The sequence below is a fragment of the Amphiprion ocellaris genome, chromosome 14 (assembly GCF_022539595.1).
Source record: "Amphiprion ocellaris isolate individual 3 ecotype Okinawa chromosome 14, ASM2253959v1, whole genome shotgun sequence".
In the NCBI taxonomy this organism is placed as follows: Eukaryota; Metazoa; Chordata; class Actinopteri; family Pomacentridae; genus Amphiprion; species Amphiprion ocellaris.
Genome location: NC_072779.1, coordinates 26081191 through 26369548, shown reverse-complemented (window position 1 = coordinate 26369548; position 288358 = coordinate 26081191). Strand labels below are relative to the sequence as shown.

At 39.8% G+C, this 288358-nt stretch overlaps 13 protein-coding genes, 1 long non-coding RNA gene and 1 other non-coding gene across 21 annotated transcripts; 6 read left to right on the top strand and 9 right to left on the bottom strand.

Moving 5' to 3' along the window:
• Nucleotides 1–9808: 9808 nt before the first annotated feature.
• Nucleotides 9809–13218, bottom strand: LOC129350538 (uncharacterized). Its single transcript, XR_008603972.1, has 2 exons — nucleotides 12251–13218; nucleotides 9809–10199 (listed from the first exon to the last, which is right to left on the bottom strand). It is a non-coding gene; the product is annotated as an uncharacterized LOC129350538 (long non-coding RNA).
• A 2238-nt stretch (nucleotides 13219–15456) lies between these two features.
• Nucleotides 15457–49379, bottom strand: zzef1 (zinc finger, ZZ-type with EF hand domain 1). Its single transcript, XM_023289891.3, has 54 exons — nucleotides 48840–49379; nucleotides 47077–47221; nucleotides 46771–46965; nucleotides 46483–46666; nucleotides 46160–46359; nucleotides 45249–45459; nucleotides 44988–45104; nucleotides 44180–44358; nucleotides 43827–43925; nucleotides 43646–43737; nucleotides 43396–43541; nucleotides 42063–42168; nucleotides 41657–41875; nucleotides 40499–40590; nucleotides 40111–40331; nucleotides 39846–39979; nucleotides 39694–39764; nucleotides 39491–39605; nucleotides 39198–39363; nucleotides 38872–38993; nucleotides 38654–38776; nucleotides 38163–38332; nucleotides 37992–38073; nucleotides 37698–37899; nucleotides 37276–37409; nucleotides 36912–37152; nucleotides 36380–36459; nucleotides 36203–36293; nucleotides 35620–36100; nucleotides 35343–35507; nucleotides 33527–33646; nucleotides 33237–33398; nucleotides 32890–33022; nucleotides 32485–32623; nucleotides 32191–32356; nucleotides 31840–32102; nucleotides 31305–31477; nucleotides 30951–31146; nucleotides 30634–30797; nucleotides 29955–30235; nucleotides 29274–29448; nucleotides 29032–29164; nucleotides 28719–28945; nucleotides 28156–28464; nucleotides 27965–28065; nucleotides 27712–27847; nucleotides 27175–27534; nucleotides 26930–27073; nucleotides 25533–25701; nucleotides 25301–25399; nucleotides 25002–25167; nucleotides 23669–23819; nucleotides 21492–21563; nucleotides 15457–17946 (listed from the first exon to the last, which is right to left on the bottom strand). The coding sequence occupies exons 1-54, from the start codon at nucleotides 49245–49247 to the stop codon at nucleotides 17866–17868; spliced, it is 9111 nt and encodes a 3036-aa protein (XP_023145659.2). The 5' UTR covers nucleotides 49248–49379; the 3' UTR covers nucleotides 15457–17865.
• Nucleotides 36564–36645, top strand: trnas-acu (transfer RNA serine (anticodon ACU)). The gene has a single exon. It is a non-coding gene; the product is annotated as a tRNA-Ser (tRNA).
• Nucleotides 49380–49413: 34 nt separating the features above from the next.
• LOC111581641 (neuferricin) lies at nucleotides 49414–53455 on the top strand. The gene is made up of 4 exons (XM_023289897.3): nucleotides 49414–49785; nucleotides 51286–51426; nucleotides 52087–52273; nucleotides 52428–53455. The coding sequence occupies exons 1-4, from the start codon at nucleotides 49530–49532 to the stop codon at nucleotides 52600–52602; spliced, it is 759 nt and encodes a 252-aa protein (XP_023145665.1). The 5' UTR covers nucleotides 49414–49529; the 3' UTR covers nucleotides 52603–53455.
• A 718-nt stretch (nucleotides 53456–54173) lies between these two features.
• Nucleotides 54174–69753, bottom strand: ankfy1 (ankyrin repeat and FYVE domain containing 1). The gene is made up of 25 exons (XM_023289895.3): nucleotides 68868–69753; nucleotides 66733–66940; nucleotides 66299–66417; nucleotides 65787–65922; nucleotides 65524–65647; nucleotides 64813–64962; nucleotides 64501–64666; nucleotides 64063–64267; nucleotides 63889–63957; nucleotides 63299–63501; nucleotides 63109–63206; nucleotides 62368–62569; nucleotides 62098–62196; nucleotides 61836–61989; nucleotides 59890–60058; nucleotides 59206–59324; nucleotides 58655–58811; nucleotides 58325–58525; nucleotides 58044–58220; nucleotides 57684–57831; nucleotides 57153–57243; nucleotides 56790–56914; nucleotides 56553–56699; nucleotides 56317–56407; nucleotides 54174–54520 (listed from the first exon to the last, which is right to left on the bottom strand). The coding sequence occupies exons 1-25, from the start codon at nucleotides 68875–68877 to the stop codon at nucleotides 54388–54390; spliced, it is 3501 nt and encodes a 1166-aa protein (XP_023145663.1). The 5' UTR covers nucleotides 68878–69753; the 3' UTR covers nucleotides 54174–54387.
• A 5277-nt stretch (nucleotides 69754–75030) lies between these two features.
• Nucleotides 75031–82020, bottom strand: ube2g1a (ubiquitin-conjugating enzyme E2G 1a (UBC7 homolog, yeast)). The gene is made up of 6 exons (XM_023289893.3): nucleotides 81817–82020; nucleotides 79877–79979; nucleotides 79627–79724; nucleotides 78566–78744; nucleotides 78123–78242; nucleotides 75031–76307 (listed from the first exon to the last, which is right to left on the bottom strand). The coding sequence occupies exons 1-5, from the start codon at nucleotides 81860–81862 to the stop codon at nucleotides 78156–78158; spliced, it is 513 nt and encodes a 170-aa protein (XP_023145661.1). The 5' UTR covers nucleotides 81863–82020; the 3' UTR covers nucleotides 75031–76307; nucleotides 78123–78155.
• Nucleotides 82021–85874: 3854 nt separating this feature from the next.
• On the top strand, nucleotides 85875–95360 carry spns3 (SPNS lysolipid transporter 3, sphingosine-1-phosphate (putative)). Its single transcript, XM_023289896.3, has 13 exons — nucleotides 85875–86018; nucleotides 86899–87148; nucleotides 87250–87315; nucleotides 87634–87770; nucleotides 88956–89107; nucleotides 89408–89474; nucleotides 89559–89701; nucleotides 90286–90438; nucleotides 90530–90719; nucleotides 93505–93570; nucleotides 93666–93764; nucleotides 93871–94042; nucleotides 94746–95360. Exons 2-13 carry the CDS (start codon nucleotides 86920–86922, stop codon nucleotides 94814–94816), a joined length of 1545 nt encoding a protein of 514 aa, XP_023145664.1. The 5' UTR covers nucleotides 85875–86018; nucleotides 86899–86919; the 3' UTR covers nucleotides 94817–95360.
• A 15430-nt stretch (nucleotides 95361–110790) lies between these two features.
• On the top strand, nucleotides 110791–182597 carry spns2 (SPNS lysolipid transporter 2, sphingosine-1-phosphate). The gene is made up of 13 exons (XM_055017264.1): nucleotides 110791–111257; nucleotides 131479–131544; nucleotides 149664–149800; nucleotides 155629–155780; nucleotides 159171–159237; nucleotides 161992–162134; nucleotides 163706–163858; nucleotides 164147–164336; nucleotides 166639–166704; nucleotides 167209–167307; nucleotides 170507–170670; nucleotides 174249–174295; nucleotides 179232–182597. Exons 1-12 carry the CDS (start codon nucleotides 111026–111028, stop codon nucleotides 174289–174291), a joined length of 1512 nt encoding a protein of 503 aa, XP_054873239.1. The 5' UTR covers nucleotides 110791–111025; the 3' UTR covers nucleotides 174292–174295; nucleotides 179232–182597.
• A 14222-nt stretch (nucleotides 182598–196819) lies between these two features.
• On the bottom strand, nucleotides 196820–204565 carry ruvbl2 (RuvB-like AAA ATPase 2). Its single transcript, XM_023267438.3, has 14 exons — nucleotides 204480–204565; nucleotides 203233–203287; nucleotides 203030–203085; nucleotides 201639–201780; nucleotides 201335–201464; nucleotides 201183–201249; nucleotides 200831–200937; nucleotides 200623–200716; nucleotides 200123–200341; nucleotides 198556–198674; nucleotides 198151–198270; nucleotides 197930–198059; nucleotides 197662–197776; nucleotides 196820–197185 (listed from the first exon to the last, which is right to left on the bottom strand). The coding sequence occupies exons 2-14, from the start codon at nucleotides 203285–203287 to the stop codon at nucleotides 197160–197162; spliced, it is 1380 nt and encodes a 459-aa protein (XP_023123206.1). The 5' UTR covers nucleotides 204480–204565; the 3' UTR covers nucleotides 196820–197159.
• Nucleotides 204566–207685: 3120 nt separating this feature from the next.
• ftr83 (finTRIM family, member 83) lies at nucleotides 207686–212097 on the bottom strand. 2 transcript variants are annotated; one of them, XM_023267429.3, is made up of 8 exons: nucleotides 211432–212097; nucleotides 210931–211026; nucleotides 210506–210739; nucleotides 210223–210382; nucleotides 210023–210079; nucleotides 209386–209454; nucleotides 208764–208842; nucleotides 208330–208469 (listed from the first exon to the last, which is right to left on the bottom strand). In XM_023267429.3, the coding sequence occupies exons 1-7, from the start codon at nucleotides 212005–212007 to the stop codon at nucleotides 208790–208792; spliced, it is 1245 nt and encodes a 414-aa protein (XP_023123197.1). In that variant the 5' UTR covers nucleotides 212008–212097; the 3' UTR covers nucleotides 208330–208469; nucleotides 208764–208789. The 2 variants fall into 2 exon arrangements, with proteins under 2 accessions (XP_023123196.1, XP_023123197.1); XM_023267428.3 differs by lacking the exon at nucleotides 208764–208842 and having other exon boundaries at nucleotides 207686–208469; nucleotides 211432–212096.
• A 4157-nt stretch (nucleotides 212098–216254) lies between these two features.
• On the top strand, nucleotides 216255–222578 carry ftr82 (finTRIM family, member 82). Its single transcript, XM_023267425.3, has 7 exons — nucleotides 216255–216980; nucleotides 218355–218450; nucleotides 218624–218857; nucleotides 220048–220207; nucleotides 220296–220352; nucleotides 220578–220643; nucleotides 221258–222578. Exons 1-7 carry the CDS (start codon nucleotides 216390–216392, stop codon nucleotides 221776–221778), a joined length of 1725 nt encoding a protein of 574 aa, XP_023123193.1. The 5' UTR covers nucleotides 216255–216389; the 3' UTR covers nucleotides 221779–222578.
• A 1783-nt stretch (nucleotides 222579–224361) lies between these two features.
• On the bottom strand, nucleotides 224362–227359 carry atp5l (ATP synthase, H+ transporting, mitochondrial F0 complex, subunit g). The gene is made up of 3 exons (XM_023267447.3): nucleotides 227198–227359; nucleotides 226612–226772; nucleotides 224362–224564 (listed from the first exon to the last, which is right to left on the bottom strand). Exons 1-3 carry the CDS (start codon nucleotides 227247–227249, stop codon nucleotides 224466–224468), a joined length of 312 nt encoding a protein of 103 aa, XP_023123215.1. The 5' UTR covers nucleotides 227250–227359; the 3' UTR covers nucleotides 224362–224465.
• A 4920-nt stretch (nucleotides 227360–232279) lies between these two features.
• On the bottom strand, nucleotides 232280–239574 carry nherf4b (NHERF family PDZ scaffold protein 4b). 5 transcript variants are annotated; one of them, XM_035946883.2, is made up of 12 exons: nucleotides 237694–237765; nucleotides 237451–237478; nucleotides 236311–236377; nucleotides 235045–235109; nucleotides 234743–234954; nucleotides 234455–234659; nucleotides 234239–234375; nucleotides 233855–234059; nucleotides 233577–233773; nucleotides 233232–233432; nucleotides 232903–233118; nucleotides 232280–232800 (listed from the first exon to the last, which is right to left on the bottom strand). In XM_035946883.2, the coding sequence occupies exons 4-12, from the start codon at nucleotides 235064–235066 to the stop codon at nucleotides 232768–232770; spliced, it is 1428 nt and encodes a 475-aa protein (XP_035802776.1). In that variant the 5' UTR covers nucleotides 235067–235109; nucleotides 236311–236377; nucleotides 237451–237478; nucleotides 237694–237765; the 3' UTR covers nucleotides 232280–232767. The 5 variants fall into 5 exon arrangements, with proteins under 5 accessions (XP_035802776.1, XP_054872900.1, XP_023123204.1 ...); XM_055016925.1 differs by lacking the exons at nucleotides 236311–236377; nucleotides 237694–237765 and adding an exon at nucleotides 239489–239574 and having other exon boundaries at nucleotides 232918–233118; XM_023267436.3 differs by lacking the exons at nucleotides 236311–236377; nucleotides 237694–237765 and adding an exon at nucleotides 239489–239560.
• Nucleotides 239575–244919: 5345 nt separating this feature from the next.
• On the top strand, nucleotides 244920–279062 carry cltca (clathrin, heavy chain a (Hc)). 2 transcript variants are annotated; one of them, XM_055016924.1, is made up of 31 exons: nucleotides 244920–245226; nucleotides 255070–255277; nucleotides 258744–259012; nucleotides 259202–259363; nucleotides 259479–259592; nucleotides 260288–260461; nucleotides 263299–263496; nucleotides 263689–263889; nucleotides 265030–265182; nucleotides 265380–265502; nucleotides 266251–266388; nucleotides 266485–266649; nucleotides 266785–266965; nucleotides 267512–267675; nucleotides 268955–269080; nucleotides 269170–269312; nucleotides 269829–270063; nucleotides 270187–270309; nucleotides 270400–270545; nucleotides 270632–270815; nucleotides 270894–271086; nucleotides 271554–271711; nucleotides 271809–272081; nucleotides 272231–272548; nucleotides 272850–272981; nucleotides 273077–273187; nucleotides 273275–273445; nucleotides 274378–274599; nucleotides 274933–274953; nucleotides 276290–276365; nucleotides 277766–279062. In XM_055016924.1, the coding sequence occupies exons 1-31, from the start codon at nucleotides 245185–245187 to the stop codon at nucleotides 277897–277899; spliced, it is 5058 nt and encodes a 1685-aa protein (XP_054872899.1). In that variant the 5' UTR covers nucleotides 244920–245184; the 3' UTR covers nucleotides 277900–279062. The 2 variants fall into 2 exon arrangements, with proteins under 2 accessions (XP_054872899.1, XP_023123218.1); XM_023267450.3 differs by lacking the exon at nucleotides 274933–274953.
• Nucleotides 279063–280879: 1817 nt separating this feature from the next.
• ptrh2 (peptidyl-tRNA hydrolase 2) lies at nucleotides 280880–283221 on the bottom strand. Its single transcript, XM_023267446.3, has 2 exons — nucleotides 283118–283221; nucleotides 280880–281987 (listed from the first exon to the last, which is right to left on the bottom strand). Exon 2 carries the CDS (start codon nucleotides 281975–281977, stop codon nucleotides 281462–281464), a length of 516 nt encoding a protein of 171 aa, XP_023123214.1. The 5' UTR covers nucleotides 281978–281987; nucleotides 283118–283221; the 3' UTR covers nucleotides 280880–281461.
• Between the last annotated feature and the right edge of the window lie 5137 nt (nucleotides 283222–288358).

Sequence of the window (288358 nt, the reverse complement as noted above, 5' to 3'; positions counted from 1 at the left end):
AATGCAGATAGAAATGAAGCAAACATTTTTGTGGTTAAAGCTAATACTCCACCAAAGAGGCGGAACCTCGGCAGAGTAGTGAGTTAAACCACAAAAATGTCTGTCTTTAATAATTATAAACTTTTAGTTTATGAAAAAACATTTTTGTTTATAAATAAAACTGTATATTCCTTAAAAAAAAGAACCATCAAAATTAGTCCATTTATCAGACCCAGAAATGATGAAAACAGAATGAATCTGTGGATTTTCAACTTTCTGAAGGTCCTTGAACTACTTTTTTTGTTATGTGCCATACAGTGGAAAAAAAACAAACTAAATCCAGGCTTTAAATCATCCAAATCACTTTTTTTCTATATGTCCCATTTTAAAATTGTATTAATTTTATAGATTTTAAATTATACACACGTATATGCCTATTCATTGATTCAACTGTCAACCAAAATGTATTTGAATTGAAAATAATTACTTATTGTGTCAAATATTGCTGTTTGACAAAAATGTTATTAATTGCGATTAATTAATTACAAAGCCTGTAATTAATTAGATTTTTAAAAATTTAATTGCGTCCCACCACTAATTAAAACTAAACTGTGGAGGTGTCAAACGTGCAACCACTGAAGAGAGTTGATGCCAGGCGGACAGAAGACAAAGTGAACACGTGCCTGCTTTTATATCCTGGAAGGTCCAGTTGAGCTGTATTAGCTGACGACCCTCCCATCAGTCAACTCCCCTGTCAAGAGCTCATCTCATTTCCCTGTTTTGTGCCACCTTGTCTGCTCTCTCCTCTGTCCTCTTGTGAGGATGTGCAGTTGTATCCTCGCTGCATTACAGAGCTGTGGCTCAGGTGGTAGAGCAGCTGGTCTACTAATTTAAAGGTTGGCAGTTCAACCTCCACCCCTTCATGTGGTTGGGCAAAACACTGAACCTGATGGCATGCAAAAACCTTGAATAGCAGCCATTATATCGCTATTGCTGTGTGAATGAGAAACACATTGTCAAGTGCTTTGAGTACTACTAAGGTAGAAAAGTGCTATATAAGTACAGAATATTTGCCATCCTTACCATCCTCTGTGGAAGTAGAAGTATTTTCCGCCTTTGTGATGTCTAAAAGGGGCATTGCACAGAGTGGCAATATACAAACCATGCTGGAAGCAGTACTGACAAATGTGTGTATATAATACACATCACCCAATCATAACGTTACTCTTTATTTGTATAATATTCTTTTGTGTGTCTCGCCTCTGTTATATTTTATGGCACCTATGAGTACATGTGTGTAAATTAGAAAAGTAGAAGTGTATGACATCTTTACATTCTTACCACATTCTGTCACATTAAATTATAAGTAAATACATGCATTAAGTTATTATGAACACTGTTGGACTCATTTGACAGAGATAATGAAATACAGCTGAAGGCTATAACAAAACAATGGACAGAAGAAACAGTTGTGGTACAAGTCATATTTAACTGATGCTTTAAAACAACAGATCCAAGACAAAGATGCGTCATTTCGTTAAATGCCTTTTGCCTCGACTCCTCACGTCTCTTTCTCACCTCCTTCGCTCACGTGTCTGCTGGGAGGGACTAAGATGCGAGGAAGAGTTGAAGATGTACAAACTGAGAAAGGAGAACAGTGGGAAGACCACCTTCATGACAACAGGAGGGACGTTACACTGCTGCAATGCAAACTGTGTTCAGAGTAGCATAAAGAAGGGAAGGGAAGGGAAGGGAGGGGAGGGGAGGGGAGGGGAGGGGAGGGGAGGGGAAGGGAAGGGAAGGGAAGGGAAGGGAAGGGAAGGGAAGGGAAGGGAAGGGAAGGGAAGGGAAGGGAAGGGAAGGGAAGGGAAGGGAAGGGAAGGGAAGGGAAGGGAAGGGAAGGGAAGGGACTTTTTGGTGTGACAGCAAGTTGGCATTTTATAATTTCATGCATCCAAAGGATGTAGTTAGCTTTATAGCACTGCAGGGACCCCACCATTACTCTATTCCATCCCAAAACTCAGTTATCTCATTATCCAAGATTGAAGCACTTTAATGTCCATGATTTACTAAAGAGGATTTCAATATCAAAAGTTCAAGCCACTTCCTATAAATGATCATCTAACTGTTATAGATGGTTATGACTGACTTGTGGAAAAGACTGTTTTGATGTTTCAAAACAGCAACATTTTGTTTAACAATACTTCATACGGTGTCAAAGATGGGATTTATTGAGGGAGGCAGTGCTCCAAAATGTCACACTGGCCCTGACCCAGACTCAGTCAGTCTATCATCTAATGTCTTCAAGGTAATTTGGCTGTTAGCGACCAGTTGCTCACCTCGGTTAAGGGATAAACGAACGGCCTTTCATTTGACAAAGGCTCAAGTCGTGACAGGGCAGTCCATCTCCTCTTGTCTCCATCACATTAGAGCCACCCTCTCCTTTTACTCATACACAGCCCTCGTCCTAATGATTCAGATTAGTTAACACGCTCAGCACCGCGGCTGTCATGTTGGAAGCCCCAGCTATCCATTATAGTAGACCTTCTCCTGGTGCCACAGGTGGCTGTTCCAATAACAGCCTGCCTCTAACCCAGATAGGAGAGAGGTGAGAAATGAGATCAAAAACAGCAAGCTCCTCTCTCCCAGTGCAATCAGACAATAGCATGTGCTGAGCAGCTAAATATGGATGCAGGCCTTCAGTTCATTTTATTCTCACTGGGTTCTTTTAACTAACCAATTATCGCTGAGCCTCATGAGAGGTGACCCACACCGGCCTTGTGTCCCAGGAGGGTGAGAGGAAGTAGGTCTCATTATGACAAGGTGAAGGTAGAGTTTCCTCCAATGTGGGAACAGTTTCATCAGCAAGGTTGTAGGTTTGGAAGGGGTCAGAGGTACATGAGAACTCAGTGAAAGGAGGTTAGGAAATGACGAGAGAGAAAGTGTGATTCAACCAGTGAACCCAAACATTGGTGGTTCAGGGGTACTTCACTGTCATTAATAGGAAAACTGTACTTTTTATTATTGTTGATAGTGAGTTACTAGGTATGTGTGTTTTGTTTTTTCAATTTGCTCTCAAAAATGTTCAGAAAGAAAAATATTGAAATATTGACAAACACCTAGCTGAACCTAGCATATGGATAAATGCAATAAAGCACAATATAAACAGACAAATGACCGATGTGACTTTAACGTCCACTGAAGCTTCTGCTCCATTGGAGAGATGAAAATTGTGGCCAAAAACATCTGATATTTGTCATTCCTCTCAGTAATGCATGAAACAAACTGAAACATCCTATTTCCATCATATTTTCGGCATTATTGTGTTCTTGTGTCATCTTGCTGCATACTGTTCTTCTGCACTGGTTTAATGGGACCAACTAGAGAATTAGCTCCAACAGCTGTTTATCTCAACAAAGCAACTACAAATATTTGCATAATGTTAGGTGACAGAAATAGGTATTCATTTAAAATAAAAGGTTTTTTTGCATATTTGATCAAAAAATGTGATACAGAATAAAGCTTTGTTAAATTTCTACAAGTACTGTATTCATAACACGTTTAAAATGCAACATAGCTCCAGCTGAAAATCTCATTATTGCTGACTTCCAGTTGTTTATCTGCTGCTGTGGTGTAAAAGTGGACTTCTACTCCAGGTTGTGTTGGGTGTGTTTACAGGTGCAGCAGAGTCTGACCTGAGCAGCAACCTCTGGCCTGAATCATGAAGCCAGTGCTGAAAGCTGCAGTTCCTCAAATTTCCACTTGAACCTGTCATCAAGAGCAGGTTAATCTCCATAGATACCCATGTTAAAATGTCCAGATGTACAGCAGACATAATCATGTCTACAGCCTGGTGCAAAATACAGTTCTGATCTGTATAGCTAACTTGCTCGTTCATGACAATCGTATGGAGGGTGAATTTTTTTTTGTAAATCACCCTGTTTCGATTGTATTGAAGTTTAAAATTATGCATAGTTAAGTGCATAGCCACTTTGAGTGACAGGTGGTTACAGTCATAAGACAGTCAATGACATTAACAGCAGATTAATTTCGTCCCATGGGCTGTGGAATGGAGTCTCTCTGGATCAGACTTTTTCCAGCACATCCCACAGAAGCTCAGTCAGATTTGGATTTGGGGAGTCTGGAAGCTGGGTCAAAGCTTTGGTCTCTTTGTCATGTTCCTCAAGCTATCTAAGCAGTTTTTGTGATGTGGTGCGGGGCACTGATTAGTGTTTAGGTGGGTGGTACATGTCAAAGCAACATCCACATCATATCAGCACCCAAAGTTTCCCAGGAGAATATTGCATTGTAGCACCATGATCAGTGCTATACATTTCAGTGGACTTTAATCTTGTAGCTGATCCTTGTTGTTTTGTATTTACCTTCTTTAACTATTTTCAGATTTAAATTTTAATTTTAAAAAGTCCATTCTCAGTGCACTGGAAATGTCCATGTTACACGTGTCAGAGTTGCACTTGAGAGCGTAACTAGCTTCTGAGCTAATTCTAATAATAACCCCTGTATATCCATGAGATTTAACATAAACACAGATGAATGTAGAACAGCTTTCTGATGTCAAATCCCACACATACATCAGTTTTCACAGTGATCATTAAACAAAACATTTTGACAATAACAACACACATTTTTGAGCAGAGAACTGACAGCTGCTAAGCCATAAAAAAAATAAAAGTAAAACACAAAAGCTTTTAGGATGAGCTTTGCAGTGGTGGCATCATCATAACAGACTCGATTTGCAATCAAAACAAGAAACCACTCACGAGGCGGCATTTGATTGTGTGCCTCCGAAAATGACGCAAATGACACACTTAGCATATGTGTGGTGACAGCGGAGATCCCTCAGTGGGAGAAGAAAGGAGGATCCACAGCAGGAGAGAAAAAATATGCACATGTTTCAAATGGGCAACTTGTCCCTCAAATGACCTTCATTACAGGAGTCACATTGCAGTTGCCTAATTTATCTGAATGCCATCAAAGGAAAATGATGCAAGACAAATGAGGGTAGGGTATAACTTTAGGGATGCTGGTAGGGGGTGGAGAGTTATGACTAAAGACAAAATTTTGGAAAACATTAACGAACTGATTAATTTGATGGTGGTTTGTGATTCATAAGTTTAAAAATCTGAAGGAGATGATCAAGAAATGCAAAAGCGGTCTGAGGCATAATGTTACTGTCATATTCTGTGCATATGGCCTATATAACCACCCATCCATTCATCCATCCAGTATCTATACACTGTTTAATCCTCATTAGGGTTGCGGGGGGCTGGATTCTATCCCAGCTGACTTGGGGTGAAGGCAGCGGACACTCTGGACAGGTCACCAGTCTATCACAGGGCTTCTTCTTCTTCTTAGGGCTCCTGCGGAGGGCGGGGCATCCCGTCCATGTGCGTCGAGCCGACCAGATGAACCAGTTTCTTCCAATGCTGGCGGTCTTGTGTCAGCAGCTCTGCATCCTCCACAGCAACTCCATGTTGTTTGAGGACGCCCGCAACAACGTCGAGCCATCGGGTGCAGGGCTTGCCTCGTGGTCGTGTCCACCCTGCGGCCTTCTGGTCGAACTGGAGAATGGCTCTCGTCGGATGGTCAGGAGGGAGGCGGAGGACATGGCCGAACCAGCGGGTGCGGCGTTGCGCGGCCAAGCAAGATGCTCTGGGCTGGCAGGTGCGGGCTCTAAGCACTGCATTGGAAACCCGCTGGGGCCACCTGATGTTTTCGATGGCTCTGAGAGCCCTGCTATCAAAGCCATCTATTCTTTTAGCCAGAATTTCATTTAAGGGCCATGTTTCTGAGCCATAAAGCAGGATGGAGAGTACTGCTAAGTTGTAAATACGGAGCTTCGTTTTGCCTGAGATATCACGCAAGAGATATCACAGGGCAGAGCTACATATAGTATAGTAGTAGTATAGTGGTAGTATAGTATGGCAAATTTCCATTTCCACGTCTAACATCATTCTAGTGTTGTCACCTTCCTAAAATAAAGGCCTAAGTCAGTTTTTGACAAAAATTACTTTTTGCCTAAATCATCTCATGACGCTGCCCATCTCTGGTAAAATTGCCTACATCCTCAGTTGAACAGATCATGCGATTCTACCCCTGCAGTATAATGGCCTAGGTCAAGGTTCAGTTTCTTGTGTTTCCTGAAAAACCTGAAAAAATGACTTATAGGCCATTATTTTAGGAAGGTGTCGATATGATTCTCGCATTTCATATTTCCAAATTTGCAGGTAATGCTTTTTTCCTCATTTTTCCATATTCCAAACCCTTAAAAGACAGAGCTGAGTCATATTTGACATTTTTATCTGGGGTAATAAAATGCTGTTTCTGTATTCTCTGAGCATATTCTCTACACATGAATGAAGCAGTTGAATACAAATGCCCTGCCATTGATCAGTGACAGTCAAAGAGTCTCTTCTTTCTTCTTCCAGAGTCTTCCACTATCTCCTGTAAAATGGCAATTTGGCTATCTGTGTTCACCGCATCAGAGCTGTTCTAGATAGTATACCACTTATTGTTGTTTAGGGAGACAATGATGTGAAATATTTTTCAATTAAAATAGAAACTCTCTATGCTGGTAATTATACACTATTGTTCACAAGTTGAGCCTTTCAGAGACCATATCCATGGAATCACAAGTGTTTAATATGACATATACTACCAGTCAAAAGTTTTAGAACACCTTACTTTTTCCATCCAAAGTTGTGTAAATCAATGGTGGTCATTACCATGAGCCACTTCACATGAGTCTCATGCTAATGACCACTATTCGCATACGAGGGCTTGGTGAAACTCGCATTTCAACGACCCCCCATTGTCACTTCCTGGCTCCCAACGACCATCGTTGAGGAGCCGGACGGGTCTTGGCAATGGTCGTCAGATATGAATAGCACTGACCACACCTCACAGAGGTTATAAGCTGAGGCAACATCAACCACCACCAGAACTGAAGAAGCCTCTTGGATGAGAGGTGAAACGTCTTCAAGGAAATTTCTTAAAAGTCCAGTTGGATTGATTTAAACAACTTTGGATAACCATGACCTGGATGAATGAGAACCTACACAGACAACTTAATTTTTCCAGTTTTTTATTGTAAATTATGCATGATAATGTCTCATTGTATTCTGAAATGAAAGCATAGAGCAAACAAACAAATGAAGTTTTAAAAAAATCTATGTAGAAGCCAAAATGCATTCTAAACTTTTGACTCATCAAAGTAGCCGCATTTGGCAGATATAACAAGCGAACACAGTCATGGCATTCTTTCCACAATGGAAATCAAATATTCTTCAGGAAGTTCTATCCAACTCTGTTGCAGAAGTTCCCATGAATGTTTGGCATTTGTAGGTTGCTTTGCTTTGCTTTCACTCTTCTGTCCAGTTCATCCCCAACCAGCTCCATGAGGGTTAAATCTGAAGACTGCTGGCTACTGAATGTTTTCAAGCTTGCCATCTTGTTCTTTTTTCCTAAGGTAGTTCTGGCATAGTTTGGACTTATGTTTTGGGTCATTATCTTGCTGTAGGATGAACCCCTGACCAACTAGGCCAGGATTCAACAACCTCAAACACTCAAAGAGCCATTTGGACCCATTTCCCACAGAAAAGAAAACACCAGGAGCCACAAAACCCCTTTGACATGTAAAATGAAGATAACACTGCATATGTGGTTCTTTTTTTTTTTTTTTTACCTTTCTGCTATGTATAAAAAAATAGTCTGTTGCATTTATGAAATCAATGAACTGCTACAGAGAATATGAAATTACATTAACCCTAACATTATGAATCTATGCTAAATAGGCAATTAAATTATTTATTAGAGGTGGGACTCTAATACATTCATTTTGATTAAAGAAAAAATAAAGCATTTTAAAAAATAACACATTTAATTGCACCTTTCTCAGCTCCCTAATTTTTGTCACACTGGTAACACTTCAACCCAGTAAGTGGCAGTAATGCACCTAAAGTCTGTTTGCCAGCCACAATGAAGATGCAATTTATTTTAATTTAAAAACTTATTGTCAAAATTGCTGTTTGACAAAATGTAATTAATCATGATTAATCACAAAGCTTCTAATTAATTAGATTAATTTCTTTAATTGCATCCCACCACTAATTTTTTATCTTACTTGGCTAATGTGATTTTGCTCCTGAACCTCAACGCATAGCACCTGCACATCAGGGCTGTAAAAGGTCACCATCTTCACACAGGATTGTAAGCTGTTGTCTGTGAGGCACGAGCAATGTTTGGTTCTAATGTAGTTCAGTTGGAGAAGACCTGGTCAAAAACGTAAGTCGATGCGAAGATCGACAGGACTCCACATGCATACTCGGGCACGCACATATTTTGATGGACAAAAAATTAAATACGTTTTATTTTGATGATACAAGATTACCATTATCTTCAAATTTAGAATTACATTTTTAAAACTTACAAACTGAAATAAAATAAATTTGAATCAAATACTTATTTTCCAAAGCCACAGGGAGGGTTAGGAGAGGGATGAAAGAGCCACGGGTTGCCGACCAGCGACTTAAGCGCATACCAGAGGGTACCGCATGGTGCTGCAGAATGCTGTTGTAGCCGTTTTCATTAAGGGTCCCTCCCACTCTGTACAAGTCACCGACCCTGGATCCAGCAAAACAGCCTCAGACCATCACGCTTCCTCCTCCACACACAGATGAGCCATCCTTTCTCCTAACTGACAGCATACAAAAACCCTGCATGATGAACCAAAGATTTCAAATTTTGATTCATCAGTCCGTAGTACTTTCTTCCAGTCTTTGGTAGTCCATTGGCAGTGTTTAATTGCCCAGGCAAGCTGACGTCTTGGCAAGGTCAGTAGAGGCAGACAGGAACGTAGAGAGAAGACCTGCAGCAAAGGGCCGTGAGCTGGAATCAAACCCAGGCCGCTGCATCGGGGATTATAGCCCGTTTATGGGTCACCCGCTCAGCTAGCTGAGCTACCTGGGCTCCCCTGATTGACTTTTGATTGTGAAGAAAAATGGTATTCACCAACACCTTGACTTTCTGTGCAATGACTAGCATTTTTAAGCATTATGGTCCGTCTCTCTTCTATTGTTAATTGCCTTTTCCTCACCATTTTTATAGCAACACTACTTTCTGCAGTACAATACTGTTGAAATAATGCTCTTGAGGGTTTGGTGCCACAGTGTGTTCAAATAGTACTTTTATGCAGGCAGAGGGGGTTGTAAGTAATCTAGAAATGTTGGGACACCTGTAGGAATTGGCAGCACAAACTTTCAAGGCTTCATCAACCTCCACTGCTGCAGAACAGCTTTAAGTTGTTAACTCATTTCTTGTCACCTGAAAAACAGCCTTCGTGTATAACTGTGAAATGTGCATTATTTTTCAGTTTTGGGTTACCTTACCTTTGTACCATTTCAAGCTATTCATTGGACTTGAACTACTTCAATTTAAAAAAAAAAAAAAAAAAAAAAAAAAAAAAAAAACTGGAAAAATTGGGGCTTTCTAAAACCTGTCATCGGTAGTATATATAAAAAGACACGTTATAGTCATATGCACGAACAATATAAAACATATAACTAAAACATTTGCACATTTAATCACATTTTCTTTTCAGAAGTCTTTTTGTTCCATCTTATTATGGCTAAAGACACTTTCCTGCAATTTTCATAATGTTACTTTTCAAAACAGTGGTGTTAGCACTGCTCCACACTAATCATTAAGCTGTAGAGCTCAACCATTGTGGTTAGCTCTTGTTTTAGCCATACAATACACTGTCACGGCACAGGTGAGAACCCAAGGAGAAAGTGCACGGACTAGAGACCAGTCAGGATTCAAGAAGGATTTATTTAACAAATGGACAACAAAACTAGACCAAACTATGATGAGTGGAAAGAGTATCAATTAAGGATTTAACTAAACACTATTAAATAAACAGTAAACCAGAACTAAAGGAAAAACCAAGAAGGGAATTAAACTAAGCTCACTGGTGGGGAAGGGACGGGGGTCTGAAGGTCCAGCAAGTAGCCGGGCAGAACCAAGCAGGCAGGAGGGTCTGAGGGCCCGGCAAGTGGCTGGACAGAACCAAGCATGCAGAACGGTCCGAGGGTCCGGCAAGCAGCCGGGCAGAACCGAGCAGGCAGGAGGGTCCAGAGGTGAGTACAGGAATGCAGATGAGTTACTGAGGTTGCAGGATTGGGGCAGTGCGGTCCACGGAACTGCAAGCACAAAAACACAGGTTAGTGATGAACTAGATACATAGGAGCAAAAGGTGAAATGGACAAGAACTGACAGCATGGAGCTGAAGCTACAATCTGGCAGGGTGTGGAGTGTGGAACTGGCTTTTATTGCTGAGGAGGAGATGTTACAGGTGTGCTGCGCCACAGCTGCCCAGAGTTCTGCTGATGAGCTGAAGATTGATTAGTTGCAGCCGCTGCAGAGAGCGGCACAGCGGAGAGAGAGAGAGAGAGAGACAGAACAGGAGAGCAGAGTGGAGAGAGAGGGAAGAACAGGAAAAGGCAGAAATAAAGAGGGAAAGCAACAAGGGAGGAAGAGAGGAAGGGAAGAGGAGATCACGGGAGGTCAGGTGGGGGCAGATGCAGGTACCAGGAAGGGGGCCGTGACATACATAAGTTATAAATAAAGAATAAAAGTTGTAATTCAGAGTAAAGTTATGAATAAACCATTTATGAAGTGTCGGTGTACATACACAAACTACACAAGCAACCTCTTATCTCCTAAGCCTGCTGAAAGCTGATTAATATCAACTGCTTAGCTAGCTCACTAGCCAGGCCTGAACAGACACATTAGCAGTGTTAGCTACCTCCTATCAGGTTTGGAAACTACAGTGAAAGACTGTCTTTTTTCTCTTCAGAGAGCTAGGTGTCTTTTTCTGAGAACATCTTCTAATCTGAATGAAACTGTGGATATCTAAATCTGGTGTTACAACTCGTCAAAATTCAGCTGCTGATATCTGCAATTCATATACTGTACATGAACAGTAAAAGTGAGGCCATTAGTCCTTTGAAAAATGACAGTGTGATTATTTGAAATGTTCTCTTTGTCCACATAAATTCAAGTTAATCCTAGATCTCTTGACATTGAACATCAAGCTCAAGGACAAATTTTAATGGAAAGACAGACACAATTATTTGATGCATTATGACTAGCTGACAGCAACATCGCTTTACTCTGTATTAACGTAAGGATACATCATCAACTAATGTTAGCAGGTTAAAGTTGTGTAAGCAGTGTTCAGACTAGTAATAATTCTAGTTCAAAATTAATTTAATTTCACTTCAAGATATCTACAGTTTCCTTTTTAGATCTCTTAAATTAAGCGCAATTCTACCAAGTCAAAGTGCAATTACAGATTCCTGAAATAGAGTTTTAATTTAGCGATATGGCACTGCAGGTATATGTAGATATGTCAGACGCTACAATAAGCTGGGGACAGAGGAGGCTTAATTCTTAAACATACCACAGCAATCGTAACCATATAGACTCTAAAAACAGATGTTTAGGCTCAACAAATGAAAAGGACCCAACTGTTTGTGTCAGTCTTTTTCAGATATGACAAATTCTAATGAAATATGTTCAAACAGCAAACTGTATTTAAGGGACCTTGTCTTGTCTCGACAATGGATGGTATTTTAAATAACCAATTACCAAATAACTGGTTGCATAAACACAAGTTTTTATATACTTGAAATCTCGAACTCAAGGTGGAGAAAATTTCAGTTATCAAACAATTGAATTTGTTTACCTCAATTTAGCTTCTCTTTTAAATCAATTAATGCAGAAATTTCAGTTAGAATTACATACAATCTTAAGTCTGTGTAACAACCGACATTGTTATGTCAACACGAACCCTAAAGGCTTATCTGGATCAATAAACTAGGATTGATTTTTTCATTATTAATTTAAAACCATTAACGGGTCCTCTTTAGATTGTATGTCACGCTGTTTTACCTCCATGTCAGAGCATCCTTTCAGTTCATTTTGACCATAAGTCTCTAATGAACGACGCTCTCTTTCTGTGAAAATTCCTTGCTTAGAAATTCTTTCTAATTCATGACTTTTTCCAACAATCTTCTTCACAACAGCATTACTTCATTACGTCAGCCAACAGAACTAGTAATATTGACATTTGAGATACCTGCAACTATTATTTTGACAAGTTCAAACTGAACAACAATCTTTAACACAGGTCACAACGACCTTGTAGATATCTCAAATTAAAATTCTGACTGAGTCACAGCGTAATTACCTCAAATGTTAAAACAGCTTGCTATATGCCATGGATGGGATGGTATGTTCCTATGAATGTTGCTGCTGAAAGGAATTGTGGGAGAGAATTTCCTTTTCTTTTGTGAGGATGGTCCAGTGTATCCTCTGCTAAAGGAGATAAGACACAAAACAGTGAAGCTTTATTCAGCATTCAGAGAATTTGACCAGCTCGTCTGGGCCATTTCACTCAGTGACAACAACAACAACAAAAAAAACAACTTTTAGTTTAGCCCAAGTTCCCAGCTCCTCCTAGTTACTGGCAGCCTTGATGAGCAAGTTACATTAGTTTTGTGTAACTTGAGCACAGGTTTACGTCTGTGCACTGTGTTTATTTAGAGCAGCATGTAGATTTATATTGTCCCCCACCCCCACCTCACTCATATTAATGAAGTTAAATTAGTATTCTTTTAGGTTAAATTCGGCAGCATGCAACTGAGAGAACACGTGCTGCCATGAACAGTAGCATCATGACAGAAAAACTGTGGCAAATCACGATTTTGGTCAGAAAAAAAGGCCAAATGGCAGACACCTTAAAAAAAAAATCTAGTGACTCCTTAAAACACTATTTCCATCATTTAGATCTGAGACTAAAATTATTAAATCATTTTAGAATGAGTAGAGTTTTTAATAATTCCTTAAGTAATTTATTTTAGAAACTTAAACACTACTTATTCATGACTATTTATCTTACTGTACTTAACTGACATTAGTTTAGCTTCATAGCAATTTAACACAAGAAATATGAGAATACACAGTACCAGTCAAAGGTTTGGACACAACTTCTCATTTAATGATTTGTCTTTATTTTCATGACTATTTACATTTCAGATTCTCACTGAAGGCATCAAAACTTTGAATGCGCACAAATGTAATTATGTAGTAAATAAAAAGGTGTAAAATAAGTCAAAACATGTTTTATATTTTAGATTCTTCAAAATAGCCACCCTTTGCTTTGATTACTGCTTTGCACACTTTTGGCACCTGAAATGGTTTTCACTTCACAGGTGTGCCTTGTCAAGGTTAATTTGTAGAATTTCTATCCTTCTTAATTGAGTTGGGACCATCAGTTGTGTTGTGCAGAAGTCACACAGTGGTTAGTACACAGTTGACAGCCCTATTTGACAACTGTTAGAATCCATATTATGGCAAGAACCAATCAGCTAAGTAAAGAGAAATGACAGTCCATCATTACTTTAAGAACTGAAGGTCAGTCAGTCCAGAAAATTGCAAAAAGTTGGAATGTAGCCCCAAGTGCAGTTGCAAAAATCATCGAGTGCTACGACGAAACTGCCACACATGAGGACCTCCCCAGGAAAGAAAGGCCAAAAGTCACCTCTGCTGCTGAGGATAAGTTCATCCGAGTCACCAGCCTCAGAAATGGCAAGTTAACAGCACCTCTGATTAGAGCTCAGATGCCACACAGAGTTCTGGTAGCAGACACATCTCTACATCAACTGTTCAGAGGAGACTGCGCAAATCAGACCTTTATGATCAAACAGCTGCTACGAAACCACTCCTAAGGAAAAGCAAAAAGCAAAGAGATTTGTTTGGGCCAAGAAAGACAAGGAATGGATATTAGACCAGTGGAATCTGTGCTTTGTTCTGATGAGTCCAAATTTGAAATCCTTGGTTCCACCCGCTGTGTCTTTGTGCAACGTAGAAAAGGTGAATGGATAGTTTCTACATGCATGGTTCCCACCATGAAGCATGGAGGAGGAGGTGTGATGACGTGGGAGTACTTTGCTGATGAAGCTGTTAGGGATTTATTTAAAACTGAAGGCACACTGAACCAGCATGGCTACCACAGCATCCTGCAGCGACATGCCATCCCATTCGATTTGCATTTAGTTGGACCATCATTTATTTTTCAAAAGGACAATGACCCCAAACACATTCAGGCTATGTAATGGCTATTTGACCACAAAGGAGAGTGATGGAGTGCTGCTTCAGATGACCTGGCCTCCACAGTCACCTGACCTAAACCCAATCCAGATGGTTTGGGATGAGATGGACTGTAGAGTGAAGGCAAAAGGGCCAAAAAATGCTCATTGAGAGAATGCCAAGAGTGTGCAAAGCTGTAATCAAAGCAAAGGGTGGCTATTTTGAAGAGTCTAAAATATAAAACATGTTTTGACTTATTTCGCACTTTCTGTTAACTACATAATTCCATATGTGTTCATTCATAGTTTTGATGCCTTCAGTGACAATCTGGAATGTAAATAGTCATGAAAATAAAGAAAAAACATTAAATGAGGTGTGTCCAAACTTTTGACTGGTCGTGTACTTATCAAACAAGTGTAGTTCATTGAGTTACCCATCCCCCACTTCTGTTCTGCTACAACAGCCAAATATTGTAGACTATTCTGAACAACAAAAAAAAAAAAGATATTCTTGCTCTTACTCCAACCAAAATCCCACATTTCTTGACGAAGTAATGGGGCATCCCCATGTTATGATGACATTAGTTGCCGTAAGCCTTTTCCTTGGTCTCTACCTTCACAGCTGCTTTCTTTCACATTGGGTAAACGAGAACACCGGGAACTTGCACGAACAATCAGAAAGAGGCAGGAGACGCAGTGAGGGGGGAGGAGGAGGGCAGGCAGGAGAGCTGACTCACTCCAGTGTGGGGGCTTTTGTGGCACAGAGGGGCACTGAATCATCTGGAGCCTTATTGAATATTTCCTCCATTTGATGTCATTATCACCCCAGTGATCATCACTCCCATCATCAGTGCTGTAATCCCAAGACTATAGATTACAGAGAGGAGGAGGAAGGCAGGCAGACCAGGGGCTGAGTGGGCCTTTGAGGTAAAACCAAGAGACTGAAAAAAAAAAAAACAGAAAACATGCCCATGTTCTGCCTGAACAAAGAAAGAGTAAAGAAATAAATCAATTTTAGTTCACAGGAAGGAGCTATTTGGCTGAAATATGGGGATTTCTGCAATAAAGTGCAAGAGATGTATTTGTTTTCTTTGAGGTAAAAGGGCTAGAAGCTGCATGAAAGAGAACTATTGATGGTGTTGGATCACTGGGCAAGCTTGTACATGTTTGTTCTGGATACACTATCTGCTGGGAGTGAGTGTGTGGGTTCTGACCAATGCCGACTGAGTTATCCATTAAATTCATTATTTGCTGCAGCAGAGTAATGGCTGTTGAACCTACACATAAAGAAAGATGACAGCATAAGTCTTATAGAAGTCCTTTCTATTTTTATTAGAAATGGATCACATTTCAACCCAAGCAGTACTTTTGTTTTACCTTCAATGTGCCATGCATACAAAATCTGAATCAAAGTGTCCATCTGTTAGTGCCCAATAAAGTTTATATATGTAAGGGGTTGATATCAAAGTCTTTCTGCTGTGCAATTAATATTCACAGATATGTACATTCAAATTAGTCAGCCTCAAATATTAAGCATCCTTGCGAAAAGAAACCAACATTTAAAGTAAAAAGTTACAAAAAAATTCAAATTAAACAATATATTTCTCTTTTAAAATATAATTAATAACAATCCCACTAACATGAGTTAAATTATGATTGCTTCATTTTTAACCGTAGGCACGTTGTAGATAGGTGAGGCGTCGTAGAAGCCAAAATGGAGGCCATGCATCTGTTCCTCTCTCCTCACTGCAGCTGATGTCTGTGTAAACAAAATCACCGAGCCATCCTGCGGTCCGTGTATGGACCACTTTGAAAACAACAGAAAAATATTTTAAAAAACCTGAACAATGTCTAAAGGTTTCCTCTGCTCCAGCTTCTCACAGGGTAGCTATCTGATATGTGGAAAACACAATGAACTCTACCAGGAGCTCTTTCAGTGATGTTTCATGGCTCACAATGATTGGTTTCTTTGGTATAAAACTACCATGACTTCTTAGAACTAAGAGAATCTCTTCTTTTGAAATTTAAACAGTAATGATTGGAAAACAACCCCCTGATTACTCACTCTGGGTTTCGATTTATCAACATACAAAACTCCTCTCTGAAGTGAAGTTGGATGTGGCTACAGAGGCATATCAGCATTAATAAGTAGTGGGCTAAATGTGATGTGATTGGAAGTCGAATTAAACATTTAAGGAAGCGTCACACCGATTATCTGTGGAATTACAAAAAACGAGGTAATCCTGTATAAAAAAATCCAACTGTCTTTGCTCACCAATGTGTTACCAGTGAATAAGTGGGATTACGTGTCTATTTTACAGGCAGCTTTGTGTTTATCAGCTGATCAACTTCAGTGTGTTAGAGGGAATCAGCAGTGGTTTCTGTGTGTTATACATATTTGTGTTTTTCCACATTCATTACCATACGTGATTTATGGAGACATAAATGTTTTTGATTCATTTCAGCTTTTCTTTCACTGCTGTGAAAATAAATCAGTATCCTCATAAACAGCTGAAACTTAGGGTAAAACACTAAAAGTAAATACGTTAATCTGTGGATAAAACTGAAGGCCTTTAAGAGATTCAGCATTTCTCAATGACATTTTTTGCTGTTATTAATTTCCATGAACATCATTTGACATTATAAGTCTTTCATTCATTAACTAAGAATTGAGTGAAAATACTTCATCTTCTTAGAATAACACGGAGGAATGCATTGCAATAGTATATATCAGTTGTCCCTCAGCTGTAATGTTAATTTTATTTTCATTTCCATCTTATGCAAAGACTATGGCTAATCTGAGCATCACTGTTCAGCTTGAACACACTGTCACCACTTTGCAGTGGATCTTATTTCCCCTTTTTCATAGATCAGATACATGTTTAGGATATCTACGATGATATACTGATCCTACCTTTCAATGAGAGCCCTAAAAATACCATCATCTAGTTCTGTTGTCTGAAAAGTAAAGAGGGAAGCAAGAAGGATAGAAGGTAACTAGAAAGAAGGGAATAAAGAAGGAAGCAAGGAAGGAAGGATAGGAATGAGCTAGTAGGTCATTGCTTTCTCTCTGTGGTGACTAATGAGACTCCAATGTCCTGGACAGTATTTTTAGGATGCTCTACATGTCCACTGAGACATGTAAGTTGCCAAGGTGACCTGTTTTCACCATGATCAACTATATAACCCAGAGTGGCTGCTCTTTAGGAAAGAAAAAGGCAGGAAAAAAGGAATATTTTCCCCTGAAGGTTTAGAATTTGGCACACTTCATGTCCTTTAGCACGGCATCTTCAAGTAAAAACTTTAAAAAAAAAAAAAAAAAAAAAAAAAAAAGAAAGTAATAGACCTGTTCCTGTTTGAGTGAATGCACATGCTGATATACTGGATTCACCTAAGGCAAAAAGGATTGTGAATACACGTGGAAAGTGCTCTTTGAGTCCCCCTCCACAGCTCATGTCCACAGTGCTGCAGAGTTACCGGTGTGTGGAGAGAGAGAGAGAGAGGCAGAGAGAGAAAGAGGCAGAGAGAGAGAGAGAGAGAGAGAGAGAGAGAGAGAGAGAGAGAGAGAGAGAGGCAGAGAGCGGGGGGCTGTTAGAAGAGGAGCGCTGGTTTTGTGAGGGAGGTGCTTCTCCCTCTACTCTGAACACAGAGCAAACCAGCTGAGTCAGGATGTGTCCCCTTCAGGTTGCTCCCCACATCTTCCTCTGTGGACCTCTCAAAGGGACATGTTGAGTAGCTTGGTGGATTTATTGGGGTAATTGATAGCCAGGCTGATGGCAGCAATATTCTTCAGAGCCTGCACAATAAAAAATAACAGTGCATCAGGAAGTGAATGAAATTCAGAAGAATGGGTGCAGTGTGAGAAAACCAAGCAGAGTGAATTTATACAGTGAGACGTGAGAAACCTTGATATTCACCTGCACTGTGCAGAGCATGATGAATAATGATGCTAAACTGGCAAATGGAGGGTGGCTAAACTGATGACATGAGAACGTCTGTGCAGTTTAAGTTGCCTTATTTAACAATCAAATAATTGAATAACCAGATTGTATTACCCTTTGCTTTGTTTTTTCATTTGATCATCTTTAGCAGTGTGTTTTAATGATAAGTCAGCTGATTGTTGTGTTTTTCATATCAGTCTATAAATGTGATTTTAGAACAAATACTGATAACACTGCTATTAAATTTGTTTTCCAGGGGAGGATTTCTTATGGCTGAAAGTCTTGTGCTGTGTAACATCTGACCAGTGCCCCCACCACATTAAAATTTCCTTCTGATCCGATCCTTGATTGAAAATTACAAAACAAATAGCCATAATTTACAGGCTATTTGTTTTCCCAAGTGGCCCAAGTTAGAACTTGTACAACATGAGTATCAAAAGTTCAACATTCAGTCAACCTTCAGTGATGCCAAGTGAATGACCTTTACTTTAGCAACTTTGCACATACAAGCCTCAAGTCTATCTGGTACACAGAAATAAAATGTACACCCTTATGAATTGTGGGCTGAGGGTGTCTCGCCTGGCTCTTAGCTGTAGTTTTATTGACATGGCTACACTACTGTTGCCATGGCCATGGATTAAAGATCCCCTTTGAAGGAAACTCAAGCTTTTTGCTGTTAACATGTCTGTATGTCGTTCCTTTATATGCTAGAAGACAAATCATGAGTGAAATAAGCAGTCAACTCCATGGATGAGTATTTCTATCCGCAGTGTACTGATGCCAGTTTCAAAAACACAGATTCAGACTTGCAGTGCCAAACTTTGTGTGTCATTATTATTCTTCACAATTTGTTTCCAGTTTGACCATGTATGGCTGAATTAGTATAATATTACAACTTGCCATTGTGTTGTGTAGAGTAGTTTTACAGTGTTTGAGAAGAGCTGTGGGTGAGCTGGTGTGCTGAGCCGCAGTGAGTGGGGAGGGGTGGGTGGAGAGAGAGGCAGGGATCTCATAGATTCACACATTCTAGAGTAAGCAATGATGTTGAGTGACATCTAAGCTATTTTAAGAAAAGAAAGGATTATTTTCATGGGGAAAAAAACCTTGTGATATGTAACTCCGATACACAGATATGAGTTTGTAGAAGTTTAATCAACAACCGTTAAGGGACTTTAAATATATATTCTGTGAAAATAAGATATACTGGTTAATCTTTTCAAACTTACAAAATTAACAGGACGAATTTGTCAAGTTGAAACACAGTGTTTAGGTAGCAGGATTTTTTTTCTTGGCAACAAAACCAGCTGTTAACACAACATTGACACATGATCACCTTTTAAAGCAAAGACTTGTCTGTTGAAACATCTAGTATACACAAGACAACATTAACATTCAATTCAGTCATGCTTGTGTCCACCAAATACATCCCAGTACAATTCTAACTTATCTTTTAGCAAGTTGATTAAATTAGCTGAACGTAAATCTGTTTCGTCCTGTTAAAAGGGAGTTTGTTCTTGCCACTGTCGCCTTAGGGCTTGCTCTGGGGGTTCAGACATATGGGTTCTGTAAAGTGTCTTGAGACAATATGAACTGTAATTGGCACTATATAAATAACATTTAATTGAATTGAATTAAACAGGTAGCTGGTTGTTGGCTTGTTGTTAACAGTATTATTTGGAGCAGCCAGGTTGTTTACAGTAGATTTATTACTGAAAACAACTGCCTCCTGTGCTTGGTGAGGAGGTTGACGAGAGCTGAGAGTAACCCCAAACAGCCAAGTTAAGAAGTTTCATTAGCTACAGGCATCTCTATTAACTTTACACCTAGTCATGTGATTCAGTGTTTATATAAAATATTGTCCAATGCAGCTTTAACTTAATGAATTTTGTTAATTCTTTCCTTGAAAAGCCATCCGCTAGACCAAATGTATTTATTTTTCAGGGCCAATGATGAAGCTCCATTTTTGCACTATGATTAGTAAATTTTCTTCAACATTTTGGCCCCATAAAATGAATCCTTCTCCCTGCTTTTTTTCTGTGAGAATTCCAATTCAGCTCAAGGTAACGTCCCGACAAAGAGCAGTACTTGCTGATTTGGCTGTTAACATGGTCCGATGGTTCTGGAGGGTAATATCATTGCAAATGTCACATCAAAAGCAAAGGTATCTTTCACTTTTATCTGTGTTTTAATTAAGCACATAATATCCATCCATCCATCCATTATCTATACACCGCTTAATCCTCATTAGGGTCAAGGGTGGGGCTGGAGCCTATCCCAGCTGACTCGGGCGAAGGCAGGGGATACTCCGGACAGGTCGCCAGTCTGTCACAGGGCTACATATACAGACAAACAAACACACTCGCATTCACACCTACGGGCAATTTAGAATAATCAATTAACCTCAGCATATTTTGGACTGTGGGACGAAGCCGGAGTACCCGGAGAGAACCCACGCATGCACAGGGAGAACATGCAAACTCCATGCAGAAAGATCCCGGGAAAGCCGGGACGTGAGCCAGGGATCGTCTTGCTGCAAGGTGAACGTACCAACCACTACGCCACTGTACAGCCCCAAGCACATAATATGATAAATAAAATCATTTAAAAAAAAAAAAAAAACAAAAAAAACTTAGCACTATCTATGAACATTGCAACTTGCTTTGTGGTCTAATAGATTTATTTAAAAAAAAAAAAAAATAACAGTTAAGAGGGTTTGATGAAAATGTAGCTACAGGAAGTGAAACGGTTTTAGAACATTTTCCCAATCCTGCGAATGTGAACCTCAGCCAATTCGCCTTTAGATTTTGCATCATTGTTACCATAATAGTTCTGACTACTGTGCCAAGTCACCTATGGTTTTGTTTTCAGCCTGACAGGTATTAGGTAACTGCTCAACAGAACCACCCACAATGTTTTTTCACACCCCGCATCCACTGCTCCTCTTAACTGCCTTCAGGCTCCTCTGCTGTATTACATGGCCCTCAGTACAGAGGACGCTGTGGCTCACTCTGCCACAAATGCTAATGGACTGTAATTACCAAATACATTAGTCCCAAGCGCGGCCCACACACATTCAAAACAAGAGGAGGGGGTGCCGCAGGATGCGCTAGGTGTCAACAGCCTGGTGATTCACTTGCAAAAGAGACTCCAGCCGTGAGCTGACTCACAGTGACTGAAGACTGTTCAATCAGCAGGACTGCGTGGTTAAGAAAGAGAGTTATATAACACTTCTCAGTGCATGGTCAACTTCTTTGAGCTACGATCATCCACATCAGGCATCGATTCACAACTAAAAACATCAAAGCTGACCTACGAGAGGCTGGCTGAACAGAAGACTTTCAATTTAGTAAGACTTCAGTGGTTATTTTGCAAAAACAAAAAAAAGGAGTTAAAGTCTTACCATTGCAGTGTGATTGAGGAGCTGCTCATCAGTGGTCATAGCTAGCAAGTACTCCTGGAGGATGCCCTGTGCCTATAAAACACATCAAATGCTGGTATTGAATGTGTCTTCTGCAAAGAAACACAAGTAACCTGATAGATAACTGTCATTACCAGAAGGAACTTCCTCAAGAAATATTACCCTAAGACATTACATAGGAGACAAAGAGTTGTAGATAAGGCCTGGTTCCCTGACCACTCTCCATCTCCATCTCAGCATCAAAATGAACAGTGGAATGTAGGAAAAGTTCTTCAAAATTATAAACAAACTAAAAGAGTGCTTCCACTAAAGCCCTAAGGGAGAGACGTACCTTGGGTTACATAAGCACAAGTATTTGGGCAACACAGATAAGGCTACACAGACGCTAAATGGGGTGAGACTGGCTAAATGGAGCTTTCACAGAAGTGGAGACACAATCCAGAGCACTGGTCCACCATTCATTTCACAGCTCCTCGAGTGTTTATGCTGGAGGAACATCCTAGAACCATTTGTATAGTCAGCAGTGCATGACATGCTGTTGGGATTCCTAAATATAACTTTTACTTCCTGAATCTCAGTGAACCTGGCCATGAACTCCCCATGCATACAAAGAACTAGGACTGATGCTAGTTCAAAAAGCTTTTCGAATAAGCTAGTTGGAGGCTCAAACCTAATAAGGCCACAGAAAACTCCCTGATGTATCTCACAGCATATTAGTTTCCCATGACCATAAAGTAGTGTCTGCATGGAGCTGTTGACCTGAGTTGTCTGTCATCACTGCAGTTAAGGTCATAAGTCATCATGACTTTAGGGCCACCAACCTTAGTAAACACTAATCTTTGCTGTGTGTGTGTGTGTGTGCGTGCGTGCGTGCGTGCGTGCGTGCGTGCGTGCGTGTATACCATTGTGCTTATCCTTGGGCAAAAAAATTTAAAATTCAAAGAAAATCCCATTCAAGCAGCTCTCATAAGGCCTTAATTTCAAACTACCTCAAGTTGTGGACAAGGAGCTGCAACAAAAGCAGCAAACACATTTGTATTGTGTAACTGACAGATCTCTGTGAAGATGCTCTGCTGGATGGAGGTGCGAAAATGTGTCACAAGGCAAACTGCTGAGTACTGCTACTGCCCCCTGGTGTTTGTTGACACATCTGCTCATATGAGCCTCTCACTCTCCGTCACATGCAGCAACATTAAGCGGGTGCAGATAGGAGCACAGAATCTGTCCTGTGTGACAAGTCAACTGATGTAATTGTATTGTCAGATCAGAAGCCTCAGGCCTCGTTGGTCATACCCAAGGGGTATAGGAGTGGTAGTGCTTTTCTGGGACTGTCTGGTTCAATTGCCTCTACAGATGGAAAACTCCTGGCTGAGACTTCTCTAAATTAATAATTCAAGACAACTGAGGGAGAGAGAGAGAGAGAGAGAGAGAGAGAGAGAGAGAGAGAGAGAGAGAGAGAGAGAGAGAGAGAGAGAGAGAGAGAGAGAGAGAGAGAGAGAGAGAGAGAGAGGGAGAGAGAGAGAGAGAGAGAGAGAGAGAGAGAGAGAGAGAGAGAGGGAGAGAGAGGGAGAGAGAGAGAGAGAGAGAGAGAGAGAGAGGGAGAGAGAGAGACCATACACGCATACACATCACAAAATGAATAGCATCTCTTCTTCTCCCAAGCAGCCTGCAGGGAGCCTGTGTGGCACTGTGCTGTCTGGCAGATGGCATGGCCGGGTTTTGGCCCTGAGCCCAGTACAGAACAGGTGGGTTGAGGGAAAAACATGCTCATCTTACAGAGACTGACATAAACAAAGGGAGACAGAGGGTATGTGTGGAAACACAAGACAGTAAAGAGAAAAATGTTAAGTAAAATTCTACTCTCACTATATGTTAGAGTATGTTATCAAACCAAAAAAAGATGGACAGGTCGTTGCCAAGGACTAAAAAGTGGTTTCTACACAGTCAGCTGTGCTGAGGCTTCTCTATATTGAACCTACAGGGTCAATAAAGCTGTCATCACAGCAGAAACAACCAACACAACTAAACAAACAGCTAAAATGTCAACTAGCCACACCTACACCTTTGATAACAATGCCTATATAATACCAGATGTGGTCTGTGTCTTTGAATGTGGTCTGTATATACTTTATATGTGTCTGTATTTATGCATCACTCACGATGGCACGGGCCTCAGCGATGAAGAAGAGTTCGGTGAGGGCTCTGTGAAGAGGCAACAGCACAGTGATACTTGTGGGATCTTGGCTCAGGCTGTTTTCCATTGACGTAAAGAGCTGCCACAGGGGTCGCAACAGTGTCAGTTCACAGGCTCTGGAACGCAAACAGATAGATACGTGGATTAACAAACACATGCATGCAGTTAGAATTTGGGAAAAGCAAAATTGTTGCATGCATGAAAGTGCCAAGACCTGTGACATCCAGCAGTCCCAAACAGTGACTAATGGATAATGCCAGATTTTTAAGTAATACCTTAAATGTATAGTGACTTGACAATCACATATCTTACACACAATAGCAGCGGTCTGCATATTCTCTGTACTCTCCTACTGAAAAATGTGAATTGTTGTGTCTTGGCTCGTCAGATAAAGACCAATTAGAATATGCCTGGATGGTTCCAATGGATAAAATACTCTGCTTATTAATAACTATCATCTGATACAGTTTTTCTACAAAAAAAATAATTACCTTGTCACAATCTCTAAACATTAAAATATTTCTACTCATCCTGCTTTGCTGAAAAAAAGCAACATTTCGAAAGTTTCAATAATAGATGTACAATTGTTTCCCCTTTCAGTAAAAGGTCAGCTCTCTTTGTATACACACCCATGGGTATGCAACACTATTGAACCATAGCTGCTTTCCAAACATCATAAAATCCAGCCCCTACATTGACATCTTACACTTGAATTAAAATATAAGATGTGGACATAAAGAAAAGCTTCTCTGGATGAAAGCGGATAAAGGTTTCTGGTGTCATAGCCATCCAACACAGTGACATGCATAAGTACACACATTTTTGAATGAAGGGGGACTTTAAAGTTTGGGTAAAGTGTGTCAAGAAGTTTGTCTTCTTCAAGATTTCCGTTCTAATGATGCCTTTGCTGCCCGTGTGAGCACAAAATCCTCATAAAATGCTTGTCATCATGACCAGAAGGTTGGTTGTGTCAGCCTGCACATATGCAAATTCTTAAACGCATACTTTACCTCATTTCCGTGGTGATTACCAGAGCATTTATGAAGGCTTCTATGCAAACTCTGTGTGGAAGTGCAATCCTGCACCTCTTGGCAAGACTGTGAGAGCCAGAAATGTGCACTCAGTCTTCTTCCTACACCTCACCTTACATAGGTCCAGGTGAACAGGATGTCAAGGTAAGAAAATGTGTGTGCTGTACTTTGTGTGTCTGTAAGTCAACAGTTTGACGATGACTTCACAGCAAAGGTGAGAGCAGCACAAGAAAGAATGAGAAAAAGTACAAGCAAATGAAGACTTACGTCTGGGACTGACACTGCAGCAGACGGAGCAACAAGTGAACGGCTTTGAGTCGCTGGTTTCCAGTTTGACGACAGGCCACGCCCACCTGCCACTCCCAGATATCAGCCAGTGGCATGTGACAGAGCACTTGCTCATCAGCTAACATTTGCTTCAGTATCTCAAAACCTGATTAGAACAAGAAAAAAAACATGACAACCTGATGATTCAATATGAAATTAATTTGCATATTATTGGGTTACTAATAAAGTAGGTTTGAATCTATTTAAGAGGAGTGTGTATTTGTTCTGATGTAAGGTACCTGTCTGAAAACGTCCCCTGTGGCCTCCTGTGATGGTGAACTTGTAGCCCCACTCTGTGTTGCTCATGTCTGACATAAACCTGTAGTACAGGGTGTCACCTGAGTGAAAACCAAACACAGACATATGTTGATAGGCATTATTTGAACATAAAATAACAATAATCTATGCCAAATACACACACATATGGATATGCCTGGAGCAGAAAAGGAATGAAAATTCAAGTGTCCTCACCAGGGATCTCAAAATCAGACCATTTCTGTGGAGATCCACTGAAGTTGTGGACATCCTGGAGGAAATCACTGCTGCTCGACATGATGAGCTCATCACAACCTTCCTCCGTGTAGCAGCGGGAGTCAAATTTTACTGACAGGTAGATTGCACCTGGGATGTGCACTTTGTCCTGAGTACAAAGAAGATATGGACAAAATAATGTTTTTAAACTGAATCAACACAACATACAGGAGTTAATGTAGAGTTAAAATTTTTAAAACATACTGGCACACATATCCCTGACCTTAAATTTAAAAACCCTGGGGTCCATACTACAAAGCAGAATGCAAGGCTAACGAGGTAATTTCAGGTTTAACCCTGGGATTTCATGGCTTTACTTTCTGTCAGGGTACATCGCCTTGGTAACTTACAATCAACACCTAACCTGCCCTGGCGTAGGTACTGTTCAAGATAATAGATATGTAAAAACACCCCCTACTGACCAAACAGTTCTCTTAGAATATGGCAGCACCATTTATACAAGATCCCATAGATCTTATCAGCAGACAGTGAGGTGATCTCTGAGGAGGACAAGAGTTCTTAGAGACCATCTAAACCATTATCTCTCCCTGAAGAACATAGATATGCATAGATATACAGGGAACCACAGTCTCAATTGCTTTATTTTTTTCCTTGTTGATTACAAGCAATGTCAAAGCAGTTTTTTTTCTATAGCCTGACTGATTAAAGCACTGAAGCTTTGCACTTGCTGACCTTATAAGATTTGCAGTAAGCCTACTTAACAATTTGAAGTATGTTTCAATATTTGGTCTTTACTTGCACCATCAGGGCTGCAACTGAAAGACTAAAGTCAAAATTGTCTTACAAGCATCTAACCAGCACACTGATTTAATGAAATACATAACTGTATATAGTCAGATAAACTCCCTACAGCTGATTAAAGGTTTATTTTTTTGCTCTTCTTGTGATAAATATGTGACTCTGGACCTGTGCCATGTTTAAGTTTGGTCATCTGGTGCCAACACCACCCCTTTTACGTGAACACGCTCATAGGCAGGTTCAGAAACCCCGGGTTGAATTGATGAGTTCATAACCAGCATCATGTAACCGCTTAGCTTGACTGCAGCTGTTTAGTGAAGCCAGGTAACAAAAAAACATCCTGGATATATTGTATTCATTTCTGAATTTGTAGTTCAGGACCTGTACTAATAGCCAGGTGTCCTGTTAAAAATGTTTTTAGCTACACAACATTGACTTTGTGGCTAGTTTGAAAGTTGACACTGGCATAAGAAAGGACCGACTACTAAATTAAAAATGTCATAAACCGTTACAACTACTGCTGATAAAATAAAACAAACAAACAAACAAACATAAAAAAAAAAACACAGTTCACCTACCTCAAAGTTGGTGTTGTTATCATAAGGGTGTTTGGACTCTCTGACTTGTACTGCCATACCTGGCTCCTCCATGAACTGGCATGCAGTGAGAGACAAACTGCACAGCATACTCTGACTGCAGCCCTTCAGCACCCTTTGCAGAATCTGATTATTAAGAGAATATTGTCACATTAATTCAACAAAACTTTAAAGTATTATATGTTCATAGAACATTTTATACTCTTTGCACAGCTCTCGCTTCTCACCATCTCCCAGAGAGGCCTCTCCTCCAGCTGCATGAGCATGTCCAGGATGTAAGCCATGTGTGAAGCTCCATTCAGTTCCAGAGCCTCCTCACTCAGCGCGGTGTCTGCAGGCCAGTCGGCAAGCAGCGAGGCCAGCACGTGGCGAGCGTACAGTGTGGCGATGGCCTGGTTGACCTTCACCAGGTATTGACGAACGGCCCGATTGCTGCGCACATCCAGTTCTTTGTGTAAGAGAGCTGAGCTTTTGGTACGTCTCTGCTTGGCATAACTGAGCTGTAGATCGCTCTCTGAATTGGTAATGAGCTTCTGGGCCACTACGTTGATTTCCTCTGTCGCCTTTTCACAGTGACTGGGTTTAGACTGTGAGAGGAGGGCAATATTGGACATTGATATATAAAACACATCATATCAAGATGTCATAGTGACTAACAGTAATATTGGTAAAGTCCCAAATAGAAGTTGTGTTTTTTGACAAATAAAAAGTCTTTTGTAATAAATAAAAATTGGCTTTGTCAAGGAACATTTCAAACAACTCACCATGCAAGAAACGACAATCATATCAGTGTCCACAGCCTTGGTGTTCCTTTCCTCAGAGCGAGGCCGCCTGGTGGGCTGCCACTTCTGAGCCAAAGTACGGATTGTCTCATCTGTTTTTATCTCTTCTCCATCAAATCTGAAAATGACATCAAGACACAGCATACAAGAGGAGCAACAACAAATTGTAAAATATGACCTTTTCAATGGTGGATCATAAAAAAAAGTAAATTAGGAAATCATTCTTGATGCTAACCTCTTCTGCACTTCCAGGAAGAAAGAGTCCGTCCTCTTCATCTGCAGCTCATACATGGCTCGCAGGATGGGCAGAGGGGCGTTTAAGGCATCGTGGGTGATCTGTGTGGAATTTTAAAAAATATAAAGATTTTAGATTCTTGCATCATACTATTTTTTGTTGCATGTATTCTTAATAGTGTCTCCCATTACCTGGAAGCAAATCTTTGTCTCCTCATCAAGACCCTCTAAGGGGTCGGGCCTGTTGACATCAGTGTCGTCGGCACAGCAGCTGGAGTGGTCTGAGTCGTGCTCCTTGTCCTGCTCCCTTTGGTCTCTCTCGGGGTCCTGGGCCATGGAATGGATCTCCCTCTTGGAGGAGTAGAGCATGATGGACAGAATCTCCAGATCTCGTAGCAACCACAGCTTGCTGAAGCCCGTCCCCTTGCTGCACTTCCTCACCAACAGCTGGGTCAGCCCTGACTGCTGGATGGCCTCCTGTGCTTGCTCTACTCCATGCTTCTATATCAGATATAACATGGAATGATAAAACTATCACTGGACAGGTACACACTCCCCAAAGAAGCAGATGTGAATTTGTGAATATTTGTGCAAAACCTGCACACTTTGGGCATACTGGCAAACAACTGACATTGAGGTGCAGCTAGACTATTATGTACTACAAAATAGGCTGGACAAGTGAGAGTAATACACAGAGTTGATGAGAACAGTATAATACAGCAAACAGTGATTAGGCACTTGTAGATTCTTGGTACCTTGAGTGTGTTGTAGAGGCCTTTAAGGGCCAAGGACAGGACCCAGGAAGCCTCCACAGCATCAGGAGAGCCATTGTCCTGACTTGTCTGCAAGAGGTGGCTGATAATGGAGGTGAAATTGCTCAAGTAGCGACTGAGCAGCGTCTTTGGGCTGCCCTGACCCTCTGACTGTCTTGGGAGACCCGTGGTGGTGGAATCCTGAGACTGTATGAGTTGGTAGTCTTTCACTGTGGAAAAGAGATACACAGAGGATTAATCCCATGTTTATTTCTCAACGCTGGCAGTGCTGTTCAGGTGCCAATACTTCACTAACCTGTTTTCCTCTTGCGTGTCTTAACATCCACCACTGCTGCATGGTTTTTTTCTGTGAAGTGTTTGAGCAAGATCATGTTGTGATGTTCATTGGCGTTGTCAATAAACACTGTCTGGGTGCCCACGCATAGCACCTGTTAGACACAGAGGAGTCACAGCTGGGTTTACAGAGTCAGGAAGCATACCCTGGCATACAGGAGTGTGAGTTTTGTAGTGCAAATGTATAAATGGTAGTCCACCTACTTCAGGGAAGCCCACCAGGACCAGCAAGGTGAAGAGGTTGGTGCGTTTCAAGGTCTGTGGCAGTTGCTGTATGCAGTGGTCAGTAAAGGCAGCGATGACAGTGCTCCACTCAGGGCAAGCATTCAGACTGTGTAAAATGTCTGCAACTGTACAGGCCCAATCCAGACCAATACGACTGCAAAACCCAGCAAAAGAATAAAAGAGTTAATAATATTCAAACAATTGTATACACATCTGAAGAAATAACTTTGAAGCAAACAGCATCTCAAACTTTTGGTTGGTATCAGCTCTGTAATACAGTTTTTAATACTCTGGGGTACATATAAAGTTAACATGCAATGGTAAAACTAAACAAGCAAAGTATTCAAAAAGGAAATGTTAACAACAGTGATGATAATGATGACAATGATAAAACTGAAAAAACTAATATTGGATTCAAACTGCAAATTAAAAACAAGTATAGACATGTATGTACTTTAATAGTTGTGTTTACATTTGTTTTCATTAGGGTAGGAAAATATTTTACAAAGTTGTTCTGAATTGGCTGAACTTCAACAAGAGCTAACAAGAGTATACTTGTCCTTGTAGAATTAATCTGTGTTAAGCTGTGTTATCAATATGGGTCTATAAACTCCAAAAACAAAAAATGTTTGTGGCTTCATGAGGCTTTCTTTTCTTTACCTGTCTAAACAGACAGCCCCAAGGCTGAAAAGCAGCTGGGTGGTCTTCCATCCCTGGGTTTCTGAACAGGTTGCCTCTCCTTGTGTCAGCAACTCATATTTGTCAGCCAGGGCCTCTGTAACAGCAGTGTCAGCCTCCATTGGAGGGATCCGGAGCAGCAGCTGACCCAGGAGTCCCAGCGTGAGGTGGAAGGTCTCGTTGAGAGAGCCAGCATTGGAAATGACTGCCCTGAAAAGCTGGGGCAGGATGGAGCTCAGAGTAGGCAGAGAAAGGGTGCTGCCCTGAGGATACAAGACAGACAATATAAATGATGTCTGCAGATTGAAGAGAAACATGTCAGTACTGAAGCAATGTTATAAAAGCTAACATTTCAGGAATACAAGTGTGTGCTGGGTACAAAATAATTTAATGATTTAACTTGAGTGTGGTGAATTGTTTGATTTATACTGCCAAGAAATAGTACAACACTGAACTCCTATTCGGCCAGCCAATTGAGCGGTTAGAGTCTTTACGCTAAGCTAAGTTAATCAAAATATCTGCTGGCAGCAGCTTCACATTCAATTAAATAGGAGTGAGTAAAATTAGAATCTTCTAATCCAACTCGTTTTGAAACACCAAATCATTTATTCGGTGTTATACAGAATCTTGACACCAAAACTGTTAAGTTATTTTTACATACTGGTTTGGCTGGTGGTAGCATGGCTGCTAGGAGTCCCAGGATTCTTTCTCTGGAGCACTCTGAGAACACATGCTCCTGAAGTGGAACCTGTGGCAACCTCTCACTTGTTTCTTTCACAACATCAGACGCTGGAGAATTGGCAGCTCCTGGTCCAGACTCTGAAGCTAAGAACAGTGGAAAAAGGAAAGAGAAAAACATGCAAAATGTTGATTCAGACAGCTACATGACAGTCACAACCACTAATGAGCAAAATCTGTGCAGTAGTCAGGTCACACTGTAGGTTACATGCAATGGTAACAAAAATCTTAAGCACTTACGTCGAACCACAGGAGAAAGGGGGTCTTCACTGGACACAGAAGGAGTCTGGCTGAGGCTCGGTGAGTCTAAGGTGTCTTGAGTGACTAGCTTCTTTTTCTCTCCTTCTCCAGTGCTTGGGGGGAATGGCACCTCAGGAGGAGCAGGGGGAGGAGAGTTCACCTCTTTTGCCCTTTTCTCCTTACCTGATGGTTTATTCTGGTGGTGAAAGGATAACAACTCTTAAAATGCTAAATATTGTACTCTGATTAACATTGCGTAGACTATATACTTGTTTGGTACTTCCATGTATCTCTGTAAATCAGCTAGATCACTCAATCTTCACAGTATCTTAAAACATGACTTCTGTTCCTCACCTTGTCCCTGGGAGATGATGGAGAGCAGATGGCTGCAGTGCTACCAGGAAGTGAGGAGGTGTCAGTGGCTGTACTAAGCTCCTGTGAGGACTCGGGAGAGACTGGACACAGCTCACTGTCAGAGGCTGATTCATTAGAGGACAGCAGAGTAAGCAAAGCTGAGGAACGGAGACCTAAGTGGAGGATAAATAAAAATAGTTACCGTGTGACACGTTAATAAACAACCAAGCTGCATACTTTATAATTCTGAAAATACTGCATTGTGGTATTGTAATCCAAAAATCGACAGACAGATGAAATGCATCTTTCCCAAATGCAAGTTTCTGTAGCTAAACTAACTGAATATTATGGGAAATATATTTTTGTGTTGTTCTGCTCAATGTGGGATTAAAAAAATCAATATCACTCTGATGTCTATATGCTACATATGAAACTCGAGCTACTTTAGACTAGCCAAAAGACTGATGTCAGGATGCTACGAGCCTGGCTCTGTAAAAAACAGTCAGTTTAAAAATAAATTCTGCTTTGGACAGACCTTTACCAGTCTGCCTCTTTAGTAAGCAGTCAGTGATGAGCTGTGAGCAGCGTGTCTGCAGGATTGAGGCCTGGTTCAAAGTGTTGCTGTCCAAAGACTCTCCCTCCATCTGCTTCTCACTGCTCAGTTCTGAGGTGTAAAGGGCCAAAGCAGCAAACAGCAGCCAGGAGTAGTTGTGGATGTAGGGTTGGATCAGGCGGTGACGGTCGCTGATACGTATGGTCACCATGGGGTACACTGTGATCCGGTGGGTGGGCAGGTGGCTAGAGATGAAATGATAGAAAATAATTTAACGTATAACTGACAATTATCAGTTTGTACAAGGATTAAACAGAACGTAAAATGTTTCACCTGTCAGGATATTTCTTTGCATTGTAACAACCAAAGCACAGGTCGAAGTCTTCACACACGTTGCAGTTGATCCTGCTGCCGACAATGAGCCCCTGGCAGTGGTCACAAGCGTACTCCATGTTCACCATCTCATGATCATCTTCATGGCCTTCGGGCTTGGCACCACCTGGGTGCAATACAATCATACATATTTAGTTTGACTCGTACGATTAGTGGAAATAACCTGTTTCTCTGAACTTTACGCTAACCGGTCCTGTGACTGTTCATGTATCAAAATGTGGTGTTTGAGCTCACTGAGGAAGCAGGTCTTGCAGAGGTCCATATCCATGCACTGTAGACATCGGTAGCGGTGCCAAGGTGCCATCCTCTCACAGCCGTCACAGGAGATCACAACATTGAGCAGGTCACAATAGCGTGCTATGAACATGTGCATCTGCAAGTAAGACAAAATAAATAACATTTTCATAGAATGTACTGTTTTTTATCATCTGATTTTCTTGTCCTGCTTAGTAGACCTTAGCAAAGATCCTAATATTCTCCAATAAACCAAAATTACACAGAAACAAACAGCAACAAATATGATCTGTGACAGTCACGTTAAACTGCGATTGGCATTTGTTTCCCCAGAAAACTCAACCACAAGACAATATCGCCTGTTTGGTAATGGCACTTAAACATCTCTAATGGGCTGTAACGTACTTTTCTTCTGTCCTCCATAGAGTCCTCTTCCTCAATTTTGTCGTACCACTTCTCAAACATCCCGTCCATACACTCATCCATCCACTCCTGGTTCTTCTTGTAATCTGCGATTTCATCCTCCTCTGTCCATTGACTGAAGAGGAATTTAAACCACAGAAATAATCAAGCATCTCATTTTGTGTTTAACAAGTTTAAAAATGGACTTGTGAAGCACAAACCATTTTGACTCTTTAAATTTAGTGAAAACGAAAGCTGTGTTTTTTTTTTTGTTTTTTTTGTATTGTAATTATTACTTGGAAAAACCACATTTTATGTCCACCCTGTCTTGAGATGGGGGCAGATGTTACCTGATGGCAATGTCATGAACACTGATGTTCTCCTGGGACATACTGAGCAGCAGTTCAGGAAGCTTGATGCTCAGGAAGAGAGGAAGGTCATGGACCTCCCAGCTCATGTCTAGAAGGTGCAACAAGCAGGTCTGCACACAAGACAAGGCCGGCAGCAGAGCTCTACAGAGCAGTGTACAGGATCAGGTTACTGAGCACACACTTTTGCAACAATCATTGCTGCACTCGCTTTTTAATTTCAATCTGTTTAGTCATGAGAAAACACAGTAAGATAGAGGACAAATCCTTACTTCTCGTTGAGGCTACTGAAGCCCTGCACAGCCTCCACCAGCATGAGCACCAACCGATGGTAAGAACGTCTAACCTCCTCTCCTAGCTTTTGCCCACTGTCTGACAACTGAGAGAAATAACTGCAAAAGACAAAGAAAGATAATGCCACACTATTGTATAATTGTATGTCTGCATGCAGCTTTTCAATACAAAACTCATTTCTTTTTTTAAATTCGCCCAACATTTACATCCTGAAGTGTTAAGCTGATATTGGTGACTATTCAAAGGAGACATGAAGTTGATACCTCTAATTCTGTCATCAGGAGTAGAGGCCTAACAAACCAAAACATACTGTTTTTCTATAATGTTAAACTCTGAGACAACATTGTTCAAAACTCAGCTTGTGAAATCAGATATATAGAGTTTGTCAGGATTCAGAAAATGACATCAATTTATCTTTCAGGTGTTTATGTGGAAAAAAACTGTTGCACTGCAGTCTGAAGATTCAGTTTGAAGACATATCTGTTTAGCACTCAGGTAAAGTCTAATGAAAGATGGGACTGAGTTGTATTATGGAAATCTAGGCACAAATGCCTTTCTGTTTGACCCATAGTGGCAGCTAAAAGTTGATTTGCATTACCGCGAAATAATTTTTGCGTTTCCTTGCAATTGTTTAATGTTCCATTGCAATACACGTTACATTTCTTCTGATCCATATGAACAGCTAACTGTGTTGGTACAGTCCTGTTATGACGCACTGCAAGTTTAAGGAAACAGTCTGCAGATAAAATAGAAAGGAGAGATGATGTAACAGGGTTGCATTTATTGCTCCTTATTCATTTTAAAAGGTCGATCTCTGACAGTGTCCAGTTGCTGGCTGTGAGCAGCTGCAGCTGCTCTGCCTGGCTGGCTGAGATGGTGAAGCTGTGGCTGATACATGGTTATTGTTCAGACTTCAGCCATATTCATAACAATGACTACAGCCACAACGACACCTGTCATCCTAAAGCTGCAGTCATGCAGTGTGTCTCAGCAGTGGTCAAATAAAGAGATGCTGAACAAGCTCCTTTAGTTGTCCTTGCTAATGTAGCGCTGCAGACTACTGTAGCATCTGAGCAGACACAGCTGACGGTGCACCGAGTGTCTCTATAGTCACAACCAGCAGCAACCTACAGGCAACATGACAATGTATTACAGTAGTCTACAGCTCATAACGTTGTGACAGCTCAGTTGCAGCCATTGTTACAATTAATATTATAATTGTTACATTTGCTTTTAGTAGTTGTAGAGTAACAATAACTACATGCAGTGGCAGTGTGTGTGCAGTGATAGTTTTCACCAGGTGTTCCTGAAATCCTAAATGAACAAACAAATACATCTGTCATAGAGGCACCACAAGTTCAAAAAGTATCAGCTAGACCAAACCACAGCAGTAGTCGAAGTACGAGCAGCAATCAAATCTAGTCACAGATTCACAGCCAGGTAGAGCTGCTGCAGCTGCTCACAGATATTGCCTGATATCGACATTTAACAATGAGTAATAAGTAATAAATGACTCCTACAGTTTGCATTATTTTTTGTTCATCTCTCCACTCTGCAGAGTGTTTACCAAAACTAGCGGTGTATTATAATTGGACTGGACCAACATACTGACTATTCTTATTGTAAGGAAACACAAAAGTAGTCCGTAAAAACTGTTGCTGTGACCTTTATTGGGCCTGTACTGTACATTTGACTATTCTTTGTTTTTTTTCCCCCAAAATTTCTCGACGTTTAAAAAGACACTTTGAGTGAGTGTTGGTACTGTTGAACTGAAAAGAATTCCTACAGATATACCTGGTGAAGTCTTTCTGGCAGGTGAGCAGCTCCTGTAGGAACAGGATGCAGGGAGCTTGGAAGAGGTGTGGCTGTCCCAGGGAATGTAAACACTGCTGAACCATTTCCAGCACCTTGCACACGCTCAGAGCTTGAGCTTTGTTCAGGGACAGGGTCTGTAAAATGCTATAGAAAAGAGAATTGGATGACTTTACCCTGCATTGTATAAATTACACAAATACAAACTGCAAATCACTTTCATTCTGCATTATCCAATAGAAGACTAGATGTCAGTCACCTTGCTGTTGTGAGAGCTTGGTCCTTTATGAAGTTTATGATGTGTTTGAGTATTGGGTAGCGATCCCTGACAGAGGTTGTCATGCGGGGTTCTTCGATGGAGCGGCAGGACAGGAGGCGAAGACGTGTGCGACTGAATGGGGCTTTACGTGGGAAAGCAGAGGGAGAGGCTGGCTCCCCCGGCTGAGATGAGAGACTCTCTGTGGAGCCCCTGTGGCCTCGCTTGCTGTGCCCACAGGTGTTTGGAACTTGAGTAGTGGGTGACTGACTCTGTCCTGCCCTGGCCTCACTGCTCTCCTCAGATCCTCCAGGCTGAGGTGGCAGAGAGGGGCTGGCCTGGAAGTCCCCTTCTGAGATGGAGCTGGAGCGGAGGAGTGGAGCACTGCTGCCCTCTGCTGCTTTGGAAGAGTCATTGAACGGGCAGGGAACTCCACACGGAGCAAACCGGAACAGCAAGAGACTCTTCTCAATGCACATCTCAGCTGGAGTCAGAGAAAATAACAAGTTGAAAATATGATTTATGTGAGATATAATAGGTGAAAGGAAAGGCTGAGGTATGGCATCAAATTAGCTGGAGTCCTCACCTAGTGTGTCCATGGTAACTTCATCATGGCCCGCTTCTTTCTCATCCAGAACATTCATTTTGCCAACAAGATATCGCTGCTTCATCTCCAACTGACATGAAATAAAGTATAAAAGTTCAGTAACATGATCAGGAGCAGAAGACCAACAGAAATCAATATCCTGTCTGTAACACTCACCATCCATGTTCTGATGCTGTCTGCCAGTGAATGCACCTGCACAAACTCCTCACTAAGACAGGACTTGCTGTCATGATTAACTACTCACACAAAGACAAAACAGAAGAGAGAAATCCAGCAAGTTTATCAGTCACACAGAATTACTATTATAAAACACAACAAAGTTTTGCTTTGTAATACAACAGATGAGGTGGCCGAGTGGTTAAGGCGATGGACTACTAATCTGTTGTGTTCTGCATGCATGGGTTCGAATCCCATCTTTGTCAAATTGCAAATTTGGGGGCAGTGGTGGCACAACGGTTAAGTCTCTGGACTACTGATCAGAAGGTCAGAGGTTCAAGCCCCAATGTGGCCACTGTTGGGCCCTTGAGCAAGGCCCTTAACCCTTCCCTGCTCCAGGGGCGCTGTACTGTGGCTGACCCTTCGCTCTGACTCCCCCAATTGGGGGGATATGCGAAAATCAGAATTTCCCCTCGTGAGATTAATAAGGGATAATAAGGGATAATAATCATAGATCATTACAAAGCCTTACCAAAGGTCCTCAAGGCAAGGTTGAGGGCTGGTGTGTGGTATACCATTGCCGCCCAAATGGCATTCACAGCTTGGTCTGTCTTTGACCCAGCAGCAATCTCATTCCTCGTTGGTTGTTTTCTGCACGAGTGCATAATGGTCCTCATCAGCTCTGTTCTGCTATCTGTTGGCTCCTGGGAAGGGTTCCAACGAGCAAAGTCTTCCAGGAAGCTCATTACCTCATCCAGATTCCATGTGTTTGTCTACAGCAGAGAAAATAAAATAATATTACAGCATTTTTACCAGCTATGGTCATTAGGAAATGCAATAATGTAATCCTCAGACTGCTACTAGAACATAAGTGGACAGAGTGGATTTCAGCGTACCTGGTCTGAGGCCATTTTAGTTCGATTTGTCTCCCTTGTTTCACACAACCCGTGCCGTAGGATGGGTTTCCATAGAAGTGAAGACTGTACATGGGACATTTTCCCTGGTGGAAGCTCCTTTACAGTGCGAATCTCTGGAATAGACAGTGCCATGCAGATATCAGTATTTCAATCTATATTTGAGGGTCAAAATAGCATTAACGTGAAATATCATTTTGAAGTGGCATACAACATCTTTCTCTCAAAAACCAAATAAAATACATTGACCAAATTCCTTATTTTGTTATATCTGTTCATCAATGACATTTGTAAATAAATTCAACAATGTAATTTCCAAACATTTCTCTGGTCAAGGCCACACAGAGACACACTTTAGATCACAGGCTTTTGTTTGTAAACAAAAGTCTCTAAACAAGTCTCACCATGAGTGGATTTCAGCGCCAGGGTTCTGGATGCCAGGCGACCCATCAGGCGAGCTACCAGCAGCTGCAAGTCCGACATCCAAGAAATAGTGATATCTGGCAGTCCCAGGGCTGTCACTGTAAACTTGTAACCCCACTCATTATTGCTGCTATCAGAATGGAAGAGGAACTGCAGCTGAGGGCCAGCGTCAAACGTCACCTTCTGGAAAATTAAAGAGACACACAAATGTGTAAAGGAATTAATCAACAACAGTGTTCTATATGAAGACAACTGAGTGGTTTCCCATAGCTTACCTTCGGCCACTTCTCAGTTCCAACCTTCATGTCGTAGCGGACCTTACCACCTCTAGAATCTGTAAATTCTAGGTAGTCATATCTATGAATATCAAGAGCACAGGGGCTGTGTAAGTAAAAATCCTCCTTGTGAATTAAAAACAAAAAAATGGAATATTTTACACTAGTTACCTCTTTTCTGTCTCGCAGCGTTCATCAAATTCCACCTCAAACGAGGTTGCACCGGGGCAGGCAAAGATGCTGGTCTCATGGCGGCTGTTCTCATAGTTGTGAGGAGACTCCATGTTCCAGGTCCTCAGCACCACTGGCTGCTGAGGTTGGTGCCAGCTGTCTTGATCCACCTGACAAGGACATGTTATACAATGAATGACTGAAACAGTCAGTGGTGGAATGTACATTTAATCAATTACTTCAGTACAAAGTCTAGTCACTTTACTTGATTATTTCCATTTAATGATACTTTGTATTTTACTCCCATGCATTTTAGAGAGAAATGTTGTACTTTGTTTTCCTTGTTGTTGTGAGAGCCTGTGTTGGTAACACGTGAGTACTTGGAAAAATGTTCAACATGTTGATTCAAGGTTTCTTTTCAAATTTTGCAAATTAAAATTTTGAAACAAATTCAACCTTCCTTTTATTTTGCATGGTCAAAGTGGTCTGACCTTAGAGAAGATGTCTCCGGTGTCACTTGACAGGCTTTTGAGTAGCTCAACCAGAGAGGAAAAGCTCTTCAGCAGCACACTGTGTGGGATGTCCAAAGAGCACAGCTCCAAGAGGAAAATCATCTGCCAGGACAGAAACAAATATTACATTCATTTAGCAAGGTCATCTCTACTAATGCAAGAAGGCAGAGGAAAATCGTAAAATAAGAATGTATTACCAGCTGTCTGAAGACTGTGGCTAGGATGGAGCTGCCCAATTTGTCAGTAATTTTAGCAGCCGTGTACCTCTCCAGTAGGGAACCAAGGACAATTTTGATACTTCCAAGGAACTGATCCACATCTATTAAAACAAATCATTTAGTCACTCTGCAAGCATATGCAAGATAAATTATACTCCGTATCTGTGCTGAATCATAATACAACTAATTCTGTGATCCCATTGTAATCAGTGCTTAGCTGCAAGCTCTTGCAATCACAGAACCTTGAAAACACTAAGAAAGAAGGCTATTTGTGTCAGCAATGCAACATTGTCAAAATATCTCACATTTAAGCAGGATGTCTCTGGCTAGTTCCATTGCAACAGCTGTGGAAGATCCTCCTTTGAGCTGCAGGTAGCACCAGGAGAGCAGACTTCCCTGCAGAGCCCAGAACAAGGACAGCAACACAGTCCTGCTGGCTCCCCCACTCTCATCCACCATCATAACTTCACACTGTGACAGATGAACAGATGGAAACACCACACAAGTTAAAAGAAACATGTGATTTCACATCCAAACAGAAATTGAGGGACAGTACCATTGACAAATGGTACTTAATAGTATAAAACAGGTGACTCACTTCTCTGGTTGCCACCAGTAGCAACGTCTCCATGACTGACAGTATGGGGCTGATGTCAAAGTCTGAAGGAGCTCCTTTAGGAGGGAGGAGGAGAAGGCCACTTGGATCCTGATCACTGTATAGTGAAAACACTGTTGTTACTGATCTGTTGTGATGACTGAGGTGAATATGATGAAGTGCATGTATATCTACAGTATGCTTACCTGAAGTAATTACAAAGAGACTCAAATGTCACCTTCACTGACTCAGGCTGATCGTCTTCAGTAATATTTTTCTGCAAAAAGGTGCATTCTCATGATAATTATGATTAACACTATGATTATGGTGCTCTTGATGACAATGATGACAATCTTACCATCATGTGAAACAGTTTGTCTCTTCTGACATGTTTATCAGGGAAGAACACAGCTGCTCCATTAAGAATGGCCTTGACTGCTTCCTTATGCAAAGCTTTTTCCACTAATGTCTCACCCTCCGGACCATCTACAACTGAAACACAGAAATCACTGATGTCATTCCTGCATTAACACTCACTAATTCTTAGAAATCGATCCATGTTTCTACTGTCCAAGGAGTGTCTACAGTGAAACGCTGCAATATGAAAGCGGGCAGGTTCTTACTGTGGCACAGGTGAATGTAGAGGTCACACACAGCCCTCATGGAATCATTAAGAGGTTCTCCACTGCTGGATGTGGATGCACAAGCCGCTGCTGTGGAACCTTCGTCTGACCCTCTGCTCTCATCTGGGTTCCGGGGCTCCAGTGGGTTGGGCAGCATGGAGAAACAGTTCTGCATAAGTTGGAGCAGCAGCACTCTGCTCTTCAACACCTCCTCTCCCTCACTGAAACAATCACATGTTCAATTACAGGTGAGCCCTTAATATGGATAGATTTTTCCGGTGTACTTATTACTCATCCCACTGAATAGTAAAAATTGATGTATTATAATTACAATACTTAGTATGTGGTGCACTAACAAAAAAACAGTAGTGACATTAGCACTACTCACATCTCCCTGAGTTTACTGTAGAAGTTCCAGAAGAGGTTCAGGCTGAGACCACTGAAGTCCAGAAGATACTTCTGCTTGAAGTGAGAGGCATCCTGCAGACATGGACAGACAGGACAAGTTTATGTTTGTCTTCTAGAAACAAACTCTCACAGACATAAAGCATCCATTCAACAATTAAACAGTACTATAAAATGAGTTGTTGCAATGTCTCTTCGTGGCCACATGGGGGCAGACTGACTCATCATACTGTCAAAAAGGCTTGATCGGTGGAGTGCTGCACTGATGGTTGTAACTTTAGTAAGCTTCTGTCATCGCCAAAGGATGGCTTTCCTCCATGGTGACCATTGGGTTATTGGATGCCTGTCTAAGACCCTTTGTCTGCGATTAGTAAATATGGCTGGATGGCCAGATCCGCTAGATTGTTGGTGGTTCTAAAGTTATTACATATGAGAATGATGGAGGATGCTGAGCTTTTGAGTACCTTCACTGCTGCAGAAATGTTTGTGTATCCATGTCCAAACAGAAATCATGGTCTAGCATATCCTGTCAACAGTGATGAATATAAACAGTTCTGTGCATTTCCTAATTATGCAAAGTTATTTCCATTAGGCCCGAATAGACTCCATTAAAGTTGAAGAAAAATCTCAAGGACAATTGTTACAAGTAGGACATGCAAGATTGTAGTTAGGGGTGTCATAACAAAAGGTCTAAATACTAATGTAAATGGGATATTTTTTTAAAAAAATTGCAGTATTGTGTGTCAATTAATGAGAAATATCAATTTTAGGATACATCTCATACAACACAATGGCAAAAACTTGAAAGGGTCTGAAAATGTTCTGTATACAGGGTATATATTCTTTTGTTTGTAGTTATTCTCTATCTTACTTGCAGATGTTGTTTAATATGAGAATATTTTAAAGAGCAATAAGAAAATTTATTCAAGACTGATCTTTTCTTCTACCCTTGCGATGTGTATATTCATGAAACAATTGACCAGATTTCCCACACATTTAAGATAGTCATAAATAATATATATTGGAATGTACTGGAATAAAATAAAAGCTTCCAATATTTTGAGCTACAGAATAATACTATTTAGTAGTAATCACACTATTAATATTACTGTGGTATCTTCGTGTAGTGCTAAGTATTTACCATATCAAGAGTAAGCTGCTGTATGAAGAATAGTGTCTTGTTAAGCAAGCAAAGGCCAGTGACAGCATCACGGTCGAAGGTCTCTCCCTCTGAACTGAGGTCATCTAGGTCTCCCAGCTTCTCTGTTCCAGGGCACAAGTAGCCACTAAAGCTGAGGGACTGCACACCGAGACGCTCAGCTGAATCCTGCCTGGTGCAGAGGAACTTCACCATCAGGAACTATGAAGGCGAGCAAACAGAGGAATGAAAAACAGTGGAAAAAAGTCTGACCAATTAAATTTGAGAAACACAACCGTCTTATGGCATAACTCATTGAGAGGAGAAATACAATAAATACAATACATAACAGGTAAATAATATGGTTCAGATGATTAAAGAGAACAGAGTAACTGGATGTAGCGTGTACCTTTGCAACGCGACACTGCTGCAGCTTGATCTCCACGTCATTCCAGTCATCCTCCAGCTCAAACCAGCCAATCGGCTCGTCTTCACACTGTGCTGGAATCTTCACACTGCAGGTCAGGTGACAGCATGGTGTGTCAGCCATTAACTACATACACCACTGAGGCAGACCCCCATACTGTTGAGGGGTATCCACAACACAAACAACACTAACAATACTGTATTAGAAGTATCTTAGTCGACTAGGTGGTTTGTTTTAGTGCTAGATTGTCCTGATTATAACATATTTAGCCACCTGCACTCTTCAAACCCAGTACCCTTATTGTCAATCACAGCTGTCTTTTTTGAGTCTCGTTCAGGAATGGGATACGTTACACTGCTGGGTTAATTTGCCTGTCAAAGTGACAGCTTTCTGTAATTCAGACAGCTTCATTCAGACAGACTCAGGAAAGAGATAGAGAGTGTCATGTTATGTGCACAATACACACGAGATTGGACAGTACATAAAGTGGTGTAAAATGCATTTTAATGCACTAGTTGACAAAAGACAAAATCTAAATGTGCTATGTAACAAATGATTTAACTGCATCTGACAGCTATGTCTCTGTGCGACAGCTCACCTGTCTAATGTGAAGAAAAGTACACAGTATGATTTGCTGTTTGATCCTGATCTATCCTGTCTCCACAGAGGATAATTTATCATTAAAGTAATTCATGAAGTTACTGCTGTTGTTCCGTGTCAGTAAATGTGCATACATTTCTTTCTTTGGAGACACTCATGTTTATCCTGCTGTTGTTTGATGCTGCAGGTATTTAACAAACTTAGCTGGAAAGATTTCTACAAATATCTAGAAGATACAAATTCAACTTCAGCTTCAGTTAACATTTTGTCAAAACCTGGACTACACCTCACAAGTGTTGAGTGCCTGTTAAGAGTTTCTGTCTTGAATTCAGAAAAGTTGTATTTTTATGGACATTTCAGACTGTAATAGTTGTGCTATTGTATGGCAAAGTGAATGAGAAAGTTGTTTTTTTGATTTTGTCAAACAAACTTTTCTATTCTTTTCCTCTCTGTGATGTTTTTGGACTAATATTAGAACTATAATGTGGAAAAAACCTTTCACACAACTCGAGGGATGTCACTTGTGCATGCCAATCCGTTTATGTGCTGCATTGAACATGGTGTTACCAAGTCCACCTCAGTAAGCCTGTTGTCACGACTTTTTTCATTCAGACATTAAGCTGACATGTTCAAATGAAGGGGCTTTATTATTGCTGAAGCATACACATAAAACTAGCATATAAGGAATAGTAAACAGCTATAGAGGAATCCTTACTTGTCTTGTACAAACTCCTTATAGTCCTTGTAGTCCCACGCATCATACTTTTTGAACCTCTTGAAATGTTTCTCTGCATCAAAAGGATCGTCTTCCTTGTAGGCAAATACCAAGCCACATTTTGCTCCGATTGCTCCTTTTCGCACCTAATAACATAAACCAGAGTGCGAGTGTTATGTACAACAAATCTGAATGAATGCCTGTGTTATCCAGTTTGCAACTGTGATGGTGAAATCATAGGGAATCTTACTTTGATCTTCATCTGAGTGACCTGGAAATTGCTCTGGTCTTCTGTTGAGAGGATTACACTGGCTTTCCTCCTGCTGCTTTCTGTGAGAAAACCTGAAAAGAATCATGCATTCAGTTTTACTTGAGAGTCTGTTAACACTGGACTTAAAGTACAGCTGACTTTTTTTTGGTTTCAGTTATACCATCTCCAGTGGAAGACTCTGTCAGCATGTTCTCTGGTCCTGATTTCTCCTCTTTACTCTTTACATCACAGGCCTGTAGGTGCAGCTGTAGAGGCTTCCCTGTAATAAGTCAGTATTTTTAGCAACACCATAGTTAAAAATTCAATCATTTTCCATAGCGGTTGCAAGTCCATTCCTATACTGGGAAGAAATCAACATTACACTGAAGTGCACTATTGTAAAAGAAGCAGCAATTTTCCACTGCATTATCCACTACTGCATCTCCTCCTTAAAGGCTAAGCACTTTCTCTCTGTGGTCCACGGTTTCAAATGTCTTCAAGTGAATATGAGTGAAGGAGGGTTGGTCACATTACCATTGCGATAGAGGAGTCGCAGGCGAACGGAGGCCATAGACACAATGAGGGAGGAGGCCTTGTACTTGGTCTCTAAATGGTCGCAGATGCACGACAGGGCTTGGAGTACTTTTGCCACGCTGCCTCTGGCCAGGGCAAAGGCCAGGAGGGTCAATTCTGCATCAGGACTCACACAGCAGCTGCATAGGAGCAACGAAACAAACACATCTTACCACTGAAATGCTCTTTCGCTTTCATGAATGTACATCACACCTTAAATAATAGGTTTGTTTTTTCAGGTCAGTATTAATCCACTGCTCACTTATCCATGTGTATACTGATAGCATTATTTGGCCCTGCAATTGTTTTTTCTGTTCATACTGACCGCAATTCTTTATTTATATACATTACACTGTTTAAGGCATTTACTAGCTTCAGCTAAACATTGGAATGCATTTTTTCACAGAACAAGAATGGTGTATGTTGTTCCATATATATATTTCATTAAAACCAGTTACAAGAATTGATATGTCTCAGCTACTATGAACAGAAGAAGAATGTTGTACTATATACTATATATTTAACAATTCTAAATGTATGTATTCATGAACTACTGTATTATTTTTGATGGTTAATTAATGATTATTTCAGTCATGTTGCTGCTATTGTTTACAAAAGGATTACATCAAAAGGAACAGAAATAGTGTGTCATTGCTCCACTCAATCAGCACTTGATTTTAGCCTGTTAACACTGTGATCATGTCAGCATCATGAGTTCAGTGTGGCAGCAAGGAGTTAGTTTGCTGATGTAATCTCTTCAGGTCCGTACTCTGCTATCCTGAGGAGGAACCCATCCACTTCCTCCAGGATGTTCAAAGAGAAGAACTTGGGGAACTCTGTGGATGATGGTGTTAGGGACAATGGTGGCATGTGCCGTAAGGCTTTTCTAGGAAGAAAACAACACAAGAAAAACCTTTAGAACTCGAGTACTGGACACATCACTACGGTAGAGTCAAAGGGATAATAACTGGCACATCATAATACTTACAAACTGACTTACAAAACATGCAAAATCAGTACTGCATCTTACTGTGTGCTTTGAAGGACAGTGTGAGCCAGGGCAGGGTTAGTCTCCATGGATGCTGTGACCAAAGAGGTGAGGAGAGACAGGTACCAGATGGCTGAAGCATCCGAAACAGACACCTCTTTACTCTTGGTAATCTGATAGCCCAGCGTCTTCAAGCCATGAATCCGTGTGTCACATCCATCGCTCAGGCACCTTTTAATGTTGATTTGGATGTCTGGGATTTGGTGAAGAGATAATATGGTTAGTTGAGTGATGGAATACATAATACAAAAATGCTATAGTTGGTTGCTGCAACCTCTGAGAGGGACATAAAATACACATTAAAGGAGACACAAATCTACCAATTACCACTGGGTGCTAAATGAATTTAAATGTGATTATTGTAATCTAGAAATTTATTCACAGCCGCAAAGCGCATAATGAATCACAAAACATAGGAATGCAACTGCTTTAGCCTGAAGTTACGTTCAAATTTCACTGCCCATTTTGTCACCATGTGTTCAATATCTGCCAACATTTGACTGGTCTTGCTGAAAGCCGTATGCATCAAGTGACTCTCAAATAATGCTATCCTCATTCAAATATAAAGCTGTAGATAAATCAGACCTTGTGAGTTTTAGCCAAGCTTCTGCATGGCTAGATAATTTCTAAAAAGGTGGGTATGTGGTCTATTGTGTCTAGATAATCCTTTAAGACTTAAGCCAGATGAAAAAACTACACTGGTTTCTGAACTGGTTCTTTTCAATCCAAACTAATGGGAGCTTGCATGTGGGCTCAGAGGTGAGGCACTTACTATCTATGAACTGGGCAAAGCTCTTCTGTAGTGGACATCATGCATTGTCTTCAGCAGAAAAATGAAAAGGACAGTTTTTTTTACAACCATCGGTGACTAAGCAGACAGATGGGTGACTCACAGGGGTGTGTGATGTTGGCATTCTCCAATAGGGCGACGTAGCCTGTGACATTACTTGGGATACGGATGTCTCTGATCTCTTGCAGGGAGCGCCGGTTTTTCCCCACAGCAACTGAGACCAGCTGAGGCATATAGCTGTGGTCATTAGAAGCCACGGCAATAGCCAGACGTCTCAAAACCACATCTGGTTTCATTTTCAGTCTGGAAACAGTTTGTACAAGTTTATACCTTGAAGTTGATAAAACACACATGGACCAAAAAGATTCCACAATTTAAGGCTCCAACATGTGAAAATGAACTACAAAGACTCAAGTCACATTGTACCTTATCCAGTGTGATCGAGCACTGCCATCCGACTGCCAGAATGATGCAGTTTCCCCATTTGTCATCTTGTAAATGTCAGTAACATTGGATGAGGCCTCTATTGTGCTATAGCACTGTGTGACCACCTTGACCTTGTCTACATCTGGATCTCGGTCAAGCTCTGCTCTGTACTGGATATCTAAATCTGAAAGAGACTAACTCAGATTAGGACATGTTTAAACCCTCAAGAAAACACTAGAAACTTACAGTAAAATCCTGTATTTAGCAATAGTCAGCTGTGGTGCTCACCTTTCTCCTTTTGCAAGAGGAACTCCAAGAAGTCCTGGACCACACTAGATCTCATGGTGCAGATGCTGTTATAGCCCTCTAAAATAGGGAAAGGGATGGCACTGCTGGGAATACGATTCCTGTGTAAGAATTTAAGGATCTTAGAGGCATGTGCTCCTAATCGATCTTTGGTCTTGGAGAATATGTCAACAAAACCTGTGGAAGCAATGCAAATGGGACAGGGTTAACTTCTCTGGCACACACAGGTAGGGCTTATCCAAATAAGCTTGACTTTGTTCATTCAGGTAAACAAATCAGGCATCACACCTGGAGTTAGGGAGCATGCCTGTAGCTGTCTTATCACATGACTCAGCTCTCCCTGCAGATTAGCTCCATTGGAGTTCTTCAGAGCAATCAGCATACTCTCTACATCCACCACTCCATCCCCCTCTGCATCGAACTGTCCAAATGCCTGAGATAGGGGACAAATATCGGACATATGGTGAATCTTTATATACTGACTCAGTCAATTCCATACCTGCACACCATCACAAAAAACCTGCAGTAATATTACTACTCTGAAAACACAAATGGGAAAACAATTGGTAATCTTAATTTAAAGCTCACACAATTACCTCTACCTCTATGGTTTATTACTAACTTAATGACTGACTGCTTGATTTTATTTTCATGTCATGTTGCTAAGTCCCAACAGGTTTATGAGACAAGAGTAGAAAAAGAAACCTGAACCAGAGGTGGCAACATAACTTAAAAAATAATTCTAAACAAATAAATTCTATTGACATTTTTTTCATGCTTTAGAGACAAAGGTAGAAAACTTAAAAGTGTTACAAATAAACAGTCATTCCACTCTGTCATAGTCAGTACACCAAAAAATTCTATATTTAGAACTGACATTGTATTTAATACAGATATGCTTAACTGGAAATGTAATTAATAGTCAGCTTCTCCAAATTCACACAGCTTGCTGTCCTCTTGGATGTTTAGAAATGTGCCAACGTCAAGGGTAGGTGAAAAAAGATTATTGCTCTCAACTGTGCATTCAAAGACCTTTGACTCCTTGATAAGTTGTATATGAGGTCCGGGGCCATGACTGTGCTTGATTTGAATGTACATGTTAATATATTTGTTATGGCTTTAAAAGTTTCTTCAAGTCTAGTAAGTATATTTCTTCTATTTGTATTTTCGCTGCATGAGAAATAGTTACTATTCATATATTAGAATTCAGCTTAATCACAACTCTCTATGGGCCACAACAGCATGAGGTTTTATGACCTACAGATAATTGTGTTATCTACTACAAAGACAAATCTTCTTATTGAGCCTGTTTTGTGACATATTCAACAAACAATTGCACAGTGTTATTCTTTCACATTTACGCCTTATTGATTTGGGAATCCAGCCTATATCACCCCAGAAAGTAGGAGCAACTTACAAAGGCCTAAAAAACAGCAAACTGTTCTGGTTTGTATAGAGTCTGCTTTGACTTTCTATATGTCTTTTCAATTTCAGTTATACATGTGTTTATGTCTGTTGAATAAGTCATCTTTTCACATGAAAAAGCCTGATCTACATGGGGATGCTAACCAGAGTTGGATGTTTGTAGGAACTAATGCACCATGCAGTATTTAAAGCACAGAAATTGTATTCCATGTCTACCCACACAAAGCTAAATGCATACTAAAGTGCACATTCATTAGTTAACCCATTCATCTTCAGCCTTTGGCTGAAAAACAAATGTCGGACAACAAAGCAACATGTTTTGTCACAGGAGGCCAGAGCTGACAACCCAGTGACAATAAACCTGCCAAGCATAGGTGACATCCTGGCAGCTCGTTTTTCTGATTCACTGCATATCCCAAGGTTTCTATAGAGATGACATGACAATATTTCTGAGTATCTGAAGAACTCAGTACCATATTTGCTAATTTAGTCAGATTAGTCATAAACGGACGTGACAACAGCTATCAGCGGTTCTAACCTCGTACCTGATAATAAAGCAATCAAAGATATGACATTTCAAATCATCTTCCTGTAAGAGGCACGTTTGCTTCTATCTGGGACTATACCTCTTCACACTCATCCCTCGAAGCGTCTCTGCTCTCCAGCATTTCACAGAATTGCTCTACATTGACGGACTCCTCTCCTCGGTTCAACCGGTCCTCCAGCCACCGCATCAGGACACCCTCATTCCCAGCTAGGACAGACTCGTGGATGGCGACCCCAGAGTCGCTAATACGTGCCGCCGCTTCTCTCAGTTTCACCTGCTCCAAGAGGACCCCCGGGCTAGGTGGTCCGCCGGTGGGTACGGGTAGGTTATTCGATCCCCTTCCGCTTCTCCCGGAGCCTACACCGCCTCCTACACCGCCGCCAGTGGCCGCAGAGGCCGGACTGTCTTCCGCGAAGCCGGGGCTCTCCGTTTCTATGTCTTCCTCGTCACCGCTGCCTCCACCGCAGCCGCCCTCGGCATTCCCCATGTTTCTTTCACCGATCTAAGGCTCCCCCGAAAATCTCTGCGGCCCGCTGGGTGTCAGTTTTGCAACGGCCGTGCCGGTCTGTATACAGACCTCTCCACCGTTCACCTACAGCGGAGCTCCTCTGCTCACTACTACCGCATCGACGTACCGTACGTCAACGTGCCTCCGACGTCGACTGGCGCATGCGCTTTGGCGTCCCTGTTCACGGAAGCATCTGCGTTGTTTTTTCAACTGTGGAGAATGTAAATAGATGACAAGCCAAAAAAATCCCAAGTGAACAGCATGCTCAGCTATGTACTGGTTGCGTTTGTATCTGTGTTACTGGCAGTGCTGTTCATTCCTCGCGAGTGGTCCGTTACATTTGGAAATAAGTCAAGCCAGGGGCCCTCAGCGCGGCTCCTGAGCAAGCGTGAATTATCTCTGTACGACGGGGAGGAAGGCAGCAAGGGCCTTTACCTGGCTATACTGGGGCAGGTGTTTGACGTAAGCAGGGGCCACAAGCACTATGGACCTGGTGGTGCTTATCACGTTATGGCAGGTGATCCCCGCTTCTCTTACACTAACTGAGCGCTCAGTACGAAACCACAGAGCTTTTTAAATGCTTTCATTGTTAATTGGACATTCCTGGATGCATGGGCTTAGATTTACACTGAGGCTTTTCCCCTAAGTAATTTGGAGCGCTAAAATTCCTACATTCTGGGGATTTTTTTTATTCACCAATTTCTTCATTTTCTGCATCAGTGTGCGGTGAAATGACTTTATGTATATGAAGGAAAATACATAAACTAAGGCACCAGGTGACAAAATAGGTTAACTGAGGTAAGATGCCTCTTTCCCAAAATTCCCCTTCACGATGATAGTGGCCATGCTTATGTTTTGAATAGCTTTGAGATCATTTTACTGGTTATATGAAATCAGATTAAGTGATTTTGAGGTGTATTGATGTAACATTTTTGACAGTACAAAATAAGCCTCTGGAAGACATATTCAAGCTGCTTTACTTTTAATTTAAGAGCCATATAGAGAAATAGCCATTGGTTTGAACAGAAAACAACAAAAGACGTTTTTTTCATAATATGTGTAAGTGGAAGAGTAGGATTTTAGATGCACTTCCCCTGATATGGGGTAAGAACCCCCCGTAGATCAGTCACTTCCAATACTCTGGATTTCGGATAAATTGTGGATGCCATCATCTAAGGTAGTAACATAATAGTTAACCTGCTGTAAAAATGTATCATCATCTCGAAAGTATATCCATCAAAAATAATTTCTATGAGTGATATCTGCTGTTTATGTTGCAGATAAAGTCAGAGCAACATCAGCAATTGAAAATAATGTCAATGTTGTATGGATCAAATGGGCTTTTTGCCCAGGTTATGGGAGAAGATGCCACTTTTCAGGATTTTATATTCAGTTTTGTAATGACAGTTGCTGTCTCTTACAGTTTAATTATTCTCTAAATTTATTCACCTAAGCAAATTTCTTTTACCCCAGTCTTACCCCAGTGCACCCTGCTATAATGGAATATACTGTAGTAAGGCTCTCAGGTATTCTGACTTGCTTTCAAATGTTTAAATTCCTGTAGATCAGCTTTTCTCATATAGTATTCTCTGCTGATTCAACGCACACATTTACTCTTTTCTTTCTTTTTTTTGGGGGGGGGTGTACATGTGGCACCTATATTCACATAGATATTATTTTAATTAAATTATAAACTCTTAGGATTCAGTAGATCATATGTTTTTAAGCAAGATTTCTGCTCAACTTCTGAACTTTCTACATATTAAGAACATACCTCACATATCTGTGCTTGACATGCTAAAGAAAAAAAGCCACTTCTGCTGGAGAAACTATCATGTCTTTAAGTATTGAGGAGGGTGTATCCCTTGTGTACCCCATGAAATTCATGTCTATGCCTGGACGCTTCCAAACCTACATCAAAATCACCAACTCCAGACTAATAATAGTACACAGACAGCTTTTAATACATAAGGATCCTATATACTGTGTTATTCTAAATTTGCGTTTGTACTTTTAGGCAAAGATGCCTCACTGGCCTTCATTACCGGAGACTTTACAGAGATGGGCCTGACAGACGATGTGTCCAGTCTGTCCCCACTACAGGTGGTGGCGCTGTATGACTGGGTGGCCTTCTATCAGAGAGACTACCAAACTGTGGGTCTGTGATTCTCTCCCTTAAATTTTTAGGTTCTGGTACAACACATACATTTACTCTAAAACAGGATTACTCAGCAATTTGAGGTATCTTTTAAGATCGGATTAAGGATCTGCATTATTATAAAATGTTTAAATTGCTATTATATTGTGTCCATTTTACCCATACTACAACAACTCAATAGAATTCCTCATCAGATTTATTTTTGATTACACAACAGCCTACATAGGGCTCTGAAGACAACAGCACCCTTTGAAAGTTCCAACACTTAGATATTTCGTGTTTGTCCTGAACTCGAACACGATTTTGAAGAGATGACATGCTTCGGAACATAGGAAGAATGAAATTCTAAACAGAAGTAAGATGTCTAAATGAGACATTCTGAACAGAAAATGACATGGTTAGTTGTTTCTGGATGTTTATTGTAACTTGAATGAAATGGTAATACTGCACATGAGGAACAAACAGGGTGGGACACCTCCAGAGTGTATACATTCTGGAGCTTAAATTTGTGGAACTACAGCCTGTGCAATATATGAAAGTGCAGCAGCCTATGATGGATGCGGTATCTTATTTAATAACTGCTGACATGCACGCTTTACATAATTTCTCTGTAAGTGGATATCCATCATCATCAGTAAAATATCTCGCATTGAATTTCAGGTATGGTAATAGGCCAGTTCTACAGCGACACTGGCCAGCCCACGCAGGCACTGTTGCAAGTGGAGGCATCACTAGCAGAGGGGCAGCGAATCAAGGCCCAGTCTGAGGCTGAGATGGTTCGCTTCCCTGCCTGCAACTCCGAATGGAGTGCTGCCAGGGGAGGAAGAGTCTGGTGTTCCACTAAGAGGTATGGAAATAGTTCTGGCATAATCAAATATTAATAAGCTTACTAGGGAATAGGATTGCAATGTTGTGATGTACTGCATACCTGTGGTAGAGCATTTCCTACATTAGTGGGTGAAATAAATATGTACATCAGGACTGATTACGTTTTTCTGCAGTGGTGGAGTGGTAAGAGACTGGAAAGGTGTCCCACGGAAGCTGTTCTCTCCAGGCTCCAGCAGTGTTCGCTGTGTCTGTGTTGAAGACCAATCTGCAGCAGATGAAGACCCAAATTTGCAGAAATATGACAGGTGCCCTTCACATTCTGACTCATGCTATGTGGGAGAGTACTAATCTGTGGACCAGCCCAGAAAATGGACCTACTCATAGCTGTTTCTTAGCAGCGCAACACTCAGGGAAGCACGGGACTTTTAGCTCATAAAAATCACAGCAGTCAACTTTTCTTTTCTTTTTTTAACAATAAAGAGGCAGAATGAGGAAATCTCAATGCATTCATTTTTGATGACCTTTATGTAAAGTTGTCCTCCCTTTCTCTAAAAGAATACACCAGGAAGAGACAGGCTAGATATCTGAGCATACAGATACAATACAATGTGCATAAAAGATTAAACAATGTGCATAAAAGATTAAGAGGCAAGATTTAGGTTTGTCACAATGACAAGCACAAACTGCATTAAAGTACAAAACAGTTGTAGTGGTCAAAAATATCACACATTTATCTGTACAATTTAACAATACTTAAAGAGGCCCCACTACCTGGCCATCCCTCTGCTGACTCCACATTCTCCCCAGTGATCAGAAATGTCATGTGATCTTGATAAAGTGCACCTGTTAGGCTTAGAAATCATGAAATGTTATATGTGATGGGTCAAGACAAGAACTTGACATGAGGCAACATGGGGGACTATGATCAGAACAACTTACAAGGACCTTATGGCAAGTCAAAAATGGAATCTAATCATTTGGTGACTGATTTTAAAGTCTGATTTATGATTGGAACAATGACATAAAAAGGCTACAAATGAAAATACATGCATAGGCATAATAGGCATTTCTGTAACTGAAGAGGACTGATGACAGAATTTTATTTTGGGGACTACATTTATATTCCTTTCATGATGAAAAAAAAAAGGCTTTCTAAAGTCATATTACTTCAACTTGCCCTATTAAAAACTGAGCATATCCATTCAATTTGGCTGATTCCTACACATGACACATTGTTTACCAATTGGTTGAAAATCCATTTCATCTTTTTCTCGTTGAACCACTTTCCACCTCTCTGATAAAGTTATACAATGACAATGTCATAAATGTGACTCTAACTAAAAGATTCAACCTCATATGGAAATTATACTCATTTAAAAAACAAGTTGAGTTGCTTTCCCTTTAAGTCCTCCTTGTCTGTCCCACTTTATCCAGTTAATATAGAATTGAGCTGATGGAAGAGTAAATGATGAAAGTTTATAGAGAACATATGGATAATTCAGTCCCTGTAGATCGAGTGATCTAGAGGCATTTTCCAGCTTTATTCTGTTCTTGGTTAACAGCAGCCTCAGCTTTTATATGTATGCAAGGATTCATTTTGTAGCATTAAATTTTGGTCTTTGGGCAAGTAAGCAGGAATCCTGCTGATGTTGAACTATCCCAACAGAGAAAAGGAACCCCCCCCGATACCCGATACCCCCCCCCCCCCCCCCGATACCCCCCCGATAACCCCCCCCCCATAGGTGATCATATCATTGGATTGACATATCTGTGTACAACAGCTACCTTTGTGATAATAGGAGCTAATCAGCACAAATGTCACCAAGCTTGAAAAATTAAACTGCGTCCAGCTGTCACCCAGTTGGAGAGCTACTTATATCCACTTTAAGATACTTTGATCGAAACAGAAACAAAAAGACAATGTTTCACTTTCTATTTGAAATGTCCCTCTAGAACATTAATAGTTTTTCATAGACTGGAATAGTATAAAGGTGATGGTCCATAAATGTCTGGGAATCTCCTGTTAGTATGTCCTGCTACTGATGTCCCTTCTTCTGGTATGCCTGAATAACTGTGCCATGTCGGGCCTGGCATGGTCAGAGCCAGAAGGTGGAAGATATCCAGGCCACAGCATTATGACACTCCGCCCAGAGTTAGTACATCAAAGCAGATGTCACACACTCTCACCGGCTTGTTCAAGTCAAACTTGATGATAGGTATCTCCTTTATAGAGCACTTGTGGCACAACAGGCGCCCACAGTGGCGGCTGGAATGACAAGATTAATCATATCGTTAGAAATAAAATGAAAAAACAAGTGAAATTAATAAAACTTACAATTCTGTGTATGTGTGTGTGTATATACAGACCTGATCAAAATCTTAAGACCAGTTGAAAAATAGCTAGAATTTACCTTTTGCACATTTGGATCTTAATGAGGTTCTAAGTAGAGCTACAATATGCAAAAGTAAGAAGGGGGAGTGAGACAAAAAGCACTTTGGAAAAGTAATTTATTGAAAACAACAAGTAAACTGAAATAGGCCGTTTATCAGCTGATCAAAAGTTTAAGACCACAGGCTATAAAAGCCCAAATCTGCTCAAAATTCTCATTTTCTGACAGGCATTCACACGGTCATGCCCTCCTGATGGCTAAAGCTAAGAAGCTTTCTCTTCTTGAACATGGTCGGATCGTAGAGCTGCATAAGCAAGGCCTCTCGCAGCGTGCCGTTGCTGCTGAGGTTGGACGCAGTAAGACAGTCATTCTAAATTTTTTGAAAGATCCTGAGCATTATGGAACAAAAAAGTCAAGTGGTAGACCCAAAAAAATTACACATGCGCTGAGCCGGAGGATCCGATTGGCTGTCCGTCAAGACACAGGGCGGTCCTCAACCCAAATTAAGGCCCTTACTGGTGCCGACTGCAGCGCAATAACCATCAGACGGCATCTGCAGGAAAAGGGTTTCAAAAACAAAAAACAAGTTCAAAGACCTCGTCTCCCACAACGCCACAAAACTGCCCGTTTCGACTTTGCCAGGGAGCATCAAACATGGGACATTGAAAGGTGGAAAAAAGTTTTATTCTCTGATGAGAAAAAATTTCACCTTGACGGTCCAGATGGCTTCCAACATTACTAGCATGACAAGGAGATCCCACCTGAGATGTTTTCTACCCGGCACAGTGGAGGGGGGTCCATCATGATCTGGGTGCTTTTTCATTCAGTGGAACACTGGAGCTTCAGGTGGTGCAGGTCGTCAAACGGCGGCTGGTTACATGCAGATGTTGCAGCGGGCATCCCTCATGACTGAGGGCCCTCGTCTGTGTGGTAACAGCTGGGTTTTTCAACAGGACAGCGCTACAGTTCACAATGCTCGCTTGACGAAGGACTTCTTCAGGGAGAATAACATCACTCTTTTGGACCATCCCGCATGTTCCCCTGATTTAAATCCCATAGAGAACATTTGGGGATGGATGGCAAGGGAAGTTTATAAAAATGGCCATTAGTTCCAGACAGTTGATGCCCTTCGTGAAGCCATCTTCACCACTTGGAGCAATGTTATCACCAGCCTCCTGGAAACACTCGCATCAAGCATGCCCAAACGAATTTTTGAAGTGATTAACAAGAACGGTGGAGCTACTCATTACTGAGTCCTACTTAGAAAATTTTTTGTTCTGGTTTGGAGAGTTTTTTGTAATTTTTTGAGCGATGGTCTTAAACTTTTGATCAGCTGATAAACAGCCTATTTCAGTTTACTTGTTTTCAATAAATTACTTTTTCAAAGTGCTTTTTGTCTCACTCCCCCTTCTTGCTTTTGCATATTGTAGCTCTACTTAAAACCTCATTAAGATCCAAATGTGCAAAAGGTAAATTCTAGCTATTTTTCAACTGGTCTTAAGATTTTGATCAGGTCTGTGTGTGTATATATATATATATATATATATATATATATATATATATATATATATATATATATATATATATATATATATATATATATATATATATATACATACACACATATATATACATATACATACACACACATATATAAAGTCTTACTACTAACCAGTGATGTTTCCGTGTTGTAACACCAAACTTGGCAGCACATTCATAGCAGTTGGATCCATCACACCAAGGGGGCTCTTTGGACAGCATATCTTAAGAAATTAATGATACAACGTCTGTTATTGACCACAGATCACCACAAGGGTCAATACACCGTATCCCAGCACATGACTTCATCTGGGGCTGTCATTTTAATACATGCTGAACACCTGATGGATAACAAGTGTGAAAACTTACCTAGAAGGCGGAAGAGCAACTGTTTGGTTGCAACTTGGTAGTTGAAAATGTTAATGCCCTGATTATTATTGACACCCAGTCGAGCCCCAGCCCTCACAATGGCACGGCACAAGTTTGCGTTTCCTTTCATATAGGCCAGGAGTAGAACTGCAAAAAAAATACAGGTCACAGTCTTACCACAAGTGTACTGTGATGATGCACTGTTAAACACAGAGGTAATTAAGTAAGCTACTGTACCCGTGTTCCCTTCGTTGTCTGGTTTGTCCAGAGGGTATTCAGGCATACACTCAAGGAACAACTCAAAAATGGCAGCAGCATTCTCTTTGCCATAATGGCCTAGTACATGCATTGGTGACTGACCCCTGAACAAACATAAGAAAAAAAGGAATGTTAACCCTAAAGTCCGCAGCAGGTTGTCTGTTACATTCTGTTTAACTGTTGCATCTTTATGAATAAAAATCTTACATGTTACACACTGTTAAAGGTCATATGTCTTGAAAATGTATTTCACTTGTAATTCTGGAGGTGTAAAATAAAAGCCGTGAAAACATGAAGTTGCTTACTACTGCCATTCCTATGTGTGAAAGAAACTGAGTGTACCTGAGATTGAAGGCCTCAGCATCAATGTTGGACTCTGTGAGAAGGGTTCTGACATTGTTAAGGCGGCCCTGCATCACAGCCAGATGCAGAGCTGGGGAGACAACAGGAAGGGCAGAAAACACTGTTATTCACAAGGATTATGATATGTTGCGGTGGTAGAGTTATAATGAATATGATAAGGACACTACAGCGAATCAAATAACTGATTTTTTTTATTTTTTTTTATTCTTTTTAAAAGCTGAACGGAGTAATATCTAGAGACAGCCAAACTGTTGGGGACACATTTTGCACTGCTTTTTTGTCAATACTGAATATTGATATCTGGAAAGAAATCCTCTGTACAATAGTTAAAGACTAAGCTCAAATGTTTTGGTTATCAAAAATGGTCAACTGAGTAATTATCTACTATGATTATTATTTAGACTGGGCATTGTCAGTTTGAGTGCCATTTATTTAAAAGAAGCATCTCACATGAAAAAACAAAACAAAAAACAAAACAACAAAAAACAGAGGCCTCATACTGAAGAGTACCATTATTGCCATTCTCATCCTCAGCAGCAAAATCAACTCCGTTCTCCAGCAGCACAGAACAAATAGTGGCCAGATCCTGCTGGGCAGCCAAATGTAGTGCTGTCTGCCTGTGTTTGGTCAGCTCATTTACTTTGGCTCCGGCAAGCAGCTGGAAGCAGAAACATGCAAAACAAAAACAACATCAACTGCACCACTCTTTCAAAATCCCTTACACTGGCCTGAGACAATACTTTATTTATCATTTATATTTTAATGCTTTGGAAATACAGCAATACACAGTATTTGCCAAAAAAGCCTTTTAAATTGAACTGAACTGAATAAATACCAACGGAGAAGATTAAGAAAATGTTAAGTTTGTACCAGATTGCGGACAATGATCTCTGATCCAGCCTGGACAGCCAGGTGGAGAGGGGTGAGCTTGGCTGCATCTTGAACCCTGGAGTTCACATTAGCTTGGACACTGATGAGAAACAAGACACTTTCGATGTCTGAATTTTGCACAGCCACGTGGAGAAAATTACGCCCTTTGTTGTCCACCTGGACAGAAACAGATATTTTATTTGCGGTCAGGAGAGATTAATATTTTAAGGTTTGTTTATTATTGCTGCAGAGAAAAACTGGTGCGTTCATGGCAGTGTTACCTGTTCAGCAGCACCTGGCTCCCTCTTGAGGATAGCCTCTGCTGCCTTATTGTTCTTGTGCGTCATGGCACAGGCAAAGGGGGTCATTCCTTGACGGTCACGAAGGTTGAGACGAATGTCTGGATGTGAAATGAGAAGCTGTATAATGACGTTGTGCTGGTTGCTAATGGCAGCATGGATGGGAGCTCTGCCCTCTGCATCCTGACAGAAATACACACATACAGCGTTAAAGACAGCATATACTGAAATGCCATATTAAAATGTAGCAGTATGTTTTTTTGATGGGAACAGAGTCGTATTGGCTAAAGTAGACCGACTGATGGAGCTGACCTGTGCATTAACATTCGCTCCAAACTCTAGAAGGCACTGCACCACCTCCTCCAGTCCCCAGCTGCTTGCTAGATGGAGGGGCGTTTGTCCATCTCGGGCTTCTTCATCTCCTTCCCCATTAGGGCCAGGCTGCCTGGGGCTGTTCACATCACATCCACTATACACACACAGGGCAGACAGTAAGCCAAAACAGCTAGCTACATCCATTTTAGCACGTGAAGCTTACAGACTGTTTCAGATTTTGTTTTAGTGTCTGAAACAGCTCTTTGAATACTGTTGCTAATACATGTCTGGAATATAAGTTGGCAGACCAGAGCTTTCAGAAACAGTTCAAAAGTGCAGTATTCTAAGCAATCTATCAGAAAATGAATAATCGAATATTGGACATTTGTTTAGCAACTGCTGTACCACATTTTAACTGTATCATAATATTGAATGGCAAATGGGAAAATTGGATTCACACAACAACTAGCAAATTGGTTTTGCCGATATACAGAGGATTCACAGTTTAAGTTTAAAATATGGAGTGACAGTAAGGTGAATTTGCAGACCTGCGGATGAGGAAGCAGGCAGAAACCTCATTATTCTCATCAACAGCTCGGTGCAGGAGCGTCTGTTGGCAGCCAGAGGGCCCTGTACTCCAACAAGTTGCATCACAGCCATGGCGGACCTGGGTGGAACAAGCAGGACTCAAATTGTCAAAATGCAGGAAAACATTTTCGTTTCCCAGCCATATAAAAATAGAAATATATACACTGCCTGTGACAAGGCTTTAATGCAAATAGTTTCTGGTGTAGTTACCAGTTTTGTGCAGCTCTTTTACAGTAATTTATTCCTTTCCCTTTTTGGAACAAATCCTTGTTCAATTTTGATGTTGTGGATTTAATTAATCATGAATCTGCGCAAGATGCTGGATAATATCAGACATATATACATCACTAATGTTTCAGTCAATAGTAATACAAGGGCAAGTGTATATTTGTTTCCATGTTGGAACCTGGATTCATTACAGTAAAAGTCCATTTTTATTAAAAAATATTTACAACACATGGATAGTTGCACTGAAATAAATAACTAAATGCACACAGAAATGCAGATGATTCCAGGTACATCCAAAGCAAAGAGTCAACCTGACAAAGCATTGTGTGGGTGTAACGCTTAACGACTGGCAGTCCTTCAGTGTGGAGCTTGTAGAGCATCAACATCTCTCAAGTGTTCGCAATGCATTTGCCTACCAGTGTGGATGCAATATCTTCCAGGCCATTCTCAAGAGCCAGCCACAGTGGAGGATCCCCTTTGTCATCCACCACAGACATATCAGCTCCTCTTGTGCAAATGGCATCCACCACCAGTGGCAGCTGGTTACTGATAGCCAACTGCAGTGCTGTTTGTCCCTCTTGGGTCCTGGTAGTGGAGGAAAAAAAAAAAAAAAAAACTTACGGTAGAAAAAATACAGTGGTATGGAAAAGTTTGGGCACCCCTGTTAATTTTCAAGATTTTCCTTTATAAATCACTGGTTGTTCGGATCAGCAATTTCAGTTAAATATATCACATAGCAGACGAACACAGTGATATTTGAGAAGTGAAATGAAATTTATAGGATTTACAGCAAGTGTGCAATAATTATTTAAACAAAAGTAGGCAGGTGCATAAATTTGGGCACCCTTGTTGTTTTATTGATTTGAATACCTTTAGCACTAATTATTGGAACACAAAATTTGTTTGGTAAGCTCATTGACCCTTGACCAACATACACAGGTGAAGCCAATCATGAGAAAGGGTATTTAAGGTGGCCAATTGCAAGTTGTTCTCCTCTTTGCATCTTCTCTGAAGAGTGGCAACATGGGAGCCTCAAAACAACTGTCAAATGACCTGAAAGCAAAGATTGTTCAACATCATGGTTTAGGGGAAGGATACAAAAAGCTAGCTCAGAGATTTCAGCTGTCAGTTTCCACTGTTAGGAAACATAGTGAGGAAATGGAAGACCACAGGCACAGTTCTAGTTAAGGCCCGGAGTGGCAGGCCAAGAAAAATCTCAGATAAGCAGAGGGGAAGGATGGAACAGTCAAACTCAACCCACAGACCAGCTCCAAACACCTACAACATGATCTTGCTGCAGATGGTGTCACTGTGCATCGTTCAACTATTCAGCGCACTTTGCACAAGGGGATGCTGTATGGGAGAGTAATGCGGAAGAAGCCTTTTCTATGCACATGCCACAAACAGTCGCTTGAGGTATGCTAAAGCACATTTGGACAAGCCAGCTTCATTTTGGAATAAGGTGCTGTGGACTAATGAAACTAAAATTGAGTTATTTGGACATAACAAGGGGCGGTATGCATGGCGGATGAAGAACACAGCATTCCAAGACAAACACTTGCTACCCACAGTAAAATTTGGTGGTGGTTCCATCATGCTGTGGGGCTGTGTGGCCAGTGCAGGTACTAGCAATCTTGTTAAAGTTGAAGGTCGCATGGATTCCAGTCAGTATCAGCAGATTCTTGCGAACAATGTTCAAGAATCAGTGACAAAGTTGAAGTTGCGCCGGGGCTGGATACTTCAACAAGACAACGACCCTAAACACTGCTCAAATTCTACTAAGGTATTCATGCAGAGGAACAAGTACAACATTCTGGAATGGCCATCTCAGTCCCCAGACCTGAATATTATTGAAAATCTGTGGTGTTATTTAAAGCGGGCTGTCCATGCTTGGAAAGCATCAAACCTGACTGAACTGGAGATGTTTTGTAAAGAGCAATGGTCAAAAATACCTTCAACCAGAATCCAGACCCTCATTGGAAGCTATAGGAAGCGTTTAGAGGCTGTTATTTCTGCAAAAGGATCTACTAAATATTGATGTAATTTTTCGTTGGGGTGCCCAAATTTATGCACTTGCCTACTTTTGTTTAAATAATTACTGCACACTTTCTGTAAATCCTATAAACTTCATTTCACTTCTCAAATATCACTGTGTTCATCTGCTATATGATATATTTAACTGAAATTGCTGATCCGACCAACTAGTGATTTATAAAGGAAAATCTTGAAAATTATCAAGGGTGCCCAAACTTTTCCATACCACTGTACAGAAGACTACAGAGCAATAACAATTGAAAAACCTTCTCCTCAAAGTTCTGAACTGCTAACATGTTTCACAATTTAAACATATTCACAGCATTACCTAACATTGATGTCTGCCTGATGTTCAAGAAGGAAGAGAGCACTCTTGCTGTCCTGTCGTTGGATGGCCATGTGAAGCAGGGTTTGTCCATTGGACATAGTATCATTGATAGAAGCCCCTGAGCCCAGCAGCTGAGCTGCTATGGTGTGCATACCTGATGGGGACAGATTTAATTTAGCAAACATCACATACACCAAAATCAATTTGATAATGCAGAAACAACTGTGTTACACTTCCCCAGTTTCAGTGTATGGCTACGTACCTGTCCAGAGGGCCAAGCCCAGGACAGTTTGGTCCATTGAGTCTTTGAGACTGAAGTCTGGAATGATCTGGAAGTTGTTGGTGGCATGAAGTGCATTGGCTGCAACAGAACCATCAAGAAAAAAAATAAAGAGGATCAATTTCAGTATGTTTAAAGACATTAGATTATGTGTGGGCATGTTCAACAAATATCACTTAATACTCAGTTGAAACTGTTTCCAGTTTGGTTACAGACATTTACAATTGTACAACTCCCAAAACACATGCTGACCTTTTTGCTCCAGGATGACAGAGACCACATCTGGGTGGTTATGAGCAATGGCCATGTGGAGGGGAGTCTGCATAGCCACACCAGGGGTGTCGTCAGGGAGAGCCTTCTGGGTCTGCAGGTTGGGGTTGGCCCCTTGCTGGAGCAGCTCAGCTGTCAAGCTTGCCAGGCCACAGTGACATGCTGTATGAAGTGGGCTTTCACCCTGACAGACAGCAAAGGTTTTCGGAGAATATAGATTAGTATCAGACCAATTTTATTAACATTTCATGATTACATGGCAGGTTATTTAGTTCTGTTTTTAAGTCTGCATATTTAGAAATTCAGATAGTTTCAGTTTGAGACTTATGATTGCAATCCAAAGCAAGTTATTAATGCACTGGTGCCCAGCTGTGATGTATTTTGAGGAAAGAGAGCTCTATAATAAACAACATTCTCACTGACACAATGACAATATACATTTTCAGTTCTACTTTCTTTTTTTCACCCCTTTGTCATTTTCTCCAGTCATCTGAAAAATTTTTTTTTTTTAAATCTGACTTGACATCTTTGATGCCACTGGCCCAATTTCAATAAAATGCCAAAAGGTTGATGCATTTAGCACCAAGTTCAGACCTTTGAAGAATTTCACTGATTAGCCTGGGAATGCTGTAATAAAGGTCAGAATTCTAACCTCTGCTGTCTGCACAATACAGGTATGAAACTAGATCCTTTTTCATCATATGACCAAATGTTCATACACACCCATTTGTTAACATGGTTGACCTTTGCCCCGTGAGTGGCGAGGAAAAGAGCAGCGGCCTCATTACCTGCCCGAGCTGCTCTCTGCATGAGACAGTTTTCTGCAAGAAAGAAAATAAAGAGAGATGAAGATGAAAATGTGTTAAAAGCACCATTCCATTTAGAAATTTAAAAATAGGTTATGAAACAGCACCTGTGTTAGTGTCAGGTGCATCAGGATTGCTTCCCCTCTGGATAAGCTGGGCTGCAAAGCTATTTTCATCAAACGAGGTGCCATTCACTACTGGTGCATCATCTTCAAATGGGTTTACAGAGGTGTCTGAAGACATGGTAATGTACTGCAGTGCGAGCCACAGAGCTGTGCTACCCTCATGGTCCTTTAGTTCCAGATCAAGTCTGAAAAGATGGACAGATTACCATCTTACCATATTATCAGATTATAATCAGAATTAACTTTAGGGCTAAATGATGACCAGGGTTGCATGACTTTAAAAATGTGTCCCTACAAATGCATTGTGTTATAGAGACATTTAGATATTAACATTTTTGCATTTATATATTAACATCCCTGCAGTAATTTACACTGAATTCTGATGACAGTTCGTTACATTTGTTGTCAAAAAATTTTCAAAAGCAACTAAAAAGAACTTGCATCTACTTTGGTCTGTTAGCAACTTATTGTGATCCCACAAATTCAGTTAAGTAAACATTATCATGCTGTGTGGAACTTTCCATATCAGAAACAAACTTACTAATACCATCTGAAGGCAGAGTAAAACTTACTGTTTGCACTGTAGAAGCTGGTTGAACACTGGCTCATTCCCTGATGCCACAGCTTCATGCATAGGAGTTCTTTAAAATGACAGAAGAGAAAATGAAGCACCACCATATTCTGCACAATAGTTAACAGCTTTTGCAATCCAAAACCATTCCTAAACCCAAATTTATGTGACCTGCCTGCCCTTGCTGTTCTGCATGTTGGGGTTGGCTCCAGTCTTGAGCAGGGCCTCTGCGATTCGTGCCATGCCACTCATCACCTCCACTGAGTGTTTCTTGGGACTGAAAGAACAGACCAAGTGAAGTGGGGTTTCTACCGCCCCCACAGTGGCCGCATTCACTTGAGCTGAGTGACGAATCAGGAAGATGGAGGCAAACTCATCACCTGGTGGAGGAGGAAAAAAGACTAGTAACTCAAAAAAATTATTTATTCTTTCATCTATTAAACTCAAAATCTAGATTTCACAAGATAACAGTCTATACAAGAGAGAGATTTGAAATGATGTTTAGGGATAATTTACATGTTGAGCAAGCAACTCTCATGGTACATATATTTTTAAATGAAGAATATTAACACACATGGATAACAAAAAGCATAGGAACAATAATTTCCCCCACCTCTTTGGATGGCCTTATGTAGGAGGCTCCAGCCACTCTGGTCCACCATGTCCACATCAGCTTTGTTGTTAACCAGAGTAGTGGCGATACTTTCCAATTTGCGGGAGAGTGCCAGGTCCAGTGCCAAGTCACCGTTGTTGTCCAGTTCATTGAGTTTTCCAGGTAACTGAGCAGAAAAGATAACATCAATGAAAAACCTGTTTATAGCATAACGGGATCCCTTTACTGCCCCATGCTGATTGCGCTGGAACAAGCTAAGGAAAAAATACTAGTTGGTGAATAATAAATCAAGGGTGTCTGTGAAGAACTGACCTGCGAGTCCATTTCAATGAGATACAAAAAGACCACATCTTCTCGCTCAACCTTGATGGCTTTGTGGAGAGGATACTCTGTTTTAGATTTGATCATCTTGTACAGAAGTTGGGCACTCATGGTGCTAAAATCTTCTTTCCTTAGATCGTCCTAAAAGAGAAAGTGAGTGAAATGCAACAAGTGTCAGTCTGAAATATCAGAACGGGCCAATGGTGGAGACAGGTGTCACTGATTTTTTTTTCTTGAAACTTCAAAATTCTTTGCTTTTGTGAAAAGGCAGTGGTCAATGTTTGGACCAATAACAGAAAAAGGAAGTGTCAGAAGCTGGTCACAGTCAACAGCAATTTATCACAGCAAATTCATAAAGATAACCTTGAAAACTGGTCTATCTGGTGATAGGTACTGACGTTTTTTTGATGAGGAGATGAGATTTGTGAACTAACATAACACTGATCTGTCAAAAAGGAGTAAACGCAAGGAGATTTTCCCATAACACAAAGTATGGTTATAATCGGTTGGTAGACTTTGAAAAAAATCCTAATCAGATTCCTCAAATCTGATGATGCAAAGTATAGTAGATGATTACAATATCCAGACTGCTAACAGTAGAAACAAACTGCTGCTACTGTTCAATTACGCTACACCCACACAAATAAACACGTCCGAAGGTGCTTAGTTGGACATGCACAAACACTGTCTTAAGGTGCTCACCCAGTGACTGGCTATGATCTCTCCACAGTAGTTCATTAGGGTGGAGGCATTTAGCTCCTCTGCTGTTTGGTAGAAGCGAATGCAGTTTCTGACATTCACTGAGGACATCACGCCTTTTTCACACCTGTCCAAGAGGAGAATCAAAGGTACTTTTGTGTCATTAAAGCAGACATGTTGCACTATAACATGCTATACAACAGTGAGGCTACTTCTATCAACAATTAAAGGCAAATCAAAACTCTGTATGCATTAATTGTGCTGACCTCTCTCTGAGCAGCTGAAGCTGAAAGCGGTTAGCCAGCTTCATTAAGTCGATAAGAAAGGCATCATCCTCACTGAGTTCCAACTCATCTGTGTATGCCCACCGTAACATTGCCATGGCAACCTCAGGTTTGCAATCTGAGAACCAATCAAGTCATATAGTTAGATATTGATCAATTACAAACCTAAAAATATATATTTTTAAATCGATTTCATTTTTATTTTGAAAAACTTTTTTCTTTGTTCTCTACGAAAATGTCTGTTCAGGGGTACTTTCACCCCTCACAATCATGTGCCCACATTTATATAAATAATAGGCTTGGGGGCCAAACCCTCTCCAAAGAGACACTGTGGACAATATTGGACTTTGCCAGTTTGCATAAAACACTCAAAATAAATATTGCGCCATTTTCTACTAATCCATAATCATGTCAACTAACAGAAGGGTGAGTGGGAACCAAATGGACTTTCATTATCACTTAAGCTACACTTTTAGCACACCTGGGTTGCTCACCTGTTAGGTCCAGTTCAGAGGTGGAAGCCAGGTTGGCCAGACTCCAGACATCACTGCGAGCAGCCAGCACAAACTTGTGGGCATTAAGCTGCTCCCCTGCCACTTTCACTTTCAGATCACTGCAAAACCAACACATTCATTCATGAGAAATCAAGCACATATTAAAAATATTCTACCTCTTTAATAGTGCCAAAACTAACACAGAAACATATGCCAAGGAATTGGTGTGTGCAAGTATGAATATTTTGCTTTTAACACTAAACAGCATATTTCTTGATGTTCTGTGAAAAGCTCTTTAACTGCACTAACGTACTAATACAGTGGGATTGTATCATCACAAAAAAGCAAACACAGTACTATAGAATAAAATCAGTGGGGCAGCTGGATTGGAATAACATCAAACAAAATTCAGCCATTCTAACCACAACCCTCACCTGTACTGCTCCTGCTGATAGAGGTCAGCCACGATATCCAACAGACGGCTGATGAAGGTGTCTGCAGCTGCAGGGCTGGAAGAGCCCTGTCCAGAGGCCTGTGCAGCAAGCACGGCACAGCGCCTCTCAGTGTCGGCCAGCTTCTGCTGCATCTTCACATACTCCTGCCTGAGCAGGGCCAGGTGCTTCTGCAGCTTGGCCACCTCCTCTGTCCCACATCAAGGTAAAGAAGACAGACAGAGGACAAAACGAGATGTAGGGATACAGAAAATAGGTTACAAAGACCTATTTCTGAACACGGGTTAGAACTAGACTCTTTGAAGAGCCTTTCATCTAAAAGCAAAGGGGTGATACAAAGTGCAACAGTCCCACAATTCAGTACCCTATAACTTGGACTAAAGTTATAGCAATTTATTTTTCATTATGTGGTTTTACAAGAACATCAGCACTGTGTAAAGAGAATTCATATGGCAGTGACAGTATGACTGTAAAAAACAATGTCATAAAGGCTGCTGGCAGAATTTTCACCTACAGCTTTAAACCTTTGAGAAATGTGACCCGGGCCACCATTACTTTTTACAACCGTGTCTTATTACTTGTTAAAAGCATGTTTCTCTGTGCAGGTTTTCTGCAATCCAAGTACAAGGACCAAATTTGCAGATTTTGACAAGTGACTTTAGTGAAATCTAAAGAGGGGTAGGTAGTTTGGCCACACGTCTCCCTGGTACTATTTGTGAAATACACTTTCTGCAGATCTTAATATTACAACACTAATTCATGTCTCAGCCAAGGGTCCACAGAGTTTCACTGAGGCCCATTTCCTTCCTTTTATAATCGAGTAAAGTTTTAGTGAAGAAGGAATGCTGAGACAGCACGTTACTTTGTCCTCCCTCATAAACCGTTACTGGCACAGCTACTGGTCATGAGGTACAAAAAGGGGGTGTTTCTAAAAACCACCTGATCAGCTCAAGACAGGAAGGGTGGTACGCTGAAGCAGCTAAAGACCAACTGAGAAGGCACTGGTCAAATTTATATAATATACCAAAATCAACTATAAATTTACCAAGTGTAGCAGGAAAGAGTAATGCATCTGGAAAGCATTTACTCATATCAAGCTCTGGAATGCAAATCCAAAGACAAACCCCTTACAACAGTGTGCTCTCAAACAACCTCTCTGTTTTGCCAAGACTTGTGAACATGATTTAGTCTCTTGCAGACACTTCACAGCAAGAAGCAATCACACTAATCGTAAATACAACAAACTACTGTGAACCGCTGGTAACAGGTACACACATTGCAACGGAAAATTTAAAGAAGCATATATGCATGCTTTTTAATACACATAAGGTAATTCAACGGAATGGTCAAACACTCATTTGACATGTCATAAAACATGATTTCTGCTCAGCAGCTCCGTATACACCTCTAACACCGCAGACTGGACTGTTTGTTCTCTGGAATCAAGTTGGTAAGCAGATTTCCCTTAAGAAGGAACACGCACACTAACACACACTCTTATGTCTCGGCCAAAGATAGGTGTTGTCCTTAGACATGGCACTTCAGCCAGGTAGTGCAGATGATAGCTGACAGAATGACACTTAACCTGTCCTGTAAGTCTCCTGTTTTGTTTACCGTCCGTTTAACATAACTGCTGCGAAATTATGTTCACAAAGTCTCCACATGAAGCAATAGCGACGGTTAAAGGATCGTTAACTGTCACTAGATAATGTAACGTTACAGTTTGATGCGATGCATGACGCTGACATTTAGCCACTACACAATACCTACATTACCTGCAAACTCTGTAATTTAACACACGTTTTCTCTACCAGCAGTCTCCTTAAAAACACATTTTATTTCTGGGCAGCCCACCCTTACCAACGTTTTTCTTGGTCGGTTCGGCTAACTCACAGCTATAAAATTCAGCTAGCAACATCACAGAGCTAACGACAGAGCTTGCGCCCTGGTAAGATGAGTGTGACAAGAAGAGTGTCGACGCGGTACGTATTCTTAACCATAGACACTGCACGGTTTAGTTAAGCGCCAAGACATCAGCTAATTCAGTCCATCTGTTAAATAAGCACATTAGGACGAAAGGGAGTGTATCAAATACTCCGAAAAAATCAATCTCATACCTTCCGCCATGTTGCTCAACGTTAGCTCCGTGGCCTGATGGTGTCTATCGCGATATGATGAAGGCGCTCATAGTAAGCAGCGGTGCTGCGTTCAAGTGATTCACAAAAATACGTTAGTTAGTAGATTGTCACATGACTGTTACTATATTTCTTTAGCAAGAAATTATCTGTATAATGTAGGTGCGAGCTGTACAATCGGTTGATATCACACAAATCTGTAGATATACAGGTGCAGAGTACATTTTGTGTAAACAGCTTGACATCTTTCAAGACAACAAGGGAGCAAGTTTATAGTCTGCTGTTTTTCTTTCTTTTTTTTTTAAAAGTTGTACATGTTGAGCCTGAAGTTAATCAAATGATGCATTGGTGAACTAAATTTTACAATAAATATATAGGTATGAAAACTACTGTTTTATAACTACCTCTCAGCTAAAAATAAATAAATAAATAAATAAATAAAATAAAAAAACTTCACTGATCAACTGGTTCCTTTCTGCCAAACCTGTAAAGACACATTTGGTTGATTGGTAGGTGTACATTCAGCTGGTGGGTCCGCTTCAGAGAATTAGGGTTAAACATTTCTCTGTCTGCATTCCGGAGAATTTTTATCCACCAATTTGCACCCTCTCTCAATGCATCTATATTGGTGTATTTATGGGTAATGTTTAAATAGAAGTCTTCTGATATTAGCTTTTACTGGGGAGGGACAAGTCGTGTACTAATTTAACTACTATTGAGGGGGATGTATGCCCGGCCTTCCTCCGAAAAAATACATGCCTTTAGTAGAAATAAATCTACTATTAAGTTTGTTCTGTCTTACTGATCTGTTTTACTTATGTCGTATTAAATTTTAATTAGTTTTATCTTTTAATACTAAATATAATTTACTTGAGCAGACAGTAATTTTTTTTAAAATACTATACAAGAAAATCACATAATTTTGTTTGCGTGACAATTAAAATTGCAAAGGTTTTCTAGATGACAGTGTTCTTAGAAGGAAACAAGACTGGACAAGAGAGACTGTTCACACAGCTAACTAAAACACATTTTGTATACAGTTTACCTGCTTAAGTAGCTCTGATTACTCAAACATTAGGCTGTTTAGGCTGTCATCAACAACAATGACCACCAAAATCCATCATAAACTATTCTCGTAACAAAGTATCATACCAAAACATATGATTTGAAGAGTTGCCTTGCTGACAAAACATGTGACAATAAAGTTCAAACTCGAAATCTTTCTTATTAACGGTCTACATATCTGCAATATGCAGAGGACTTTTGAGTTACTTAAGATACTACAGATATAAACTTAAATAAATACCCTTCGAAAATTAAATGTTGAAACATGGAAAAGCTTTTGAGTTGATAAAAAGCTTCTGTTGTCTCATACGAAAGACAAACCTGAATTAAATACACAAGTAAATATTGAAAAAAAGTCATATTTTAGAAGAACTCACTACAGGTGACAGGTTTCATAACATGAAAAATATACATCAGTATTTTCTCTTTGTACATTAGGCAAAACTGTAATAGTTCAGTGAGCAGAATAATCATGAGATTGTGGATGAGGGGAAAGAGCGATAAAACAAAACGGGAACACATACTGTATACACAAACACTCGAACATTCGCAAACGGAAACCCAAAAACATTCAGCAAAAAAATCAAACCAAAAAAAGTAAGATAAAGCATGCATAACAACTCCTACCGAGGACAACACAGACAAGGAAAGAGGCGCTGCTAAAATAAAAGAATATTGGAGAGTAGGACCTCAAACTGTATCAGGATACCAAAAATTAACATGTGTACACTTCATACTAGCTGAGTTATTGCTACACCAAATTGTTACTAATACCCTACTTAAACAGATTCCCTGTGTGTTGGCTATATAATAAACTTATACTGTATGTGGTTCACAATTTCCCCTTTTTTTTTTAAAAAAAAAACAAACATTTTTAACAATTGTTCAATGCAGGGTGAAGTGGCCAAGCATTTTCTTAGGAGGCACTTTTGAAAAAAAAGATAAACAAAATTTAGCATGCACAAAAATTAAGGGGTATGTTTCTTTCTTCAGTCAACTGAGCAGGATGGTAAGACTTCTGACAACGAAAAACAAAATCATTCAGGTACACATGATGTTCAGTTCTGAGTGTTAAAGAACCCAAGAGAACAGCTGTGTATTCTAATATGGCGGTAATCCTCAGTCACTTCTCACTTGAATCAGCCAAGCTCTTCACAGGTGACATTCCTCCAACAGCACTGTGATTCTCTTCCTATTTAAGACCTCCTGTGAAAACAAGCTAAAGAAAACTAATGCATGCTGGAGCTGAAAGAAGGAAAATGGACGAAAATAAATCTATCCGAACCAGCACTATTCATTTGGTCTAAATGTCTTGATGAATGGAAGGGAGCGTATATATTATCCAGTTTAGTCTGTGCTATATACATGTCTTTACAATATCTTCCTGAATGTTGAAGCAGTTCATAGACTCGAAAAATGTTTAATCATCTTCTGGGCTTTCTTGTTTGTTTTTTGAGTTGGCACTTGCTTGGCGATTTTCTGTCATCCTTGGTAGTCACTGTTATGTTCTATTGCAGCCTACGGTAGCCAGTCTGTTCCTGCCAAAACAAAGGAGGACAAGCCTGGCAAGAAGGTGGAAGAGTGCAGGAAACAGTGCCATATTGATTTTCAATTGGAGACCTGCCGAAAAGCAAAAACCACGTAACAGAAAAAATTGTAAGTGAGCAGCAAGGCCAAGTCAAAACCTCATAAACAGGCACAGATATTATATGATAAAAACATCTGCAGCATGTTACACCTTCTTTAGATTTCTTTTAATACAAACTTTTTTCAACTGAAAATCCCACTATACTGTGATTGAATGCATTTTTAGGCCTAAATCAAGGAAATATCTTGTTACATATCCTAAAGGATAAACAGTAACAAACAAAAATGTTATGCAGTAGAAGAGCCTATATTGATCACTGTTCCCTTTACAGGCACTAAAAAAAAACTGCAGTCCAGTCGATGAACCCTATAACAGCTGTCTTTTACAGTTTTGAACCAATTTCTATAAATGTTTTTTAAACAGTGTCAAAAGAAGCAAAAGAAGCTGTGGATTCAAGTTTAAAGTTCAGATAATAAGTGTTTATGGTGTTTCAAATATGCACACCATTTGGCTAAGAGGATCTGAAGGTGTCAGCCTAACGTCATCAAGAGCACTTTGGTAGCATTTCCATCAAAGTTATGACCATTATCTTTCTAGGTCAGATCTAGTAACATTTATGTCATCAAATAGCGCTGCATGCAGTGTCATGTAAGTGATGTACGTCCAGCTGTTTGTGAGAGTCTTCCCTCTGCGTTTATGTAACGCTTGCAGTATAAAACAACAGTAGGATCAATGTAAGTGTCACCAAAGTGAGAGAGCTGTGCCCTTTGAACAACTTCAGTAACTTTAAGATAGTCCTTTATTTCTCCCCACGCCAGGGGAAATTCACAGTTACAGCAGCTTATGTAGCAATAAGCATAGTAATAAAATAATAATAAAATAGTAGTAATAATATTTACAATATGTACAGGGATGAGAAGTTAATTAATGCTTAGAATAATAAATTATCCATAAAGTGGAGACAGGATCAATCAGGATCTAATGGCAAATCACACTGAACTTTAGTTCACCTCCGACAGGTGAGCGGTCAGATGCAGATTCACAGTTTATAAATCACAGTTAAATTGTTTGTTTTATAGTGGATTTGGATTTAGTGTTGTTTTTATTAGGGCATTATCATGTGACTTGATGCACTGTCCAATCTAACATGTAAGACAAATATTGCATGTGTACTGCGGCTCTCTCCATCAGTAGGAGGTATGGCTGAAAAAGCTGAGGAACGTTCATGTAAAAGTGACCTTTGTCGAAATGAGGGAATCTTGTCACTTCAACAAACTGATGAAGGCAGCGCTGTCACTAATCCTATGTCTGAAAAGCTCTTAAGTTGGAACACTGCACCAATGCTATAACATTCACAGTTATAATGTTTAGTTTTTGTTAAAATTGATTTAGAGAGGTCTTGATTCAGCAGTTTGATTATTGTGAAGGAGATACAGTTTTCACTGCTGTTAAATAAATTACACTGCATTACACAGAGGTACTTCTGTCATTTTGTCCCCTTTGTTTATGTCGGTGAGGGTCGGCTTAACGGCAGAAACACAAACCACACCCTGAACAACACTCATGCAGCTCACCCAATACCTCTCTGAAAGCTTTAAGAAACTGGGCCCTAACATTATCAGCTATATATAAAAAGGAGAACTAATGTGTATGCTGTATTAGAAAACAATTATTTAATTTAGTTTAATTTACCTAGTTAACAGGCAACTCAGTGTAGATTACATTTAAACTGCAGCACATTTTTACTTAAATTTACCTGGTGCAAGAGGCAGCCATTTCTGAACAGTTAAATTTAGTTGGGACTGACGGAGTATAGATTTTTTTTTTAAGGGTCAAAGTCAAAAATACTTACCCTGAAAACATGAAGCTAGTTCCTTGCTAAATATCACTCAAATGCAGTCTCTTGGCTTTTTCGTACACAACGGGCAACTTTCCTTTTGAATGCGCCATGTCTGTCCTCCCTCCACTCCTTCTACAGAGTGGAAAAAATGGAAAGACAATTCAGTTTCCTGATTTTTGACGTGTCTAGTGTATTGTGTATTTCCATTGTTTCATTTCACATAGTTTTTGTTATAATTTTTGTATTTAGCATAACACTAACTGTATATGTAATTATGCATTTCTGTAACACATTTACAGCCATTCACAACGAACTAGCAAAGTCTTGTATTTTACACCAACATGTATTTTTACGGGCTGCACAGTGGCGTAGTGGTTAGCACTTTCGCCTTGCAGCAAGAAGATCCCTGGTTCGCGTCCCGGCTTTCCCGGGATCTTTCTGCATGGAGTTTGCATGTTCTCCCTGTGCATGCGTGGGTTTTCTCCGGGTACTCCGGCTTCCTCCCACAGTCCAAAAATATGCTGAGGTTAATTGATTACTCTAAATTGCCCGTAGGTGTGAATGTGAGAGTGATTGTTTGTCTATATATGTAGCCCTGCGACAGACTGGCGACCTGTCTAGGGTGTCCCCTGCCTTCGCCCGAGTCAGCTGGGATAGGCTCCAGCCCCCCCCGCGACCCTAGTGAGGATTAAGCGGTGTATAGCTAATGGATGGATGGATGGATGTATTTTTAAAGACACATTTGGTTGATTGGTAGGTGTACATTCAGCTGGTGGGTCCGCTTCAGAGAATTAGGGTTAAACATTTCTCTGTCTGCATTCCGGAGAATTTTTATCCACCAATTTGCACCCTCTCTCAATGCATCTATATTGGTGTATTTATGGGTAATGTTTAAATAGAAGTCTTCTGATATTAGCTTTTACTGGGGAGGGACAAGTCGTGTACTAATTTAACTACTATTGAGGGGGATGTATGCCCGGCCTTCCTCCGAAAAAATACATGCCTTTAGTAGAAATAAATCTACTATTAAGTTTGTTCTGTCTTACTGATCTGTTTTACTTATGTCGTATTAAATTTTAATTAGTTTTATCTTTTAATACTAAATATAATTTACTTGAGCAGACAGTAATTTTTTTAAAAATACTATACAAGAAAATCACATAATTTTGTTTGCGTGACAATTAAAATTGCAAAGGTTTTCTAGATGACAGTGTTCTTAGAAGGAAACAAGACTGGACAAGAGAGACTGTTCACACAGCTAACTAAAACACATTTTGTATACAGTTTACCTGCTTAAGTAGCTCTGATTACTCAAACATTAGGCTGTTTAGGCTGTCATCAACAACAATGACCACCAAAATCCATCATAAACTATTCTCGTAACAAAGTATCATACCAAAACATATGATTTGAAGAGTTGCCTTGCTGACAAAACATGTGACAATAAAGTTCAAACTCGAAATCTTTCTTATTAACGGTCTACATATCTGCAATATGCAGAGGACTTTTGAGTTACTTAAGATACTACAGATATAAACTTAAATAAATACCCTTCGAAAATTAAATGTTGAAACATGGAAAAGCTTTTGAGTTGATAAAAAGCTTCTGTTGTCTCATACGAAAGACAAACCTGAATTAAATACACAAGTAAATATTGAAAAAAAGTCATATTTTAGAAGAACTCACTACAGGTGACAGGTTTCATAACATGAAAAATATACATCAGTATTTTCTCTTTGTACATTAGGCAAAACTGTAATAGTTCAGTGAGCAGAATAATCATGAGATTGTGGATGAGGGGAAAGAGCGATAAAACAAAACGGGAACACATACTGTATACACAAACACTCGAACATTCGCAAACGGAAACCCAAAAACATTCAGCAAAAAAATCAAACCAAAAAAAGTAAGATAAAGCATGCATAACAACTCCTACCGAGGACAACACAGACAAGGAAAGAGGCGCTGCTAAAATAAAAGAATATTGGAGAGTAGGACCTCAAACTGTATCAGGATACCAAAAATTAACATGTGTACACTTCATACTAGCTGAGTTATTGCTACACCAAATTGTTACTAATACCCTACTTAAACAGATTCCCTGTGTGTTGGCTATATAATAAACTTATACTGTATGTGGTTCACAATTTCCCCTTTTTTTAAAAAAAAAAAAACAAACATTTTTAACAATTGTTCAATGCAGGGTGAAGTGGCCAAGCATTTTCTTAGGAGGCACTTTTGAAAAAAAAGATAAACAAAATTTAGCATGCACAAAAATTAAGGGGTATGTTTCTTTCTTCAGTCAACTGAGCAGGATGGTAAGACTTCTGACAACGAAAAACAAAATCATTCAGGTACACATGATGTTCAGTTCTGAGTGTTAAAGAACCCAAGAGAACAGCTGTGTATTCTAATATGGCGGTAATCCTCAGTCACTTCTCACTTGAATCAGCCAAGCTCTTCACAGGTGACATTCCTCCAACAGCACTGTGATTCTCTTCCTATTTAAGACCTCCTGTGAAAACAAGCTAAAGAAAACTAATGCATGCTGGAGCTGAAAGAAGGAAAATGGACGAAAATAAATCTATCCGAACCAGCACTATTCATTTGGTCTAAATGTCTTGATGAATGGAAGGGAGCGTATATATTATCCAGTTTAGTCTGTGCTATATACATGTCTTTACAATATCTTCCTGAATGTTGAAGCAGTTCATAGACTCGAAAAATGTTTAATCATCTTCTGGGCTTTCTTGTTTGTTTTTTGAGTTGGCACTTGCTTGGCGATTTTCTGTCATCCTTGGTAGTCACTGTTATGTTCTATTGCAGCCTACGGTAGCCAGTCTGTTCCTGCCAAAACAAAGGAGGACAAGCCTGGCAAGAAGGTGGAAGAGTGCAGGAAACAGTGCCATATTGATTTTCAATTGGAGACCTGCCGAAAAGCAAAAACCACGTAACAGAAAAAATTGTAAGTGAGCAGCAAGGCCAAGTCAAAACCTCATAAACAGGCACAGATATTATATGATAAAAACATCTGCAGCATGTTACACCTTCTTTAGATTTCTTTTAATACAAACTTTTTTCAACTGAAAATCCCACTATACTGTGATTGAATGCATTTTTAGGCCTAAATCAAGGAAATATCTTGTTACATATCCTAAAGGATAAACAGTAACAAACAAAAATGTTATGCAGTAGAAGAGCCTATATTGATCACTGTTCCCTTTACAGGCACTAAAAAAAAACTGCAGTCCAGTCGATGAACCCTATAACAGCTGTCTTTTACAGTTTTGAACCAATTTCTATAAATGTTTTTTAAACAGTGTCAAAAGAAGCAAAAGAAGCTGTGGATTCAAGTTTAAAGTTCAGATAAGTGTTTATGGTGTTTCAAATATGCACACCATTTGGCTAAGAGGATCTGAAGGTGTCAGCCTAACGTCATCAAGAGCACTTTGGTAGCATTTCCATCAAAGTTATGACCATTATCTTTCTAGGTCAGATCTAGTAACATTTATGTCATCAAATAGCGCTGCATGCAGTGTCATGTAAGTGATGTACGTCCAGCTGTTTGTGAGAGTCTTCCCTCTGCGTTTATGTAACGCTTGCAGTATAAAACAACAGTAGGATCAATGTAAGTGTCACCAAAGTGAGAGAGCTGTGCCCTTTGAACAACTTCAGTAACTTTAAGATAGTCCTTTATTTCTCCCCACGCCAGGGGAAATTCACAGTTACAGCAGCTTATGTAGCAATAAGCATAGTAATAAAATAATAATAAAATAGTAGTAATAATATTTACAATATGTACAGGGATGAGAAGTTAATTAATGCTTAGAATAATAAATTATCCATAAAGTGGAGACAGGATCAATCAGGATCTAATGGCAAATCACACTGAACTTTAGTTCACCTCCGACAGGTGAGCGGTCAGATGCAGATTCACAGTTTATAAATCACAGTTAAATTGTTTGTTTTATAGTGGATTTGGATTTAGTGTTGTTTTTATTAGGGCATTATCATGTGACTTGATGCACTGTCCAATCTAACATGTAAGACAAATATTGCATGTGTACTGCGGCTCTCTCCATCAGTAGGAGGTATGGCTGAAAAAGCTGAGGAACGTTCATGTAAAAGTGACCTTTGTCGAAATGAGGGAATCTTGTCACTTCAACAAACTGATGAAGGCAGCGCTGTCACTAATCCTATGTCTGAAAAGCTCTTAAGTTGGAACACTGCACCAATGCTATAACATTCACAGTTATAATGTTTAGTTTTTGTTAAAATTGATTTAGAGAGGTCTTGATTCAGCAGTTTGATTATTGTGAAGGAGATACAGTTTTCACTGCTGTTAAATAAATTACACTGCATTACACAGAGGTACTTCTGTCATTTTGTCCCCTTTGTTTATGTCGGTGAGGGTCGGCTTAACGGCAGAAACACAAACCACACCCTGAACAACACTCATGCAGCTCACCCAATACCTCTCTGAAAGCTTTAAGAAACTGGGCCCTAACATTATCAGCTATATATAAAAAGGAGAACTAATGTGTATGCTGTATTAGAAAACAATTATTTAATTTAGTTTAATTTACCTAGTTAACAGGCAACTCAGTGTAGATTACATTTAAACTGCAGCACATTTTTACTTAAATTTACCTGGTGCAAGAGGCAGCCATTTCTGAACAGTTAAATTTAGTTGGGACTGACGAAGTATAGATTTTTTTTAAGGGTCAAAGTCAAAAATACTTACCCTGAAAACATGAAGCTAGTTCCTTGCTAAATATCACTCAAATGCAGTCTCTTGGCTTTTTCGTACACAACGGGCAACTTTCCTTTTGAATGCGCCATGTCTGTCCTCCCTCCACTCCTTCTACAGAGTGGAAAAAATGGAAAGACAATTCAGTTTCCTGATTTTTGACGTGTCTAGTGTATTGTGTATTTCCATTGTTTCATTTCACATAGTTTTTGTTATAATTTTTGTATTTAGCATAACACTAACTGTATATGTAATTATGCATTTCTGTAACACATTTACAGCCATTCACAACGAACTAGCAAAGTCTTGTATTTTACACCAACATGTATTTTTACTAAAGGACATTTAGGCCTTTGAGTATGACTTTCAGATCGGATTGAATAGAAAAGCAAATTCAAACAGAGTCTCTGTTCAACTTTTTTAACAAGAAAACTTACTGCAGCATCCACATTGGCTGGTGAGTCACCATTTGGGTCTGCCAGCATAGAGATAACACTAATCATAATGGTTTCCACTGTGTGGATAGGTAGCCAGCGTTCTTCTGGTTTCTCATAGCCATACTTGTCCTCCCCAGGCTCGTGCAAAATAGAAATACATACATCTCCGTTCTTGTCAACTGAAAAAATAAATAAAACAAATACATTTAAAAAGCAGATTAAATGATAATGTTTGCTGTTAAAATTTGCGTCCATGACATTTAACCAATGACATATTTTTAGAGTGAATCAATATTTACCAGAGGCACCTTTGGCAGCAGTTACAGACTTGAATTTCAGGATGTGAATAGATCTGTCAGCTTAACACATCTGGACAGTCCAGTTCCAACTACATTTACTGAATTATATCAACTCAAAGAAATCGGATACTTGATTGTATAACAAGAAATAGTACAAATTCAGATAATTCAACAGCATGTACAAATACTTAAAGGGCACACTACTTTTTTTCCCCCCACACGGCTCTGGATAAATAAGTCATTGAGCAAAATTGACAAAATGCACTTTTGCAGACAGTTAATATAATACTATAGAATATGACCTGAAACATATTAGCATGTGTTTTTAAGGATAATGACCAAATTAGAAGTTGGTAAAAACAGTTAGTTTCACCGTTTTATTTAAATATCAACTGCACTTTCTCAACAATACTATGGTTAAAAGTATTAAGTAATTTAGTATGACTGCTCGATGTAGATTTTGTTAGGTACTTACTGACATTTGTCAAAAGTAATCATTTAAATGTCTCTTTAATTTAAAACCCCCCAAAAAGCTGAAGATAAAGTACTAACCGCAGTGAAAGCACATTTAAGTTGAACAGCTGAATTAATTGATTATGTATACATTGTCCTTGGTATTCATATTTTTTTAAAATGTGAATTCCTGAGCATTTCTAGGGTCAAACGCTAAGATATGTTCAAATCTTAGAGAACTATATAAGCTCTATTTCCTCAAAGTTGAACTCATTACAAACAGTGACAAATACCATTCATAGTACATACCATTTGGGTGCCAAATATCTGTGATAAATTTCATTTTAGGTGGCCTGAGAGGGTAGTCTTTGGGAAATGTCAGATGAGCTTTAAACACACCACCTTCACTGTGAACAAAAAAGAAAAATCAGATAATCAATGCAATATCAACGACCACAATTTTTAAAACACGTACATCAAAAGAGGTAATGAGGAGTTGCTCAGGGCACAATATAATAGCACACCTACAATATCCTCTATACCAGACAGTGAGACTTACTACAGTGTGTCCGGAGGCCCAATAATAAGGACTTCCCATCTGTAGAGATCATTATCCTCGATCAGGCCTGCTGAGAATCCCTCCACTGGGTTTTTGTTCAGCTCTAGATATAAAAACAAATACCAAAGTCAAATTGTCATTGCTCGTATCATAGCACCTATGGAATTTAGACTTATGTTGTACTTTTCTCAATGCTGCTAAGGACACAGCATGACCCTGGTCTCAGGAGGCCTTTTATGGGGACTGGGTAAGAAGGGACGTGTTGCTGAAACTACACTATTCTAACTGTAGTTCTTTATGACTTTACAACTCCAACCTTGGCACATAATGTTATTATGCACTATTATATACAGAATAATTACATGATCAAAGAGGTGCTTTGATTTGCCCAATTTAAAATATTGTTAATTTTTCAATTCCATTTTACTGAAAATTTTCAGACATTGTCAATTTTCCACAAGATTCCATTTTTTGGACAATGCAGACATTGTAACCACATGCAAATTACATACACATATCAATGACAATAAATCCTGCAAAATTTGGATGAAAATTTAAACACCCATGACTTAGTGATTAACAGTTTGACTTGGTTTTGGAATACATGTGTATCGTTATCTCTGTCTTTTTTGATGCAGATAAAACTGAGACTGTAAAGCTAACAGCATTCTATTGATTGTTTATTGGTCAGCATGGCAGAGATAGAATAAGTGCTCTACGAGTGCTTATTAGATATGCAACACTCAAATCAATTAAATCAATTACTGAGGATTTAATATATTGTAATGCTAATTTAAAATGATGTGTTTGTAACTCAAGTAGCTGGCATCAGATTTTAACTTTCTGTACATTAAAACACAACCTTGCTACAAAACAGCTGCTCTGTGATAAGTCTTATGCTTGGAGTTATTTACTTGATGGCTTACATGGGTCACTGACATACGTAAAAGCAAAAGGTGCGTTTCAATCGAACACATTTTAGATTACAAATTCTATTGAACAACAAAGAACTTGTATCCAATTAGTCAAAGAAATTACTCTTTTTTTCGTTTAATTTTCTACAACGGATATACATATGTATTTCAAATCTATTAAATACTAAACGTACTTTCAAATTTCTGACAAAATGTTAAATACTTCTAGTAAATCTCACTCGAACATTATTCAATCATCTACCCTTACGGAGAGAATGAGAATATCTGGACAACTACAAAGGAGCACACTGTGTCCCTGACAGTTTGCATGTTATTTTCCATCTTACCCAAAATCTAAAATGTAACACTGATGTTAAAACACTACACTATGTGTACTTTACTCAGCTGTTATTGGAAAGTAGCTAATATTAGGGCAGCTAAATTTAATTCACACCTGATCCACCTAAAATAGCCAGAGATTAACATTAGCTTGTTGAAGCTAACAACAGTGACAGCAGCTAATGCTAGCCTACAGATCAAGCGAGTTGGCTGAATACGTTAACAATTTAGTATGGTTGGCAAAGAAAATGGTTCAATTAGTGAAACGTTATAGTAACTAACATTACGTTAATCATATTACGAGTAAACAACATGTATACAATGCAAAACACCGGTTGTTACGTTGGTTAAAATGTATGTAAACACATCGAGTCGGCTACAGGCTAACGTTCGGTTCAGCGCTAGACTCGTTGGGACTTCTGACAGCGGCTTCCAACTGCAATCAGTCCGCAATACCGAAACACACATAATAACGAGATGGTCTCCCCACACACTGACGACGCTTATTTATCGAGCGAGAAAGGTGTTGTGTCGACTTTCACTGCTATAATCCTACAGTTTGCCATGGGATGTTATTGTGGAAGGGTCAAGAAAAGAGTTTGCGCCAGCACCATCGTTTGAATCACAGCGACGGTAACGTTCCCGCAAGAGCCGTCGTTAGCATCAGTAACACCAAGGTTTTATTACCTGCAAGCTGTCTCCTGAGTAACAACGCTGACTGAGGCTCTGTCATAGTTCAGCAAATGTAATGCAGCTATGTTCAATGGGAATATTTCGAGGTAACGGCGTTAATTTAATATTCACTAAGCAGTACTCAGTCTCTTCTATTTTCCGTTTAGCATTCGCGTCATTATTCTTCTTCGTCTCCGTCTCTTGCTCCTGCTTGCTGCCGTTTCTTCTTCGTTGAAACGTTGCAACTGCCGGCATTCTCATTGAATCGTTACTGCCATCTTCTGGTTAGTCTTTGAATGTCTGTCCTCTTGTTGAAACTATCATGTATAAAATAAATGTTCTACAATGTCGGTAACTTCTATTAAAGAAGTTACCGACATTGTAGAAGATTTATTTTATACATGATATACTGCATTAAGCAGTATATTTTAGTCCATTAATGATTCTTGGCATTGTTATTTTCAGTGTGCTATTGAAACGACCATTTTCTCTTCTAAATCTCACCAATTCTATTTTTTATTTCAATATTTCTTCCCCCACATCTCATATTAATTCTACCACACACACACACACACACACACACACACACACACACACACACACACACACACACACACACACACACACACACACACACACACACACATATATATATACATATACATATACATATACATATACATATATATATATATATATATATATATATATATATATATATATATATATATATATATATATATATATATATATATGACCGAAATTCACATTAAAAGAACACAAACAGCAAGGATGGTTCACTAGTGTGTTGTGACGCTCCTTTCCTCTCTCCTCGCTCTCACTCAACTGCCATAGGCACCCCCCTAATCAGCCCCTCAGGCCTACCAATGTAGGGGTTAAACGAAAATAATCAAACACAGGAATTTCACAAAAATACAATATGTCTTTGATTTCAACTATAATAACAAACATTAAAATTGGATATCCATTTACTAAAAATGACTACCAACATCCTCAACAAGCAATATATTTATCTCATCACCTGAAGAGATTTCTTCTCACCCTCTCCTCACATACACTTGGTTCCTCCCGGAACCTTTAAAAGGATGTTCAAGCCCATGGGGAATCTTTTGGCTGGAACACCTGTGGTGACAAAAGAGAGATGGGACATGTCAAACTTTTCAATTTATACATTCTTAAAACAATGCCCCATACACACTTCAACAAGCATTCAGTTATAAATTAAGTCCAATTACTTAATCATTGTATTTAAACTGTTATTTTCTGTATTGTAGGCCTCACCAGGGTTGTCACCCAATGCGGCGAGGAGAAGCCACCAAACTGCACATGCCAGCTTCAACACCACACTCATTAAACCCATAAGAAACAGTCATTGTCTTGTGTCATATCTTGAATGTGAACTCCATGTAGGTAATGAAGCTGACCTTCATTACATTGGGCTTCAGTTCTTTATCATATTTCAACTCACCCATAATCAGAAACAATTTGATATACTTGTCCAATAAAGAAATAACAGTGCAAAGTTCAAGCTTTTGTCTTTTATAGTGTTGTCCAGACACAGCCTCAAATTTTATTCTGCAAAAAAGATGGAGGCAGGAAGCGGAAGAACGGAAAAGCATTGTCTGGGAGAGGGATGTCTGGAATGACCTGCCTCGTCTGCTGCCTCAACCCCTGATAAGCAAAAGAAAATGGTCAGATGGAAAAAAATGTGGCAAAAGTGGGTCGAACATTCAATATATCTAAAAATGACCTCTGAAAGTATTTCATGTTTGAAATTCACAAATATTCTCACAAATATTCAGATTTTATGGTATTAAAAACTCAATCAAATCAGACATGGTAGAGTAGAAATTATTCTAAACATGTGATCATTTGAGATTATAGATGACTGAAGAAATTTTCCTTCAGATTTCAACTGGAGCAGCATTTTACCTGAAACTTGTGAGAAAGTTTGTCAAATTAGACACTGAAACATGTATACATGTTGGGACACTTTGATGTTCAAGGTGGGGAACGCACAGAAAACTATGAAACTTTCAGAGCTATGAGAGCATTTAGTTTATGTCAGATTTAGAGCACAGAGATTGTAGTTATATTTTCTACACAGACGGAAAATATTTTCTATACATATACTGTATGTATCATCGATAAATTGTAGCTCTGTGATAGACTGATGACCTGTCCAGGGTGTCCCCTGCCTTCACCCTAAGTCAGCTGGGATAGACTCCAGCCCCCAGTGACCCTAATGAAAATAAAGTGGTGTATAGATAATGGATGGATGGATTATCTAAAACTAAAGGTGAAATATGATCTCACACTGTCAAGTTGACAGAATGTTGTCATTTGTGGAAAGGGTGAGGGTGGAAGACGAATCACAAGTTCTTAGCAGTGGTGGTCACACAGGCAGCTATAGTGGTGGGTGATGATCCTGTAGCTGTCTGTCTCTGCTTTTGTACTAAAATATGAGAAGGACAGAACCAAACTGACCGGATTGACCCTGTGGCTACACTGAATGGTCAGAGATCAGTGTATGAAAATGCAGCCCAATTATAAAATCCTTTACAGTCAATATGACTGCACCGGTTAAGTTTAAAAAAAAAAAAAAAAAAAAAAAAAAAAAAAAAAATATATATATATATATATATATATATATATATATATATATATATATATATATATATATATATATATATATATATATATATATATATATATATATATATATATATTTTTTTTTTTTTTTTAAATTTATTTATTTTTATATATATATATATATATATATATATATATATATATATATATATATATATATATATATATTTGTGTGTGTGTGTGTGTGTGTGCATATGTATAGATAGACAGACAGACAGATAGATAGATAGATAGATAGCTGCTAAAATTCATAATTGAAAAACTAAACAAACATGATTTATTTATAGGAGACAGTCCCATTTTTTTACAGTCTCAACATCACTTGACTTTTTAGTGTATTAATACACTGTCTTTTCTTAACATCTGGGAATTTAGCATCAAACTAAAACTTACTTAGTAGAGCATGTCACCAGTTAAACAGTTTGGGACTTTCAGACCACACTAAGCTCCTCTCAGATGATATTACAGTTTAAAAAAAATCACAAATTTAATGCTAAAAATTATATTCAAATGTACTTTTAGGGGCATAAATTTGAGATTTTGAGTACAAACAGCTTAAAAGGACAGCAAGTGCAACTTTTTCATCATCTGTTATCCAATTGAACAAACATTTAGAGTGACATAACGCGTGGTATCTGATGCACATCACTGACTATAGTCATTCAGCTGTAGCTTCGCAGCTGCCTCACATGTGCACTGTCTTAGCTTTTCAGTCCTACTGTTGAGTGTGTACATAAAGCTGCTAAAAGTTAATTAATGAATCATGCATGTAGTGAATAATGTTATCTAATTTTATTGTTCTATTCTGTGCTAATTACAAGAAAAGATGACAACGCAATGAAAATATTCTCAAATGGTTTTATTCTTGTTTTATTGAATGTGTTTTAACATTAGTATCTGCTGATTTGGGTCACTTACCCCCCACCCCCTAAAAAAAATGGTTGGAAAGAATTGTGAAACTTAGTAGAAAGGTTGCAAGGACTGACATGAGAGATCTCTCATCATTTTACAGAGACAGAATCTTAAAAATGGCCCATTCAGTCCTTGCTGACAGAAGTCATCCACTGTGTGGTGAGTTTAAGTTGCTCCCTTCTGGTCACAGATATAGTCTACAGTCAACAGACTTAGAAACTTATTTGTCCCTGCTACCACTGTCCTTTTTTAATTTTTTTTTTTTTATTTTTACATTTTTTCATTTTAATGTCATATGTTTTGTCTATTGGATTGTTTTAGACTGTGGTGTGCTGCTGACTGCAGGCCAAATTTTCCCTTGAGAACCTTGAACCTTAAATGACAAGAGAAAAATGAAACTGGCATTTGGCCTGTCTGCAGGATTGTGTCACAGTGAAACATCTGTGTGAAAACATATGACCAACCCCGAGTGGGCTGGTCCTTTCGCTAACTCAATATATCTTGAGAACTGAGGCCTCTGTTCACTTCTTCAAACTGTAGACATCCTGAGAGAGACGCTGTTCTCTGACAGCTGTTAATCTGCAAATATGGAATGAACTGTGGAAAATAAATTAAACAAGCACCATCAGCAAGTGAGTCTATTTTTAAATTTCCATTTTAGACTATTTTATTGGCTGAAGCCTTTAAAATGTATGACAACATTTAATCAACAGTGACAAAGTGTTTCATAAAAGTTCTTGCACCAGAAACTTTAACAGTACAGCTGTGATGTGCTTTGCTGTTTAGAGAAAAGATTTCAAGCACAGTAGTGACACTGTTGTCGGTGCACAGCCTCCCAATGTGGCCAGGAAGCTCACGGGCTTCTCTGTGAGCACAGTGTATGTAACAGTCAAGTTGCAAAAATGCCAGACACCACCTATGAAATTATCAACTTAAATGCCTTTATTAGCAATATTATGCCTTTTATGTATGGTCTTTTGTATCTACTGCACATCCACTGTTTTCGGTCACTCTGACTTTACAATGTTTTTGTGGTTTGTAAGAACTGTGAAATAGCTGAAAAAATATTTGCTAAACGTCTTCCTTCTCTTTTCTCTGTCATGTTGACATAGTTGCAACGATTTGTTCTTACACAGTTGTGTAATTGCCTTTTGTGTCAAAAGAACTATTTCCAAAGTGTTTCCACAAACTGTGTTAACTGATTTTCCCTGAAACAAGATTACTTGTTGGACTCAGGATTTCAACAGCAGTGCATGAGAAATCAGTCGATAAAAGTATAGTGTGACAGAGACTGTCACTTATTGTTTGACAGTAACAGAGTTACACTTTATTTTAAGCATGAAACAGAAGATTTAATCTTTATCTTCTGGAAAAATGTATCCCCCAGGCTGTATATAACTTGCAATGCATTTCTGTCACTAAGCTTTGTTGAGTTATAAAAAAAGACTTGTTTCTAAATTACTGCACATGTGTTGCACCATCATCAGTAGGTCATACGATGTTCATTTGCAGGTGAAGAAAGAGCCGCTCACCATGGAGCCAAACGGACCAGTGAGTTCACCTCAGGATGGTGTAGCAGGACCTCGATGGAGTGTGGGCTCCGGCTCCGGTCTGCATTATGGCTCCTTTGTAAACAGCCTTTCATCACTCACACCAAACGCAGTGGAGAACCCAGCCATCTCACCCAGACGCGCCCATATAGCTATAGCTGTGCTTTGCTACATCAACTTGCTCAACTACATGGAACGGTACACAATAGCAGGTTGGATGATCTCTTATATACACATGACAACACTGCAAATCAACAGCCACTGTTTACTGCCTCTAGTGTAGTGGTACTTACAATGATGTATTGTTACACAGGAGTCCTTTCCAACATTCAGGCCTTCTTTGATATAAGTGACAGTACAGCTGGACTCCTACAAACAGGTATGAAGATGTATCTCCCTGACAGGCACAATCTGCAAGATGTTTTAAACTATCAAAACCACACACATAGGGTGCAATACTGGAGGTAAAGTTGAGCACCGTTCAGTTTTGCAGGACAAAAATTTTAACTTAGGCACTGACACGCCTAAGTGACACTTTCTGTTTCTAAAGTAGTCAGAGTTTAGAGTTCTGATTTGTCATTCTTGCAGACGAAGTTTTAAAAATGTTTCATGAGTGAGTTTTTTTAGTAATTGTAAATGAATGAGTCAGCTTGGCACTCATACAAAATGAATTCATTTTTCATCAATGCCTTTACAGTTTTCATCTGCAGTTTCTTACTCTTGGCGCCTTTGTTTGGCTATCTCGGGGATCGCTATAACAGGAAATACATCATGATTGGTGGATTGAGTGTGTGGCTTCTAACTTCAGCTGGCAGCTCTTTTGTCTCTTCATCAGTAAGTGAAAAATAAACATGTTACCAAACAGTTTACAAGAAACTAGGAATAAGAAGAAGTCCAAGATGTCACTTCTAGCTGCTGTTAATTAGTTTGCCCTCCTCTGTTATTTAGTCTGATCATGTATTCAATCCTCAGCTCAAAATGCCCCTAAATTTCAGAGTATTAGATGGGAGGTTTGTAGGTCAGGGTACTTTTCCTCATCCATGCAAACATGCAACGCCTTTATAGCTACAGTAGCAAGAACAAGAATGTTAACGCATTCAAGTTGCATTAGGAACGTCACAAAATGTGACTGGATCTTATGTAAGTCACAAATATAGACAAGGGCTTCAGCTAATAACACACAAACAACTAATATTGTTTGTGTCTTTATTGAACTCAGCCATCATGAATTTCCAGAGCTGGTGGGAAAAGGAAGTTTAATAAATCAAGCTGTGTTTTACAGAAATAACCATAAACAAGCATAGCAGTGAAAGACCTCAGTCACACAACTTGCAGGATGTTTGATGTGAACAGGCCTGTTGAGCTGATTCCACTATATCTCTATTCGACTAAATTCTAGGTTCCTAAGATTTCATTTTCCCCTCAATGATGGTGAGCTGTTCAGTGCCACATACAGCAAAGCTTACTCCACTTACCTGGTTTTGCCGCTGTATGTGGTTAAATTTTATATACAGCACAACAGTAAAATCCTACTTTATTCTGCAGGTTCTTGTGGAAATACACTACCGTTCAAAAGTTTGGGGTCACTTAGAAATGTCCTTATTTTGGAAGAAAAGCAATTTTTTTCAGTGAAGAAAACACTATAAATTAATCAGAAATACAATCTATACATTGTTAATGTGGCAAATGACTATTCTAGCTGGAAACGGCTGATTTTAATGGAATATCTACATAGGATTACAGAGGCCCATTTCCAGCAACCATCACTCCTGTGTTCTAATGCTACATTGTGTTAACTAATGATGATGAAAGGCCGATTGATAATTAGAAAATCCTTGTGCAGTTATGTTAGCACATGAAAAAAAGTGTGAGTTTTCATGGAAAACATGACTCCAAACTTTTGGTAGTGCATGTATTGTTTATTGGTAGTAATGTTATTGCCTATAAGAAAAATGTGTTAGACTATCTGATACAGAACAATTCTGACCTACCTCTGTTCCATTGTCTTGATTTATTTAGCAATTCTGGCTTCTTGTTGTGTTGCGAGCACTGGTTGGGATAGGAGAGGCCAGCTACTCCACTGTTGCTCCCACCATCATAGGTGACCTCTTCACTGGGGGGAAACGGAGCATAATGATCTGTATCTTCTACGTCTTTATCCCAGTTGGAAGGTCAGAAAATAACTCTGTCTTTCTTCACAATTTTGTTGGCTTTTTTCTTTTTGCATGTTTCAACACATTATTTCAATCATGTACCACTGCATGGTAATCCAGTTGAAAGCACAGGTTCTTCCAAGAAGGCTTGTAAATGTTGCATTCACTGCTGGTGGGAAACTGTCTATCTTCAGGTGTTAGCTTTACACCCAATGTTCACAATTTTCTGCCTGAAAGCTTCCACTTAATATTGTTAGTTATGAAATGAACTGAAGAATCGCAGACCATGTTTGTGCATTATGATTCGATTTTTTGCAGTGGTCTTGGATACATAGCAGGGGCAGGGAGTGCTGCTCTCACAGGGGACTGGCACTGGGCTCTCAGGGTGAGAACATGTTCATTATCAGTATTGTACAAGCACCGATCAGTGTCGAGTGATTGAAGTATTGTTGTTTTTCTGTGTTATCAGATCACTCCTATCATGGGTGTTGTGGGACTCATCTTGATGATCTTCTTATGCCCTAACCCACCCAGAGGTGCAGCAGAAACCCGTGGAGAGGGAGTTACAGGGCATAGCTCTTACAAGGAGGACGTAAAGTATCTGCTGAAAAAGTAGGATGTTTAAACAATATTGAACTAATATTATGGTCTGGCAGACTTTGGATTTTTGGAGAGTATAAGAAAGCAGATAACATTATTATTTAGACACATAATAAAACAAACATAATTGACAATTGAAATGTGGGTGTTAAAGAGAGGACTGTGCCTTACCAGGATTTTTACAGTTAAAAAAACTTGAACTATCAGTGCTCTCTGGTGGACAAATGATGTAATGGCATCACTGTTTCTGAATAATGCCAAATCTTTTCACATTTGTCTGTATTCAATTTTGTGGACCCCAACTGCAGATAATCAAAGGCCAGGCTGAGAACCATAAAATGGCCTCCAGACCAATCACAGCCCATCTGATTTACTTCAAATTAGTGCTGCTCTTCACATGGTCCCAAGCAGCACAAACGTCAAATTTGAAGAAATTTGATATAATGAAAAAAAGAGTCACACAGAAACAGATAAAAAATATTTCTGCCACAAGTTAACTTCTGAAAGTAGAATTCTTCTCCTAAGTCCCTACAATTTATATCGATATGATTTTTAATCAACATTTTGTAATCTTTTTGTGTGTACTCTGACACTAGTAAGAGTTACGTGTTGTCATCACTGGGAGTGACGGCTCTGGCCTTCCTTACTGGAGCTCTGGCCTTCTGGTTGCCTACTTTCCTGTCCAGAGCTCATGTCACTCAGGGACTACGACCACCGTGCATCCAAGAGCCCTGCGACTCCACAGACAGGTGCTGCCTGACCATTGACCTTTCATTTGCCTCACCCTTTTCAAATTACTGCAGGGTTTTAACACGCTGTCTGCCTCTGTGTCCTGTGCAGTTATATCTTCGGTGCTGTGACGGTGGCAACAGGCATTCTGGGAGGGAGTCTTGGCACTTTTTTGTCCAGACAGTTTAGGGACAAGATGCCAAATGCGGACCCACTCATCTGTGCAGTCGGCATGCTGGGATCGGTCCCCTGCCTTTTTATCACCATCTTTGTGGCATCTGCAAGCATTCCAGCCACTTATGTAAGAGACAACCATCTGTCTTTGCTGGCATCCTTTAGCTGCATTACCGCATTTATTTTTGACTCTACAGATGGTAATGCTAGTTTGTCAGTGAGTCCACCACCTTAGTCCAAAGTGAAATAAACTATCGAGTCAAAAGTTTTAGTATACCCCAGCTTTTAATTGGAAATAATGCACATTAATGTCTCATTGTACTCTCAAATGAAAGCATAGATGAAATTAACAAATTAAGTTTAAAAAAAATCAATGTAGAAACAAAAATATATTCTAAACTTTAGTAGCCACCTTTGGCAGAAATAACAGCTGAACACACTCGTGGCATTCTTTCCACAATGAAAATCAAATATTTTTCCAGCTCTGTTGTAGAAGTTCCCATAAATATGCAGTACTTGTAGATTGCTTTGCTTATCCTCTTCTGTCCAGTTCATCCCATACCAGCTCCATGGGGGTTTAATTCTGGAGACTGTGCTGGCCACTCCATGATTTCAAGCTTACCATCTTGGTCTTTTTTCCTAAGGTAGTTCTAGTGTAGCTTGGACTAGGTTTTGGGTCATTATCTTGCTGTCGGATGAACCCCTGACCAATTAGGAACATACCAGAGGGTACTGCATGGCACTGCAGAATGCTGTGGTAGTCATTTTGGTTCAGGGTACCTCTCATTCTGTACACGTCACTGGATCCAGCAAAACAGCCCCAGACCATCATGCTTCCTCGTCCATGTTTGACAGTTGATGTCACACACTGAGGAACCATCCTTTTCCCTACTCGACGCTGTACAAAAATCCTGTGTGATGAACCAAAGATTTCAAATTTTGATTCATCAGTCTATGGACTGATGAATCCATAGCTTCCTCCAGTCTTCAGTAGTCCATTGGTGGAGTTTCATGGCCCAGGCAAGCCTCTTTTTCTTATTCTGACATCTGAGCAATGGCTTTCTTGCTGCAATTTCTCTGTCGGAAAGACCTACATTTTTAAGTGTTATGATGGTCTGTCTCTCTTCTATTGTTAACTGCCTTTTCCTCGCCATTTTTACAGCAACATACTACTTTATGCAGTACAACAATGTTCAAATAATGCTGTCGAGGGTATGGTGCCACGGTGTGTTCCAACACTACTTTTCTGCAGACAGATTTGGTTGTAAGCAATCAAGAAAAGTTGGGACACCTGTAGGATTTGGTAGCACCAACTTTCAAGGCTTGATCAACCTCCATGGCTGCAGAACAGCTTTAAGTTGCTAACCCATTTTTTCTTCCCTGAAGAAGGCCTTTTTCTATAATTCTGAAATGAACATTATTGTTCAGTTTTGGGTAACCTTACCTTTTTCTCTTTTTTATCTCTGGCAGTTCACCACTTACCTTTGTACCATTTCAACCTATTCATTGGACTTGAACTACTTGATCTTCAATAAAAAACTGGAAAAATTGGGCTATTCTAGAACTTTTGACTGGTAGTGTATATCAGTAACTTTTGGATAAATTCTATTAGTTACATACTGGAATGTGTTTAAAAACGCTGCTTGGTTTGCAATGGAATTAAACACACACAGTCATGTCAGTCTAAAAATAATGAACATCGATGATCCTCTAGTGAGTCATGGAGCACCTTCATTAGATCAAAAAACACTTTTTGAATTTCTGGCCGCCAGGAATTAATGATGTTAACATGAAGCACTTGACCCACACAGCAGCTTTAAATAGAATGTTTTCCTTCTGAGATATTTCTCTTGATTCTACTACTCATTGTTTCAAATTCCAGTCACAATGTCAATGTTTCATGTCCAGATGACCGAGTAAGGATGATAGCAGCATCATCATCATTATTGACCAAGGATAAATATGAGGCAGTTAACACCTGTCAGTGCAAAAGTTTACAGTTTTGTTTAAAAATGTAACATAAAAATAAATGCTTCTTATTTTTTCCAGTGAACATGTACATTTTATAGGAATTGTATTTTACTCCTGCACCTGCCAGTGAGTAATCACAACAATAGATATCATGCCATGTTAATTCCACTTTACTGTTATTTTACAGAATCTTCCTGTATTGTTAAATGTCAAATAATACCTGGTAAAAATCAGAGAAAACAGTATTTATTTACATGTTAACCTTGCAAAACAAGCCCAACCTGTAGATACCATCCATATCAAAAATAAAATAATAAAAAACCACTTAAAAGTAAAATGACACTATTTTTACTATGTTTGAATTGGCAAAATAAATGTTTTTCAGATATTTATTTAACAATTTTAAAATTATGTATATTAAGGATTACAAAATGGTAAATAATTTTTCAAGTGGTATTTTACAGATTTCTGCAGTTATGTCAAATTACAGAAAAATACCTACTATAATCACAGAGAAAAAGTTTTAATTTACATGATGACCATAAAGAAAAAACAACAACAAACAAAGAACCGGCCAAAACTGTACAAAATGTTGACATCAAAGCTCTGTATTTTTATATATTAGAATTCATTAAATCACATAAAATGATTATTTGACAAATATTTGCTGTTTTTTTCACTGGGGAATGCAGTACTTTACCATTAATAATGTATTTTTCTCCATAACCTTTACTGCAAGATTTTCCATTGTTTTTATTTTATTTTTATAATCAGCTCCTATGTCACTTAATATAGACTTTACATTACCATTACATGCTTATCTTTTAGGAGAAATATCTAAACTCAAGTCCATTAAGTGATTAGTGATAATATGTGATTCAGATTTCTTAACTAAATGATCATTAAATTACTTTGTGGGTGTCTTGAATGTGTCATTTCAGGTCTTCATTTTCTTTGGTGAATTACTGCTCTCACTGAACTGGGCTGTCCTCGCTGATATACTACTAGTGAGTCTGAATTGTGCTTTTGGGGGTACAAATATGAAGCTTTTCTGCTGAAACTTGAAGGCAACAGGTTGTTGTGTGTGTACTTTCTACTTCAGTATGTTGTTATACCAACCAGAAGGGCCACAGCCGAGGCTCTGCAGATTTCAGTGGGTCATCTTCTGGGTGATGCTGGAAGTCCTTATCTATTAGGAGTGGTGAGAAACAGTTTTACTTCCCCCCTGTCTTCCTTCCTTTTAGCTGTTTAGCTCTTCTGTGAGTTTGAGGAAGTCTGTTGTTAATGCACCTACACTGTTATTGCAGATCTCTGATGCTATACGTACATCTAAACCCGACACCTACGACTGGAGCTTCCACAGTTTGAAGTACAGCCTCCTGGTGTGTCCATTTGTCGGCATTGTCGGAGGAGTATTTTTCCTCATTACTGCCTTCTACATTACTGAAGACAGGAAAGCAGTGCAGCAGCTCCTCGGAGGTAAAGTTACCACACAAACAGTTTGCAACTAAACAGAACAACTTTCTCCCTGATCCAGTGTTCTGTGACCTTTCGTTATATACTAAAGTTAACATCTTCTGAGAGTGTATAGAACTATTTTTGTGCAAGATTTTTGTGTGAATGACACACTGGTGCTATTAAGTCCTCCCCTTTCTGTCAGTGTCTGTGTCACACACGTGCTGCAGTGTCCAGCCCATTCTGAACAGTAGTCCTCTATTCAACTCATTTACTGCAAGCCAGCTCTCCTCCAGTTAAGAACAAATTCCACTTATCTGCACACATACCCCAATAACACACTGGCAGTCTAGTTTTCTGGCAGCTCAGAGGCCAAGATGTGCCACGGTTGATAAAGACAATATCGTCTTTCTTGTTTGAATCTAACTGACCGCATTCTTTACATTCTGTTGGACTGTTAAATATGCAAGGGGCAGCTGCACCAACAGGACAACTTAACTGGAATCACCTTAGTAAATATACGGTTCTGACCCAACATTCTGACATACTGCACCTCTCTGATTTAGCACTAACTAGTGTGTGTATAAGTGTTCCCTACTTTAAATAAAAATGTTGAAACATGCATTTGTGTGTGTGTGTGTGTGTGTGTGTGTGTGTGTGTGTGTGTGTGTGTGTGTGTGTGTGTGTGTGTGTGTGTGTGTGTGTGTGTGTGTGTGTGTGTTAACAGACAGTCCCCAACCACAGCAAGATCCCGCACCTGAGTCCTCCGTGGAGCTGAGCAACAAGGCAAAAGATTAAAATTCAAAAAAAGCTATGATGTAAATACTGTATATATTCGAAGTTAAGTTAAAAACCACTGGTGTATGAGCCCAATTGAAGAAAATGCTTTTTTTTGTCACTTTACACCCAGACATGGGTTATAGATTCAGAGAAAACTTGTTTATTCACACTTCCGGACCATCAAATACTTTTAAAAAAGTGTCTGTTCATTTGGTCTCTCAGACTTAACTGTATTGTCTGGAGTTGAAGTCAAGTCAGTTTTATTTGTATAACCTAAAAATCACAAATCTGCCTCTCAGGGCTTTACAGTCAGTACTGTACAACATACAAAGCTCATCCTCTTGCACTCATTTACCGTACTTCAAAACAATCTAAGCTTGCGTGTCTTTTCTCTTCATAGCAATACCTCAGTGTAATGTCACAGTGGAAGTGTTAATATTATCACCATGATACCTCCCTTTTCACAGGCACTGTGGGGTATACTTGAAAAATAAATGCCATTACATATTTTCTCACTGTAAGTGTTGTTTCATGTTTTAATAAATATGAGAGCAAAAATGTCTGTCTGTCTAAGCTGCTCTTTAATATATTACATTACTATATTGTTGTCACTTCATGCAGACAGGTGCATAGATCAAGGTTGAAAATGAAAATTTATGAAAACAACATGGCACACTTAGCAAACTGACAAAAATTACAGTCTTTCTCAGTCGCTTTGGTACATTTCTTGAATAATCCTCAACATTTGCAAAACAGTAAGTGCATTTCTCAAAACAATTTGTACAAATAGCAAAACCAAATGGATTAGGCTGCAAAAGCCAGTCTCTTGCTCAGAATTGTTTGTTCATCTCTCAGAAGTAAACAGCTGTCATGTCAATGCCATCAGAATGACAAGTCCTTGTGTCATTGTGTTTGGATAAGACAGTCAAATTGCTTAGTCATGATGTCATAATAACAGTGTACTCTGGAGGGATGTTCTGATGTAAACTATGGCTAAAATTTTGATGACAACTATTGTAAATTGTAAGGTACACCGTAGTGTGGTAGATTGATTGCAAGAGACTGGACAGGATTCACATTTACGCTTTTACTGTTTATACTGTAATTTGTTGACAGACAATGTCACTGTGACACAGAAAGGAAAAGACAGCACTGCATAGCACAAAGAAAAAGCAAAAAAAGCAAAAGTAGAAATGCGAACATAGGACAATCTCCTTGGGGAAAACTGTACATACAGTGCTGTAGGAATTACAGTGCAGCCTTCCTACACCTCCAAACGTTTCTGTCTGTTGGCCCACAAATTCTCATCCACAGCACGACAAATATCTTGTCGCATGCAGCATGGAAAGAATCTTTTAGAGTGTCTTATCCAGCCTCTGCAGGCATCTTGCTGTGATGTCATCACACGCTGATAAAAATTCCTCAGTGGGGTTAAGGAATGGGGAGCAGGGTGAGAGGAAGTCCATCAGCATCCTGTTGTGGGTCGCAAACCATTGCTTGATGATGTTGGAGCGATGGAAACTGACATTGTCCCAAACCATCACATATTTTGGCAAGTCATCTCCAATCTGACCCCTTTCTTGTTCAGGGATGAGATCCCTTTAGAGTGTCTAAAAAGGTGATAAGATGCTCTGTATTGTATGGCTCAATAATGGGAATATGCATTACCACACCATTCTCAGAGATAGCAGCACCCATGGTTATGTTCCCACACCGTTGACCTGGCACATAAACTGTAGCTCTGTGGCCGATGATATTTCAACCATGCCTTCTGTGTTTCGTTTGGTGGAAACCAGCCTCATCAATGTAAATGAAGTTGTGCGGTGGTTCACTTGCTTCCACTTCCATTATATGCTATTATCCAGAAGACACAAAATGAGTTTTATGAATTACATGCATTTTCATTTTGGACAAGATACACTTACATCAAATGTATACAGCACATATTGCATATTCTTTTCTACAGCCATTGCAATGTGTAAAGGTCACATTTACGATACTGTATATCACTATACAATGTTGTAGTGTTTACTGTGAGGTACAGTTACTGCATGCTCATGCATGTTTTACCTGTACATACTGGTGGTGCAGATCCTTCACTCTTTCACCATTTCTTTCAAATGGAAGTGTACAACTGCTTCATACTCATTTGGTGTCTTTTCAGTACTCTGTCAATGGTTGAAATGCTGATTGTTTGGATGTTTTCAAAGATGTTGTTGTCCTCTATAATGGCCCTCTTTATCTCCCTTAGTCTAATGGCATTGTTTTCTGCAACCATGGTGCAGATAGCCTCCTCCTGTTCAGGTGTGAAAAGAGGCCCTCTGCCACCCCTGTGAGGTTGTCTTCCAGTCCTATGTGGAAAAAATATAGTAATGCAAAACACAAAATTGAGGAAGATAAAATGTCACTGTTTAAAGTATACTTACTGTATATTGCAAAATGCAAGTGAAATACTGTAATATTGTATGAAACATTACAGAAAATATACAGCATTACAGTACAGTGCCTATTGTCAGATTACATACCTGTTCTCTTGACGAAAAGTCTGAATGATTGAAGACACAGTTGTTCTCCAACATTTGGCTGCACCCTTCGACCAGCCTCAGCCATTGTAAGCCCATGATTGTGAACGTGGTCTACAAGTGTGGCTCTTATCTCATCAGGAACACACATATATCCTCGGCCTCTTCTGCCTCTTCCTCTATTTGGCCTCCCAACTCCTCCACCATGCAGCCTCACTCCTCTTCCTCTTCTTCTTCTCTCTGGCTCTTGACCCTGTCCAGTTCCTTGTCCTTCCATTGTCAGACATTGTAGCATTGTGTTGTGCTCCAGCTATATATATACTTGCCAGATGATGGTTCATGAGATGCACCTTTGAGCAATTTCAGAAAACCCTATCCCTTTACACATTTCCCATCATTAGAGAAAAGTTTCACCTGGAAGCAATTTACCAACTCAGGACAGATTTTGAAAAAGATGTCTGATGGAAATGTCTAGAATTATCCTTGACATATTATGACAATTTGTTCAACCGTTTTGCATGTAAAGACTTAAGTGATGAACTAATGCCTAAATGTTGTGGGGGCATGAGACTATTCAACAGAGACCCATTATAATACATTTTTATCAACATGACAGAAGCAGTTGATAATGTAGGAAACAGCAGAAAATTGTACAGAATCATTTGCATAGATGTACCAAATCATTTGCAGCTCGTTCAAAGAAATGAAAAACTGCTTTTTGATGTGCACAACTGACGCAATGATGTTACAATTGAGCAAATAGTTTTGAGAATTTCAATTCTCATCTAAGAAATGTACCAAAGCGACTGAGAAAAGCTATAAATACAATATAGTAAGAAATCACTAGACAAGGCATTGGAACATATGTTTACTGAGACTAGCATGTCCACATGACTGACTCAATTTCCCTGACAAAATGTTGTGTTTTTATTCTAATAGCTATTCTGAGAATTATAAGCCTTGCCTTTGACAAATCCCTCTCACATTCTGATAACAAATAAATTAAAAATAATTTTAAAAAAATAAACAAATAAATAAATGAATATTTTTAAAAGGTAACAGCAAACCCAGTCTGAAAACTAACTGAAACAAAAAAGCAAACTAAAACCTAAATAGATATAAGAACTAATAGCAAAATACTTCAGAATAACTCTGGTATTAGCAGCATTTTACCCTTATGGCTGGTCAAGGTTGAGCTACATTACATACATAGTTTTTTTTCCCCAAGTTATTTACAATTTTGATTGTGCCAAACTTAGCAAAATCCATCCATCCATCCATTATCTATACACCGCTTAATCCTCACTAGGGTCGCGGGGGGGGGGCTGGAGCCTATCCCAGCTGACTCGGGCGAAGGCAGGGGACACCCTGGACAGGTCGCCAGTCTGTCGCAGGGCTACATACAAAGACAAACAAGCACTCTCACATTCACACCTACGGGCAATTTAGAATAATCAATCAACCTCAGCATATTTTTGGACTGTGGGAGGAAGCCGGAGTACCCGGAGAGAACCCACGCATGCACAGGGAGAACATGCAAACTCCATGCAGAAAGATCCCGGGAAAGCCGGGACGCGAATCAGGGACCTTCTTGCTGCAAGGCGAAAGTGCTAACCACTACGCCACTGTGCAGCCCCTTAGCAAAATCTAATATCAAAAATAAATAAATAAATGGTGACTGTGTCTTCCAAATACGGTATTAATTTAATCCTGCCTTATCAAAATGAGCATTTCTGATATCCATAATGTTTAGAATACGTTACACCTCATCTTTTTGGATTTCTCGCCATGAAACAGGAAGTGCTGTGTAAGTAGCCTGTACATGGTCCAATCTGCCTGAAACTTTACTCTCTCAGTTGCAGCGTGGATATGCGTGGGCCAGCCGGGCCGCTCGGATGCGAGGACCCGTCCAACGCTGCTTGCAGCTTTAATTTTGGTTGGATTTTATTAAATTTTGTCTGTCACGTGTGGAATACTGAATAATTTTACAACCTACTGTCTCTGAGTTTTCCACTGACTGAGGACAATTGTCATTCGGAGATGGTCAAAAAGTCACAGAAAGTGAAACTCATTAATTTAACATCTTATTGTACCTTTATATATAGTTAAACTGTATATAGTCTCAATATATAAGAGAAATGCTGTGATGACAGCAGAATTTCTGACCAGTCAGGTTCATTTATGTGTAACCATCATTCAGTTGTTTTTATTTTCTGACCAATTCTCCTGAATTTTGCTGAGACCTATCTATGCACATGTGGCCAATTTGGGCTGTAGATTCTCCTTTCCTCACACCAAAACCCCTGTCAGAAAATACTGAATTTGCCCAACTATCCACATTGAGGACCATCACATTAATTCTCCATCTACAACCATCCCAGCCAGAATGCAGCTGCTGCTGCCTAATGAGGACCTGAGGCGCCTCAGGCTGGACCACAACATATGCACATGGTGGACTTAAGGATGGAGGATCTTCATTCTCCAGTCTCTGTATTTATTCTAACAGTCGCTGAAAATCCATCCCATAATTCTGCTTTTGTCTTTTTCTGTGGATCGTGCCTCAAAACAGGATGTTGTCCCCCTTGTTCCAGCCCTAAAGGGAACATAAACATAATGAGATCTTTCTACTTTGGTGGGAACTTTGTCCACTAGATGGCGCAATTGCATTACTGTAAGATATGCTATCATGAGGATCCCAGTTGTCTTCCATTAGTGAGGCACAATGGCTTTCCCAGATGCTCTCAGAGAGCTGCAGCAATACACTGAAAAGTGCTCATGTTTGCATATGCACCGTGTGCACATTCGCTGTAATGACCTGTAGTACTCCTCTGTGTGCAGCAGTGTTATTACATGTAATAATATTATTGTCATGACAATGTATGTAAGTAATTAGCACTACTGTTATAAAAACTAGTCACAAGACAATAGCCAGCCTGGTAAGCAATTATTAGTTTCTTTCTGGCTAATATTCATTGTGTCTTTTATACAACATGCAAAGATCCAAAAGATAACAATTAACATGAATAATTGAAAAATAGATTTATAAATATAAATAGATACACACATAAGAATATATAGATGTATAAATGTGAATATGACAGCACATGATAGCATATCATCTCTTCATTTTTCTTTACATGACCCTTATATCCCTCTCCAGCCATTTCTCCCAGATGTCAGAGGATCTCCTTGTCAATAAAAGCCACACAGATGCCTCCTGCAGTTGTCTTTGTGATGCGTAACCGTGTTAAATCCAACCACAAGACTAGTAATACAGGTTGAGTCCAAACCTGTGACTTTAAGTCTGCTGAGCTCCTGGAACATGATAACATTCATCATCTCAAGCTCGGCTGCTCTTGTCAAAGACTAGCACAGACCAGACAAACAGGCCATATTTACATACCCCAGTGTGACAGCCTGCTGTCAGTCGGTTTCTAAACCGTTCAGACAGCTGCTGCAGAGGTGTCTAATGTCCCCTGGTACATCTTAACAGCTGCATGTCATTGCATGTTGCCATTGTTTTGTACCAGAGTAAAGCGAGGAGGTCAGGGGTCGCTGCCCTTGTCACTTTCATGTACAAGGTCGCGCAGTAATTGGGCTGCATTGTTATCATATTATTAGTTTGTCTCCGTAGCTGCACAGAAGGACAACTTCACTGAGGTGGAGTCTTGCACAAGAATTCTTTTGCTAATTTATGAACGCAAACATTTCCTGTTTGAGTGATAAAACTGTTGACTAAACTTGACTTTTACAAATGGATGTACAATCCAATTCAAGGACGCAAAGCCATTGTTAAAGGTTTCATTGAGTTATCGTGGAATTCACTGGCAGTTCCTTTTGTTTTTTAAACATTTCATCCGTGAGCTTGTAATTTTCCAGAACTTAGGTGATTACTCAGTATGCCAAGGGAACAGATTGGGCAGCATGACATACCTGTGTACGTAGAATAGCAAGCAAGAACACACGCACACTAAAAGTCATGTGGAAAACATTCTAGAGGTAACAGTTCAACATGCAATTAAAACACAATAGGTATTGTGCACTACTTTTCAGAGCACTTTATCTGCATACCTCTCCATTTCCCCTGTCGACCCAGGCTGTACAGGAAACTGTCACAATGGCTAATAAATTGCACAGGCCAATCAATGAGGGAGCCGGGGGGAGAGCGGATACAGAGAGTGTTTACACAGGAATGAGGAGCATGTTAGTCGTGAAAACAGCCATGTTTCAGTACAATATGAGGGTGGTTCTCAATCAGAATGCTGTCATGGTGTCATTAAGAACCAAAAATGAGTCATGTGCATCACACATATTTACTGTAACAGCAGAGGCAGCTTATCTATCCCATGTTTGTGTTCTTCTCACCCTTCAGTGGATCAGCCACAGAACAGTGATAAGGGAAGTCAAACCACATTTGTGGATGTGAAGTTGCAATTTTTCCTTATCGCCAGTGAACTGCTGCAGTGACATGACATCATATGTAGGAAGAGCCCCCTCCACCCTCTTTACTATCACTTATTTGGAACATTACATCATCTGTGCCTCCTGTCTTTAGTAAAGAAAAATATTTGTTTCCTGTTGTATTATAAAGTATAAGTACAAAAGTAGACCAGTGCTGGTTACATAAACTCAAATGAGTATTCCTTATCTGCTGCCACTGGGTTGTTACAGTTATTCTTATACAATGCACAGGTTTGTGTGTATTGTAAGAGTTCTACAGCAACAAAAGAAATGTGTTGATTGGGTTGTTAGGGCGATAATTCACACAGTTGTACATGCATAAATTTGGAAATAGTTGGTGTTAACACAGAGGTTGGGTGATTGTTAATGCAAACAAACCAGACACAGAAGGAAATTCTAGTGGCAGAAAAACAAAAATCTTTAAAGATGTGTTACTTTCAGCTTGATCTGAAAAATCTGTTTGTAGTTTTCAGGTAATATTGTATTTCAGTTACTTGAATAGTTCTTCCTGTTTATGATCAATCTAGTCTTTTCATATTGTCGCGAAATATGACCTATTCTGGTGCCAAGAGTACAAATGGGGACTGTGATGGAAATGCAGCCAAATCTGTGGTTGCCTCTATAATGGCATATGCGCTTTCTGCTCTTATATATTTAGCTTTGCTGTTTCTGAGGTTTACTGGTCACTGAAATGGAGAGAGTCGATTCACAGACACAGTCATGGCAATAGGGTAATTACAATGCAGCCTATAAATATGAGTTGCTGCACAACACTACAAGTTATCCTCAGCTTCATGGCAACTCACTTTCTCCAATTAGGCAGAGCTTGGGTAGGTTTTTTCAGCTGCAAGACAAATGCAGTTGGAGGAAAATTGTTCAAACAAAGGAGATCAACATGATGACATTGAGGCCCACAGTGAAGTCTGGGCTGCATTTACCTCACAGACAGATCAACTGAGACTGATGACCCAGGATCAAGGAGTCCAACTTGGATGGAGCTGTCAAGTAAATTATTAAATGAGCAGATAAAAGACAGTGTCTCTGTCCCTGAATGCTATATTTAGCCCATGTGGTCTCTCTGCCTGCTGCTGCTGCACTGTACAGTATAGCCCCCAGATCAGGCTTCCAAGGAGAGGAGACATCAGTCCAGATCTATTCACATCCTCAGCTGCTCTGCCACTAGACACTGTTGCTTGAGTTTGGGAGTTCATGGCAGCAGAGGGTGGTCACTCCTGCTAACTACAGTCAGCCACAGACAGTCCACAGGTCAGGAGGTTGCAGAGGATGAGAAAAGGTCAGAATGGCAGAGCCCACACCTCAAGACTGACCAAGGCCGAGACGGCACCGGCTCCACAAACAAATGCACACTCCCTTCCAAAAGTATTGGAACAATGAGGCCAATTCCTTTATTTTTGTTGTAGTCAGAAAACATGTGGGTTTGACATCAAACAATGAATATGAGACAAGAGATCAACATTTCAGCCTTTATTTCCAGGCATTTACATCTGGATCTGATATACAACTTAGAAGATAGCACCTTTTGTTTGAACTCACCCATTTTTCATGTGAGCAAAAGTATTGGAACATGTGACTGACAGGTGTGTTTTGTTGCCCTGGTGTCCTATTGCATTGATTATTCAAACAATAAATAGTGCTAAATGCCTGTGTTACGTTTCAGATTTGGGTTTTTGTCTGTGTCGACTGCATCTATAGTTAGAGGTGTAACCAACATGAAAACCAGAGAGCTGTCTATGGGTGAAAAAAAAGCATTTGTGAAGCTTAGAGAAGATGGAAAATCAATCAAACCCATTGCACAAACATTGGCCATAGCCAGTTCAACCATTTGGAATGTCCTGAAGAAGAAAGAAATCACTGGTGTACTAAGTAACAGACGTCCAACTGGTAGACCAAGGAAAACCTCAGCAATTGATGACAGAAACATTGTGAGAGCTGTAAACAAAATCCCTAAAACAACTGTTAGTGAGCAACAGCCTCCAGAGGGCAAGAGTGAAGGTATCACAATCTATTGTTGGCAAACGACTTCATGAACAAAAGTACAGAAGCTACACTAGAAGATGTATACCATTCATTAGCAAGAAGAACAGGAAGGCCAGGCTGCAAAAAGTATAGAGATGAGCCTCAAGAATTCTGGGACAAAGTTTTATGGACTGATGAGACAAAGATGAACCATTATCAAAGTGATGGAAAGGCTAACGTTTGGAGAAATAAAGGATCTGTTCATGTTCCCAAACATTCAAACTCATCTGTGAAACACAGATGAGTTAATGTTATGTCTAGGGCTTGCATGGCTTCTTCTGGGACCTACTCATTAATCTTCATTGATGATGTAACACATGTAACTCCAGCAGCAAAATTGTCTCAGAAGTCTATAGAAACATTTTGTCTGCCAATTTAAAGAAAGATGCAACCAAACTGATTGGGATATCCTTCATGCTGCAGCAAGATAATGTCCCAAAACACACTGCCAGATAAACAAAGGAGTTCATCAGGGGCAAGAAGTGAAAGGTTTTAGACTGGCCAAGTCAATCTCCAGACTTAAACCCTATAGAGCTCTATTTTACCTACTAAAGAGAAGACTGAAGGGAGTAACCCCCCAGAACAAACAACAACTGAAGCAGGCTGCAGTGAAAGAGTGAAAGCCAGGAAAAGCATCACAAAAGAAGAATGTCTAGTTGTATATCAGGTCCAGATGTAAATACCTAGAAATAAAAGCTGAAATGTTGATCTCTTGTCTCATATTCATCATTTGATGTCAAACCCAAATGTTGTCAGTCTACAGCAAAAATAAAGGAACTGGCCTCACTGTTTCAATACTTTTGGAAGGGAGTGTATGTGAGGAGAATGGAAGGGGGTGGTCCAGTGTGACCAGATATTACGTGCTGTCACAGCCAAACGTCACAGCTCCCAACATGTGCTGATGATAACAGCTCAGATGTGCCATCTTGCTGAATGCTGTTGGAGAGAATTGTAAGTTGCTCTATGTTTTTCAAGAGGGCTCATTAGTCCCCATTTGGGAACCTAAAATTATTCAGGATAGCGCGATTGCAGTTCAGCTTCTATTAAATGAACAGAGTGAGTTCTTCCCCAGCACCTTATTGTCACTTTGTGAAATGTGTCTGGTTGGACGCTTCACTGCCTGACCACTGAGCAAACCAATTCTACCAGAACTGAGGACATGGCTCAAATACAAATGGATCAAGCAGAAATATAGAGCAAAGGGATATCATGATAAACTGAAACCTACTCTACAGTGTTTCAGAAAATAAAGACGTGGGTTTTTTGTTTGTTTGTTTTACCATCAGAGTTGTACATTTTCTTTTTTTATCCAATGAAACACCTGAGAAGCTGTGGATATGCTCATTGGGTTTGCTGAATGTTACCAAAGCTGTGGCCGAGAGCCTTTTTTTTAATATATGTTTCATGTTAAAATGTACTCACTAGATTATACTGGTCAGACAACATAAATGTACAACTGGTTGTTTTATTTTCAGCTAAACCAAACACAGTGGGAGGCTGTTCATTCTCTCCTTCCGGATCTTTAATGTACACTATGTGTTCCAAATACTCAGGATGCTGCTCCTCGCTACAGGAAGGAAAATGTGCATATGTAACTGGCCATAAACATGGCAAATTGGGAGAACAATGGCAGCATCACAAACTGATGTGTGATTACTGTGATTGGAAAGTCCAAATTCCCTTTTTTTTTCCGAATCCAGAAAATGATTCAACATAGAGCATGAAATAGATACATGAATTAACCCTCTGCGCCCCAGAATTTGGTTTGAAAGGTATAGTAGCTTTGGAAAGACTGCAAAAATGACACAATTTTTCAGAGATAGAAACTGAATCAATATATGGAATTACTGGATTTCCAAGTTTCCATGAACTACTCATCTGTGTTATGTAATTCTGTTGGAGAATGTGACCAAATCTAAGCTTAAAATTTTGATGCTGTATCAAAATCTCTAAAATTTGCATAAAGTAAGTTTATGTATAGACCCACTCTGTTAAAGAGAAAAAAAATCTGTGTTTCTCAGCACAACCATAAGCCATTAGTGATTCAACTAAAATGACAAAAATTCTTTTTGGCTGAGCAGGGCTGAACTGCAGGCTGTGTTTATCCAAAGCAGATAGGAGACAAGTATGGAAATTGAAAAATAGTAAAACATCTGTAGAGTTTTTCCATTATTAGTAACACTGATGGGCACTTGGAAAAATGTTGGACATATAGATTTTTTTATTGTAAAATAAACAGTCAAAAGAGTTAGGGTTAATGTAAAATTTGATTTGATTTGAACTTTGTTACACTGCGTACAAGACATTTTTGAACTCTTGCTACATCTAACCAATGATTGAGCTGTTTCCATAGAGTTGCAGGTCTTTAGAATTCAATAAAAAATTAGCCCACAGTGTGGAACGATGTGACAGGAGCAAAAAATCCCAGAAACGGCTTGAAGTTAGAATATCAGTCACAATGATATGGAGACATCTTCTTCATCCAGAGAATGGATGGGTTCATTCAGAAACCAGAAACACAGACTGTACCAAATCATCTGCATTAGACAATAAGGAGGCAGCGTAAAACACAACAAGTTTCACATGAATCTAACAGCCTGGACAAATTAAATTAGGAAATTACCACAATATTGAGCTGAAGACTGAATGAAAAATGCTTGAAAAAGATTACTCTGTCTGCTTGATGATTTTTGCTTGAGCACAGCACAAGAAATGGAAAATAACTGGTGATTTCACTGTTAATTTTTGTGAGCTAAAAGAAGTGAAGACGTAGTTACCAGAAAAACAGCTGACAACCACGCAGCTGATAGACACACGTGTCAGTGGGACATTTAAACTTTATTGGCAGCCATATGTTGGAAGGCAGAAAGTGCCAGCCTTATCGCGGTGCAGGCGCTGCGCCTGACGATTAGTAGGTTATCTCCCATCCTGCACTGGAGGCTCGGCCCTGCGCTGAGACAGGAAGGAAGGCTGGGGCAGTGACTCAGTGGCTCCGAGCCACATCGGAGAACAACACGAGAGATAGGTCCAGGCCTTGCGCACCATTCTGCATGATGGAAAAACACACAGGGTCCCACCAACATGACCAGCATATCAAACACATGCCAAAGAAAGAGGGGGAGCTGGGGGCTCCACAGAGGGAGACAGGAACAACTGTTTACTGGGGCTCCCTCAAAGCCCTCCACATGAGGCCTCTGGCTGCTTCGGCCTTCCTCTCTTCTCCTGCATCCTCTCTTCTGTAGGACATCAGTCTGCAGAGATACAGCAGCAGTTCTTGTCAGTATCACTTGATCATTGCTGCTGAGATTGCCAGGCTGCACTGTTTGCATCATACTTTCCAGATTCCAACCCAAGGGATTTTCAGACATCAAAGTTATTGGGAAGTAAGTGGATGATTGCTTTGAAAGTAGTTCTGAAAAACAATGCCATGAGGGGCTTTAGCTTTTACTGGCAGAACGGTCTCAGTTCTGTCTAAATAAAACAATAGAGGTCGACCTCAACTCTGATACCCCCCTTGCAGTGCCAAATGCCTGCAGAGCTCGGGCAGGCAGCCTTCTCCCCAACCGATGCCAGGATCCAGCCTTCATCGTCTTCTACATCCACCTCCCTCCACATTTAGTTTAGTATTTCACTGCACTAAATACTAACAAAAGCCCTGGTTTTATTTTGCTTTAAGCATGTGATGTATATGATAGAAATCAACTTTTCCAGTACGCAGGATGTTCCAGTTCATTAGGAAAACAGCCTACTGACCGATGTCCCCTATTGCTTTCATCAAAATCAAATTTACTGGTCAGGAATATCCCCTCAGAACTCCTACCTTCCCCTCATACACTGAAGCCACGCTAAATCAACAACATCTCAAGTTTTCCTGGCTGGCTTCGCACGTTTCTGTTTCTTCATTCCGCTTTGGCTCTGAATATTAAATACCCCACACACACACTTTTTTGTGACAATTTGGGATTCCTCTCTAGGGTAAATCAAAATAGCTCAGTGCACACAATAGAACAGCGATAACAATTATGTGGAGATGTTTTGGCTCCTTTCTGACGGAACGCAGATGGCAGACACACTCATCTGCATGCAGAATTGGACCTCTCCCAGCCATTCACAAATAGCCTTTTTATTCAATAACTCTGGTGCCACTATCATCACATCTACTTTTAGAGGCTGGTTATGAACAGTCATCCCACTGAAATTCACAGAGGCGTGTAATATTTTACATAATAAGACAATGCAGTGGTCGGGCACTGATTCCTTTGCAGGGAAATTTAAGCCAACATTGCAGTCAGTCCTATACCAAACTGTCCCTGAGCAGCATCAAGAACGAAAGATCTAAATTTTGTATGTGATCTTTCAAGAATGTTCCCTGCAGTCATTTAAGCTACATATTCTCTGCCAGAGAGTGTAATGATACTGATACAGTGGTGACAGTCTGATGAAAACAGAAACTGCTGAAATGGTCACAACTGAGCCAGAAGTGTTGTCTTTGTCTTCTCTTAACCAAACTAGATGAGCTTATTCTGTAACCACTCTAAATACCCCTTCCAAACAACACTAGGATTCATTCAGCTTTGTTGTCAGTTACCTCCATGGTGATGAAAATGTTTTTATTTTTAAGCTGCAAATCATTTTTCAGTGAGAGTAATTGGGGGTAAAACTTAATCAGAACTGCACAGTCACAATGGCAGATGGGTCTGAGTGAAAAATCCATGCATCTTCTGTGTTGGTGAGTGAAAAATCATTTGTGTAAATTTCAGTGCTGCAATCATAATACCCATTTATTTTTCTGTATTATCTGGAGACTCTCTGAACTGCTGCTCTTATCTTTTGTGTAAAAATCTCCCAAATGTGATCCCAGTGAAGGAAACCCAGCAGACCAACAGGACATTGAGATTCTGACAGCTGGTATGACAGCAAATTATTTGTCCTGAGGTGTACTAATGTAGAATTCTCTTGAATAACAGAATTAAAGAGGCTGAAACCCAATCACTTGTGGGGAGAGATTGGCCTTCTAGCTCAGCACATCTCCATGCAGAAGGTCTGTTGTTGTTGTATTTTTCCTCAGTTTTCAACACAAAGAATAAATTGAAAGCACATTTAAATAGGATTCTACCAGCATTTAAGACTCATTCCGATTCTTGTGGTTATGAATGTGGGTTAGACTAATTCTATTCTAACTTTTGAGACAATATGAAGTTCAGTGATCAGTGGAATGCTGGCCCTCCATGAACATTATCATAGTGGTCTAAATACTGCACTAATTTATGCGCATTTTCTTTCAGAAATCGATCAAAGGATTATATTATTGTATCCTGTTATGATGAATGTATTTTGTATTCCAAATTGATTTTGCATTTTTTAAAAATCCTATTATCTTGCTTTTTTGCACATCCTTTTCTTGTAGTCTTATAACACATACAGCACTTTTTCCCCCAACTCTGATGTTTTTGAAACTTGCTATGTGAACAACTTTGATTTGATTTCACTTTGAGTTATCTGCCCCCATATCAGAAGCTCAAAAGGTTTTTCTCCCCTGGAAATCTCATTTCCTCTCCCCACATGGTCAACCAACGGTGCTCTACGTATACTATTGCTAATATAAAGGACAAACAAACTCTGAGTGATGCATTTAGTTTCACCTTCAGTGACATCGGACTTTAACTGCTGAATATCAGTTGCACTTCTGTCAGAGGTCACTGTTGTGGTGGGAAACTCCAGCAACCATGTGGCCTTTGCTGAACTGACGTTTTACATTTGATCTGATTTTTCATTGACCGGAAAAATGCCACTACAGTCCTGACATAAACACCTTCTTGTACTTTACATTGCAAACAAAGCGGTACTGTCCCAGCCTTTGTTCTATAATTAAACCCGTTTTTTATATTCATCCACTAAGAAGGTCAAAAATGAAGGACAAGAGAATAATCCCTAAATCATCAGATAATGAAAAGTTAAAAAGGAAGAACTCAATTTTAGTCTGTCATATTTATTTCTGGTGCAATGTCAGCACACTCAAATCTGTGTATTATGAATATGCTATACATTTTGCAGACTCTGTATGATTTTTCTACATATATAGGAATCTTTACAATATTAGTAATTTTTTGATCTCATCCCATATTCTGAATAACTTGACCAGTGCCTAGATTTTCTACACGTAACAAAATTTATATAATATCAACAGTACAAATGCATATTTCTTATTTATTTTATTGTTTTACTGTTGTCCCCTTATTGTTGGCATTGTTCCCTTTACTGCTATAACAATGCAAATTCCTCTGCTGTGGAAGCAATAAAGAATTATCTTATCTTAACTTAGACACTTGCTAAGGTCTGTCCTCTTTGGGAATACAGCTGTGGTAATATACCTGAATGTATCTGTGCACACAGACATTGCTGACATTGAGTTAAATTATATTCATGTACATTGTGGTTCTTTTTAAGTGACAACGTGTGTGAATTCTATGCTTTAAAAGTCCCTAGAATCTGTCTTTGATCAGAAACTGTAACAAAGACAGTATGACAAACTAAAACTATCACATTTGGTGTATTTAGTGTTCAGTGAAAATAAATGTGCATATAACTTTAAATCTTTACATGATTTATCTATTTCAAAACCTTGACTAAAAATGAGAACACACCAAGTGCGCCTCAGTAGCTCCTTCTGATCTGTGTGCAGTACACCTCAGTGACCTACTTCTATTAGCTCAGTAATTCATCAGTAGTCAGCTGTCTTCGCTCCATTACAAATGTGAATGATGAGTAAATAAATAAATGAATAAAATCACACCCAGCCATTTCCCAGCACTGTGAGCTTCTATGGAAATAAAAGGGATTTTTTTTTTTTTTTTTCTCCAGCCGCAACACAGTCCGTTCAGTCCGCCGGCATCTCTCGGTATCAGGTGCGGCTCCATCATTCGCTGCAGGGTTCAGGGGCGGAGTCTTCCAGGTCACACCCCTACGAGCGCTCGGTCCACCGGAGAGAAAAGAGCTGAAGGAGCGCACAGAGTACCGTCCGTCTCCGCGCACTGCTCCAAAAAATATGAGCCGCTGCTGCGCTTCAGCCAACAGGACAACAAGCTCACTGCGACTAATTCCAGCGGAAACCTCTGACCATCGCTGCCTGTGGTCCTAATTCTACTACTCTCCTCTCCATTTTCTGCCTCTGTCTCTCGTCTCTGCGCTGGATCTTTCGTGCCAGAAAATGTGTGTGGAGAGCGATGGATGTGAGATTGAGGGCTGCAGCAGTTCGGATGAGGTGCGCACACTGTCGGGCAGCATGAGTCCTGGACTGAAATCCAACCCGGACCTTCACCCCTGCAAGCCGGGCCAGAAATTCCGCGCCGCGCTGCTCAGATGCCGCTCACCGGCTGCTGCTGCCGGGATCCTCAGCTTTGGGAACGTCCTCAATTACATGGATAGATACACCGTAGCCGGTAAGAGCTCCTCTCTCTCTCTCTGTTACACAGTATTCTACTTCTGTGGGCAAAGTGGATCAATTTTCTTAATTTGCTCCCCTGATTGTGCACTAATTGCCTCACAGCTCACCTCAGCTGAAGCGGGCGGAACAATGGGTTTGTCCAAGCGCAGTGGACTCTGCGTTAAAGCCACCAGGCTGCTGTAAGATTGTGCGCTCTGGGTGTTGATTAAATCAAACATATAGCCCTCTCTATCACTCAAAGAAAAGCTTGGCCGTAATAATCGCCCCTCGTGGCTGATAGATAATTGCGGATCGATCAATTAAGGCGATCAGCTCTCCATCCGCCGACCCTAGCTGCATGCTTTAGCACCGCGCGTGATGTCGCTGTGGGCTCATCTGTCAAATGTGAAGGAAAGGGAGCTTCTTATCAGTATGGAGAATCAGTTAGTAGTTGTTGGTTGTTTCTGAGATTTAATTCAACATCTCTTACATTGTGCGGCGTCTGTGAGATGATGTGATGCGGCCATGTGCTGTTAATCCTCTGTGTCCGCATGTCCTCACTGTGGTGCTGGAGATCCAGAGCATGTCTCACTAGACATGTTTTATTAAAATCGTATGCAGATGGAAATTAAGCCTCATGATAAATTATTTGATAAATGAACTGGCTGTGGCCATTTAAAGAAAACCTCAAAAATCAAGAGTAAAATAAGATAAATGACAGACTTTGGAAAACAAAATGTTTTATCTGTTAAAACAATTTACTCAAAAGGTAATCAAACCATTAAAACTTCATTTTATTTTTTAGCTAGGTATATTGTACATTCATTGTAAAGCAATAAATGTGTAACCCCTTGCTACAATTAATGAATCTGTGCAATTCAAAATCAAATTAGAGCCTCATTATATCTTTAGTTTAGCTTTTTCAGTATTGAGGTAGCTGTATTTTGTATTTAGTCCTTTTATTAAGGTTTGGGCATTGCATGTTGGCACTGAATGAGTTAAAAATATTGCTGCAGCATGAGAATCGAGGGAAGTGTGTTAGTGGGGGCTCTTCTGTACAAAGAAATGCTTTCCTGGTTAAAGTGCAAGTTTCTATGGCTGCTCCTGCTGACTGAGTCACTTAAAATAGTGACATTAACAGTCTACAAGAAATTATTATTTGTGACACGTGTAATTCTTATTTACTTAGTTATTGTACAACCTTTTTATTTGTTAATCTTAGGAAATTGTTAGAATTTCTCTCTGTAGCTCTTGGCAGAAGTAAGGGGTGGCTGATTCAAGCAGAACAATGTGTACACTTAAGTAACCACATGCCTCCAGCTCATCATCCTGAAGGCTTCAGGTCCAGTCCATCAACTGTGAGCCTTGAAGCCTCGGGCGCCTCAATGACCAGTACAGCAAGATGGCTTGAGCTGCTCAACCTACAGCCAGGCCAGGAATGTGTTGATGTACAGCAGCATATCTAATCTTAGCATCTGCAAGCACCACTCAGTCACAGCAGATAGACTGAGAAACTCCTTATCCACATCCTCAGTCATGCATGAGTCAATCAAGCTCTGTGTTTGTACTCCTGTCTCATCATGCCTTGATCAGAGGAAGCCCCTCATTAAGGGGCTCAGGAGCCACTCTGTTTTTCTCTGGTGTTTCTATCATGATGCTGCCTCTGCTCTTTGCAAACAATCTCATAAACGTGAGGGAGAAAATCCTCTGCAAAGCTGTAAACTTCGGTGAGCGCTGGCTGTGCTATGACTCTAGCGGAGGAGTAACTGAGGAGGGATGCGTGGAAAGTGGAAACAGTGAGGGAAGCGAAGGGGTTGGAGCGGAGGAGGGCGGTGTTGAATGCAGCATCTTAGACTAACCTTTGTGGGGAGAGTCTGTGGTGCAGAGGAGGGGGTCTCTTCTCCATCGCTGCCACCTGAACGTTGCCGGACAGTTGTGCATTATGCATGGGCAGCATGTGCGTCAGACCCTTATACAGGAGGAGGAGCGGCGACCATGTGGATCCAACACAACTAATACACACAGCAAAGGCTTATCTGCCATTTTCCCTCCTCTCCTTATGCCTTTCTCTCCTCTCCTGCAGTGTGAGCAACGTTGCAGTAGTAATTAAGTGGTGGGAGCAGTGCATCTGTACAGAATGGGGAGGGAAGGGAGTTACACAGAGCTGTATGATCTATCAAAATAATAATAATTCTATCCTGTTTAATTGTAAATATAAATGGTTGTGATTGTTGGCCACATTTTTGCCGGTCAGATTAAGTATCAGTTTGTTCACTTTTCTTTTCCAACTCCTTGTTTCTTACGTACCATCAGTTTCTTCTTCTACTTCCCCTGCTCTCTTTTCCTAATTCCCTTCGGAATCAGGTACCCAAAGCGCATCCCAACTCATAGATCTTAATGTCAGTTAAGCAAGCATGAGCGCACACCCACAGAAAGTGCACACACACTTTAGAAAAGAGCATTTTAAGAGGGGCTGAATACGAGAGGAAGGCAGGGGGGCTTTATGGAGGGAGGGGTTGACTGCTGCAGAGGCAGTCAGAGGGAAGCGGACGCAAAATGCAGGCAGCACTGAGCGAGAGTGATGCCTCCCCCCCTCTCCCATCACACACACACACACACACACACACACACACACACACACACACACACACACACACACACACACACACACACACACACACACACACCCACACACACACACATACATACGCACACACCCGACGTCAAAAGGTCTTTGTACCAATAGCCATTACTGTAGTGTGTGTGGATCACTAAAGCATTGTCACAGAGAAACAGGGTGACTATTCTAGACACCGGGGCTATTCTCATCCACAACAATGATGGGAAAATTGCACCCAGCAATGCACAGTAACAGTGTCAAAGACTTGGATCTTTCTGTTAAGCCTTCGTGTCAGAGGTAAAACAACACACACGCACAAAAAACAGCAGCCACAAACTGCTGTTTATGATTCCAACACTTGACTTATCCAAGATGATGGTAAGAACCACAAGAGAAGTCACAATTTTTTTTCATGAGTAGTTGTTTTGTTCTGTATTCAATAGATTTACTGCCAATATGTTTTATACAAGACTTGAACATTTAACTGCACCACTTTAGGAGGAGGGACAGCTTCAAAACAAAATAATTATATGAGAGTATGCAAAAAACGGACTCAGCATTGATTCTATCATTCTGACTCAGATTTCTGTACAGTGACTTGTTTTTCAGTCTAGAAAAGAAACATACTGTGACATAAACATACAATGCAAAAACCTTTGAAAATTTTCATCCATTAAACTGCTCTTTCCACCAACTTTTTAATATCAGTTTCACTGGTGTAATGTGGTGTGCTTAACGAGACATCATCAAAGGGCTACAAGCAGCTCAAATTTCTGCATTTTCCAAATTTCTGTGTTGTGGAATTGGCAATAAAGACAGTGATCTGGTTTTAGTCAGACACACTTATGGGGCAAAATCCAGGTGTGAATAGGCACAGAGGAGGCCGCTATTAGGTTTGAGGGGTGCTGAAGAGAAGGAGTGTGTGAATGAGAGTGTTGAGGCTGTCTTGGACTTTAGGCTCAGCTGTTGAGCTGCAGGTCAGACCTGACCTGGAGTGCTCCCTCACAGGCCTGTGCTTGTTTTTACGACTGTCTGTGATGCAGACAGTGAAGAAACAGGGAGTGTCTTGGACATTTGAGGCTTGATGAAGTCCATCTCTCACTCCTCATAGCATTTCAGAACATCAGTGTGGAAGAAAATGAGTTAAGAGAAAGTGAGAGGATGCAAGATTGGAGTGGAAGCCTGTCGCAGCTGGATAAGTTACGATGCTCTGGCAGGGTCATCTGTGTTTGGCCTCTGGAAGCAGCCACCTACCCTTCAGCCACTTATATTCCATTTGTGTTTTAGAGTGCATAAGAGCTTTGAGATTTACAGGACAACTATGTTTAATTTAATTTGAGGTGGCTTTGAAACCTTAAATCCCGGTGTTGGTCCTTCTGTAGTCCCACAGCAGACAGTCCAAGCTCCTCGACAGCTTATCATAAAGAGGGGATTAAGTGTTTTTTCAGAGAATATGAGGATATGTGAAGCAGACACGCAGCACTTAAAGTTATTTGCTTGGTAAGTAAGTAAGCCCGGATGTGTGTTAACTGCAGCCACCCCCCTGTGTGCAGCCAAAGGGACAACTTGTGGGGTATGGACTGTAGCTTAATCTGTGCTGAACAGAAATGTTGGAGAGCCTCAGATTAACACTTCTGCAGAGCACCTTAAGCTGAATTGTCTCAGTCAAGCTGTCATTTGAGGAATACCTCCAAACTGGGACCCATCCCACTGGACAGTGCAAGACCCTTGCATGTGAACTTTTGGCGTCTTGCATTTAGACATAGATGATCCTTCGGTAATAATCCTCTTAAGTCAAGCTCTTTGTTACCCAGTAAAAAAGAAGATGTAGTGATCTATCCAGTCTGACTGGCCGGGCAGATTAATTCCTGTTAGCTGTGTTTCCTTTGTGACCGCTCATTATCTCTGTCCACATCCGCCCAAGGCTGTCTCTGCATTAGCATTTCCACTTCAAGCAAAGACAGTGCTTGTGTTCTGTCTTCTACATGTTTCCCTGACTGTTGTCACAGTCTGAAGCACTGTTTGTAGGGTGGAAGTGCTCAAAATGCAACAACATGCTCCACTTTCAGTTCCACAGAGACTAGAGAAAAGAAGAGAAGTGAACATAGTGTAGGTGTGTCTGAGAGATTGGTGAATTAATCGATATCTGCATAGTTACAAAGTAGTCACTGTGCAACAATAAATGTAAAGTGTGACTGTGACAGTTTTTAAGGTGCTGGTAGAAACAGAACACAGAAGATCCTCTCAGTAACATGAAGTGTTGCACCCAAATATGTCAGGAGAAGGAAGTGTCTTCTCATTACTGAAGTGTGCGAGAGGTTGTGTGGGCCACGCTTGAGTTGCTTCAGGGTTTAGCTGTTGATTGTTTCATCCTTCACTCTTCTCCCTATTTCACCCTCTCTTGTTTTATGGCATTCACATTAAAGGTCTCCGAACAGCAGAGGCACTAAAAAGATGGAAGGGCCCCTAGTAATTTACTTTATGGGGTTACTGCCTCAATCGTGCTGCGCTTTTTCCATCTGATGTGGAGCTGTTTCAAGTTAGACAAGCTGCTCCGTACAGTATGAATCCACATCTCTTTGAAAGGAGGTTTCATTTCTTCTGCACATTTTTTTTTTTTACCATACTTCGACACCCCTCTGCAAAATCTGGACATCTTTTATTTCACTGCTGACAGCAAAATATCAGTGCTACTCAACAGATGTTAAAACGAACCCTTAACAATTGCATGACTTTCTACCAAGTGAACTTTCCAGACTAGTTTCTCACAGATATCCCACTAATCTCTTTATGTCTGTATCCTAGCGTGCCGTTCCCACTGCTGTGAGAAAACAGTCTGTGTGTTCTTTAGGCTCCAATTTAGCCGACGTCTGTAATAGTAACCGATGGAATTAGACAGAGCTTCTTCCTCTGCCAGTTCAGGTTCTTTCATGTGGCTACTCCAGATTTTACCATCAAGTAGATGCACTCCTATCGCAGCAGCGTTCACCCTGTGACCCCAGCAGCTATGAACGCATTGTTTCATGGCTCTGTTGATGGCCACTTTTCGGTGACTCTTTCACTCTTCCTGTCCGTACAGCTGTTATTTTGGCAGTAGCCCAACCTTGCATCCTCCATCACTCATCACAGCTACGAGGCCATTGCATGTGTTGCGTTCTGGAGAGGATATTTTTACTCAGTGTTGCCTCTGCTTAGGCCAGAATCTGTGAGAAACACTGAGCGAGAAGATGTGAGATACAGATAGGACAGGTGCATACCGGTGTTCTAAAAGCAAATGGAAGTTAGTTATTGTACTGGAAGTGCTCATCAAGACAGTCAGCAGTGTCAGCAGAGGATGTGCTGCATAACCCAAGGAGGCAATTAAGGTGCTCTAAAACCCATAGTGCTTCTTCAGTGCAATTTGCATCTACTATGGTGCTGCTTCTTGGAGTCACAGCTCCCGTACATGATACACATTTTTAAATTCAGTGTGGCTTACAGTGTCTGAGGTTATACATCCACAAATCTGCTTGAAACCACAGAAAAAAGACTCTCTCTCTCTTCATTACAGAACTTGTCTTACAATCAGCATGTTTTTATTCAGTATTTAAGTAATCCAGCCACGGCTGTTTGTATAGTAATGGGTACATTTCAAATAGTTTCCAGCAATCAATGAAGGTCAATAACTGATATTTAGAATTGATGCATTTGTATTAAAAATGAAAGTATGGTGTCATAATCTAGTATAACACAAAATCCAACTAAAACCATCATTGAAATGCCTGTTTTTTAAAATGATTATTTTTTAAAATCATTTTAATTAAAAGAAACTTTTCAACATTCATCCTTTCATCTTGACTGGCTATTACTTGTGTTGTGTAACCAATCAGATCATGCTGTGGGCAGGACGTTGCTCAAGATCACAGAGTTGTGACTACAAACAGAGAGGTGGCTGCATCACATCCAGAGCAGCACCTTTTCATTTCACCAGGAATTTGTTTTTTAAAAAATTACAAAACCAACAATGTTGAGCATCACACCTGGAAGTCAGCCTGGCCGCTAATCAATTGATCCCTACACTGTGCTCCTTTTTAGAGTTAAAGTTCACATACACTACCAGTCAAAAGTTTGGACACATGTTCTCATTCAAATGAATGAGTAGTGTACATGTAACACATTTATAAATTCAGAGTGACTTCAACGTTATAGCATTGTTTATCCATAAATCTGCTTAGAAACACATTCTCTCACTTCAGAAATCATATTTTTTACTGGATACATTACAAACAGACGGCAAATAGCTAATGTGGCATACTTTTACTGCTACCAGTTTGCCACAATGTGACTAAATGCGAGCTTAAATTTTTCCTGTAACCCTGCTGCCATACATCTACTTAGAACTCATGTTTCTTTCAACAAGATACAGGCAGATAAGGCAAGAATTCGAGGGGCTGTTTCAACACACTGGTCATTCTCTAATCATATAAATTCTTAACTAGGCTTATCGTAGTTTAATGAGTCAACTTGTAAAAGCCTGAGTTGCTTGCTCAAGATCCCCATTGATCTGTGTCCTGTGAGGCTGAGTGGTAGCCTGATAATCACTGGCCTCCTCTTTGTCATCATCTCAGGAGTGTGTGTGGACATGAGGATGAGGAGCTGCTGTTTCCTTTGGTGTAAAGAGTTTGTTCTAGGATTACAGCCTCCGAGATAAACACAGAATCATCTCAGTCCGGTGAGGAGATGTTGGAGTGACAGGAAAAACAAGTCATCATGAGCAGGTGGGGGGGATTCTCCAGTCTCCATTCAGCGCTCTCCAAACATTATCCTCAAACTGTAAATTGTGCTCCTCCCTTCCTGCTTCATTATCGAAATAGATTGGAGTGTTTACCTGTAGAAAATGCTGATATTCAGCTTTTCATGCTGATGGAAAGATCGCAGGAAGGAAGGAGGAAAGATTGGACATATGTGGGGCACTTTGCTGTGTTTGACATACTGTCAAAAAGCAGCTCATCCCTGCTGAAAAAATGTGATACGAAAAATATTTGGTTTCCTCACTCCCTGCATTCCATCTTTTATGATTATCACAGCATATTTTAACAGTTAATGACAGTTGAAATAAAAACACATTTAGTATTTAACATTTTATGATGTTTGGCCGTGTCATAAATAACACCAAAACCAGAATAATGGCTTTATTTGCAGAGCAGAAATGTCAATAAACACACAGACCCATTTTTTGTGTGTCAGACGAATGACCTTTTCACTGCTCAGACTCCACTGTCAGCTTCCCTTTCCTCCAGCCACCCAAACACTCTGTGACGCTCACTCCCATTTCAACACACACCAAGAGAGCTAGCAAAAAAAACCAAAGCAACACAAACAAGTGAAATTTCTGTGTTGTGAAGGTCACATTCAGTAGTTCTCCTGAGCCCAGTGCTTTGGCTGAAGCTGCTCATACATGCAGTGAAGAGATGGAAATAGAAGGCAATGCAATCCATTTTGTATCCTCGCAAAATTACACACAGACACTGCATATTGATCAACACAACATTTGCTTGGAATTTGCCACGAGTGATGAAATCGTACTGTCCTGAGACATTTTGAAATTGGATTTTTCTTGGACTCGTTAACAAGTTGTTCTTGAGAGGATTGGAATCTAATATTGACCTGTTTGCACCCAGCCGTTGTGAAATCAGACCTGCAGCTCGCAGTAATATTAGCTCTCAGCTCCTGGAATCTCCCGCAGCTGCTAGAATAATATTTTGTGTATGTACAGCAGCCCCTATATTTGAAAAGCCTCCTTTCTTGAGGAAAAAATTAATCTTTCCCCCAATTTACATGTGATAGAGTAAATACCGGAGCCTGGCGGGATTATTTAATCTTTTATATCCACTAGTCAGACCATGGATGTGTGTGTGTGTGTGTGTGTGTGTGTGTGTGTGTGTGTGTGTGTGTGTGTGTGTGTGTGTGTGTGTGTGTGGCCTACCGTCTCACTGGCTCTTACTTTATCTGATTTGTGGATATCTGTCATGTCGTCAGAGCTGGATGTGATTGCAGCAGGATTTTCATTACTGTGTTTGGTGTATGTGCTGTGATGTTTGTGGGAAGAACTGGGGATAAATATGGGTGCTGACCTCTGTCAGAGTCTTAGATCTTTCTGTTAATGCCCCGGGTCAGAGGTGCACCAACACACACACAAACACACATGCACCAACAGCACTGAGTGTTTTTTCTAACGTTAAAGGTTCCCACTTAGGCTTGAATTCCTCTGAGAATGTGTCATCGGTTTTGTGTTTCAAAGGCATCCCTGCTGTCACAGTAGCAACACACACTGTATATGCATATGCGGATATTAAACTTAATGTTGGGCTACAATCTGGCATCATCACGTCATTTTTCCTAATCAGTCCAGCCTCTAATTTAACTTCTGTCTAATTTTGCTCTGCATAGCTTGATTGCATGTGTGTTTTTCTATCTGCACTGTGAGACAATGACAGGCTGAATTTTGTTATTTGTTTCTGCAGTGCAGTTGTACAGCAGAATGACTGGTCACACCTCACTGACTCGGTCAGATTATTACAGCATTCTTTTGATTCTTTAGCACCATAAATGTTTAGTGGTGCATATTTAGATACGTAGCTCTGCAGGCGGCTTGTTACCACACAAAAATGATGAGGTTTTGTTTGCACATATTAATCACACTGAACCGTATTATATTAAACATGCCAGTTGAATCTCTTTCTCAATTATGGTTTAATGGCATAAAATGCAACGGTGCTTTTTGTTATGACTTATGTTTAGTGATGTTTTAGGAAGACTATGCATGATCCACACTGCAACTCAGGATGTAGATGGAAGTTTCTTCACCACAAAGCTTAATTTGCATGTTTTTTTTATCGTACTGTAATGACTGACTGATACCTGTGTATTCCCTGAGGTGACTGTGCAGCAGGTATGTGTGCTGTTCTTTAATGAAACAGGCCTGGTATGTGGAAGAAGCTTTAGAGGAACAAAAAAAAAATTTCCTTGACGTGTTTTCCCACGCCACCAAGAATTCGTACTCACTTCCCACTCACACCCTGTGCTAAAGTTAAGTTTTGAAAAGAGATGTCACATTGTTAAAAAAAATCTAATTGTGTTTAATAATCATTTCCAATGGAGCACATCAGCAGATCACAAATGGTTTCTGAGGCCATTCTTTATGAGTTTGTTTAAAAAGACATATTTGGGTTTCTCTGGGAGTGTTTGAAATAGCAGGAGGAGATAATGAAATGCATATCTAATTCATGAGACAATGAAAGATGGACCTCAAGTCCCCAGCTAAGCTGTCCTGCCTGTAAGTGGGATGAGACTGAGTTGAAAACTAGTGGTTTGCCATTTGAATGAAGATACGGTGCGAGAGTGGCATCAGTAGGACTGTTTTTGAGTATAGAGCTACAGAGAGGTCACCTTGACAGCATCGGAATGAATGCTTTTATGTGTAGGATTTGTCTACCCTCAGGATGCAGTTAACATGATGGGAATTCAGGAGAAAGATTGGAAAAATATGTTTGACATTCATAGATATAGATATGAACTCCCACAGTAGCATCAGAACTGTACGGGCACATTACACTGAAGTACATTCACTGTCTGATACATTGTCGTGGGGAGGAGTGGCACATACATCTCATTAGTCATGGCCCAACTGGAGTAGTGTTGGCTTCTGTGGAGAATTATGATTGATTTGTGGGAGAAGAAAACAAACTAATTTATAGTTACTGTAATCACTGTGGACATAAAACCTAAATATGGAAGCATTCCTTGTATCAGTCACACTTAGGCCTCTGTCCGATCCAGCTGAGCAACCCTGAAACAATGCTAAATTGCATGGCAGAGATGTGGTGACATCCCAGTGCTGGAATAAAGACAACTGGGGCACCATTACCTCCTAATGGCTGAGTGTTGATGGTAGTTTAATGGTTCAGATCAGTCTTGTTTTAGTCTGTTTGTTTAACTCATTGTCTTTAAAAATTACCTTTTGAAAAAAAAAAGGAAGTAAGATAAAGTATGTATTGTTAACTATTTCTAATTTAAAAAAAAAAAACACAACAAACTTAAAGCTTAAATAGTGCCATAAATATTACATATTTTGAACCAGCTGGTTCTGTTTCCCCATTCATTCCCCATTTTGTGAAGCTCATGCATTGTGATTATCCACAGAAGATAGCCACGCTGTGCATGATTGATGCTAAATAGAGCTAAATTGAGCTGAAAATACAAAATTTAGCCACTTTCTTTCTCTTCTCACTGCTTGGGGTTCACTCTGGACCCACTCTCATTGCACAGAAAAAAACAAGCATTGAGGTCTAGACAGTCAGCGTGACAGCCTGTGGAAAACTTATCATTATGCATTGCAGCTCATGCTGGTTGAATCAAGAGGAAGTCAGGTGAAGAAGATGAGTCAAGCAGCACAGATACATGCTCTCAAGTTAGAAAGGTAAAATTTTGGGTATTTAAATGAATATGTCTGCATCATTTTAGAGCTGTTTTATCTATTGGTAATTAAAAATGCTTTGTCCAAAGGGTTGTCATTAAACAAACATATATAACAAAAGCAAACTGGACATTATGTACAAATTACACTAATTATACAGGATGATATTTGAGTACCATCCATAATGGATTCCCGTCATCCTCATAAAGGACCAGGAGAGCAAGTGAGGAGAGGAGGAATGAAATCTCATTAAAACCCTACATAATAGCTTTAATCCCTCTCACTGTTATGTAAAACAGTGCTGGGAATACTGACAGGATTTTTCAGATACAGATGTGCTGGTGCAGGCTGTGTGTTGGCTTCACACACTGCACACAGACGCACATAGCAATGGAAGGAACTACCTGATACATGTATCGCTTGCTATTTTTAGCAGAGAAACTGGCTGTATGTTCTCATAAGCATACATTTCCATAATTTAAAGGAGCACAGCATTGTGGGTAGAAGGCTGTGTATGTATACATGTATGTTTTTAGCATGTTTTTGCCACACTGGCAGTCTAGCAGTGGCGATGTTTTGTTGGTCCACTGAGCCACTGTTTGTTTCCGCTGACATATTTAAACAGCCATCAGATGGATTGCCATGAAAGTTTGTGCAGATATTCGTGTTCCCCAGGGGATGAATGACAGTAACTTTGGCGATTTGGCGATATGTGCTACAATATGTATGAAAGCATTGAGGACATTTATTTTTTATAGAAATTGTTAATGGTTTCTGACAATCTGTAAGCCCTGGTACATTTTTGTGGGTTTTCTGAATAGGACACCATCCATATCACATCTCAATTAAATAACCGGAAGCTATTCAGGCCTCTTGAATGATTTTCTCCAGTTAAAGTGGCTGCTTTTCAAAATTCCACAGAAATAACACTCCTCCAGGTCCGCATTCAAGGTTGAGTTCAACTGCTGTTCAGTATTCCTGAGAGACACTGGTGTGAATGAGTGCAGCTCATGGAGATCCCCTGGCACTCAGACAGTCTCATCTCAACTCAAATACCTTTGCTTCGCTTCACTGCATGTCTTTCCAGTGCATCTAATGCATTATCTCATACAAACAAGCGGGCTATCCTCTGGATGTATTATTGATGAGCTATATGTTTAGTCTGCTCCCTTGATGCTTCACTGTGCGTCCTCTCTGCTGCCATCAAATATTTAGCACGTACTGGCTGGGACTAATGCACCGCAGCCCTTGAGCTGAATTCAAGCTTTTGATTAGCGAAAGAAAATTAGGTGGAAAAAAAGCCCTATTAATCAGAGTGGTAAGGCTGGCAAACCTACAGAACTTTAATTTGATTTTGCCCCAGTTTGGCTGTCACAAATTTAAAAGATTAGAGTGAAAGCTGTCTCAAATGTCATAGTGGTTATATTGTTGAAATAACAACATATTCATCCTCACACACTGGCAGCAGCTCTGATTTGAATATATTAACTTTAGTATAGAGTAGTGGTGCACTAATAATTAATTATTATATCAACTTGATGTGGTGTCTACTTCAGAATCTTGAGAAATTAATAAAGACGCATTAACTAATACAACTAGTTGAATTTACAGTTTATGCTTGAACCCTTGATGTGTCATCCATACATCAGATTCAGCAAACTTACAAAAGAAACATGAACTAAAGCTTGCAATCTAACTTACTCTTTTTACTTGCATCTATTTGTGTACATAAGTCTATGAATGGCAGCTATTCAGAGGTTCTTCACCTTGGCATGATGGGAAATGACTTGAAACAGGATCTGCATTTGTGTGGATGTGTTGCTGCAGCACAGGTGAGAAGATGAAAAATGATACAGGAAACGATTTGATTAACACATCCATGAGCTGGAAGTTTGTCAGATGGCAAAACACTACACAGTGTTTCATATTATGAAGACACAGTGAAAAGGGATGGCAAAGTTACCTTGGTGATAGTAGTTTTATCATCCTGTTAAACTATCGCAAGCTAAACTGTGGAATTACATTATTCATGTTACAAAGTGATCTAAGGCAAATATGTACATGCAACAGTTGCTGAATTACTTTAACTTACCGTCTAGCATGTAGAAGAACACCATATGCACATAGTAACAAGGTAGCAAACTAGTTTTTCATTGGAAGGGGCTTTATTGGCTTCACACCACTACACAACACTAAAACCCTTTTCAGTTTAGTCTCTGCAATCGTGGTAGTGAAGGGAGATAAATGAAGAATCAATACACTAAAAAACTTCAGATATGGACTATTATCCTGAATTTACCAACCTTTATGTTGCCTGTCCAGGCAACAGGCCATTAAACAGGTTTACAGCTGCAGACACTGTTAATGTAAAAAGCAAAAGAAAGATATTGTGTATATAAATGACGTCAAGCAAATATGTTGGTGTTGTACATTTGTAATGCCATTTTTGATATATATTTTAAATCATTGTTTGCATCAAGTTTTCTTGCTAGCAGTCTTGTGCACTGGGTCTGCTGGTGCGCTGATAGTAATGAGACATGTACCACCAACTGTTCCCTATCAGCAGAACTGAAACCAACAGCAGGTTGTAAATTGCACTGTCAAGACCCTTTGCACACACACAATTATCTGTGTCCTCATTCACATGCATTATACAAAACAAAAACAGGGATCCACTGATAAAAACATTGCTCTATAGCGCTATCAGTGATCACTAGGGTAGCAACTCTCGGGCAGATAATATTGATATATTTCCAACTTATGCAGCCCTGAAGCTTGCTAGTAGTATGGTAACCTCCCATAGCCAGATGTGCAGCCAAAATTCTATATTACAGAATAGTCTGGCTGCACCTTATTACCCTTCTGTTATAGGGGGCTAGTTTGTATTTCTTTAAACCAGTCACTGTTGCTTGGATGGAGCTAAGCCCGGGATGCAGTAATGGTGTATCTGCAAAATAGTGATGGGGGAATTGTTTTAGTTAAACATTTGCAAGTCTGGAATAGTTACCAATAACATGGCAAATTCACTGAAAATAAGTTGCAGAGCTGCCTTACGGAACGATCCAAACTGTCAGCTTGAAAATTTGTAGAGATGGTCATTTTAAAAACACATGGATAGCAGGAGGGGAAGGAGAAAGCCACTAGCAGGCTCATACCTGTAGCCTTCATCTGGTGACTCAGACTAGTAGAAAGACTATCTTAGATCTTCGTATATTTCTAACACGGTGTACAGTCTGAGTGGTTCTGTGTGAATTTGTGTATTCCACTGGCTACCAACAGGGAAGACAAAATCCAACTTTTGCATGCACTCACATGCTCCTTGTGTTTTGCTGATTTTATTGGGGAATCCGCCTCTTGAACACCTCTGAAGCCCTCCCTGCTCCATATGCTGTTTCCCAGACATCTGCAGCACGTTTCCTTTCTGTGTGGCAGGCAAAGGAAGTGGAATGGAAAAACTGCTCCCCCGCCCACTGCGGCCACATGGCAAGGGAGGAGAGCAGTCGGTCAGGAGCCCGCCGGCCACAGTCGGGCATATTTGTGGTTAGCTTTCTCCTCAGCTGCAGTCTGAGGCGCTCTGCAGCTCGGCCTACCTCTCCACTCTGCTGCTTCTCTCTGCACTGTTTCTTCTTCTGTCTGTCACACGCTTCAATCTAAAAACTATTCACAAGAACAACCAGAATGAAAGATGCACTTTCTTCTCACTCATTATGTGCCCCTACTGTCTTCCTTCCCAGACTATTTATACTGGTGGGGGTGACACATGAAAAGGGATCACCCCATTTGCAGGAATGGACGGGAAGGATCTAGCCACATCAGCAGAGCGGTTCACCGCTGCCCGTCACACTCTGGCCAGAATGAATGACTTCCATCCATTGGCTCGCTCACTCTCAGACACACACATTGAAAGCAGGGGAAAGGGGAACACACACACACACACACACCTATACTAAACAATGGAAACATATGCTTCGCAAAACCAGCCCAGCCCTGACCGACCTGATGTAGACACCACCTATTTCTTTCCTCTGCTCTATGTCTGTGTCTCACCATCACTCCGCACAGCTATGCTCTCCTTCCTCTTAGCCTAGTTTCTCTGAGCAGAAATAGAACCAGGGGGGATCCATAGGTCTCCGTTGGGGATTTGATATGAAATCGGTCCTCTGCAAGCTAATGGAGGCCTGCCTGTGTGCATCTGTGTATGGCTGTGTTGGGTGTGGTATGCATGGGTGGATTTTCACCCATGGTGTATTTGTGAGTGTACGATGGTCTCAGAGGAGCAATGCTGATGGTCTGCGTCACAGCGAGAGCTGGCCTTGCAAAAACAACACACTGTATAATCATTTAAACATCTGTGGATCACCGCATCATGTTGCAGCAACAAATACACGTGTGGTCTTTTTGTTTGTTTTGTTTGTCTCTGTTTCCTAAAGTTTCCTTGATCTACACCAATTTAGAAATTCTGGCTTGTACAGTAAAGTCAACAGTCTACTAGTGTCTTTATAATGGAAAAAGCAAAAGCTGTAGAAAAAGCACTGTTCATATCGGAGGATCATCATTCACCATTCATCGCTCTGAATGCAGCATTTGTGGCATGTTAACGTTCACCAATTTGAGTCATTTCTTCTCGTGCTACACTTAAAAAAATAGTCATAAAAGCAGACTTTATGAGCTGGTGGAATAAGCGTCAGCTCCACAGTGCACACGACTGTGTCAACTCTGTGTTGTAACTGCAGTGAGCAACTACAGCCAATACAGTAGTATGTATTAGGGCTGTAGTAAACCAAAGACAGTCTTGGCTGGATGAAGTCATACCTACTCAACAATCGAAGTCTGCATGTTTTCTCTAGATTAAGACCTGAGTTACTCTTTCAGCTTGACTTAGCCCAAATCAATGAATTAGATATACAAAAAGCTACTTTTGCAGCATATTAGATTGTTGTAAAGAGAAATGATAGTCAGAGCAGAGAACTCTGCTTACTGTTTTTAGATGATATGCAATGCCAGTTGTTGAGCTGTGATATGTAAACTGCTGTTTTCAGAGTTTACATTCGACTTTTTGGCCACCCGTTTGAACAAAATGCAGCCACCGTAATGAGTTCTTTGACATGCTGTCAATTAGTTTGGAGCCAACTCTGAGTAACTGTTTAGTAAATGTTAAATAAGTTAGACAGTAGTCTCCAGTAGTTTCAAAGCTGTGAAAACACAAGGTCTTTACAGGTTGTCTGTTCCTCCCTCTGCCAAAAATAATGGATTCATCCTGGCCTATTAAAGCATAATTTTTCTCCTTATGAAAGTAACAGCAGCAATTGTCTGACCTGTGAGCTTTGTGAACAAATCGACCAACTTTTTGACCTGGCATCGTAATAACTTCATGAAGCAAGTCTTGAAGTGTCAAAGGAAACATAAAAGTGGCTCTTGGCCATTACACGTCAGAGATCAGGTCAGCAGTAAAGGATGACTATGCAACAAAATAAAATCAGTCACAACCTACTTCTTCAGTTCTGCTCAATAAGTTTTCTTCTTTCAATTCTTTGAAGCTAAACCACAGGGCGTGTACAGTACATTCAGGAGGGAGTGGCCTGCCAAGTAGCTGTCAGAGTGCATAGTTATGTGAGCGCTATTACCTTAAATGAAGATGGAAGTAGTTGTGGTTATTGTGAGCTGTCAGGAAGATCCACATTCCTGCGTTGTTTCTTGCTTCAGCATCATGCTCAGATGCACACAGACCCCCCTGGAGGCCGAGACTTGAGATACTCATTAATGTTGCTAAAGTAAATGGATCCATGAGGTCCATGTGCTAGGTTGTTACAATGGCAGTAGTGACCTGATATGTAGCTAGGCTATGAACTATCTTCCTTTTCCCAGTTGCTATGGTGCTATACTTAGTATTTCTGGTGTTGTATGTGTAATTTAGGAACACCTTAGTAGGTATGGCAACGTGAGAAATTTGCTGCTGAAATCTTCACATTGAATCAGAATCACTTGACTGAAATTGCAAAGAGGATTTTTTTTTTTATTTAAAAAAAGTGTAGTTTGGATATGTGGAAAGCTGTGTTCCTTTGTGGTCTCTTGACCTTTATCTCTGCAAGCACCCGAACAGCATTGCCATGGCAACTAAACTGGGCGCTGCCAGTCTGGGTGAGTGTTGTAGTAACTCATCATCAGATGCATCCCCGAATGTCTGTGTATCTTCAAGGCCTGGCTGTTACAGTCCACAGTCATGTAAATATGTTTTTATATATCTCAGCTTGAAGTGAAAGAAAGAAATGATTAAGAATCATTGAAAGACTCATTAATCATTACAAAAGACAAATCTAAAGGGCAGAGTGATGAGTATGTAAAGGCCTCAGTGTGATCAGAGATGGTACTTGTGATAGGCTGCTACACAAACACAGAACTGCTGGCTTTCTGTAATCCCCTAAAGATTAGCACAGTCCATTACACAGCTCGTTGCACTTGAAGCTCATATAATACACTGTTGCTTTAATCTGAGTCCCATCTCTTATTTTAATAGAAACGAATTCAGCTGCTTGTGCATCATATCGACGTCTCATACAATATTTTTCCATGTTTTTCATAGCTCTTATCTTGTTTAAGTTGTCAACACGATACTATCAAACAGTGGCTGTAGCTCTAGTTTGTATAACATTTTCTGCTCTGTTTTCTTAGGCTTAAACAGCATTTTGCCAACTCTACCTTTATTAATTGTCTGGTAATTGTGTGGTAAGTGTAGATGGGTGTGGCTCAGACAAATGTAGACTCTGTCCAGGAGGGACGCTCCACCATCTGGTATAAAAATCCCCCTCCCAGCAGGCTGTGTGTATATGTGTGTGTGCACTTCTTCTTCAAGGCTAATTACAGTACAGCTGTACAATGCAGTGTTAAACACTTATGTCACTGTTTCACAGGGTTGACAAGGGGGGAGGCACAGCCAACCTGTCTGCCAAGGGCATGTAGAGATGACAACCTGAGGATCTTTTGCTTTCAGTGTTTGTTTGTGTCTGCGTGGATAACGGGCTCCGAAAACCTCAACCTGCTTAAAGTAGTTTTGTCCTATAGACAGGAGAATTAACTTAACTCCTGAAGTGTATGAAGTTAATGTTCTGATTGCATTCACACACTGTCAAAAAATTGTTCAAAAATAGTTTTTAAATGTAATTTTTTTTTTTACAAAAGTAAATGATCCTTAAAAAACAGGCCAATTCTGGAAACAATGTCTGCAACAAAGTCTGTAATTAGACAAGTGGTTGTCTGTTCTTTTGCAAGCTGACACTAAAAACTAAGCAAAAAATAATCAAACTAAAAACAAACAAAAAAAATTGGACATTATTTGAAAGGAAAATGATGTATAATAAGGATTAGAATGATGGTATATATGGTATATTTTCTGTTATGTTCAATTTTGTGTGATTCACCTTCACTTAGACTGGATCTGGGTAATGTTGTACCTTCTCTGATGCAGTTGCTGCATGATTGCATGATTCTCTGACTGCTGTCAGCACTAACAATGAACGCTGTTATTATGAGGAGTTGAGCTTCTCCTCACTGTTGATAGTGTAGCTTATTGGCTGAACTGTGGGTTTCACTGAAACCGACTGATAACTAGCATGCAAGCACTTTAAAGTCAGGCTATTAGGAAAGAGAAAAAAGACAAATAGTTGTTGGTGTAACGCTTAAACAAGAATGCTGGCTGTAGTGTGAGAATGTGAGCAGGTGGTTTGACTCAGCCGACAGGAATCTGACGAACGTCTCTGCTCCTGTCACAGTCCAACCTGCACCTGCCTGTATGTCGCACCGCCTTAAACCACACTGCATCCTTCTGCTGACAAACAGACAAGCGACACCAATAAAGAGAATAGAAGAAGTATCTGCAGTTCTGAACGCAGTTATTGGCTGTGATCTTTCCTGTCATCATCCATTTTAAAATCCCTGAGACGACGAAACCCCTTTGCGTTTGTGAAAGTTACAGGTGCATTAGTGTAGAGGTCTGGTTATTTATGCCAGGTGATTCTGGTCCTCGGGGCTCACAGAAGGAGAACAGACAGATCAGAGGCAGCCAGCTCCTTAAAATGTTAGTCATGCCTCTGTTCCATTTTCATGAGCTGTGTTGCAATCCCCAGGACCAGGCTGCCAGCTTCACACAGAGACAGCTAGCACCACCAAGCACAACACACTGGACTGCAGCAAGATGTTGTATTCCTTTTCTCTTCTTAGTTAGAAAATACGACTTTGAAGCTGGTGGTCTCCAGAGGAGTACAATTCATTTGATGAAACTTGTTGCTTCTTGTTTATTGATGCTTAAAATTACATAGCAGTCATAAAGGGAATTCTTTAATTTATCACCACTTGATCTTTTTCATCTTGATTCTCTGATGTTTATGGTGTGTTCAAAAGTTTATGAGACTTTGCACACATGCAAGCCACAATGAACTCAGACAAGTCATAGTGTTGTGATGAGCAGATATTCAACTGTTCTCATGCATTAGCTGTTCTACAATTGGCCGAACACCAGGTTCCATTCATTCTATAAAGGCATTAGAGAGCTGCACAGTATGTGAATTTATTTAATTCCAGTACTGCAGCTCTTGAGTTACAGTAACAGGACTGAGACAACTTCAAAGATATTGTGGTCTCTCACAGTGGTGCGATGTTATGGTGCTGCTGTACGTCTGCATGACTGATGTGAGCCACCACATAAACTGACCTCACACAGTCGGCTGCAGTGTCTTCTGGTAAAACCTAAATCAGCTCCAATCGCTGTGCTTCCGCAGAGCGGTTCACACCAGCCAGTGAGAGGTTAACAGCAGAGAAAGCGTGATTTTGGGGAGTGTGTTTAGCAATTTAACACCAGAAATTGCTCTTAAAAAACACCCTGTGGGGAAGTCTTCTTAGCCTTCTACGGAAGTTTTACACTGTAAGGCAGCCAAGAGAGCACTTATCAGGGATATTATGTTGCTTTTCAGGGATGTTAAGTGAATGACAACCTCTGAGTGCTCTCCATCCATCATGTCCAACAGTAATCACAAGCCGCAAAAGACAGTCATAAAGTCAGCATTAATTTATCTGTAAGTCAGATAGACCTCAGTGTTTCAATACCTGCAATTAGGATTGTTTATATGTCTTGACACCACATTTATGTTTTCCCTCTGTTCATGTTTACAGGTGTTCTGCTTGACATCCAGCGGCACTACGAAGTATCTGACAGTGGAATCGGCTTGTTACAAACAGGTAAGTCTCCTTTTATCCTATAAATACATGTATGAAAATAGTTCAACACATAAACACGTTCTCTTCACGACGAGTGTAATTATTGTGTAAGTCAGATCATATTTAAAATTGATGGAATAATGATAGGCAGAGGCTGCATCTCCAGTCAGTCTTCTGATCTCAGGCTCTGTAAAGTCCCAGCTAACAGCTTACATGCCTGCCATGCTTTTGTGTTTTCACACACAAACAGTCACAGAGTTACTGACAGAACAACTTACCAATACCAAGGCTATGTATTATGTAGTTTACTTACATAATCAGCCCACTAATCACTCACTCATATCTTTAAACTTTCTCCTTTATGCATATTAAGGTGCTCTAATCATGCCATTTAAACCAAAATCACTTTAAGATTTCTCAGAGGGAAATGTAAAAAATAGCTCCACTGCCTTTCTACAAGTCTGCAAAAGCAAAACAGGTATAAATTCTTGTAGGTATAACCCTTTTAAAAGACAAACTAAATGACTGCATCCACTTTTTTCAAGAGTTCATTTGCATCTCCATGTAAAATGCTATGCCATTGGATGGTCCACACTGGTAAATGGTTCACACTTATAAAGCACCTTTCAACCTTAAATGTGTTTCTCATTCACACATACATACACACATACACACACACACACACACACACACACACACACACACACACACACACACACACACACACACACACACACACACACACACACACACACACACACACACACACACGCACACACACACACACACACGCACACACACACACCACAGGGGGCTGAGCTGCCATGCAAAGTGCTTGCCTGCCATCAGGAACAACTTGAGGTTCAGTCTCATACAGACACTTTGACACATGGAACAGGAGGGGCTGAACCGCCAACCTTGATAAGTGGACAGCTTTAATTGTACAGCACATTGGTCGAACTGCTGTTGTTTTTTAATGTGCTTTATAAAAAGATTGACTTTTACTTTTGACTTTGACAACCGGTTCTACCACCTGAGCCAGGACTACCATTAGCCATTAGCACTGCGGCACTGATTTGAAGAATATTAGGCCTTGATTACACTCCCTGGAGGATGCAGGCAGGGACAAAGTTGTTGTTATTTATAATACTTTTCTACTTTACAGAAGTCTGCTTGGAGGGTAGTAGGTCATATCTATACATTCTGTGCTTACATACTTACTGTTAAGCATGCACACTATTGCCCTTGTAGCATTTTCTGTGCAGACACAAATTTTGGGTTTCACGCCGATGTCCATGTAGATTTTTGTGGAAGAATGCAAAATTTACAGACCTTCATGGACTGAAACTATAACCCTGGCTTTACAAAGTTGAACTTCCAACAGTTTAGAGGTAATTTGCATGTGCACAGTTTTATAACTCTATAAATATATTGACACTTTCCATATTTTATGTCTGCAAAAATATAGCACACTAGTGTAGATGCTCCCAAGAACATTTAATACATTGGTGGAAGTATATTTCACCCAACACCACCGCATCACAGGGTGACCTAAGTGAGGGAGTTGTGGCAGCAGCAGCCACAGCAGGGCAGGTCAGTAGAAAGGAAAAACAGCTGAGAGTAAGACAGGCTGTTCTCCTGAAAGCTGCATGCACCCAGAGACTTTAAGGAGGTTAGGGCAGGGTTTCCTGCTCCACTCAAGACCCCAATGAATTCACCTTTTAGGGAGACACCTTGCAAAGCCCTCTGAGTGGAGGACAGCCCCCGTCTTGTCTCTGTGTGCCCTCAGACTCATTCAAACACCAACAAACTTGCACACAAAGTGCCATTTAGGACAAGCAGGCAGGTCTGAGTTTCAGGGGGGAAGAATGCAGCCCAGTGTTTTCCTCCACTTCAGTTGATGTTCTTAGACTAACTTTGGGTTGACTGAATGGTGTGTTAAGGACAAAAATATCCAGCAGGAAAAAGAAGTCAGTGTTATAATTTCTGAACAGTGAATTAGCTATTTCATAATTTCCAAATCTCATTTCCACCCAAACTGGCTCAAGTATGGAGATCTATATTTTCTGTCATCCAGTCTTGCTCCTTTACGTATGGTCTCTTTCATGTTCTTATGCATGTTTTCATAGACTTTGTCATTTTTCTGTCAGCGGGAGTCAAGAAATAAAATACATTCTGGCGTTTGAAAGAACTAAAATCTACATGAAGGCCTCTCACACCTCCACAGACTGGTGATTGTCCTGATGTGTGGAATCAAGCACATTTTTAAAAGCTTGGCCCTAGCAAAACATCAGGGTGAGAAAAGGGCATTACTAGTTTTTTTTTTCAATCAGCAGGGTGCCTGCAGTTATGAAAACACACTGACCTTTGCAGGTGATGTCTGCCCTGACCCGCACATTTATAGAAAACTCTTAACAAGAAACAGGAAACTATGAAAGGTGTTAATTCTGTTTGCATTGGCTCATTGAGTTATGTACACAGATACACTGGCACAGACTCACAGAAAAATGTGCATCATGTTAGGTGAGTTGCAGTCACAGCTGAACTGTCTCAGCCCGTCGTGGTTCAGACACCGCTTGGCCCCTGATCCCCTGCCGACCTCTTTCTCACACCGACTTGAGGAATTCTGGGTGTGCGGGAGTTTAGTTGGGTGCAGACAGGGAGCCTAGGTGAGGAGTTTAGGAGGATGACGTAATCTCGATACTGGAAGGGAGAATCTCTGTGTATGTTTGCAGTTTGCACATTTCCCTTCCAGTGTCCCTCACCCCCAATTTCCATTTCTAGAGAGAACAATTCTCACCCCTGTGAACACCTGCAGGCCAGGCTGGTTCTGTCTTCTCTCCTTCCTCACTGTCCTGGCAGCTTTCGTGCACCTGGGAACTTAAACTGCCAACGTAGGTGTTTTACAGGCGGTGGGTGTTGTGTGTGCTGAGGCTTTTCTTTGCTGCCAGGTCACCCTCAAGCTTTGAAAAAACACTGACCACACACTGCCCAATCCAAGCATAAGACTGAATCTGAACCATTTTATGAACTTGAAAAAGGAATAGGTTAGACTCTTTTCTTTGGCTCTTTATCAGAACTACTGGAATGAAAAATTTCCCATATCTAGACGTTCCTGCCAAGTTGTTTGCTTTTAGGTAACACAAGCCTGACTAAGCATTTGAGGAGCCCTTCAGACCTGCTGCAGTGTTTGGATTTTGATTACTGCATTGTAAAAAAAAGTCTGCTTTTGCCTTATTTTTTCCTTCTAATTTATAATTTTCAAGCCACAGAGATCTGTTTCCAACAACAAACATTATTTAGTTTATTATGTTACTTAGAATCATTTTAAGAGAAGAAAAGGTAAAACAATCTCTGCCCATTAGCATTGTCATTAATGTTTTTGTACGTGTGTTGGTATAAATTGGTGTTTACACACTGAAAGGCATCACATGGAAAAATACCCTGCGGTGAGCTCAGCCTTCACAGCACCAGTTATTTTTGTTATTTGGCAACACTGATGCGTTCAAAAGCAGCTCACACGACACTAATTGACATGAGGTATGTGTTCATTTCTATTGTGCGTGTGTGTGTGTGCGTGTGTGTGTGTGTGCACTAGTGTGATTACTGCCCGAGGTGCTGATGTCTCCGCTCTCGGTGTAAGAGGATGAGGTGTTCATAGCTGTCTGTCAGGTTAGTGCAAAGGCATTCAGGTTGAGCCTGGAGCTGTCCAGCTCCGTCCGTCAGCAGGCAGAGATGCTCTCACTTGAACTCAGCAGACCTGTCAGAGCACCAGGACAGCCTTAACTTAGCTCTCCCCCACAAATGACAGGTCTATGTGCTAATGGCCTTCAGGCAGTGACTATCTGAAGTGACTGACACTCACACACAGCTGTGAACAGGACCAGTCCCGAGGGTACGGAGGGCACGGAAGGTTAATGGAAGAGAGGAAGGGGAGAGGGGGTTCACCGGGATGCTGTTACCTTTGGTTAGGGGGGAGTTCTGAGCTCTTTTGTTAACCAGACTGAGAAATCTGAGTGAACGCTATCACCTCCCTCTAACATACTATAGTTATTGTATTTAAGTGCTTTGAGGCAAATCAGAAAAAAAGTCTAAATGGGTTGAATTATCTCTCATAATGGAGGCTGGCACAATAATTATCCTCCACTGGTTGAGCATGGAGGCAGAGTTATTGAGGTCAGTGAGGCTGGATCTACAGTGGGGCGGCAGCTTAATAAGGAGCCGCTGCTCAAAACAGCTCGCAGACTGTCTGCAGCCTGTTCTGTGTGTGGCTGGCCACCTTGTCTGAAACGCGACCCCAGCACATGAACACACACCAACTGACATTGCCCCAGTCTTAACATGGTGTCAGTCTGCTACTCAGCCAGTCTGTGGGGTGTAAGGAATGAGGACACAGGTGGTGTAGGAGATTTAGGCACTCTAAAATATCGTGTTTGGGCCCAACAACAAAAAGAATCATAATATATTTCAATCTCTCTGAGTTATAATCATTGTCTAATGAAATTATTTTTAACCAATAAACCACACTGAGTTAGTGGAATCAGCTTTTTTTAATCACCAGTCTGACTGAAATTATCCTGACATGTTTAAATAGATGAGGGGACTTGAAATCCTAAACTTGAGGTGAAGAAAAATCCAGATATCAAGCTAATTTTATTAAGTTACCTCAACTTGAATTCAGATTTATATAAACTAATGCAGAAATTTGACTTTAAATTACACACAGTGTTGAATGGATAGAAGAACCGATGTTATTATATCAATCCAACCATCAATATACAGTTAATTTAAATCTGTAAACTAAAATTAATTAAAATCCATAATTATCTTTAATCTTGCAACCATGCATTCAGTTAAATGGTGGGAATAGAAACCTTAAATTACTTTTTAGAGTATGGCTTGAGCTCCACTAACACATCAGACTAATACTGCAGCTTTAAACCTAAACCGCAGGAGCTCAGCACTGTGCTGAAGTCACGGTCATGTTTTTTCAGAGTTTCTCTCAAACTGTAGTTGAGGCTGTCTGGAAGTCTTCCTTTACTGCATCTGAAGTGTGGCCGAGTGTCAATCAAATATCTCCAATGTTCAATTGGAGGCCTCTCTGATTTGCTTTTACACAGTGGGAAGTTGAGCTATCAGTGCTTGATCAGCTGTTTTGGCCAGTCACAGCTGCTGCTATTTTGTCTCTTGCCCTCATTGGTATCCCTTGGTACCTTCTCTCTCTCTCTCTCTCTCTCTCTCTCTCTCCCTCTCACTCTCTCTCTCAGCAGTTTGGCAGCTGTTGTTGCCTTGTTGTCGCTCCCACTAGCACCTTATAGACGTCAGAGAAGAGGCAGACATGAAGGGAAATGGAGGGAGAAGAAAGAGCCACCTGTGACTTCCTCCCTCGGGTCATGAATGGTAGCAGGACTTAATCTTCTCCAACACTGATTCCCAAAGTCAAGTAATTGCATCGCGATGGTGTTCAGTGGTCTCTCTCCTGCTGCAACAAGAATAGAGCAGTGACCTGATGATGCATCGGCATCACCGTGTGTGTGTGTGTGTGTGTGTGTGTGTGTGTGTGTGTGTGTGTGTGTGTGTGTGTGTGTGCGCCCCTCCATCTCAGGCTGTTTTTATAGGCCATATCTCAAAGGAGGGCAGCTGTTGGGTGATGATTGGCACCCACTCCTTCGTTTTCACTTCCTGTTGATGAACCAATAGCACTACAGATGCGTGACGGCAAATCCAATCAGGATTTTGAGGGTGGTTAAACAAGCATGCTGTCAAGCCCTTTTCATGTAAATGTCCTATTGGATCTCTAATCAGACCCTATTTTAAGCACTACAGTAACTGCAGAAATAAAAGAGGGGTGGAAGAGTCACACAGATTTAAAAATAGGCATTTTTTTAAAAATAATTTTGATGTTGCTCAAGTACTTATTGTGACAAGACTGTCACAGATTTTTTTGTTTTCCTGCTTCTCTGAAAAGAAATCTGATGGATTGCTTGATGCTGCAGAAGACTGCTCTACTGCTTCAGCTCCCAGCAACATGAACAGATCAGTCAAAAACATGCTTCACATCCCTCCTAGTCAAACACATGAGCACAATTCATGCATATACTCAGAACAATAAAGGTGCGAACTGGAACCAAAAATGGCTCTTCGCAGTGATGCCATAGAAGAACCTGTTTTAGTTCTGCAAAAAAAAGTTTGAGAAAGTGGTACTTTAAAGAACCCCCACAAATGATTATTTTTTTTTGTGAGGCCACTGGATTCTGTTTTGATAATATGACTTGATAACTGCTTGAGTAATTGTTCAAATTTAAATGTAAGAATTTGCAGCATTTCTGGGTCCCTTCCATTATAATACACTTAATTTGAGTTCTGGAATGTTGGTCAGATAGAACAACATATCACAAGATATCAGTTAGAGATTTGGGAAAAAATTTCTGTCTTCTGATGATGAATTGATTAATTGAAAAAATATGCAGATACTGAAAACAGACTGTAGCTGTAGCTCTAATTTTGCGCAATTACCTGCCAGAAAACCAAATGTCCAAAAGTGAAGAACTTCATAAGTATATGGAGGACCATCCTCTAAATATCAAGGATTTTAATTGCTGATGGTGCCTTTTGAGGAACCATTGAAGATCGATTATGTTTCTGAGAGTATGGCAGGCTGCTCCACTCCTCTATCTTCCAGTGACATCAACAGATCGATAAAGACCACACAGCCCTCCTACTCAAACACATGCTCGATTCATGCATACCTCAGCCTCTCAAGGTCAAAGACAGGGCTGCTGCATACTTGTTTCAATCATCGTGAATGGAGTGTGCATGTGTGTGTGTGTGTGTGTGTCACTCATACATGCAGTAATGTGTGCGCCAGCCCCATTTTTCATATTTCATTAGTCCCAGTAATAAGGGTAGCATGCAAGAGCACAAACACAGACAAACACGGACCTCTGTCATTTCAGTCGGAGCTTGTCATTAAGTCGGCAACTCCTGTAGTTACTGCAGGAAATGGGAGGAAAGAAAAACTCAGCGCACTCAAGCGCTCTGCCACTAGATCTGAGCCGGTGCCCAGCCACAGGAAAATATCCCTGGAAAAAAATAACATGTTTTTTTTAATGCTGCAGCTTGAAAAGTAGTCTGCAACTTAACAGAATGTACATCTTGCTACTTTTTTTTGATTTTCAGAGAAAAAATCAAGCACCTTCTTTATACTTACCATATGTGTATAATATGTGCTGGCAATGTGCAAAGAAATGATGCTGCAGTCCACTGTTGTCAATCAGGTTGGTATTTGTAGCAGCGTGTAATTCTCCCCAGCTGCAGCTCTCACTTTGAGCAGGTAGGAGAGAGATTTGCTGCAGCTGCATTGATGAGCTATCAGCTCTGAGAGTAGCTGTAAGACTGAATAAAATGAAAAGGGTTTAAGTTGGCATTACAGTACGTAAGTGCTTGATGGCAGCTTCTGCCGGAATTAGCTGCTGTTTGACAGAAGTAGTGCTGCATGAGTATTTTCCCAGGCTGCATGTGGTATTTATCAAACAGCAGCCAATGCATTGGTAATCTAACACTGGTGAAATGTGAACTGAGGGGTTTTCTTAGAGAATTAGTGGTGAACAGAAATGTGTGGAATGCAGAAATGTTTGTGACTCCACATGAAGGGGAATCCAAGAGGCAGAGACATGATGTATGGGAATGTCTGAGTTTCAGTCAGACACACTGGTCGGCTCTGGTGTCCTACTCAAACCAAAGTTATGTGTCACACCCTTCACAGGCAGCCCCATTAATCACTACAGGAAGAAACAACGCGGTCACTCCCACCGGTACTGCACACCTGACAGAAAACACAACACAGTGAGGCCACAGTGTGCTGGACACTATCGATTAACTGCTGATTGACTGGAAAGAAGATAGTGCTTTTAGTTTACTTATTCCACTACTACAGTGAACTCTTCCAGTGTTTTGAGACTTTTTCATTATGCAGCACTAGATGAAGATAATAAAATCTATGGAACATCTTATCCCAACCTTTGCTGTACTGAATATTGATTTTCTCTCATTCTTCCTTCAACTGACTATCCAAGCAAGCAGCAAAGTAGTATTACTCTGCTCCACATGGAGACAAAGCAGCTTTTTATGAGACCCAGAACTCTGGTACACAGCCTTAGATTTAGTGTTGTGTTAAATATAATACACCAGAGACAGTGCAAACTTCCAGGCTGTGTTCTGTTCAGTAAATACATGCTGGTAAGTGTCAGCAGCCAGTCATAAACTGATCCTGTAGTTTTAATCTTGGTAGTATCGAAATTGCACATCTGAATTTTGCTAGTTAATTCTCAGATTTAACACTGAATAATATACGCTTGCAGAGAGATTCTAACACACATTTGGAATTTTGTGAATTCCGTTACATAGTAATCATTTTCTTTTCAGGGATTTTCTGTCTTTCACTGTCTCTTCATTCTATGGAGTGATGATGGTTCTAGCTCAGTTCATACTCAGAAGTACATGAAGTTGTTTCACATATCCAGAAGCTTTCGGTACTTTTCCGTCCCTGTCTTGTTAAATTGATGTTCCCATACAACTAAACTACTACTACTACTACTTATAGGACCACTTTTTTGCCCAGATTACATTTGTTTGTGACATATCACAGATACTTTTAGAATCAGCATATGTTTATTGTTTATTTTATTGCTTTACTGTTGTTCCTTTTCAGCCAGTGAATCATATTTTAGAGGGAGTAGAACTCTGCTCACCCTGATAACCCATAAGAGGGAGAAGCTTTAAGCTTTAAGTTGTGAAAGGGTTGTATTTTAACCCAAGCAATGATATTTTTAAACCTAGCAATGTAACTTAACCAAACCATGAATTAAAATGGAACTTTAGTTGAAGAAAAATGAACCCCCACAGAAGTTGTCTTAGGCTGTATGGAAAAGATAAGCATAAGCATGGCCTGAAGCGCTAAGACATTAACTTACTGTAGGGTGGGGGGTTCTTTCAAAACTGAAATGAAAATGCAGTTTAGTTTTACAGGAAAGTGATTTGGGTTAGGCAGAATTGGCAGGCTCAAAAAGTTTCTGATACACAATTTGAATTGAAGTGCTTGTATAATCAAAGCTTCACCCTCTTTAAAGAGGCTAAAGCTGAATCTGGTTTTGCCATCGATATAGTGGGAGGTGTTGTCAAATATGTGTCAGCCTTCACCTCGTGCCAAAAACACAATACTGTTGGCAGATTCATTGATTTAGCTTCTCCTGATTGCTTGTACGCAACTTGGTCCATGTATCTTTTTTGCCAGTACCAGAGGCAATCCTTTCTATAGTAGACTGTATGGTACTGTTTGTCATTTCTCAGAAAGGTTACATAGGTTGAAGTGCCTCACATACTTTGTGTTGTATTTGTGATGACATCCGTGGTATGCAGGGTTGGGTTACCTGTTGTATGTCCACAGGACAGCTAGTGCCTTCCACACAGTGTTTGAATGGGTGACCTTACGGGCAGCGTTGTGTGGTTCTCACATTATATTTAAATGACAAAGGGTTTTATCATCAGTGAGGTGAGTCACTGTGACACTATGGTGACACATGGACATGTCACCCAAAATAGCAACAGAAAAATCTCACAGATTATTGGACTGAATTGGTCTTCACACATGTGCACGGAGCCATTTGAAGCATCAATAGTGAGATTAACATTTCAGGCATAATATCAACAGCAGTTCAATCCTACCCAGCACTATAAAACTGAATATTCAATCAGTCTGATAATAGAGATCATATTTTGCAGGATAAAGCATATAGCTAACACCCCTCAAAATAGAGATATTAGCTGATACAAAAGCAACGAGAGTTATGAGCTACTTTTACCAACAGACTGGGTTGGGTCACATTTTTCTGAGATGTAGTCATTTGCTGAATGCAAAATACAATACATTTTTCTAATAACCCTTTTGATTACAAAAAAAATGTAATCTATTCGAAATCCTTTGGGATTACTTCAGAGTCACACAATGAAAATATTGCTCCTTATTATGAAAAATGGATGCAACCACAAAACTGAAAATTCCACAGGTATTCTTTTTATTCTTTAAACATCATAAAAGCTTTTTGCATATATAACATTTAGCATTGGCCGAATCAAATCATCCTTACAAGAACAGTGCTGGCACCAAATATAAATGTAAGACCAATTATCAGCCTGGCTGATTATCATCATGTCCCGTATTCAGCATTTTTTGATTATTGGTATCAATTGATTCTCATTAAAATAAATTAATCAAAAGTGTGCTACGTTAGCTCTGTGATCTGAGATTTGTTACTTGTTAGTCGTAGCAGCCTATCAACACTTTTGGTTAAACTCATGTAAAACATAAATTAAAAAAACACTCCTACATAATGACATTTTGTTTTCTAGCATCGCATTCAAAAAGCTGCAGTGGCAGCGAGTGTTGCAGTGATGGAAAAGGCCGAGGCACAAAGGCTGAGGAGAGTCACCAGAGCCTGAAGAGGGAGGCTGTATTTATGGAAGCTGCATGTTTGAACTGCGTTGAGCGGTGACACCTAGAAACACACCTCGTCCACAGCCAACAGGTCAAAGTGACACTCGGCTGTGCTTTAAACGACATAGCCCAGCCGGCAGACATGCACAGACCTGCAAATACGATGTGCTTCTCCTGTTCCTCTAATTCGGTCTCTGGCAGCTGATGGACACTCAGATTTCTCAAATCAATCTCTTGGTTAGTTGCACTGTCTGTCCTGACTGTCAGGTTTCACAGCTGCAACAATAACACTGACTTCAGCTACTGTGGGAAATAGACACATCACAAACCTACAAAAACAGATGATATTAAAGCAGGAGCTTTCAATTGATGAAATATGTTTTTTCAGGGCTCGTGAGCATAATAATGATGTCATTCATTACATTATTGGTTTACATTTTATCAGTAGCAAGTGCTGTTGGACAGAAATTTTCCCCTGTGCTCAGCTTCTAATTGTAATATATTTTCAATAGCTTTCCTTTAGTTACGTATCCTTCGACTGCTGCAAAAAGAAGCTCCATCCCACTTGATTTCTATTTTAAATAAAAACTGATTTTGTTTCCGAGCAGGAGCACTTCAATCCATGACAAATTGCATCTACTTCAAAAGTGGAATCTCAGAGGAGAGCCTGAAAGCAGCAGAATACATTCTACACACATCTGCATTGGTGGGGGATTAAGCCATACTGTATTTTCGTGCCTCTCAGCACCTTCAGCTTCACTTTTTCAATCAGCGTCAGTTACCCTTGAAAAGAACTGAGATTTATATGCAGCCAGACAAGCACTTCAATGTCTTTTTGTGGAAAAGTAAGGGATCAAATGGGCTGCTGAGCATCTGGTGTCCCGCAGCCGGATGCAGAGCCTCACAGGTGCTCTCTTCAGGGGAATCTAGTGTTTCATAGGGAAATGTATCCGTACAGGCACAGTGAATATCAATAACAAACACACACATACACACACACTCAACATATGTGTGTCTGCATCTCCTCCTGATGCACCATTCACAGTGGCATTGAATCATAGGGGGTGAGTCATCCCAGGAGGTATTGTTCTGCTGGCCAATCAAAGCGACAACTGGATGTCCGGTGTTTCCAGTCTCCCTGTGTGGCATGTAAAGGAGAAAAATGTGTGTGTGTGTGCGCGCGCGCGCGTGTGTGTGTGTGTGTGTATGCAGCTTGCTCAGTTGTTTTCACCAGAATTATATTCAGATAGCGAAAAATGATATTGAATTTCCATCAGCTTTCCCATCCAAATCGTGAAGAAGAGGCATAATTACACAATTTAACCGTAGAATTCTTCAATGATGAAAGACTGGGATACCAATTCACCATGTTAACAGGTTTATAAAGGGGCACCAATGGTGAAAGATAAATGATGATGGGGTTGATGTGATTTATGATACATTTTGTCAGGACTCACTGGCATTTACAGTATCGTTTAGAACTGCAACAGGTGCTATTCTACTTTACAATAAGACAATTAAGTATATAGTGTGTCATTTCATTTTGGTGTACGGTCTATCTATCAGTCCATTAGCTCACTAATCACAGATTTTCTCTGGTTTTGTCTTGTGGCTTCTACACATCAGACATAGAGAACAGTATGATTCACCTGTGTTGAACGTCATTCTGACAATACAGTGACGTTACATACCTGACCTCAGTGTCTGCAGTGTGCTTGTCATTGTGTCTGTCTTTAGACTTCTCACACAACCATTGTCCTCTCACTGGAATGTCCTAAACTATGGTAATTTGTTCTCTCAGACACTGTGAGAAACTTGCACAGCATCTTATTTGGAATTTGAGGAATATCCGAACAGGTTTGACACTCCCACCTGAGGCACATCTGAAGCTTCACTTAATATTCACTGTGGCCTTTGTGGGAAGAAATTGAGTTTATTCACTGGATGGCTGTTATCTATTCTGTCAGAAGTATACAGAGTTCAAGAGACTCTGAGTTTTTTGATTCACATCTTTGCCACAAAGAGAGAATGAAATAGATAAGAAGGTGTAATGATTTATTCATCTGCTGCTCTATAGAGGCTTTAAAATACAAAACCACTACTTCTAGACTGTCCTCAAAGGAATCTCTGCGGTCGGATGCAGTAATAAATGACCTTAATGGTTCAAACAGCTCAGTAAGGTTACAGTGAATCCATATTCACCACACTGCTTTGTGCAGTGTTGTTATGACTATAGTAATAATTTAGCTATGACTGTCCTTGCCAGTAATTAACTGCACAACAGTTTTCTCAACTTAGGTCGCTGGTGTGGAATTTGCAATTACTCAGAGCCTTAGAGAAGGTAAACAAGTGTTTTCAAAGGAAGGAATCTGTGTTTGTTAAGCTAATAGTATAATAGGAATGTGTTACATAAGACTAATGATAAAGGCAGGATGTCAGGCCGAGCTGACACTGTAGGCCTTGTTCACGTTTTTTTCTAGTCTATGGTTGAGTCACTTTCCTTGCAGATACATGGCTGTGTGATGGCGTCATTGCCACTGATCATAGAGAACACTGTCATTATCAGAATTAAATCCTTCAAGAATGTCTCCAGCCTTATAAAAAGGTTTGTTTTATCTCCAGGGTTGAATTTATTACCGTCTGTTCACCATATCTGTAAAGGGAATCTCAATTAATCTGTCAAGGTGTAAATAGACGGGTCAGAACTGAAAGGTAACACTGCTATTGCACACCACTGAAAAAGTAGCTTGTATGAAAGTAGTCAAAGCTGACCATTGTCCTATAAATGAGGTTATGAAAATGTTTCCCCGCTTATGGTCGTCATCTCTTCCTCACATCAGCTCTTCACTGTCTATTTCTTATTAGAAATGCTCTTTATGTATTGAAGATTCCCATTTTGCTGATTTTCCAGGCCTGTCTTTGGTGGCACTGTGCAGATCACACAAACATGTGAACATGTGGTGTTCTACTGCGTGAATACATGAATAAACATAGAGACAATGGTGGATAGCTGCAGAATGTGACTTGTGAAGATGGGCAACATTTCTAATCCAAGAGCTGTTTACTGGATGTCAATCAAATGTTTCCAATTACCTTTTCAACTAGGTCACTGGAGATGTGTCAGACCACAAAATTAGATATAACATTGGCAGAATGAGCTATGAATAATTGAGGTTTTCCTATTAGGAGTTGCTATTCTGTGTCTGCACTGAGAGTTTTGGGTGTGACCTGGCGGGTGTGACTTATTGTCAGTCGTGGTTTGTTTGTCCTCCCTACAAGGTCTCAAAATAGACTGAACACATTTATTTCCTTGTCACTAATGCCTATTCCTGCTAATCAAAGCAAGGACATCTCAAGTTCTGCAGTAAACACACTTCTAAGGATTTAACCCCATAAATAACATGTAATGTAGCATCATGGGCAAAATGTTTTAGCATTATTCTATTTACCGTAAACATATCTGGTCTTTTAAAACTAGTTGTGGTCGGAGGAGGAAATCGTTGTTTCCGAGTGTGACGGATGTCATTATTTACAGTGAGACTGACAGGAGAACAGTGGTATTGGTTCACAGATAGTCTTTGTAATGACAGAACATTTCCGGATAAGGGATGAGTCTCCAGAAAGGTCAGACATCACTTCAGTGTGAATCCAGTCTCAGTGCAAACATGTGCTTTGTATCACGCAGATTACTTTAATGCCATTCTTTACATACACTATAACACTGGATTAAATACAAGAAAATGACACAAGAAAAGATCTTATGAGGATAAAACAACCAAGTGTCTCAGTTGTGAATCTAAATTATGCTGTGCATTGTGTCCTATAATCTTCACTGGAACATGTTTTATTGACATGCTTGCTTTCTCAACAAAACGGGGAATTTGTCTCTTTGTTACTCTGAACAAAGCCACATTTCAAAAACTTGTGTCTACTGTTTAAATGAGGTCACAGAGAACTAGGTAACATCTCTAGATCCGCATGTTGAAAGCACAGCAGGGTCACAATGCCAACTCTGAATGGAAAGAATTTGATGACAGAAAATGCAGCAATATTGAAACTAAGAGATTCTGTGGAACCTGTTTTTGCCCAAAACAAACAACCTGACAACATCCCATTATGCCTCCTGTCAAGTCACAAAAGCATCTCTTTGTAACTCAGGTGTGACTATTATTTATCATCTTATTTTTCTGTGAGAGTTCAAAGCAGGTTCTTGAGAAAATGTTTTTCTGACAATCCCTGCACACCTGCTCTGCATTTCTTCTCTTTAAAACTGAAAATGTGATTCTACATATTTGTTTTGGTGTGTTTTTGCCAAGTCTGGCACCAAGGAGCTGCTCTTATCTCTTTCTCCTTAGTATCATTTTCTTTGCTTACACTGGAGCTCAAAATCGTATGAAAAGCTGTTACACCAGTACAAAGAAAGGCCTCATTTCACCTGCTCAGAAAGCAGAAAGGTTAATAAATTCTATCTCACTGTCAAGACTCCATTCACATGTTCTGATACTGTTAAAAGGTGATAATTAGCCTGATGAAAATGACGGGACTTATCAACAAATCATAAAATTACATGAAATAAGGCATGGTGATGTGTGGCCCTGCTGATTACTTTAAATAGGCCTGTTAATGATGTGAGGATATGTATTTTTGACAACTTGCTAAATAGTGAGAGTAATGATCTGCAGCCCCTGGCTTTTAAAACCCACGTGAACCAGCTGGTGGGTATGATTGTGGACTGACCGCTCCCTTGTCTTATCTCCAGTGTGCACTGCAGAACTCCCCTTCTGTATGTGTGTGTGTGTGTGTGTGTGTGTGTGTGTGTGTGTGTGTGTGTGTGTGTGTGTGTGTGTGTGTGTGTGAGAGCCCCTTAAGAGCTGGACCTGCAGCCATCAGACATTACAAAGCATTACACAATAAACCTTGCAGCACTTATCCACATAAATGCTCATGATGGATGTTAGAGAAAGAGAGAAGGAAGGAAATGCAGGCAACAAGAGGGAGAGAAGTGGGATTGAGAGGGGGAGAGATGTGAGATAAACTCATTATGTGCAATGAACAAAGTAATCCCAGCACCAGTGAAAAGCCAACCTTCATGAATAGTAATGCAAATTGGATTTAAATTAGATTTTAGATTACATTTCACCTTCTGAAATTAGATTTTTCTTCCCTAAAAATGGCACTGTAAGATCATGTTGGATTTTACTTTTTTTTTTTTTTTTTTGTGCTGGTGTAAAAATACTTTGTTTTATTTGTCAGGTCAGCAAACTGCCTAGTGGTGTTGACGGCATGTTTTAGAATTTATTGTAAGACACAATGTGGGAAACATTCGCACCATGGCTGTTCTGTGTTTCCTTAAACGCTGTGTTGTACGGTGCAAAAAAATGGATTTACCATTTAAAAAAAAAAAAAAAAAAACTATTTCACCAATCTATTCTTCATTAAAAAAAAACAAGTATACTCACAGAAAGTACTCCTAATCTGAAAAAAAAAATCATGCTATTTAATGTATCTTTTTTTATCTTCATGGTGCTGCTATTTTTTTTTATAGGTTTTGCTCATTTTTGCTTTTTTGCCCTTTTTAATTATTTCTTCCAGTGAAAGAAGAAATATAGCATCATAGCATTATTCTGTTGTGAGGTACATTATTCAAAATAAAACTACACCTGGGACTATATGTTACCCAGTAAATCAAGCCAAACCTGGACTGTGGTTGTTGATTACAGCTCATTTCATCACTAGAGTTCTTTCATTTAAATACTTGCAACAAAGTTATATAAGATGATTGCTTTCGCATTATATTAAGTAACGCTTCACTCAAAACAGGGTTTCAAAAGGACATCCTCTCTTTTTTCCTTTCATCACACCAAAATATCACAGGTCCAGAACTACAGTTGTGCTCTAATCTGATTACTGTCCCTTATCCAGCAGCTGTGGGACTGTGATGCCTGTATCTTATATAACTCTCCCTCCTCTCCCTCCTCTCCTCATCTGTAATGTTTATGCTGATGATGTGTCAAAACACTCCGGCTCACCTCACTGCTGTCACGGAGCAACATCTCTGCCCTTTCTGCTCTGCAAAGACACAAAACTGACTTTGAGCGCATTAAGGGTTCAGCTCTGTTTTAGGTAGGCCATCTTCATAAATATTGAATAAAAGTCCTGAGAATGAGGCCTAGTTGTCCAGTGAGCAACGGGGCCATTAAGTGAACACATTTTAAAGCACTTGTGTTTCTTTCACGGAGACATAAGTTCACTGGTAGGGAATTAAGTTGCAGGAATTATTTATGGCCACAGAGCCACCAAGGTCCTCTCACTAAGTGGGAAAAAATCAGGGCTGCTGTGTGATGTAGTGTTATTAATTATCTGGCATCTGGTTAGTTCAATAGTACTTCCAGCAGTGATACATTAACCCCCTGAACTCTAAGCAGTTTCTGGGTGTTTCTTGCTCCTGTCATGGTTTTTCCCCACTGTGGCTCATTTGTCACAGTAGTATAAAGTCCTGTGCCTTTGTGGAAACAGCACAACTATGACCAGGAGGAGAGTGAACTCAGAAATGTCTTTTGTGCTATATGACAAAGTTTGGATATTTATTATAAATGGTAAGAAAAAAGGAAAGATGAAAGTTGATTATTAATTATTATTAATTTTACAAAAATAGAAAAAAACTGTAATCAACACCTTTTTACCACATTTTTGTCCACAGTTGTTACCAGTACTGGAGTTAAAAATGGTGGTTGTACATACTATAGATATTTACATTTTTTATGTGTTGTCCATGCATGCCTCCTCTCTGCTCTGTATAAACACTGTTGGTTGGTCACAGCTGAGTCCATCTTAGCTTCACAGTTGTGCTGATGAGATCAGATTTAAATTTGTTATTTATATTTTTTGCAGAATTTGCTTAGAACAACAACTTAATCTCGGTAGTAGAATAAATAAATATTGATGAAATATCACCATTTTAGGCTTCGATTTGGCTACGTGTCCTGATGGAATGGAATGTTGGAGATTAGTTCTTAAACATTTTTTTTTCTTTTTTCTTTTTTTTTTACAGCTTTTTGCTCTAACAAATGGTGTCATTGTGGCCATTTTAAAAAGACAATGTTCCCTTCAAACCCTCTTGCAGGTGAAATCTTGACATGGATTATCCTATCTGCACAATCTCTCTCTCTCCCTCTGACTCTTGTAAGATCACTGTATCGGGCTGTAATTCAAACTTTAGCTTTTAGTGCTTTTGAGTACTGTTACTCCTCCTGTGCCTCTTCACAAATTGAATCTTCTACATCTCTTTTCAATGACATCTACCAGTGCTCTATCAGCTGTATTTAATATTCTTTTGCTGGGTTTCTTGTAGTAAGTGTATAGGTGAGGTATAATGGAATCCTAATTGGTTGGAGTCGAGGCGTCCTCTGGCAGTCCTTCACTGTGTCTGTGGCTGACTTGTATCACACAGTTGATCTGGACAGGTCTTGACTTAATAAGAGAAGCAGGGAGCTGAAATACTTTGTTCAGTTCAGTTATAATTTTAAAGCAAAGCGCAGAAAATCAACACATTTTAGTGTAAATACTAAATGCAGATAAATATATATCAGCAGCAGTATTTTTCTGCCAATGTATCCAAAGTAACACTTTCTCTTTTCTTCCTCCACAGTCTTCATCTGTAGCTTCATGGTGGCAGCTCCCATCTTTGGTTACCTGGGCGACCGCTTCAACAGAAAGGTCATCCTGAGCTGTGGCATTTTCTTTTGGTCCATTGTTACTCTGCTGAGCTCCTTCATCAGTAAAGAGGTACGACGAAGTTCTGTCTCTGATGGAAGCTGTTCAACAACTGCAGCAAGAGAGCTGCAGTGTTTTTCTATTAACCTGCTTTCCATACACTGACGAGTTAATTATTCTGTTATGATACGGATATGCTCGATGTTAAGGCAAGAGAAATGAAATGACACGCTTGTTAAACAGACACCCGCTTTGCCTTTGTAGACATTTTTTATGTCTCTTTTCCTGCCTTCATACTCTCCCTCACTGGCTCTCAGCCAATCAACTAATGAAGGCCCATGCCTAACAGTTGTGTCAATTACAATACTTCAGAAGATAAGACTCTGTTGTTTCCTTGCCACCTGACAAGTGGATTTAGATGTGATATCTCTAAAAGCTTCTGGGTGGTAGGAGGTATTGCATGCATTAAGCAATAGCATTATTCTTGGGGGCGTCAGTGTGGGGGACGGGTATCCCTCTGAGTGTAGACAGCATATTACAGTAAAAGGCTCCACTCGTGGACACGTGCAAGTGTATGTGGGGGTGCGCAGACCTCATTATACAGACTTGATGGACATTTGTAATAAAAAATCTAACAGAATGACAATCTTAGGTCTCGACTGGCATGGATAAGCTATGGATATGTGGCATTAAAAGCTATGTTAGCTAAATTTATGCAGCACATGGCATGTCTGCAGAGCAGCGTTATGGAGTCCTGTAGTGTCGTGTCTCCAGTGAGTAAGCCTGTTCCCTGCCATGGCTCTGAGCCCTGAGCTGTGGAAGGGAGTGACAGCTCAGAAATGTTGATGGTCTCAGGAGGGCGTCCTTTGACTTAAATCCCCTATAGACTCCTCTGCTGGGAGACAAGATTGCAGCCATTTACTTAAGCAGGAAATACATTCAGGCTGTCTATGAATAAGCTGAAATTAATGTCCTCTTCCCCTCTGACAAATGGCTCACAGATCGTTGACTGCTGATGAGGAGCCGGAGATGATCATCAGCACCCGCAGTCCCTTGCCCTCCACTTTACCTCCAGCTTTCAGACATATTTCTGAGTGTGCCAATCAAATGAGACAAGAGTAGATGGTGGTTATGTAACAGCACTACGGCACTGTCGCCATGAGAGATGAAAGACATGACATGTAGTGAAATGTTAATGACCACTTACAACTGAGTCGTATCATTATGCATTTAAGACACTCTGGGGCATTTCAGAAGGATTTGCAGCAGATTCTGAATTCCACCTTATATAACACAAATTCACCAAATGAACCTGCAAACTTTTTTCCTGCATGACCACAGCAAATTATTGTTCTAAAATCATCACTTGAAGGTAGTTTGAAATTTGAAGGGATTTAGTGACTTATTGCTCCTGACTGTAAACAGAAAACCCAAAAATCTCATGACGCAGGAAAGCACACCTCTTTGATTTATTTCACTGTTTTCTTTTATTTCCAAGTTCATCTCTATTTATATCTGTTTCTAATGAAATGCGCGATTCATTTCATTCAGTCTCATAAATATAAAGAGTGTGACACCAGGATAATGAGGCATGGCTGCGTGGATAGATGGCCTGTTATTCTTCATAGGGCATTTTATCATTTTATGGTGATTATTATCTTTATAGCTGGACTGTTTAAAAGCTACCACCAGTGTAAATGTCAAACATTGTCACGCCTCTGAAAATAGCCTTAAATGCATGAGTCAGGAACAGAAAGGTAAAAGTCCACTTGTAGTTTCTTTGAAACAAGCACACTCCTAATGCAGGCAGACAAGAACAATGGGATCAACAAAAATCGAATTTCAGGTGAGCAAGCAGAGGTCAAATCAGGCGAGAACAAACCAGCACTATAGCACAAACATCCACCCTGAGGCCTTATCACTACACCCTCACCAACTTTACTGTCCCATGGTGAAGGACTGAGCGTGAAAGGCTGCACGGGCTTGAAATGGTAAAAATGCGCTCAGGCAACGTGGACTAACAGAAAGTGTGCATAAAGGGCTGAAAATGTCTATAAGACAGTCCTCATGTTCTAAGCAGTTTGACAGTGGGACAGCTATACGCCCATGCAGACATAATGGGAATGGACCCCAGATACGTAATTCTGTAAGTGTGGACACTGAGATGGCACCACTACATAGTTGGGCAGCTCATTAATGGTAGAATGGCGGTGTGCGTACTGAGAGCACTAATGGTTAAAGTAAATGCAGGTGAGCAAAAGGACAGGGAAGATCAGATGATGCAACCGGAGGACAACAGAGACAAGTGTTTGTTCTGAAAAGACAGCAGAGTAAGAAGCGGGAAAACAGACAGAAAACAGAATGAATACTAAGATACTTTCTGACAGAAAATGTCCTCTCAGACTGTCTCTGTCTGCAGTCATCAGGATCACTTTCTCCTCTAAATGCGATGTTTCCTGGAAGCTGGAGCTCATTGTGTGAAATGTTATACTAAATAAAGACAGAAATATCTCTGTATTTCCTTTATCCTAATGAATATGTATTCTTATCTATACAAGATAAGAATGTAAAATAGAGTGTCATACATATTACTGACATGCAGTCAGAGCTTGAACAGGACACCCTTGCAATAATCACAGTTGTTTTCACCCAACTAAATAATACCAGAATCAAAGGATGGTAAATATGTTTTAATGTGAATTGTGCTTAGAATAAATGCTGCAATTTGTATTAAATAAAAGTTCAGATTTTTATTTTAAAGAATATGTAAATTAACTGTAACTTTGCTGAAATCTTAATCATCAGTTTTTTTTTTCAATTTACAATAATTCCATTTCTAATTTAGGTAAGATGAGGGTTAATGTAAGTAGTATAATAATAAAAGCACCTCTTTGTAGGATGCAGTACACTTCAACAGCATCACAGATTACTGTGCATCCTCCAACATGAGTCTAAAGATGAATTAAAATGTGTTAAAAACGTCATCTGAATTTTAGAACGTCATGAAGGCAACTGTTATTGCGGGACTGTTGTACTCAACTGCAGCAAGCTGTCACTTCCACAGAGAATTTTCACCTGTTTCTGTGGGTTCACCATTTTAGTATCTTTTTACTCATTCATGCTAAAAGACTTCATCTCAACCTTCTTCATGGCTGTTGATTCTCCACACTACAATGATTCACATATACAGAAAGAGGCTGAGGCAGCATGTTAATAGTGGCTTGTTAAATTTCATGTCAATCAAAAGAAGCAAAGAAGGCAGCTTCAGTGCTGTCGGGCTCAGCATGCACTTTCCAGCTTCATCTTCTTTCAGGAACTTAGGAATTCTACCTTTGAAGCAAAAGTGGGTAGTGAATGATAAGGCAGCACCTTCCTGCATTGTATGTCTAAAACTAATGAAGTGACAACTGTCTAACTACAAATGGGACTTTATAGTCAGAGAAGTCTAATCAATGTGTTACACAATAAATGGTAAAAATAGTAATAATTGTGTGCCATGGTAAAACAATATCTATTTTTGCTGTGCATTAGAAGAAACTATCTATGTGCATTAAGATATGTAAAACCAATTATTAAGTTAACACACCTTATCTAAAACAATATAGCCAGGACAAAGTGTGTGTTAAGGTGATAGCTAGTAATTTTCCAGTGACACCAAGCAGATTAAAACATGACGATGAACAGGGTAAACTTGTAACAGCTAAACTTTTGCCCTTTTTCCATGCTGACATTAACATTCAGCTCAACATACCCTTGTGTCCTATGTGTGTCTTCTCTCTAAGCAGATTGAAAACAGCTGAAAAGTGTAGATTTTCCTTAACTTGTCTTTTATCTCTTTGTAGTCTTCAATCTGCTTTTACAGTTTCTAAACCAAATTCTTGTGGTGCTTCCTTGGCATTGCTTCTTGGAGCTTTTTTTTGTTGTTGACACTGCTTAGTAGCAATTCTGCTCCAAGTGGTGATGATAGTCCAGCGACCGCACACGCAAAAAGATCTACCATCACGATCCCACTAAACAGCAGGCTGCTACAGGCAGAAAATAGACTGCCTGTGAATCATCTGAAACAATGTGACAAACACAAAGACATAAAGCAGTGAAAGTTCAGTTGGTGATTGATCATAAACAGTAGAGATACAAAACTGAATGCTGAAAAAACAATATGACGCAACTGTAAACATATTGTTGAAAATAATATGAGTGAATTCCGCAGCAGAGAGGGGTTTTTTTTGCCAATGCATCCCTTGAGTGTTGTTTTACATCGAGGTGTGCGTGCTGTAGTCTCCAGAAGGTGTTTGATGGCTGTGTGCATGACCTCCTGACACCATGTCCCATCCACCAGCACAAAGCCTAGAGTGACAGCTGAGAGCTCGGGTTAGCTCAGGGGTTACTGTCTTCACTCTGCCTCTGCTACCTACAGCCTTCATTAATCTCCTTTCTCAGAGTGCAGCCTTACCACCCTCACACACACCACAGACTCAGGACAGCCCACGATGTGCATGCATATGCTTTAGGAGGGAATAAATAGGTATTCCACATAATGCCAAGAGTGTGACCATAGGCAGATCTGATGAGGAGGAAATTTCATACAGTGGGATGCACGAATTCTACGTGCCACTCATTTTTTGTAATTGGACAAACAGACACAATTTATCGGCCAGTGTTTGCAGTTTGCGTCACTCCACTGTGTGGGGGAACCACATTTCTTTGCAGCTTCACAAGGAGAACACTGGAGTCCATATCTAGTGAGTAGTGGTTGCCATGGAAACAGTTAACAATCCAACTGCCTACACAGGTGCCTCTGCCAGCGTGCAAGCTCCTAACAAAGCCTTTTAAGTTTTCATCTTTGTATTTATTGCTGTATTACATCTCATAGAAGATAACATGCCACAGTAATATAATAGAGCGGAATCACATTAAACACACTAGAGTTGCTTTGTAGTGACATAATGCTGTTTCGCAGCTCCACAAGTGTTTTATGTTTGTCAGTAGATCAAGATAACCTCCACCAGCTTTCTGGAATTTTTCACGCTCTGTGTGATAGCTGGTATGTTTGTGTGATTAGCACCAAGGCAACATTATCATGACATGTTTTCTCAATAATAATGCTTGTAAATTCCAGCATCACAGGTGTAATAATCTGCTATTTAGTCTACCATGTCAGTTTTGAGAGTGTGCAGATCTGATTATCTGGTAAATACATATCTTAGGGGAGGTGTGTCTGCAGTTTCTATATGACTTTTCACCCACACTAGCACGTTAATGGTGAATCATCAGTGACTCCGTAAATTTCACAAGCTATAAATGCTATGACTATAGAATTTAATATAGGCTTTTATATATGAGCTACTAATTACTGTGAGAACTAAACAAAAAGTCAAGAGGTTAGAGGTTCTGATAGTTCTGTTATGCTGTGGAGGCATTTAGCTGGCACGGTTTGGTTCCACTTGTCCTTTTTCCTGGTTCCAGTCCTATCCTATAAGGATTGGTCTTTCCCAGGGCAGCAAGAGTCACCGAATAGTTTGATGAAAATGATGTGAATCATTTGTTATGGACTTCACAGCAAATTTCAACCCAAATGAACATAGTGGAGATTTTGAATGGAAGAGTTAGAGAGTTCTCTCCACCACCATCACGAAAACACTAATTGAGGAAATATCTTTTAGAAAAAATAGTGTCAATCCCCATCGTAGAGTTCCAAAGACTAGAGAACCAACGCAAATGAGCACTGAAGCTGAACTGGCAGCACTTTGTTTTGTTTCTATTTCTAATTTGTCGCCTTTTTGTAAATATAGCTAATATTGGTGAAGAAAAACAGCTTGTTTGACATTCCGCTCTGAACAAAAGTTTCTCTGCAAAACTGGATAGCAAAGCTTACAGTCCTTCTTTCTTTCTCTCTGCAGTACTACTGGCTGTTTGTGCTCTCCAGAGGACTGGTGGGCATCGGAGAGTCCAGTTACTCCTCCATCTCTCCCACCATCATAGGAGACCTGTTCACTAATAACAGTCGCACCATGATGCTCTCTGTCTTCTACCTGGCCATTCCCCTGGGAAGGTAAGAGCCAGACAGCCCCGATTCAAGAAGCAGACACTCCAGATACATCATCTACTTTGGGAGTTGGATGCTTATGAAACTAGACCTCAGTGATGATGTTGAATCCTTTAATAATTTCCTACAATCTAACCTGTTCTTCGGGTGCTGAATCCAAAGTAATTAGAAGCTTTAGGATAGATAATTGATTGATAATTATCCTCTCATTGAGAGGGTCACTTCTATCTAGTTCTTTTTTTTCAGAGGCAGCCTCAGTAAGGGTCTCTTTGCAGAACTTACAATTGACTATGTGAGCCTCAGAAGAGGTTAGGAGGCTCTTTTGGAGATGTGGTGTTGGGGGGTGTGGGAGCAGGAGGTATTATTAAGCTCAAATCTCCAGCCTTTTCAGTTCATTCACTCAGAAAAAGGGCGACAGGGAGAAAACAAACAAAGGCAAGTAATAAAAGATGAATGTGCCAGTGATGCAGAGCAGGAGTCACTCAAGGTTTATCGTTATGTACAGTGTTTAACAGCATGTGCCTGAGCTGCTCCATGCTGGACTGTTTTCAATCCTCTGCATGCACAAGGAGAAGGAAGATGTGCTGCAGTCTCCAGTACTGTGAACATTGCATTAGATTTCTGTAATTATGTAACCTGTCACTTAAATTTGTTATTTAGAAGGAAACACAGCGATGAACTGTTATATAGGCAATTTAATGTGCAAATCATATCAGTTTTTATTGGCAGATTAGAGACAAATGAGGAAGGAAAGACTAAACTGCCCTCTGAGTGCTCGTGTTATGACTTGCCAAAATGTTTGGGTCACTGTAAACTGCCCAGCAACACAGACAATAGAAGGTGAAAGAGTGGGTCTCAGTAAAGTGCAGTCAAACATCCTATCCAGTCAGACACTTGTTTGTCTTTACTGAGGTTGTTATGACCGTTTCCAGGAAATGACCTCAGGAATTAGACCGGACTCACAGGAAATGGATTCCCCTGCTCTCCTTTCTAGACTATGATGGTGTTTGATGCAGGCCTTGTTTTTCATATTGGAATTGGTTTGTTGGTGTTGAACTTTCCAAACACTCTCTGGGTGGACTGATAAGATTAGCTGTTAGTCACTCACTGGAATATCATATGCTGTCTGAGCCTGTTTATACTGCAGTGCTGTTATTTTTGGAGAACTAACCATGGAAGCACCACTGTTTCCCCGTTTGCTGAGTGTGTGTGTGTGTGTGTGTGTGTGTGTGTGTGTGTGTGCGTGCGTGCGTGCGTGCGTGCGCGCGTGTGTGTTTGTGTAAAAACCAGCTAAACATGCTCAGCAGCCAGTGCTGATAAACTCACTGACAACTCATTGGTTACATCTGCTCTAATCTCTTATTCTAAGGGAAAACAGAATCTTCTGGCCAGAGGCTCTGCACGTGCAGACAAACAGGTTTGAAGAAATCTGAGATGTCAGGAGGTCTGATTGACTTTCACTCAATAGATCCAGTGAAAATGTTAAACAAACCATAGAGAGAAGTTACAGTGTCACATTTGAAAGGAAAAATCAACATTGGTGTTGGATGTAAGAGATTGAGCCGAGGTGTCAGTGCATCTTGGCATAGATTCACATTTTCTGTAGGAGTTGAATGGAGACATGAAGATCATTTTTCCCAAAGATATTTCCTCAATTTAAGGCAGTTCCAAAAAGATATTTTAGACTGTACTGTGGGTGGCTGTGGATGAAGTGATAGAGAGGGTTGTCCACAGATTGGTGAGTCGACTTAAGGTCTCTTGGACAAGATATTGAACCCTAATTTGCTCCTGTTGGCAGGTGAGCACCTGTTATGTGGACCAGTGATGTAGTGTTAAACCAGTCTTACATTTGGTCTTATTTACTCTATTTAGTGGTAAGTTAGAGAGTTTCACAAAATTAATTAGTAATTTTATGTTGCCCTGCCAGCAGACTAACTATAAACTGAGATCCACAATTGCATGGTAACAATCAGTAAAACCCATAGACTGCATATATAATGAGCTCAACAAAAACATTACCATAACATTTTGCATGAATCTTTTTGAATTCAGACAGTTTTTAATGAAATTATGCTTAAACAACAAACTACACTGAGTTAGAGGAATTTTCATTTCTCTGCAATTAAAGGTATTTTTAACTTATAGTCTTGTCTAGATCTGTTAAAATAGAGGAGGGGACTTAAAATCTTGAAGAAAAGCTAGGTTATCAAGTCAATTTTACCAAAGTTACCTCAATCTGAATGTGGTTTTAAATCAACTAACACAGAAATTTGCATTTAAATTGCGCACAATATTAAGCCAATGCAATTACTGACATTGTTATTTCAGCCTAATCCATCAAAATAATGTTTGTGACGTAAAAGGTCAATCTAAATCAGTTGATTACATATTTAATCATGCCACCATACATTTCATTAAGTTATGGGAATTGTTTGCTTTTTTAGTGTATGGGATCACCCAGATTTGTCCTATTGATGATAGTCAGGAACTAGACAGCTTTGTGGATTAAATTTTTTATATAATGACTATTACACTGATGAAAAGCCACAGTCATAGTCTTTGTGTTCTGGTGTTACTGGTAGAGACTGACTTTGTCAAAAACATGTTTAGAAATATCTAATTTAAGGTTGAGATCTGGTATTGTACTGACTGAATCATTTGGCGAAGCCTTGTGTTCTGTATGGAAGCATCTGAGTGTAAAACTGCAGCATTCTTAAGAATTGTGTCTTCACTGAAAACAAATTAGATCATGGTGATCACAGACAATTACCAATTACGAACTAGTATTTTTATTACTGTGTTACTATTTTGAAGATATTGCCATCATGTAAGATGATGCCCTCAGTGTATTATTTGATTTGGCAGCAGAGATTTATCACAGCATACTTCTGCTGATCTGATCAGGTCTAGCAGCATTTCCCTCAAACGGTTCACACCTACTTCACTTTATGACACATAAAATGCCACTTAACTGAGGTGAACTGCAGTGACATTCAGCTGCTCTGACAGCACAGCTTGTAGTCTAACAACCACGTTACACTGTGTTCTGTTTGCTTGGTAACGTTGCACCTTCATTTTGTGGCTAACAGCACAAATGACACATCCTTAAATAGACCCAACTGGTCAAGTTGCTACTGGTGCTTTGATCAGTAACACGTCATAAGTTCTTCTCATGTCAAGAACGTAACCACTCAACTTAGCTTTAATCAGACTACAAACAGGATGTGTGTCGTGTAGGCGTGAGCTTACGTGATGGAAATGACAGACGGCTCACTCATGACACTGACTCATGTACTTTATATATAATGTGCACTGATAGACCTGAGTGGAGCAGAACCAGAGTAATATGGTTGAGATTTTGTGTTGTTAGTACACAATGTTTGTGTCTCTCTGCAGTGGGCTGGGCTACATCCTGGGCGCCAGTGCCAAGGTGGCTGCAGGAGACTGGCACTGGGCACTAAGGGTAAGAGCATCATCATCATCATCAGCACCCTCCAGCACAAACACGCACACAGACAGATGAAGAGCCTTCTACATGAACTGGCTATGAGGCTTGTTGTGGGTCTGGGATCAGAGGGGGGTCAGTGGTCAGAAGCACATGACTGAACAGGCGGTTCTGACTCTGACATTACATGGAAGTGACAGAACACAGAGCTGCTGCTTCAGTTCAGCCTCCAGTCTCCTGCAGAACAAAATGTTTCGAAAAATTTTAACATCAAATGCGCTCAATGTCTTCTAATATGTGCTCAAACTAAAAAGTCATGTGCTGCAGTGGCTCACTTTGGATTCAGTCGTTGCAGCAGGGAAAGTGGATTTTTATTACAGATCAAGGCTGGTGTTAGCTTTTTCTCTCTCAGCAGCCGTAAACACATTTATCTTTCACTGCACTTTGCACATGGAGGTTGTCTAAGATGAGGCAGGATCAGTGTCAGCTTTGGTAAAAAAAACAAGGTGTTAGAGTGCTTCCTCAAGCTGTTCCTCTTCACTGCTGGAAAACCTAAAACCTATGTCATTATGCCATAGTTTATGCTTTTGTTTTCTTTGTTATTTAGGCAATGCTAAAGACATGTTCCAGTTACTTTTAAGGACACTTGCTGGTGTTGTGTGTTGTGTTTGGTTTTGCAAATGTCTCCTCATGTCACATCAAAAAAGCACACACAAAAATAAGCTTACAAGGGGTAGCTGCAACAGCAATAACTTATTTTTAAAACAAGGGACAACAATGGAAAGTACATGGAAGGGAAATTATGAGCTCTAATAAGCCTTTGAGGAGCAAGAAGCATTTACTAGAACTGGTACTAAACCTCTTCGTAGAGGAAGTGATTGAGCAGAGGAGCTGCATTTCAGTTTGACCTGGCACAAAGACGCATTTATTACTACGCTCTCACTCCCAAAAATGCCCCAGAGGTGTTCCAAGAGTATTACCCTGGATCCCTTTTAATTAAAGGCTAATTTCAACTCTTGAGAGTAATCTGTAGAAATTTGCTGATCGAGTATTGCTTAAAAAAAAAAAAAAAAAAAAAAAACGCTTAGTGGACTATTTTTTGCAGTAGCACACTTACTTAAGAGGAGACAGGTGTTAAATCAGGAGCATAAATCACTGTTGGTGTAGCACGTTTTTACTGGGACTCCACTCAGCAGTCGAGACAAAAAGCAAACTGCTCTATAAGACATAGTAGCAGTAATGGAGAGGACCAGTAAAAGCCCTAACAGGACTCCCCAGGAACCGCTGACTTCAGGGTCAACTTTTAAAATCCTGAAAACAAATTATGACCCCTCTTATGACATTTAAAGGAAGACATTCTCTCAGTGTGTCGCAGTGGAACAGATTCCTGGACATGACAGCTTGCTGGGCAGAAACTCTATATTTCACTTGTATTGGTGGAGCATTAAAAAAAAAGTAATAAAAAAATAACAAAGAGCGGGGTCGTTTGTTCCAAAGCAGCCACAATGACATTCCAATAAAACAATCTCGAAGCCAATTAATCACCGGTGTGGCATGCACAGGAAAACAAATACCAAGACATAAAAGGGGCTCTGTGTCACAGTATCCTGTTTTAAGGAAAAAACACTGCAGCACTTCCGTTTGTTTTCGCCCAGCATGTTCCAGCTACCTTCCTGAAAATGTGGATGGTATGAAGGAACAAGGGAGATCCACAGAAATGAGTAGCAGGAGAGTGCAGCAGCCAATTTATGTGATTGCACAGCATCGCTGCAGGAAGTGTGTAAAGGTACTAGTGGGAGTCCAGGTCAGAGGTCACAAGCTCCTGGTGTGTCTCGTATGATTATGAAGTTCAAATCCCCTGCAAAAAAATATTTATATTCCACTTCAGTAAGATGAACTCTGTCTTATATCAATCTGCCTCGCTCTGAAAGCACATTATAAGATTGTGATGTAGATGTCGATCCAATTAAGTCGCTGCACACAAGCAGAAGATTGCAGAGAAGACACAATATAAGAAGGACATCATCAGCGCTGGTGTAATCCTCACACTCTGAGACCAGAACCACTGCGCTGAGCCACATTATCAGCATTATCAGTCACGTTATGAGCCACATCACACACAGAATTACTCCCTCTGTGAAAACTGGAGTTGCTCACTCACACACAAACATAAACGCTTCCTCACAAGCTGTGGCACAGTACTTACGCATATAAATGGGGTTTCATGAGCACTAAAATATAATATGATGAATTTCCCCTGACATATGAAATTGGTTTTGCTTTTGTGTGCCATTTGTATTGCTCAAACAAATCCTCATTCCATCCTGCCTTTTGTCTTTGTCTCCCCCCACACAGACACACACAGGTGCAAACATGCTACCACATAAAGGTGATAGTGAACATAATGGCAGATGGGCACTCATGAGGTTTTCTCCTTAGCGCAGAGCTCACAAAAGCAGCCCTCAAAGCCAAAAGGCTCTTTTAGATTCCTGTATGCTTATGTTCAGAGACAAGCCCACACCCACACATAAACACACACTGTGCCAGCAGAGTAAGCAAAGGAAATGTTTTGAGTTTCAGAGGGCTTGTATAGGATGTCAGGCGTAACACAGCAAACACAGTGGCCATCCATTCAGACTGTAAACACTCTGCTCTTTGTCCTCTATCTACTGTCTGCCCCCCCACTCGCTCCCTCGTGATGTGTTAACATGATCTGAGACCTCATAAGTCTGTCTAAACCCAGCCTAATGGATTAATTTCTTGTCCCGTTAGGTGTCCCCACTTTTAGGGATCACAGCAGGAACTCTGATCCTTCTCTTTGTGCCTGAGCCGAAGAGAGGCAGCGCTGACCAGATGGGAGGACGCATCAAAACCCGCACGTCCTGGGTCTGTGACATGAAAGCACTCGCCAAGAAGTAAGACCTATGATCATCTGCAGACAATACACCAGGTTTTGGGAAATTGCTTGCCTGTTCAGTGATGAGAATAGACCCCCAAAGACCATTTTCAGGTTTCTCTCAACAGTTAACTAAGCGCAACATATGCTGTCAAATGATAGGTCACAGGTATTATTCATCCAATCTGGTGAATAGGTTTTTTGGTATGGGATTCAAATAGACATGCAAGGTTTGGTCAATTAATCAATTAGTCAATTAACTATTTTGTGAAACTTTTAAAGAGCTTCTTTAGTGAACATGATTTTTTCATGTTAACATTTACTTTTGGTGTTTTTATATGATAGAAGACACATCATATGCAAAAGAAAGCAGTCCACACCATGTATGTTTCTACTAACAAACCAAAGGACCCAAACCTGTCAGCTTGGGACTTTCTGTATTACCGTTCTGGTGTTCAGATTGAACATGTATGTCTGAATTACTCCAATATTACAAGCATAGAGCAGTTTTACAATGTTGGTTTAGAGTCGTGGATGAGCTGGTATGCTCAAGCTGCCACATTTGTGGAGGAGTGAGCTGAAATTGAGGTTAGGACTTCATATATAGATCTGTACATTCTAGCAACAAGAAACAACAGTGTAGAGTTTCTTCTGAGCCATTTTAAGGCAGGGAAAACTTCTCAATATGTAACTTCAGTACACAGAGAAGAATTTTTTTTAAAGACCTGCAGTTAAATCAACATCAGGAACAGTTTTCAAGCAAAAATGTCATTTACTAGTTCCAGCCTCTTAAGTGTAAGACTTTGCTGATTTCCCTATCTTAACATGATTGAAAATTTAATAGCATTTTATGCAGCACCATAAGCTGCAGGACATTTAAATTGCCACCTTCTCATATTTAATAGACAAAGTGTTAACTAAGAAAATAATTGGCACATTAATCCATAATGAAAATGATCCTAAAGCCTTATTCAAACACGCACGCTTATTTGCACACATTCACTCACCATTAGCCTTTAATTGTCATTAGATGCATGGAAATGTCAACACAAGAAACACGGAACCAGTATCATTCCCTCTTGAGCAGCTTGCAGTCCTGCTGAGCTGCATCCATGACACTGTGGGTCCTTGTTTTTATGCAGCCTGCAGGCTTCAGTTATTTTAAAAAATGTTCTGAACTTTATATAGCAAATGTAGCCATGTGGATTTATTGGAATAGTTTTAGGTGAGCAACCACATCTCCTGCACAGTGTGACTTTTAGTGGCACACAGTCTGCCACTTATGGAAACACGAAAAAACTTGTTATTTTTGTCTCCTACATCAAACTGTCAGCACTGGCTGCATATCATCTCAGTGTACTTACCATTTCGCATTTAACCTGCTTTAAGCCAAGATAATAGTCACCTTGTGCAATAATCTCACAGATTCCTTTTTATCATCTGTTTGCATTCGTAATCAGATGAGTTTTACAAAGAGAAAGAGCGAGTCAGATACTGGATCCTGTGTGACAGATAGCTTGTTTATTTTTTTGTCCTTTACAAGCCAAGATAGTCACCTGTTTGGATTTGTATGTGTTTCTTTGCGGCCAGTCGAAGCTACGTGTTCTCTTCCCTGGCGTCGGCGGCTGTGTCCTTTGCCACAGGTGCGTTCGGTATGTGGATTCCTCTGTACCTGGCCAGAGCCCAGGTGGTGCAGAAGACAGCAGAGGCCTGCACAAAGGAGATCTGCAACAGCACAGACAGGTGAGAGGCCAACAGCTAAACACAGGAAATTAGCTTTGAAGTCGCTGCTGCTTCTGTTTGACCTGTGTAACTTGAAGCCTTTTCAAAGATACCTGCATCATTCGTGTATCTGACAAAAATCTGGATGAACGGGGTTGGTCTGGATTTGTGCCATTATAAACTAAAGCGCTACTATAAGTTTTTTTTTTTTTTTTAGTGTTGCACCACCATCGATGAGCTTTATCTGAGTGGTTGCATGCATTCAAAGCTTGCATGGTATCTAAATGAAACATTGTTTCTTTCCTCCAGCATGATCTTTGGGGCGATCACCTGTGTGACGGGGCTGCTGGGTGTGCTAATAGGAGCTGTCACCACACGACTCTGTCGCCAGAAGACCGAGCGAGCTGACCCACTGGTGTGCGCCGTCAGCATGCTGGGCTCTGCCATCTTCATCTGCCTCATCTTTGTGGTGGCCAAGAAGAGCATTGTTGGAGCTTATGTAAGCCCAGTAACTCTTGAATATATTGTGTCTGCAGCAGAGGAAGTTTGATCCAACAGTGGAGGGAGTTGTGATAAATGTCCCCCTGATAAAGAGTAATATTTGGATTAGCCTGAGGGGCCGAGAATTACAAGAGAAAGTCTGGTAACCAATCTAACAAGCGAGAGCTCTGTAAAAGCTCATTGGGCTGTTGTTAATGTTTGAATAAAGCAGTAAGAGGACACCTCGCCTGATGCCAGCTTCTTTCAGGCTCAGAGGCAGCAAGTGGGTATTGCTCCTCATTATGAATAGCTTTAATTGCAGGTTACATTGAGATGGCTTTGGGAGCTGCTGCTGGTAGCTGAGGTTAATACCTTACCAGGCCAAAAGTTAGGAATCTCAGGCAAGTGAGCATGGAGCTGGTGAGCCTAATTGCCTTGTGAAGCAGGAAAGGGTGCAGCTAAACAATCACTGACCTGAAACAATGCACTGCAGGCTGTTGGACTTACTAGGCATAAATTTCTCCCTCTTATCAGTGACAAAGGAATAGGAACTGACTCTCAACAAGTGGGCTGATAATAATGCTGGAAACCTGGAAAATATTTCCCATGCGTGTAAAGGATCTTAGCAAACATATCCTAAATATGCGACCTTGGCTGGCTCTGGCAAGTCTGCTATTGTATTTTTGAACTGAATCAACTCTTAGTTTTTTACAGTATATATGTAAGTATGCTATCATGTTTGCATGTTAAGGACATTAAGCCACTAGAAACAATGATGGTGCGTTGCGTTAATTAAACCAAAATAGCACATGATTTCAATTTTTTAAAAATTATATTCTTAGAAATTAAAAAGCATGTATAAATGAAATTATTCTACAAGTACATACACTGCAGTCATTACACATGGCTAAAAAAATAGCTGCCAGATGACAAATGATTTGATTGTCTTGATTTAATGGAGTCAGATTTATATGAACTCTCATTAAGTCAAAGACACGCATTTATCAGGTGTTTGACAGCAGCATGACTCAGTCAATTAGATCTGAGGTGCAGAAGTATCCCTATTAATTACCTGAATACAGATCTGTCCAACTCAATTTCATACAGTTGCTGCATTACCAAAATAGGCTGTATCTTTTGCTCATAGATGACATCTGGTTTTGATCTCTTTATAAATCACAAAGGGTAAAGTAGGGATTGACGTTGTTTAATGTTTTCTTATTGGTCAGTAGTCAATAACTATTTTACTGCTTGAAAACACAAAAACAAAAAAACAACAGTTTTTTAGGATCAACCAGCTACAACTGACTGGAAACCAACCAAGAGCAGATTATCAAGACATTCAGACTGGCACCATGCTCCACTTTGAACATGTGACTTCTGACTGCTCTACTGTACACTATTAAATCATCTTACAGTACAGCAGCAGTTGTAAGTGATCAACTCAAGTTTCACGGCAAAGAGCTGACAGATGTGTCATATTATAAAGCGTGACGCGGCTGTAGCAGTCGGAACTGCACTGTTGAGGCCGAATGACCTCTCGCAGCTGTTGTCCCGTCATCACGTAGCTAATCTGAGGGAAGGCTGGGCTTCTCTCTGCTCAGAGGCAACATGTCGGTCACGGTGTCTGGTTCACAGCTCTCACAACAGACCTGCCTACATCTCCGCTGTCAGACTCCTTCTGTAGCTCTCTGTACTTTACTGTAGGTCTGGCACTCCAGCAGAAGGGTTATTCCCCAGCAGGAAACACACATCAGTCGGCTGTGTAAGACTGTGTTAGATGAAACAGGCCAATACAGATACATGAGATTCCACTGCAACCAAATCCCGCTGTGTCTGTTTTTGAGAAAGTGGCAAAGTAGCAACACCAGCTGCTGCCAACCTGTGTACATACAGAAGCCTACATGTACATACACTCTTTGTTGTTTAAAGTTTCTGCCCCACCCGGTCAGATGTAAGACATAAATTCAAATCTTGCAGCTCGACCTAAACTTGGCAAGTGTTAAAATGTTTTCCACATTGAAGCTTTGACAAGAAAAACAATTCTTATCATCCTGTGCTGCTTTTCAGCTCGTGGGCTAAATACTCAGCTCAACTGGACCAAAATGAAGGCCTGCACATCCACATATAATTGGGCCCCAGTGTAATAACATGTTTTAGAACCACCACAACCAAAGCACTTTTTTTCCAGCAGTGGATTCCCACACATGGTGTCACTATCTGCACCCTCTTCTTCTGGCTTCATGTCATGTCACTTGTTTTTTTTCTGGCTCATCATAATTAGCAACACTAAATGTGAAATTTCTTCGTCTTTATTTTAGGTTTGCATCTTTATCGGAGAGACGCTTCTTTTCCTGAACTGGGCCATCACAGCAGACATTTTAATGGTGAGCGCTGCAAACCTATACTTATCCTCTGGGTCACTGGAAATTCTTGCTACAAGCTACACCAAATGGCGGTCATCCAATTAGACGCAGTTTAGAGCTGGGAAACGTGTGAGTGGACCTCGTAGGCTGCAGTTCGGATGGAGATGATAATTACTGCTTTGACTGATTCTTGAAAGCAAAGAGAGGGGAGCCATTTTTCTGTGTATGTTTGGGTATTTGAAGGTGAAAACACTGAGCTAAATGAAGTTAGACTTCCAGTAAAGTGGGAAGCAGCTGTTTGGTAAAAACAGCTCCTTAATTTGTAATTTGGTTGGAGACTGTGGTAAAGATGTAGAGATACAGACAGACTGATACTGATAGGTGTGCCTGGGGTGTCTGACTCAATGAGGTGGACTCTGCGTGCATAATTGACAACTGCAGGAGCAGTTTTAACATGGCTGAGTGAATCTGCCTGCCTCTGTTCCTTCATCACCTTTACACCATCTCACGTTTTCTTCTTTGCAGTTTGTCGTTATTCCCACCCGGAGGGCAACGGCGGTCGCTTTTCAGAGCTTCACCTCTCATCTCCTGGGCGACGCTGGAAGTCCGTACCTGATAGGCCTGGTAAGTCTCCCAGCAGTGGCTCCGAGCAGGTATCTGGGTGTGAAGTGAAGGAATTTATTTAAAATTTGGCCCAGGTTGTAAATCTGGAACGTAACCGCTTCAACACCCCATTCATACACACAATGCATTCAAATACCAGTTTAGCTCTTGCTTTAAGTAGGCCAGTGCAAAGTGAGGTACAAGAGGAGCTTTTAGCACATGTCTCAGGAGAGCTGGTGAACAGAGTCGTGATTTTACCACTGCTCTTCAGGCTGTCAGTGGCATTTTCTAGTAAATCTCATGGTTCCCAGGAGGGCCAGCATTACGGTATTTGATTGGTCAAGAGATGAGAGAGTGGTCCTTACTGGGACATTGGGCCTCTCAAGGTCAGAGTTACCCATCACCACCGTCACCCCCACCCTTCAAACTGAGCGCATACACCCAAAGAATAGCATCCAGGAGGCCAGAATACAAGTGCTGCTTGCTATTCAATGAAGTGTGAAACAGGATTCACCCCCCGACTGTCAAGCAGCATTCTTCTCATTTCAATTTGAGAATGAACATTTTTGAAGTTAAATAGCAACTCCATGGAGGCAAACACTCTTTAGATGAGTATACTGGAAGTCGGAAAGTGTGAGCTCTTCTGCACAGACAATCCACACAAAAAATGCACTGCAGCAACATAGCCAGAAATTGTTCATATCATACCACTATCTATGTCGATGCTAAACTTTGTACATCAGCATTTGTGATGCACGTTGGTGCCAATAACCTGCAGGGAAAGAATACATGGCTTTACTGTTATGTGTTTGCATTGTGTTTTATTGTTGCGCCTCTGGCTCGCAGCCTAGTCTGTGTTAACAAAAGCCAGTGGAAGTCTTTGATTTGTGAATCAAACCGATCCTGGAGATTCTCTGTCAGGGCCTGACAGGCTGGCAACAGACGCAGCTGTCTGATGAGCTGCTTTGAAATTGTCCTCTTTTTATTCTCCTTCTGTAAATGAAAATGTTGAACTATTGTCAAAGCCAGACAAAAGCAGCTGCAAGTTTCCTCCAACTACAAGGCAAGCTCTTCAAAAGACTGATCAAAACTGGCATTGAAAAAATGTCCAGATTCTGGGAATCAAGCTCAGAGGCCGGCACTGTATTGTATCTCCACATCAAATAAAACATCTTATATTGTATAGACTTCCTATTGACACAGATGAAAATCATACTGTGACTCTGTCTTAATCACTGTAATTCTGCTGGTGTCAAGGCTTCATTAGGGCTGTAACAGTTAGTCAAACCACAGAAAATTGCTCAAAGGCAGTTCTGATTACTGATTAATTGTTTTAGTCATTTATTAAGCAGAAAATGCCACATATGCTTGTTCTTCTTTCTTAAATGGTAGAACGATGTAAAGTTTTTCTCTGCTTCAAATCATTTGTCATTAAGACATCACTTGAGCTCTCAGAACTTTTTTTGTTATTTTCTGATATTTGATATGCTAAAATATAATAATAAAATAAGCAAATCCAAAAAAAAAAACAGATTAATTGTTATTTAATATATCTGATAGTTGTGGCACTTTTTTCAATAATAATGCCATAATAAAAAAGTCTGAGCTCCAAATGTCCGAATAACTTTCAGAGACACTGCCAAACAGAATTATCCAGACGTAGCCCCTCAGTAAGCCAGTCACCCCAGTCTAATCCATCCAGCTTCCGGGGTCTCGACTCCCGTCTGAGTGACATACTGAATGTCCGGGGGTTTCTCACTCCTCCACAAATCCCCGGCCCACGAGGCCCAGAATGCTCCAAGTGCGTCACCACTCAGTGCCTCAGCTCCTGAGCTGAGGTTTAGCATGCGAGTGTGATGGACTCGTGGTGACGCACTCAGATCAGCCCATGCACACTGCCACAAATACTGTGAACGAGCAAAGTAGAAAATCTCCAGGAAAACACACACAGTTGTTATTGCTAAGCAAACACAAGAGAAAGTAAGCAAGTGAGTCAGTACTTTTGGTTCAGGGGTTTGGCATGTGCACCAAACAGATCCGAAGATGATGTATTGGACACAAAGCAACCAGTGTGGCGTTTTCAACACCATAGTTGGTTCTTGTGGGAAGGCCTGCAGATAGAAGCACCCACATGCCACACAGCTGCTGTGGAGTAAAAACCTGAGCCAAGATTCGCCTCCATCACTGAGGCAGCTGTCACTTAAGAATCTCCTGAGAAACACATAATGGACTCCTCCTATACTGTATGAGTAGGACATGGCCACAGGCAGAGTGGGCAGCAGGGGAACGCCAGGGACAATCTCGCAGCAATCTTCCAAGAAATGCCTTCTAGCTTGATAATTAGACATGCAGCAGTACTCTGTGTATTTTTAGCTAAGCTGTACTCTGCAAGTTGCAGGCAATTTACTGTACCTGATGAAACAGACTCTGCACTGACCACACACACCACTGCTGGACGGATTCTGTGACACGTTTATATTTTATATTTTTTTCCACCATCCTCTCTATTTCTGTAATCACTCCTCATTACAGATCACGCTCCTTGCACATGTGATGACCACACACAGCACACACATGCGCACGCGCGCGCACACACACACACACACACACACACTCAAACTGCCTCCAACATCCTCCTGTCAGCAGTTCTCCATCTCTAGAGAATCTGGTTCTGCTGACGCTAACATGGAATCAATGTGCTTCAGCCAGTGTGACCTATGGCCGCTCAGACTTACACACAGATGAGAAGCCCCCTTCTTGTTCCTGCTGCACATACCTCCACACAGTCTCCTAAAAGCTACCATCAGCAGCCTCCTCTCCCTCACGACTGACAACGCAGTGATATATGCCTGTTTGAGAGCTGCCGTATGACTGATGCTGGGAGGCAGGGATGGTCACTTCACACCCACCACTCTCCAGCTGTTGTTTTCCTCAGCGTGACAGACTGAATGCTTTCAACAGCAAGATGAGCTATTAGCTGTGGAATCCTGCCTCGCTTAAGACAAAAACAGGGCGTCTTACATCATGCTGTGTGTCCAGTTTATCTGTTGCTATGATGAAACGGGCAGAACTCGCTCTGGTGAAGAGGATGGTTTAAGAACTTTTGCAGAATGAAGTTTGAATAAAATCCCTCCTCTCTTGTGTTTGTGACTGTGTGTGTATGTGCGTGTGTGTGTTGATTCTGGGGTGTCATTGTGTGTTTGTGCTGGCCTGGGTGCAGATCTCCGATGCCCTTCAGCAGAGTTACGCTACGTCAGCACTATGGCGGTTCCTCAGCCTGGGCTATGCCCTCATGCTCTGTCCCTTCATCATCGTGCTGGGGGGCATGTTTTTCCTGGCTACGGCGCTGTTTTTCCTGGATGACAGGGAGAAGGCCGAGAAACAGTAAGTGACTCAGACACTGTTTGAATAACTCGTCATTATTTCATTTATTATTTAGTCATTCATTCTTTAAATATTTAATATTTACTTACTTGAGTTGTCCTCCACTGACTTTCTGAGTAAGAGCTCCAAAAGTCCAAAACACGTCACCTCAGCACAGGAAGCCGAAGAAGTAGCAATAATATTGCCGTTATTCTCAGTACAATGCAGGCAAAAAGAGGTCAGATACTTTTTTCTGGACGATGCTCAGAATTTGACGCAAGTCAGCGACAAGCTGCCCAAGTGATGCCAACAGTAGAGCCAACCCTGCAAGACTCAGAAAGGCCCTGGAGTCCTATCGAAAGTCCCAGTCAGCTAAAAGTGCTCCAGAGCTGACACAAGCTGTTCTAGCCATCAATTTGTTAAAGTGTTCTTATTTGACTTTTACCAGCTCCCACCCCTTTCTTTCATGCATTCAGATTTTTCTCTTTTAAACACCAAAGACGTGAACCAGAGGGCACAGTAGCCGGCCATGGCCTTAAAAGGCTAAAACAAACACACTCATCCTCTTTCAGTTGGTGAGACATGACTTCTTGTTTCTTTCTGACTATTTTTTCCTCCTTTTTATCACATTGGCCTACTCCCCTGGTGCCAGCGCTCTCAGAAATGACTTCCTTCCTGCTGAAGATGAGGGACATTTTTAGACAGGATGGCAGACTGGTGTCTGAGGTCTGTCTGCAGACGCCTTGTCTTCACCCTGTGGTCATTTCCCATGCCTAAAGCATTTTAGGAGCATTTGCATACAGTTTTGTAAGAATAAGCATTTTTCGAATCACATGAAGTTTAAAAATCGCATAAGAAATGTGTTACCTGCTCCCTTCATATTTCAGTGGCATTATATAATCCAAGGGTCAAGCTTAATCAAAAATGTTAATATTCTTCCTGTGTAATACTAACATACAGTTTTACAGTGATCTTTGCGTACATCCATGGCTGCCACTAGTAATCCAGGCTGCAGCTTCTGTTGGGTTTCACTTCATTAAAAAGGGCAAAAAAATGCAGTTTAGCTACAGTGACTAAGAAAATTCTTGCCATTGTGCCAGTAATAGATAGTCTGTGGTTCAAGATGTGGTTTAAGCTATCTCACCACATTATTGCACAGAGTGGGCAGATGGCACACGTTCACTCAAACTATATCTAACCACAACTCCCTGACTTTCACACGACACACTGTGGGGCAGAGCTAATGTTGCAGCAGATGCAGTTAAATAGTCTAGACATAAAACAGGCAGTGACATTACTTGAAGGTCTTTTCTGTAAGTTCCTTTTCACAAAAATAAAATATGTGTAGATGTGTAAATATCAGCATGAGAGTATTTATGTTTTGGAACTTGCTACATTTAACAGCTAGTAGAGTGTCAAAGGTTTTCTTACCGGTTTGTGATAAGTCACTTAAGAGCTTTATTAGTCATTAATCCACCATTTTAATGATTTATAGATGAATTATAATGAGTGTATAATTTCTCTGGTTATTTAGTGAAGTTGAGTCATTAACAGTTATTAATAATTAGGCAAGAGTTTGCCACTTTATAATAAGCCCACTTGTAATATTAACAAGTGACAGATAAATGAATGAGTCATTAGTAAGGAGTATGTACAATACTCTTAAATCTGCCATAATAAATGTTAATAAATTAGTTATAGTCCAGATGTCCTGCAGCTCTTTTACAAAGTCCATTAATGGATTTTTATTCTGAAACCCTAAAAAGACAAATCAGGTTTTATGCTGTAGGATACAAACTGATACCAGATACAAACTTCCAACCCATAAGTTGTCTTGTCAGTGACTTGCAGAGTACATGTAAAGCATTGATAAATAGTTTATCCATTAACCCATTAGTTGCAACTGAGCCTTTGAAAAAACAAACTCTTATACAAAGTATCTGATAATATAAATTATTAGGTATTATGTATAAAATAAAGAATACAACATTGTAAATTACTCCATTATAATTAGACTTGCTGCATGGCAAATCCTGCTGAAGTAAAAGTACATAAAAAGCTAAATGTAGTTAAAGCATTAAAGTAAAAGTCCTGCATTGGTTCCTCTGACTGTCATATTATTATGTATGGCATCATTAGACTATTAATAGTGAAACACCACTGAGTCAACAGCCTGGTACTGTTGGAGCTGCTGCAAGTTTAAACTACTTTGCAGCTTTATACACAGAGACAGAAGATAAATCTGAGGATTTGTCAGCTTTTCTTGTTGCTGAGATATGAGATATTGGATAATTTGAACATTTATCAGAATGTAACAATGTGAAAAGTTTATAGGGAAGAATTCCTATTTGATGGAGCTGCTAACAACTCATAGGCATCTGATATGTGAACTGACTACATATTTTATAAGAAGCCAAAAGGTTTGGAAACCACCTGGTTTAATCTGTAGCTATGTGTTGTATTTTTACAAATTTGTTATATTATCTGTTGTGAAAAATCTTCACCTTAAGTCTCATCTAGAGTAACTCAAACCATCAAATGTAGTGGAGTAGCAGGTACAATATTTCTGTTTGAAATGTAGTGGAAGTATAAAGCAGTGCAAAATGGAAATACTCAAGTGCAGTACACATTTTATGAACCACATTCATGTATCATTTTCAAGTGTGCATGTGTGATATTTGATGCCAGTGCATTACAGTAAATACCAATATTTAAGGTAAAATCCATAGTTCTCTTACATTTACTGAAATCATTTACCATCAGTATCCACCAGGCTCCGTCCTGTTAGAGGAGTTCAACGTAAACAAAAGACTTGTTCTGTACCAGCTCTGCATATCTCTGTGATAGCTGGTTAATCTTACACCAGCGTCATGGATTGCAGTCAGGTATAGAATGTATGCACAGCAACATACTATTGCATACATTACACAGTACAGAGGCCTTTACAGAGCTGTGCAAATATGTACTAACATCCCAATGAAGAAAAAACTTAAACAGCAGCAGCTCTTATGTAACGAGCTGCAAACAGCACCTCAGGGACGAAGAAAAATGACAACATGCACAACTTGGGTTGTTCCATGACTGTGATATTTATAGATTCCACTCACGCTATAAAACCCCCAATTTATAAATTCCCCATGACTTTACAGAGTGCTTTGCATCTTATTTTTTTCTTCCTCCCAGTGTGTCCTCAGATACTCAGTGCTATTTATAAAAGGCACCGAGCTGAACGAGTAACTCAGTGGAGCGCGCCTGTCTATTTCCAGCCTTAAAGAGCGCTTTATTATTTCTAGGTTGTTGGCTTTTTTGGGCTGCAGGGTTGCCATTAATAGCTCGGGTTCAGTGCATACCCACCTCCCCCGCCCCACCCCCATGCATTCACCCAGGCCACATTTACACTCAGTGATGTTCCAGTGCATAACTGTCTCCTCTGCTGTGGCAGTATAGATCCAGTGTGGTGACAAAGTGTGACGTGAATCAGTTTACATCTGATGAGTGAAATTAAGAAAAAATAGTGGAAAAAGAAAGAAAACAGAATATCAAATCATTTTAAGATTTTGTGGCTTCCATAATTCCTAAAACAAATCTTCTCTCTCCAGGCTGAGCCAGCTGACACGATCAACCTCCGCAGTCAAAGTATGACCAGGTAAATTGCCTTTTCTCCTTTAAAGACACTTTGACACTTCAGTGCTTCTCACATCAGCAGTTTAAGTGGTTGATAACAAAGGAACAGTTCTGAAACATTAACATTTATAGAGCTCTCTTGTCAGTACCTGGCAAGCCCCATTTTGAGTGCCTTTCATTAAGGTGCACAGCGATCTGAATACAGCGGCTTTGTAGAACTTAAAAGACACTTTGACCTGAGGCCGCCCTGGGCGTTATGACAGTGGTGGTGATAAACATGATGATGCACAAAGGATTGATCTACGATCAGTTTCCATCTCATTGTGCTCAGCGAGTGTCTTGGCATTCTTGGAGCTGTGGTTATTTGACCAACTATCTGACATCTTATCAAGACCTGAGCTGCCTTTCCTCCTTCCTGCCTTTATCAGACTCACACACATGGTGCAAAACCTGTGTAATTATTAACTCAGCAAAAAAACACACAATTATTGGCAACCTACCAGCCAACTCTGCACAGTAGGACAATGGGGAGCTTTTGTAGTTGCCAGTAAAGAATAACAAGAATAAACTTTGACTCCTTGATTAGAGCAACAAGGAATCTGCTGTGACTTATTTGGAAAGGTTATCAAGTTTGACCAAAAGGTCAAGGTTTTATTCCTTTCTTTGTAACCCTTTCTGGGTTTATTTGTACTCTAAACATTTGTCAAAGTACTGCATGCACACAGACTGAAAAGAATAGATGGTTATTGCCTATATATCTGGGTTTGTTTCACCTCCATCCGGTAGAAGTTCTGTTGAGAAAATACTATATTTTCTTAAAGAGCTCCTCCAATGAAAAATTTTTTACCTTTCTAAGATGTCGATATGGTGTTTTTTTATATGCTAAAAGAGGTACAAAGATCTGATTATTAGTGAAATAAGCAGTCAACACCATGGCTGAATATTTTTGCCTTAAAACCTGTGTACTGACGACAGTCTCAAAAACATGGACACAGACTTCTAGGGGTTCCACAAGTAACAAACCTATAGAACCATATATCCTATCGAGTGGAGCTTTCTGAGTCATTAATCTCATTTAGAGTTTGTTTCTCTTTCAAACACATACAGCCGAATTACTCCAACATTACAACTTATCATTTGTAGTCTAAAATAGTTTTACAGAGTTTGACTAGAGTTGCAGAAGAGCTGGTGTGCTGAGCTGCAGTGAGTGGAGAGAGAGGTGATTACTGGAGTGAGCAACAGTGTAGAGTTACATGTAAGCCATAATACGGCAGAAAAATGATTTTTTTCATGGAAAAAAAACTCAAAATATGTAACTTTGATACATAGAGATGAGCTGTTAGGGTTAAATCAATGACCAGAGAGGAAAGGAATTTGATTTGCACAGGAAAAAATATATCAAGAAGGTCTCATAGGCCTTTTGACAAATAATCTGTTCTGGATTGTACATGATAAAATTTCACCAGCTTACGAAAACCAGGAAATTAAGGCGTGTGGGGTTTTTGACAGGATGAACAAAGCTCTGTTTAGGAAACAGTGTGATCATTTGCCAAAACTGTAGCTCTGTGTAGTATTTGAGAGCAACTGTCGATTGGGTGGAAAAACTGTGTGAAGCTGCAAATTCATGCAGGCGGAAGAGAGAAAAGTCTCAACATCTGTGGGACACTATTGTCCAGAATACCTTCTATACCTGTTTGTTTAATAAGTTGGTAGATACAAAGATATTGTCTCTGGATGATCACAATAAGCAGCACACAGATGTTGTGAAAAGGATCATATGAATGTTTTTGTTGCTTCTGTTGTTATTAGACAGCCTAATAGTGGGCCAAATTTCAGATCTGCAGTGTCAAAATATCCTTGAATGTGTCGACAATAAGAGCGTTCCAAACACTTAGTGCTTGCAGCTGCATCACCATACAACAGCATAACTTTGGCAAAAAAGAGCCACAAAATGCTCACTGTGATGGATTACCTCCTACAAGCAACTTTCAGAGCTCTACATGTGTATTCTGAACTGATGGATGAGAGGCATTGGCTGCTTTGAAGGCAGGAAATCAATCTAAAAATGTTGTATCCTTTGGAAAATAGTCTGTAGCAATATACACAATGTAGAATTTGCATTTAATTGGCCTCAAAAATGCAAAACCACTAAGACTGCCCTTCACTTTAAGTACTGCAGTGTCATTAAGTTGGCAGGCTGCTATTAGCATGCACAGCTAATGACAAGTGACATGAAAGGCTCCTGCAGGGCTGCCGCACATATCACGTCTCAGTGGCAGTTTGTGCTCTTAGCCCGAGGGTTTCATCGGTTCACTGTCACACACAGCAGCTACAGCATTTTGTCCCTGCTGTCAAAGAGGCTAATTATAGAGAGCAGTGATTACAGCCACATGAGGTCAGAGTTGAAATGTCTCTGAACTGATCATTTCTATTCTGCAGCAGAACCTCTGAAGCTTTCTGTGCTGATTGATTTCCAACCAATTTGTTTCGGAGGATAATCCAATCAGTGATACGCAAAATTTCCTCTCTTGGGTCTGACTCAGATCAATACAGTTCACAGATCGCCCACTCTCAGGCTCTCAGAAGGGGTTCACACTCACTCTTGACGTTGTTCCCATTGACGGTTCAAGGTGCAACATGCGTCTCAGTGAAACTTGTAAGGCTCAGAAGGACGTGGAAGAGAGTTTATATGGTGATTCAGTCTAACACTGTGAAAGTTTAAGGAGCGTTTGCCTCTGACAAGAAGTGGAAGTGAATGAGAGGAATTTAGAGGAGGCGAGAAGAGACACTACTGTTGAACAAATGAGGATGGAGAGAAGCAGTAATCGCTTAAGCTGTTATACATCGCAAGCTATTAATCTCCGGCGAAGCAATCCCAGACGGAGATCAGATACGCTGAGATCCAATTAACTTCCTCTGCAGGAGGAGCCGGCCTCCACTGTCCAGGTTCACACCCCACCGCAGGAGAAATCGAGGACATCCCCGAGCTCAGGGCTGTCAAAAGATCAGCGTGAGATCTGCCAGCGGAGCTTCACACTCATTTATTCAGTAACCACAATCCTGTAATACTCAGGGAGGAGAAGCTCTGATTTAGTCACTGCTGTCCAAACTTTAACTGTAAGTGTTTATACAGCTGCAGAGGCACATACTTTCCTTCTTCACACTCTTATCATGCAACAGAAGCTCAGAATCCTCCGTCAGCAGCTCAGAGTGGGTTCATGGTGGTGGTAGTGCAGTAACCTCAGACCACACAAACACACTCAGTGTACAGTCAGATGTGGTGTGACCTGTTCAGCTGATACAGCATTTAGAGTGGCTGTGGTTTCATAATCTCATGAAATCATGAAAAATCTGAATCTGTGCTCTCTTTGATATATCTTTAGTCTTCCTATGTAAATCCAATGAGATCCATAGTCATGTCCAAGCAGCCTTGCTCTGTCATGATTTGCATCCTCACAGCCAGAAACCACTACAAGTTGGTTTGATTAGACTTTGTGTGCTTGCCAGACCTCCCCTTTGCTCCAGAAGCCAAACAGTTTCCAGTACGGGAATAGTGAAGCTGTGAGGATGCAGGCGCTCATATCAAAGCATCGATTACTCTAATTGACTTTGTATCAAACTGGCATTTGAACAATTTAACTTCACATTTGGCTGATAAACAATTTTACAGAGTTTACAGCAACAACTGACACTAACAATCAAGGAAAATGGTTCAACCCAGAGAAACTGGATCTGCATCGACACTCAGAAAAATAAAGGTGCTGACTGGAACCAAAAAGGATTCATTGCAGTAATGCCATAGAAGAACCACTTTGAAGAACCAGAGAGTTGGAAAGTCATTATTTTTCTGAGGGCACAGAGCCAAAGGACATTGTTTTCAAAAATCCACTAATCCTCCTGTTTTAGCTAATTACTCCCTTACGAATGGTGTTGTTTTGTGGAGCCCAACAGTGTGTCTGCCATTGTAATGTGTATGTGTAACTGTGTGCGCATGTGTGAGTGTGTTTGAGAGTGTTTGCCACTCGCTCAGAGCATCACTCTGCTGAGCTCCCCTCACTAATCCTATTGTAGCAGCAGTAGTAGCTTGTGTACTGGAGCATCCAGGGCAACGTAATGACAGACAACAACAAAGAGTGGGACACTCTGCTCTCTTGCTCTCTCACCCAATCTGAGGAGATCACACCTAATGGTCTAATCTCTAACTGGGGTATAATTTCTCCTCTGTTGCCACATGTCCCCAAATATGAGCTTTGTTTGTCATATTTCTGCACCTGGAGGAGATTTTACAAAGTCTAAGCAAACTGTCAAGTAATATCAGTCTCATTCATTGAGCTCAAGTTAAGATTTTGGTCATTACGTGAAGAAATAATCCATTAAAGATGGGAATGCAAGTGTTTTAAATCTGTAAATAAAATAAATTTCTTATTCATGGGGTAGATAGTTTATATCTATATTCATCAAAATGAGGCGCACTGTGCAGACAGCACTTTCACATTTAGATTAGGTAGAGTTTGTGAGTTGTATAGTATTTTGAACACTCATTTAAGTTGTCTGTATTCTTACAAAAGCTTCCTGAAAACACCAACAAAGCCCTCCCTTCATTAATCTTTGTGTATATAAGCTTAATAACATATTTGGCATATAAATGGAGGCAGACATACAGTAACATCTAATATAAAGCTCCATCTGGAGACGCAGCAGCCGTGTGTTGCTGTGGCTTAAGGCTTGCGGTTGTACAGATTGGGGGGATCTGCATTAAACAAATTGTAATGTGTTGGTATGCTGTGTGCAAGAAGATATTTAGGTCACAGGCTGGTCCTGGTGTGTAGGCGTTATCAGGAAGGTCCCACCAGATGGCTCAGGAGCTTTCGACCTCAACATTAATTACATGAGAATGTCCTGTGGTGAAGCCAGACTCTAACGCCACTGTTTCCTCCCCCTTTCTCTCTCTTTCTCAGGTGACAAGCAAATGAGGAGCCTTTTGAAGGCACAACCAACCTCAACACGGATGACAAAATGGTGATTAGAAAGCAAGGGCAGCTTCTTAAAACCACGCTCATGTCCTCATCACTGCCATGATCATCCTCCTGCTCTTTGGCTCCTGCTGCTCTTCCTTTTTATACTCTAGTGGAGGCTGCTCAGAACTGGAATTAGGGAGCGTCTTGCCCCTCCTTGAAGCGCCTCTAAATAACAGGCTGGTGAGAAGGTGCTCAGCTATGTGCTGGAGCAGCCTCCAGACAGCGAGTGTCCTCCTCACCTCTGTTTGCGAGTATCCACTGAACCTTCCAGGGAGGAGGTGGGGTGGATGAATCCACCATGACCCCTCTGACTCCTGATGCCATACTACTGAATGCTGACCATGAACCTGCCCTGTCTGTCTGCCTGTCTGTCTTTTATGTGTCTGTCTGTCTCTTACATCAGCTGTCAATCTGCACCAAGTGCCATAGCATCATTACATTCCTTCAGACTTTGCACTGACCACCAACAACCCTCATGACTTCATCACTGGCTATGTTTACATGCACTCTACAGTTGCTCTTTCGGATAAGGAATAATTAAGCTGTGTGTATGTATATACAGTATCATTTGTAAAATGCAGCCTAAAGCTTTATCAGTGTCTCTGTTGCTAGTCTGCAAAGTTCCACAATTCATTCTGCCCCAGCTTTCTGCACTCGGAGCCTATAAACAGACAGAAGCTGTAAAATTCAAGTTATGTGGAGCAAGTGATGCAACAGCAGCAAAATGTGCTGGAGGATCAGACTCTTGTTTATTGGTTCAAAGAAGCTTCTAATATTGTGACTAATATCAGATCACTCTGCACATCTTAATTGCAGTATTTAACAACATAAACTGTGAGCACAAAAGCAATGTTTAGCAGATAAATCCAGTACTGTCATCTTAAAGTTTTGCTGTGCATGTAAACATAGTACCAAGAGCCAAAAAGAGCATTACTGTTCAAAGGTCAGTGAAACAGCCTTAAGAATTGGAACTTTCACATCTACAGATGTTTCCTTTGACCCCCGTATGTGTTTTTATGTTTAGCTTTTAGCACTTAAATCCGTGTAGACAGTGCCAGAGAACAAGACAGAGATTTCTGCACATTATTTTTCACAAGGATTCTTGTGATTTTTATTTTTTTTCTGTGTATGTTGGATTTGAAACTGGAGGTTGCTGCCTATGATTGTTTCAGAAAGATGATGATTCAATCGGGGTGCTTTAAAGTGGACACTGGATTATGTATTTTATAATTTATTATATATATATGCTTTTCCCAAAAGTAATTGATATGCCACTCTTTGATTTTAAAGGAGTTGCACCTGTGTTTTTGTGTACATGAGAAGCAATACAAAACCTTTAGAGGAAACCAACCGTTTTTTAATCCACACTGCCTTATCAGTGAGCTGGGTTTCCCTTTAAAGGGGCAGCTCTCTGATGGTTGGTTTTGAATTTCTGCACACAACACCCACACAGAGACGGAGTCACTTTTAATGATGGATTCCAGTCCAGCAGTCCTCAGTGGCTACAATAACAGTCTTTGTGAAAGAGACCTTTCCCCTTCGCAACTGTAGATATTCCATTCCATGATTAGAAGAAAGGACCTTTGAAAGGAGCCAGAGACACAGTCATCAGTTTATTAGTGGGGGGAATTGGAATCCCAGACAGGAGAGGAAATCCTTCAGCCTCAGGTCCGACTGATGGTGAGCTCTTATCCCTGATGAGCAAGGAATCCAGCTTTGATATCAGCATGTCCTCAGACGTCAGTGCGGCAGCTGAAAAACAGCCGCCTCCGACACCTGCACCACAAAATGACATAGAGATTTACATAAAAGTACACAACAGACAATAAACAAGGATGTGGACTCATCACTCTATGCATTAATTAGAGTATCATATTGTAATTATGCAAATTAAATGCAGTCTCCCACAAACAAGAAAAGAAGTCAGCAAGGAAGCAACAACTGGTTGTTTGTACATACAAAGATTTAGTCATTAGAAGCCTCTGTGAAGGATCCTTTCTGTAGAATATTACCTGGTGAATACTGAAACCTTGAAGCCACTAATGGATTCAAAGGTTTTAAAACTTGTGCATAAAGGGAAGAAAAGCACTTTGCAGACCTCCAAGAAAACACAGGAGGGGGAGGAGGATGGACTGACCTTAGCAGAGGAATAAAAGGGGACGTTGAGGTGGTTCTTGTAGCGTTGATGTGTGAGCATGACTCACTGACTGTGTGTGGGGTGCTGTGTGGGCTGTGTCCTTGCTGCCAGATCATTAGCTTTAGCTTCTCTCCAACTGCGTGGAGCTCTCTGAATGTGATTCTGTCCAACCTGACGTGTTTACACACCTTCATCTTCTTAATGAACTAAGCTTCTTACCTTCCTGTTTTCGATTTTACTTTCATTTTTTATTGTTACCAAATGAGTTTTTTTAATAACTACACTAGAGATATATATATATATAGCTATATCACGCAGCAACTTTAATATATTGTAAATGATGGCTTGGATGCAATGTATTTATTTGTTTGTTACCATAATGAAGAATAATCTATAAAGGGAAGTTTAAGGTTTGAGTATATTACACTTTGTTGTGTGTCATTGGCTTTTAAAAATGCCTATTTGTTCATCTTTTTGTATCACAATGAAACAACACAAAACCTTTTTACATCACTAAGATTCATCCTGTTTACTGTGATCATGAAATGGACGTCTCACACATATACACACAAAAAGAAACAAGCAATGTGAGGGTTTTATTGGTCTCATTGTAAGGATGCAATATTTTTGCATTCATGTTTGTAGCTCTTGTGTTTTTGCTTTTTTTAGAACAACTGATCAAACCATTTTGCACACTTAATGTTCAGGGATTTATTTGAACCACAGCCTAGCATCAGCTTACAGAGCCTCTGTTACTGAGCTCTGTCACTTCATGCTCACAGTAAGTGCTGACATATCGTCACCTGTCATCAGAGGGGACGCTGGCTCTGGTCAGATGGGTCATGAATCGAGTATCACTTTGCCAAAATTAAGTTGATTTAGCACCAATCCTTTAGTTTGTTGTATCGAGTAATTCTGTGTTAATAATCACTGAAGTGATGTATTGAGAATGTGCTATTTCTTGTCATACAAGAATCTTGTATAAAGAAACCTATTTCTGATGTTGAACAGAAAACAGAGGTTATTTTTATTTTTAGAGCAAGTCAATACAAAGTAAGTGTCAGAGAAATCAAAGGATATTATTCTAGAACTGAACTGTGATGCTCCCGTGGGGGGTTGATAGAAAATGTACATGTCTGTAAATCAAATAAACCTATTTAATCACTCCAGACACTGTGTGGTCTCTGTTTCACATCACTGTGCCTCATACAAATAAATCTGCATCCATGAGTGTCTCCATTAGGAAACTTTCTCCTGATTTATGTTCACATAAAGCCTCAGTTCAGAATAAAGACATATCCAGCCAGTGTGAATCTGAAGAGAAATGTGAGTTTTCACACTACACAGGGGTCTTGAGTGTTACTGAGACAGTGTGCTTTGCCTTCATGTTAGCTCCTTGATAAACCAGACAGCTGTTATTCATTAATATTCACATCTATGCGTAATATTCTGTATCATTAGTGATGCTGATGAGTTATAAATAGAATTCACTTTACCCCTGTTGTTTTCCAGGTTTACTTTCATTTGCAGGTTTCTCCAAGCTGTCTCAGCCTCACTTTACTGTTCAAGAACAGTGTTAAGTTAATTTTTTGTTGTTTTAATGTTGTGGAACTAATGTAGGTCTAGAAATCAAGGCAGTAAAATCAACTACACCAATCTGCCACATCATTAAAACCAGCTACCTAATTTTGTGTAGGTCCCCCTCAGGACCTCACATCTGAATTATTGAGCCCTGGACACAACACCTGTGTCTGGCACCAGGGTGTGGGCAATGGATCCTTTGGGTCCTCTTGGTTGCAGGGTGGAGCCTCCATAGATTAGACTTGTTCCAGCACATCCTACGGATGCTTGAACAGATTGGGTTCTGGGGAATTTGAAGGCCAGGTCAATACCTTTGTCATTTTCCTTGAGCAGTTTTTGCAGTGCATAAGGTCACATTGTTCTGCTGGAGGAGGCCTGTTGGGGGGTGTCATTGCCATGGAGGGTGTGCTCAGTCTAGAACAATGTTTAGGTGGGTGCTACGTGTCAAAGTACCATGAATGCCAGGACTCAGGGTTTCCCAGCAGAACACTGCATTGCTACGAGACGATCATTTTTATTCACTCCACCTGTTAGTTTTAATGTTGTGGCTGATCATGTGTAGTTCACAGTAGTATATCATGTGTTTGACAGATGGCCATATGGTGGCCTGAATATAAAAATTGAAAGTTTTCATTATTTACCTTGATCTAAAATTGGTAAATAATGAAAACTGAAGGATATGTTCAATTCATGATGTATCACTTTACTTGAGGGTGCATAAAAATAGCAATAAATATTTAAGTAATTAGTACTTAATTATTTAGCGATCAGTTTTGTTCCGCTCAACAAGTGATTCTAATTAATCAGTTAATAAGGAACAATTATGAAGAAGTTGGTCAGTATGTTGATTCATACGCATAAACTATCTAATGCACCATTAACCTCCTATTTCCATCTTTAAATCTTTAAATTAGACAACACTTTGTAGACAGCTTACTGGAGACTTTTGCTGATTTAGAATTTATCTGCATTTACAAAAGTTTACCTAGCTAACTCTAAAACAATGGTGTTGACTGTTCTGAGCTGTTCCTTGCATCTACCTGTGCAATTGTTTTAGGGATTATCAATCAGTCAATCAAGCAAACTTTATTTGTACAGCACCTTTCATTTAGTTTAGAGCAGATCAAGGTGCTTCACAGAGGACTGATAAGCTGATAATAAGACAAAACTAGCAGAGTAATATAAAAGTTGATTTATAGGAGGAAAAAATTAAAGAAATATTAAATGAAAATTCAAAAATCTTAAAAATACAAAACATAAGAGTGAGTAGATAAAAATAAAATAAATGACAAAGCATATAAGGAATTTAAGTCTGCAACTGAAACTAACAGATATTTTTCTTACTCGTTTCTTAGTAATTAAGCTGTATTTTATGCAGCGTGTAGTAAAGAGTTAGTAAGACATGTTTCTTACTCTTGTCCAGCTCTCTTGCAGTGAAGAAACACCAAGCTGAATCACCTGAAAGGTATTTAAACTATTCTATTTTGAAATAAACACCACTTTTGAAACCTAGATCCCATTTTGTTCCTGCTTTCCTCATCTTTGGAGGCTTACAAAGACTTGATTTTTATCACAGTGAGAGGAGGCTGGAGCTGATCCATGAATGAACTACTGTATTGTTCAGGTGCAGTCAGGCAGCCTCTATGAGGTTCAGTTTGCAAAGTAATTTGCAGTCTCTTGAGTGGTTTACAGACATACTGACACATCACAGACACATGGCTCCATCTATCCTGTGGATGCAGGAAAAAAACATATTTACCTTCACAAAAAATGAGGAAGTCTTCAGCTAAAGGCCTCTCTGTGCTGACATTCATTAGAGAGCAGTTACCTAACATGGCAGCCAACAGCACTAATGGACATGTCTATGACAAGGCTGCACAAGCACAAAGAGTAAGTATACACCATGTTTGGGACAAAAGATGACTTGAGATGTTAGCTGTGAGGTCTTTAATTTGGCAGAGCTACACTTTAAACAGACCCCACTGTCCGTTTTGAAGAAGGGAAGATTATACAGAAGCCGGAGGAAGCTCAAAGTGGAGAATTAGTGTTTGGTTGTGAATGACCCAGAGAAGCCAACACCCTTTCCCACAGTCAGACAAATATGTACCCCAAAGTCAGATGCTCCAAGACAACACACCGAGTCATGCAGCAGGCAGGAAACACTCAGGCGTAGACAGGAAAAGGGGAGCCATTCTAGCTAGCACTGGAATTTCCATTTGCACTTTGCCACTTTAAACTCACAGAAGACAAACTTTGTAGAACACGCAGGGTCCATTTAGGTTGAAAAATAGCCGGCAGTGTGAAGCTTCAAAATGTCAGCTTGTTTGGGCCTTAAAAGCAGCATTGTTTGGGCCATCCGTTTTTTAAATGTTGCTGAGCATTTTTGGAGCACAGAGCCCCTCTGTTTTAAATTTTAGTCAGCTCTTGAAACGGAAAGTCGTCTTTGACATTTGATTTATATAACAGCACCAAAGTTTAAACTGCAGGCATGTAAAACAACATTTTGTCTTTAAATGTCCTCATGTGTTTGGAGAAGTGGACATCTGAAATAAGAACCTATTAAAATATCATACTAAAGTTTGACTCACTGATATTAAAGGTTAGGTTTTAGTATCATTGGATAAGGGTCTTCTTGTTTGTGTCATTTTCATAAAGAACTACTAACCAGCAAGTTAAATATATGTTGCTTTCCAGCCTTTAAAGCAATCCAACAATGCAACAGTGCTTTAAATATGTCTATTATGACTTCATTTTGTGCAGAGAATCCCCAAACGTGAAATGAGTGCCAACAAGTTGAAAACATGGAAAGACAAATAAAACACCTAAAACGGTTTCTGTCCTAATCAGATGTGAAACAGGCTCATCATGGCAACAGCTTATTACAAAATTAAAACACAGTAGTTTTATGTTGTGGTGACAACCACAATCACATTTAATTACACTGTGACTTTTATGGCAAAGTTTTAAAATAACAATCTGTCAAAAAACATGGCTCACATTGTTCTTCTGGGAATATGTACATTCAGCAAGAAGTGCAATTGACTTGATTTATAGTTGTGGTGTTTGTGTAAATTCACCATCCTGAGCTGTAATGAGGGATATCAGAGAGGAGTAATTGCTGCTACCGTAGCTGCAGGAATGTCTGTGTTTTCAGAGTACTTCCCCAAAGGTCTGGTTGAAGCCAGAGACATTACCGTAATTAGACTCAAGTGATGATTAATGCAGTGGTACCAGCACAGCACAAATAAAAGTTGGGGTTTAAAAAAAGAAGATCATTCATGTGAAGCAGGATAGGGAGTCTGCAGAAGAACATATAAAACGGAAGCTCTACGATCTGCAGCATCACACCTCCACTGTGAATCTCTCACCTCTCTCTGATGGCACCCACTGACTTTTCCACCTCACTCTGCACAAACACAGCTACCTTCACTGAAGCAAGCCTTGTGGATACAGTAAAGGAAACACAGATTTTCAAGTTCTCATTTGATGTGAAAAAATTTCGAATGTGAGAAAAATAGATTTATTCAGCCAAAAGTTTTAAGATCAGTTTCAGTGGATTTAATGGGTTTTTTTAGCTAAAAATAATTTTTGCGTTTTATCGAGATAAAACATGGCCTTATGTGCACACTGCCTCATGCGAAGATGCAAACTGACAGACTAAATCACATAATGGCCCATATGGCACATTTTTCTGTGTACCAATAGGGTTGAACAGGAGGGGATTAAAAGGAGTAACAGAGAATGAAAAACTACAAATGCTTCTCCAGGCAGCTAGTGCAATTGAGTGGGAAAGACAAAAATAGCTCTTAGCTTCATCAGAGGTTCCTCGAGCAATTCTTAGGCAGTTCTACAGTGGTCTGCACCAATGTTTAGATGGGTTTTATGTTTAGTACGATCCACATGAATGCCAAGATCTAAGGTTTCCCAGCAGAACATTGTGATTCACTTCACATGTCAGTGGTTTTAATATGCTGGCTGTCTGGTTTATACTATACTATTAAAACTGTGACAACAGACGATACTGGGTAGAGAGCAGATATAGCTCAAGAACTGATCCTTGAGGTATACTACGTATTAAAATCATATATTCTACAAACAAAAAATATTATAATTCACAGATTACATAGGTTTACTAACAGAAGGGACATGGTACTTTTTATCTAATTCAGATTTTAGGCAGGAAACAAGAATGTAATAAAGACACAATTAAAGATGTGAGCAAATGTACAGAAAATCACATTAAACCTCATACAGCTTAGAGATGTTCCTCTTCTCCTTGTTGAGCATCACTTCATTTAGCATCGCTGCTTTCATGTGTGAATGGAGGTTCAGGCCCGGGGAGCCAAGTAACCTTCAGCTGTCAGTGTGTGCATTAATGCATGGCTCTGCATGTGTTACTGTGTCATTAAAGGAGCTGACACATGTTCCACAGGAAGCACGGGATGCCCTCCTCCTCTTTACTGTCTGCCCATGTGGAATGAATAAGAGATGTGCTTCATGGTGGACTAAGCAATGTCAATGAAGGAGCCAACGCTAACGATTCAAGAAGGTTTGAATGGCGAGTAATGGGCAGGCCTGAGCCTTCAGAGCCACAGTAGCAGAGGATGTCATCACCCTTCAGCCACTTCTAATGATCACTTCTCGTTTCCTTCAGGCCTCCAAGCAGTGGTTTCATTTCAAACTGTGTCAGTGAGGTCCCCAATGCAATGAGGGATTAATGTGATTTGCATGCTTACTAACAAGGATGTAATGTAAAGTGACAGTGGAATAGTGTTACCGCAGTGCGTTTGTTATGTGCTGCAGTGGGTTCAGTGTCTTGGGTAAAGCAAGTGTGAATTATGAATACCTGAGTTCTCTGAATTAAACATGAGCTTATGCTTGACTTGGCAAAGAGTGAATGATGTTGGTTGGATTTAGTTGCTATTTTTAGCTCACATGATACCATATTTAGAACTGATGTTTCCACAGCAGCATAAGCCGATTCAGAAAAACTTCCACCAGCTATTTAAAGATATGCCCATGTGATCACGGAAGCATCTGCATTCATGTGTTCTTCACATGAAGCAGAGGCAGAGAGGCAGCTTTGTGAATGGTTTGCGTGTAAAGTGCAGTCTGAGGCAGTGAATGGCAACAGCTCTGTGTGAATGGAAGCAGAAGGTCACATTACATAGTATATGTACAGTATGTACACACACATAACAAACAGTTGTCTCTTTCAGGGTATATACAGGTGAGTGCAGCCAAGGAGCCAGATCAAACAGCCACACCTGCAACAACACAGCACTTAGATGCATTTTTCATCATGAAATGAATACTAAAATCATTTCAGGGTATGTTGTGACTTCTGTGTAATTAAAAGTGCTTCACTCCAGTAATACATTACTCATACAGCTAATATTTCCCATCTCTGGTTAACAGAGTTCTCTCCAACTGGGCTACATCAGTCCCGCTGTAATATGCTGCAGCAAAGTTGAGCTGAATACTTACAATATGCAAAGTCCCATTTGTCAAAACAGTAAATCGTAAAAGCAAAACCTCCACACAGTCAGACAAGAATTAAATATTTTCAGTAACTCCAGCAGCAGAGCTCTGGGGACGTCTGTGTCTGTTTGTCAGATGGTCTAATACTTTGATCCTGACTGAAATATCTACACTCCATGATGGATTACTGTGAAATCTGGTAAACACACATTCATTCATGGTCTTCAGAGGATAAAAATCGATGACTTAGCTGGCTTTTCTTGTAGCTCCACTATGAGATCTATTGGATGGATTGCCATTAATTCTGGTTCAGATAACTCGTGCCTGGAGAGGAATCCTACTGATAATCATCTGAGCTTTCCAGCAGCATCAGTGGAATATATAAAAATCCAAAAGGTGAGTTGGTGCAGACATTTTGAACATTAATGGTCCTCAGTCTTTGGTTACTTTGGTGATCCCCTAACTTTAACTGTATTGGAACATGGTGATGTTGAAAATTAAAGTCAAATGTTACAAGAAATCTTTGGGGTGAGTTGTATCTTTGGTGATTTATTTGCATTTAGAGCCACCATCAGGTCAAAGATTCAGTTTCTTCTATATTTGCTTTATAACCAAATACCGCCAAGGAGCATTTATTCAAAGAAAAGATGTTTGAAACATGACCATAGTCTACAGTGAATTACATAGAGGAGGTAAACATAATGTATCTGAAAATATGGATAGAAAGTTCACATTTTGACCATATCATTTTGGATTTGCAAAAGTAAAAATCTCCATGCTCAAATGTCAGAACAAGTATCTTATCCACAACCCACAGATGGGTGACAAATTAATGGTAAAACCTGAACCTTTGACTCCTACAGTGAGTGGCTCTGTTGGGCTGTAGGGGATATTTTGCTGCTATGGTTTAGGACCACTTGTCCTCTTAGAGGGAAGGATCATAGCAAATCAATACAATGTTTTTTGAGTGATCCCATTTATCCTGTGGTGAAACATTTCTATCCTGATGGGAGTGGTCTTTTCCAGGACGACAATGCCTCCATCCATAGGGCACAAAGGGTCACTGAAGGTTTTGATGACACTGAAAATTATGTAAATCATATACTATGACCTTCACAGCCACCAGATCTCAACTCTATTGAAACCTCTGAGACTTTGAACCGTCTTAGAGAGCACTCTCCACCACAATCATCAAAACACCAAATGAGGGAATATCTTTTGTCACCCATCAATTATTGTTGATGTAACTCACTGCAGAGAAGGGCATGTGAACACACTGTATTCCTGCACAGGGCACCTTCAAAACTGTCCAAACCTTAAGTACTTGCACAAGCGCCTTACAGCAGAGAGCACAATTTTTTATTTTACATTAATGTATCCAGCTGCTTCTATTACAATGTTCTGTAAGCTTCTTCACAGCCTGTATAGTTCCATATTTATGATGATTTATGGTATTTTATATGAAACATTAAGCGATTATGTCTTCATGTAGACTACATTATACCTACCAGTGCAATACACATAATCAGGCATAACATTAAGGACGCCTGCCTAAAATTGTGTTGATCCCCCTTTTGCTGCCAAAACACCCCTGATGACATCTCTCTTTCAACCTAAAACTGAACAAATTATCAAAATGATTAAACAGTTTGTTTTTGTTGCACATTGATGTTATGACATCTTTCTGCTGGTTGAAAAAAGGGCAAAAAACTGAACATTAACCAGAAATTACACTGCATCTCGGCTGGTGCTCACTGAGCCTATAAAACTAATGATTTTCCCATTACCCTAAGTTGTATTTTATATTTGGTGCTAATTAACAAATATAAGCTTAAATTGGCGAACTAAAATGGTATGCATGTGTCATCATACCTACCTGACATCAGCATACTGGCATTGCTAATGTGAGCATGTTAGCATCATAACATCAGAGATGGTGATATGGCTGTAAATTGGCACAACAAAACTGTCCAAAATTTTAAAAAGTAATGTTTTACAAACACTCTTAAGTCAGAAACCAGACTGACAGTGGGAGTACAGATAAAATCATCTCAATTTTTGTCATGAGCTCATCCTTGATTTGCTATCAGAAAGCAAATTAGCTGAAAATCTTGGATCATTTCTTGAGGAGGACATTTGATGTTAAACGGAGAGACCACTGTGAGATAATTCAGTCACCTTGAGCTGCACAGCTGCATACACTCTGTGACACTCTCCGCACTTCACTTACCAAACACACCCTCCCAATTTTGGCAAGCTATTAAAGTGAAAGCTAGTCAAATGTCGTGGCTCAGCTGCTGAAATGTCAGACAATACATATGTACAGGGAGTGGTGAGTTCAGAGCCTAGACACCAAACTTTAACTATACCCTGCTGCTTTAGTAAAACAATTGAAATGTGGCTTGACTGACCGAACTAACAAAGCATCAAGCATCAGAATTAATCCTGCCCTCAGCACTGTATTGCTATCTCCAATGCATCTGTCACAGTCCATCTAATTAACACACAGTGCTTCTCCATCTTGTAATTTAAATTACATATAACCCAGGCAATAATCTTGCCAAACTTTGATCTGAATGAAGAATATATGGTTCAGTCAGGCTTCTTTCATACTCTGCTCTCACTTTCCTCACTTCTTACACAACCAGCGCAACATGAGCTGAGAGCCGTTAACCACAAATGAATGGATGTCACTGAGGCAAGACTCTGGGATGAGTGATAAATGGGTCTGATAGATTATTCATGATGGTTCGTGACCTACCAGGCTTTGCATACTGTCAGACAATGATGAGAACCTGACTGCATGTTGCCACTCATCCTTAAAATCAGTCCACAAAGAAGGTTTGAATATTTTTAAAAGCCTAAAAATTCTTGTGTGACGTGAATTCATACGTTAAGCTGTTGGCTAGAGCCCATTGCTTTGAAATCGGAAATTCACCCAAAGTGGCCAAAAAAGTGACAGGGAAAAGAGAAATGCATATAGCAATAATGTTCACTCCAATTTCTTGATTGATTTGAACATCTCATGACATTATTTATGTAATGTTCTAAAGTTTAACCGGTATTGTCTTTTCAGATTGTTCCTAAATTTACTTGTGAAATCTGATGTGGAATGTTGTCACTCAATACTGTCTTTCCAGCATCAAAGACTATATACATTCACTACCATATGTGAAAGCCTATACAGCATGAAGCACTTCCACTGACCTCCTCCTCTAATTTTACCACAGGAATCGCATGCTCTGCCTGTTCACATATGGCAGTAAAAGACGGCGGATGAAGATTTATTTTTTCTTGGAAACCTCAGGAAATGGACTCAGATTCTATTCATTCATGAACGTCACATTCCAAATGGTGCCTAAATCCAAAAATCCTATTTAAAGAATATGACATCGAAAAAGAAAATGTGGCAAGACAGACAATAATAAATAGAGAGTAGGAGGGCAGAAAACATGCTGAAGGGGATGATAGCATGATAGCATGAACATTTACCAGTCTGATACAGTGATGGAAAATCCTTTACTAAAATTGTCAGTATTTTACTAATATATATGATGTATTTGGACTAATACTACTACATTTTACTGCTGTCTATGTCTAAGGTTGAGCTCATTTAACTACTTTATGTACTGTTGAGCAGCTAAAAGAACAGAAATGCATCATATTCTTTAAGATAACCATATTGCTGTAGTATGACTGTCCTGTGAGAACCATATATCACTAAAAAGTCAGCTTTTTATGAGCTCAAAAAACAGCTTTGACTTCATCTTTGTGAAAATTTCCAGCTAATCCAAGTTGGTTATTAAGTAGTTTATTTAGCTTTGCATTTTGGAGACTGGAATGAATCGTTAATGTCTCTCTCCAGTCATTGATTAAATCCCTAAGGACTCACTCTCTAAGTTACATATTAACAAGTTTTTTTTCCAGATCAATATGGCCCTCTGGCCTCAAAATGAATTAGATGTAACCCGTTGCTGCATAAGAAGTTCACACCTCTCATCACTCACTGCATTCTGAGCACTCCAGCTCACCCTGAACTCTCTTCAAATACTGTAAAAAATACTGTATCTGTCTCTGGTGATATTGTGTAGTGGAAGCATAAAACTGCATGAAATGGACTAATCAAGTCAAGCACAAATACCTTGATTTTGCACTTAATATGGTAATTGAGTAAATAGTGGAATGCATTCCAACAGAGTGTCCATTATTGTGTTTTGCTGTTAAATGCTAACTTGACTTCTTGGTCCTCCGTCTGACATTGAGGTCATTTCCGCTGTGAGAAATCCACCTCTACATGAACGCATATCAGAGAAGTGCTTGAGTCAAGTGTGAAGTCCAGAGTCAAGTGTGAAGGATTAAGAAACAGGGACAAGATGAGTGTTCCAGTGCTAATGTGTGCTTTCAGAATGGGGCAGCATCACATAAAGTTACCAGTCACATTCAGAGTCAGAGAAAATAAACAAAATGGGACTTAATTGTGACTCCAAACAGCAACAGTTAACTTAAATCAAAAAGGCAAAGACACATATTTGCAACTGCATATGACATTATGCAACAGCCCACAATCACCACTTGTATGGCGTCTTCAGTTACATCATTGTGGTTTTGCTGGATCAGACTCCCAAAATAAAAAAAAAACAAACAAAAAAACTGCACCATGATGACAAAAATAAGGAAATCCTATAGATACTACTTTGACTGTGATGTGTCAGTAGCAGTTTCAAAAGGAATCTCATCACATTCAAATCCAGGTTGACAGGTGAATCTATTTGCAAATCCAAGCTTATGCTGACAATATCGCAAATCAGTTTCATTGATCAAAGGGTCGATTCTTTTCATGAGTGATGATATGGACACATTTAGCTGATGACATTCATACATTCATTCATCAGACTATGAGAGAGCCATGACCTCTGACATGGTCAACAGAGCAGAAAGCTTGGCAGCTAGTCATTGTGACCCAGGTGAAAATCATCAGGCTCACTGGCTGCTAGCTATAGAGCGGCGCTGGCTGATGATAACAAATGTCTTTATTAATTAAAGAAATAATAATAGAGAAGAAACTAAGGATAGGGTTGCACAATGGGGACATTTGCAGAGAGCTACTAGGACTTGAGTGTAGCAGAGAAAAAGGCCACCCAAATCTGTGCAGCAGGCAAAATGCCACAACATGTTAGCATGCTGCGCAGCCTTGTAGCCTGTGGACAGTGGTGTGCATACAAAGAGTTGGAGCCAATCCAAGAAAACCTGCTCGCACCCAGAGGGCCTGAGCTGAATGTGATCTGTAAACAATGATTTGGATTTACACTGACACTGAAGAAACAGAAATGTCCTGAGGTCAAGTGTATTCAAATAGAAATAAAATACATTGAGACTGGTGTAGCTTTGCTCAGAGGAACAGGATTCACTGCCTCCTCAGATTCTGATTAACATGTCCACATTTTATCATCAAGTAAATAATATATGAGAGTACTAGTCTGAAAACTGCTCCTGTAAATGCTAAAAATGAACTGGATTCATCCCAAAAGTGTGGTAGTGAGAACCCTCGTGAAGTTTATCCCGGCATAAATCCAACCAGTGAATCCATCAGATGCGGTAGTAGGCAGCAGCCAACGGCAGCCTCGTGGGACTGAGAGGGATTTATGAGATGTAGGCAGCAGGGTAATCCACGCAGAGCTCTCTCCCTCCACCACTAAATATTTAATATTCATTATCACGTAGACAACAGTCTGCACTGCTCACATAGTATATGCAGGTAAAATTGATTAACCCACTTTAATGGGTTAGGAAATAAATGTAGCATTCAGCAGAGGACTATGGGAGATACTAATATCTGGGCTGGTCTCATTAGAATTCCTGCAACAAGTCTCTGACTCTTTGATCTTAGCAAATAGATTTACTGATATGTCAACTTAATGCAAAATACTTTAAATAATTGATTGCTGTTTTTAGAACACATTTAATATAGTAACAAATAATAACAAGTATCAGATAAATATCCATCAGTGGTGTAACTATTTGTGTAATGTGAAAATTACAATTTCACGTATAGTTTGGACAAATATACATACAATGACATTAAAATTATGATTTTTAGCATTCTCAATTATGAGGTCAAAGGCAGCCTCCTGATGAAATAGAGAGGTGTTACCATGAACCCAAACTATCTCTGCATTGATGGGATGATGGGATTTGCACTATCAAGCATCTGACAGAAAACTCAAGGTGTGACCAAGTGTGTGTGTCTTAATAGTGTATCAGACCGAGGCGTGGACAAGCAGCAGTCATTTACAGGACGTGCTCACACCCATCACACAGTAACATGTAAATGATTCATTAATGGGATCATTTTAATGTAGAATGCTGTTGGGGTTCCTTACTGAAAAGCACGGTGAGAGAACGCATTCATCTCAGTACGCTTTGGACACTATTGTTTGGTAGAATGACATCTACTTTAAAGATGTTTGGGCTCCACCTTGTGGTGGAAATTTTAAGTTCTTTTGACATATTCAGTGTGCTGTTACAGTTTTTACAGTTTGTTGGTTATGTGCAGAGATACTATGTTGAGTTCATACTTTTGTACAGCCAGCGCAGTCCTTCTCAACAAGAATAACACTGTGGATGATTTCTTGTTGATGTGACAGAAAATGCATTCAGTGACCAAATATACTTTCATTAATCATTTTCTCACTTAAACAAAACCAACACTCAGATTGTGTATTTATAGTCCATTTAGCACATTTACATACTATTTTAAAAAGATATTACTGAAAAATAGACTGTATTTACAGTCATTCTGCTTCATCTACACTACCAGTCAAAAGTTTGGACATACTTTCTCATTTAGCTTATCAAGAGAATACCAAGAGTGTGCAAAGCAATAATCAAAAGCAAAGGGTGACTATTTAGGAATCTAAAATATAAACGTTTTGACTTTTTTGTTTACTACATAATTCAATATGTGATCATAATTTTGATGCCTTCAGTGAGAATCTACAATGTAAATAGTCATGAAGAAAAATCATTAAATGAGAAGGTGTGTACTGACTTTGAATGGTAGTGTACACTGGAGTAACAGCTCCTCAGAAGATTTCATTTTCTCTAGGAGGGGGAAAGTTAATGAATATGATCAAATGTCTCTCCTAGATGCCTGGACATACTAAAGGAAATGGCTCAGGGATGCACAAGCATTCTTTCTGAACATGAACAATCAGGTGCACTCAGGACAGAACAAAAGGTACGTCATGAATGAGGTTGACTAGCACAGTTACATCTGTCTCCCATATGCATGTAAGTGTATTAGTGAATTATAGCCGTCACAATATCCGATTTATGCTTTAACTTTGGTCAAAAGAGTTCACAATAACATTACATTAGCAAAACTGAAATGATTCAGATATTTGTTTTGCATTTTCTTGTGTCTAAATATATATATATATATATAATATATATATATATATGTATATATATATATGTATATATATATGTTATAAAAATATATATATATATATATTTATTTTTATATATATATATATATATATATATATATATATATATATATATATATATATGTTTGTTTGGTTTTTTTGTTTGTTTTTTTTGTTTTTTTAATCTAAATTAGTTACATCCGAAATACAAGTATAGGTAGGAAAAATTCTAACTGTACTGTATGGTGGAGTGTCAATCACATTGTCACTGGTGCTGGATTATATATAGTCATATATGTATTAACATAACATCAGTGTCTCATTTTGTTAATTATCCTAATTTTTGTCAACATCAGTATATCACAACACCCCAACAGCAAGTCTATAGACATAGTGTGACAGTTAAGGATTTTTGTTTAAAGAAATAAAAAGATTATTTTTGCTTATATCTAAAGCTCTTTAACTCAGCTGCTAATGGACAGTGTAGTGTTAGACTGTTTAGGATGTTTATGTTGGGCGGAAACCTTGGGCGAACAACAGTGAGTTACAAGTTGTTCAAAGCCTCTGAACTAAAAACTACAGTTCAAAGAGTTTATTCCTACACTTTTTAGCAATACTAAATGCAGCTTTTATCTAATATTGCCATGTGTTACTATATTGCTGCTTGATCTGCATTTATTGTACTGTATGTGCCTCAAAACCACAGAAAATAAAGGTTGTCAATGTGTTCTCCAGGGTTTTAAAATATTTTTTTTAAATGCAACATGAAAGAAACAAAACAATAAAGATATTGAAAAATTACACAAAAGATGTTGAATGTTTTTTTTTTTTTTTAACCAATCTTTTCTCCATATTAAAATCTGTTCTGCAGCAGCTTTGACACAAAGGAAAAAAAAGCAGAATATGCTTAGAAAAGCCTGTTTAATAATTTTCATAAAAATAAACCATGTAAAGAAAAACACGCAAAAGGAATGGATTTTCCTGCCACAAGGCCTCAGTGATGAACAGAATTGTGGTAAATTCAGAATTAGGTCAAATTTCAGTACAAAAATCTGAATTCAAATTAAGTACAATTAAAGTTGAACATAGGAGACAAATGTCGGGAAATTTTGTGAATTTCATAAGTGTAAATCAATGGTGAATTCAAATTTAGGTAATATCCAGTTCTGAATCGACTCCAACCCCACGACAACGGACAACCAAAAAACTTCACAGAGTAAGAAAACAAAGCCGGACTCTTCATTATGAGGTGTCCATGGAAGTTGTTTCTGAAACACAAAATCATACCTTGTTCACTCACAATGTAACATCAAATTTGTATATTTTGCACAAAAAGAATCATTCAGCTTCATTCATAACAAGGTCTGTTTTTTAAATTAAATACTGAGATCAGAGAGCAGAATTTACTAGGGCAGTATTTTGTAAGAAATAATTCATTTTGATGTGTTATTTATCCTTAGATCTCCTCCTTGGTGCTGTGAAACTACAGACCAATCAGTACTACAGTATATAGGACAGTTTTGGTAAATATGTTAAAAGTGAAATCTTTACTAATGACTGCAGCCGATCACAGCAGATTCCCCTGAGTAAAAATCTGTTCTGGCATTTTAACGGATTGTTTGCCTCTGGTAGAACTTGTGCTCGTGTGAATTCAGCATCAGTGTAAACTGATGTAGGATTGTAGGAATCAAAGCAGAGAAATTCTGACACTAGCAGAGACACAGAGGGAAACCAGCAAACTCACGTGTTTCATTAAAGAGGAAGGAATCCTGATACTCCTTCATGTACTGAGAGGATCTGGCCTCATCCAGGAACAGAGAGTAAACCCGCTTTATGTCCTCCACCTGAACTTCTGTCCCCTGAAGAAGTGAAAAAAAAAACAAAACACACAAATGAAGGCAACACTAAAGGAAATCATGACCAAAGCACTAAAACTTACAAGAACTTGTGCTGATGATTTTACTTAACTTCTGGCTGAAGAAGTAAAGCCTGCCTGTTCACACTGTGTTTACCTTGCGTTTACGGCACACCAGTCCTGCAGTGCTGATCAGCTGGATGGCATAGCGCAGTGACGTCTCCATGCCAATACGAGTGAGGACAGTGTGAGCCTCCTCGCTGAGCTCCACATCCTCCTCCTCACACCTGAAACATAAAAAACTCAGTTTACTTTCCTTTTGTGATGCTGGTAAGCAGACACAAAGTCTGCTGACAGATGATGAAGGCAGATTCTCACCGGATCTTGAGGATCTGCCTCGTCTCTTTTTCGGTGTAAGGGGAGGTGGCGATGATGAGCAGGCGGTCCAGCAGGTCGATGGGGATACCATGAGGGCTCTGATAGTTTGTGCCACGGATTCTATTAACAACAACAAAACATCTTAATGTTCCGCTTGAATTATTTCTATTGCTTTTTAAAACCTGTAAAACAAATTCATTTTTATTCTTAACTTCCAATTTAAAAGAAAAAATAATAAGCAACAAACTATTTTGTGATATGTGGACAGTTAATGTTTATTCAGATCAGTGTAAAATAGTGATATAAATAGCAACATTTTACAAAGAATTGTAAGGATTTAAAACTCTAAATAAATGGTAAAACTGAATTATATCACACATGAAAAACTGTGTACATAAGCAGTACCGAGTGATTCCTCTGTTAGTGGCCATGATGAGAACTGGGCTCAGGTCACTCTCCAGAGCACGGTTCAGGAAGGAGAAACACTCCATGTCCAGCATATGGACCTCATCAATAAATAACACCTGGAACCACAGACATGGAAAATTCATTAAGTACAATTTAAAGCCCTTTGCAGACATGGGATGTGCAACTGTGCTCCTTCATCAGTCTGTTAAAGAAAATAACATTTTGTCATTCAGACTTAGGTCAGTTTTACGTTAATGTTCCTCATGACTTCATTCAGAAATCTACCACAGAGATGGTGAGAAACACAGTACGCATGTTTCTTGATATGCATCATGGACTGGACAGTACAGCAAGTGATGTATAATACCCAACAATGTACTGATAAACAAAAGACTAAATCTACACTGACAGCAGCTTGTCAAACTGTCCAGATAACTAACAACCTAGTTAATTTAAAATAAAATTTAAAAATATCCCAACAGCTGTGATAAGCTCAGGGCTCAACCTGAGAAAAGATGCTCAGATGCTGAAAGTATTTCTTTAACTCCCACAAACAACTAGAAGAAAGAAGCTAAACTTCAGCGTCCAGGGCTGCAGACTAACTTTTCCACTAGTACAACTGGTGTAACTTTATTTCTAAGTTGGTCGCACCATGTATGATTTGGTTGCCCCTCTCCACCCGTATACCCTCGTATGGAGCGGTAAGATCAAAATTTAATTGGAAAATAATGAAATAACGCTTTCTACTGTGAGATTTGGTCGACTTGCAGTGATTTGATCTACTTGGGTTGTTTTCTTTGAGCGGACCTTTATACAAGCAGGCTGTATTTTAAACGTCAGTACTGCAGCTGATCATGGTCGTTTAACTGTAGCCAAAACTGTTAATTGTGCCTGGTGTTAATTGTAGTTTCACTTTTCAGGCCTCACACTCGCAGTGAGTTACTTTTTCTGTTTTACTGACTCAGTTGAGAGTGATGGCTTGAATTTCTCTAAATCAACCATGATGATCATTATTCACGCCCACAAATGCGATCACATGAAATTTTAAATTGCACACACTTGAAAAATTGGCACATATGCGACCATTATAGAGCCCTGGCTTCTGTTAACGTTTTGTCCAAACTCAGATTACAATGTAATAAAGTTTTACTTCTCTGGACATTTCAGCTTGTACTAGAGCTGAAAGTTGGGGCAAAGTGAATGAGAAAGGTATGCAAATTGCATCGTTTGTGCTTTTTGTAAAGTTTTTGCATCAGTATTGGTGCTAAAATGTGGAAACTCCTTCCCAAAATATATTCACACAACTCAAACCACATTACTTAAACGTGCCTATCTGTTAATGTGACAGTTCACAGTTCAGACTTGTACCATGTTAGAGGAAATATTGAAATGGCACTAGGTGCAACCTAGTCAGATAGCCATCACAATTTTTACAGAAAAGTCACCAGTGTGCTCATTCAGACATGGAGCCGACACATTCAGATGCCGTCGGAAATCAAGAAGTAGTGCATGCTTTAAAAGTGCTACAGAGAAAGCAAACCCAAACACACACACTGAAACCTACCCCTGGAATGATCTCTGCCTTGCCTTCTTCCCTCCACTCACACACTTTGGCATTAATCTGCTCGCGAACTTCAGACTTGATCTCTCCGGTATCTCCGGAGAACAGAGCCAGGAAGCCTTGTGTGCGGCTGTTGATGACGTCAATCTCATGGAGGGACACTGTGTGGACCACCTCCTTCCTCTTCTGCAGCTCTCCCTCTGGACACTGTACAAACTGTGTCTATAAACACAGAAAAAACAAGGAAAATCAATGTGGCCACTTTTCAGAAAACACAGGATGGGTATATTAAGCAATCAATTTTAACAAACTTTAGCTAATGGATGTTGTGAATTTACAAGTCCAATGGTCACCAATTTAAAGAGTTGGGGATGATAATTCTATCTATTAAATGCTTATGCATTTTTTTTTTAAATCTATAAATACTGTGGTCTTCTTTGTGTGACTTCCTGTTGTTTGTGAGTGGGTTCCAACAGTGGGACTTCAGGGGTGTGGCAGCATACCTGAGCTCCCATGGCATCATAGTCTCTGGCTCTAGTGAAAGAGCGACCCAACTTGCTGATCTTCCCAGTGGCTTTGTCGATGGTAATGACATCTCTGAGGGAAAAAAAAAAAAAAGAGCAGAAGAGTTCAGGTCAGGTGTGGCTGTCTTATACGCCTGAGTGACACAAGACTCTAACAATCATAGCAAAAACAGATCAACAAACTTACCCAGCTTGAACCTTCTCTTTACTGAGACTGTCAATCATCTTGTTGCCCAAATCATATATTGTCTCCATTTCAGTAGTTTTTAGAGTCAGCTTGCCCACCTTCGCACCCTGGTTGAATGCATATCATTTTCAGTAAATGGTACCTCAAGTGAAGAATCATCACTGTATGCATTCACACATTTTTTTTCTAGTGTGTATGTATTATTTCAAGTTTTATCTACGTGTAATATCAGTAATGACTGCCTTCTAACATCACCAATTGTGAAATGTTTTCCAAAGCAGACATTAAACAAACTGTGTAAGACAGTAAATTATGAGTGTATTTGTAGCCGTCAACATTGTAAGCAGCTTACTGTTCCAGTGGCTGGTCGATCAATCTGGATTTCCACCACCTCTCCTTCAATAATCTCTGTCTCTTCTCTGCAAATGAAAAACAAACAGTGAATGGTAATTCATTTCAAACTAAAAGAATTACAAAACACAATTATTGTGTTTGCTCACTCACTTGATCCTCACTCCGATGGCTTTTCTAAAAGCTTGGCTAAGTGCCTCGGTCTTGCTCATCTCCAGAGAAAAGATTTCACTACCAGCCAGTGCTGTGAAGGGTGTATCCGAGCCAAGAGACTGGGCGATGCCTGCATAAAGAAACAGTCTTGGGTGAACCTCTACCCTGCTGATCCATCTGGGAGCAGGAACTCTTGTTTTAACAAAAATGTATCTTAAGCCAATTAAATCAACACAAGGAAACAATATCTCTTCCAGTAGTGGATGATATTGTGTTTCTGGAAAGCCTCCAACAAAGCCCTTACCCATAGCGATGGCAGTCTTTCCTGTGCCAGGTTGGCCAGCAATCAGCACTGCCCTGCCAGCAATGTGGCCATCTTTGATCATCTCTAGAATGACCCCGGCTGCTCGACGGGAGGCCAGCTGGCCGACCATCCCCTGAGACACCTGCAGGTAAACAGAACAGGTATGCCTAAGGACTAATTTAACACATATTAACGCACATCTGTACCTCTGGCAGACAGAGCAGCTAAGCAATGGAGGATCAAAACCTAATATACAGAGGTTGTTTAAAATCACAACATTACAGCTTATTCTAGAACATCACAACCATTGCATACGCAATCAAAAGTGAGAAAAAAAATTTCATTGGTTACACTAGTGTGCTACTGAACAGGTCTGTCTGTCTGTGGGTGGGTGGGTGATCTACTCAGGGAGATAAACATGCTCAACTAAATTTTGACGAATATTAGAATGCTTTATTAACTTTTTTCAGACTCATTTTTAGCTATACACCTGTCTTGGTTACATGCACTGCAGTTACAGATTTGGAAGGAAAGGCTTCTGTGTGCACAACCACCTAGTAGTGTCTACTGGTGCACATGAAGACTTTAGGAAACATCTGTAAGGTCTATCGATGGTCCACATGTGAGGCATTTAGGGGACATCTGTACCCTGTACTTCAGAAAACAACCTGGGTTATACTCTATACTCTACCTCTAAACTGCATCAGTCTCTCCATGCACATTGTATACACCAGCCCACCCACCACCACAAGGAAATTCTTGGCCTGTGGGAAACCTTACATGATGATACAATAGCCAACATCATGCAGTGCATGTATTGCAAAGACTGGATGTCAAAACATGGCTGGGAACAGAGCTTTTGCTGTTGGAGCATCATGCTCTCAAACTGAAACATAAAAAAAGCACAGTTCTTCAGTGTTGTGACAGGTGCGTAGTCTCCCAGAGCATCCCCATTCTCTGCAGCAGTTAAGTGCCATGTAGTGGCAAACCAAAGCATTGAAAAGCCAAAAATAATAATAAAGTGAAACATTGCTTAAAATATAGCCTATGAGGAGCTACCTTTGACTAAGCCCCAGACCATACATATGAGAAAAAAAACACAGTTTTTATGCACTTTTATTGCTGTTGACAGTTATTTACATAATGTGTTCAGAAATTACTAAGGTGTAAGGGAACTGACAAAAAAAGATAATAATTCAAAAGTATGGTTTGCAGTAAGGCATTTTAGGTGGATCTAAATTATGTGCTGGTGAACCTAAATGAGAAAGTTTGGCATACCAGTGCAACCAGCATAAAAAGTCAAGCTGTACCCCAGTACACTGTCAGTTACTTGACATCTACTGCCCCTAATGATGTAACAGGAAAATCCTGCAGTTCAAGGCTTACATTACCTGTCTTGGCTCCAAAGCATCATCCAAACCAAGGCCACGGATGTGAGAATGGGCTCCTGAACACAAGGTGAAAATAAACATAATAATATTAATCAAACTTATAAAAGATAATAGATCAGGTACCAGTACTATCAGCATACATTACAGTTATTGCACTATGATCACACAATTAACAATAATCATTTGTAGATATGGCTTCCTACCAATTCTTTCGATCCGTGTAATGTCACGAACCTCAGGAACCTTTGTAGTCGCCATCTGTATTAAGTTAAAAGCAGACATCCGAAATATCTTTAGAGTAAAAATCATAATTAGACACACAGTATCAATAATAAGATGGTAAGGCTGAAGAATTTGGGGAAAATATCCAATTGTGATTTGATTTGTGATATATCAAAAGGCCAAGCTTCAGGTTTCCTATTATTATTTTAGTAAATAATTTTACTATTATTTACTGTGCAATAGATTTAAAACATGACACATTATCACATAAGATACCATCAAAAGCCTGATTCACCCAAAAAGAACGGCATGGATTTGTGAAAGCTTTGGCACATTTTATTTTGTGTCTAACATATTGCATAAGGAATATGTTTTTTTTTTTTTAATTCTTTGCAATTGGCTTATTTGCATAGTTTCAAGTCATGATTTTAATTTGAAATCAATTATTTGTTTAGCCCTATACCATTACTTTTCTATAGTGCCTGTACTATCCTGACACTGTAACATTATAATATTATATGTATTTCTTAAAATAGGTCACTGAAAAATATGTGCCACTGTTCAAACAAGGATTTAAAGAATAAACTTTGTTAGGTAGTTGCCTCTCTGACCCTAGTGGGACCCAAAAAGTGACTCAGCAGCATTTCGTTATGACATTTAAACTCACAGCACACAGGACCAACAGTCCCTAGTTACACCCTAAACAGCAAGCAATCACTTTATTAAACACAGCAGCACAATAACCAGCTAGTTACGACATTATCTAGTTGACAATACGTTAGAAGAGTCGGTCCTGTACCCTCGGTTGTCATAGTGACAGCTGTAACGAATTCCACAACACTGAAGTAGCAAAGCGATAACGTTTCGTTCGCCAACTCTGTTTTTTATTCGTCATATTTGCATTTTGCAATTAAAGCAACAAAAATCACAAATTTCACCGAAATAATTATTTAAAAAGATGGCATACAGTTACTCCAAATTCCACCCGCTATTGTCTACACACAGGGCCACAACGACATTAAATGCTAACGCTAGCTAATGTTGCGTTAGCGATCTAGCTAGCTCCATTCATAGCTTTCTGCCACAGTCAGCATAGTCAAACCCGTTGAACACGTGATGTTCGAGTGAACAGCGAGGATTTAAATAGAATTTAATTGTGCTGCAGCATCAGGCTGTGAAAGATTGAAATAAAATATATTCTACATATAAAGTACGTGTCTACACTCACCTGCAGCCACACTAGTGAAAATGTGAGAAATGCGGCGCTTCTTTCTGAAGGTGCGCTGGGTAAATGTGTCCGAAGAGAAACAAGTCCTGTAGTTTTCTACGTGGAAGTTCTGAGGTTGACTGCCCTCTAGGGGCTCGGCGGCAAGGAGGTTAATAAAGACGCATTCCCAGTTTACATCGGGTAATAATGTAGCCAAACGTAAATGTAAGTCCATATTAAGGATCCAAAGAAAAGCATTACATAACTAAAACACTGAAAATGACAATTATCTTGATATAGCCTACTATACATGTGGCACACACTACAGATATTTACTGTTTTTTATGCTATTGTGTCATTCTCTTGTCTTCTCTCCCAGTGACAAAACTGAATTCTGAATTATGCTTTTAGATCTTCAAAAATTTGGATCTGTGTATTTCACCCTTTAAACTGTCTAGTGATTAGTGTGATCATGTCTCAACTTGGCATATTAGGTTTAATGTTTCTTTTTCTCACAGTAAATCAACTTGCGGGCAAATGCCAGCGAAAACCAGCTCTAGGAAAACATGAAAAGTTCCTTTATCATATCACCATATGATAAAGGAATTTTTGAAATGAAATGTTAGGCATCCCACCATGCAAGTACAGAGGCTCGTACGATGTTTTTGTTCAGGGCGGTAACTTCTTGAAAATAGCTGATCTCAATGTGAAAGATTCCCCGAAGTGTTTCTAAGGTCTGAGCCACAGGTAAGCTGGGCCAGCAGCCTACAGTCTACACACTGAACAGATTTTGCACTGCTCGGGTAATGTTTATTTTAAAATGTCCAACAATAAATCATCTTCCTATTCAACTTTTCCAGCAGTCGGCACTGACAGCAGCCCTGTTAATTAGCACTGCATACATTTCTCCACTAGAGGTAGCAAGGCTCACAAGTTGTGTTAGAGGTTTACAATGTGCTCTTTGTCACCAGCTTACTATGTGCAAAAATAAATCAAATTGTATGAATGTTTTCTTTTATGATGAATATACAGTGGTGCATCTGTAAAATATGACAACCAAAAGCAGAAGTAGTTTTAATTCAGTCTGAGGGAATAAAAATAATTGAGATCCATTGGTCTCTCGTTTTTTCTTTTTTCTTTTAAGCCATATTCACAAAAATGGCACAATCACTTATCTTTGTTGTGAAAATTTGAAGCTGTTCTTTCAGTCAGCCACCAGAGAAATTGTGCAAAACATGTAAATCAAGGATACATACATTTTTAACATTTTATATTTTTTCTAACTTATATAGATATATGATTATTAATTAGATCATTATTTGACTGTTAGTGTTGATGTTCTGTCTGATTTGTGGGTTGTCTGTGTGTCAAATGCTGCTGTTACAACCAATTTCCAAGTAAGAATCAAAAAAGTATAAATTCTTATTCTTTCTTGTTAATTTAACTGAACAAACCTCCTCTGCTGACTATGACCTCAAGGATTCTGGAGGAGGGTTTCATATCCTCTGCTACATCAAAGCTCTTCCTCAAGGCTCAGCATTCCACAAACTAAAGTCATTACATTTCAACATCACAGCAGGAGAATACTGAAAGTTACAGCAGAATTAAAGAATCTTTTTGTCATAGTCACACTTCTGACATGCTTCACAATAAAAACGCAAAGAACAGGATACAGTTTTACAACCTGCAGGGAAAGGGGGATTCAAGTAGTTGCGTTTGCTTTCTGTAATAATGTAGTGATTCTTAACTGCTTGAATGCAGAGTTTTAACAACTACCCTGACCTTAGAGATCTTCAGGGTCAGGCTGGATCATACCTATTTAGTGTGTCACTCGGTGAGTCTCAATCATGTGTTAACTCAGGAGTCTCTCAGCTACACTTCACCTGTTCCTGTACAGGTTCTAACAAACCTCTCAGATTTCTGAAAAAAAAAACCATTGTGCAGTGCAAACAGAAAGCTACACACATTGTCTCTCTCTTTTCCACTCTCAAATGTTGATCAACTTTACTTTTAGCGTTGTATTTGTTTGGAATGTTGGCAAATACAAGCAACATTTTAAGATTTACCCAAAATACCTGTGGTTTGTCATATTACAGACCAGAACACTGGGCTATCAAAATGGTACTGACAAGCTACAGAAGGGGGGTAAATTAAAGTAAAAACTAAAAATAAATAGTGGAGAAGCACAACCAATGCCTTAAAAGAGTGTTTAAAGTTGGGGCAGCAGGTTCTATGACAAAAACTGATGAACTGCTTAGTGTTTCAATAGGAAGTTACCAAAGTGACATTGGGATTTAGCTCTTTTAAAAACACAGGGTCAGGTCAGGTATTGTGGTCAGCAGTGCACATTTGATGACTCTGATACTCATGCATTAGTGCGATATGTAGGAAAGACAAACCAGCAACACTTCCTCAGGTGATTGAGAATGTCAATACAGTATGTGATCAAACTGTCAACAAGAAGAGTCCATTGGCAAGGGATATTACAGTAGGACTGCAGTGCATTAACCCCCATTACAAAGCACATTCAGCTACCACTAATGTGGAAAAAAGTGATCTGGTCAGATAAGTTCAGCATATTTTCAACAAGTGGATGAGTGCATGTGCAGTGTACACCAAGGGAACAGTACAGGTCTGAATTCCTCTGCATTTGGGGGATCTGGTGTTTCTGTGGGATCATTTTGCTGGCATGGTTTGTCTCCACTTGTCCCCATAGAGGGAAGAGTCACTGAGAATGAATACAAAGTTGTTCTGAGCGATCACCTTTATCCGATGATGACAGCATATCCTGATGGGAGTGGTCTCTTCCAGGACGACAATGCCTCCATCCGGCATGAGGGGTCACTGAGTGGTTTGCTGAAAATGATGTGAATCATGTGCTGTGGCCTCCACAGTCAGCAGATCTCAACACATAGGACCAACATGTTAGCACGCTCTACCACTATCTTCAAAACCAAATGAGGAAAGGAAATGTCTTTTGTGTGAATGGTGTTCATCCTGGCAAGAAGACTGTAATTAGTTTTGTAAAAACAAGGTTTTGAGTTTTTGTGTGTCTATGTTGAAATGAGTTGTTATAAGCCAGGGGAGTATGTCTGGAGTTTTGTCATAACAGAAAGATGGAGAAAAATGAAAAAGTAATATCGCAGTTTGTGTTCTTTATTAAATGTTTATTGATTAAAAATAAATGTATCGTAATAGTTTCAAATGATCATGTATTTCACTCTGCCTTCATTATTTAAACTTTTATTTACACGCTCATTCCCTTTCTACACATCATTTTACATTTCACACATGTTGATTTGCAAGATATTCAAGTTTATCAAGAATAGTTCCCCTGATCAACATACTGTATAGTGTAAAAAACAACAGCATATCCGGTCTAGTAAAAGTATTAGAACATGTCATCACAGAATGGCTACATTTCCTGTAAATGCTTATCAAAACAGATTCCTTGTTAAAAATTGATCATTACAAATGTATTTATTCACAGCTGGATGATGGTGACGGCTGACTCGTACCAAACCCAGAAGCCTGGATAGACAGCTTCACTGAAAGAGGCCTTGAAGCGGTGGATCAGAGACATGGTTTCTCCTACAGCATAGAAGGAGAGAGTGCCTCCAGCGTGGTCCAGGAAGACCCCGATGCGGGAAGAGTAGGGGGCGCTGATCTCCATCTGGTCCTTGTTGTGGCGGGCTGAGTAGCTGGAATCAGAGCAGAAGAGGCTCCACGACTTGCGGTTGTAGCCGATGCGGCAGTTGTCACCGTACCCCGTCCTCTTGATGCCTTTGTAGGTGACTCCGATGGCAGCCCCCTCCCCGCTCCAGTCCACCTCCCAGTAGTAGGCGCCTCCAGAGAGGGACTCCTTACACAGGACCTGGGGCAGGGAGTCGAACCTGGCTGGGCTGTCACCGTAGGCCTGGGGGTCTCTCTTCAGGGCAGCTTTCCTGTTCCCTCTGGACAGGTAGAGCTGTCTGTAGGCTGTGTTTGAGTCCAGAGTGAGCTGACAGGCATCTATGAAGGGACAGAAGATTAATTACACATTTACTTAAGAAAATGAGGCATTTAAATTATGTAAATGAGGAAACCCAAGAAGGCCAAAGCTTCTGTTTAAAAGCAGTTGAAGCAGCTCTCACCATCGCACCACCAACTGCAAGGTCCCAAAGTTTAGCAGAATGGAATCAACATTTATAGTTCTGTTAGATGTTTAACTAAATGTTGCAATAACATGTTTTAAAGGGAAAGTGGGAGACCCTCTGGCTGGACACACAGAAATCAAAATAATCCCAGAGGTTAGATGTCACCTGCCTGCTGTGTACCTCCACCTCTGCAGGTCACAGTTGGTGGGAAACCCGGTGGCCTCGGCTAGATCTGCCCGGCCTATTATCTGGAATGCCAGAGGTATCAACACTGTTTGTGAGTTTGACCACAAACAGAAGTTCACCTAACAAAGAACATCTTTGTACCCCGTTCTTAAGCGACTTCAAAGACTATGCAATTTTTCCCCAAGCTTTTGAATTTTTACGATTAGATATAGGCAAAAAAAAACAACAACAACAAAAAAGCAGCTAGTGATCAAAGAGGATATTCTTTAACACTAGAACAAAGCATCCTATTAGATTTTTTCCCAATCTGACTGGTTAGTGACCATCAGCCTTTTAATGCACTTAGTGAAAACAGAAAGGCAGCAATTAAACTGCAGCTTAAGTAGAAATCACAAAGCTGTGAAGTGCCAGCTAGCTAAAATATTTGCAGTGAATCAGTCCCAGTCTCTGTCAGCACTGTGGGACATATAGTAGTTACCACAGTCAGATTTTGTGGTCATCCACAGGGTCTGACAGAGAAGCTCATCAGCATCTAATTTGCACTGAATGGAGCAGAGAGAGCAGCGAACTGTGTCACTTCAGGAAGCAGAGAAGCTCAGACTCACATCTCATGAAGTCGTCCCTGTGCTGAGGTTCCTGCATTGGTACGGACTTGTACATGGTAGCTTCATCACCTGTGAAAGTAAATATATACATATACACCATATCAGAAAATAGTCTTAGTTGCATACCACATTTTAGTGATATCACAGAAATATCTTCTATTATACTAAACTAGAAATTTTGAAAAACAGTTATTGCATGTGTTGTTCCCATGATTTGGACAAGACAGAATTACAAAACAGATCTAATGTGGGAAATAAGATCAGATATTTAAGGTCATGCAACTTAGCTGATTTCTATTTCATAGAAGTGTGTTAATGTAAACTCTCTGGCATCCTGACATTCAAAGTAAACCGTTTAACCATGCGGCAACTGTGTGACCTCAGGATGCCCTCTAATGAAAATCACGGCCAAACAGCACACAGGATTGCACAAACCCCTGGTGAGTACAGAGGAAATTATAAATCTGTCTCAGTTTTCCTTGCCAAACTATGCAAAACTTGCATTTTGAGTCAATGTAACTTCATAATGCCATACATCTGCTGGCTTTGTCTGTGCTACTATTATTCTCACCTCACATTTCTTTTTTTTTTTCACATCTGCAATAAGCAAGTTAATTTTTTTGAAAGGCTGACTCACTTTTTATTGAGCGTCTCTTTTTGCTTTCATCCAGTTCACAGAAGGTCATTTTGTTGACTGCAAAATAAAATGAAAATAATTAATATGACTGCAGTGGTGATATGATCCTAGTACACCATAGTAATACAGGAAGATTAAAACGACATCAAACCATATAAATTTGTTTTTGTATCTTATCTGTGATTTGGCTCCACACTCACCTGTCTTGGCTACTTTAACCAGCTCATCATTACTGAATTCACCCAGGTGCTGTTTCATCTCGGAGACAGCCTTGGTCACCGGGCCGAAGCTGAAGTAGGGGTTGACGCTCACCGTGGGCAGCTCCTCGGCCTCTGTCTGGGCTATCAGCATGTGGTAACTCTGGTGATGAGAAACATCAATATTGTTTTAAGATGATGGGATGCTTTCTATTTGTTTTTGTAGTGAGACAAATGAAAGATGGATAGTGGTAATGTGTCTGAAGTCACGTTTGTGTTTGTTTACCTGGATGAAGTGGATGTGGTCCTCAGTGCGGGAAAGCTGGGTGATCTCGTTGTCTCTCCTCTTCAAGTCAGCAATCTCATGGCTCAGACGCTCCATGTGGCCTTCTGCATTGTTCAGCGCCGCTCTCTTGTTGGAGGTTATCAGCTTGGCCATCTCCTGCTGCATCCTCTCAATGGAGCGCATCATGTCACCAAACATTTTCTCACATTCCTGCAGGGCTCTCTGGGCTGAGTTCTGTACAGGAGAAGGAGGGTTTGTCATAAATCACCTGGGTTTCACATTGGTTTTACTAGAACACTTTAGGGAGCTGTCATCACTCCTTACAAGGAGGAATGTTGTCAGTGTTGGTAGTAGATTTAACTTTCCATTCAATTTGTTGTGGTTAGTTTGCTCTTATCTGTCTGACAGATGTTAGTGGTACAAACCTTCAGTGAGTCCACGGCTTGTTTTAGTTCCTCCATCTGCTTGAGGCGGTCATGAATCTTCTCCTGGATCTCTGCCTGGGTGGCGCCAAGCCGTTGCTGCAAGTTAAACAACATGAATTGCTGATGATTATGGCAGCAGTTCCACAAATCCGCAACTCAAACCTACCATATCGTTTAATCAAGAGGTTTTTTTTGTTCAAACTTTAAATGGTAGGCTTTTCAGCACAGGGTAAAGGTTAGAGTTAATACTGGAACCTGTGAATGCAGCCAAAGCATTATCTCATTCTTATCCATCTTAAAGCACTCCAGGATTTGATTGTTTAATCTATTGTTTGCTGTTCTTTTATTCTTTACTTGCCACTGTGCCGCTCCTGCAGTGAATCATTACACAGCATGGATATGAAACAGTCCAGATACATAAATGGCAAAACTTATGTTGAGCAAAGCACATTCTAGCATTATTATTATGCCTGTTAGCAGTTTAAGTAAAGTGTTGCCCACCTGTTCCTCGGCTCTCTCCTGCTCAGCTGACACCATGTCGTGACCTTTGTGTTCTTTCACCGTACACAGCACACAGATACACATCTGGTCGGTACGACAGAACAGCTCCAGACCCTTCTGATGCTGGGGGCAGATCTGCCTGTCCAGGTGGCCGATTTCATCCACCAGCTTGTGCCTTTTAAAAGTGGCTGACTCGTAGTGAGGCTTGAGATGCTTGTCGCAGTAAGAGGCCAGACACATCAGGCAGGTCTTAACAGCTTTGTGCTTCTTGCCAATGCAGATGTCACAGCCGACATCCTGGGGTCCTGCGTAGTTGTAGTCAGGGGACGGAGGCGGCGGAGGAAAAGATTCAGAGTTGCGTTGCATGGTGGAGTGCCGGGAGCCTCCCATGCGTCTTGGAGTGGGTCTCTTGTTGTAAGTGACCCTGCACTGGGGGCAGGAGTACGAGCCTGTGTGGTCAGCATGGTCCCAGTATGTCTTCAGGCAGACGGAGCAGAAGACATGGCCACATGGGATGGATACAGGGTCCCTGAGATATTCCTTACATAGGTAGCAGGTGTCTTGGTCAGTAGACATAGTGACAACTTAGAGTTGTTCCCTCTAAATGCAGTAAAGATGCTGTGACCACAGTCTGACTTGTGTCAGCACAGAGGCAAAGTGATCTTACAGGTGCTACGGGTGCAAGTTATATAGAGTAAACAGAGAGGGAGGATAAACTGGTTAAGCCGAAACCAGTAAAACAAGGGCGGGGATAGAAAAGGACACAGTGAATGTGTCCATCTGTTACAGAATGCAAAGAGAATGTATGAAATGTATGATCATAAGATACAAGTTTTGGCCTTGAGCGTCAAAGGAAACTTTATTCGGATTTTTTTTTTTATGACTGAAAAAAAAAGACAAATTAGAGAGGCCTTTAGGGTTTTTACATTTTAGAGCATGACAAAGGTGCAATCAGAGCATGAAAAGTGAATTATTTTAGAGGTATTTGCAACTTCAGTAAAGGATTAGTGAAAGAAAATAAAATTCTAAAGTAAAGAGTAAAGAAACTCTGAGTGTTAAATCCTACAACCGAGTGTAGACTAATTGCTGAGTGTTAGAGATTGCCTGGAGACAGACTGTTCCCTTTGGGCATAAATGATACCACTGGAGGTCACAATATTCTCACCATTTTCTTTATTTTGACTAATAATAATGCAGCTTATGTTCTTGTGTTGAACTGTAATGTCTCATCAGAATCTCATTCAGTCAGTCTTTTATTGTGATATATTGTCATTGGATGAATTTTGTTGTTTTTTTTTTTTTACCTTTTGGTTAAAGTCATCCTTATAAAGGATAAAGCAGTGAATAGAAAATAGATGGAGGGTTCAAGTCATATGGTCTTTTTAAGGGCAGTGACATGTTGACCTTCACCTCGCCAGTGGCAAGTTAATTATCAACTCGTGTCATTTTGCATTTCATTATCACTCATTTCCTCTAACAGGATGTCAGCAGTTTCTGTAAGTCAATGCAGGAACTGTATTTCTGTAGTACATAAGCTTGACTGTAAAACCATTCCAAATAAGTGAGTTCGATTTCAGATCTAAAGGGAATATGTTTTCTCTTCTGAGCTAGAAACTTCTACTTGTATATTTCATCTTACAGTGAACACACCTTCCAGCCAAGATGGAGTTTCAGGGCTGTTGAAACGGAGATAGGAATGCAACTACACTTGATAGCCCAGATAACAGGAGGGCCGAGAAAGCCTGCTTAAAAGATTCCATTGTGTTAGAGCCAGCAGGGCCTGACCAGAGTGCCAGGCATTATAGGGTCTGCTTTCTGTCAACAACAGTAACTGCAGCTGACATGCAAGACTAAATGTAGCATCTTATTTGACCAAAAATTCCTCTGAGTGGGGTCATACTCCTTACTGCAAGTGATGCAATGTTAACTGAGACTTGATAAAGTGATGATTATGGTAAAAAAAATAAATAAATCATTAGCTCTAACAAAGTCATATTCTTAAATAATTGTAAAATAACTTGTTTTTATGGAAAATAATCTGAAAGACTTTATAATTTCAAATAATCATTACTACCTTCAAAGGTCTTTGCAGTGCCGATATCAGTAATTTTACTAATTGGCAAGAAAGCTTTATTTCATAATTCAAATTTAACATAAAGAGTTCATATCAATTGTACCTACCATGCATGCCAATTAAATAATTCTTATTTTATTTGTAATTACAGCCATAAATACAACAAAAATGTGACTTATAGGAGAAAATGGCCAAGCTGAGTCAATTTACAGAGTTTCTGTCGCTTTGGCTCATATGGTTGCAAACTAACTTCATAACAGTAATATTTAACATAGTGCTAAAACAAGCCCTTCTACTGACGGTGATTCAACAACAAGTTGGGACATCTTATGTCTTGCAAACCTAACCTAATGGTCTCTTTGATCGTCTTTGAGCATCTAACCAGGAGATGGACTTTGTTTCCATAAAACAAAAATACATAATTTTTATTGCAAAGACAAAACTGTTGGCCTGCCTTAACCTTGTTGTGTGAGCTAGTGGACACAGTTATTCACAGTTTTTACCTCTTCTTCCGCAAAAACTTTTTTTTTATGATTCACTTTCATATAGTAGTTATAAAACAAAGGCACCAAACAAGATCAAATGAAGATTTGTCCAAACAGCTTATATGTGACAATCTCTGCTTGAAAGGGCGTGGCCCAAAACACAAACATGATTCCTTTCAGTTATTTTTTCAAAGACAAAGCCTCAGATCTGAGCTTATTTTGAGGTTTATAGTTTGGCTGTATAATTTTGCAAATTGCTTGTTATGTATTTTGTACCATAGTCCAGCATTTTAGAAAAAATAAATAGCAATAAACTGTGCACACACTCAAACTAACCATGCTATTTTGTAATTTGTATCAGCTCTGCATATTACTGCCATGCTACCTAAAAAATATGCCAACACTATGATGTAATTGGTCCACTTTTTATGACTTACTCATCATGTCTTAAACACTTTTAGTGATATTACTCAGACATTCAGGATATACCAGTTTTCACTCCTCTGCAGGCCGAGGGAGTTATTTTCCACTGATACACAGCTTTTTTGTTCATATTTGTCCCTCTATCTTTGAGCAACTACCACTGTCAACATTTTTGTTTGCTATAACATGTTTAAATATTCTGTCTTCCTGTTGTAATTTACTCAGTGAAGTGGATCCTTGTTTCCTTTAATCAAACAGCCATTTGTGTTCTGCTGCACTCGTGCTGCAGAAAACACACTTGATGAAGGCTGACCTTTTACCTTGAACTTGGACTGGGCTGTAGATGACTGTGAAGTTTCTGTTTCTAACAGACTTACAACAAGAAGGTTACTCTTTAACGAGGCACGTCTTGATATAGTGTCCTGTTTTCTAAACATTATCATGCACCATATTGGCTTTCTCAAAAAAATGGGCATATTTGAACAAATGTGTGATGCGTAACTTTCACGTTTCTCTTATATAAACCAGATCGAAAGCTTTGTCGGTTTGCAGTGGTGCTCTCCACTGTCAGGTAGTTAATCTGTAAGCACAGAGCGCTCCCTCTGCTCTGGAGGAAGGAAGGAAAACTGGCTTATCAGAAACCTGACCAAATATGGAGAGGTGAAACTACCTAGTGTATGAAGTAATGCAAGATATCAATTGAAGGTGGAGTCAGTGTATTTTATAAAAACTAAATGTACTTTTCTACGTGATTGTAGCTGAGCAAACTACATTACACACCTTGTATAACTTTTTTTTCAAACTGTTGTTTTTTTTAACATTAGGGAATTTCAAGGTAATCCTGAGCAGAAGACTTGAAAATATCATGAATGGGACATTAGTACTGGTGGAAACCAGTAGATTATGTCTAATTGAAATGCTAATGAGAGGCTATGATGTCAGCAGGCACTTCATGCTGCAGAGAGTCTGGGTCTCCTCAGGTCCTCAGCTAGTTTTAAATAACAATGCATGAGGTAACTATGAGAGGCGCATTTTATGGTGAGAAAAAATGCAACATAACTTCAGTGAAGAATGCACACAAATATGTAAAACATCCATGACAACACACCTGGAATGTTCTGTGTGCGTGCACCTTGCATGTGTGTGTTTCCGCTTGCTGTTCCAACCATAAGTATGGTCACGCTGCTGCACAAACAGATCTACAGTCACACAATGACTTGTAGAAGTGAACAGACTGGTCAGGCTGCTCACAGTGAAAATACTACAACTCTGAACCCCAGCTGATCTCAGACAAACCACCTCCAGCAAGTTTAACTTTTAAACAAAGTTTTTGTAATAAAACAACTAAAAAGGTGTTTGAAATTACACTGAAATTATGCTTGAGCTCACAGTGTCTCTGTGTTTGTTTATTGGGTGGTCCCTTGAATTCCTACGGTACCTTAGGCTGCATTTATGTTTGTCGGACTATAACCGGTTTAAGACAATGGCAATTCTGTCTGACAACAATAGGTGGAAATACAGCTGCTGGCAAGTGTGTGCGCAATACATCCACAGATGAGCCACATGAGAAATTCAAGAATAAAGGAAACTGTGGGGAAAATGGAAACATTTTCATGCACGTTAACTGTCACTGCTTTTGTTTTTCACATTTCATTCATTCTCTTTCTTACACGGTGTTCTCTCTCTTCTCTCCCGTCTGCCCGCCTTCTCCCTTTTTTTCTCTCTCTCTCCATCCTTGCTCAACCTGCTTATCTGAACTGGGCAGGGCTCGATATACTCACAGCACAGGGGGAGGGCCTTGTCTGCTTTCAATCAATAACCTCTGGAATTCAGAAATACAAGTAGGTCCTGTCTCTGGCAGGCTGTACCACACTCTTGAGGGCGGGCTCCCAGGCACACTCGACGAAATTTCTATCTGCTTCTGGTATTCTCTCTGTCTGTTTCTGCAGGTCTGACCGTGTTGTGAGTCCATCACAATGGCTGACCAAACCTCTTCAGACTACTTCAGCTGCTCCCTGTGTATGAACCTTCTGAGGGACCCTGTGGCTATACCATGTGGCCACAGCTTCTGTATGGACTGTATCAGTGGCTACTGGAATGAAGCTGACTACACAGGGATTTACATTTGTCCCCAGTGCAAGATCACATTCACCCAGAGGCCTGTACTGCGGCCCAACACCACCCTGAGCATGGTGGCTGAGAAGATCAAGAAGAGTGGTCTGAACCTCAACCTCAGCACCTCCCAGGGGAACATCTATGCCGGACCAAGTGACGTCCCATGTGACTTCTGCACTGGGAAGAAATTGAAGGCTGTCAAGTCCTGTCTGAACTGTCTGGCATCTTACTGCGAGAAACACTTGAAGCCGCATTATGAGTCAGCCACATTCAAAAGGCACAAGCTGGTGGATGAGTTAGGAAACCTGGACAGGAAGATCTGCCCGCAGCACCAGAAGTCCCTGGAGCTCTTCTGCCGGACAGACCAGATGTGTATCTGTGCTATCTGTACAGTCAGTGAACACAGGGGCCATGACATTGTCTCTGCTGAGGCAGAGAGGGGCGAGAAACAGGTAAGAAATCCTCCTGTATCTATGATGTCTACTTTTAACTTAGCAAGGGCACAGTAAATGTTACAAAAATTACTTTCAGCCAGCTTCTCAGTGAATCAGAGTCTAACTACTTACTTATCTTTAAGGTCAGAGTGATAAGCACTTTCATGAGAGAAACCACAAGTTGAAACTTTTCTTTGACACATCAGAAATTCTTTTGGAGTAGCTTGAGTTAAAGCAAACAGGGTGTTTTTCCCTACTCCTGGCCCTGCTCTACAGCTGGTGCTTGTACTTTGACCCATTTCACCAGCACTATCAGCTACCCTGGCAGGCATTCACCGCCGCCAAAACAAATTCTGCTCTCTGATTAGCTGTTCAGAGGCTGGGGGGCGTGCCTTATCGACGCTGAAAGCTGCTTTCCAGAGAATGTGGTGATCCAGCTGTGGGATAAATACACTGAAACTGCACATTTGTGTCTGCTGGGTTGGTTTCCCACCTGTGGGAGAGGGTCTGTAATGACACTAGAATGTCAGGGCGTGAAGCTTTTCATCACCTCGATTCGAGCACAAAGTTGTAACCACAGCAACACACATTCAAATGACTCACCACAAAACTTGCAGTAAAGCAGCAGATAAGACTGGCAATAGATACTGTGGTGTAAATCTGGTGCAGTTGTTCTGTGAGTAATTTAGGGTGCTTTTATAGCTGTGTGGAATATAGGTTAAAAGGGTTTCATAAGTCATGATGAAGTAATAATTTATCCTACTTTCTCTTTACAACATGGAGAGTCTGGTTTCTCTCATCCAAAGATTTACAACCTGAGTCTCACACATCTCCCTACATCTCCCGCTCTCCCTCTCCCTTCCCCCTCTCCTGTTGATTCCCCCCCTTCCGAGATTCTCCACATTCCTCAAGCTTATCTTGAAGAATGGGTTGGTGGGCTTGAGTAAAAGCTGAATTAGAAGCCTTCTATTCGGCATGTCAGCGCTGTGTGCACCTTGAAACATCTTTTTAAAAAGTCAGGCAGCAGTAGATTCACATTCCTGACATGACCAGAATTCCTCTACAGATTTTTCCCTCCTCTCCCCCTGAGATAAAAGCGGCCCGTATTAAGAAGATTCTTTGAGAGGGGTTTATTAAGCATGCCGAAGGGCCTCCCCAGATATTCCTTGATGAGAAAGAATGTTTGTACTGATCCAGCAAATATGAGGCTTTATAACTTGTAGAATAAAACAGCACAACACTAAACTGCATCTAAGAAATATGATTTAATGGAACTCTATGAGTGTAACACTGCCTGATAAAATAAAGGAAACCAGTAAGGCTATCAGCGTGGGAGTGCAAGCTTAGAAAAACAGTGAAATAGATGGCTGTTTAATACTCCTATTTCTGCAGAAACTCTTAGGAATCTCCCAAGCTGAGATTAGACAAAAATGCCAGGAAAGGGTGAAGGAGCTGGAAGAACTCAAGACTGCAGTGGATTCACTGAAGGTGAGGACTTTACGTTGATAATATATTGTGGTTTTTTGGAGGGGGGGGTTTACCAGTTAATTTTCACACAAAATAAAAATATTTCTGCCAGGATTATTTATTTTATTAAAAATCAAATGGAAGTTTCTTTAGTCTCTTGTGTAAAACACTAACATCCTGAGCGTTGTGTCCAGAACTCGGCCCAGAGAGCCATGGTGGAGAGCCAGAAGATGTTTGAGGACATGATTCGCTCCATTGAAAGGATGAGGTCAGAGGTCACTAAGCTGATCGGCATCAATGAGAAGGCTGCCTTCAACCAGGCCGAAGCTTTGATCGAGCGACTGGAACAAGAGATTGATGAACTGAAGAAGAAGGAGTCTGGGCTGAAGCAGCTGTACAGCACTGAGGACCACATCCACTTCTTGCAGGTAACATTTAGCTGCTATATTGTTTAATGATGAACTGTTGGTATCATCCAACAAATAAGGCAATGCATTGTCACAGTACTGCAAATTCAAAGTGTTATTGTCACAACTTCCTATGTTAAAGAGTCTCTCTGGTGAAAATCTAACTTTGTGTGTATGTTGTTAACATGTCATTTGTTGTTTGCTGGAGGACAAATCATGAGTGAAGTAAACAGTCATTGCATAGCTGGTGACTCAGAAACAGATTCAGACTTTCACAGTTACACATGTAACAAATCTAAGGAATAACTGAATTACTTCAATATTCCAACTTACTTTTAGTGACTTTCCAATGAAGACAGTACTGCCATGTGACCACTTATAAAGTGCATTAGATTGTTATTCTTTAAAAAAAAAAAAAAAAAAAGACCAAAATGTTATGTAATGCTCCACATAAAATGTCTTATTTTCCCTACATACCTCGGTTTAAGACCGGGGTCTTTATGGGGCAGCTCAACCAAATTTGGTGCATAAAGGATTTGAATGACTGAGTCCATAAGAACAAAAAATCAACATAATACCATTTCTTGATAAATGGTTTGCTAAATTAGCTGCCAGTTTATAACTTACCCATAACTAAAATCAATGCAGTCAAATAAAGTTGAAAGTTAGATATATTAATTCACTTCTTCTTCAGAATTAGTTTTAAACATGTATAGCTTAACTACTCCAATATTACAACTATCCATTGTGTAGTGTGGAGTAGTTCTACTGGTGTGTTCAAGCTGCAGCAAGTTGTAGAGGGAGGCAACAGTGTAGAGTTACATCTAAACCATTTCAAGACACACAGGCATTATTGTCATGGTAACAACCTCTAAATATGTAACATTGAGATATTAACACAGAGATGTTTTTTTTTGCAGCTTTATCAACAACCAAATAGAGAATTTAGTATCTAATACTGAACTATGTAGTGCTTGTGGCTTTTACTCAGATGTTTGTCCATATTCATGATTGCACCATTAAGAAATAAGCCCTTTGTAACAATTGGATGTTAGAAACATTTGCCGTATCTTTAATATTGTGACACAATAGCTCAATATTAGGAATATCACCAGCACTCTGGCTCAAGTTTTATTTGTCAGAATGAATTTAGTGAACAATATGTATCAATATTCATCCTCATCACCTTTCTTGCTGTTCTTTCCCATCAGAACTTCAATTACCTCTGCACCCCCACTGATGACGGCTTCATCCCCAGAGTGACAGTGAACCCTGACTTCTCCTTCGGGGCTGTCAGGAAAGCTGTGGCTGAGATTAAGGAACGCCTTGAGGAGTTTGGCAGAGAGGAGCTGCTTAAGATCTCCAAGTCAGGTCTGACCTTACCAGCAGAAACACAAAACTAACGCATGATGGGTAGAAAACTAAAAAATCTTAAATATGAATGTATTGTGCTTCACAGTGAATGAGGTCCCAGTCTACACCACAGAGAGTCGAACATTGGACAGGAGGAGCAGAGGTGAGAACTGTCATGTCATATAGCAATACAGCACTGTAGCAGGTTAATTATTATTTAGTCTGATAGTGTGGTCACCATAGATTGTTAGAGGCGAACCACAAAACGATTGCATCATGTATTTGTCATGTGGAAAATCTGTAAAACTACATCAACAAAAGAGTTAAAGGAATTTGTGTGGGTGTTTTCAGTTCACCTTGACTTGACACAGTGTTTGATCATGTGCAGGAAAAGAAATGACTGTGGACAACACTCCTCCTCCAGAGCCAAAGAGCAGAGCTGATTTTGTGAAATGTAAGTAACTGGTGTCTTTAAATGATGCATGTCATGTTTTGGAATTTAACCAAGTATGCTTACTAAATACCGAACTTGAGTACAATTTTGAGGTATTTGTACTTTACTAGAGTATTTCCATTTAATGCTACTTTCTTTTGTTGCTATTGGAAGGAATGTTTGATATTGTTTTTACCCCTCTACATTTCTGTGAAGGCTTTAGTCCATAGGCACTCTTCAGATTCAAATTATTTATACAAAATATAATTAATTTGATTTTCTGATGTATTAAGCTCCTCAGCAGGATAAAAATAAATTACAATTAGCTTTGCTTTTAGCAACTGCAGTTACAGTGATGCTCACACCTGAATGCATCCATTTAAATTATTTTTCAATTATATAATATAAATTATTAGAAAAACTAGTCATTCTTCATAATGAATACTTTGGATTACATACATTTCCCTACAAATACTTAATAATTCTAATCAGTTTAAATTTTAAATTGCAGGACTTTCCTATACTCTTGTGCTGCTACTTTCACTGAAGTTCTGACTAGCTTTCTTTCACCACTGCTGTAATTTAAATCAAACCCAATACAGAAAGCTAAGAAATGACTGATTTTTTGTCTGCAGACTTCTGCCAGCTGAAATTAGACCCCAGCACAGCCTACAAGGAGCTGTACATCTCTGAAAGCAGCAGAAAAGTAATTCGCACCAGAGACCTGCAGCCCTACGGAGACAACCCAGAGAGGTTTGACAGCTTCGCCCAGGTGCTGTGCAGGGAAGCACTGTCTGGAGGTCGCTTCTACTGGGAGATCGAATGGAGTGGAGAGTTCTCCATCGGAGTGGCCTACAGGAGCATCAGTCGGAAGGGCAAAGGTTCTCTGTGTCTGCTGGGCTACAACGACAAATCCTGGAGTCTCCTGTGTTCTGACACAGGTTACTCTGCCTGGCACAACCGGGTGGACAAAGCCATCAACGGCCCTCATTCCCCCAGGATAGGAGTGTACCTGGACCACACTGCAGGCGTGCTGGCGTTTTACAGCATAGGCAGCTCCATGACCCTCCTGCACAGGTTCGAGACCACATTTGTGGAGCCTCTCTATCCAGGCTTCGGAGTCGGAACTTCGGTCAAGATCTGCAACATCAAGTGAACACCCATATTTGAAAATGTTTTGAAATGTGTCTCATAATATACAGCTATGATTTGTAATATGTATTTTTAAACTGCACCAAACCACATTAATGAAGTTTCATTGCTTACTTGTGGAGAAATGTTCCTACCAAGTGTGTATATAATATTTTTTTTAACTCTACACATCACATTTTGTTGTCAAATCACATTTGAAAGACATTATTGAAACACATAATTTCTGCATAATTACACAATATAAAGAAAAGTGCTATCCCTTTCAGCATCTGATGGTATCTGCTGGATAATATTATAACATCTCAGCATGTCATAAATATCACTCTCAATGAGAATCTATATCTGTAACTGTTATATGTTTCCACAGATAATATATATTTTCAGATTCACCCTAAATGATGACATAACAGGCATTACATATTTTGCACGACAATGCCATTTTATTTCTAATTCTTTTACAATGTGCCATTACATTACGCTGCAGGCCAATAGTATTGCAGAATTGTTTTAAATATATTTTGCTCTTATAAAATGTATGAGTGATACAACAGTCGTCATTAACAAGTATTATTACAATTACAAAACAATAACAAGATCATTTGGTTGTCATTTCATGTGCTTTGATATTATCTGATCGCTGTCACATCAGTGTCTTTACAGTTGTTTTTTTCACTTGAACTAACCCTTATTTAATTTTGTGTAAGTTTACTTAGATAATGGAAAACCCGAGCATAATCCACAAAAGGCTTGTTTTGTAACAAAATTATTCATTTATGGTTCTAAATAAAGAACTAAATAAATGAACTGAGTTTTTGGTGTTTTTACACTCTTACAAAAAAAATTAAAAAAAATATTGTCATTACCATTATTATGTCTATTGGATTAGAAATGGTAGATCTGTGTGATATGGATTCATTACATATTAGTCCTGCTTTAAAGACCCCTCTTGTAAAAATCTAATATTTTACCTGCTTAACATGTCCATATGTCATTAATCCATAGAAGTTAACACCACGGCTGAGTATTCTCACCTCAAAAGTGAAGCACACTGATGACTAGTTTTTCTTAGCCACCCTGTTTTATAGAACATAATGATCTGGCTACACCTAGTCTGAGTCACTGGATGTAAGAGTCCTGCTTATCCCAACATTGTACTTCCAGTGAGTCAAATCGATGACAGTCTCGAAAACACAGACTCAGACTTTCTGGGTTTGAAAGGTGACAAACCTAGAAAACCAAACCTGTCAGGTTGCAGGGTGGGACTTCCTGTGTCATTATTCTTTAGAATCAGTTTCCAGTTCCAACATGTTTGGTTGAATAATTCCTTAAACATTCCATTGTGTAGTGCAGAGTAGTCGTACAGCGTTTGAGCAGAGTTGTAGGTGAGCTGGCGTGCTTGAGAGAAAGTGAAGGATAGGTGTGTGGGCAGAGGCAGGGATTTCATAGATTCACACATTCTAAAGGAGGCAATGGTGTAGTTACATCTAAGCTTCTTCAAGACAGGAAGGGATCATTTTCATACAAAAAATAAATATAAATTTAAATATGTAACACAGATGAGTCTTTAGCACTTTTATCAATGGCCAGAGAAGGACTTGATAAAAGGCAAAAGTAATATCTAAAGAGTTCCAAAAGTATTTGCATCAATGCCATGGAATATTTCACTTTAAACAAGTACTAAACTAGTAAATGAAGCATACCTTTTAATCATACATTTATGAATAACCAAACAATCTGCTCTCATATGAAAATGCAGTAGCAACACAGTAACCTAACTCTTTAACACCAGCTCCATCTACTGGTTGATTACTGGAACTGAACATTAACCCCATCTCCGTTTAAACGTCTCTGCTCTTTGTGTTCAAATCTAAAACTGGACAGCAATATAGTGTTCATCTACTCATCCTATACAATCTGTCCAAACAGTAGCTAAGAGCCATAAAACTGTGTGATTTCTATTTTTAAAAAGCAGCTGTTTATTTACATGCAAAAACTGAGATTGCTTTTACTGCACAAACTAAATGTATTAGGAGACACTAGTAGTCAGCAACTGCCATATACAGAGATAGCAGAGTACTTCGTGTCATATATCTCTGGGTTTTCTCGGACAAAATTGTGATTATATTTTTGACCGTCATACTAGCCTCTAAAATAAAACATCTGCCAGGAGATGGTTTGTAACAGACTTAGTTTGAGGGTCACATTTTAAAGTCTGTATTACACCTGACATTTTAATGTCATAGTGGGTAACACGGAAAATGTTACTAATAACAAAGATGATGCTGTTCTGACAATCTGTATGGACAATATCTAGTCCATAAAACTGAAGCTAAACGCATTAATTATGGGATGTATCAGTTGTTACTTTCACCTGTACTTCACTAACTCTGATCTGTCAAAATGTCCTCTGTGCAAAAGGTGTACTGTAGTGGATATGAATTATACCAAAAAAATAAAGCAAATAAACTGGTGTGAAGATTCTAATGTGCATTTCCTGTTTGAACTGCTTACTCCTACGTGACAAACAGGTGTATCTCCAGTCAACACGGAATCAAAATCTACAAAGAATACAATGAGTCAATAAACATTTTGTTAACAATAGATATCTGTTTATTGGTTCCCAGGATTCTCACAGGAGATTGAGTGCACAACACTCAAAAGGAAAAAAACAAAAAGAATGACAGTTGACATTTAGACATCATAGCCAATTATGCCTCCTTTGCCGATGCACTCTCCGATGTAGAACCACATGAGTACTTCAGTGGCCACCAGTCCATTCCTGAGAGCATCCTGTAAGGAAACAAAAAGACTGAGTTGGATTTGGTTTTGAAGAAAAGCATGCCGTATACATAAATTATAACAGTCGCTGTTTTTCTTGTAGATTGATTTAATTAAGTTTCTGTTTCAAACAGACTGACAATGAAAACTGATATTTTTTAGCATAAAATGATTAAAAAAATCACTGGGTCAGGCTTTGAAATCTGAATACATTTTATAATGTTCTGTGTGACAGTCAATTAGAAATTCAGGACATGTTTCGCAGATAAATTTACAACATGATTGAATTCTCTGTGTGAAGTAGGGGCCTGGGAATGGCATAATTAACACATTTCCTTTCCTTACAAACAGTCATTAATGGTAAAGCATCCCCTAAGTATTCACTGCAATAACTAATTGATTAGCCATCAACTATTATTAATCAATCAGCAGGAGCAATTTTTAAAAAGAAAATTTAAATTCTCTGATTATAGCTTAAAAGTGACTTCTGGATTCTTTAACTGTCAACAACAGTAAACTGAAAATCTTGGAGTTGCAGAGAAAACACTAAGCAACATTTTCACCATTTTGTTACATTTAGCAGGTCAAACAAATATTCTGTTGATAGAGGCGACAATGAAAATCTTTAATTGTAGCCAGACAACCAAAACAGTTTGTATTATGTAAAATCCCTTCTTTTAAACAAAATAAATAGCAAAACTCTCTAAGCACATAACTTTTGTAGTCATACTGCTGAGATTTAGGCTTCCTGGCCTATCCATAGCTTCATTCTTCAGTTTTCATTGACTAAAACCTAAAGTTGTTCTCACTGAGGTCTCTGAGAGAACAAGACATTCTTTCACAAAACATCCTTTTAATTTTTTTAAGTACATTTTTAATAAACATTTAAGTTCAGGAGCATGTACAACTCAATAAAAATAGTTTTGGTCAGCTAACTGCATAATGGTGAACAGTGTCCTCAAGTTATCCGAAATGTAATCTGCAGGGTTCTGTCAATGAATCCTCTACACAAAAGTCCTAAGAACCAAGTCGGACAGTTTAGATGTTTGGACTGTAATTTCTAATGATGTGACCACTTCAATTTAATGTTTACAAAAACAATGCTTTTCAACAAACATACAACAAGGTTGACATCACACTAGAGCTGCAAAAATATATTTTTTAAATTACTTGTCAAATATTACTTTAACCACAAAGTATTTTGATAGTTTGATAGTGGATTAATCGGTTAGAGTATTTTTTTTGGACACCAAAAAATTATTTGCTTGTTGCCATCTTTGTAAATGTGAATATTTTCTAGCTTTGTCCCTCTTTTCTAACAGCAGACTAAATACCTTTGGGTTGTGGACAAAACAAGACATCTGGGGACATCATCTTGTGGTTTGGAAAACACTAATTGATGCTTTTCATAATTTTCTGAAATTTTATAGACAAAATAAATAGTCTACTTAATAGGGGAAATAATTGACAGATTAATCAACAATAAAAAAAAATCATTATTTGCAGCCATACCAACCATACAATTTCTAAATTCATAGTTTATAACAATACACCGTGTATACCCACAAACTAGTCTAAATGTGACTATACAATCTGAAACAGTTGGTATCATACTGTGAATGTCCTTTTTAAATGTGTCAGAATAAGGAAATTCTCTCAGTAGGTAACTTTTGGACAAGACAAAAGCTAAAATACATTTTTATTTTGGCTGGTAAAACAAATAATTTACCCATCTACATTCAGTTTCAGGTATATGGTCGACCATTTAAAATCGGGAAAAAATATTTGGTCCATTAACTATATTTAAACAGTCTCCATTCATTATTTTTGTACCCTGCAGTTACTGCAACTGAGTTCTGTCTTTGAAACCAAACACACAAAAGTAGGGAGAACTTATCAACTCTCACTGACAGCTTATTTGCTTCGACTGACATTTTAAATTATGTAACATGTCACTATGGCCTCAATACACTTCACATATTCTGATATGTCATCTTTCCAAAAGTAAATGCTTTTCAACACATACACAACCATCACTGTCTGGCAGTAACACACGTACCTTCACTGTGGTTTGACCGAGACGTCCTGACTGGAGACCCTTGATGATGTTCGTGGCCCCCTCGATGGCCTTGGGGATCTCAGCAGGGGAAGGAGGGACAAGTTCAACACGGGCATAGTACCAGAAAGTTGCTAGTCGAGGTTTGGAGTAGGTGACAGCGGCTGGGAGAAACAGCAAATAAATACTGCCTTAAATTCACATCTCTGGGGTTACTTTCCTCTGCAGCAGCTAAATTCAGTTTTAAGCTGCACAACGTCTCTGCATGCTGGTATGTAGCATTAGCCTCTTAGCTGTGTGGCTAATGCTGAATGATTGTACTAAAACAAAAAAAACAACAACAACACAGAAATATCTGGGCTAACCAGTTACAAAAACTGTAAAATACGAAAACCAACTGCAAATACGAATGCAGTGTCTTTTAAATCAGATATCATTAGCTAGTGTTACATCTACTGCATTTAGTTTACGGCTCGGTCACAGAACCGCGGTCGGCCTGCTGGTGGCTTGTCGGTAAAGATTTTACCGCCTCCCCCAGTCTCCATTACTTGATACACATTTTAACTGACAACACGACAAATTAACTTACCGCCGATCAAGGTGGGTACTTTAGCGACCAGTTTCTGCACTGCCTGTGCCATTTTGAAGCGTTTGTCGATGCTAACTGTCCCCCGTTTCTGCTAGCCGATTGAATGTCACCTCCAGTAGAAGGACCCTGCAGCTGACCACACTACTGCCTGTACAGAAACAGCCTGTTGTTTTTCTTCTTCGTGGCTCAACAGCAGCCGATATCATCGGTGTCCCATTACTGCCATCTTCTGGATATAGACAATTCTTTCAGTAGCTGATCTGTCCCGTTGACCTCTGGAGGCTTGCTGGCGGTTTTTCTATATTTAACTGGGGAGGGTCTTAAGTAGCTTAATGCGGAGATGATTTTTTCTTGATATTTAGCTTTATTCATCTTTGTTATTTTAAATGCTATCTGCTTAATTCGAGAATTTTGATCTACATACGCATCTTGTAAGTCTAGTTTTTTTTAAGGATGTGGTTTTTGTACTTGGGGAATTTAAGCATTTGTATTCTAGGATTTTACCCATTTTATGTAAGCATAGAATATGATATACTAATATACCTTCTGTATGCCATTGAAAGTTGTGATTTGGTGGCATGGTGTTTTGCAATTCATGCATTCTTGTGTGTTTGTTGATTGGGTGCAGAGTTATAGCCATTTCTTATTTAAGATATCTTCTCTTTGTACCAATACTTTACAGGGAACTCACCTACATAGTCCCTCCACTTTTCATTTTACTCTTCCTAAGACAGACTTATAAAGTTGTTCACACAACCAAACACAAAACCTGAACCTCCTCCAGTCAACAGTATCATATAAGTATGACAAAGATCACATTACATGGAGAACTGAACACTTTGCCCTTGACCAGGAGGGAGGCGCCATCATTTGTGGTCCTACCCATGGTTTCTTCCATGTTATGCCGTTAAAAGAATTTCGTTGTGAGCAGTTCAGTGTGTTTAGTGTATGTTGGTGTTTGGTCCTAATGATCCCCAAACTGTTTCCTGGACACAAAAGTCAACTCAAACTCTTTGTTTACATGTTTCCTCATTGAATGTTGGAGGTGATCACTGATTTTCTTAACTTTTAAGACTGTAACTGTGGTGGTTATGAGGGTCGTCACAAATAAACTGTTCATGAAACATTTTAACAATTTGTGATAAATGCCTAAGTCTGCACAGTCTAAAATTCAGTACCTTTCAACCCCATCTTTCTCAACAAACTGTACAATTACTGTATGATATTAGGGTTTAATGAAGTGTTCTTAGAGTGTCATGCTTAAGAGAACATAATCTCCTGTGTGTTAATTTCACTAATTATTGTTACCAAGCAGTAAGACCAAGGTGAAAGTGCCATTATAGTTTTTCTTTATTAACAAAATGCTTACCATACACGGTAATAAAACAAAACAGGAAACTGCAGAATGTTGGCAGGTATATTTTTAACATGATTAACCATTTAAAAATGATAAATAGAACCATAACATTTTAATTAGACTGTCATTATTCCTCCAAAACTGGTGTTAAACTGATGTTGTTCCTTAGTTGTTTTTTTTTGTTTTGTTTTTGCCTCTTTTTATCCTTCTGAAAATGATAATCGATCACCTGGCATTATCATTACTCTGCTTTGATGGCTCTCCGCTCAGGTTAAGTGAAGCCAGTGTGGTAATACAGTGCACCCAGAAAGTATTCACAGCACTTCATTTTTTCCACATTTTTTATGTTACAGCCTTATTCCAAAATTGATTAAATCCATTTTTTCCTCAATATTCTACACACAACACCCCATAATGACAATTTGAAAAACATTTTTTGAAATTGTTACAAATTTATTAAAAATAAAAAACCTGAGAAATCATATGTACATAAGTATTCACAGCCTTTGCTGTGAAGCTCAAAATTGAGCTCAGGTGCATTCTGTTTCCACGGATCATCCTTGAGATGTTTCAGCAGCTTATTGAAGTCCACCTGTGGTAAATTCAGTTGACTGGACATGATTTGGAAAGGCACACACCTGTCTATATAAGGTCTCACAGTTGACAGTGCATGTCAAAGCACAAACCAAGCATGAAGACAAAGGAATTGTCTGTAGAACTCCGAGACAGGCTCGTCTCGAGGCACAAGGCTGGGGAAAGTTACAGGAAAAATTTCTGCTGCTTTGAAGGTTCCAATGAGCACAGTGGCCTCCATCATCCGTAAGTGAAAGAAGTTTGGAACCACCAGGACTCTTCCTAGAGCTGGCCGGCCATCTAAGCTGAGTGATGGAGGGGGAAGGGCCTTAGTCAGGGAGGTGACCAATAACCGATGGTCACTCTGTCAGAGCTCCAGTGTTCCTCTGTGGAGAGAGGAGAACCTTCCAGAAGGACAACCATCTCTGCAGCAATCCCCCAATCAGGCCTGTATGGTAGAGTGGCCAGATGGAAGCCACTCCTTAGTAAAAGGCACATGGCAGCCCACCTGGAGTTTGCCAAAAGGCACCTGAAGGACTCTCAGACCATGAGAAACAAAATTCTCTGGTCTGAGACAAAAATTTAACTCTTTGGAGTGAATGCCAGGCATTGCGTTTGGAGAAAACAAAGCACTGCTCATCACCAGGCCAATACCATCCCTACAGTGAAGCATGATGGTAGCAGCATCATGCTGTGGGGATGTTTTTCAGCAGCAGGAATTGTAAGACTATTCAGGATAGAGGGAAAGATGAATGCCGCAATGTACAGAGACATCCTGGATGAAAACCTGCTCCAGAGCACTCTTGACCTCAGTCTGGGGGACGGTTCATCTTTCAGCAGGACAATGACCCTAAGCACACAGCCAAGATATCAAAGGAGTGACTTCAGAACAACTTGGTAAATGTCCTTGTGTGGCCCAGCCAGAGCCCAGATCTGAATCCAATTGAACATCTCTGGAGAGATCTGAAAATGACTGTGCACCGATGCTTCCCATCCAACCTGATGGAGCTTGAGAGGTACTGCAAAGAGGAATGGGCGAAACTGGCCTAAGATAGGTGTGCCAAGCTTGTGGTGTCATATTCAAAACAACTTGAGGCTGTAATTGCTGCCAAAAGTGCATCAACAAAGTATTGAGCAAAGGCTGTGAATACTTATGTACATGTGATTTTTCATTGTTAATAAATTTGCAACAGTTTCAAAAGCTTTTTCCATGTTGTCATTATGGGGTGTTCTGTGTAGATTTTTTTTTTTTTTTTGGGGGGGGGGGGGGGGGGAATAAGGCTGGAATAAGGCTGTAACATAAATTGGAAAAAGTGAAGCACTGTGAATATTTTCCAGATGCACTATATATGAGACTGAAATAAATCCACTGACACTAAACATATAATCTTATTGTCTTTACCAAACTGCAAAATACATATTTAACTTTCTTGTAGTATATTTATACTCTTTAACTGTGTTTGTATAATGTATAGAAGTACTCTACACCTCTCAGCTTGGGTTGACATCCCTGTTACTGGCAGTGAACATCACACTTCAGTTCATCTTGGCAGTTAAATGGAAGACAAAAAGGAGAACACCTCAACTGTGTGGGATTACTTTAGGTTAAGCAATGACAATAGGTGCCAAATGTACATTTTGAAACTGTCCTGTAAGGAGAAATGTGGGAACATTTGGGTCAGTGACATTTGCCCACCAGAGCCCAAAAGGTAATGTCAGAGAGATCTGAGTTCTTTTGGAACAAAATACTTAGCAGTTGCTTTCTTTTTTTTCCTTTTTTATTTTTTGGTACCCTAATTTCCCTTTGTTAGGGAAAGACATGAATATATTAGAGTGCATTTTGGTGCTCATGCATCAGCAGTCACTTTGTTCAAATAGCTGCTCTTAACCCTAAGGGATGAACCATTTTGCACCTTTTAAATAGAAACCGCCTCAACCAATTTATTTAGCCAATTATGATTTAGTTATGGTACTGATTACTTAGAAATAGAAAATTGCAAACAAAAACAATGTTTATGAGTGCTGGGGCCCCAGGTAGTCGATCATTTCTTTCCCCACCACAACACATTGCTCACATTCAGTGTGTATTATATTTCGTAAACAAGCCACTGAATATGAATTGTTTCCTCACAGTGAACGAACTGAGACTGTTTTTAGCCACATGTTCTTTCATACTGAAGTTTTCACCACATTCACTCATGACTGCCTGAGAGCTCAAATGAACTGAAAAATGAACAGACCATTTTAGAAAGTGAATGTTCAGTCTGTTTACCCAAAAACATTTACCGTTCTGAAAAAAAATCTGTAAATAGCACAACACTAGTCAGGTCCTGCACAGACATTTTAATCAAGCTTTAGCCACAGCAGGGCCCCTGCTTTCCTCAATATAGAGGACAGTGATTCCCAAAAGTTTCAATTTGAAGAGGATTTAGTGTGGCTGATGTACCCTAGAGGAAGACACCTGAAACTATCCCATGTGAGCTGCTCAGAGACCAGGGCTACTTAAAGTCCTCAGGATTCAGTATGGGAAACTGAATGCACATGAGCATAGTGTTCCTGAACTAGACAGAATACAGCTAACCTTCCTTTATAGTTGTCACTTTATGGAAAATATCTGATGTGCATAGCATTTAGTTGGATATTTTAAATGCACAGTGTACATTTTGGCGCCATGAATCAGTCATGAACTTCACTGTTGTAGGTATTGTTTATTAGTAGCATTTATATTATTAAATCCATTAGATTAAGGACAACTAATTAATCAAAACTGTGGAGAACAGTAGTGAAAGTGCAGTTTACCAGTTGTTTGTCATGTCGGTTACAAAACAGATTGGGTCAGATAAGTTACATGAACATTTCTGGCTGTTAATTCTGACAAAACATTGATAATATTGTGCAAATCAGCTTTTAAAAATGTCTAGAATCTTCAGGTCATGGTTCTTTTTGTATCTTTCTATTCTATTTATAAGGCTGTCATTTTTGAGCCTTTCTTGTGGCACATGGATGGTATATAGTCAAAAATTTCAGTTAAACTACTCTCTAAAATCTCAAAGAACAGAAAAGAAATCACTGTAATAGTTGCAGTAAGCTTCTGCATTATACACTCTGAGCAAGAACAAGCATTTAATATATGAGACGACTGCCAAAAACAATACAATTAATACTTTATTTAGTTTTTTAATAAGTCTTAAAAGGCTTTTCATATACAGATCACAGAGGATGACAGCTCATATCTCTGAATGGGTCATTTGTCTCATTCATCCAGATCAGGGTCATTTAAGCTGTGGAGTGTTTCATTTCCTCAGGTTATTAAAATTAAATTTTGATATTTTAAAAGCGAGGTCAGGTGTTGTAATTGTTGACTAACACTATAAGAAGTGTAAAATACTGAAGACAATGGCATTATCATATTACCATTATTACACTATTGTTAAACTAATTCAAATCTATTTTACATTCAGCTTATTTTATGCGTTTTGTTATTTGGGTTCCTTTGTGAAACTCTGGCGTTGTACTGAGGTAACGTACTCCTGCCTAATATTGATATTAGATATGTTTTTCTCTTGTTCATCTCAGTTTAAAATCTCCTCAGCAGGGATATGGTGGCGGAGAAAGTCTTCAGGATTCAATGTCTTGCTGCTCACAAAAATGTTATCTCGTACTTATCACCCTCCTGCAGAGAAATGAGCAAGAACATGTGTTAGAGATCGTGCCCTTTAATAAACTGATCATTTGTCTAAACATTACTGTCATATTATCCTGAATAATTTTTCACCTCTGTGTCAGTGACCTCTATATTAGGTGTGTCAATCTTTTTCTTCTTCTTGTAGTGAGTCGTATCCATGACTAGCAATGAAACAGAACGTCCTCCTTCTTTCACAAGCATCATCACATCTTCCAGATTTTTCTCCTCCACATTTTGTCCGTTGACTTCCATCACTACATCACCCACAACCAGTCCAGCACACTGCCCAGGACCATCAAAAGTCACCTAGAGTGAGGCAAGAAATCAAAATCTACCATCGCATTTGACCAAAAAGTTAAGTTGTTTACTTTTTTTTTTTTTTTTTTTTTTAATCAATCCAAAACAATTCTCTTTTCTACCTGACTGATGAATGTCCCAGGACTTTCTGGGATGCAACCCAGGTTAAAGCCAAACCCCAAAGTGCCTTTTTGGACAGAACAGAGTCTCAGACCATCCATTTCCTTTGGTGGTGATTGTTCTACTGCGGAAGCTGGCACACTGCTGTCCTTTTCGTTCTCAGCAGCTTCATCCTCACAGTACAGAAGAGGAGACAAACCCAGCTACAGAGAGACAAATGAATGACACCATAAAAATAGACCCTTATCAAGACATAAATATGGTTTCCGGATGGATGCACCATTTTAAACATCTAGATATAAAAGAAATGCTTTGGATAAGACAAGTATCTGGTAAGTGGAGCGCACCTGGGTATAAAACTCCAGCCCCTGGGGAGTGATGGTGGTGAGGGACACCTGTTGTCCACTCAGTCTTACTCTGTCCACAATCTCCTCATGCTTCAGTGACTCCACCGACTCTCCATTGACCTCCAGCAGCAGCTCTCCGTCACGCATCCCTGCCCTCTCTGCTGGACTACCTTTGTCCATGTCACGCAGAATGTGATCTATTGATCATGAAGACACCAAAATTTAAGTCAAACCTCTAATTTAGGTTTGAGTTTTGTGCTATTTTGTTGCCCTCTCACATGTGCGTCCTGATGGTGACTTCTCCAGTCGAAGGAGGAATCCGTAGCCCTCAGATCCAGAGACAAGGTGGAGTTTTCTGGCTCTATAAGGCAGGTTATGTGGAACAGCCATGGTGGGCAGGATGGGTATCCTTTTCTGCACGTACTTCTGTTCACTCTCACTATCAACCACCAGAATGGTGATGTGGTTGCCACATTTTTTCATCTATAACAAAACATCTTTTAAGGAAAGACTGGACACAATAATGTCAGGCCTGTTAGGGGTATGTTGTTTGTGTCCATGTGCCTTTTTTGTGTATATTTTGATTTGAAATTTATCAGTGCATCCATTATTTGGTGACTTTACTTTTGCAATATCAGTTATAAAAACAGCATCCTACGAACCATCCTGCTGAGTGCAGAGTGTGTGAGATCGGACACCATGGCTCCATTCATCCACACCAGGCGATCTCCCTTACAAACACCTGCTTTTTCTGCTGCTCCTCCTGTCACCAGGCTCACAGAGAAGCGACCTTTCCCTCCTACAGAGCAGAAACACAAGGAGCAGCTGAATCTAATCTCGAACTTTGGACCTCTTGCGATTGCCAGGAGAAGTGTTACCTTCCAAGGGTGTAAAGTTGATGCCCAGACCGGAGGCAGGATCCTTGCTGATGTGGCAGAGTCTAGGTAGTTTGCAGCCCTCGTCCTTGTAAGCTCTGACCAGAGCTCGGAGGTCATGACCACGGGACACAGCCCGCTCATATTCCTCCCCATCCAACACTAACAAACATAACTGCTGTCCATTTAGCTTTATCTTTCGAGCCACCTGATTTATAAATAGAAAAACACAGTAGATCAAGTTAGAATCCCATGAGTTGTCCTTTAAATAATGAAGGAAGCTCGTCTTACTTCAGAGTGAGGAGCATCAACAATATAGCAGTTGTTGACTTCCAACAGCCTGTCTCCATTGTGAAGGCCTTGACGTTCTGCTACCCCTCCTGACACCACATTTCTGATTATGTGCCCTTGGCAACCCTTCTCCACACGCAGATGAAAGCCATAAGACTCCCCTTCCTCTCGTTTCAGAACACACAGGCGTGGGGCGGGTGTCGACTCAGAGTCTGAACCAGGAAACATAGAATAAACTCTCATAGAGCACACTGACATTGCCTTTTACTACACATACATTTTAAAAATTGCATGTAGAGTACCTGCACCATCTGTGATGACCATCACTGGGTTGTCTATTCCCTCTTTAGGATTAAATGTGAATTTCCTTCAAAAGGAAATAGAGACATTTAACTTTAGTTACAAACTGGTTACAAACTGTAGGTATCAAATAAAAGTACGTTCTAAAGTGAATTATTACATTTTAACTTCTTATTCCTTCATTATCTATACTCCGCTTAATCCTCATTAGGGTCGCGGCTGGAGTCTATCCCAGCTGATTTATTGTCACTGTCTCTGATGAGAGGATGCAGAGCAGCTGCGGACAGACTCAGCTGCTGCTCATCCAATCACTTCTGCTATATAATAATAATTCGTGATGTTGCGATCGCGTGAATTCATGCGAATTCAACCAGTCTCCGCAAATTCTGCCCGACCTTGAGCCCTGAGGCTAATTTTGTCCAATTACTGCAAATTTTCCGCAATTTTGGCCAGCCTCCCATGAGTTCCACCAATCATAGCAGTCCCCAGTGCAAACGTAATGCATGTACGTCACCGAAATTACTTCCTTGCTTTTGGTTTGAAGATGGAGACATGTCCCATTCTAATGTCTCTGATTTACCAACAAAATGTACTGCGAAAGACTGGGCAAAACAATTAATTCCCTGATGTTCTTCACCAATCAGAAGCAAGCAGTTTTAAACCCATGCAATATTGTGGTGGAATACAAAATAAATAAATAAATAATCAATGGATAAACACTTCTCTACCACGAAACATAGAAGAATGGCTGGAGCGAGCGAAACTGTTGCATCCAGATCTGTTGGAGCACTCAAAGAATGAAGGGAAGTTAGATTAATTACTCCGACAAAGAACGCAGTGGAGTTATGTGACGATCAGCATACCTGAATCATTCCTCTGTTAGCACCATTACTCAAAAACGGACAAAGGGATTTGGATTAAATTTTCAGGGAAGGTCAGAAATGACACAAGGACCAAGTGATTCGATTTTGGTAGTGATGCCGCTTAAAGTCTGGATCCATGGATTTGCTAAGGATTTCCCATTAAGATAGCGGCACGGCGTCCGATGGTGGCACGGTAACCATGGCAACAAGTGGATGCTACCTCAGCGGCCTGCTGACGATCACATCATTGCGATCCTACTACAAATCCACCGCTGTAGACGTATCAGAAATGATACAAGGAACAATTGATTAAATCGTGGGCGTGTTTCTGAGTTCCATTAATTCCCGCCGCCCACTACATATTTACGTCACGCGATTCAGTATGTACACATGCATAACACATACCTGTGTTCAGCTCAAGGTCAAGTAATGAACAGTCTTGGTGGAGTACTGCGCTCTCTCAGTGCTTTTCCTGTTAATTGACGTGACAAGCCGTGATCATGTGTGTGTGACAGGAAGTGAAATTAACCTTTTAAGCCACTCACAGATGTGTCCAAATGTGATTCATTCCATAGTAAATTTTCATTTTGTGCCTTAAATCTACCAACCACTTCATGTTAAACCAGTATGGTTGGTACTAATTTCCCACCATGGTATGCCAGGTTTAGTGTAAATGGGTTGGAGCATTAAAGAATAAATTTTGGAATAAATACTGTCAATTACAACGTTGAAAAATGTTCTAAGAGCTGAAAAAATGCAACTGCTGAGCAATTGTCATTGTCTCCCGCAATTACATAGCAACAAATAAGCTTAAAACATCGCAACTTACATAACACTTTTTTTTAGAAAAACTGCCGCGAATTCAGGTATTTTCGGCCGCAACAATCTCGAAAAACGCCCGCAAAATCCAAGAGGGACTGAACAGTCTATCACAGGGCTACAGAGAGAGACAAATAAGCACTCTCACATTCATATCTACGTACAATTTAGAATCATCAGTTAACCTCAGCATGTCTTTGGGCTGTGGGAGGAAACTGGAGAACCCGGTGAAAACCCACAGGGAAAACATGCAAACTCCTTACAGAAAGATCCCAGGCCAGGGATCTTGTAGCTGTGAAGTGAAAGTGTCCATTTTCCCTTAAGAACTTGAAGTCTAGTTTTTCAGCAAATACACTGAGAGCCATTGCTGTAATTAATTGCAATATATGTTTTTAGAGTTTTTATTGAATTATAATGTCATTTGCATCAATTGTAATTCAATTACAATTTGTTGAGCACATTAACACGCAGTCTGACCTGTTATCACGACAATAACAGTATTTATCTTTGCAGGGCCTTATCTTGGGCCCAGAGTCTTGAAGATTACTATGTTCCAAAAGTCGACATGCCAAGCCAAGTCAAATACAACATTTCTGAGAGGAAAAAAAAGTTCCATTTTGTTTTTGCTGTCTAAATGTTCTGCTCTGATCATCCTATATTGTTAGCACTAGCAATAGCATTCACAAGGAGTACTGATGCAAAGAATTTGACAAAAAGCAAACTTACTCAGTCAAACATATGCCTTCCACCAAACCTTGAAAAACAGAAATGAAATGAAGTGAATAACTTTGCCAGCATAAAAGACATACATGAGAAATTCCATATCTACACATTTCCATACTTATGTAACACTCTTTCCAATATTAATCTATACTGGTTCTACCCAGATCAAAATTTGCATCATAGCAATACTAATCGTATAGTATGATTAACTGTCAATTACATTACAGTATAATAATTTGAACTTACAGCTCAGTGAATGCCTGTTGCTCGATCTATTAAACTGTGTAGGATCAGCTCAACAGTGAGACTGGTGTTTGAGCCTTGAATGACACAACTGCTGACTTTGACTATCAGCTCAGGCCACATAAAACAGGGTTTGACTGCATGTCATTATCTTTAAACTTTGTCCTCTCTAAAATGGGAGGTAATTAAAGAAAATGAAAAACTGCAAATGGGTAACAATCATTTGATAGCAGTTTTATATGAATCAGTGTTAGTGTAAAAGTTTACTTTGAACCACAAAACTGAGTTGGATTATTGCATCGGACGTCAGGGACACTGACTGTGTGGGAGTAAGATAACACTCACATAAAAAACAGTCTGAGTGCAGGCCTACTACTTGTGTTTAGACGGTAGAGAGGGAGGAGAGCGACTGTGACCCACAACAAAGACCCCCTGGCCAGAAGTGCAAGTTTACACAGCACTGGAGCTATCATGCAGCGTGCACTTAACTATCACACCACTAGAGGACTCCAACAGTTTTTTTTTTGTTTTGTTTTTTTTTTTTGGGGGGGAGTGTGTCCAATTAGACAGAGAGACAACACAGTAAAAAATAAACTTTATGTTGATGATATTCTCCAGTAGTAGAGCTACATATTGCAAAAATATACACATTTCCACTCTGGCTGTTCAGTGTTAAGCAGGCACTCTGGCATCCCAATAAAATATACAACATACAACATTACTGGTAAACTGTAACAGAACCTTGGCTTGCAGACAAACAGAAGTTGTACAGAGGTGCTGAAGCTACCACTAAGAGGCCTTTAAAGTCTATTTACTGATCTACTTAAAGGTTTTATCACAGATTAATAAAAACATTCTATGTGATAAGTTTTTTTGCCTGGCGAAAGTTAAGCCAGTGTCACTGAGTCATCCACAAAGCCCTTGGTAAATCGTCAATGTGTACCTTATTGTTACTGCTCTGACACAGAACTGTTTGAAGGTTCTTGCTGTCAAAGAACAAGAACTTGTTTGATCAACCTACAGAAAAATTCAGCCAAAGAAAAGAGATTGTTTTTCCCCAATTTACCCAACCTGTCTCCCATAGCAGCCATTTGCAAGTATGAAAATGTCTACAGCTGACACACGAAGCCGCCACTGTCCCCTAATCTGTAACACTGTTTATCTGTGAGGCCCGTCATGTCAGTGACACTCAGTCCTTGTTCCTCTGACATGGTGTGAAATAAAAACTAACAAATGGTGAATGATGAATTATCACCACCATACTTAAGTCTTTTGCTCCCTGAGGAAATCCAGCTGGCACATCACATCCGTGGAGCTCTCCTGAATACCTCAGACACTTCAGAGCAGCTAATGGGCCACTGTTTGCTTTTCCCCACCATAAACCTTCTTTTAACATCATAGGACACAGTGACCCTCCAGATACAAAGACAAATTACCAGAACTCTGCTGATTCTGTGGAAAATTAGAATTTGCTATTTAAAATACATAGTGCTGTAATTTTAGTTAAAAAAAAATCTTTTGACTTGAATGTGTTTAAAATCAGGATATTTTAATTGTATATTTCATTAGTTTTGTTACTTTATCACTTTGTTAACACAGTGTAGCTGAAAATTTCCATCAAAAATAAAATCCTAACTGCTGCATAGTAGAATTCAAAGATGACAATAATAAGAAAGATACACATAGAAAATTCACAATATACAAGAAAATGTTGTAATGAAATATGCAACAACATGGATGAGAGAAATCATACAATATAGCTAAAAACAGTTAAATTTACAGTGTTTGAATCTGTTACCTCTACTTGACTTCATGGTGTGTTTCTTTCCCATCAGATCAGCTGGCCACTCAGACAGATGTAACACTGCGAATGTTGTACATACAAACATTTATTTTGGCCACAGACAGACTCCTCCCCTTGAGAGAGACCAGGGTTAATGTTCAATCTGGATGGGATATTTGAAGCACACATATCTTAATGTAATGTCTGCATTGCATTGTTGTGCTAACTGAAGGTACAGAATGCATAATAAGATTGTGCCTGACTGTTCTGTGTCAAAGGATAATTTTTATTTGCGTGGGAAAGGTACAACCATCTGTGCATGTGTGCACACTCTGAGTCTGCTCTCATGAAAATCACAGCCAAGGCCAAAGTTTGGCTACAAGCTACACAAACAGATAAACATTACAAAAAAAATACACAAGAAGCGGTTTTAACTGATTAACTGAAAAAGCAGGACAAAAATGAAGATGAAGAGCAATCAAGATATCATTAACAGTCGTCTCAGTTGAAGGTTCAATGAATCTATACGGCACTTAGAAACACAGCACCAATGATAAGAGGATAATGACTGGGTTCATGTTTGTGTCATTTCACCAAAATTTTCAGGAAAATTTTGAATTCAGTCAATTGTGATGTGTCCTAAAAATAAATGTAATGAAAAAATGTTCATGAGTCAAGATGTTTTACTCTGATGAATTTTTCTGCGTGCTAAAGCCTGAAAACTCAGTAAACGGTAAACAAACAATCGGACAACATGAATTATGCAACTATCTTCCTGGCAAGAACTTCATTTAAAAAATGCAAATTGGAAAATATCCTCCGGTTCTTGGTAGATGCTTCTCAAGAATTTCTTACTAAACATAAATTGTAACAATGAAAAACTGACACACATCCCTTGCCTTTGCAAAGGTTTTGATTTCAAAAGTTGTATGAGCATAGATGACAGTTTTGTTACAATTGTAGCTTATTTTTGATGAAACATGTAACTTTAATCACTTAGAGGTTAGCTCTCTGACAACACATTTATTATTTGTGAAAAAGATACAGTCGGAACAAGGAGTGAAGATTCTCTTGGTACAACTATAAGGCAGAACAAGGCAGTTATTGGGTGTCTGATTTGCTGGAGCAGCTGGAAATTTTAGCAGGATGAATTCAGGACTAGTTAGACACACTACAGAACCAGATTGTACAATAACAACTTTGAGCATTACAAGTATTCAGATACAATTAATATTGTATACATAGATTTCTTCATTAAGCCACAAATACAGATGACGGTTCCACCAATCTACCTAAAGTACCAAAAATAAAGGTACTCATTAAGCAGGATGGCATGTTTCTGAATGTATATGTATATGTACATCATTTATATTATATACCTGGATTACAACTATTGATGCATTAATGTGTTTTGTCACTTTGATGTTGCTGCTGGTAAAGGTGAAGCTGATTTTTTTAACTTTATTTAATGCAGGGTAGTTTGTAAATTTTACCCTGGGGATCAATAAAGTTTTATCTAAATCTATAATATGTTATCATTATTTATTTCTTGATTACATTTTGTAATATTAATCTGAATAAGAAATGTAATTAAAGTTAGCAAATAAATGTAGTTGAGTAAAAAGCACCATGTTTACTTCTGAATTGCTGTGACGTCAAAGTATAAAGAATTACGACAGTCCCTAAAAATTGTACTCAAGTACAGTATTTAAAAGTATTTAATTACTTTACATCTCTGAATGCAACGCTTTTTGATGAATTAAAACTGTATCTAGTTTGAGTCACCAACTGAAGCTGCAGTCCACTAGATGGCATGGAAATCCAAATAAAACTTTATCATGGCTGAAGACAGCCCTATACCATTTTTGTTAAAATTACATACATTTCAATTAAAAATGTTTAGAAAATTGTTCGTATTTCAGTTTTTGTGACAAGCCAATTAAATTATATGCTCTAACAATATGTTTATTTTTTTTTCATTGCAAAGACAGGTTTGACCTGCTTGTTGTAGGCCTTGAATCCTGGTTTTAGTCACACAAGAGAAACAGCTCCTAACTTTGAGCAGTTCAACACTCAGATCTTAAATCCAGGTTGTCTGACATTGCTGGTCAGGCCTTATGCTAACATGTGCAACCAGTGGCAAACTATACTGCTGCCTGCTTCAAAGGAGCAAAGGCCCACACACAGTCAATTAGTAACTTCACTTGCGCTGTTGTTCAAAGGTTAGACTACCGTATTCTGCATGTGACTGAAGAGTGTTGGTGAAAATGAAATTAAAATATGATTAGTGAAGATAATAACTTTGCATATGAGTTAATTGTCACATATTGTTAAGTATATAGGGGGTGAAAGATTGTCCTAAATGAAATTGAACCTGCCTAATGAAAGACAAAAAGAAACAGAAATATCAGGTCTATGCAGCTTTAATGTCCCCTAACGTCTGCCTCCTTAAAGTGGAGCAGTAGGATTGATTAGGAGGAGAGGAATGCGAGAGAGCAGGGAACCAATAGGGCTTTTCAATCCTCGTTCTGGATTCAAGTGTCAGTCCCTCTCCCTCGTCCCTGATGGGATCCTCCCCACCACAGGAAGACACGGAGCTCCCATCTGTGCCTAAATCCTTGCCAAAGCACTGGAGTGTACTAGCGGTCAAAAATCTGTAAAGAAGACAGTTACCATTTTGTAAGCTTCCCCCCATTTGTTATACAAATCTCAAGTCCAAGCTGCTCTTCTGTAGACCTGACTTACCTTCTCACTGAGCTGCAGGGAATGAGTTACAGTGAAGAGAGACGGGGACATCTTGTCGGAGCATCTGAACAGAAAGACAAGGGCAAAGGTTGCACAACTACCAGCGCTGTCCCTCATTTGAATGGAACCTGAGGCTAGTATCAGCCTCAGCAGGCCATTGTCAAGTCCTCGCAGAGAGTCCGAAGGCCACTCTTTTAACGTGACACACATGGCCTCTGTGAGTGTCTGTGTCTTGTGTTTCCTTGGATGTGAATCCATGGCAACCGCAGCGTGAATAGTCTATTCAGGACAACCTCCACTACTCTCTGCCTCTGAAACTATAGATCAGTAAACAAGCTGCGTGCTTGGTTTGATTCACATTTATGCTCACATGACAAATATATAAGCTATTTGGGGCAGAGAAACAAAATTCATCAAGTCATTCCCAGGAAAAAAAAGATAACCTTGTATGCTGCATGCCAGCCTCTGTCATCTCAGCAGCGACTTAAATAATTTTATCCATGCTCTTAAATCAAAAACCTAGAATTTGGTTCATGATTTCTGATGCAGTTGCAGTTGTTTTTATTTTTTGTACATGAGTACAAAAAATAAAAACATGTATTTATCTATACAGTTCATGCCAAGAACAGATATATATGATCTAATAATAAAGCTTCTTAGAGGTTGCATATTGCATTACTGTATGAAACTGTGTTTTTTTTTTAAAAAAGAAAAGACAAATACAATAAAAAGAAGAGCTTTAAATGAAGTAACTAAATTGATCAATACATATTTGTGATACAAAAATTCTTTGTTAATCATTTGCAACTGATTAACTATATACATTTCCTCAACACTTCTCTTAACATCTGATTGTGAAATATTTCAGTTTTTTTGAGTAGCTTTGGACAGAGGAGTTTTCTGGATGCATCACAATCCAGATGTTGTCCAGTAGGAAAACAGCAGCAGTAGTGACTGGGAATATGAATAAAGTTTCTAGCCAAATTTTGATTTATGCTTTTGACATTATGTTGGTTTTAACTTGATCCATTTCTAATGAATAAACGTATAAATTGTCTTTAAGCATCTGGACACCCCATTTGTGGATGAGTCTTGTGTTGTTTTGATGTTGGAACTGAAGTTATGGAATCCTGCAATACACTGCTACATATTGTTCATACTTTTGTTGCTAAAGAGTATTTATCTAACCATACAAGAACACTGGTTGACAGTTTTACACTCGTACATCTCCTCACCTGCTATAGAGATGGTCGACAATAATCACATCAAATGATCATCCCTTGGACAAGGCCTTTATCAAATAAAAGCTGAAGCATTTCTATGCTGCAGGTCCTTTGCAGGACAAGTTTGTGGATCTGGATGCATCCCCAGGCATCATGATGTGTGATTGACTAATACCATGTACTCATTTTCCTGCAGCCTGTTTTTCTTCAGAAGTCATAATTGCTGGCTCAACAGAATGAGATCTCTGCTGAAGGGTCAGCTCATTTCAGAGATGGCTTTCCCAGCATTCAGTTGTACATTGTGCAATAGGCTAACATCCTCTGCCAACAGAAATTGTGGATGTAAAAAAGGGAAGTGAATACTTGCATGCACACTCCACCCTATAGATATTGCATGGTTCTGATCAAAATGGACAAATTTTGCTTGCAGAGTTTGATGAAGATAGAAAAAATAACTTCTTTTAAGCATGCATTGAAAAATGTTTACATTTGAGGCAAACCTATGTTCCAAGGGGACCCAGTTTCAGCCTTACCACTAAATGACCAGTCTCTGCAAATCTGAGAGATCTTCCCGGCTTCACCAAACATCTTGCAGATATGTTTAAGCTGCAAACCATTTACAGACTTTTATGTAGTAAGTAGGGCCTTCAATTCAGTTCCATATCGAACTGGAAGCCAGTGCAGGAATCAAAGAATATGAGTAATATATTCTCTCTTCTTGGTGTTCGTCAATATTCCAGCTGCAGCATGTTGAATTCTCTAATGGTTTTAATAGGGAGATGAGAAAGGAATTCACTCTACTCCTAACAAAGGCATAAATTAGCTTTTCAAGGAAAGGGGCCCCTCAAAATTCCGAGTCTTGAACTTTCATCTTACAGAAAACGTTTTGATTTTCTTTTGAGAAAATCAATGAATAAGCGTCCATATCTTCATACGACTTTCAGGTTGACAGTAAAAAAAACAAACAACTGTTTAATCAGTCAAATGATTGCAATACTATTTAAAGATTACAGGAAGAAGAGGAACAGACCTCAGTGAAAAGTGTTTTACCTTGTTTACCCTATGATCATGTGAAAAAAATCTGTGACCTTATCAAACCTAATGTAAATATAATTAAAGTTGTATACATGTTTATTGAATTGAAGAAAAAGTTGAATTGCCAGCTGGAGTTCAGTCACCTGATTGGCTGAGAGGAACAAGTGTACAGCGCGTAGGGATGACGTTAATTTACAAAGACGAATGATGTGGCAAAAATCAAAGGGCGAATACAAAGAAGTAGTTCCACATTTATATGTGTTCTTCCATTTTTTATGTTTAATTCCAGCCCTTATGTTTGATATTTCAAAGAGAATGTCAAATTATGTGGACACGTCAAATAAATAGCGAATATACATGGCATAATGCACTTTTTAAAAAGTGTCACTACGTATTCATCCGCCGTATTGAATGCACTTCCATTTCCGGGATGTTTTCTCTGCTGACCAACCTCCACCGCCATTGCAGGTCCAGGGAGTCGGTGTAGTGGCAGTCAGCCGTTAGCTAGGGGAAGACCGAAACTGAACAGTTAAGAGACGAATAAAAAAGTACCAGCGCACCGACAACACGTTTCAAACAAGGCTCAGAATTAATTCACATTTGGACTGTAGACTAAAGGCCCCCTGGCTGTCCCGCTCGAATCTGAGAGAAGCAGCCGTAGTTTGTTAGCATAAGAAGAAACCGGAGGAGAGTGAGAGAGGAACCGCCATGGCTCAGATCCTGCCTATTCGCTTTCAGGAGCACCTGCAGGTACGTGGATGAATGAATAGTGAAATTATTTGGTAAAGTTTGTCTTTCAGTCGCAGTCACTACGAGGTTCGCTGTCGCTTCAGAGACTTTCTTAACACAAGTGTAAGATCGCTAAGTAGCTAAGTTAGCCTTGGCGAGCTATGCTAACTAGCCTGGCAGGGTGGATGACGTTTATCTTAGCTAGCATCTAGCCTTCTTGCTAACACTTTGACTAGCCACCCATGTTCACGATTTAAATAGTAATACAAAAGCCGGGGGAAATATATAATTTTACTATGAAGCTGTAATCAAAACAACATGTTAGCCATTTTTCACAAAACTTTTTCGTTTTCTGGGATTGTACACTGTTGTCGTTACTCGATATCTTACTATCAGTGCTATCAATATATTAAATGTAATAGTTATCTTGCTACCACCTGCTCTGACATCGTTGAATTTACTTTTTCTGCATCATGTTCCACTTTACCTAACTTGGCAACTATACAAAACGTGTATATATCGTATCCTTTCCAGTAAACGTAATTGCGTGCCGTTAACTTGTTCTAATATATGTATCGTCCAATTTCTTTGAAAAGTGATTATCCGACCTCAGGAGGATATCACGCTGGCTGCTTGTAGTCATGTGGTGTGTCAGATAGCTATCCGACTGCCCATGTTGACTGACTTTGCTAAAGTTGGCTGAGGCTCAAGCATTCACTGAGTAAAACTTTTTCTATTATGTGAGGCAAACTGTCACCTTGATATTATAGTAATGAAGCTGCTACTACAAATCTTTCTACTACTCATCTGTTTTCCGTCATTTTTAAGCCCTGTGTGCTGTCTGCACTGTGCTTTCGTCTTGGTTTAAATGGCCGCACCTTTCCTACAGCCCCAATAAAACTGCTTGTTGGTCAGGTTGTGGAAATAGGAAGCTTACTAATTCACTCTGAAGCTCACATCCATCATGGACAATCCCTCTCACCCACTGCATGACACTGTGGGGTCTTTAAGCAGCTCCTTCAGCAGCAGACTAAGACATCCACCCTGCAAGAAAGAGCGCTATCGCAGGTCCTTCATTCCATCTGCTATAAGACTTTACAACATCAGCATCACTGGCTGATGTTAACATAAACTGGACTATATCATTACCACCCCAAACCATAAAATTTGCACTGACATTCTTGCACTGCACATCTCTGCACTTTTAAACTTTATTTTTATTTTTTCTGTTAAGCCACTTTACCCTCATCTGTCACCCTTGTATATATTGTAAATATTATTACTATTGTTCTATTATTCTTTTATTCTTATCACTATGTCTACTGTTACATAAGCTGCTGTAACAATGTAAATTTCCCCTGGAGTGGGGAGAAATAAAGAACTTTATCTTATCTTATCTTATCTTGAGAGGTAATGAATAAAACAGTGACTATTGGTGTTTCAGTCAGACTTTAAAGGAGAAATGTGATCTGTCCACCTCTTCGCTTGAATTTTTTAAAAAAGAAATCTGTCTTGTCTAAGTTTAAAAAGCTGAGTGTGAGACTTATTATGAGACTTTTTGCCAAAAGGTAGACCATTTGACTGAGCTGTCTCTGCCTATACCTCCATAATAATACAGATTTGGACTCTGGTCCTCGAAGAGAGGTCAGGTCAGGATCAGCACCATTGGAGTTCATTTGAAATTAATTATCTTTGCTCCGTGACTGTTCAACAGATTGGATGTTTAAACCCAGGGCACATGGTTTATTATTTCTTTCTGCTATTCACAAACTGTGAGCCTAATTAAAGATCTTGTGAGAATGGTGTGGTGTAGTGTGGTACTGTTCTTGGTTATAGCAGGTGGATGCTGTGAGTTTTGTCAGGCTTTTTTTTTCTTCTTTTTTTTTTTTGCTGCTGATGATGTTGAAATAATCAGACGAGTAACATTTTCTTATAAAGTAGAGTCAGTGCAGTACAGCTGTCTGTGTTATTTCCATCTTTATTTATGTGACAGCAGTTGATGAGTTAATATGTAGGCCTATCAGAAGAGATTGCATGTAGGCCGAGCTTCTCAAAGCTGTGCAAAGACCTTTTGTGCATACAGTTACAATGAAATTATTATGGAATGATTTTTGACTCCCTTGTTAAGTCCTTTTGATTGTAGGAGTGGGAGGGAACAGAGAGAACAACAGAGAAGTGGTGAATTACAGTGTGACTGTGCATTTAAACTGAACTAATATTTTGTTTCTGCCAAATGAAAAGCTTGTGCAATCATGTTCTAACACTACATATTTCCCTTGGAATTATTACTGGTTTATTTTAAAAGGGATAATGCACCCAAATCAACATTCCAATAAATGTTAGTGTACCTGAGTTATCCAAAAAGCTAATTTTCATTGGCAGTAGTGTTGCTTGATGTTGCTAGGCATCCAAGATGAGTAATTATCAGCCCACGGTCTCATAAAATCACAGTATGCTGGTAATTTTTTAATTTATTAATAACTTGTGTTTTAACCATATTACTTATTGTACTACACTGTAGTTTTGAGTGATATGAACTGACAGGCTGTGACTTGATTGTGCTTTTCCTGATTTGTGTCATTGGCACATCACAAGTTTATTTTGTGTGACTAATCAACTCTCAAGGGATCTCCAGCAACTATCACTAATGTATGACCTGCATATGCCATTTCATGCATGTTTCACAACATGCATCACTTGAGCAGATCATGCAGGATACTAGAACTGGACAATATGACCTGGAACCTATATAAGGACAAACTGTCACATTTATGTTAAGGATCTTTTTTTGTGTTGGCTCATTTCTGACTTGGTTGACAGTCAATTTACTGTACGTTTGTTAGGCACTGTAAGATGCTGCTGAATGAGGGAAGTTTTACCTAATTACTGGTACAATAGAGTCACATGATCTTGGAGAGACCATCCTGACATTGGCTCACAGTCTCTGCTTTGGGACTGCTGAATTTTTCACATGTGCAGACTCAGCAGTGCAGGTTCAGATGCAACTGTCTTTTCAATATCCATGTTTGCTTTAGCACACTGCAAGTTACACTGGATTAATTACTTTGGTTTTAATCACCCAACCATCAACTCTACAAACAAGGTCTCAATAGGGCAAATATTTTTAATGTTGTCTTTACAAAAAAACTACAATGTATTCTTTTTTTTTGCAGCAAGTGTATATAATAATATATACAGATATAATTCAGCCTTGAAGAACTCCTACAGTAGTTTGCACATAGTTTAGAGCTGCTCTAATTTGTACTTGTCATGAGAGGCTCATAATTACCACCATAAAGTGTTCATGCATAAATGTGATTGTGAATAGCCCTGGCGAAGCGCTGTGTATTTTAAATTTAGAGCAGTTGCTAAAGCAATCATTAAAGGGAAAACAGTTTATATATTGGCCTTTTCTAGCCACTGAAATTAGTATTTGATGCCTTTCTTTGTCAAACATGATACTGAATGATATCTTTAAGTGTTGCACAAGATGTGATTACAGATACTAATATATATGTAAAATTTTCATAACACCAGTAATTTGTTACAGAGATGACTGATTGACATTTTCTGCTATACATTCCGATTTTTGTGGAGAGAGAACTAGTGCACATTGCCAGCAAATAGTGTTAATCTCGGTCTTCTCCTTCCCTCCTGTTTCCTCCCTCCCTCTCCCTTAAACTCTGCAACTGTGTGTCTGTCATCCGGTTATCTTGCATAGCTTGCATTTTCATATGTCATCCATTTATATAGTGTAGTGTTGACTCCAGTTAAAGAAATTTTAGTGCCAGTTAAAATGCCACAGTCTCAACATGTCACATCCTTTCCTCACAAAACATAGCATATGCCATGCACTCCACTTTTGTATAAAAATCCCAGTAGAAGGGATGGTTATGGTTAAGATTTTATCAATACCACTATCGATAGTGACACTGCTCAGCACATCATCATTTGGGGAGAAAAAAATGCAGCAGTGGGCAAATTGAGAATAATGTTAAATGAATGAGTGGGAAATAACTTCCCAGAAACTCATCAGCGTAACTGTTCTTATAGGAACCGGTGTCCATTGAAAACTTATCCTCAGTACCGATCCCTTAACTGGGAGTTGTAAGGGCTGTGTATAATCTTTAAAAACGACTCTTGGACTTAGTTTATGTAATGGCAACATTCTCTGTTTACAAAAGCTTTCACTGCAAGTAGTATTTAGTAGACAGGGTTTGACAAGTTGGGTCTTCTTTCTGGTGCCATAAGACTAACTTGATGGTTTGTGGGGAAAAACCTTTGAGTGTGTGAGTCCACAGACTATTTCACATATAAGTCAATAATAACGTGTTACTCTTAATTTCCTTTGTGGGCATACATAAGGGATTTTAAAGTATACACAGTCATTTTTTTTAGGTTTGCAAACGCTGATATCAGGTAACTTTTCTGATTAAAGTTATCACAAAATACTTAACAAATATGTTATTGGTAAATATATATTATGCGGTTTACATTTAGAAAGTACACTTAGATGTTATTTATAAAGCATATTAAAAAACAACAAATGAATTTTGCATTTAAGTTAAATTGACTCACGTCTTTTGGTGATCATTTCTATTTACAAATAAATATTTTCATCTTTGATTGTGTACTGTTGTGTACTTTGTATAAACTGGCAACTTCATTGTTCCATTTTCTAAGGAAAGTTGTTATCTAAATGCCCAAATTTGCCAAGCATTTAGGTAAAAAAAAAAAAAAAAAACAGCAAACAGTGTAATTAGTATTGATGCTCATACAAATAAATGGCATGGTTAGCTTTAAATTAGATGTTTGCTGTCTGAGAAAGGATTTGGTTCCCTGAAAATGCTAAAGAGATGGGACTTGTAGGTGTGCAGTACACTATTTTGCACTCTTCAATGTTTTTTCATTGTAAATTTAATCTGTTCGTAGCACATAGTAATTCATCCCTGCTGTTTGACTGGTGACAGGCATGAGCGTATTGTGCTATGCTCTTTAAATATCACCTTAACAAGGTTTGTATGCTGCACTTTGAACTGTGCTTGTAAATGACCACCTGATATCTCGTGACAGGCCTGTGAGGAGACAGATCTGCTGAACACTTGACATTTTGCTGCACTGTGTAAATGTATGATAAAGTGAGAAAAAGGAAACTGCAGTCTCACAACTACCTCAGCAAGAACCAGCCTGAAGTGTAGATGGATGAGCTCCAGAAATACATGCAGTCATTCCTTCTTTTCCCCCTTTCTTTATCTAACTGTAAAGGCAGCCCTTCTGCTTCTTACCCCCGAGCTGGTCACATGTCCCCCACCAGTGGTCCATGTTAGAAGAGGAGGCAGTGCTGGGCAGACCTGTTGTTTCAGTCATTGTGGACAATGGGTCCCTGGTTTCCTGTTGTGGAGCATTGCGATGAAGTGCTGCAAGCCTCAGCACATTATATAGCACATCCTTCCCTGCCTTGCCTTGAACTTTGCATGTGCTGGACATCCTTTTTCTGCTGAGCAAGATGCTGCTTTCTTTTAAAGGAAGTGCATACAGGTTAAATCAACAGATGAGACTCCCTTGAGAAAGTTGGGAATAGCTCAGATCTGCAGGCCGAGTCCTTATCTTTCTAAGATTAAATAGCAACAATCAGCGGAATTGTATGGCTTTTAACAGAAATATACTCAGTTTTACGTAGCTTTCTTGCAAGAGAGCACAGAGTTTTCTGAGCTAGGAACTGCCTACTGTGGATTGGAATACATCCACACCTGTACTATGTGATGTATCAGCAATCTATTGTGAAGAGATGCATAACTAGTTTTATTGATTTTTTGGCCAATATCAAATGTATACCTCATATATTGCATCAGTTGTGGGCAGGCTCTGAATTTCTCATGCTAAAAAAAGGTGAAGAAAAGGTATACAATATCAATTTAACCCCATTACATATTTTCACATTTAAATTGAAGAACTTTTTTTCCCCTCAACAATAACAGACAGTAGGAATCAGTGATGGTAATAACTCATCTCAGGTGCTAATGTCGCAGTATTTTTTTTTTTTTTTTTTTAAATTTCTGATTTTGGCCGTAGCATTATAATCAGAGTTTAAACAATATAATACACAGTACTGCAGGGAAATCAATATTATAAAGTATATCAGGATGTGCCAGAATGACCCATTGTCTTTTCTAGGGACTGGGTAATTTCCATCATATTGGTTCTTCATTACCTCACTTTCCAGTAAGTTCCCCTTCTTTGATGAAAGGATATAATTTGATTTTGTACCTCAGTTGAAGTCTGTCGTTCCTTCTCTACACTACACTTGCCTTCAGTATGAATGTAGCTGATAATGACTCCCTGCCCTATGAACTAAAATCCTGTCTGGCCCTCAGAATGAAGTTTTGTTGCACTTACTTCATTTTTGACATAGACTGAGCTTTTTCTAGTGACAAAAACATAGGGTAATGTCTTGACTGCCATATTTCGACTCTGTGCTGTGTTATAGCAACTGATTTTATTTTATGAGTACTTCAAGAATTACATGACATAGACCTTGATACAATTTTTTATCAGAAGTTGCATCCTGTATGTCAGCTCATTCCTGGCACCGGTAGTAGATAAAAATGCAAATTTTACTGATTGGTGAATAACTGCAATAAATCCTAAGTAATAATAAATTAGAAAGACAGGTTTTCATTAGTAATTTCTTTCTATACAGAGTCACTGAATTAGTTTGGCTCTTACTCTTCCCTTAGATAACCACCCATTTTCTTGAGTGCTCTCCATTTGCCACCCTGCTGTTAATTAAGTGCTGATAGATTGAAAGGTTTCATCAAAACTGGTGCAAGCATTTTATCTGAAAGCAGCAGCACCAAGGCCAGGGCACATTAGCATAACTGAATAAAAAAATTACCAAATTGGTTGTAGCCCCACTGGTTTGACCTGCTTTCACCCTGCTTTCCTGCCCTTTGATGTCGCAATAGTGTTTCACTATAAGGTTTCTATAGCAAACCAGTCTGCCAGACTAAACTGTAGTGTGGCCAGTCTTCTGCCAAGGCAGCATCTGTCTGTGTTTGTTGTTGTTTATTTGAAGCATCAGATTCAACATATTCATTGTGATTAGGCCGTGTTGCTCCTTCCTGTTTTACGGATGCTTTTCATTGTGAATGAACAGGCTTCCTGCTGATCCCAGAATAGATGACAGATGGCAGGGAGAGGAGAGTGAGAGAGCGAATGCATGTAAATCTGTCTCGAAAAGTATTGTGTAATAGAGGATAACCTTCCTCTTGTGCTTGGCATGTAGACATACCTCAGTCTGGGTTACAGAGATTAGAGACACAAGTTAAAGTCAAACAGTTAGTTCACATAGACTTAGATCTTAGAGTTACTGTTTGGGATATTGATGCAAATGAAGAGTGTGCTCTTAGTTTAGATCAATTTTCAGCATGTCCATTTCAATGAATATAGTAGCTTTTTATAGTTTTCTGATAAGACAAGTGATTGCTGGTTATTACTGAAAGCAGAGGTACTCAGGGTTAAGTGTTTTCTCTGCAGACTGTTCCCCTTTGTCTAGTATTTGAATAAGTGTTGCCTTAGTAAACAAGGCTTCCGTACTAGACAATGACAACTACAAGAGGCATGGAGCCTGCAATGACGTAACAGTATGATGTCACCCTGCACAGAAAGGGAAAAACACCACTGCTTCATATCAGTTTTCATTTCTTTCCTTATAACTGGTAGTAACACTTGTTCTGTAAGTTCATTTATCTCAGTGTCACTGAGAGGGAACCAGGTTACACACTGTTGAAAGAATGTGGGTGGGACAGGGCTGTGGGGAGGGTGTGTCCTGTCATTGATAAAAGGTGTTCCCATTTCGTTAAGTAGTTCTTGGAACTGTGGTTTGTGTTTGCTGATTAGAGCTGAACTGTGAAATTGTTGACTGTGGAACCACATTTTATCATTAGCAAGCTTTAAAATGAACACTCAAGCAAACAAGGGCAAATTACAGCTGTTGCTGGCAGGACTAGCAGGCTCTTTCACAGTGATCGAGATTTTGTTCACAAATCTACTCTTGGTATAGAAATTATTGGACCACAAAATATGAATCGCCTAACCTTTATGGCTGGCCAAGTAAAGCAACATTTGAGTCTTTCTCTTAAAGCTCAGATCATAAACATGTAAGTTTAACATTTCCATGTTTAGCTAATGGCTTTAGTAAAATGGTCATTCGGTGATGCAACTTTTTTGTCACTAGTAAAAAATAACTACAGATTTTTTTAGAAATATAATTTTGATGAAGAAAAAAAACAAAGACTTTTTTTACTTCAAGTTAAAATGTCGTCAGGCAAGTATCAGCCACAACGTACATTCCTTACAGTGAACTATTTCAGCCTAAACCTATTATTAGGTGTATAAATATATATTTTTTAAAAATTGACAATATGGTTTATTTATATTTCAGTGTCTAGAATCACTCGAATATTTTAGGAAATCAGTAATCCGCTTTAGGGGTGTGGCATAAGGAAATAAGAACAAAGGTGCAAATACTTGACCATGAAGCAGAATTAATCTACCATCCACTGTCTGAGGTTTCAACAGGAAATCAAGCGCTGTATAGCTTTAAGTAATTATTCAACAGTTGTACAACTGTGGTTTATTAGTAATAGATTGCAAAACTAGAGGAAGTTGCAACAGCAAAACATGACCTATGGGAAGTGTTCTATGTAGTTTCGTTTCCTTCAGGTTTACTTCATAGCAGCCTACTGCCATTTGCAGTTGGTTTGCAGAAAGACACTAGTATTTGTGTAATTATTTTCCCTTGTGTCTTATCCAGTGTTACTGTCATCATTTCAACTGCAGTGCTTACTAGAAATGCAACTATGAAAAATGGTTTGTACTTGCCTCAGAGTCTTGAAACTCTGCTTAAAGTTGTTTTGGCACAGTCGTCCAGTCAGGCTCCCCTCACTAGGTACTGCTGTGTCAGGGTTTGTGTGAGGCAGGCAGGCAGGATGCCCTGTTTCCAACCTTGGCAGTAACCTGGTCTTCCTTAGGCCTTTGTTTTATAAAGGTTAAGCTTCTTCTTGTTTAGTATACCTTTTTTTCTTCCCTTGGTACACCAGCAAGCCAAGGAAGCAAACCCATTACTTGACTAATTATTCTCTTGGTGGATTGTGCAAACATAGCCTTTGAGTTCATATTAGCATTATGCAAGAATTATACAGATGTTATGGCAAAATTGTCTTAATGAACTGATTTTGCTGCATATCATCTTGACAAAGTGCATCTAACCAAATGCAATTACATCAAGAAGTGCAAGCTTAAAACGTTTATGTTTGTCAGACTGCAGTGAGACTACAGTGCTTGGAAAGATTGGAATGCTTCTAGTTTCCTCTTTGGCTCTATGCTTTGAGAATTTGGCAGTGGATTAGTGCCAAATTAGCTTAGCTCCCTAAATGTTTTGACCACTGCAACTCCATGTGTCCAACGAGCTGCAGCTAAGCATCATCAGCTGGCTGACACAGTGCAAGGTAGCTGAGATGAGTGAACACAATGACTTTTTAGTCATTGTGTTAACAAAAGTAACTGGGACTTTGGAGCTCTCTGACACTCACTACTATAGGTGAAAGTTTTTCCACCACTCTCATTTATTTTGCCATATGATTGCCCTTGCATCTCTTGGGAAGCACTGCACTAGTTTGCTGTGAATTAACATATTTAAGTAGAAATATTGCTCCTCAAATGGCATTCTGAGGAATTCGTGGCAAGAAGGAGATCTTGGCGTTTTTCAAATAGTTATTTATTTTTTTGCAAATGATGTCTAATTAACATTTTGTTTCGTATTTCTGATCAATCTAACATGTCCCATATGTTTTTTTGTCTTAGCTCCAAAACCTAGGAATTAATCCAGCCAACATAGGTTTCAGCACCCTGACCATGGAGTCAGATAAGTTCATCTGTGTCCGGGAGAAGGTGGGTGAGCAGACTCAGGTTGTGATCATTGACATGGCCGACCCAAATACACCAATCCGAAGGCCCATCTCAGCCGACAGCGCCATCATGAATCCAGCCAGCAAGGTCATTGCACTTAAAGGTAAGGCAGTGTATTGACATTAGAAAAAAGAAACATTTCTCTGAATGAATATAGGAGTAACTGGAGAAAGTGATAGACTGTCAGGGTTTAAAACTGTATTTTTTTTTTTACATATGTGTTGTATTTTAACTAACCCCCTATAAGGGACTAGCAGCATTCAGTTTTGACATGTTCAATATAGCAAAATTACCCATTTAATATTTTAAGAGTATTATACATTTTTTCATCTATTTATGTCCATACACATCCAGCTACTTTAGTTTTTCGCTGTGAAGTAGTTTTTATTAGCCAGCATGTATGTTTTTTTCCCAAACATTTGTCCTCTGAATACTCAGAATAGCATATTTTTATTCTTTTTGTCCAGCATCCATGATTGCTTTGACTTTTTTGTTGTTTTTGTTTTTGTCTTTTCTATGTTTTTTTTCTTTACTGCTTTCTTATGTTTGCAGACGGTGAGTTGAAATTTAACTACTTTGTTGTGAAAGTAAAATCCTGTTTTCAAGACAGTAGTTTTGCGCAAATTACGCTGCCATGAAATAATTCAGTGTGTTATTGTTCTCTCCAACAAACAATTGAAGTATTTAGACTAAAGCTGACATGACTTTCTCTACAATTGTGTGTTGGTATTGGTACAGTGCTCTTTAAACCTGTAAGCTAAAGGGTAGGTTTTTAATATTTTCTATTATTTTAACTTGGATTATTCTTTGGAGCTTTTTCCACATCTAGGCCATTGAAATTATTCTTTCATAAACAGGATTTAGCTTTCACAGCCTTACAGCTTGCTGGCATTCCATCATTTTTATTATATGTATAAATGATTTAGAACCTGTTGTACATGTAATAATACTATGGGGAGAAATAATTTCATTTTAATTCACATTTCTTTTTCATTTGAAATCCGTGTCCTCTTCCATCTGTGTGAAGTTGTAATTACCCAAACCAGTTTTTCACTTGTCTCCCAGCTGTGCTTAATATTTGTTAATTTATTTTGCAACGTTCGCCAAAGTCGTGGTCTCTCGAGATCAAAAACTGAACATTACTGTTTGCTTGAACTATGAGAGGGTAGAATTAATGTTCTGACTTGTAATTTGTGTGGGAAGTCTAATTGTACAGCATTGTAGCAGCATTGATTTTAATTCACATGTTCCTGATGGAACATTATTTGATCATAGGTAGTCCCAGATGAGAGGCAAACGAAAAGTAGAAAAATGATCTTTTATTTGATTGTTATTAACAGTAAAGAAGCACGTGTTGTCCAGCAGATCCAGGAACCTAGCTGCTTTTTGTGTCCATCTGTGTCTTGGCCTTTTCCCTATCCAACTATTAAAATAACGTTTTGTGAGTCAAAAAGCTTGAAATGTAAGATTATTGGTTAAACTGCCTTCCTGTGGTCATAGTTTTATCTATGACATAAGTGGATGTGTAAGACTCTTTGCTCTGTCATTTTTCCTTAAAAAAATAGCTGTTGTAGATAGCGGGGTGATTTTTAGGGCACCGTGGAGATCAAATCATGCATTCCGTTTCACTTGTCAAATTGTGTAAACTAGATATCAGATGAAAATGTGTTGTCTTCCAGTAAATGTATCAACTGGAAGTTGAAAGTTTTGCTAATTACCCTCGACTTGTGTGATGTAGTATGCACTTAAAAATTGTGTGTGAAACTTTTCAGGATTTGTAGCTTATTACAGACAAACTTCTGACATACAGGCTACTGCAGGAGTGCGCTTTATAATAGTTCGGCCACTGCACTTTATGCCCCAGTTTAAATGTTATACAACAAATGCTTAATGGTCTTATTTTCAGCTTGTACTGACTATTAGTTACCCTGATTATATTTTCCTATTACATATTGTTTTGTAGGTCTATTATTTATTGCAAAATACATGGTGTTTTCTTTACTAAGGACAGCTTAGAATGCTTCCCACTGAAGACAATAGCACTTCAGCAATTTACATTCCTCATCAAGTGTAAACAACATACAGTGGTTGTCTGATTATGGAGATGTAGCAAATATATTATGAGGACCAGGAAACTCAACTTTGTACTGGAGAGCTCCATTGGCATACCTCCTCAGGTTGTAGTACCTGTCTGTTCCCCTTTGAATATGTAGTGTGCAGTTAGTGTATACCGTCCCTCTCTGTTTCAACCCTCACTGTCCTCCCTGTTCAGTCTGCCATAATGATGCGTCTCAGTCGACCTTGCCATGTGACACAGTATGAGCTTTAACCTTTTCATGTAACCATGTCTGAGGGATGGACACCGTACGCACGCACACGTCCAACCGCTAATCATGATTCAATAAAAAATTTCTTTGCTTGCTCTTTGAAATTTGGCTGCCGCTGGAAGTGGTCCATTTGCCACACTGCTTATTGTACATTGATCCCATGGCTTAGTGATGGCGAAATGATCTTGACGGGTGTGCTAATGCATTGGTCTTTGCTTTTTCTCATTTTGTCGGTGAGTATTGAATAATGAGCAAACAAGGAAGTCACACTGCTTCTTAATAAAGCTTTAGCTCACTATATTAACCCTAACTAATAAATCCAAAAAAATACAGGTGAGTGAACATTTTATAAACATTTAATCTCTGGTTCGTTACCCAGACATCCCAATTAACTTCAGTTATCAATAATCAATCATAATCATTATTGGACACATTTTCTACTCGTCTAAAAGTCCCTAATTGTTCCAAATGGATACTTCAACCTTAATTACACCTCTTTGTATCTGTATTACTGTCCTATTCCACTGTTATATTTGTCTCAGATGCAGATGTGTTTGCCTTTTTTGTGAGTTGTTTGGTTCTTGCTTCTTCCTTCTGTCTGCTTTGTTTCTCTCTATTGAGGCTGTTCATTTGATGGGGTTGGCCATGTGGTCGGACATAGTACCTGACACATACAGACCATAAGTCAGTACAGCTGGTGCTAAGAAAGAAGTATACATGTGTACAATCAGCACCGGTAGCCCTCCCAGTCTCTTAGTTTTGCTCACTGCTTTGTTAAGTCTACATTGGAAAAAAATCCTTGTTTTTGTATTCATCTCCTTAATTCGACATGCAGTGGCAGAAGGCAAATTGCAGCTATGTGTTCTTATTGATGTGCCGCATGATTGACCAATACAGTTTAGAAAGGGAACATTTAGTTGTTTGGAGTGCACATCATTGACACCATCACACCTTGTGTAACCTTTCAGAAGGTCAAAATTCAATTCACTTGTTCCATTTTCTGTGCCACTTCCACCACACTTATGACACAATTTCCGACAACAGCATGTTTGGCATCCTCTGTCTATCGGTCATGGCATCGTTGCCTGATGACTGCAATAGTTCCAATTTAAATCTCCCATCTCTTCTTAAAATTTGTTGTGTTTCTTTTCTTATAAATGTATGTATGTATGAAGACACACTTGTCAGAAACTATAACATTCCTCCTGGGCTTGGTTCCTGCCCTCTTTCTCCCCCTTCTAGCCGCCAAAACCCTTCAGATCTTTAACATTGAGATGAAGAGCAAGATGAAGGCACACACCATGACGGACGATGTTACCTTCTGGAAGTGGATCTCCCTTAACACAGTTGCACTTGTGACTGACAATGCCGTCTACCACTGGAGCATGGAGGGTGACTCACAACCTGTGAAAGTCTTTGACCGCCACTCCAGCCTGGCAGGCTGCCAGATCATCAACTACCGCACTGACGCCAAGCAGAAATGGCTCCTTCTCATCGGGATCTCAGCTCAGGTACTTTGCTCTGCATGTCTTCAAGATAACATACTGGGGTCGGTGGTTTTACAGTTTACAACAAATCTTCCTCACTGAGAATATACAATAGATTGCCTGTTCATGTTTGTAAGTAACCAAATGTATACATTGACTGTTACTGGTAAAATTGCTTGATACACATTTATGTTTATTTTTTGTCCTTTTCAGCAAAATCGAGTAGTGGGAGCAATGCAACTGTACTCTGTTGACAGAAAGGTTTCTCAGCCCATTGAAGGCCATGCTGCAAGCTTTGCCCAGTTTAAGATGGAAGGAAATACAGAGGAGTCAACTCTGTTCTGCTTTGCTGTCAGAGGCCAGGCTGGAGGAAAGGTGACTGATGTTAATAACATAATAAAGAAAGCGTGTAGTGTTACTAGCATTGTCCCAGTAAAACCTTATGGAGTCTGTTCCTCATTCTCAAAAACGTTTTCTCTCTTTGATCCAGTTGCACATCATCGAAGTAGGGACCCCAGCAACTGGTAATCAGCCATTTCCTAAGAAAGCAGTAGATGTCTTCTTCCCCCCAGAGGCCCAGAACGACTTTCCTGTGGCCATGCAGGTATTTTTCCTTAACTAAGCATCTAGTTTTGTCAAACTGAAATTGGTTGAATGATGGATCGGTTTAGCAAATCCTCATGAGATAGTAAACTGTCGCCCAATATCTACAAAAACCTGGTCGATTACACACATTGATTACAGCATCTCTTTCAGTAGATGTCCCTGAACTCACAGGAAATTATTAATAGATTAGAAGCTTTCCCAGATACACTGTCTGAAGTGTCATATACTAACCGGTTTAATTTACACAGAGCTGTACATATCCAAAAAAAAAAAACTACTGGTCAACTGAAGTCATACTTACTCCTCAACCAGTTCGCCATAGTGCAGTAAGTGCACTCTACCTGCTAGCCTTGTTAGCCTAAAGATCCTGAATGTAATGCAGACAATTTAGCTGCTGTTTTACTTAAGCTGTTAAGGTTCATTGTTGAGCTGTGATATGTAAACTGCTGTTTGCAAGGCTTACACTCAATGTTTTGGCCATCGGTTGAACAAATGCAAATTCTTTGGCATGGTGTCAATTAGGGCTGAAACGATTCCTTGAGTTATTTGAGTAATTCGATTACTAAAATTCCTCCAGGCAAAATTCTCTGAATTGAGAGAATTTGGCTGGATGAGATTGGCAATTAAGTCAATGTGCTCTGGAGAGCATAGCCCTATATGCAGAGTCACTAATTTAATTTTGTTTTTTAACAGATAAGTTCAAAGCAAGATGTGGTTTTTCTCATTACCAAATATGGCTACATCCACCTGTACGACTTGGAGACAGGCACCTGCATCTACATGAACCGCATCAGCGGAGAGACCATCTTTGTCACTGCTCCACATGAGGCCACCTCAGGCATTATTGGGGTCAACAGGAAGGGACAGGTAAAAATGTCAACCAGTTCTCATCCTAAATGCTCAGGGACATTCTGTTTATGATTAGACTAGCTGCTCAGTCTTGTTAATGCCAAAGTAGAATTTTGCAGATGATGTCTAATATTCTTCTTAGTATCTGTCACACAACCTCGGCAGAAACACCTTATTATTTACCCCTTGTTACGCCAGCAGACACATGTAATTCATCTGTGCAAGTAAATGGATGTTAGCAAACAAATAATCAAACATCAGTTGTTGCATCAGATAATGACAACAGCACCTCCTTGTTTGTCTGTCGTCATCAGGCAAACTCAGACTTTTCCAGGCGGCATTATAAATAATCCAAGGTTTCGTGTTTCACAAAGAGAGCAGAGAGGGTTGTGTCTTACTGGTTTTGTAAAGCTGAACCAGAAAGGAGAACAGGATACAGCCAGCTGATGAATAATGTTCTAGCCAGGCCACACACCACATAAATAATTGAGTGAGGAGAGGAAAGCTGATCTGAGGCAGTGACGGATCTTGCTGTATGCCGGGGCGGTTAAGTCCGTGTGTGTGTGTGTATGTATGTACATGCACAACATGCGCACAAATACATACACAGAGGCAGAGATCTGAGAGATAATAGGCCACTGTCTAGGCCCACCAGTTAAGAGGGTTGGTTACCAAGAAAATTGGTAATCTTATACTGCTAATACTAGTAATACATTACTACAATGCTACAGGCATTTCATAAAGCTAACCAGATGCCTGGTAACTCAGAAATAATTTTAATCTACTACTCTTTGATATTTTTCCTCTAGTCTAGATTGGACTGAGGTTTTAGATTTTATATATTTTATATAGATTTAATATTTGTGTTGTCGTGCTTCAGTATCTAATAAGGATGAGATTAAAATACAACCAACCCCTCTGAAAACAGTTATCCGAGTCACCCTCAGTAACCATCTGCTCTGTAGAGCTGTTACACAGAAATATTGCAGCGATAAAACTTAATGGCATTAAACCACAGTGGTGTCACTTAGAGAAAAAAGTCAAACATTACAACCTTATGCTTAGAGAGGTGCTAACATGTTGAGGCCATGGAAAAAACTTTGCAGTGTTTTTCGGTTAGTATCTGGTCAAATCTCTTCATTACTACTGTTTGCACACTGCCTTAACTGGTCCCTGTAGCAGTCAGCAAGTTTCTCATTGGTAGCTGTGAACCTTGTAAAGACTGCTTGTTTGTGTCTGAGCATCAGAACCTGACACGTCACTCAGACTGGACAGTGTGATTGTGATAGATCTGGCCTGTCAATGCTGGGCAGTGATAATAGGTACAACACTGAACTGCTGCACACAGAGGAGGGGAAATAATGAAACTAAATGACAGAGTGAGGGGGGAAAGAGCCCACCTCCCATCAGCACATGATGTGAAGTGGGAGGCCCAGCCTGGTGCCCTCAATCCTCTTAGTGCTGGTCCTCTTTTACAGTCACCTTATTCTCCACGTCAACAGTATAGCAGAGACCTGTGATGACTATTTTGTGTAAAAGCTTGTGTCTGGCTAGTGAATCATTTGATACTACAGCTCATGTGTCGTCTGATGCTTGGTGCTGTCTTGTTAAGAATAGTTGTTCCTGTAAGATTGTCTATGTTTTCCATCAGATTCTGATCAGTAAATGGCACGTTACTTTTAAACTGTGTAAGAAACTTTTTTTTTGCTGAATGTGTGGCAGTGCTGTATTGTCATTCAAGTACTGACTCACATGATTAAAGAGCTTCTTTAATTGGCATTTAGGCAGAAAATTGAATGCCTTGGGTCAGTATCTGGTCTTGTCTCGCTCATATTTCTTTTTATAATTATCTCTGACTTTGATATCAGCCTCTTCATCCGTTTGAGATACTGTACGCGCTTCCCTTTCCGCACATAATACCTACCTAGCGTCTCCGTAAAGAAACCTCTCTCTTCTCCTTTTTCTGTGTTCATATTTTATTTCAACTACTTCCAGTTAGTCCTCCCACATCATAGTAAGTGACCCTACATTAGTGCTGAGAAGAATGAGATTTACTCACCCGTATGAAAAGCTGGGGCACTGACCTGCAGGGCCTGTTTGTAGAGGGGCCAACACTGGCTGTCTTTATCCTTCAGCCCCCTCCCCTTTTCTCCATCCTGCTCTTTTCATTTGACTCGTTCTCCTTTTTCTGTGTGTTGCGAGACCTCTTACAAAAGCCCTGAGTTACACTGACCCACTAATAACACATTTGCATTCAGGATCCATATCCCAAGGCCAGACACGCTTAACGCTATTGCCCACAGTTATAGTCAGCTGAGCTTGCACACTTTGATTTCTGGCACAAGACATAAATAAGGAATGGGATGATTTTTGCTAGTGTAGTCCAGATGTGTGTCAGATGATTTAAAGTAAAAAAAAAGATATATTTCTTAGTTTTGTCATATTACTACCATTCAAGATTTTGCTTTCTGTGGCTGTGAAAATTTCTGTGATCCTGTTCCAGATCTAGAGACAGTATTGTTGTGGAGGTAGGGGTTAGCAGGGTCAGTCACTTGACACATTAATTAGTGGTCTATAAATAATATAAGAAAAAACATATTAAAGTACAGTATGGCGATTATAGAGTGATCACCTCTGTGTGTTAGTGTGTAATTCCATAGTGTGGAATGACATATTGACTTGGAAGCAGTGCGTAGTTGTAGTTCGGTGTAATACACAGACTATGAAAACTGAGGACTGAGGGTCTACACCAGAAGGCAGGTAGATAACACTAAAAGAACTTCAATCTATGTTAGACTGAGCCTGATGTCGAGTCCACTGTAATGTAACATTCCCTCTATTTTCCTGTAACACAGGTGCTGTCTGTCTGTGTTGAAGAGGAGAATATCATTCCTTACATCACCAACGTGCTGCAGAATCCAGATCTTGCTCTCCGCCTAGCTGTCCGCAACAACCTCGCCGGGGCTGAAGAACTCTTTGCACGCAAGTTCAACAACCTATTTGCTGCTGGCAACTATTCTGAGGCAGCCAAGGTTGCTGCAAATGCACCAAAGGTACTCATTCTTTAGACATGCAGTCACAATACCTTTCTCACATAGTTTGAACAAAAGTATAATGTAAGCTTTGGATTATTGCATTACCTATAGTGTGGTTGTATTTTATTTCATTAACTTCTGCCCTCCTATTAGGCCTGTTATCGTTTGTTTACATCTTTTCTCCCCTTCGGTTGACCTGTCCCCTCTCAGGGTATCCTGCGCACCCCAGACACCATCCGTCGCTTCCAGAGTGTTCCCACTCAGCCAGGCCAGACCTCCCCCTTGCTGCAGTACTTTGGTATCCTGTTGGACCAGGGCCAACTCAACAAGTTTGAATCCCTGGAGCTTTGCAGACCAGTCCTCCAGCAGGGACGAAAGCAACTTCTGGAGAAGTGGCTGAAGGAAGACAAGGTATTGTGAATGTCCATCTTAGCCTCTGCTCACACAAAGAGGCTCTTCCTGCACTGCGTGTTTTGTTTACATGCCTTGCCTGTTATCTTGGATGACGTGAGATCATGTGATATGCAAGGAATTTGTGAAATTTCCTTTCAGAACTGTGGGTGGATCTAAAGTGCCTCAGCAGTAAAAAAAATAAAATAAAAATGGGTGGGGGATGTGAAATATGTATGTTATTCTTGAATTTTCATTTCTTATAATATTTATGGCTTGTTAGGGTGTTATAATGTTTTTTTTGTCATGCACACATTTGACCTTGTTTTCTATTGATTTTCTTTACACCAGTGTACACTCCTTTTATCATTTGGCATAACTTTAATATAATCTGTTGATGTATTTTCACTGTGTATTTGCTCATTTAGGCCTTTTTTCCATTGAACCCCAAGCATTTTCTGAGTTCTTGTCACATTTTTACTCACCGTGGGCTAAAATAAAGTCCTGCATGTCTATGAAAACAGCACAATCATGGCTAGAAGTAGAGAGAACTCAAAAATATCTTTTGTATGACACAGTTATAATGGCAATTCCACAGGTGTTCCAAAACTTGAAAAAAAATGGTGACTCTACAAGTTAAAGTTATTTAACTACTAACGTTTTTTGTGTTTCTTCTGCCCTGTGTAAGCACAGCCTGCAGTGAAACCGTTCGACTCACTCACTAATGGCTTTACAGCTGCACTAAGGGCACAGAATCTACTTATTGCAAACAGTTTCTTCTTGGCAAATTTTTAAAGGAGACATGGAGTAGATGTAGAACAATGGATTTTAATTAAATATCTTAATTTTCAAGCCTACATGTGGTTTTATTTTTCAGACAAAAAGTCAAATACGATGAATTCAAGGACCGTCAACTTAAAAATTCAACAGTGCTCTCAGTTTTTACAAATTCTGGCACCGATGAATAGTGTAATTTTAGTGATTTAAGAAAAATATCATGCCTATCAAACCCATCAGTAAGTTTTGAGGTTCAGAGGGTTAGAAGGGAAGAAAGACAGGAGGAATAAACAACAGAAATGATGTTTAAAGAAACTAAATGTGTTACTTTGAAAGCTGTCTTGAATTTCTTCAAGTGCTGATGTCACTTGTCCTTCATTTCAGTTGGAGTGTTCAGAGGAACTGGGTGACCTGGTGAAGGCAGTGGATCCCACCTTGGCTCTCAGTGTCTACCTGAGGGCCAACGTCCCCAACAAGGTCATCCAGTGCTTTGCAGAGACTGGACAGTTCCCAAAGATTGTCCTGTATGCCAAGAAGGTATGTCTGAGATGGTAATTGGTCGCTACTTCTAATGAACTGTGTAGCACAGTGTTAAAAATGTTATGTGCTTAAATAATATGTTTGTCTCCATTAAATGTAATCAATATGAGATCACTTTTTGATTGTTTGTCACCCAATTGTCCCTAGATTTGCCATGTAATGTGAAGTCACTGTCTTTGTTTCTTGTGTTCTAGGTGGGCTACACTCCAGACTGGATCTTTCTGCTCAGGAATGTGATGCGGATCAATCCAGAACAGGGCCTGCAGTTTGCACAGATGCTGGTCCAGGATGAAGAACCATTGGCTGACATTACACAGGTCAGAGGAAGGCAGGAGGGACTTTTTAGTGAACCATCAGAAAACATGCTTTGCTTTTTAGTGAAATGCTTTGAAATTCTACACCACCAACAGCGGTTTTTCATATTTTTGAGAGGGGCATTAGTCTCTCCTTTTGTTGTCTTTATGTTATGGGTGAGTGTTCGCTTTTCCTAATGGAGAGCCATTGTCACCTTCTTTTATCCCAGCCTGCAATTAACTGGGCAACCTTAAATTTAGATAGACAAAGTCTCAACACGTGTTAACTGTGACCCTCAAACATCTTTAGGTATAAAAGAAATGCATCACTTTCTTTACTCCCTGCCACTGAAGAACTTTGTGTGCTGCTATTGTTAACTGCTGACACAGCTTTCTGTGTTGCCTAAAGTGCTGTCCTGGCAGGTAATAGGAATTGTAAGAATACAACGCATTGCATCAGAGAATTTCTTCGATTGTTGGAACAAGGAATGTGTTGTATTGAGCCAACTTTCACTTTACTATGTAATTGTTCCTAAAACGTTATAGAAGTATGTGGCCTTGCATTTCTTCAATTTAGTCCTGTCAGTGGTGCAGAAAATTAGGAGGCCATGGCAGGTGTGTTGGATTTATGTGTATGGAGGGGCCATTGTGTAGTGTAGCTATAGTGCAAGATAAGGTTTTGACAAGTAATGTTCTTGTCTGAGTTTTAGCAGTTACAAAAGCATCATTACTCCTCTTTAGTTCTCACTGATGTGTCTCTGTGTCTGACTAGATTGTGGATGTATTCATGGAGTACAACCTGATCCAGCAGTGCACTTCTTTCCTCCTGGATGCTCTGAAGAACAACAGACCTTCAGAAGGACCCCTACAGACTCGCCTACTGGAGATGAACCTCATGCATGCCCCACAGGTGGACCTACCTGCTCATACTTTGCTCAGTGGAATCCAGCTAATTAGCTAGGATGATCGTTTTCTAACTTTTTAATGCTTCTTCCCTTGGATGTAGGTTGCTGATGCGATCCTGGGCAACCAGATGTTCACAAACTATGATCGTGCCCACATCGCCCAGTTGTGTGAGAAGGCTGGACTTCTGCAAAGGGCACTGGAGCACTACACAGACCTGTACGACATCAAGCGTGCTGTGGTGCACACACACCTGCTCAACCCAGAGGTAGGCTTCAGGGTGCAATCAGATTAATACTAAAGGCTGCTGTCTTTTCTTACAAACTTTACATTGCTTATTATGGAATCCATGACAGATTGTATGACCTATGACATAAACTAACATTCTCTTTCCGATGTCCAGTGGCTAGTGAACTTCTTTGGTTCGCTGTCAGTGGAGGACTCTTTGGAGTGTCTCAGGGCCATGCTCTCGGCCAACATTCGCCAGAACCTCCAGATCTGTGTCCAGGTGGCTTCCAAGTACCATGAACAGCTCACCACACAGGCCCTTACTGAGCTCTTTGAGTCCTTCAAGAGCTTTGAAGGTGAGATCCCAAATTTCATACCAGCATGGTGCATCGTGTGATATCAGTAATCCAGACAGTATGAATGCTGTAGTTTTTGAAGTTCATGGACGGTAATGGAAAGCTTGCTCATGAACTAGTACCTAGTTCACTTAGGATTGGGTGATACTAAAAAGTTTCAAATACAGTCATTCCAACTTAATGAATTGTTTAGTCCAATAGTGCAGTTTACCTAAAATGCTTTAGTGCCCAGCATAGACATTCGATTGCTTTTGTATTTCCAGCCAGTGAACTTAGATAGATGTCCCCAATCATCAATTAGACAAGTAGGCCAGAACAGAGGCAGGACTATCAATACATTGTGCAGAATGGCCGGGAGGTGAACTAATGCAGCTCCTCTACTGTTACTGGAAAAATGAAGCCTAAAGTTAAGTGTGCCAATTGGTAACTAGGAAAAAAACATAATTTCAGGATATATTACTGAATCCATATTGCTGTCATTAGACTGGGGGAGCCTGTAGACATGTATGTTGTTAAAAGCATTATGTAACTGTCTGTGTCTCTCAGGTTTGTTCTACTTCCTGGGCTCTATTGTGAACTTTAGTCAGGATCCTGAAGTTCACTTCAAATACATTCAGGCTGCTTGCAAGACAGGCCAGATCAAAGAGGTGGAGAGGATCTGTAGAGAAAGCAACTGCTATGACCCTGAACGTGTCAAGAACTTTCTCAAGGTAAAGCCACAGGGACAGATCAATTGAAACCTTTTCTCCCTTTGTTTAATTGTTTTTATATTTGTCTCTTTCTCTCACCTGCACACCTTCTTTAGACCTTAAGCAATTTTCTTAATTTTATGCCATGTTGGTCCAAAGACAGAAGGTTTAGTGATGCAGTTTTTGAATCCTCTTTTCTTTTGTATCACATATTGCTCAAATTGTCTTTGCATTGCAAGTGCTGAAAGCAAACCTTCACACATTTACAGTTTGATCCCTTTGCATAGATATGAAAGTTATTAAAATCACTAACTGATCCCCTGCACCTTGCCTGTATTGGTTATAAATGTTAAAGCAACAATCCTGATGGCAGTCAATTATCTTTTGTGCTTTTCCTCTTTTGACTTTGGAATGGCAGGACTTGTATCAGGTAAATCTATGCTTCCCCACAGTACAGGAACTATCCTTTTTTTTTCTTTCCTCCTCACCCCTTAACTTTAAACACAGGATTGAAACTGGGATTTGTATGGAGGTGTATATGTTCATACACCACAATCCATACACCCACTGGGGTGCAACCAATGCTCTCTGAACTTTACTCAGTCATGTTTTGTGTGTAATTGCAATAAGTAGTAAAAAATTGAAAGATTCTATACTTTATTATTATAAACATTATAGGTGTCTGTGTGTGTAGTGTGTAGTCCTGTAATAGGAGCTTCTAGTCAGTGTACCATGTTCATGAATAATAGTGACAAGGTGCACAATCCCAGTTTGTTAATCCTGTGGATGGCAACGGTGTGCCAGCAAACCAGTACATAGTGGAACACAGGACTAGTGGTCAGCGCTGCCTTGTGGTGACCTGACAACTGGTAGCTCTCTGCCTGTTAATGAGTGAGAAGAAATTTTAGAATACTCAAAGATCTTGTTCCATGACTTTAATGTGAAATACACAAGTTAACATTCCTGTAGCCTCTCAAAAACTGTGGCGTTTATTTGTTATAGTGGTAGACCTTTTATTTTATTTCCCCATGTATATTGTGTCGTGGAATTTGTGAATCTCTTGAGGGCTGAAGTAACTGGAAAATTGCATTTTAAATACATTTTCAGTGATACAGTCATTTGAGCTAAATGAACTTGTATTGCATTGCAACAACAAATTCCTGGTGAATACTAAAAGCAGTAAAAGATGAACTGTGCTGCACAAGGTTTGGTTGATTGTGGCATGTGTGAAAGTGTTTTTGTAGGTTACAAAATCATAACTGATGATAGTCCCTTTCCCTCCACTCTGTGTGATACACAGGAAGCCAAACTCACTGACCAGCTGCCGCTCATCATCGTTTGTGACCGTTTTGACTTTGTGCATGACCTGGTCCTCTACCTGTACCGCAACAACCTGCAGAAGTACATTGAGATCTATGTTCAGAAGGTAAGGGTCAATCCAGAGACATTAAAACTACTATTACACTGCATCTTTGCTCTACAGATGTAACAGATTTTTTTGTATGTTTGCCTTAGGTGAATCCCAGCCGTCTGCCAGTTGTGGTTGGTGGTCTCTTAGACGTGGACTGCTCTGAGGATGTCATCAAGAGCCTGATCCTGGTTGTCAGAGGACAGTTTTCCACTGATGAACTGGTGGCTGAGGTGGAAAAAAGGAACAGGTGCTGCACTCCTCCACTTAATTTATCTGCCAGCTATTTGAGTTAGAGATCTGGTATTATTAGTGTTCTTCTAGTCACAGTGTAGAATTACTACTTTCTCTAAGGGCAGCTTTTAAGATTACTGTTTTTGTGCTTGTAATATCAATGATAGTGACAGATTAACCTGCAAATTTATTCCCTTCAGATTTGCTTTCTTTTGCAGAAGATAAAATAAAAAAATAGTGGAGTGATCATTTAGTAGGAATATAGACAATACTGTTCATTTACAGGAGAACTGACTGAGTTAAACAGGTTTTTAAAAGAGGAGAAGATGTGATTTGCAGTTTGTTGTGTTATAATTGGAAGTGACTCAGGGAAAATAAGTCATGTTGTTGGAGAGTAACAAGTTCTAAACAATGCTTTCAAAAATGTAGGGATTTTTGTCTAGTACTCAATATAGGGGCTTGAATTGTGCTTCTTCTCTGTCTGAGAAGCTGTGTGAGCAGCCAGTGTTCTGACATCCATTTTTGCTTGTAGGCTGAAATTGCTCCTGCCCTGGCTTGAGTCTCGTATCCATGAAGGCTGCGAAGAGCCCGCTACCCATAATGCCCTGGCCAAGATCTACATTGACAGCAATAACAACCCTGAACGCTTCCTCAGGGAAAACCCTTACTATGACAGTCGTGTGGTGGGAAAATACTGCGAGAAGAGGGACCCTCATCTGGCCTGTGTGGCCTATGAGAGAGGACAGTGTGACCAGGAGCTCATCAATGTGAGGAGGAATTTTTGCCTTCTTCTCACCAATTATGTATCCAAATGTCCACCTACTGTTGTTGGTTTTGCTTATTTTGGTGCCTTTGATGTTAAAGTCTTAATTTTTGTCCTTTCACATCAGGTCTGCAATGAGAACTCCCTCTTCAAGAGCTTGTCTCGCTACCTGGTCCGGCGCAAAGACCCTGAGCTGTGGGCCAGCGTGCTGCTTGAGAGCAACCCCTACAGACGACCACTTATTGACCAGGTACAGAATAGACAAGACATGTTACGTCTTATTCAGTACTCCTGCCCGGTGCTTCTCTAAGCTTCCATTCCTTTCTGTCTGTGATTTTAGGTGGTGCAGACAGCACTGTCAGAAACCCAGGACCCAGAGGAGGTGTCAGTCACAGTGAAGGCTTTCATGACCGCTGACTTGCCCAATGAGCTCATTGAGCTGCTGGAGAAGATTGTGTTGGACAACTCTGTCTTTAGCGAACACAGGTGTTTATCATGTGCTGGACTTTAAAGAATTATTGAGAAAACTTAAGAATCTTTGTGCTGAAAGTGTCTTTTTCTCACTCCAACAGAAATCTGCAGAACCTGCTGATCCTGACGGCAATCAAAGCTGACCGTACACGTGTGATGGAGTACATCAGCAGGCTAGACAACTATGATGCTCCTGATATCGCAAACATCGCCATTAGCAATGAGCTCTTCGAGGAGGCCTTTGCCATCTTCAAAAAATTTGACGTCAACACCTCTGCTGTGCAGGTCTGTGGCTAATCCTTACCACACAGACTATTGCCTTATTGAATTGAGATGGGTTGATAATCACTTTTTTTGCCTTAGGTGCTGATTGAACATATTGGCAACCTGGACCGGGCATATGAGTTTGCAGAACGCTGCAATGAGCCAGCTGTGTGGAGCCAGCTGGCCAAGGCTCAGCTACAGAAGGAGCTGGTTAAGGAGGCTATTGACTCTTATATCAAAGCTGATGACCCCTCTGCATACATGGAGGTGGTACAGGCTGCTGATAAGAGCGGTAAGGAGACTTGTTAAGCTCAAATAAGAAAATACTTTACTGAGATTTAATTTCATAGGATGTGTCTAAAGCCATGCCGCCCTGTTTCTGCCAATGAGGCATAGCAGAGTATATTAAGACTGAGGAAAGTGTAGAATAGAGTGTAGAATAACATCTGACTTTTTGTGAGCTGACTAATCACTACAAACACAAATCAAGGTTTCACTGAAACCCATTAGTTGTTTGCCAATGACACTTCGATTGAAACCAATTAATCACATCGGCTGTGATGTAGGATTCGAATTTTTCCCTCCAGGGATATTGGCTGATAGTCAGATAACAGATAGTGTAACATTTCCACTAGTGTAGCAGTTGTTGAAAGTGCACACGATCAGCATAAAACAGTCAAAGCAGTATTCCATATCTTGCAGAAAAAGAATGAATGGATATAAAAAAACAACAGCGTGATATTATTATAACTGTTTCAGGTAACTGGGAGGACTTGGTCAAGTTCCTTCAGATGGCTCGTAAGAAAGCCCGTGAATCTTATGTAGAGACAGAGCTGATCTTTGCCTTGGCCAAAACAAATCGCCTGGCAGAACTTGAAGAGTTTATAAATGGACCCAACAATGCTCACATCCAACAGGTTAGCATCATGCTCATACAACTTTAAATTTGTTAACCTCTTCAGAATGAGGTCCAAAAATGAAACGATTTGTTTTTATTTTACTTTTATCTTTTAGGTTGGTGACCGCTGCTATGACGAGAAAATGTATGAGGCAGCAAAACTGCTGTACAACAATGTCTCCAACTTTGGCCGTCTGGCTTCAACTCTGGTACACCTTGGAGAGTATCAGGCTGCTGTGGATGGCGCTCGTAAGGCCAACAGCACCCGCACCTGGAAAGAGGTGTGCTTTGCCTGCGTGGATGGAAAGGAGTTCAGATTGGCCCAGATGTGTGGTCTGCACATCGTGGTGCACGCTGACGAGCTGGAGGAGCTGATCAACTACTACCAAGTAAAATAGAAATTGAATCTAAAATTACTTTAAATTATAACACAGAAAAATGTGCATTAAGTCTAATATAACTTTGAGACATGTCAATTAAACATTTAGTTCTCACATAGACGCTCAATAACCATGTGCTATCCTTACTCCTCTCTCAGGACCGAGGTTATTTTGAGGAGCTGATCACCATGCTGGAGGCCGCCCTCGGCCTGGAGCGTGCTCACATGGGGATGTTCACAGAGCTCGCCATCCTTTACTCCAAGTTCAAGCCGCAGAAGATGAGGGAGCATCTGGAGCTCTTCTGGTCCAGAGTTAACATCCCAAAGGTCCTGAGGGCAGCAGAACAGGCTCACTTGTGGGCCGAACTGGTCTTCCTGTACGACAAGTATGAAGAGTACGACAATGCCATCATCACCATGATGAACCACCCAACAGATGCCTGGAAGGAGGGCCAGTTCAAAGACATCATCACCAAGGTACAGTTTCAAAATGAAGATATTTTTGTGTCTTTTATTTGGAATTTTTTAAAAATAGTGCATTAATTTTACTGCTTGTATTTTTTCTGTTGAGATGGCACTAATTTAATAGCTTGGAGTAAAACCTATGATGATGTTTCTTTTGTCTAAAGTCCGTTCTACTGTTTTAACTGTTAATTTTATGATTACTCATAAAAGTGCCTTACCATCTAAACAAATGTTGATGCATTTGTAAATATTTTCCATTTATTATTGTTTGACTAAGTGTTTCTGAAACGCTTCCTCTTTGCACTCTGTGTAGGTGGCCAATGTGGAGCTTTACTACAAAGCCACCCAGTTCTATCTGGAGTTCAAGCCCTTGTTACTGAATGATTTGCTCATAGTGCTTTCTCCCAGACTGGACCACTCACGGGCTGTCAACTTCTTCAGCAAGGTACACTTTAATCTATCTCAAAATAAGACTGGACCACGAAACAAGTTTCCCCTGTGATTTGAACTGAGATGATCGCTGGACATGTGTGTTAACAGGTGAAACAGCTGCCTCTGGTCAAACCTTACCTCCGGTCGGTACAGAACCACAACAACAAATCAGTCAATGAAGCACTTAACAACCTCTTCATCACAGAGGAGGACTATCAGGTAACATTTCCACATCACTTCATAAAATCCTTTTTATTTCAGAAATACCTTTGTTCTTTGACATAATATTCATGCACATCATGTTAGGCACTGAGGACATCAATAGATGCCTACGACAACTTTGACAACATCTCACTGGCCCAGCGTTTGGAGAAGCATGAGCTGATTGAGTTCAGGAGAATTGCTGCCTACCTCTTCAAGGGCAACAACCGCTGGAAACAGAGTGTGGAGCTCTGCAAGAAGGACAAGCTCTATAAGGTGCTTTGCATTTTACAGTATTGGTGGCATTACCGTTGAACAGTTTCAATGTATTGCTTTGATTGGAAGGAGATTTTTTTGAGGGGTAGGTGTTTGTGAGAAGAAGAAACACAAGGCAAACATAGTACAAAAAGTGAAAACAACAGATGCTTTCTGGCATTTTAAAAACAACTGGAAGTTAGTTATTGTAATCTGACCTGCTGTTTTGGCTGCTCACAAATAAGACCAGCAGTTAAAGCTGCAACAGTGGCTCTGACACATACAAAAATACTTACCCTTACAGTACATGTTCGCTGGATTCATCATTTCTATGCCTCCCCTTCATTGTTTATGTCAGCAGCTGTGCAATGCATTCTCGTTGTGTTGCAATAAGAATTGAAAGACGGGGCATCACATTGCCCACTCTTCATTTGCTTAAAGTTGAAGTAGCTTAAAGTAGGAGTGTTGGACCACTGCTGGACACCTTGGGAAACTCCTGAAAAACTTTTAAAATAGCCATTGTTGTATGGATTTGGCAGCTGCTTGACTTATTTTTCACCTCAGATGTTTTAAGAAACACATTTGGTGAACTTTTTGTAATACGCAAAAGTTTCTGAACAAGCCACCATGTTGGTCCAGTTGGAAATCCTGGAGCAGAGAGCCCCCAGGTGAATGTTTGTCCATTCACATGCAAACGGTCTTTGCATGACTGTAGGATGGGGTAGCTTATAGTGTTTCCATTTTTGAGAGCAATTGTCCGTTTTCCATTGTGACGCTGCTAAGTTTTCAGTGTTGGGGAAACAGCACGGCCCCTTGTGCCCAACAACACCCATGTGAACACATACCAGGTAGTGCTGAAAAGGATCCATTTGCATTTGAGGGCAATAATGGGATCAGCAGTGTCTTGTCTTCTGTCTCTTCTTGAACCTGACCATGCTGTGTCTCCTCCAAAGGATGCCATGCAGTACGCGTCAGAGTCCAAGGACATAGAGCTGGCAGAGGAGCTGCTGTCCTGGTTCCTACAGGAGAACAAGAAGGAGTGTTTCGCCGCCTGCCTGTTCACCTGCTATGACCTGCTGCGGCCTGACGTGGTGCTGGAGACTGCCTGGAGGCACAACATCATGGACTTTTCTATGCCATACTTCATTCAGGTCATGAGGGAGTACCTCAGCAAGGTAGGTCAGCTCTCTTCAGGATGGAGTTTAATGAATCATGTCAGAGGGAATCATTAGAAGATCTGAGCAAATACCAATACCTTCCACACATGTTGACAAATTAGTAACTTTTATAGTATTCAAAATATTGCATATGCTGCTGTTTTCCTTTAAATGAACTAGGTGATCAAACTAAACTTAAATCAACAATATCAGCATGCAGTGAAATACACAACCAGAATTATGTCTGGTGGCTTGTGTTTAACAACTTGGCGTGCCTGCCTCCTCTGCAATTTTCATCATTGAGAACTATTTTAATTGTTCATCTTCTATGCTGCACCTCTTCTCTTTCAGGTTGATGCAGTTAAGGAACAGGTGAAAGTTCAAAGTTCTGTATTTAGCTTGAAAGACTGCAGCCTTGAGTGTGCATGGTTTTAGTTAAAACACGCATTGCACTGTCACTTTGACATAGTCACATAGTCTGGACAATGTTCTGTAAATACAGCGTCTAGTAAGACTTTTAAGCCTGAGGAAATATAGCTGTTGTGGTCTGCTGCAATAATCGAGGATTGGAGATCTTGTATTCACTACATTGTAGTTTATTTGAGAAAATGCACTTTATGCAATGGCTTTAGCCAAGATTAAGTGTTTTCCCATCTGAATTCATCAGAATGCGAACCATTTTGGTTGCTGCTGGTGATTATAACAGATTCTGCTAAAAATACAATAAATTACCTTAAAAAGTGCATTTCTTCACAGACACTGCATTATACAAAGCTGTTTGTTCTTGGAGAGATTGATTTGTTTTGATGTCTTCTACCTGGATATTGTAGGACACAAGTGTGAAAATGTTTGTTGCTAAAACTGCAGCGGGGTGGTGGTTGTGCCTGATTCCCTGCAGAAGGCTTTGAACTGTAGGGAGCACCTGGCCCAGAGTCACCCTCTTCTCCTCACTGATCTGCATCTCAGTGCTGCAGCTTATTTTTTGCCAGCATTGCAACACATACAGCATGGGACTGCTTACAGCGAGTCAGCATCTCTCTCTGCTTGTTGAAGTTGTATACAGAGAATTTTATTTAAAGGTGCATGGACAAACTGGAAGTTGAATGCATATAGGTGTATACAAGATGCGGAAGTGCACTGCTGAGCCAGCCCTTGTTGCCCCCAACTCTAGAAATAACCTGAATCCAGGTGCTGCTGCTCTCCCCTCAGGAACTGAAATGCATTTGTGTTCATTGCTGCATCCAACTTGCTGCCTGAGGAAATTATTCTTGTTCTTTTTATTTTTTGTGCAATTTACATAAAAATTACATACATGCTTTGTATTCGGTGCACAAGAAAGGGTTTGAGAACAGTATTCATTCATGTGTTATTTCGTTGCAGACTGTAATGAAATCTCTGTATACTAATTCCATAATTCCTAACAATGGAAAAAGACTCTTACTAAAAGTAGAGTGAGGATGCCATGAATAGTTGTCAGCTCTAAATGGACCTTTGTGGATTGACTATGTACAACAAAAAGCACGTTCGGTCTAATACAGTGACAGCAATGACTGTTGCCTCATTTTGACAGAAATTATGGATTTTCCTGCTATTTCTGACTAGTTAATAAACAAAAATTGATAATGCTTGTGTAAATGAAACCTCACATGTTGATTACATGTTGAGGGGTTGTGGCTTTGTTCTAAATACACCTATGTCTCCATTGCAGGTGGATAAACTAGAAACCTCAGAGTCCGTAAGGAAAGAAGAGGAGCAGGCAACAGAGACACAACCCATCGTCTATGGTAACAGTCCTATAATGGCATCAATCCAGTTCACTGTGATCTCTATCAAAGAGAACGGTCTTCTTTTCTCACATAGCAGTCTGGTTCTGCAGACTACCTGAACAGTGAGCTACTTACAACTATTAACAACAGAATTTATTAATGCCCCTGAAAAACTGGCTTCAAATCTTAAATAGGGATGCACCATATTGAATTTTTGCCAGTGTTTTCCATCTCATTATGGCCAGTTACTGATACTAGTCACATCATTTTTTTCCCCCACATAACCGCAGAGAACATCAGGTATCTTCTGTTGCGGAATTAAAATATTGTGCCTACTTTTATGGTGATGGCCCACTGGCAGGTGCAGACATAAAATACAAAGCTTTTTAGATTAATGCATACTCAAAACAAAATAAGAAAATGACTTCAACCTACATGTAAAACATGGCATATATAGTTTATTTAACATTTTCAAACAAAACTGTAATTTTCTAGTTTCAAAAGAAATTATATAGACGTAACAAATAATATGGAGTTTTACAGATGGGCCAGCACTGTTTTGAAAACATTTTATTTTTACATTCATGGCAGTGGAAGGTTTTAGTCCCACTGAAAAGAAAACTCATTTTAGTATATGACTTGCTCTAGACGACATGATTGAAGTTCACCATCAGATGTCATGCTCTAAACCAGACCTGTCAAACATACGGCCTGCGGGCCAAAACCAACCCGCTAGAGGGTCCAATGTGGCCCACAGGACAACTTTGCAAAGTGTAAAAACTACAGAGGTGAAAATGAATGACTTACTGTGAAAGCATTTAAAGACGTTGAACATTGTGCAATATAATGTCAGTCAGCAGCTTCATGTATTTTTTTAATGGATTTTTCATGCATAAATTTCATACATTTACAAGGCAGGGGGACAACTGAACCTTTTCCTTAATAGTTCCCACTTTAGTTTTTGTGGTGTGTCAGTTTAGGTGGTCAGGATTACTACACAGATGTGTAAATGAATGTAAATTTTAAATAATTTCTAGATCTTGACAAGTTGTTTTGATCATAAATTAAATACTAGATTGTTAAGTTCCAATTACTGACTGAATGTTTTGTGCATTTGTAGATACTGTGATCCGTAAGTTGTAATGTGTAAATGATAAACTGATGTCGTCGAAATTTCACTTGTCTTTCTTTAGAAATTTCAGATTATTCGTAATGTTTTGTAAAAAGTTCATTAAATTCATTTTCAGAATGTACTTTTTTGCACTAAAACAAATGGAAATATTTGGAGTTGTGGTTATTTATCAGTTATTATGCTGATTTTACTGGTCCGGCCCATTTGAGTTCAGTGAACTAAAATCGCCCCTGAACTAAAATGAGTTTGACACCCCTGTTCTAAACTTTCCTTGTGTGTCTTGCAGGAACACCCCAGCTGATGCTGACAGCGGGCCCCAGCGTACCTGTGGCCCCTCAGCAACCTTATGGCTACGGCTACCAGGCGCCTGCAGGATACGGTCAACCAGCAGCTCAGCCAGGCTTCGGCTACGGCATGTAAAGACCCCACCCCCATCTCTCCACATCCAGGCTGGAGCTACCATCCATCCAACTCCCACAGTCCTTCATCATACCATTATTGTCTCTCTGCGCTCTTCATTGAGCAGGGGATAAGACCGACAAACTTTTTTTTGGTTGTTTTGACTTTTTTTCTCCCTTTTTAAACTGTCATGAAGGACTCAGTTTTATTTTCTGTTGTCAAAGAAAAAGATTAAATCACAAAGATTAATTTTCTCACATTCCGTATTGACTAGATTAATTTTTCTTATGTCTATTTTATTTGAATGGGAAATGGTTTATGTACAATGGGGGGGGAGCTTGTGGGAAGAGCTAGTCCTCTTCTCAGTTTAAAAAAAGGTCTGTTGTGAAGCATCTGATTTGCACTCTGTAGTGAGAAGAAATTAATGTAGAACCTCTTCCTTTTGATGTGTGAGCAGCTTCTTCTGTCCGACTGTAAAATGCATTTAATTATTGTATATTCAGACACAAAAACCGCTAATATGTTCATCTATATTTGAACATCAGACTGCCGCTTTCATGACAGCAATCCTCAAACACTACGTTCTACCAGTCACGTCCCCACACTCTCACGATAGGACTGTTTGTAGAAGAAAATCCAAGAGAGTATTTTCCATACGATTTACAGGAAAGTTTGATTCTTTCTAGCAAAGCCTATGCAGAACTCTCCAAATTTACCTTCAAAAGACTAAACCGTGTGCTTTACATACTGCTCTAACGTGGGACCGTTCCACCTCAGGAGGGACTGCAAACCTGTTTGTGTTCGACTAACATGCCCCACACACCCTTCTTTACGCTGCGGTTTGTTTCTGCTGGATATCATTTTAGGTCACTGTTACTGAGTGTGCAGGAGAGATTTTTTAGACTCATGTCCTGCTGTGGGTCGCCTTTAACCTTTTCAGTTGACCTGCTCGTCCAAATCAGAAACAATATCACAACACTTGTGGGAATTTGAAGTTTTTATCAAAGGCTTGCGTGTATACAGAAAATCAGTCATTAACAATTTTGAACTTATATTCTTATCTAAATTACCTTAGATTTAAATTGTGCACTTAAGATACTTGATTGTGCATAATCAGGATCATAATGAATGATACAGCGGTTTTGTTTTCCACTTAAAAATAAAGGCTTCTTGTTTGTCAAGAACCGTGTGATCGTGTCTTACATGTACTGGTTTATAGTTACCCTGTCTGGTGAATTTACTGCACACTTGGCTGTCAGAAGGGGTTTTATGGTTCTGGTAGGAATGACAAATACTGAGCTTAGTGATCCCGTGCTGTAGAATGTAGAGAAATGCTATACAAATTGGGAGGTGAAAGGAATAACAAACTGCTGACTTCTACAGTGGGTCTGTTGCTAGTTTGGGTCCATTTAGAGGGAAAGGCTCAATGCAACAGTTATGGAAGATTTAGTACTAAAGTGTTAGACAGCACTCTACAATCCTCATCAAAACACCAAATGACAGAATATCTTTGGGAAAAAATGCTGTTCATCTCTCTACAGACTTGGAGAATCAGTGCCAAGAGGCAGTGAAGCTGTTCCAGGAGCATTTGGTGGCCTAAAACCTAAGAGACTATGTTGTTTTTTTCCTTTAATTTGTCACCCATCCATAGTTTGTGGTATAATGTTATATTGTACAAAACAATTTGTATGACAGCTTTTCAGACTATCGATTTAGTTTTCAAACATTTGATTGATTCATACAGAAAATGGTGAAGTCTGACCCAGGAGTTTTTGGTATTGTGCAGACTTCAATTACAGTGGCAGAAATTCCAGATTAGTGCAAATGTGACTGCAATTTGAAGCTAACTCTTTAGCAGCAGAATGCAGTGCAGTAAACCCACAAATGAAGATTATATTACATATTTGTAGAGACTGTGTGAGGTGTGGAATTAGATTGTACAAAAACACGTTCCTGTTACCATCAGGGATGTGAGACTCATAAGGATGTTATACTAGTTCCCTCTGCTGGTACATAAAGGAGGTTGCTAATTAAAACTTCAGTCTGCTTGTTGTGAGCTATCACTGCTCATATATTATACATTCATGAAATAAAACATAAAAATAAATACATCGGATCAGATGTGGCTGTAACTAAAAGGAGTCTCCTACCAGTTTCACTCATAAACACCGGTACATTTGTCATGGTTTAACAATTCTTTGCCTGTTTGAAACAGTTTGTGGTTTTGGAGGAGTATCAACAGACATGTCGTTGCCATTCAGTTGGACTTGTAGACTACAAATTTATTACAGAAACTGCATAGCAAACTGGAAACGTCATGTTTTAAAGACATGAGAATGGAACATTCTGGGAAACCATTGAAAGGCGCATTTAAGTTGTTTTGTAGGAAAGACAGGATGCAGGGTTTGGGGAATTTCACACACTAAGGAACAAAAGTCAGGCATTTTTGGCCTCTGTTGCATCAATACTGACAATTCTATCTTCTATTCTTTATGAAAATCTCCATCCATTCATCCATTATCTATGCACCACTTTATCCCCATTAGAGTCGTTGGGGGCTGGAGTCTATCCCAGGTGACTTAAGGCCAGGTTATGCTTTTCGCACAAACGAGCCGTGCGGAAATGAGACACTTGGAAATCTGCTGGAGAGAACGTGTAACTTTAGGGTGAAGGCAGGGGACACCCTGGACAGGTCACCAGTCTATCACAGGGCTACACAGAGTTACAAACAATCACACTCACACCTATGGACAATTTAGAATTACCAATTAACCTCAGCATGTTTTTCGACTGTGGGTGGAAGCCGAAAAACCCAGAAAAAAACCCACGCATGCACAGGGAGAACATGCAAACTCCACACAGAAAGATCCCAGGCATAGGCCACGACGTAAACCAGGGATCTTCAAGCAGCAAGGCGACAGTGCTAACCACCGAGCTACTGTGCAGCCCTCTTTATGAAAGTGCAATGTTAAAATGGTAAAGCAATTCTTTACTGCAGTAATCCTTACTCATGGTTTATTTTCAATTAGAAAATTAGAAATGATAACTGTAAAGCACCATTTAAGAACAAGAAAAACAATTTCAAATTCTTAATTCTTTCATAATAAAAACAGTACGACAACCTGTCTCATCACAATTCATGTAGTCAGCCAGCCAACCAGGGTACATCAAACTGTTACTTGCAGTGATCTTCAAAGTATTAAATACTTTAGAATATGAAGAATCACTATGCTCCAACTTCAGAATTTATTTTTCTTTTATCATTTAGAGTACATGAATTGGGAATCATACCTTCTTATTTCACGGTGCTGCAATGATATCGACAATAGTATGGTATCATCATAAACGTTGTGTGTTTTTGAGCATCAGAACTAGATTGGTTGGTGTGAAGAACTGCAACATGGAAACTATTCACCGTGTTTCTGCCACTGAACTATCACAGCAAGAAGTCATAACTGCTATTCAACAGACAACTGATTGCTATTGTGATTAAGTGCACTGAACTGAGGGAGCTGTATAAAAATATAAACTCGTAGCTCAGTTTGAAAATATTTTAACAGCCAGGAAATTGTAAACTAGAATTCTAATAGAGCTTCAAGTCTCCAGTGACACTGTCAATCAAATCAGCAGGGCCAGGTCCGATACCCAGCACAGTGCGTGACCCAGGTGCGATTTGTGTTCGTCCTGCATCCTGGATCAGGCTGACAGGAAGCCCCACTTCTTTGGCGCGGCCCAACAGATCGATCAGGGTGTCCTCATCGGGGGCCTTCACCACCACCTTGGGCTGTCCACAGTATTCCCACTGTTTGAGTAGCTCGGGGTTCCTGCGTTGGACCTGCTTGTAGGCTGACACAGCAGCATGAGAGCACTGGGCAGCGACCTTCCCTTTGCCCATCTTCAGGTCATTTCGGACCACCAGAATCATCTTGAACTCGCCTCCTTCTCCCATCACGCTTGCTTCACCTGCGCCGTTCCCCATCGCTGTCATCAGAGTTTTGGATGTTGGACCAAAGCGACCCCGAAGGTGCCAGCCGAGTAGGAGCCCACAGCTCAGCCCTGCTACTACACCCCAGCCCAGTGGACTATTTAACAAATCCATGCTGTTAAACCTGTGAAAGTCACAGAACAGTTTAGGTTAAGTTTGTGTTCCACACACATAAAAACTCAGAGAGCAGAAAGTTTCAACACCTTTTTGAAGTTGGAGTTAAAATTCATTCTTGGCCTTGGAAATGGCAGTTGAAATACATCTGAAGTAGTGCTGAGCAACTCAGTGATTTCAAATCAAAAACACAATTAAAACAATTATCAAATGGCAAAGGCTGCCCTTTAGGATGTATGTCATGCGGCATGTCTGACCCTATCCTGTCATTTTACAAATTCATGCTCCACCTTTAAGTGACACTTCCAATTCTATTCTATGTGGTAGTCTTAACACAAAGTACATTCAGTTTAACTGGTTTGTTTGACTTCAATGCCATTTCTCCCAGTTGTCACAGAAATGTCCACATTACGCACTTGAAGCAGCCAAGCTGAAAACTAAAGAGGACCAAGTGTAGAACGATCCGAAGAGGTGTCAGTGATCTCTTTTAAGTCTCTTCTTAAAACATACTTTCATTAGAGAGCCCTTCCTGATTGTATTACAGTTCAATTTTCCTTGGAACTGTGTTTTCTTTATTTCAATCACATTTTTTCTCATTTCAGGTTGTTTTTTTGTCTTTATGAAAATAATTTCAGATGTCTGTTTTTCCTAGTGCTTTCGTTTGACACTGTAATTGGATTTTTAAAGGTGCTTTACAAATGAAATGTATTATTATTATGTTTAAATGTACATTCTTCTATGCGAAAAGTTATATAAGTGATCTGACAAATAACATTCAGGATCTTAAGTTTCTTATTTAAACTTGTTAGGTTATTCGGTAAAGCCAGTTACAAATGTCATGTTTCGACTGGAAACCAAATTGGCTCAACGTCTGTGGTTTTACATGTGCTGTATAAATACCTGACTTGACAAGCTAATGGCAACTTCCTGGGCTACCAAGCTAGCTAACCAACTTTAGACGTACAGCTAACCAAGCTAACATTAGCTTGCCGGCTAGAAACAAGACTTAATGTAAAAATTACACCTTCAGTACAGTAGTTTTCACTTTCCAGACAAAAAACTACATGTGTTCAGACTTTTTCTGGCTCCTCTGTATGAACACAGTAGAGCAGAACAGATGCTACTAGTAAGATTTCATACCTGCTGCTGTGTTCGTGCTGGCGGCATGAATGAAGCTTCGTCTGCCCTGCGTACAGTCGCTTAATGATGACGTCACAAGCACAAGCGGTTTAAAAGTAAAACAAAAAAGAGCTGACATTTTTTATTTAACTTCATGCAAACAGGCTACCTTCCTAGTAACGTTGTATCAAATTGTCAACTAAATTTTTAATGTAAGACTTGAATATCTTTGATTTTTTCTGAAATTGTAGCAATGTAAAAAAATTAAAAATCTGTGAAAACTTGCAACATTTTTGTATTAGTGTAAAGCTGTGTGTAGCTATGTTAAATTACTATAATTCTTACTTTCGGCCATGTAATTCACAAAGCTGATGCCTCCCTCTGTCATCAGTCAGGTCAATGAGGATTTGCACCATTCCATGTGTGAAGTTGTATTTTGGACAATATCTGCTGGCTCACAGTAATCCTAAGAACTTCAGTAGAAGCAACTTGATTTCTCTTTTTGGTTCTTGATGTTATCCCTCTCATTCAAGAGACCTCACCAGTTCTTACTGACTGATGGGGAGTCCCAGCTATTTGTTGTCAAGCCAAAAAGACATGGCTCAAGGCCAGTTAACAATTATGGTCTTATTGGAGGTGAAACTGTCTGGACAGAGATCTCATGATTGCATGATAAGTACATGATAATTGGTGCATAGACCCCCTACTATGTTCAGAAATGACTGTTCCAGTTTAACATAGATGGTTTCCTTTATTCCTCTCTCAAACCATCTGTCTTCTCTGTCCAGTATGTGAGCATTGCTGTCATTCAGCGAGTGTCTCTTACCTTTCAGGTGTAGGTGGACTGCTGAGTCTTGTCCTTAGAAGCTGCTCTGCTCAGTTAAGTCATACGCTTGTGGAGCGATTGTTTATCACTCCAATATATATGGTAGATCTGTGCACTCCTGGCAGCATTGGACTGCATTTACAATGTTGCTAGCTTGTGCGTTGGCATTTTATTTTTTAGATTGAACCAGGTTTTATCTCAGAGCGTTTGGGTCTGACATGTGCTGGGAAGTTGTGTTTGGAGAAAGTCCTTCTAAGTTTCTCAAACACTCCAGCCAATACAAGGATCCTTCCACTAAGTCACCTAAACTGAATTCAGTTGTTCAGTCCTTTTAAATGTTATAAATGACCCCCCTGCTTTTCTTGATATGATGAGTCAAAATGTCTGCTGGGAAAAACATAAGTGCAGTCTTTGGGACAAAAGAAAACAGAACCAGCAGGCTGTGATTCACAGCATTTATCATAATGTCACAAAGGCCCTATTGAACTGAAAGCAAGGAAAATCTATTCATGTCATTTCCTAACAGATATAAAACTACTCGACATCAGTTGATATTACTTTTTAATATACTCATATCTGGAATTTGCAGATCCTTGCACACTGCAGACAACATCATCCATCTGTTTGTCAGAACGGTCCACGGTCTATCTAGCAATATTTTGTTTTTTTGTGGTGCAATTTTTCATACATGCTCAGTCTAGTTTACTTATGTATTTTTTAAAGGGGGTGGTTAGGAGCTGGACTCTCGCAGACAGGAGCCATCGAGGTGAGGATACCCTTAACAGCAGCAACAACGATGCCTCCTGCTATTTTGAATCCTTTCTGCAGGTACTTAGCACCACGATTCCTCAAACTTTGACTTTGCTGTCGTTAAGTGTGTTGTGTGACCTTCTATCTGGGTCCTCAGCCGTCATGACTGTCTCATCCTCTTGTTGTTTATCCTCATCAACCTACAAGGATCACAGAAAGTTTCCGTAAATTAAAATGGGGTCTTCCTCTTCTATGACAAACTGAATACTTTAACATTTTGGGAGTTTATTAAAAATATATGTAGACTATAAGCTGCCCTGGAACACAGAGATGTTGCAGCCATTAAGCTGTTGTCTAACTATTGTGTCATCCATAAATAAGTTGAATAACTGTTTGGATATTGTATTTATTGTTGCATGTAGTGGCTCTCCTAATGCGTTGGCCTCCTTTTGGTTTTCCCCTGCAGCTCTTTCAAAGCCAAAAACAATCAGATGTGAGAAAACAGACACACAGACACTTCTCATTGTAGCGTGCTGAGCTGCTCACTGCTCTCAGACTGGCTTTAATTAAAGTGAACTGCTGCTCAGTCGTAAGACTGTTTTACCAATATAACAGCAGAAATATTACACACTGCTTACATTGGTTGCTCCTCCTGTATGTCGCTCAACTCTCAAAAGACTCACTCAAAAATATGAAATGCCAGAACAATGGCCACAATGATGGCCACCATTAGCATTCACATATACATGATAGTATATGTGGTACATGCCTCAATAATCTTATTCTCCTTGATTTCCTTCATTTTTTGATCCACTTCCCTGGATAACTGCCAGACACAAAAATATGCAGATGAACACTTCGATATATATTAATATATCAAAAAGTGTAACATGAAGCTGACACTTCATGGACTCAACATCTTGAAGATTCCATTAAGGTTTTCGTACTTTCTCTATTTCACTGTTCTCACTACACAGGACCTCCTCAACCAGTTTGAACTACAAACACATAAAGAATCAGTCACTGACTTTACCTCTACTAAGAATGTGTCAGACAGATAAGCAGTTTGGCTGAATATGTATCTTCACATTAGTATAAATGCTCAGCTGACTGTGTCTGGCCTTCTTGCTGAGGTCTGTTCTTCAGATATTCCAGCTGAAAGAGAAAAACCTCATATGAGAGAGGCTTTCAGAAGAGGATGCTGGAAAATTAACACCAATTACAAGCAACAGTTCAGGTGATTGAAATGATTCACTCCCAGCCTCACTGCCAGGTCACCATCTCTCATTTTTAAGCCATGTTCAGCTCTAATCCTGTAAAACTAAGACCTCCACAGTATCACACTGTGCCGTTTCATATTACTGTTTTAGATGACATGTTTACCACCAGTCCTGAACTGCAGGACTTCAAGTCAACAAATGTTTTTCCGTAATGATGTTTGGTCCCATTTTTCTTATTTAATAAATTAGGGAATGGAGAAGAAGAAGGAGAAAGCGACAATAGAAAGAGAACTGAAGAAGATATGTAAAACTACTCTTCAGAAAGACTGATACAAACTGCTGAGTTATTATTATTATTATTATTTAAACTTTTAATAGCCTGAACTACTAAGACTGCAATTTCTTCTAAATCTCTCAATTAAGTGTTTCTCTTCATGAAAGCTTGTTGAACTTAATAATGTGTGTAATTTAAACTGGAATCTACAAAATGATATAAAACAAAAGTCTTGTTGTAGTAAATTAATACCATTGGCTTGGTAACTCCATTTTTCTCTACCGTCAGATTTCAAGTCCTTTGGAACAACAGGCGTTTATGCAACCAATCATTAATTATTTGTCATATACAGAGGAAAAGTTAGTTCCCTGAACTGAACATTATTTGTTGGTTGAACATAATTTCATTAAAAGTCGTCACAACTCAATAAGATTGATGCAAACATTTTTTTGTTGTTGTTGAACCTAGACATTTGTTTTTAGAGTTTAAATGGTGAACTCTAGTGGTGCACAGTGTGTATACCTCTCCATGATGACTATTGTACTTAAAAAGTTAAATCTGCCATGAATAGTTACATTTCATATTCTGTCAATGTGTTGTTGAGGGACTTATTTGAATCTTCCAAGTTCGTCATCAGTTTTTCAAATATCAGTCCAGCCTTAAGATGTTTCTCATTGATCTCCTGCCATGGGGAGGTTAATTGGAATTTCTGATGAGCTCAACATTAACCTTTGAGGTAACACTGCCATCTATTGAACAAAGCAGGGACCATCTGCTCATTTTTTTTTTTTTTTTTTTTAGGAAAAAAAACAAAGACGTACTGTAGCCATGATCTCAAATACACTTTGTATATAGTATTATTTTACATATTGGTCAACTATTAATCAAAGAGAGCTGCATCATTTTGATTGTTATCCCACACTGATGACACTGTCCTGCAGATTAGAGAAAGAAGGTTATTCTACCAACATCCAGTCATTGCCATCACCTGCTTCATACCAGTAAATTTAAATAAATACAAATTCCACTTTGTTGCAATTTAGAAATAAGAACAAAAATAAACTAAATTTTCAGCCTCTTAGATGTTCCACATCAATCAAAATTTTAAATAATTTTGCATTGACTCTGGATTCCTCTGTTCAGACAAAAATGATTTTGTTTAAACATGTGGCACAACCATTCTATCAATATCCACATCACAAACAATAAATTGCTCTTTATTCATGAGACATGAGTCATTTCAGATGTTCCCCGTTTGCAGTGTTTACATACACACAGAAGGAGTGATACCTCTCCACATGCACGACCCTCTTTCTATGTGTCTGGCAGGTGGGCTCCATGTAATTGAGTGTGATGTACTTTGTTTAACATGACCACACACAGAGCTGCCAAGATTGGGCCTATAGATAGTGTGCTGCTGAATCTGTGCTGACATGTTGCTGTAAGCTGAGACAACTGTGTAATGTGACTTGACTGAGAAGCAGCAGAGCAAAGAGATTTTCCCATCCACATGTAAAGTCTTATATGTCATTAAGTCATATTCTCTTTTTAGTCAGTGCATGCTGGGATTGACCTCATAGATTAATTTAAGGTTAATAATTTCTTGCTTCTGTTCTTTCAGAAAAAGACATCATCTACAAGTTCTGATATTTGTAATGGAAAACTTTGTTTATAATAAGAATAACAAATTGCTTAAACTTCTCATTTATAAGTATTGTGAAGCTGTTTATCTCTTTCTGTTTATACTTTATACAGATTTTATGCTCATCTCTGTGTCCTGTACTAGACTCTTGTCCTTTTTTCTTACATGAACTCAATGACCTCTCAGCCATTTCACCTTTCAGCAATATTACGGGTTAAGACCCAGTAAGACGTAACTGATCTGACTACAGTGATACACCCCCTAGGCAGCCGCCAGAGGCTGTGCTTGTGCCAGACATCAACTATGTCTTACACTTATAGAATAATATTTATTTCTGCTAACACTGTTCTAGATGCTGTATGGTCATATGGTGAATGACACAGGACACTTGGTCCTCTTGAATCTTATTCATTCTGCACCTTCATAACAAGATCCCAAGAGATAGTAATTGAGAAAATGTCAGTCCACTCAGAAACATCTTCCACCAGAGGGAATAGAGTGACCTGCTGGAGAACAATCAGTAGGAAGTGCTCTGAAATACTTTTCTCAC

Excerpts from the sequence above, each read along its gene's own strand:
- zzef1 (XM_023289891.3), bottom strand. The coding sequence starts at position 49,247 with ATGGGGAATGCCGAGGGCGGCTGCGGTGGAGGCAGCGGTGACGAGGAA. Across the intron at positions 46,966-47,076 it reads GGCATGCTCCCTAACTCCAG|GTTTTGTTGACATATTCTCC; the intron begins GTGTGATGCCTG and ends TTGCTTCCACAG. Across the intron at positions 29,165-29,273 it reads TCCTGGTGGGCTTCCCTGAA|GTGCTATGCGTGGGCACCCA; the intron begins GTAGGTGGACTA and ends TGTGTCTAACAG.
- LOC111581641 (XM_023289897.3), top strand. The coding sequence starts at position 49,530 with ATGCTCAGCTATGTACTGGTTGCGTTTGTATCTGTGTTACTGGCAGTG. Across the intron at positions 49,786-51,285 it reads TGCTTATCACGTTATGGCAG|GCAAAGATGCCTCACTGGCC; the intron begins GTGATCCCCGCT and ends TTGTACTTTTAG. Across the intron at positions 51,427-52,086 it reads GAGAGACTACCAAACTGTGG|GTATGGTAATAGGCCAGTTC; the intron begins GTCTGTGATTCT and ends ATTGAATTTCAG.
- ankfy1 (XM_023289895.3), bottom strand. Across the intron at positions 64,268-64,500 it reads ACATAAGGCCATCCAAAGAG|GTGATGAGTTTGCCTCCATC; the intron begins GTGGGGGAAATT and ends CTCCTCCACCAG. Across the intron at positions 62,570-63,108 it reads TCAACCATGTTAACAAATGG|GGTGAAAGCCCACTTCATAC; the intron begins GTGTGTATGAAC and ends GCTGTCTGTCAG.
- ube2g1a (XM_023289893.3), bottom strand. The coding sequence starts at position 81,862 with ATGACAGAGCCTCAGTCAGCGTTGTTACTCAGGAGACAGCTTGCAG. Across the intron at positions 78,745-79,626 it reads AGATATTTGGCACCCAAATG|TTGACAAGAACGGAGATGTA; the intron begins GTATGTACTATG and ends TTATTTTTTCAG. Across the intron at positions 78,243-78,565 it reads CAGCCAATGTGGATGCTGCA|AAGGAGTGGAGGGAGGACAG; the intron begins GTAAGTTTTCTT and ends TCCACTCTGTAG.
- spns3 (XM_023289896.3), top strand. The coding sequence starts at position 86,920 with ATGGAGCCAAACGGACCAGTGAGTTCACCTCAGGATGGTGTAGCAGGA. Across the intron at positions 87,771-88,955 it reads GCTCTTTTGTCTCTTCATCA|CAATTCTGGCTTCTTGTTGT; the intron begins GTAAGTGAAAAA and ends TGATTTATTTAG. Across the intron at positions 89,475-89,558 it reads ACTGGCACTGGGCTCTCAGG|ATCACTCCTATCATGGGTGT; the intron begins GTGAGAACATGT and ends CTGTGTTATCAG.
- spns2 (XM_055017264.1), top strand. The coding sequence starts at position 111,026 with ATGTGTGTGGAGAGCGATGGATGTGAGATTGAGGGCTGCAGCAGTTCG. Across the intron at positions 162,135-163,705 it reads ATGAAAGCACTCGCCAAGAA|TCGAAGCTACGTGTTCTCTT; the intron begins GTAAGACCTATG and ends CTTTGCGGCCAG. Across the intron at positions 163,859-164,146 it reads ATCTGCAACAGCACAGACAG|CATGATCTTTGGGGCGATCA; the intron begins GTGAGAGGCCAA and ends TCTTTCCTCCAG.
- ruvbl2 (XM_023267438.3), bottom strand. The coding sequence starts at position 203,287 with ATGGCGACTACAAAGGTTCCTGAGGTTCGTGACATTACACGGATCGAA. Across the intron at positions 201,465-201,638 it reads AAAGACTGCCATCGCTATGG|GCATCGCCCAGTCTCTTGGC; the intron begins GTAAGGGCTTTG and ends TTCTTTATGCAG. Across the intron at positions 200,717-200,830 it reads AAAGAGAAGGTTCAAGCTGG|AGATGTCATTACCATCGACA; the intron begins GTAAGTTTGTTG and ends TTTTTCCCTCAG.
- ftr83 (XM_023267428.3), bottom strand. The coding sequence starts at position 212,007 with ATGTCTACTGACCAAGACACCTGCTACCTATGTAAGGAATATCTCAGG. Across the intron at positions 210,383-210,505 it reads ACCACATCCACTTCATCCAG|AGTTACCACATGCTGATAGC; the intron begins GTAAACAAACAC and ends TCTCATCACCAG. Across the intron at positions 209,455-210,022 it reads AAAGAGACGCTCAATAAAAA|GTGATGAAGCTACCATGTAC; the intron begins GTGAGTCAGCCT and ends TTACTTTCACAG.
- ftr82 (XM_023267425.3), top strand. The coding sequence starts at position 216,390 with ATGGCTGACCAAACCTCTTCAGACTACTTCAGCTGCTCCCTGTGTATG. Across the intron at positions 218,451-218,623 it reads CTGCAGTGGATTCACTGAAG|AACTCGGCCCAGAGAGCCAT; the intron begins GTGAGGACTTTA and ends CGTTGTGTCCAG. Across the intron at positions 220,353-220,577 it reads ATTGGACAGGAGGAGCAGAG|GAAAAGAAATGACTGTGGAC; the intron begins GTGAGAACTGTC and ends GATCATGTGCAG.
- atp5l (XM_023267447.3), bottom strand. The coding sequence starts at position 227,249 with ATGGCACAGGCAGTGCAGAAACTGGTCGCTAAAGTACCCACCTTGATC. Across the intron at positions 226,773-227,197 it reads AGTACCCACCTTGATCGGCG|CCGCTGTCACCTACTCCAAA; the intron begins GTAAGTTAATTT and ends TGTTTCTCCCAG. Across the intron at positions 224,565-226,611 it reads TCGGTCAAACCACAGTGAAG|GATGCTCTCAGGAATGGACT; the intron begins GTACGTGTGTTA and ends GTTTCCTTACAG.
- nherf4b (XM_023267436.3), bottom strand. The coding sequence starts at position 239,522 with ATGGGAAAGAAACACACCATGAAGTCAAGTAGAG. Across the intron at positions 233,774-233,854 it reads GTCACCATCAGGACGCACAT|ATCACATTCTGCGTGACATG; the intron begins GTGAGAGGGCAA and ends CATGATCAATAG. Across the intron at positions 233,119-233,231 it reads CTGGGACATTCATCAGTCAG|GTGACTTTTGATGGTCCTGG; the intron begins GTAGAAAAGAGA and ends GCCTCACTCTAG.
- cltca (XM_055016924.1), top strand. The coding sequence starts at position 245,185 with ATGGCTCAGATCCTGCCTATTCGCTTTCAGGAGCACCTGCAG. Across the intron at positions 270,310-270,399 it reads GACGACCACTTATTGACCAG|GTGGTGCAGACAGCACTGTC; the intron begins GTACAGAATAGA and ends CTGTGATTTTAG. Across the intron at positions 274,600-274,932 it reads TGAGGGAGTACCTCAGCAAG|GTTGATGCAGTTAAGGAACA; the intron begins GTAGGTCAGCTC and ends CTTCTCTTTCAG.
- ptrh2 (XM_023267446.3), bottom strand. The coding sequence starts at position 281,977 with ATGGATTTGTTAAATAGTCCACTGGGCTGGGGTGTAGTAGCAGGGCTG.